We start from the raw sequence: 288358 nt of genomic DNA, 5'->3' as shown, positions 1-288358 counted from the left end.
GGTTGGTTCTACAATTTAGCTATTGTGAATTGTGCTGCTATAAACATTGATGTGGCTGCATCACTGTAGTATGCTGTTTTTAAGTCCTTCTGGTATAAACCAAGGAGTAGGATTGCTGGGTCAAATGGTGGTCCCATTCCAAGTTTTCCAAGGAATTTTCATACTGCTTTCCAGATTGGTTGCACCAAACCCTTTTTTTACTATGCCTTGCAATATTCAACCATGGTCATTTCTGTCTATATGTGCTAGTATGCACTAACATTTGCCTTGTTTATTTGTATCCTCCTGCCAATTCACCACCCAGGCCTAAGTTCATGACTTTCTTCTGTTGAATCTACCCTAAATCCACCTATAATTGTAAGTAACCCCTTCTTCCCAACTCTGCTGCAGGCAGCAACTATAATAACTCCTCATACTCACCACCATGTTAACACCTATGAAGATTACCTTGGTTGCCAAGTTACCCTGATGATTCAGGTTTCTAAGAAGTTTAAGATGGTCCTTTATTCAGGTGTACAAGATATATTTATGCCATGCTATTCTAACCAGCACTGTAGAGTCAAAGGGGGTAACTAAGGCTCAAAGACCAGAGAAACTCAACAAGACATACACTGGGAAAAGGCATGAGTAGACCTTCTAATCAAGGTACTTAGCTGTGAACCAAGAAGACGCCCTGTGTGGTGAAGGCACAACACAATATTATGGTGCTAAGTAATAGACACCAGAGTACTAGGATCAAAAAGATTCAACCTGGGCAACAGAACACCTAAAATCAAGAAATATCTCTCTCTCTCTCTCTCTCTCTCTCTCTCTCTCTCTCTCTCTCTCTCTCTCCCAGGAATGGTTTACCACTAAGCCACATCCCCAGCGCCCAGCACTTTTAAAAATATTTGATTTAAAGACAGGGTCTCATTGAGTTGCTTCGGGCCTTGTCAAGTTGCTGAGGCTGGCTTTGAACTCATGATCATCCAGCCTCAGCCTACTGAGCCACTGGGATTACAGGCACGCACCACCACACCTGGCCTCTTCTCTTTCTGCCTAGTTAACCACTATACTCATCTTTCAAATCTCACAGCAACCATCATTTCCTCTGGAAAAATCTCTGCCCTGTTGATTAGCTGATTCTACTATGTACACCAGTACATAACATCCTGTATCCATTCTTATAATATATAACTATAAAATATTGCACTGTATAACAATATCCTGGTAATTTTATTGCTTCCCTTGTTAGAAAGATAAACTCATTAGAACTGAGAAAGTGTTTATCTTTTTAAACACCATGACTGAAGCATGTAGCATAATACCTGCCACATAATAACTATAATAATTGTAATCATAAAAATAAAACATTTAAATAAGTGAATGAATATAACGTTTTAAAAACTACAATGGGGAGTTAGAAGGGAAGACAAAGAATTTTAATACTAGGAAAACTGGAGAAGTAAGACATAAGCCAAATACAGGGACTGGAGTAAAAGTGAGCGCTCAGTGATAAGTATTGTGTTAGTCAGCCTTATATCACTATAATTAAATACTTGAGAGAATAAACTTATGAAGAGGAAAGGTTTATTTTGGCTCAAGATTTTGAAGTTTGTAGTCCATGATGATTTAGCCCCATTGTTTTCAGCCTGTGGCAGGGCAACACAACAATGGTAGGAATATGTGATAGCAAAGTACATGGCCAGGATGCAAAAGAAAGTGTGAGGTGCAGGGGAAAAAGAGAAAAGAGTCCCATAATCCCCTTTGAGGGCATGCCCCTAGTGACTTAATGACTTTCCACAAGGCTCCTCTCTCCTAAATAGTCCACCACCTCTCAATAGCATCATACTAGGGACCATACCTTTAGCATATCAGGTACAAAGTCAGAGAATAATTAACAACTAGGCCGATGGAGTCTCCAAGCTACTGATCTCCTCAAATGCATTAAAAATATGACTCAAATTCTAGGGAAAGGATGGACCTTTAGAAGATGGTTGTATTCCCAAGTAGACATATGAATAGGTATCCAAGGAAGCCATTATAATTCTAGCAGATATTAAAGTTCTTCCAGGATTATTGATGAAAACTAAAGTCCCTAAGCATTTTCAAGAAAATAAGCTCATTCCACAGTGCATACATCAGTACTTCAGACCTTTTACACAAGCACACAAAGAACAAATTATCAAGTAATTAGCCAACTGCATTCTCATTTTACTTCTGGTTTGCTCATGACTTCCAGGGAGACTGAACAGTGACACGCAAGACATTTTTCCCCTCAAGATAAAACAACTTTTCAGCCTCACTATCTCCTAACAGTATCCATCCTCAGCCTCAGAAATTCAGGGAACCTGGAGCTCCAGTTTTTCTTTAAGTCTTCCAATATGAACTACGTTAAGAATAATTTTGGTTTATACTTACTGTATATTAGGAATCTATAATCTTTTCCCACTAAGGAACTATTTTGATTTATTTTTATTGGTAGTGAAATAACTATCTTCCCAAATAGGAATCTAGGAAATGTATATAATGGAGGCTATTCCAGAAGATATGTATAATGGGGAGATAATCCAGGAATGTGTATAATGTAGAGAATAAAAAAGGCTCCAAGATCAACCCATTGATAAAACTCAACTGTTTGGAATGGTATGCAAAGTCATTGTAAAATAATAAAAACATTAACTTAAAATAAGTACTCTATATATTTATAGACTATTTTTGGAAGGAGATACAAAAATACTACTAATAGTGGATGCTTGTAAGGACAGAATCAATGTGGCTAGGGGAAAGGAGTTCAAAGGAGAAGATTTTCATTGTATACCATTTACACCCTTTGAAATTTCTGATGTGTTATAGTCAGCTGTTTTGCTGCTATAACTAAAAGACCTCACAAGGAAAGATTTAGAAGAGGAAAAGTTTATTTGGGGGCTCACAGTTTCAGAGGTCTCAGTCCATAGATAGCCAGCTCCATTACATGGGAATTGAAGTAGCTAGAGAATCATGGCAGAACAGTGTGACAGAGGAAAGTGGCTTACATGATGATCAGGAAGCAGAGAAAGACTAAATTCATTTCACCAAATATACACCACAAAGTAATACCCCCTAAAAGCATGCCCCCAATGATTCATATCCTCCAGCCACACCCTACCTGCCTTCAGTTACCACTCAGTTAATGTGTAGCAAAAGATTAATTTGCTGATTGGGTTAAGGTTCTCATAACCCAATCATTTAACCTCTAAGCTTTCTTGCATTGTCTCACACATAAGCTTTTGGGAGGACACCTCACATCCAAACTATAACAATATTCTTATAATACTTTAAAATTAAACAAAATTTAATTTTAAATAAAACCCCCATGGCTTGACTTTACTTCACAGTCAAATTCATTTTTCTATGGACAACTCCCATAGCATGCAAGCCCAAATACACCCTCCTGGCACTTTACATTTGGGTGGGTATTTCAAATGAGGACCTACTGCCAAGCCAAGATACATATGATTGTTCAGGGCAATAAAGACTATAGTGATGGATAGAAAAGAAGACAAAATAGCTACTGATTATAGGCAAAGCAGATGTGGGTCAAACTTGAGTATTTCAACTGGCTAGTGTCAATATCATAGTTCTCTCAGTGTATTCATCTTGGTTAAGCTCATTTAATTAGCCAGAGAGACAGCATTTATCATACCTTGGTCTCAATTAGTAATTGTTTAGAGCCACAGCCGAAGCAGCCCCAGCAAACTTCCAGCTGATTGGCTCACAGCGGCCCCAGCAAACTTCCAGCTGATTGGCTCACCGCAGCCCCAGCAAACTTCCAGCTGCCAGCTGATTGGCTCCTCTGTGGTGATGCTCATTGGGCTGTTTCCTTGCCCTTTCAGACCACGGAACTGCTCATTGGGGGACTCTTTTGGCTCCGCCCACATGATCCAGCCAATCAGCCTCAAGAGCGGGAGGAGTGGGGGTTGAGAGGCTCGCCTGAAGCCGGTGGTGGCTCTGAGGGAATTCCTGAAGAGCTCTTGCGGTGCAGCGTGTGTTCTAAAAATAAAGTTCGTTTCTGTTTGACAAGTGGCTTGTGCCCAAGTGAATTGTGCCCAGCCAGACTGCGGCAAGTAATATTGGAGTTATCTATCATACTTTCTAAAAAGAATAGTGTAAGTATGCAAATAATCAACTACAAGTCTCTAACATTCAAGAGAGCAAGGTTGAAGCCTTTCTATTTCACTACAACCCCAGTGGCTAGCATAGTGGCTGCAGTTTGTAGGCATTGAATAACTGTTAAAGAGAGAATGAATGAGCAAAAAAAAAAAAAAGATGAGGAGGGTTTTTATATAATGATAAAGCTGTCAATTCATTAAGAGGAAATATCAATTCCAAAATGTATAATATATATGTACCAAATAGTGGAGTCTGAAAATATATAAAGCAAGTATTAATAGAACTAAATGAAGAGATAGGCTCCACTACAATAACAATTTGGAACTTTAATGTCCTATTTTCATTTTAAAAATTCCACAAAGAAATAGCAGAGTTAAATTTTACCTTAGACCAAATGGACCTAACAAACATCTACAGAACACTTCATACCACAGCTGCCTGATACATATTTTTCTCATCAGTACACAGAACATTCTCCAGTACTGATCATATGATAGGACACAAAACAATTCCTAAGAACTGAAATAATATTGGGTTTATTTTCTGAAAACAATGCAATACAGCTAGAAATCAATGATAAGAAAATTTTGAAAGCTATAAAAACACATGGAAATTAAACCACTTGCTTTTGTACAACCAATGGATCAAAGAAGAAATCAAGAAATAAATTTTAAAATTTCTTGACACAAACAAAAATGGAGACACAATATAACAAAACCTATGGGATATAGCAAAAGTAGTACTAAGAGAGAAGGTTATGGCAATCAATACTCACATCAAAAAAGTAAAAAATATTTCAAATAAATAACCTATCACTCTATCTCCAAAAAAATGGAAAAATAACAACAAACTAAACCTAAAATTAGTAGAAGGAAAGAAATAATAAAGATCAGACCTGAAATAAAGAAAGTGAAGACTGGTAAAATAATATAAAAGATCAATGGAACAAATAGCTATATCTACAAAAAGATAAACAAATTAGATAAACCCTTAGCTAAACTAAGAAAAGGAGAAGACGCAAATACAGTCTTAGACAAAAAGTAAAGCATTACAACTGATATCACAGAAGTAAAAAAGATCATTAGAAATTATTATGAACTATCTGCCAACAAATTTCTAGAAGAAATGGACAAATTCCAAGACACATACACATTACTAAGATTGAATCCTGAAGAACTAGCAAGCCCAAACAGACTAATAACAAGAAGACTGAATCAATAATAACAATCCTCATATCAAGAAAAGTCCAGGACCAGATGGCTTCACTGCTTAATTCTACCAAACATTTAAAGAAGGGGTTAAAAAAGGAAAAATTCTGATTCTTCTTCAGTTATTCCAAAAAAAGTAGAAGAGGAAGAAATTATTCCAAACACACTCTGTGAGACAGCATAATACTGATACCAAATTCAGATAAGATCACACATACACACCTATAATACAGGCCTATAATCTTAATGAACATAGACACAAAAATCCTCAGCAAAATACTAGGAAACCAAATCTAACAGCACTCTAAAACTATCATTCATTGGAGATCAAGTGGAATCATCAGAGGGATGCAAGAATTTTATAATGTCATGCAAATCAATAAATTTGATATACCACAACAAAAGAATGAAAGACAAAAACCATATGGTCATCTCAATCAACACCAAAAAGGCATTCAATAAAATTCATTTCCCTTCATGATAAAAACACTGAACAAATTAATCATACATGGAATATACCTCATAATAAAGGTCATTTTTAAGGAGCCAACAGCTAATATTGTACTTAAGGGGGAAAGCTGAAAGCTTTTTAAGATCTGGAAGAACACAAGTATGTCCACTTTCATCACTTTTATTCAACCTAGTGCTGGAAGTGCTAGCCAGAGCAATTAGGCAAGAGAAAGAAACAAAGGGCATCTAAACTGGAAAATGAGTCAAATTGTCACTGTTTTCAGATAACCTGATCTTATATATTGAAATCCCCCAAAACTCCACCAAAAAAATTACCAGAGGTAAAAATGAATTTAGTAAAGTTACAGTTACAACACCAACCTAGGAAAATCACTTGTGTTGCTGTATTTCAATAGCAAATTTTCTGAAATAGAAACAAGAAAGCAATCTTATTTACAATAACTACAAAAATAAAATACCTAGGAGTACATTTAACCAAAGAGGTGAGAGATTTTCTACAAAGAAAATTATAAAACCTGGATGAAAGAAAGCAAAGAGAACACAAAATTTGGAAAGATATCCTGTGTTCATGGATTAGAATAATCATTATCATGAGAGTGTTTATATTACCCAAAGCAATTTATACATATGATGCAATACCTATTAGTATACCAATAGTATTCTTCAAAGAATTAAGAGAAATAACTTTAAGTATGTATGGAATTAAAAAAAATCCTAAATAGCAAAGTCATTTTGATCAAAAAGAACAAAACAAGAGGAAGCATATTATCTGATTTCAAAACATACTACAAAGCTGCAGTAATTAAAACAATGTAGTATTGGTATAAAAACAGGCACATAGAACAATGGAACAGAATAGAGAGCCTAGAAATAAACCCATAAATCTGTAGAAACTGATTTTCAACAAAGGTACTAAAAACACACATTGGAGAAAGAACAGTCTTTTTAATAAATGATGTTGAGTAATTTGAATATCCACATGCCAAAGAATGAAGTTAGCCCCCTATCTTTCACCAGTTACAATAATCAAATAAAAATGAAAGATGTAAATGGGAGATCTAAAACCATGAGTCTACTGGAAGAAAACAGGGGAAATGCCTTAGGACATTTGAATGGACAAAGATTTTGGGGTAAGACACCAAAAGCACAAGAAACAAAAGCAAAAATTGGCAAAGGGGATTACATAAAATTAAAAAGCTTCTGAACAGTAAAGAAAACATTCAACAGAGTGCAGAGAAAATTTATGGGATAGGAGAAAATTTTTGCAATACATGCATCTGACAAGGGGTTAATATCCAGAATATATGAGAAACGCTAAAAACCCAATTGAAAAAAAAAAACTTGATTTTTTAAATTGCAATAGATCTAAATAGACATCTTTCAAAAGAAGACAAAACACAAACAGTTGGCCAACAGGTACATGAAAATATGATCAATATCACTGATCATCACAGAAATGAGAGTCAAAACCATAATGAGATTTCACCTCATCCCAGTAAGAATGGCTAATATCAAGGAAACAAAGATAACAACTATTAGCAAGGATGTGGAGAAAAAGGAATACTTGCCCATTACTAGGAGGAATGTAAATCACTATAGCCATTATCCAAAACAGTATGGAAGTTTCTCAAAAAATTAAAAATAGAACTACTATATGATCCAGCAATTCCACTACTTGGTATGTATCCAAAGGAAATGAAATATATCAAAGAAACATCTGCATGTCTGTGTTCATTGAAGCACTATACACATGGCCAAGATATAGAACTAAACTAAGTGTCCACCAACAGATGAATGGACAAAGAAAAAGTGATACTTATACACAATATTATTCAGTCATAAAAAAGGATTAAATCCTGTTATTTGTCACAACACAGATGGAACTGGCAATAATTAACTGAAATAAGCCAGGGACAGAAAGACAAGTACCATATTATTTTACTTACATATGGAATTTTAAAATGTTGATCTCATTGAAGTTGAGGGTAGAATGGCAGTTACCAGAGGCTGGGAACAGTAGTGGGGAAGAAGGAATAGCGTAAGGTCAATGAATGGATAGTAAAATAGTAGCAAGGAGTTCTAGGGTACTATTGAACAGTAGGGTGACTATAGATAACAAGAACATTTCAAAAAACTAGAAGAAAAGATTTCAAAAGTTTTCACCACAAATACATGAAAAATGAGGAGACAGATATGTTTAACCTGTTTTAAGCATTACACAATATATACTTGTATCAAAAACTACATGGTACACCAATTAATATGTACAGCTTCTGTTTTTTCTGTATAAATTAAAAAGAAAACCTTTTAAATTTTTTTAAAAGAATGAATGCATACATGATAAAAAAAATAAGCTCCCAACTTGTCAGAGAAATTAATTTACCTCTCTAAATTCATGCAGGGTGAAATTAGCAGATCTCAGGCTAGAATTAGGTCTTCTGCCTCCTCATCCATTGATCTTTTCATTATAAAAATGTATAGATATGTCTGCAGTAACAGAATAAGGGCTCAAACTATTATCTCCAAAACAGTTGATGATCAGCAACTTCATATGGTTTAACCTAGAAAATGGATTTTGAGGGGATTCAGCATTTGTATAAACATTGGACTGCACAGCTAGAGCCAAACCGTTCCTAACACTTACTAGATTCACTTTTCTCATTCTGATTCATCCATATTTTCTGTCTCTTTGTCTCCCTTTTCATTCTAATTCCTAATGAAAGCCTGTTCTTAGCTTGCTGGTAAAAATCATCCATCCTTTCTCATACTAAATTTAAAAAAATAAAAGAGATAGTCAAAAATCTAAAGATTTAAGTATATTCATCTAAAGCCAATCCTCAGAAATTAATTTCATGAAAAAATCAATTAATCAAATCCTATCAGTTCCAATCATATCTCAGAGCTACCCTTCTATCTGCCTATCCTCTTGACTACTCCCACGGAAAGAGACAAAGGGAAAAAGAGAGTTAGGGGTGGCTATTAATGTCACCAACTCCTATGCTAATCCTCAAATCTCAATAATTCCAAAATTTCAGAAAAGCCTCCCAAACTAAGTCGATCTTGAATAGAGATTCTTATTGGTCACCAATTTCTGTTCTATTTTTCATAAAAGAAACCTAGCCTCTGCAGTTAGAAATATGTGGCTAGTCTGGCTAATAAAACATAAAGAGCCATTAGATGCTTCATTTCCACCTTGAAGCAACCAATAGTTCTTTGTAACTCTCTAGTTTCTTGCCCTACTTTGGTGTATGTTCCAAATAATGCAGTAAAAATGGTACAGTCTTCATCAACCTAGATCAATCTTCTAGGAGCTTAGGTCCCCGAGTATCAATGTGGAGTAGATATTTTTCATGAACCTCAACCTGTATAATATCCACTATGCAGAATAAATAAACCTTTGTTATTTTAGTATACCAAAATTTTAAAGTTAAGTGAGTACTACAATATAACCTCACTTCTCCTGATTAATATGCATCCTGTACAGCATAAATTACTTTTTAAATTTTTATTTGTTCTTTCTACTTATACATGACAATAGAGTGTATTTTGACATACCATACCTAAATGAAATAAAACTTCTCATTCTTGTGCTTGTACATGATGTGGAATTACACTAGTGGCATATTCATAGAGAGCATAAATTACTTTTTAAAAAATCTTTTAAGGTAATTAATTGAAACATAGATTTGGTGAATCAATAATCAAATAATTTCAGAAGAAGAAGTTTGCTGTTATCTTTAAGGGGCAGAATCTCCCTATCACCCGTTACACCATAGTGGCTGCAGTAAAGCATAGTAAAAGTTCAAAAACCAGTCAATTGATGACATGCCAATTAATCATTTCGTAAGGTAGTTTTCAGTTAATTGACTTTCAGTAGGTTGACTTTCAGTTACTTGGTTGGCTTCTGGAATATCAGGTTTGTACTACAGCCTGCTGAGACAGTCTTTGTTGAAGAATCTTTCAAATCACACCATCAAGGAAGCCCCTACTCCATCTATAAAAAGTGACCCCTGCCTCAACCACTCTGAATTTTCCTGAACAGATCAACATGCCTACACCCAGGAAGTATGGTAGCTTCTTTAAATGCCCCCAGAAGACCTTTTTAATCAGAGATTCTGAAAAACTAAGCCCAAGTTATAGAAAGCTACTTGCAAGTAAGTTGATGCTGAGTTCAAAAGCTGATGCTTTTACTCCTCTATCCTCTCCAAACAGGTTTAAAATAATTGTCCCATCTGTTTCTCAACAAATGCATTCTGGAGTAAATGACTCAAAGTAAAAGACATGAGTTTACTGATGAATAGCACTTAACACCTAGTGAAATGTTGAGAAAAAGACTTTAGGTCATTTTAGTACCCAGGGGAAAGACCATTGTGTTTTACTTTTATGATGTCCATTTTTCTATTCTATCTGTAAATATGAGAGTCTTCTGAGTCATGTAGTGGCAAGATTTGATGGCTCTAAAAAATAATGATAAACATTTTTCTTAGTGGCCCTTAAATGCCTTAGTAGTATCTAAACAAATTTTCTTTCACAAAATAATGTGCTCTCCCTATAACCCACACAATTTTTTTTAAAATATCCCAGTGAAATCATCATGGACACAACAGATCTAGATGATTTTTGGCACCTTTAGTTGGTGTTGTTGAAATATCACATCCAAGGATTTCTTGACTGTGAGATCTGGTGTTTACCACTTTCAGATGGTTCCTACTTCACCACACTTGTTTTTTTTTAAAGCAGTAGTTGTTCATATCAATAATTATCCAGTCAGCCCAGTTCTTGAACAATGGCTCCAGGAATCATTGTTTGTGAAGACTTATGATAGCTGTCTTCACAGACTTCTAGCAATATAAAATTATAAATATATATATGTATTTATTAAATAAGCATTCATTTAGTGGGTAAAGTGGCTAAACACCAGTGTCAAGAATGCAAGACAAAAATGAGGCACAGTTATTGTGAAATAATCCATTAATTTTATGGCTCCTTCCTTGACCTGGCACAATTAGGTCCACTTTATAGCAACGGTTTACATATATCATTTCTTGGCAGTAAGTAACATTATCTAAGGTTATTTTCAATGGTACATAGAGACTTTGGTTTGTGTGTTCTAAAAGAACCATCTCCAAATGTTTCCCCTTCATAAAGTGAACAAATCCTATACTCACCATAAGCATAGCCACCTTTGATACTGTGATACCGGTAGTCACCATTGGAACAGGGTTTGGGGAATAGGAAGCTAATATATATCTTGCTTAGTTGCTGAGGTTGGCCTAGAAATTGTGATCCTCCTACCTTAGCCTCCCAAGTTGCTAAGATTATAGACATAAGCCACCACCGCTGGCTTGGAGGCAACCTCTCCAGCTTTTCACTCATGGCAAACCAGATAGACTTCTTTGCAGTCAGAGTGTTCATGTATGCCTTCCCTCTGCAGCAATATGTTTCATCCCTATTCACCTGGCTAACTTGCATTATCATGCAGGTCTCAGAGAAGCTATCCATAACCCAGTCACTCTCTCCTATCCCATTTGAAGTCCCTGTAGCCTATGTTCTCATAATACTTTACACTTGTGTTTTAGGACCTAACACATTTTTGTGTTCCCCCTCAATGCCAAATAAAATGCATGGTGAACTGTAAGCACTCAAACATTTGTTGAATAATTCAGCGGATGAAGGAATGGATGGAAGGATGAATTATCAATCCTTAGCTCCAGGTTACCAGCATCCATTTCAAAGAATAGGTGCAAGTAAATATAAACAAAGATAATAAAATCTGAGTGTTAAATGTGTGTGTGTGTGTGTGTGTGTGTGTGTGTGTGTGTGTTTGAGGGGAAGAACAAAGGAGGCTGAAGGTCTTTGGCTTAAAAAGTATTTGGAGCCATAATTATACATGAAATATAAAGCCTTCTGAAACCATGAAGAGCATCATGTCCAGAGAAAGAAGTAAGTGTAATGTTATGTATGCCTGGTGGTGTGGCTGGGGAGGAGTGTTACAGCTCAGTTTGAGTACGGCTCAGTCTGAGTTTTCATTCCTCAGGAGTTCTTATCAGGGTTTGTTCCTTTCAAGTTCACCTAGGTATAACTGGCCATGATTCATAATATGGTTGCTTAAAATTATTTTACTTCAGTGAGAGCCTATATGTTGTTTTCTCCCCCTTCCTGCCCTCATAGGATATATAAGAAAATACAATATCTCTCATTCTTTTACAAATAAGAAAACTTGGTTAAGAGACAGAAAGAACAGTGGCTGAAGTGGAAATTATTTATTCTTAGGAGTCTGACTGAATTTTAGAGAAACAGTTTGCATAATATTAAGTGATTTGCATATAGATGACACCAATAACCTCTTAACCTCTTCCAGACCAAAGTCACATAGTAGAAACCCTTCCCAGTCAGCCCTCACCACCAATGTTTCTGAATAAAATATGGCAAGTTGAAAGGTTTAACAATGCTCCTTTTTATTATTTTAATGATATATAATTTTTAATCAAATATTTTTCTAAGAGTCAGATTATGAAAGATTGTTACTACTTTCTCAGTTTAGATAGGTGCAATTAGTGATGTTTTTGATTCAGCTGCTATGGAGCAATAATGAAATCATTTGCAAAACTGTTCTGGAAAATTCCATAAGCTATATGGCAGTGGAACCCCTCCCTGTCATTCTTTAGGTTACTGTAAGCCTTCCACTGCTACAGTGAAACATACATTTCTACTATAACAGTTTTGTAATTGTCAGCCAGGCCCTGGGGTTGTCAAGTTCCTCTGACAGTCTCCAAGAATCCTTATCAGGACTATAACAGAATTAGTTAGCATATCATGACAAGAGGAAGTTCTAGAAATCACCAGTAAATTTCCAGTACAAAAATTACCAAGCAGGGGATCCAGACCCCAGAAACAAGCCTGGGGTCAGAAACTCAGCACAAAGGAAAACAAGACAAATGGGGGAAAGGCACATGATATGTTTCAATGTCGGACTAAATGGGCTCTTTTACAGGATCTTAAGAGTTAGGTGAAAGCTAAATCTTCTTGTGGGCTGAGATATGTCCATAGCTAGACAAAGGGGCAGAGCAGGGACATCAAAATTGAGACTTAAATCTGCCTCAGAGCCAGGGTGGGACATAGAGGAAAGAATCTGGGTCATCAGCCAACTATGCTTAAAAAACTGTTGAATCAGGAAAAACATTGAAGTTGATGAAGCTATTTGCTAACACTAAAGATACCTGAGTAACATTGTCTCAAATAGTCCTAAGGGATCCTCTTGGCCCTACACAGTTATTATTCAAAAGTCTGATATCTGAAAAGGCAAGGGGAAAAAGTATGTTTTTGTTGTTTTTAATATTTATTTTTTAGTTGTAGTTGGACACAATACTTTCATTTATTTATTTTTATGTGGTGCTGAGGATCGAACACAGGGATTCACACGTGCTAAGCAAGCACTCTACCACTGAGCCACAACCCCAGCCCTGTTGCTGTTTTTTAATCTGAGTAATTCACATGGGATAGAAAGTACCCTGAACTGAGTCATAACACCTTGGTTCTAAGTATGATTCTACCACTTACTAGCTTTGTAACTTTGGGGAAGGCCCTCTCCTCTGAACACCTCAATTTCCTATTTTATCAGTGGAGTAAATGCTTACAGACAGGATATTTAGAATCAAAGGACTCCAAACTTTTAAATTTAAAAGTGGTTATTTATGTTACTTAATAAATAGACTAATTGCTTTTCATTTAAATAAAGCCCCATTTCACTCAACATTTGTCACTCTTTCTGGAAGGTGGCTTCCAGGGGACTTCTTCTGTTAGTCTGGCAAGCATGTACTGAACAAATCATTTCAGGAAACAAAAAGGAAGAACAGTGAAGCCATGCATTACTAGATGAAGTTTTTAATTCTTGCCTCAAGTTGGAATTTTCTCATCAACAGCCATCTGTCATACATGATAGTTGATAGGGCAGTACAGTGTGTTGTGGTATTCCAACAAGTCAGAAATTGGAGAGACCTATATTCCAGTCTGTGTTTTTAAATAGCATGCTTAAGTACTTTGAGTAAGTCTTTTTACCTCTGTCTTTCAGTTTCTTCATTTGAGAAAATTTCCTAATGATAATAACAGCTATTATAATTTCCTGAACACCCATAATGTTCTTTAGATAAACATGATCTCTAATCTGAACAAGAGTCCTCATTCAAAGGCATTATCATCCTCATATTGAAGAACTGGAAACTAAGACAAAAGAAAGGTTCATTGTTTTCCCAAGATCACTACTAGTGGGATTCATACCCAGGTCCTTCTGACTCTAAAGCAAATGATTCCTTGTCCTTCCATTATTTCATATTTCTTCCCATTAATGAAATAAACTAGAAAATCTCTAAGGTCCATTCCAACTCTGACATTCCAGTATTTGTTACCACAGTAATTAGATAAGTAGGCTTTCCTAATAAATACAGTGCTCAGAAGCCATGCCTCTTTATTTTAGCATATTTTAACTCCTAGTTTTAAAGGGTTGCTCATATTTTCATTGAAGTCCTTGAACAACTTGGAAAATGAGCTCAAATACCTCTGCTTCTTTCAAAAGCCTAGCCCTTTCATTGAATCAAGAAACAGTAAAGCACTGGTTCTGGAACTAATCTCTGGCTTGAGAGAAATGTTCATAACCCAGAAAATGAGGATACCATCATGAGAAATTTCCTTTTTTCAGTCGACCACTAATGAAGTTTAGGGTTGTACCTGACTGCAGGGGTGCTGAGATAAAAGTAAGCCCCCAACCCACATGCACACTCCTCTATGAAATTCTACCAATGGATACTCATTCTCTTTTATATCTTTTAAGATGTCCCTATTGAAACAATAAAAACAAATAGAAGGATAATGCCTTACATCTGGTGGAGTAGGTGAGAAGCAAAATTAATTGCTTTCCAGGCAAGAATATAAGCCTACTGGGTTAGTCAGATTTCCATCACTGTGAGAAAACACCTGAGAAAAATAACTTAAAGCAGATTTATTTTGGCTCATAGTTTCAGAGGTTTCAATCCATGGTTAGCTGGCTCCAGTGCTTTGGGCCTAAGGCAAGGCAGAACATCATGGAGAGAAGGATGTAGTAGAACAAAGCTGTTCACATCATGGTGGAGAGGAGGCAGAGAAAAAGAGAGTGAAAAGAGCCAGGAACAAGATTCAGTCCCCAAGGGCAAATCCCAAAGGACCCATTACTTTCAACTTGGTCCTACCTCCTACAGTTTCTACCACCTCCCAATAATGTAATCAAAGTATTTATCCACTGATAAGGTCAGAGCCCTCATGATCCAATCACTTCCCCAAAGGCTCACCTCTGAACATTGCTGCATTACAGACCAAGCCTTCAACAAATGAGCTTTTGAGAGACATATCATATAAACCATCAGACCAACTCTGGTAGGAGCATATTTTAAATTCCTGATGGAGGTAAGGAGCTCCTCTGGGAGAGGGAGGAGTGAGAAGTAGGAAGGTGTCAAAATTAGTTTGACTCACTTCTAGCTCCACCGAGTGTGAATCCTGTTCATGGAAAATGATGAGTTAGTCTGAAAAATGAGAAAAGGTGAACATAAAATAGCATTTAAAGCAGGAGAAATGATATTCAGAAATTAGACTCTTGTTAACTTTCATACCTCAAAAAATGCTAGAACAAAAAGAAAAGGGGAAATAATCAATTGGCAAAGATGTTGAGGTATACGGCACAATCTATCAATCTGACAATGAAGAATATTATGTCAGATACACCTAATTCACTTCTGTGACAGAGTGACAAACCCAGCAGTTTGGAGAAAGTAATGAATAGAGCATGCATTTGGTGTTTATTTATATTCTTCCCACTTTGTGAGGTGATTGAATTCCTGAATCAGCTTACCAATAGTGGACACCAGAATTAGCCAGAACCAGAACCCAAGGGTAGGGACCATTAACTGCAGGGTCACTTAAGGGTCACCACATGGCATTTATCATTTGAGTTCTGTTACTTTTATTTTAGGAATTTAAATCATTTTTACATAGACATTGAAGGTCTTACAAGGGAATTTAGCCTCACTGTGAGCTTTCACTGCCAGAAAATGCGAGAAGGAGCCTAATATATGCCAGCTATAACTGAACTGCCTGTCAACCAAGAAATAAATGTAAAATATAGTGTAAGAAACCAGATTTTAAAAAACAAGCTAATTATTTTTAAGCAAACTAAAATAATTAGAAAACAGATTTGTAGTTAATACTCATTAGAGCAAATCCAAAAACATAAAATCCTTTATCTGGTAATGATTTTTGCATTGATTTATAAACAACTTCTCAAAGATAAATTTCTTTTCAAACTCTATCCCTGCCAGGCACTGTCAGTCAATATCTGACCTGCTCCCCTCTGTCACCCTCTTGACAGACTTTTGACTGGTTTTATAAGCTCAGTTATATGCAATGCTGCTTCAACATATTTAAGAATTTTTAACATTTCATCAGGATAAAAATAGACCTTTCAGTTACTCCAGCCTTCTGACCACAGGGCCCCACATTACCTTGCTTCATTATAAGTCTTTTCCCAGATCCCCCAACACTGAATCGAAGGGATAGTCTGGTATAGTGTTATTGTGGTCTGAATTGTGTCCCTTCCAAATTCACATTAAAACCATATACCCTACTATGGATTGAATATTTTTGTCTCCTCCCAAATTTATGTGTTAGAAAAGTTATCCCCAACATAGCATTGTTAGGAGATGGTGATTTGGGAGTATTTTTTAAATTTTCTTTGGGATATATATATATATATATATATATATATATATATATATCTTTATTTTATATTTATGTGGTGCTGAGGATTGAACCCAGTGCCTCATGCATGCTAGGCAAGCACCCTACCACTGAGCCCCAGCCCCAGCCCCATTTTTGAGAATATTTATATCATGATGAATCTGTCCTTAGGAACAGATTAATGATACTATAAAAATAGCTTAGAGGACTGAGTTCCTGCTCTTCTGCTCTTCTGCCATGAGAAGATATAATGTTCCCCCCCTCCAAAGAATGCAACCAGAGACCAGACCTGTTGGTGCCTGAGTCTTACATTTTTCAGGCTCCGGAACTGTGAAGGAGTGAATTTCTGTTCTTCATAAATTAGCCAGTCTCTGGTATTTTGTTATAGCAGCAAAAAAAACAATTAAGATACCACCAATGTGACTGTATTTGGAGATACAGCCTTTAAAGAGGTAATTAAAGTAAAATGAGGTCATAATTATAGAATCCTAATTCAATACTACTGATGACCTTAATAAGAAGAGGAAAACAAGAAGAGAGATGCACATAGAGAAAAGGCCATGTGAGGACCCAGGAAGAAGGAAGCCATCTGTAAGCCAAGGAGAGAGCCTTCAGGAGAAAACATGTCTACTAATACCTATACCCTTGAACTTGTAGCCTCCAGAGCTGTGAGAAAGTAATTTCCTGTTGCTTAGACCCCCCAGGTTGTGGTATTTATTTATAGCAGCCTGAGGTAAGACAGGTAGGAAGATTAAATGTTATAGAATTTTGCTGAGTCCAGAGCCTACCCCTTGCTATTGCTACAATGTTATACAAATATTTGCACCTTTCTGAGTCTCGCTTTCCCCATCTATAAAATGGGGATAAGAATAGACTCTTCTGGTGATGCTGTGAAGTTTAGCACAAAGCATGGGTACTGACAGTGCATAGGGTCTTCAGTAACTTGTGATGGCCATCTTTTTTTTTTTTTTTTGTACCAGGGACTGAACTCAGGAGCATTTAACCACTGAGCCACATCCCCACTATTTTTACATTTTTATTTAGACAGGGGTCTTGCTAAGTTGCTTGGGGCCTTGCTAAATTGCTGAGGCTGGCTTTGAACTCACAATCCTCCTGCCTCAGCCTCCCAAGCCACTGGGATTACAGTAATGCACCACTATGCTTGGCGTGTTGGCCATCTTTTTAAATTAACAACTTCAATTCAATATGTTTGCACAGATTTTGATTTATTTTTATCCAATTTAGGGTTTTTGTTGGCTTACTCAAAACAGAATCTTATTTTCAACTAAAATTCAGCCTTTGAAGCTCAAATATCTTCTTACTCTGTTTGAAGTTGCTGCATTTCCCTCCCAAGCCCACTTTAAATTTTTTTTCTCTCAGCATCAGACAGATATATTCTCTAAGTATTATATGCACTCACTAACATAAAATAGGATTCCCTCAGTTAATTCCCCATTTTAACTGACTCCTTTTAAATGTTACTCCCTTGAAATTAAGATCTGCATATTTAGGTCAGAGTATGCTCCCCTGGATGGCACTGGTATACTTCTCTCAAAAACCTGGTCAGAACTGCCATCTTTCTTCCAAAGCCTTTATCAGAGTCCCCCTTTCTTATCATAGAGCCCATTGTGCCTTCAACAAAGGTGATGTATTGTAAACCAGCACATTGGCACAGGCCAAATTGACTTCACATAAATTGATAGCATGATAGCATGAAGTGATAGAGACATGCAACAAATGTCATTCAAACCTTCACAGTAAAAATCACACAAGATTGATTTGCTGCCATTCCCTTTCGACAGAGCTAATACTTTCTTGTTTTACAAACTCTGGTGGTCACAAAACATACAATGAAAACCAAAGTATATAATCATAGATCATCAGAGATAAAGGTCAAATACAACTTGCATTCATAGCCAAGAACAAACAAATTTATCTGTAAGTTTTCATATATATTGCTATTATCCCAGGTACTTGTTTAAAGAAGGTGGTTTTATCCATGAAGGAGGCGATTTGTGACCATTATAAAATAAGAATCTTAGAATTTCCAACATCGAGCATAACATCACATCAACCTCAGTTCAAATCCCACTGGGCCACATACCACCTGAAAATTATAGGTGCTCAATAAATATGAACTTTTTTATTCCTTTTCATTATAAAACTCAGTCAAAAATTTTAGTTTTCTGACCCCATAGATCAAGTCACACAGTTTTACTTATCATCCTTTGTATAGTTATGGATGACACTTTCATTAGTGAATTAACTGATTTTCTTTATGATGCAGATATCAGCATTCATTATTTAGTTATAATAATATCTTCTATACATTCTTCAAATAGTTGGAATATATGATTGAGCACATTTGAATAGAACTATCACAGTCTGCCAATGTATGCAATGGGTGTACATATTTATAGATCTGAGAGGGTGCTCTTTCTTCAGAAAGTCAATAAAGTCGTTTATTCCTTGTGGATAAACAGAGGTGACAGATGTAATAAGTGATTCTGGATGAAAATAGGTTACCAAATCAGGATCAGAAACAAGAGATGGCCAAGTAAGGTACCAAGTGAAGTCCAAAAATAGAAATCAGAGTCATTTGGCCAGGTCAACTCAGAGATAGTCAATGCAATAGTGTGCCATTCTGCCTAACTCTGAAAAGTCATGTACAAACACCTAGCTAACAATCTGTGAGTTGAATAGAGAGTCTACTTCTTGGGAGCAAATTCTTAACCCTTACACATCAAATACAGCACTAATCCCTAGGATACATAAAGAATTCAAAAAGCTAAACACCAATCAATCAATCAATGGGCCAAGGACGTGAACAGACACCTCTCAGAAGATGATACACAATCAATCAACAAATATATGAAAAAATACTCATCATCTCTAGCAATTAGAGAAATGCAAATCAAAATTACTCTAAGGTTTCATCTCACTCCAGTCAGAATGGCAGCTATTATGAAGACAAACAACAACAATAAGTGTTGGCAAGGATGTGGGGAAAAGGGTACACTCATACATTGCTGGTGGGACTGCAAATTGCTGCAGTCAATATGGAAAGGAGTTTGGAGATTCCTTGGAAAACTGGGAATAGAGCCACCATTTGACCCAGCTATCCCTATCCTCAGTCTATATCCAAAGGACTTAAAAAAACAGCAGGGACACAGCCACATTAATGTTTATGGCAGCACAATTCACAATAGCCAAACTGTGGAATCAACCTAGAAGCCCTTCAGTAGATGAATGGATTAAAAAATGTGGCATACATACATAATGGAATATTACTCACCAATTAAAGAGAATAAAACCATGGCATTTTCAGGTAAATGGATGGAGTTGAAGAAGATAATGATAAGTGAAGTTAGCCAATCCCAAAAATTCAAATGCTGAATGTTCTCTCTGATATAAAGAGGCTGATTCATAGTGGGGTAGGGAGGGGGAACAAGGGAAGAATAGAAAAATTCTAGATATGGCAGAGGGGTGGGAGGTGAAGGGAGGGGGCATGGGGTTAGAAATGATGGTGGGATGAGATGGACATCATTATCCAAAGAACATCTATGAAGACATGAATTGTATGAAATATACTTTGTATACAGAGATATGAACAATTGTGCTCTACATGTGTAATATGAATTGTAATGCATTCCACTGTCATATGTAAATTTAAAAATTTTAAAAAAAATGTTTAAAACCCACCTACCTCCATGTCATTGATGCCCTTCCATAGGTTAAGGCACTGGTCCTGACTTATTTGAATTCTAACTATCACTTCTTTTCTGATTAATGAAGTATGTCTGTGGTTATTGGCTCTAGACTTTTAATCAGAGATAACAGAGTAAAACATGGTAATTTGCTTTAATTCTGAAAATAGACTCTAGAACAGTTACTCAGTTTTACAAAAAGAATGAGATAGGGGGTTGTCTTGACTAAACTGGTTTGCCACAATAAGAGCCACCTAAAAAAAGGAATCATATTGGTTTCCATTACTATGTCCTCACAGCATCTAACTCTCTGCATATCAAATAGCTATTGTGATAATTATTAGTAAATCAGTGGGTTGCAGTTGTAGCTCAGTGGTAGAGCACTTGCCTAGCATGTGTGAGGCATTGGGTTCATCCTCAGTATCAGATAAAAATAAAGAAATCAATCAATGAATAAATAAAGATATTGTGTCCATCTATGACTAAAAATGTTTTTTCAAAACTAAATAAATTATTTGAACTTCATTGTATTCCTAGCTGTTCTTTATTTTACACAGGCTGAATATTGGGGTATGGTGGCATAAGACTGATTCCAAAATATATGGCCTTAAAATGAGCTTTATAGAACTACTGGTTATCCTAGAGTCAACATTATCAACTCTCCTAATGATTAATTACAATGTAGGAACACCACATCTATAATTATCCATATGGGATGAGAAGCCTTTTCTGGAAGTGTTTCCCAAGCTTTAATGTGCAGCAAGAATAGTGGAATTCCTTTTTGGTGGCAGGTGGGGTCGGGGGGATGGGAATTGAAACTGGGGCCCCATGCATGCTAAGCACATGTTCTGTCACTGAGCTATATCCCCAGCCCTGGAATTTTGAAAATACAGATTTTATGACTTCACTACTGAGGATTCTGATTCATTAGGTCTAAATCCAGGGCACAGGAATCTCCATTTTCACCAAGCACATAAAGTTCATACAAAGGACCTATGGACCACACTTGGGAAAATACTGAGCATATGTACACATGAAAAATAAACAAGGTGGGGGAGAGAGACATCATTTGACACAAGTTCAGTGACTCTTTTTGCTGAGTATGAATTTCAAATAGAACTACAGAAGCATTTTAACAGTAGATTTTGGCATGCCCACTGGCCAAAGGATGATGTACAATGTTAAACTAAGGACATTTGACATGAGGTTTGCAGTTCTCATGCACAAGCTGCAACATTACCACCAACTCTTGGCCTTTGGTTCTCTTATAGATTCTAATCCACTGAATGACTGTCAAGACATATTTGGGGTCAGAAGAAGACCAGCAAATGATTTCTGTTGTTCTACCATCAACATTTCACCTGCAGCAGCATCCACGCATCTGCCTAAACCTTAGGTTGACTATTAAAGGTCAAATGTGTATTGTTTTTAAACTCAAAATTCTCTCTTATTTTTCAGGCTTTAAACGAATACCTGCTTCTTCATTTGGACATTTAATTGAAGTCAACTATATACTAGGTTACTGCTACACAAGGAAATGATAATGTTTTTTATTTATTTGGCACTAAGTTCCAAGTGCTGAGCTAATCTCAGGAAATTCATTATCTTGTCTGCACAATGCTAAGAAGTGGGTACTAATATTATTCCTATTTTATAACTCAGAAAGTTGAAGAACCATGTTCAGGACCATATAGTAAAAAGACAGTACCAGGATCTGACCAGTGGTAAAAGCATATGTACTTTATCTGGTATTCAAAAAGTTTGCAACCCAGCATTAGCATCACCTAAATTCCAATTCTTGGGTCCTATTGTAGATGTAATGAATCAAAGGTCTGAAGATGGAGCTACACAATCTATGTTTCCACTGGTACTCCAGTTGCTTTTGTTGTCCATTGAAGTTTGACAACCAATGAATTAGTTAACTGGTTACAAACCCTATGAGTCCAAGAAACTGATTTAAGGTCTTGAGTTGGGCAATCAACTCTGGATGTTCATTATTATTGTCAGTATAACTCCCCTATGGGAGAAAGAAAACCATGAGGGACTGTTTTCCCTGTGGTCCATACCTTTTTTTCATTTTAATAAAATATTTTCCCACATGTACAATAAGAACTGATAAATGTTCCCCTTACTAATAAATCAAACTATCATCTAGGTTTCATTTGCTCACTCATTCATTCTAAAAGTTTTTAAGAACCTCTTGTATATCAGGCACTGGCGCCACACATTAAAGATACACAAAAGGTAGATAATGATGACCACTTACAGAAAATTGCACAGTCCATTGGACTAGACTTTTTTGAGATGTGACAGTAGTGCTGGTCACCTCAAAGTCTATGACTCAATATGAACAACGCCTACATCAGTTCAAAGGACACAGGTAATGAAACTCTAAAAGAAGAATAGGCAATCAGAGCACACTGCTCTTTTAAGTCATTACTGGATCCTAACAAAGGTGTGCCTGCAGAATGAGATAAAATCACCAAAGGGCTAAAATTCAATTCTCAGACAAGTACCATCCAGAGACAACTGCCAAATGGTTTTTCCAATATCTCCCATGTGACATAGATAAATACTACTATAACTACTGGTTTCACTTCATCAAAGCTTATTTACTAAAAAGCTGACACCTGAAAAGAGCTTGTATTTTAAAAACATTCCAGGAAGGCCCTTTGAAAGTTTAGTGATAAACATCCTGCTTCTAGAACATGAGCTCCATGAAGACAGGAATCTTGTTGTTTATTCTGTGCTCTGATATGTTTCAAGTACTGAGAACAATGCTCAATACATAATAGATACTCAAAATATATTTGTTGTAAATTTGTTGTCTCCACTTTCATATGCTATTCTTTTCGACAATGGTGATTTGCCAAATTTGTCAATTAAAAATTATTTCAATACTTTTTTTTTAAATATTTATTCTTTAGTTCTCGGCAGACACAACATCTTTGTTGGTATGTGGTGCTGAGGATCGAACCCGGGCCGCACGCACGCCAGGCGAGCGCGCTACCGCTGAGCCACATCCCCAGCCCCTATTTCAATACTTTTATAAGGCTTTATATATGTGTGTGTGTGTGTGTGTGTGTGTATGTGTGTGTGTGTGTGTGTGTATGAGTGTATAATTTTTCCAAAGTTAATTCTTTGTTTATTGGTCAAGATTCAGGGAATTTGTGCTGTAAGTGGGTTGCATGTTTCCTAAACTGAAAATATGTAGTGAAAATTGCAGAATACCTCATCCCTTCCCCATTCCTATTTCTCTTCCCAGAGTTAGCTATGGTTATTAGTTTGTGTGTTCCCTTCCAGTTCTTTTAAAATATACTTACATATATATTATATATAATCTCAAAATATCTGTAGTTATACTGTCTAACCAACTCTAACACCTAAGCAAGCCAGATACAGTTTCTGGTTCCTAGAAAGTCTTTCTAACTGGAACAGCTATGATATTTTGGCCTAGAAGCTGACCAAGCAAGTACACAAGCCTTGTCCTTCCTGGCCGGCTCTGGAAAGGCCAAACTGACCTAAGAAAGGCTCTGGTACGTGTATCCTTTTCCACAGCTGCTGTCATAGAAACTCAAAGCTAGAAAGCAATGGGCAGAATACCAAAAGCCTGAGGTCAAGGTGCCAGACTCAGGGCACTGAGGAGCTAAGGCAGTAATAGCAGGAGGAAACAAGAGAGGTCCTTGGCAGAACTGGGAGCCTTGGAAAGGCCTTGAAAACCCTCTCTAGAGCCCTTCCAGTGCAGAGTCCAAACATTAACAAGATGAATTCCTCTGGGTAGGCATGTCTCAAGATGACTCACTTGACAGAGCTAAGAGTATGGCAAGTCAACATGCAGGCTCTATATCAGAAGACTTAACAATTTCCAGACTATAGAATGAGCAGGGTTAAGCTCTTTAGCTCATTTGCCCCCAAAACAAACAAACAAACAAACACACACACACACACACACACACACACTTCCTTGTTAATAAAGGGAGAAAAGACTATGAATCTACTTTCTACACATGCAAAAGAACATGTGAGCAATTTCATCTGTCTTTGAGTTTCAAGCTCTCCTTACCATCTCTACTTTCTCAGCCAGCCCATGGAATTCACTGGCTTGGGCTTCACTCTAGAGATAGTTTCCATTCTTCAGTAACGTTCATATAAGTATTCTTATAAAACACATAACAGTCTTTGATTTTGTAATCTATATGTTCCTCACTCTACAGAAACTATTTTGAGCTAAACTTCTTTAATAGATTAAGTGCATTAGTTTAATTGGAGTGCCATATGTAATGTACAACAAAGTGGGCAACTTCAACAACAAAAACTATTGTTCCACAGTTCTGGAGACTAGAAGTCTGGGATCAAGATGTCTACAGAGTTGTATAGATCCTGGTGGTTTTCTGATATTTTTTGTTGTTCCTTGGCTTGTAGATATAGTATCCCAATTTCTATCTTCATCTTTACTTGACATTTTCCCTATGTGTGCTTTCAAATCTCCCCTTTACGTGAAGGCATTAGTCATGTTGGATTGGACCCAATTACTCCAGTGAGATCTCATCTTAACTATGTCTGTATTGAACCTATTTCCAAATAAAGCCACATTCTGAAGTACTGTGGGTTAGAGCTTCAATATATTAATATTATGGGGACACAATTCAACCTACAACATCAAGGATCTAAATAGAAAAACCTTTGTTTCCCCACTGACTTCTACAAAAAATATTGTCAATGAGTAAATTGGGGTATAATGATCAACTCAATAGATAATATAAAGTACATTAGGTAACACAGAAAACATTTTCAAACAGCATAATTAAAGGAAAACCAACTGCTTTGTTGTAATAATAATTGTCAAAAATGGGAAAGGCATAGAATGAATGCAAACTGGTGTTTTTCTCATAATAACAATAGATTAAAGGGATAAAGAAAAAGACAATGGCAGTTCAGCAGAACAAAATACACTGGATTAAACTGAATGAATTTATACCAACCTCTTCACCTTCCCTCAGATATTTGCAATGAGAGAAAAATCAACTTTCTGGTTTCTCACACCATTTCCTAGCACATTGTAAAAGCTTTGGGTGCTTTGAATTAAACAGATTGCTTTGAAATGAAGAAAGGGAAAGATACATACATGGCTGAGGTATTTTTACCATGCAGGAGGAAACTGCCAAACCAGAGTAATACCCTCAACAGCACTGGATGAAGAGGACCAAGAAGACATTTGCTGAACTGCAAAGCCTATGTAAAGTTTGCCATCAGATAGTGCAAATTAATTCTCACTGTATGATTGGAAGAGGGTGGTGATGAGATGGAGTGCTGAAGGCAAATGCTGACAAGCCAGCTAGGCAAAATGTTTTCCTTGCCTATGTGGAAAATCAAGTTTATGTGTACTTCCACATGGGATAGACTCAGGAAGACCAACTGATGCTACCAAATTCACAAGAGATTGCTATAGAAACCAGAACACATACATATTCATTTCAGGTATATTCCTTATAGAGGTCCAAGTGGTATGTATGTGTGTATTGTTCGAATTTCCTCCTAGTACCAGAGTTAAATTCATTATCAGAAGATTGTAGGATACACATGAACTCAGGGTACAGAAAAGATACTGCTCCTGAAGGATATTTCACCCATGTCATATTGAAGCTTACCCCTGCCAAAAATGAAAACTGTTCCCCTTATGCCTAAAATGTATATGCCTTCTAGAATCTGTGTCTGAGTCTTTCTGGCCACTCTAGGCTTCCTTGCTAACTATTCTTTCCCCATTGCTTTTTTCTTCCCATTGATTAATAACACTGAATATACTAAAGTCCTTTCTGCTAAATCCTAGCTTGGCTCACAGTATTCTGTCTCTAACAATTATGTGCTGATTATATTAGTTGATATCTCAGCAATGTGAAGTTTGTTTACAATAAGTGGAAAAAACTCAAATTAGTCATTACTCAGACCCTGTTTCCTAGCACACTGTGGAAGTTTTTGGTGCTTCAAATTGAGGACTTCAACCCAACTTGAAAATTTAGTACTTTGTTGAGCTTCTGAGTGTAATACATATGAAGATATTTCTTAGATGGAAGGTAAGTGTCATTGCTTTCTTGACATAGATCTTAACCTCCAGAACAGATAGAGAAACAGAGAGAGAGAGGGGGGGGGGGGGAAGAAGGGAACTTATACCTCTGAGTAGAGCTATCAGTGAAATAAGAACACCAATATTAAGCAATAAGTGCTTTATAGAGACTATCATTGCTCTCCAAGTTTGTGTAGATTCTCTTCCAGCAACTCCCAAACAATTATATGAAATGTCTGTAGTAAAGCAGACTCCATTGGGTCCTCTTTGCTCGTTCTGATGTTCCCCTCCCCCAGACTGTCAGGGTGATAGTTACACCTTGTGGTTGCTGCACTCCATTCATGCTCATAAAATTTGCTGGGTACTGTAACAAAATCATATGGCTATAAAATTCCTAGTGAAAAGTTCATAGTGATGCTTTATCACTATTTGCTTTCCCTGCTTAGAATGGAAATCAAACAAACACATCCTTCTTTCTGAAATTACTCTCTCTCCTATGGACTCAGTGGAATTGCTATACAAAGCCAAGAGCTATTCTGCCAGAAATCAAAGTCTTTACCTCACAGTAGGGGACTGGTTATTGTCTAACCACAAAGAGGAGCTTCACAAAGGCTGGTGTCACAGACCATGGGTAAGGCTGAAGAAATCCTTAATTTTGTGCCTTCCGCTCCAGAAAAAATACTGAAAAGGTCCTTCTTCATTCCCTGTCAATTCAGTTCACCAAGCATTGACTTAGGTTCTATGAGGAATAAAATAAAAAGTCCCTGCCCTTAAAGAGTTTAAAGTCTACAGAGGAAGAAGTACACTTGAAAGGAGTTATGAGAAAAACACAGTGGTTAAGAGTGACACAAAATGCTGATTGTCGAGGAAAGATAATTTTTTAAAAAATTAATTTTTTTTTAGTTGTTGATAGTCTTTTATTTTTTTTTTTAGTGTTGTTGAGAATCGAACCCAGTGCCTCGCACATGCCAGGCAAGTGCACCACCACTGAATCACAGCCCCCGCCAGAGAGAAGATAATTTTAAACCATCTTTTTATTGTGTATGTCAGGCCAACAGACTGGCACCATTTTTTTTCACAGCTATGTTGTCACACATCCTGTCTAGTCCAATAAACATCCCCAATATAATTACTTCTTTGATGGAAACAACAAGGGATTTTGCAAGTATGAACAGAGAAAGTAGAAACTCAAGTAGGAAGGAATGAGATACTAGGAAAGACAGAAGACATTTTCTATATACCAAAACAGAAATGACCCCTCATTTTTATTCTAAAAACCTGATTTAGGAGAATTTAGTTGGAAAAAACTGAACTGAAAAGGATCTAAGAAGTTATCTCAATCAACCACCATATAATGCTTGGATTCCCTTAATAATATATTTGCTAAACATGTCCCCAAATAAGATATTGAAAAGTTTTATGGGAGAAAATTCTACTTAAACAAGGTCCTAAATCATTAAAGTGTGTGTGTGTGTGTGTGTGTGTGTGTGTACATGTGCACATGCACAAATACATTGCTGGAGACCAAACTCAGGGACTCTCACATGCTAAAAACATTGAATTTTCTTTTGTGGGGCTAGAGATAGAGCCCAGGGCTTCATCATACAAGACAAGCCCTCTACAACTGAAGTATTCCCCCAGTCCCTAAAAATACTGCATTTTGATGATTAAAATCAAACATAAATAAGGATGAGGAAATGACAAAATCCTAAAGGTTTTAAGAAAGTAGAGGGTATCTGCAGAGGATAAAGTTAGAGACTGTATGGAGTATACAAGAACATAATAGGAAGTGTGAAGGATGAGAACAGAATCTTCATAGGTGTTAGATCATGAAGACTTTTGAATACCAGTCAGAGTCTCCAGATTTGATTCAATATGTAATAGAGAACTAAATAAAAACCTAAAAAAAATCACTTTCCCTTTGTAGAAGGGAAAAGACATTATTAAAAATGGATGTAGGGCTAGAAATATAGCTCAATTGGTAAAGTGTTTGCCTTGCATGCATAAGGCCATGGGTTCAATCCCCAGCACCACCAACAAAATAGATTTAGAAAGGTTAATCTGGCAGTACAGTACAGTGGATAACAGATTGCACAAGAGAGACTGGAGGCAAAAGTTAGGCATTTGAAGTACCTGGGCAAAAGGTAAGAATTCTAGTTATTGCAGAAAAGTATAGATAGAAAAGGGACAGAATTTCATAACTATTCCAGAATGGGACTTGATGACATGTGAGTGGGTGTGTGTATCTCCAACACTGAAGGCTTTTCAAAGAGCTACAGCACCTATCATTTCCTCCGATTCCTGTAATAGTGCTGTAAAGTAGGTAAGACAGGTATTTCATCCCCATTTTCTAGATAAGGAAGTACAACCAGACATTCCAACTTATGAAAAGTGGGTGTCATATTGAATAAAATCAGTCTCAGGACCAAGGCAGGTATCCAGGCCTTCTGATAAACAGAACAATACACTTCCCTTAACACTCACAATCCTACACATGTATTTCCTGGCTTTGTGCAATATTCTCCCAATAAGAAAACTTTCTTTCCTCTTGTAAATGCTCTTGTCTGTTGAGTATAAATTGTTCATGACAGTCTAACCAACTTTCATTAGCTTGTTTCCTTATCATAAAAATAGCTCCAGCTCAGGTAATCCATTCCCCTGTAGCACTTTAATCTCACCTGAACCATATTGCTCTGTTGATGAAATAGCACAGATGCAAGAGCATCATTCACTCAGCCTTCCCACAAGATGAGTGGTTGCTTGTACAATGTAGTAAGGAAGCCTGTATTACAATTAGAATAAACAGTTCCTCTCTTTCAACTATTGATTTTCAGGATTTCTGCTAGAAATAAAATAAAAACCTAAAAAAAATCACTTCTGAGGTTATTAAAATTGTTTCCAAATGAAAAGCGATGTGATGACTCATGGCTAAATTTTGCCCCTGAGAACAGACAAAAGTGGACACAGAGGAACCTGCCAGATCAACTCCAAGCAGAAGACAGGAGCAGTCCATTGTCTAGGGGCAAAAAACAGAGGAGTTCTCAAGAATATACCAAGACAGACTGGAGAGTGTCCTGCTAAGTAAAAGCCACCAGATTTGGAAAGTCAAGGGTCAAATATTCTCTCTCACATGCAGAAGCTAGAGAGAAAAAAAAGAATGACGGGGCGGGGGGGGAAGAGTGAAATATTATATAAATATAGTAGGGAAGAGTGGAATACAGGAAGGGGATTGAGGGGGAAGGAGAAGAGGAGGGAAAGGGGAAACACTGGGGAATGAAATAGAGTAAATTATGTTCTGTGATATATGAATACATACCAATGAACCCTATTATTATATATAATTATAATGAGGTAATAAAATATAAATAAATAAAAAGAACTTTCAATAAAAAAGAATGTATGAAGACAATGGGTACCAAGTTATGATTAGCTAGGAGAAATAATTTTGGCATTCTACTGCACATTAGATTGACTATAGTTAATAAAAATGTATTGTATAGGGGCTGGGGATATAACAGAGCTGGTAGAGTGCTTGCCTCACATGCACAAGTCCCTGGGTTCAATCCTCAGAACCACAAAAAAAAATGTGTATTTCCAAATAGCTAGAAAAGATTATTTTTAATATTTCACCACAAATAAATTACTTTTGAGAAGATTACTATGTTAATTAGCTTGATTAACAGTGTGCTTGTTATAAAAATAAACAACATGGAACAATATAAAATATACAATGTATGCAAGTATTAAAACATCACATGGTATACTTATTATCTATTAAAAATAAAATTATAAAAAGAAAGAATGTACTGAGAGATCTTCAAGAAAGTTCCAAAGACCACGTTGGAGGAAGGAAACTGAGGTTAAAAAAAATCACATGGTTCAGTCAAGCATGAAGGAATAGCAACATGAGTTATGGATTAGGCCATTACTTCAGGATTTTTGCCTTTTATTTACAGTAAGAGTTTGGCCTCCTGATGTCACAGAGTAATGATTCAGATCTATGCCATTTATAATTTTTCCCCTATACCCAAAAACTTTTTCTGTCTCTGTCTATCTACTTTATCAATGTCTCAAGGAATATATTTTAGGATTTTAGGTTAAGGTTGAGAAATTTTGTATAAATGTATCAACCACCCAGAAATAAAGAATTTATAAATCATATCATGGGACATACTAGGTCTCAATGATCTTAAGTCATAAATGCATTCATCTTTAGGCTACCAACTCACAATAACAACTTCCTATTGGCTTTCCTTGGTGATTCAAGCAGTCATGCAAGCCAAAAGCCCATAAGCCCTAAGATAAGTACTGTCTGCTGGGCTCTTGGGCAAAAATACTGAAGTAATGGCTTAATCCATAACTCATGTTGCTGTTCCTTCATGCTTGATTGAACCATGTGATTTTTTAAATCTCAATTCTCCTCTTCCAAATGTGGTCTTTGGAACTTCCTTAAAGATTTCTCAGTACATTCTTTCTTTTTATAATTTTATTTTTAATAGATAATAATTGTACAATATATGGGATACCATGTGATGTTTTAATACTTGCATATATTGCATGCTGGTAAAGAAGTGGCAGGTCTAGATAGTAAGCTCAACACCACCTGTGCATTTTACCATATTGCTTAGTCACTATATTTCTCAGTTGTGTCCCTGCCCTGAGCCCATTAAAAGGGTTCCACCAGGCTGCTAATGGGAGGCGATGGGACATGGTGAAAAGATTACTGAACATGAGAATCTTAGAGACCTGGGTCTAAGTCTTTAAGACTTATTTCATGTCTTTCCTGAAGTAATTCACTTCACTCTGAACCCCAATGCCTCATCTATAAAGATTTTGCCCACTTTACAGATAGTGTGGTATAGAACTGTGGTTCCCAAACTTTCATTAGGCAGTAAAATCTTTCTTTTCTCTTTCCCAAATAAAATCCTAGTTGAAACCCTAATACCAGAGGAGCAGGCAGAAGTGAATCTAGCTTTTTCAAAGAATCCCTGAAAAGTTCACCTCCTGGGCCTCCACTGCCCCTACTGGCCCTGTGGAAAGTCGCCTGAAGATCACCTGACCCAACAGAAAGAAGTTATCAGAAATAAAACATCTAGCTTTAGCATACCAATAACTGGCTCAAACCCTATATTGAAGCCATATATCCTCAGGTTTAGATTTTAATACCTGATAAAATTCTACCCCACTTTTCTTTCAAAATGGTAAGATTCAGAACTCTTTTCTGTAATTCATATCAGCATGAATAAAGAAGATAAAAAAGGATTATTTTCTTTTTACAAAAAGAATATGGATTTCTTGCTTTTATTGATCATAAAATGTAGGTGTGCTTGTTATAAAAATATAAACAACATGGAACAATATAAAATAGAAAAGGAACTGTGTCCCCCTAGAATCTCCACTCACACCTGTCACCAAATAACTGCTGATCTTTGGTACACATCTTCCCAGACTTCTGTGAGTGTGTGTGTGTGTGTGTGATTGCACTATATAGAAGTTTTCATCCTTTACTGGTGGGCCTTTGGGCGTTCATGTGATTCTTTGCTATTGCAAGCACTGCTAAGAAAAGAGAAACAGATCTTTATAGTATCTCCTGATTGAAGGACAGAGTAGAAAAGATGAGGGCCCTGGTTTCTGGTGGGGAAAATACCATCAGCACCAAAGCCACAAAGACAGAGAGGCTGAGGCACTGCCATTCATTCTTGGCCTTCTTCCCTGTTTTGTTGGAGGCTCTAAATGATGCCTTTTATTCCTGTAAAAGCCTGAGGCAGTTTTTGCTACCACATTGCTTAGGATCCAGGAAGGGTTTTTTTTACTTGACTCAAAAGTTGTATTGACTGTATGGAATTCATCCCAGCCTTTCTGGATCACCAAAGAAAATCAAATGACCTGCTGAGAACAGTTTTTCTTTAGGACTCAAGCCCATCTGTCAACCCACCTATGACAGAGCTAGACCTCTGGATGACATTGACTTTCTGACCCCCCCCAAGCCTCCCACTCATCAATAGGAAGTGGTGTGTGACCACTCTCGAAATTTCTTCAGGGCAAAAGACTGAAACAGCCATAAACTTCACCTTAATTAGTCACTGATTACACTAACCATGCACATTCATTTTAGAGCTTCCCAGTTTATGGGTTTTCACTCCATTTACTTTTCAAAGCCCATCCTGTTGAATATGAAATTTAGTACAAGCCAAGACTTCTTAGTAACTGACGTCAATACAAATTTGGAAGCAAAACTAAAGCACACAGATCCTGTGCCAGCATTGTGGATTTAGTGAAAAACTTCTTTCTGTCTTTCCCAGAGAATCATCTGGTTGGACACTTCTTGAATTCTTACCAAGAAGTGTTATTATCCATTTTTAAAATGGATTTCTACAAAATACTTTTTGTTCTGTATACTTCTGTACTATGGCTTTGCAGAAAGGGTAGTTTTACTGATCAGTCAGTAAGTATTTAGGTGCCTAACGTGAGCTACCAGCTACTAACAAGGAGGTTGAACAGAAGAATAAAACAGGATTCCTGTCTCCAGGGATTTCAGACTTCAGCATAAGTAAGACCTGCACAGCACTAACACAAAGCTAAGGAAGTAGTATATTTTATGCACTTATGAACAAAAATGGGGAGGAGCAAGAAATATCCAGTTATAATCATATCAAGGAAGACTTCCATGGAACAGAAGGCAATTGATGGTTCTAAAATGATGAGCAAAAGTTAAACTGGGGTGGAGATGTCTCAAAGGGAGATGGGGGCTGGGGATGTGGCTCAAGCGGTAGCGCGCTCGCCTGGCATGCATGCGGCCCGGGTTTGATCCTCAGCACCACATACAAAGATGTTGTGTCCACCAAATACTAAAAAATAAATATTAAAATTCTCTCTCTCTCTCTTTAAAAAAAAGAGGGAGATGGCTCACTCTTTCCCTTTTCTTCCTCTATTTTGCTTCCTGGAAAATAGATGTAATAGCAGGAACTCTAGCAATCAACTTAGACTCCAGGAATTGGGCCTCCAAGATGATTCCAGTGTGCATTAAAGTTTAACAGCAGCTGGCTTGTATTGAATTTGAATTTTGCCTTTCATAGAAATATATTAGTATTGCTCCATTCATAGTGTAAATGATTTCATCTTTTTCCAGGAAAAAAGTTATAGAAAGATAAAACAGCATCAGGATAACAAATATATCAACCTGGGGTTCCTTCACTTTTCATGATGTGTAAGTATCTATCTTCTCTACTAGAATATAAACTTCATGTTATTTAACAGAAAAACCCCACGTATTATTTAATACATGCCAGTCACTCTTTTAGTCCTCAATACAACACTATGAGGGGTTAACTCTTATTATATCCATCATACAGAAGCAGAAACTAGAGCACAGAAAGGTTAAGTGACTTGACTACTACCAAACAGCTGGTAAGCATCAGTGAGAACAGAGTAGCATTCATATAGAGTTACAGTTGAAAATTGAGACCTTACATTGTTCACTTATGCCCTAGATGTCTGACAAATACTAAAAGTTGAATAAATACATACTAAGTGAATAAATGAAAAGAATGAATGAGAGAAAAAATAAAGAGCAAGAAACATGGAAAACACTAGATTTTTTTTCCATGTACTTCATAATGTGAGCTTCAGGCCATCTACTTCCAGAAAGAATAGAGAATGTAAGAACATATAATGCTGTGGGCCTAGATCCCACAGACAAGGCTTGAAGAACTTTCTCCACAGCAGTTTCATTGACTTTAGACAAAAATTGTGGTTGGACAAATAAGATGAAGCTTCCCTTTTAAGACTAATTGCAAGAGAGAGAGTTTACAAGAGCAATCTCTATCTAAACCTCAGTAACGAAAGTTGCCCTCCCAACCTTGATTCCTGAAGCATCTTTAGAAGGTAAGCATAGATTCTGCTTCATGGGTATTACCAGTTAAAACAGAAACATAAAGACATCCCACACCTTCCATCTCTCTAGTCCTACAGCAAACAAGGATTTTGTCGAATCAGTGTAGAGATAGCTACACACTTAGGGAAGTAATACCAACCTCAGATCCCTGGAGTTGGGAAAAGGGAACACACAGAGGCCTGACATTAACTCAGTTTCCAGAGGACAAGGGCATTTAATTCCTGGTTTTAAAAGAAAGAAATACTCCTAGAAGGGAGATGACAGTTTACTTTGTAGAATAGAAAAATGAACTTTGCTTTACATTCAGGGTTCAGACTATATTAGAATTTTCAAATGATCCTGCTGATTTCCAGGAACACATTCACAACACTTATACAAGATCCAGCTGTGTGTTTATATGTCTCATGCATTCAGGGCTCTTTTAGTGGTCTGAGTGACCTCAGCCTTGGGGCTATAAAAGCTCTTTCCATAATATTAATGGCTTCTTTCTTAATGAAGCATTTCCTCAGGATAATGCTTACAGATAAGAAAGCTTCTACACCCTCATGAATTTTGGCCAGTTTGTTCCCTCTCAGTCCAGGAGTTTGTATAACTCTTATAAGTTCAACATAGGGAAATTTTCACAAGTGAAGTATGAGCATTGAGCATAGATACTTGTTATACAAGGAATATTTCATACCCTTTACTGTTATATGAATCATAATTCAATATAGCACCTCCCTTCCATTATCTTCACATGAACACTTTATTCTCACAATGTGCAGTTCCTGTGGCAAATTGCCTATAGAACTGGATACAGTGAACAAGCAGAATTTGGAAGGACTTCACTGGGTTAAAAAGTGATCCAAACTTACCTGAAATTCCAGCAAAGAACAACTCTAGAATCTCAAAAGAAATGATAAGTTCAATAGGTGAGACACAGCATCTTCTGTCACATAGAATGGGAGCTTAACAAAGGTTCCCATGTTGACAAAAGTTGAATGTGCATGTTTTTCTAAAAAAAGGCAGTGTCTATATGTTTTGCAACAGTCTGAACTTCAAATATTCCATTTCATTATCTACTTAAGTACACTGCAATTTGTCAGACCATGTGCCCTGACTTGCAATTGAAAAATATGGTCACCACATTGATAGAGTTTAAACTATACTGGGAAGCTGTTACACAAACTCTGAGGAAAGAAGAGAGCAGAATAAAAGCACACCACAAATTTGCCACTCAGAAACTAATAAAACGCTGAAGGGATTGGAGTTTTTCCCATGGTTGCAAATATGCAAACCACACTCAGCTATATGAAGGTTTAGATGCAAATATGCAAACCACACTCAGCTATATGAAGGTTTAGATGCAAATATGCAAACCACACTCAGCTATATGAAGGTTTAGGTGTCTCTATGTAAAACAATCCACAGCAAAAATGGACATTCAACTTACTCAGAAGGAAGGAATACTCATGAGTTGTTCCACTTATAGGCTCTATGACCATAAGTATTTCTCCTTTGTCAAGCCGCTAATTATGCTTCAGCATGGTTCTGACACAAAGGCTCATCAACAAGGGATACCCCATTACTTCAAGGTAAAGACAAATTTTTTGGAAATACATCATGTTGATATAAAACAGAGCTTAACTGTTTATTCGTATATAACTTCTGTATAACAAACAAGCTGCTTTTCTCATCAAAAGATGAACTACCATGTCATGTCAGTGAATTTTTTTTCACAGACCCTAAAACAACTAGTAAGATGGGAAGTATGTAGGAAAGTGGCTATGAACTGAACACAAAACAAACAAGCTTTCCCAATAACACAAGAAATGAGAGGATTACAGAACCCTAAAGAAAGACATAGAAGAAGACATTAGAAGATGGAAAAACATACCCTGCTCATGGATAGGCAGAACTAACATCATCAAAATGGCGATATTACCAAAAGTTCTCTATAAGTTCAATGCAATGCCAATCAAAATCCCAACAGCATATCTTGTAGAAATAGATAAAAGAATCATGAAATTCATATGGAATAATAAAAGACCCAGAATAGCAAAAACAATACTAAGCAGGAATTGTGAATCAGGCGGTATAGCGATACCAGACTTCAAACTATACTACAGAGCAATAGTAACAAAAACAGCATGGTACTGGTACCAAAACAGGTGGGTGGACCAATGGTACAGAATAGAGGACACAGTAACCAATCCACAAAACTACAACTATCTTATATTTGATAAACGGGCTAAAAGCATGCAATGGAGGAAGGATAGCATCTTCAACAAATGGTGCTGGGAAAACTGGAAATCCATTTGCACCAAAATGAATCTGAATCCCTATCTCTCGCCGTGCACAAAAGTGAACTCAAAATGGATTAAGGAGCTTGATATTAAAGCAGAGACACGGCATCTGATAGAAGAAAAAGTTGGTTATGATCTACATACTGTGGGATCAGGCTCCAAATTCCTCAATAGGACACCCATAGCACAAGAGTTAATAACTAGAATCAACAAATGGGACTTACTCAAACTAAAAAGTTTTTTCTCAGCAAGAGAAACAATAACAGAGGTAAATAGGGAGCCTACATCCTGGGAACAAATCTTTACTCCTCACACTTCAGATGGAGCCCTAATATCCAGAGTATACAAAGAACTCAAAAAATTAAACAATAAAAAAAACAAATAACCAAATCAACAAATGGGCCAAGGACCTGAACAGATACTTCACAGAGGAGGACATACAATCAATCAACAAGTACATGAAAAAATGCTCACCATCTCTAGCAGTCAGAGAAATGCAAATCAAAACCACCCTAAGATACCATCTCACTCCAGTAAGATTGGCAGTCATCCTGAAGTCAAACAACAAGTGCTGGTGAGGATGTGGGGAATGGGGTACTCTTGTACATTGCTGGTGGGACTGCAAATTGGTGCAGCCAATTTGGAAAGCAGTTTGGAGATTCCTGGGAAAGCTGGGAATGGAACCACCATTTGACCCTGCTATTGCCCTTCTCGGACTATTCCCTGAAGACCTTAAAAGAGCATGCTACAGGGATACTGCCACATTGATGTTCATAGCAGCACAAATCACAATAGCTAGACTATGGAACCAACCTAGATGCCCTTCAATAGATGAATGGATAAAAAAAATGTGGCATTTATACACAATGGAGTATTACGCAGCACTAAAAAATGACAAAATCATGGCATTTGCAGGGAAATGGATGTCATTAGAGCAGATTATGCTAAGTGAAGCTAGCCAATCCCTAAAAAACAAATGCCAAATGTCTTCTTTGATATAATGATAGCAACTAAGAACAGAGCAGGGAGAAAGAGCAGGAGGAAAAGATTAACATTAAACAGAGACATGAGGTGGGAGGGAAAGGGAGAGAAAAGGGAAATTGCATGGAAATGGAAGGAGACCCTCATTGTTATACAAAATTACATATAAGAGGTTGTGAGGGAATGGGATAACAAACAAGTGGCAAAGCTAGGATTTCAATCCAAGACTGTCTGAATGCTAAACCCATGTGTTTTTTCCCACTTGTGTGATGTGGCTATTAGCACAGATAACTTTTTATTTTGTAATCAAGTATGCAAGTGACAAATGCATTTTTTCCCAATCCAGCCTCTGAAAAGCACAACTGATAGTCTTTTTTCAACTCAGTGCAATGCAATCTGTCTGAATTGGCCCTAAATTTGAAGGTTGAAAGTAAAGATGACTAAAATAGTCCTAGGCAAAAAAGGCATATCAGCTTAATCAGGGCCAGATATGATGACACATATAGCATTTATTACCAACAGAGAGACTTGATATGCACAGTCTCTGGGTCTCAGTGTCAGGCCAATTATGGATGGAAGGGACAAATGTGCTTCCATTTTTCCTTCAGGGATTATCACAATCATTTAGCATCACTGGTGATGGGGCAGTCGTTCATAATGTAGCATGAGCAGCAGTTTTCTGGATTACTTGTATTGATGCAGGTCATTGGACAAAGAAACCTTAAAATTCTTCCTTGCACAAGACACAGTTACTACCATGAGATCTACGTTTAACCATTAACTCTTCATTGATTCACATTCAGACAGCAGTAATATTTCCACTGCAATAAATGTGTAGCTACAGGAATCAGATACTGTATAAATGATTAAAAGACTGCTCTGGCAGACTCTTAATTGTAGAAGGTGAGAACTGAAAATGAACTGTGAGAGCATCTGACCCAACTCTTATTTTATAGGGGAGCAAGCTGGAGCTGAGGAAACAGAAGCAAAAGAAATAAAATCAGGGACAGGGAGAGTGTGTGTGTGTGTGTGTGTGTGTGTGTGTTTGTGTGTGTGTGTGTGTAAGAAATGAGTTAATAGAGGTGTATATAATTGCCGCAGTCTGGCTGGGCACAAAATCACGAGCCACCACACACCTTGTAGATTCAAACAGCAACTCTTTATTCCCGAACTCACACCGGCACTCTACACACGTTCTGGGGAAATCCACGTTCTAGGCAAAATTTACGTTCTGAATACCAAATACTCCCTGAATTCTGCAAGAAATCAAAGGGAACTCAAGGAGCAGGTGTGCCTGAGGCAGCCGATATGTCCTATTCCCAGCAGGGTACACCTTAAACCTAGAACCGCCCTAAACCCAAGGAGCAGGATACTCCCTAAAACCTGATCCTCCCTAAACCCAGATCCGCCCTGGTCCTTGAACAAGGTCACCTTACTCAAGCATACATGCAATGTCACTGCAAATGACCTGGGTCCAAAGGTAAGCCCATTTCCACAATGGAGAGTCCTTCCTCTAAGCAACATGGAGTAGGCTGAAAAAAAAAATTGCCATGCGTCATTCCTACTTGGCAATGGCTCTCAGCATATAATTTTTCAGTCTTCTAAGCTACCTATACTCAAAGGTATAGGTAAATTATTTTGTGTTTTAGCCAGCAGAACTGATGACAAAATCAATCCTGATGTGACCACAAACTGTGTGCTTTGCACCAACTCCCTGAACCTCAGTTTGTGTCATCTACAAATGGAGATATTGCCATTTTTCTGCTCACTTCCTAAGATTCTAGGAGAGGCAAACAAAATAGCAAAAACAGAAATGGTGAGATTTCTCAGCCTAAACCTAAGATAGAGTCCAGTAATTTGTTCCAATTAATCTATAGAAGGCTCCTGTAACACGGCCCCCCCTCCCCCACAAAAGAAGACCCTGCACTGGCTTCTTTCCATGGGATGTCACCCAAGGTTATGATCTATTCTTTATAAACTTTGACTAAAAAATTGTAAATCTTTGCTATTTAAGCACAATTGGAAAATATCTAACAAATCCTCTCCTTCCCGTAATCAAGAAATTTTACCTCTGTTACAAGATTTTCTCACTGGAATTTGAGATTCCTTATTATAGAATGATTCAACCTCTATTTACCTCCCTTTGTCAAAAAGGTATTGAGCAGTGTATTAATTAATGTAGGAGGACAAACACTCTTCACCAGAAAGTTTTTTTTTTTTCAAAGAGAGAGAGAGAGAATTTTTTAACATTTAGTTTTCAGTTTTCAGCTGACACAACATCTTTGTTTGTATGTGGTGCTGAGGATCAAACCTGGGCTGCACGCATGCCAGGCGAGCGCGCTACTGCTTGAGCCACATCCCCAGCCCCACCAGAAAGAGTTTAATGTCAACTTTAAAGAGCATCATAAGATAGTTGAGGCTAGGAGTAGTCATCTCAGGACTACCTTGTGTCACTGCCCCCCCCCAAAAAAAAAGCATCCAATGTGTCTCCTTGTTCAGAACTATTATTATTCATGGGTATGAGAAAAAACTGATGATCTACTATTCTAACCTCCAGAGATACGTTGTATGTACACATATGCAGGCAAATATACACAACATAATCACATAGGCACACACTGTCCCTTACTTGGTGAAAAAATATTTTCTGCACTGTGAGAGGCTTTTTGCATTAATAGACTGTGTAGTCCCACTAAGCAGAAAAATCAGAGTGACATTTTTTAGAGAAATGCATATTTATTCCAATTTTCCTGTCTGAATTATCCAAAGCCCTTACGGTCTTGATAGGGTTCACTTAAAGATCATTACTCATGTAACTAAGTGGGCTGCAGAGTGATCATGCCTACGCAAGGTATTCTTCTGGGTGTTAGATAATGACAGGAGTTCGCTATAGTATTGAATGTGCTGAAATTAACTCAATCTTACAAAGTTTCATCAGTGCCATATAAGGGAATATATTTATCCTGCAACTAAAGTCAGGGAAGGGGAGGTAGAGAGATAGAGATATTATATGATTTACAATTGAAAATGTTCAAATCAGCAGACAGGCTAAAGGTGCCACAGGATATTGCTGGCAATTAGCAACATAGCCATTCAACGTTGTGTTTAACATTAACTACTAACACAAAATTAAAAGAGTTTACTTTTAAAATGTCCATCAATTTCTCCCAACTTTCTTATTTTAGTTGACCACAAAAACTACCTGCCATGTGTCATTCATAACTAAGATCAAATGTACATCATTTTAATAGAAACTGAAGAAATGATTGCCTGAACATGCAAGAGGGACTTATTAAATCCAGTTAAAAGCTTCTTGTGTGCTTTATAATACTCCTCAAGAAGTGTCTCAGGTCTTAATTAGCTTTCCTCCTTATCTCTGGTAAAACAGGTTCACAAAGTTTTCTGTGCCATTTCCACAAAGGCATTTGAAAAATATGTGATCACCCACCTGGAATATGTTTAAGCTCATTTCAATCCTATTTGAGACTTATTGCTGGCAATGTGTGTACGTTTGTACATTCTGACTAATAATTATGGAAAATTATAGGAGATGCTGTTAGGAAAATTGGTTCCATTAAATTAGGAAGGAATATTCTTCCAATATTTCTGTAGGCAGAGGCCTCGAATCATAATAAGCATGATTTACAAAATGAATTCCAAGTCATTTTAATGGAAATTATTCTGTAAACTAGGATGATATACTCTCTCATTCAGAATTTGATTCTGCTCCATTGTGTTCTTAAAAACACAACCAGAAGTTAATTGAAATTTATAAAAAATTATTTGATCCATATAAGGAATCAGTTTATGAAGAGTGCCCTAAATAATGGTGTCTGCAGATATCCTGTTTTTTCTTCTCACTCTTCATTAGTCAACTCCAAATTTTTGATATTTTGGTGAATGCATCATTTCCCAAACTCATAAGTATGATATTGCTACAAATAATGAGGCCTTATTGCTGATCTTTCTACATTTAAGATTATTACTTGCAGCTAAAAAGCACATTTTAAAGTTTGAGTCATTTCACAACTCTAAAATGTTGTCCTCCACCTTTCACAGAGCTCTTATTTGAGTCTGGAGCTAAGTCCAAAATAAGATGAATTTTCCTCAATGCCCTCTTGCTCCAAAAGCAAACCAGGCTTTCCACAGGTAGTATATTTGAGTCATTGATGATCAAATTACTTAATTTTTTAAAATCCTAGCAGGTTTCACTCTTGTTGATATTGTAGTTGAATTTTTTCCCATATTCCCAATTTATCTACTAGATAGAAAAGAACACAGAGGGGTTTGTAAAGCACCCCTCTTGCATTCTATATGATCTTACCTACCTCTCAGTGATGCAACTGTTTCTCTGCCCTTCAGCAACTTTTGAGCATGCCCCAGGCTGGTAGAACTCAGCTGCTTCTCTTTGGCCTGGTTCTGGTTGCATAACTGCCCCAACTCTGTCTAGAGACAGTCTGAGCATTGATTACTGGTGTGGAATGCAACATAGGAAGCAACATATGAATATGGTCTGCACAGAATTTAGAGTTGTGGTTTCCATAATACAATTGTGAGGCAGGTCTATTTCAAACATTTCAGTCCCACTTTGTAGTTAGTCTTTATCCACTTTAAATAGGTCACCCTAAGCATAGCTGCACCAAAACAGTCTCAGATTTTCAAATTGAACTAATTGGCTAATCCTTACATAGTCTTAAAGTAGCCGTTTTCTAATGTGGTGGACAAACCATTATTCAAATATAATAATCACTATTATTTGGCATTAGAGTAATGATAATGGTAATAACAGCTATTATTTAATGAGTATTTATCATGATTCATGTACCATGCTATGTGCTCTTTACAAAAATCTTGTAATATCAGTACTACAATTACCTTTATTTTCCAAATGGAGAAGATGAAGTTCAGATACATTTACTTTCCCACTCTAATAGCATCTAGTAAGTGAGATGAGATTTGAACCCAAATTTGTCTCTTTCCCAAATCCTGTCCTTCAAGCTGGTGATTCTTCACCCAGTCTGCACATCAAAATTACAACTAAAGTGTCAGTAATTTTTAAAATACTTCCGATGTTTCCAAGTAGCTGAAAGATTTTGAACTTTGAATCTGTGTTACAGTTTGGTTACTTTCATAGGTTAGTAAATGGCCATGTTTGACCTCAAGAAAGTTACCTCCTTTAAGTCTCACTTGCCTTAAAAGCTTTAAAAATCTAGTCAAGCTTAAATATCTTAAGATCTATGGTTTAAATTGAAATTTGGGAAGATCCATAAAATTAAAAACCTAAAATGAGAGGATTTTACTCATATATGTGGAGCTACAACAATCCAACCAAACTATCCCACCACTGAAGGCTTCATTGTCTGACTAAATCCCTCCAAATTTCCTTTCCTTTCAACATATTTTTGTTTTCCCAGCTGGATACCCTACTCTACCTTTGGTTTCCTGATGCTGAACAGAATTTCTAGAGGCTTTTGTCCACATTCTCACCTAAACTTTTACTCTTAAGGCTTAAGGAGCAAAAATTACCATGACTGGCATTCTTCCTTTCATTTCTTCAGCAACTATTTACTGATACTTTGTGCCAGGCACAAAGTATTTGTGTTCATATAACATTGAACAAATCAGAAAACAAAGTCCTGCCCTGATGAAGCTTATATTCCAGTTTCAGGAGACAAGTAATAAATGTATAAACAAATATTTTTATCATTTTTATGTTGACAAGTACTAAATAGATAATGAAGCCTGGATAAGAAATTAGAAGGTTAGAATGCTATTTTAGATAAGGGGTTCAGGGAAGGCCTCCCTATGGAGGCAAATTATTTATTTATTTATTTGTTTATTTATTTATGTATTTAGTTTGGTTCTAGGGATGGGACCAGGGCCTCATGAAGGCTAAGCAAATGCTCTACCACTGAGCTATGCCTCAAGTCCAGCAGGTGAGCAGAGGATTGAGAAAGCAAGGCCATCTGATGGAAGAATATTCCAGGCAACGAGAAGAGAATATTTTCCTACAGCTATACTGAAAAACTTCTGGAGATATCATATGGATGAAGGAAGGTTCGTTCAGTCAGGGCTTAGGCTGCAGCTGTGCAATTTGAGGCTGAGAGTACTTCACCCTAGCCTAAGTTTGCCTTCTTATACTCTATCTCCAGAGATTTTTCTATCAAAAAAAAAAAACCTTTAAAAAAGGTTTGATAACAGAAGCAACACAATAGCTAAGAACACAAACTTAGGGTCTGATCTCAGTTCCACCTCCTAGGAGCTGTTTGGGCCCTTCCAAGATACATCTCCTTTCTACACCTTGGTTTCCTTTCTTCAAAATGAGGAGAATAATGAGTTAATGAATGAAAACTACTACAATATCTGGTACAAAATAATTTGCTCGTTAAAACAAATTTAATTCAAAACTTAGAAGTAGAAGGGGAACTGTCCTGAAGACAGGAGACCTGGAATTAAGATACAGCCCTATCACTTACTAGATATGTGGTCATGATTAAGTTGGTTAACTTCTCAAGTTCCTCATCTCATCTATGGAAATGGAGATGATGATTAACACCTGGCCTCAAGGGTTGTTAAATCAAACAAAAATTAAAAATTGTAGAGGACGATTTAAACATTTGGATTTTTTTCCAATTAGATAAGAGAACATGAAGGTAAAGAGTAAGATGTGATCTGAGAATTGTATTGGCTCAAGGCACAGGATCTTGTAACTATCAATATTTGGCAACACAATAACCATTCCAAGGTAAATTTTACAAAATTACAAATGTAGGTACTCCAGGTTCTCACCAGCATAACTTTTCTGGTAATCCAATCACAACAAATTATTTTTTTCCACTCTATTTTCTTTCTATAGTATTATTGGAGTACAGATATTAATAACTGGAAGGGTTCTTAGAGTTCATCTTATCCAATTGTATCTATCTACAAATTAGAATATTGAGGACCAGACAGATAAATTAGGTACAGCCACACAATTACTTCATGGGGGATTCAGAAGCAGAATCAAGAACCGTATTTCTTTCTGTGCTCATCATAGTCGAGGAATCTTCTCTGTTCCTTACTGTTTCTTAGTCTCAACAACTGCCTATTTTATTGAATTTTGTAAATAGATTTTGCTTTTAAAAATGACCTTCCTAGGTATCTTCCTTAAATAACATATCTATGTTTCTATATCTGATTTGGGCACATGTACACATGAAAGAGGACTATTGCACATCTTTAGCAATTTCTCACACTGGTAGTTGAAATAATATGAACACTTGGACTGCATTCAATTATACATTCATTTCTCTGGGGTCATTTCAACAGACAGCAATAAAATTCCTCTTACCCTCATAAAAATGATATTTGAATAAAAGAAACAAAAAGGAACAGGTGGCTTTATAAATATCAAACACAATTAAAACCCACAAATGGGTCAGATTGTTAGAAAAAAATTGGCCTGTCCACAAAAAACAGAGCATGATAGCTGGCCAAAGGTAAGGATTTCTGTGAAAAGTAGAAAGAAAAACCAAATGTTGAATTTTTTTCTGTTATTGGGATGCTTATCCATAATTGGGATGGTAGGGGAGCATGGGAGGAATGGAGGAACTTTAGACAGGGCAAAGGGGAGGGAGGGAAAGAGAGGGGACATGGGGTAGGAAAGATGGTGAAATGAGATGGATATCATTACCCTAGGTACATGTATGAAGACACAGATGGTGTGACTCTACTTTGTGTACAACCAGAGACATGAAAAATTGTGTTCCATATGTATACTATGAATTGAAATGCATTCTGCTGCCATGTGTAACAAATTAGAATAAATAAATTAAAATAAATGAATAAAAAGAGTAGAAAGAAACACCTTATAGACAGGGAAGACTTATCATCTCACTTGATACTTTCTTTCAAAGTTCTAGAAGCACTTAAGTAACTATGGTTTTCCCTAATGCCATCATGCTCTTGGAAAATAATGACATTTTACCCAAATGGTTCACCAAGGAGCTGGCAACATAATGCATCCAATGAAGACTGTACTGTAATACTTAGGTTCACCCTACTCTGAAGTTCTGGTGGCATCATTGAAAAGGCTCGGTAAAGCTAAAGAGATCAGTAGAGTGTAAGATTATTCTATAGCAAGAAAGTAATAGAAATTCTCATAAAAATGTTCTTTTCTTTCTTTGGGATTCAGTACTAGATCAATTGTTCAAGAGACTGACATTTTCTAGCCATCTAACTAAATTAAATTTCAGAATTTTTTTCTGCAGAGGTACGGCTCTTTTTGCAAATCCAAAGAAAAAAAAATGATTATAGCCCATATGGTGCTTCCTCCCTGCTCTACTTCATGGGTCAATAGATCTTGTGAGACATCCATAAACAATGGTCTCCATTGATGAGGCAAAAAATATCACCTGACATTTCAAATATTAATTCTGAATGTGATAATAATGCTGGTCACAGTAATAGTGGATAATGTTTATTGAGCAGTTTATTCTGTGCAAGGTACCTCTTAGATAATTTAACCCTTATCACATCTAAGGTAGATACAAGAATATCTTACTTTTAGCAGTAATGAAACTGAGGCTAAAAGAAGTAAAGCAGCTTTTCTGAGATTGCAGATGAAAGAATGATGAGTAGGAACCAGATCCCAGCTAACATGACTGCACAGCCTACCTTCTTAACTCCTTATGCTTGGTATAAGAGGCCTATTTGACATAAATAGCAAGTTGATAATTCAAGCTTAAGTGCAAGGACATAAAACAAAATGTGCTACCAAAATTCCACACAATCTCTAGGAAACCTCCTCTTCCAATGGTTCTGGTAAACAGTGTTCCTCTCTTTTAATAGACTATTACACGCACATGCACGCGCGCACGCACACACACACACACACACAGCGACAACATTGTGAATGTACTAAATGCCACTGATCTGTACACTTTAGGCAAGTGTTCTGCCACAGACCTACATCCCTAACCCTGAATTGTACACTTTAAAATGGTTAATTTCAAGTTATATAAACTTCCCCTCAAAGAAAGCCTTGCATTTGAGAAAGGTGTTACTTTTTATTTATGGGAAATTTCACCACCCCCCAATTTAAAATTTGGAGGGAATCTTTTGAAGAAAATGTGTAACAAAGAGAGCAAGAGAGTGATTCCACAGAATAAAATTGACCAAATTATTTTATGTGCATGTATGAATATATCACAATGAATTCCACTTTTATGTATAACTATAATGCATTGATTAAAAATAAGTTAATAGAAGGGAGACCAACAGAGTAAAGATAGGGGCTCAGGCGAAAGAGGAGAAAAGGAAAGGGGGTAGTACCAGGGATTAAAATGGAGCAAGTTATGTCATGTGCATTCAGGAATATCTCAAAATGAACACCACAATCATGTAAAACTATAAGGTACTAATAAAAGCATAAAAGAAACAATAAAAATGAACAGCAAGAAAGAAAAAAGAGGGAATTTTTTTGGTAGTTATTTCTTTATGCCGTAGGGAAAGACTCCATTATGAACTCAGTAAAGGAATTTCCTTTTTTTTTTTAAGAACCTAGGAACTGAAAATTGGCAAAGTCCAGAGAGGTCATCTGGACAACGTCCTTCCAAAAGTAGGGATTATCTCTGTAATATTGTTGATACGTAATTATTCAGCTTCTGTTTTCACTTCCATTGACTGGGAACTCACTACTTAAAGGCCTGCCACTCCATGTGTAAATATATTCAATTAATAGGAAGATCTTACTTATGCTGAGTTAAACCTGCTGCTCTTGTGCTTCTATGCATTTTTTCCTGCTTTAACCTTTTAAAATTCTTCTGTCAAACCTAGCAATCAGCAATCATATATGGCTATTTGGATCTAAAGCCATTACTATTAAATAAGATTTTAAAACATAAATCTCACTTTCTCAGAAGCAGTAGCTATATATCAAGGGCTCAATAGCCACTTGTACCTAGTGGCTGCTTTATTGAACAGAATAGCAATAGAACATTTCCATCATCTCAAAAAGTTTTATTGTATGGCACTGCTCATTAGCAAGAGAATATTTACTACTTCTTTCATATGAAAAAAAAAACTATTCAAATATTCCTTCTCAGTCATTTTTTATCTAGAATAAATAACTAACTCTAGTTCCTCCATCTTTGGAGAATACTGTATTAGTTTTCTATTGCTTTGTAGCAAAGTACCAAAACTGTAGGGGCTTACAACAACACTCCTTTATTATCTCACCATTTTGAAGGTCAGAGGTCCATGAGCTCAACAGAGTTCCGTGGTTTGTTTCACAGTGCTGAAACCAAGTTGCTGACCAGGCTGGGTTCTGATCTAGGGGATCTGGGAAACAAGCTCATTGATATCATTGGCAAATTCTTCTCCCTGCAGCTCTAGGAGTGAACTCTCCATTTCCTTTATGGCTCTCCGTTTCTAGAGGCTGCTCTTCACTCCTTTTAGATGAACCCCTATGTCCCCTCCATCTTGAAAACCAGCAACAGCACAAGTCCCTATGGTGCTTTGACTGAAACTTCCTGTTGTGCCACCAGCTGAAGAAAACACTGTTTTTAAAAGGCCTTCTATGATTCAATTGGTCCCACCTGGAAAAACTCCCTTTTTAGAGGTAACTTGCAAAATTCCTTTTGCAGATGTCTCTATATTCAAAATCTCAGGATCAAGATGGAAAATCTTAGACTTCAGCCTACAATAAACAATTTCCTATAACTACTTAATCATGGCTATACTTGTATTTTCCAGAGAGCTATTGGCCCGTATCATTTCTTCCTTTTTTTTTTCTACAGAGGAGTTACTTCAACAGGAAATATTTCTAAAAATTTCTAAAATTTTTCCAACCAAAATTTTAGTAAGTTGTATAAGTGCAGTTTGAGGTCTCCTAAAGATGAGCAATTAACCACAGGAATGAAATCAAAACCCATAGCTAAAGATCCTTTTCCTCCAGTTCACTATTCAAAGGAGCTAGGAGGTCACAATTATTCATTTAATGATATTAGCATGTGCTGAACTGGTATTAAATTGGAAAACCTGAATCCAAGGAGCATTTAAATGGAATTGGCTCTGTGTGACTAAAATATAAAGTTTATTAAGAGGAAACATAGAAGGTTTTAATAATTGAGAATCCAGTACAGAAAATCAAGCAAAAATTGTCGAGACAGTGGAGTTAGAAAACAGCAAAATACTGTATTTAATACCAATATAAATGAATGCCTTTTCTGATATTCTCACCTGATTAACCTGGCTAACACCTTCCAAATGCCAAATTTCACAATAATATTACCCTCTTTTGTGGCTTCTTGGAGAAGACAGTTTAAGGACTTGGAACCCTTTAGAAGTAGTGGGGTAATGTTCTAAAAAAGCTTGATTCTTCCTAAGAAAGAAAATGTTCAAGTGGTGATCCAATGGCAACATTCTCGCAGCCAGAAATAACAATTAGGTGAAATATTCAAAACATCACCAAGCATCCTCTCTTGGAAAGGTCATGAACCTCCTATGTACATATGTCCATATATGGTCTGTGGAGCAATGTTTCCAAATATTTTCTTTTTCCTTTGTAGGTTATCTACCATACATACCTTGGGGGCACAGGGTGGATAAGAAGAAACAAAATAACTTGAATGTGCATTGAAAGGTTAAAAGTGTTGTATAACTAAAGGGATGATTATGATGATGATGATTACTGATATTATGGTGCAGAGGACACTAGAAGAACCTATATCACTAGAATCCTGTAACCTCAGGCAAAGTTGCAGGAAAAGAGTGTTGAAATATCCTCATCTTGAAAATGGGAGACAAGGCATGTATACACAATTCTAAAATAAAATATGATTTATGGTTAACACAGTTTTCTGCTTTTCTGAACAACAACGTTGCCTTAATGACATACTTGTTGACAAAGATAACACATGTAAGACCAGCCCTGGATATTCTTCAAAGGGCTCTCACAAGACACCAGAATCTTCAGAACTTTTTCCAAGTTTTTCTCCTGCCAAAGGAAGTAGAAAACCAAAATTAACATTCCTGTTTCAACTTTTTCCAAGGTCCATTTTCCTCAATATATACAGTTGTGCTAGAAGCAATACCATAACATTTCAAAACTGTAAAAGGTTGTTAAAATTTAAATCCAGTGATGTCTTTTATAAATTAGGAAACTAAGGTACATAGAGTTTAGGGTCATAAAACTCAGTCCCATGATCACATTCATCTCTTTAGAATCACCTCTCAGTCTGGCCTAGGATTCTCACTAGCCATATATGTAAAAGCCTACAAAATTTGAGTGATTTGTAAGGCCAAAGAAGAAACAAAGTTCAGTCTAATATGCTGAGGCAAATAGCTTCAATATGACTAGTTTGTATATTTCATGTTTCCCAGTAGTATGTCTAAAATGATTTCAGATCATTTTAAACTTTTTATTCTAAAATAATAAACTTACAAAAAATATGCAAAAAACAGTCCAGATTCACATGAAGACTTTACCCAGGTTTCCCAAACAAAGAATTTACATACTTTAGCAAAATTATCAAAACCATAAAATTACATTGATCCAATACTATTAACTAAACTTATTGGTATTTCACCAGATTTCTTGTTCCTAATGTTCCTTTTCTGTTCTAGAATCCATTCTGGGCACCATATTGTAATAGTAATTATGTGTCTTTTGTCTCTCTACCAGTCTGTGACAATCTTTCATTGCCCTGATACTTTGGACAAGTCAGTAATTTTGTTGAATAGTTCTCAAATATTTCAGATCCTTTTTGAGAAGTCTAAATATCATTGTTTAATAAATAGCATTGTTTAATAATCTTGGTCAGATTCATGTTTTACTGTTAATCTCAGGTTAAGTTGTACCTGGGATTTTTCATTTATGACCATTCCCTAGATGAATGAAGTCAAATTTATCATCTCTCATTTGCTATAATTAGACTTACTATTCTTCAGGGAGCTCTGGAGAATAATTTGTGATACATCATGAGTAATGAGAAACATTGTCAGGACATACAATGTAGAGCTTATTAATATGTTAATCATGAGTCTGTGTTATCTTGCCTAGTTTAATTATGACAGAGTACTGTGGTAAAGCTGAACAACTGGACATGATGGTGCAGTCAAAAGCCATGAAGATATGATATATGTGTTACATGAAAAACTCTGGAAATACAAACCACAGGGAGAGCCAGGTAATGTTAACTCAAGCCAGTCAAATCCCAAAGCACCAGTACCTTCCAAGTTCTGGAGACCACTGGCAAAAATACTTCACATCTCACCCCATTCTTTGATACATCATATTCCCATCATAAAATAGAATGTTCATCATAAAATAGAGGGTGCATAACTGTGGAGAGGATTTGGTAAGAGGCCTTCCCAGATCAGTGATCTTGGGCAAATCTCTTAATGCCTCTGAATTTGAGTTCTCTCACTTATAACATACAGATAACAGACCCATGTACATTTACCTCACAGGTCTGTTGGTAGGGAGGATGAGAGAGAGCATAAAGGAAAAGGAATTGGACAACCAAAGAGCTAGCATGGCAGACTCACATAGAGATGATTTGATAGCACGGTCTGTGGCACCAAAATGCTGTGTTTCTGTTGAAGCCGCTCACCATCACAATCCCAAAGTTTATATATTTTTATTGATTCTTTTTATCAATACATAATATTAGGATATATTTTGCCATAATCACAAAAGCATGGAATACAGTTTGCTCTCTAATTCCATCCCCAACACTTCTTCTGCCCTGTTTCTCTCCCTTCACTTTACTGATATTTCTGCTATTTATTTATAATTTTTGTGTATTAGTGTCTTATGGATATATACAATGGTGAAATTCACTGTAGTATATTCATGTATGTACATGGGAAAATTCAGTCAGATTCATTCCACTGTTCTTCCCTTATAACCTCCCTCCACCCCTCTAAACCACTTCATCTAATCTACCAATTTTTTCTCTATTTTGATGGAATCCCTCTCCTTTCGTTCCTTTTTCTTTCTCTTTCTTTCTGATAGTCAAAAAAGGCAAGAAGAAAAAAAGAAGGTTTATATTTTGATAATTATGTTGACAGTGAGCTCTTGCCCTTTCATTAGGCTATTCGCCCTCCCCCCTTCCATAATCTCCATGATAGCATCTTTTTTTCATGTGTGTCTTATCCCTGACACTAGAAACTTCTTGGGAGCAATGAGCAAGGCTGTCATTGGAATATATAGTAATCAATAAATTATAGTCAATTAATAAATGATGAACCAATGAAGAATCTGTTATCATATTTGATCTTTTCAACAGTCCTGAAAAGCAAGCAGGTCAGGTATTATGTCCACTTCAGTGAGAAAAAATGAGACTTGGAATTTAAATGACCTGCCCGAGGTCACATGACTTAAAGGACTTCCAAAGGAAAATTAAGAAAATGACCTGAATTAAATGTCTGATTTGTCCCATACCTTATGCTAAGCTAGAAGTAAAACTTAAATGCATTCAGGGGTCATCTAAATGCAGGCAAGCAGAGGATATTAGATAATAGGAGTGGTAGAGATGATGGCAAAATGGAGAGTGTATATGATACATAACAAATAAAGCAAATGGCCTCTGTGGACACCCTCATACCCAGGATGTCATTTTACCATTATCACAACCTGTAAGGTTTGCGTTCTCATTCCCTTTTTTTACATATGATGGCACTGGGATTAAGAGATGCTATGAGCCCAGGAACTGCTGAGTGTGTGGGAAGAGGCATGGACCATTTTCTAGGAGACACTGCTGCCTGAAGATGGAGAATATCTGACTTTTGTAACTGCTGACAAGTGTAGGAAGGTCAAAAATAAGAGACTCAGGTACATGGATGGATGTTGTTTTGCCAGATTTCCTATATAGATCCTTTAATTTTTAGAATATTGGAACAGAAAAATCTTACCCTTTAGTTCAGTGTTCTTTTAACTACCAGCCACTACCCATTACTGGGTTATAAAACTAGTTTTGTGGGTAACAACAAGCAGTTAAAATAAAAACAAAAGAACAGAACAGAAATCATAAGAGTCCTTCTAGTGTGTGAGTTAAACAACAATAACAAAAAAGAAAACATCTTGCAAAGTCACGTCTCCATTCCAGTCTCTTCACTCTGCAGATGAAGAAAATTGACCTGTCTAATAGGATCACAGTCATTTAATGGTAGAGCTGGTACCACACTCATGTCTCCCAAGGCCCTGTTTGTGGCATTGTCACACCATCACTTGTGTCTGCCTAAGGCATCATTTGGGAATTCTGGCAGTAATATACCAATTGTCAGTTGAGTATGAACAAATTTGTACATCTTCCAAATAATCACTATGTGTATATTTAGTCAATATTCACACCCATCAGTTATCAGAGTCCCTGCATGCTCTGCTGTCTAAAGGAGAACTCTGGGGCCCTTATAATATTTTATTTCTAGAATGATCTCTATCATTCTCTTAGTGCAAAATACTCATGCAGCCTCCATGTGGGCTTTCTTCAGGGCCTTCTCAGGGGTAAGAGCTCTGAAGGGAGACCAGATCATTTGGTCTTTGTCACAAGGAGAATTCTATAGGAGTGGTTGGGAGGAACAGATTGAGGAAAATGTCAGGAGGACAGGCTCAGTATATAATTGATTGAAGGTAATGGGAGTAGAACTCCCCTTTTGGGGGAATTTCTTCAAGGGCAGAAACATGGGGGCAGAACATTCTAGAAGAAGCAAAAAATAAAAGGAGAAAACAGAATCATAATGTAATTATTATTTAAAGGGGATCTCCACTAAGCCTTCTCCCCTAGGCGTTTCTATGAGTGTAAAGAAATGAAAACAGAGCTGTCTGGAAAAGAACCATTTCATAAAAAACAGATTCTAGCAAAGGCTGTTGCTGGATGGAGAACATATGATTATCATATATGATCCTCCAGTTCTAAACAGAGAGGAGACCAGCTGCTTTTATTATGTGGATTATCTCTCTCTCCTATCTCAAAACTGGCACTCGTCAGCTCTTTCTGGTTTTTAAAGCATATTGCAAGACCAAGTTCTTTGTACTATTTTGCTATTCTTCTGCTTCTCTTTTTCTTTATATTTAAAGTATAGATTCTCTATATCCAGCTTCCAGAATAGTGTATGGGTCTTACACACTCCTTAAACCAGATATTAAGTGATTTATGGATGCCATGTCAAATAATCTATTCTTGTGATGATATACATGAAAAGAGAACTGTAAATAGAGCAAGGCTTGAGGCTACAATTGGGCAAAGAAACTGACAAAAACAAAACCCTAGGGAATCTTGTGCTTTTGTTTACCACCCAAATTAATTCCAATGATATTTGAATCTGGAAAATATAGTCATGGGTAGTCATCAATATAAATAAATGTAAATATGAAGCCAGAGGAGGAAATGTTACACCCCAACTATGTCTGTTGATTTTTTTCCTCAACTAGTTATTGTATTGTCTAATACATTTAAGTAAATACTTATCTGAAGGAGAGAGAAGAAACAGCTACCACCAGAATTAATTCCAACAAACTAATTTGGCATTGTCTCAAACAGGTAATATTTGAGTCACTACATAACTCAACCAATCCACTCCTAAGGATACATCAAAGATACATAAAAACAAATGTCCATACACAAACATGCTACAACATGGATAAACCTTGGAAAATGCTAAAGAAAATAAGGCAGCCACAAGAGACCACATATTGTTTGATTTAATTTATACAAAATATTCCAAACAGGTGAATGTATACAGACATAAAACAAACTAGTCAGAGACTGGAGGCAAGGGAATAGTGAGTGCATGCTAAAAGGTAAAGGGCTAGTTTGGAGAAATTAGAGGGTCCAATGGTAGGACTCAAGGTCAAGAAGGCATAGAGATCATTTTTAAAACTAAGATTGTAGAATGTTTTATCATCGGTGAGGAAACCTCTAAAACTTAATTCATGCAGGGTATATCCTTAAGCTAATTCCATGTAATTATTTTTCATTAAAATTGGATTCCCCCCCACTATAAAAAGAAAGAAGACAAGGACAGTGGACTATATTTCATTGCTACTTCCATGCAATTGACCTTTTATTTAGTTCAATATGGCATTTTTTCCCCTTGAAGTAGAGTATTCCTAATTAGAAAGCCCAACGCTGCACCTTCTACCTGGGATACACCAGGAGACACTAGTTGAGAGCAGATGGGATAACACTGATCATCCTCTCTATGTAGAATTGATGGATCACAATTCTACCTGAAAACATGGCAAATAAGTTCTGAGTCCAGTGTACAGAGGACAGGGGTATTGTGGTGTCTAGCATATAGTGGTGCAATAAAAAGAGACTATGTTGTCATAAAAGGAAACATAGGGTAAGGATGAGTTCATTGAGTCATAACACCACAGTGAGAAATTGAGCAAAGGAGGCTTTTTAAAAGGGAAGGGATTTCAAAAAAGAAATGTAGCTTGTTGGCTTGGTGAGAGAAGACAGCCTTCCCAGACAGCCTGTCCCATCTCCATGTTTGTGGTTTTCCTTCCCAATCCAGCATTAGTTTGTCCTTACTTAGGCACAGGTCAGAGGGGATCTACTAGCATGATGTGGGATTAATCTGCCTTTTTCTTTTCCCAGGTACATTTTCCCCTTGAGGACTAATATATTCTACAACTATCGGGGATCAAACCTTGCTCCCTTACCAGACTTTACTGGGTCTTTGCTGGAAAAAGGTGGCTCTCATTTGTCAAAAAGGAAGGGTTCCCAAATATCTGGACACATCCCAACAGCACTGCCTTAGACTGTCCTTCCTGAAAGAAATGGTCCTCCTGAAAGATCTAATCATATATGCAACTCTACCATGCTCTTAGGAATATAGTGTCTAGTGGTCAGGGGCCACTCATATTATTGTTTGCTCTCCAAACAAGAAAAATCTTTTTAAAGACCAGTGTGGAAGTCTTGCTGCCTTCTAAATAACAACTCTCTTTCACAGTTATTTATCGTGCATCTGACCATAGAAGAGTCTGATCTGCTTATTCTCAATGAGGAATTACTACAGATTTAAGTAATGGGAACAAAAGCAGGAAGACAATATGAAAGTCTCAAAGAGGCTCTAGGCTCTTTCTCAGTTCACAAGAGATACCAAGGTCTTGACCTTGACTATTAGCATGCATGTGGCACCTAGAGACACCTGGTGTCTTCCAGTCCAATTTGACACCCAAAGAGGCTACCTTTGAGACAATTGTATTTTGCTCCCTCTGATCTTGCTCCAAAAATTGAGGGTTTCCAGAGGTGAGTCAGTTAGCTGGGCCCAAGGACTGCAATTCACTGATATTAAAAGATCGCAGAATGGATAGATACTGCTTAGGGATTCCACACCCTGCAGGACCATGTGACTGCATGTGCTAGAGAAAAAGAAAAGCCTACCAAAGAAAATAAATCTAGTAAATTAATTTTTAAAAATGCTTTAAGGCATACCACATGTGGTCCCCTGTCATTTATAATAGTGATAAGCTTCGTTTCCTAGGATTTATTGTTGTCATTTGGTCCTAAGGGAAGCTACTGGGAAGGAGAAGCAGATTAATAAAAGGAGATCAGTGCAGGTCTGGGGAACTAATAGATGGAAAGAAAATGAGACTCACATTTAACCTGAAGTACAAGTGAGATAGAGACTTAAGGAAAAACTGATGAGTAGATGGCCTCTTGGGGACGCAGCTCCCATCTTAGTGGGCCCAGGGGCTAGACTTAAGGTCAAGGGAGCAGTGGATCCTTATTTTTAAAAAGGCTACTGAATATGCAGCTGTCATTGAGAAAATAGCAAAACTGGTAATGCATGCTAGGTGCTTATTCCAGCTTACTACAAAGGATTATTCACTGTTATAAGATATGAATTCTTTATTCTCACCAAAAATGAATCTATATTACAATATTCTCATAACATTATTTATTCTCTTGGAAGGGTGATGCCACATGAAGCACAGCATTCTGTTTTGCAATGCCAGAATATTGAACAGTTTTTCTGGCCTAAGTGGCTGGAAATTTGAGGAGGACAGTGAGAGTTGCTTAGACCAGGGGTGGTAGCAGTACACAAAAGGGATCAGTTAAGACAGCTAGCTTCTAGGGAATCAAACTACTTATCCACTAGTTATCTTCCATTGAGCTCTAGATTAGAAGGAAAGTCTTTGTGTATACTTTTTACATATTTAATAATGGAGAAAATATGGGCAAGAATCTCGAAGGATACAGACATCCTGAGGCCTCCCCAGCCACTAAGATTTGACATTTTTTTCATTCCTGCACACAAGAGTATTAGTCCCAGGCACTGGCCTCCCTGAGATCTATTTCACAGGCCAAAGAGTGGAAGGCAGAAGGGCTGGCAGCTTCTAGAGGTGGACTGGATGTGAATTGCTACCTTTTGGTAGCAAATCAAAAGATACTAGGATCCAAATCCTTCTCTCCATTTCCAGGTATCCCTGCTAAGCTTTTCTTGGGATCTCCTGGCCTCCTGCACTCCACATGGTCCAGCTCCAGGCTGTCTAATCCTCTAGATGTATCTTTCACTTCATTTTCACCATGGCCCAAATTGGCTGCATCCCTGAACTTCCTAAACACTGGGGGGTCAGAAGTGTAGACAAACTCCCTGTTATGTGTTGCTACCTTGACAGATTTAGGTAACTCTCTTGACCCCTTTCTACTTTGATTAGAGTTCACATGCATTATATCTTGAATTCACCAGGAAGCAATAGTGGACACAAATGAGATTTCATAGTTTTTTCAACTCTATATAGACTTATGGACTACATATATACTGCCTTGGATACACCTAAAAACAATAGTAAGAACAGACAGTATTATAGAGTTTTGTCCCTCTTTCAAAGTGAAGGAAATCCCAGTTTTCTTTTGAGCACCTCTCTTTTGTGCTGTATCTGCTATTAAGAATTCCCTTATTGTGACTACTGGTATCACTGTTGCTCTTCTCTTTCCTCCACTAGGCAGCCTTTAATCCGCTCTTATTTGCATTGTGGACTCCTCCAGGGCACTGCCCGTTTTACATGAGCATCCCTAGTTCTGATAATGGTCAGTGTTAGTTTAAAACACCTTAGAAATGATTTCCCAACTTGTATTGCTGCTATTCTCAAAGATACTCCAGATTTCACTCTTCTCAATCCTTGTGTATAATTATGTATCTGTAATCAAAACATCTGCCACGTTAGGGCTGATTTTTTCCTCTGCCTTCCATTGTTAAGAACCTAGAAGAGATCTGAGTGCACCCTCTGTCCCCTAACAAAAGAGGCATTTTCCAGAAAGGCTGGGCATATGAAATGGGCTCATTGTTCTACCTTGATCTCTACTTCATAATCTGTTGGGACCTTTTAATTTCCAACAGTGTCTTCTTGAATTTTTTTTCCACCACAGAATAGCCCCTTTGTGTCCATACAGTCATTTGAGTGCTGTGGCTGGGATACTCCATATGAATGGGAGCCCAAATATTACTATGGCCACTCTGCCATAGACATTCAAGAACATGAGTTATATGTGCAGGATATCACATGTCAGGATATCTATGTCATTAAGTCTGCTGTCTGGTTCACTCAGTGAAGAGGAAAGTAGAATATGTGGGGGATCCCTGAACAATGTGTTCATGAGGCAATTCTTCCTGCCACAACTCTACTTCTAAAAGCTACTTGAATCTTTATATCCTACCCTCTAAAAAGGGATAATTTCTCCCACCCATTTATGTGCCCTGAGAGCTCATTGAAAACTGTCCTCTTAAACTGTGCCCACACACAATTTTTGTCTTGGAAGCAAAATTGGTAGGGCCTTCCTGAAGGATGTGTGCACATTCTTTCACCTTCCAAAGAGTCCCAACCATTCCATGTATCCCCACTAAGATCTCTATCAGTAATGCTCATGAAAAAGAACTAGGTCTACTTACCCATATGAAGAGGTAAGTGATTAATTGGAGATTAAAATGGGAAATCTATTAAAGAGGAGAAAAAAAGGGGAGCCTCCAGATGTGGGAAATACACAGAGAAATGTATTCCAGGGTTTCTGAGAAAATATTCATCTTTTTGATGCTCTCTGGTTGAATTTGTATACTAGAGCTAACTTATACCTGCTCATGAGAAATTATTGTTTGTATCTCTTGCCAATTCCACTTCCAAAGATGTGACATGACAACTTAAAATCAGCTATGTTGGAAATATTTACTCCACAGAAATTGACAAACACTATAAATTGAGGTACTTCCCTTCATTTGCTGAAAGTTGTTAAAATATTGACCTGTATACCACTAAGTAAAAATGAATCATTGAGTTTAAATATGAAGACTCTCAGAAAACAGGGAGATACAGAAAGCAGTCAGAAAATACAATTTTGGGGCTGGGGTTGTATCTCAGCAGTATCTTGCCTATGACATGTGAGGCACTGGGTTTGATCCTCAGCACTAAATAAATAAATGTATGGTGTCCATCTACAAATAAAAATATTTTTTAAAAACTAAAATACTATTGTGTTGCAGAACCCTAGCATTTCACAGAAGTGAATTATCTGGTGCATCTCTTGAACACTGTGTTCCCTTGGCCTATCTTGGGGGGATTTCCTCTGCAATAGTAATCAAAAGTCTCCTATTTAAGATCATGGTCCACAGGTATAGGCTTTGAGTTCTTCTCTTACAAAAACTTAACCATGCATCAGAGGTTGTAACAAGTCTCTCCCCATATTTTGCTCTTGATTCTCTACTTGGTACAGACAGGTTCACAGTTCAAACCAAATGTGCAGAGCCTCTTCTCTGACTTTTCTGCACCCTGCACTGTGCTCATATACTTGAGGAACTCATCCAGGATCAAGTGGTAAGAGAAAATTTCATGAGAGTTTCTTGCACCTGCTACCCTGATCTGACAGGCTGAAATCAGAATGTGAATAGGAGGTCCCTTATGGATACAGGCAAAAGCAGTCTGTTCTTGTCCTCTGATTTCAAGATCTCATGCCCCATGAAATCTTTTATACTCACTGAACCTGTGGAGACTCTACCAGTTCCCTTGGAAACATTTTGCCTCCTAAATCAAAGAGGTAAGTCTTTCAGTATGGCAGAGTCTCATAATGCTTTACCACAATTTTCCCTTTTTTGGAATCCAATCTTAGACAATATTTACTAGCTTTATTGAAAGCAGTGTGGGAAATTATGTGTACCATATCAAGATCTAATCCACAAATTCTCTGACTTGCTATTCAATCATCCCCTCTTCCCCTGTTCTTGCTTACTAAAATGGACATGATCATGGCTGTTTGGGAAGCCATAGATGGAAGACTTGGTTCTTGAATGTCTTTCTGGAGGAGAGCTACCCTCAGACCGTGTCCATTGTGCAGATAATTAGTTAAAATTTTTTTAGCTATTATCATTTTGCATATTTATGAGCCATTATCATTTTGGGTATTTTGAGCCATTATCATTTTGGCAGTGTTTTACTCAGCTTTTTTGCTGCTATGATGAAAAGACCTGACAAGAGCAATTTATTATATTGTTAATTTTTAAATTGATTTTTAAAAAATAAATGACAGCAAACGCATTACAATTCTTTTTACACATATAGAACACATTTTTTCATATCTCTGGTTGTATATAAATTATGTTCACACCAATTTATGTCTTCATACATGTACTTTGGATAATGATGTCCATCACATTCCACCATCCTTGCTAACCCCCTGTCCCCTCCCTTTCCCTCTCACCCCTCTGCCCTATCTAGAGTTTGTCCCATGCTCCCCCTCTGTACCTCACTATGAGTCAGCCTCCTTATATCAGAGAAAACTTTTAGCATTTGTTTTTTTTTTTTTTTGGGGGGGGGACTGGCTAACTTCACTTAGCATTATCTTCTCCAACGCCATCCATTTACCTGCAAATGCCATGATTTTATTCTCTTTTATTGCTGAGTAAAATGCCATTGTGCATATATGCAACATTTTTTAAAATCCATTCATCCACTGAAGGGCATCTAGGTTGGCTCCACAGTTTAGCTATTGTGAATTGTGCTCCTATAAACATTGATGTGGTTATGTCCCTGTAGTATACTGTTTTTAAGTCCTTTAACTATAGACTGAGGAAAGGGATAGCTGGGTCAAATGGTGGTCTCCATATTGCTTTCCATATTGGCTGCACCACTTTGCAGTCCCACCAACAGTATATGAGTGTGCCTTTTCCCCCACATCCTTGTCAACACTTATTATTGTTTGTCTTCATAATAGCTGCCATTCTGACTGGAGTGAGATGATATCTTAGAGTGGTTTTGATTTGCATTTCTCAAATTGCTAGAGATGATGAACATTTTTTCATATATTTGTTGATTGATTGAATATCCTCTCTGAGAAGTGTCTGTTCAGGTCCTTGGCCCATTTATTCATTGGGCTGTTTGTTTTTTTGGTGTTTAGCTTTTTGAGTTCTTTATATACCCTAGAGATTAGTGTTCAATTTGATGTGTGATGGGTACAAATTTGCTCAAAAGATGTAGGGTCCCTATTCACTTCACAGATTGTTTCTTTTGCTAAGAAGAAACTTTTTAGTTTGAATCCATCCCATTTATTGATTCTTGGTTTTAATTCTTGCTTTATAGGATTCTTACTAAGGAAATTGGGGTCTAATCCCACATGACGAAGCTTAGGGCCTACTTTTTCTTCTATTAGACAGAGTCTCTGGTTTAATTCCCAGGTCCTTAATCCCCTTTGAGTTGAGTTTTGTGCATGGTGAGAGATAGGGGTTTAATTTCAAATGAGCATACTACCAAAAGCACTATACTGATTTAATGCAATTCCAATCAAAATCCCAATAGTATTCCTCATAGAAATAGAAAAGGCAATCATGAAATTCATCTGGAAAAAATAAGAGACCCAGAATAGCTAAAGCAATCTTTAGCAGGAAGAGTGAAGCAGGTGGCATCACTATACAGACCTTAAACTATACTACAGAGCAATAGTAACAAAAACAGCATGGTATTGGCACCAAAACCAATTGGTAGACCAATGATACAGGATAGAGGACACAGAGTAACCCCAATATTACAATATTATTATTTTAGACAAAGGTGCCAAAAACATGCATTGGAGAAAAGATAGCCTCTTCAACAAATGGTGCTGGGAAAAGTGGAAATCCATAGCTGACAAGAACAATTTAAAGTTAATTTGGGGTTCATGGCTTCAAAGGTCTCAGTCTATAGATGGATGACTCCATTCCTCATGGCCCAGGGGAAGGCAGAAAAGTGCCATGGAGGAAAGCATCTCAGAACATGGTTCTAGTAAGCAGAGAGAGTTAGAGCTCCCCACACCAGGCTATCAAGTGACTAATGCACTGATTAGGTTAAGACTCCTGTAACCAATCATTTCACCTCTAAACTTTCTTGTATTGTTTCACACATTAGCTTTTGGGGAACATTTCATAGCTAATCCATAACAAGTAGTTACAGTAGTTTAGCCTACCATAAAATAAAATTGAAAGTTTGTTTTGTTCAATTTTTGCACCCATAGCTATCCTAGGTTGCTTCTCAGGCTTCTAGCCCTATTTCTAAGAGTTCTGAAAACAAAATCACTTTCCTGAATCTCTGATGAAAAGTTTTGATGGAAAATTTTTCAGTGATGGTGACCATTAGTCCTTCTGAGACGCTGGGCAAGGGAAAGCCCTTCCTCTGCCATAGGGCCAGGGTGCTCTGAGACCTATCTGCAACATCCTATGTAGATAGCACCTATCTTACTTTTTAAAAATAATTATATTGTATTTATTAGATCAGAGATAAATATTAGCAGCAGAATTTGTGATTAAAAACAACTAGAATTAACATTACGGCACTTACTTTTCTTACTGTCTTACTGGCAAATATTCTAAAATTACACTTTTGGGCCACAGATACTTAGTGGGCATTTAAATGTGTACTGAGCAAGGAATTATGAATTTTGTTAAGCAGAATAATAATATTGGTTTTAAGAAGGAAAATTGATTTAGTTTTAAATATACACCCTGAAGTATTTAGGGAAGAAATGCCATAATGTTCATTATTCACTTCAAAATATTTTACCAAAATATTAGATTATGCAAATATGAAAATAGTTATAATTGTTATGTATGTAAACAATGGGTATGAAGGTTTTATTATACTATTCCCTTACCTGACAGTATATTTGAAAGTTTTAATATTACAAATGAAACATAAAATAAAGTCTTTATTCCTTACAAATAGCTCTCAGTTGTGGGCTTCCTTGTAGAAGTGAGTTTAAAATTAAAATGCTCAGGCTCCATCTCTGGTCATTTTGTCACATTAAAACATATTTTGTTGGGCTGGGGTTGTAACTCAGTGGCAGAGCACTTGCCTAGCCTGTGTGAAGCACTGGGTTCGATTCTCGGCACCATATAAAAATAAATATATAAAATAAAGGCATTCTGTCCATCCACAACTACAAAAAAATTTTGAAAAAACACATTTTGTTAATATTGTAACAAAGTATGTATGTAGTGTTTGTTCATGTGTATACCTATATGTGTAAGTATTGTTTTTTGTGAAGATTTTCTTGATCATATACATGTGTATGGATATGTATATATGCATGTGTAAGTATAGATATATATGCATGAGTGTATATATGTATATATAAACATTCATGCATTTATATAATCAAAAGAAGAATCACAAAATGCTTAAAATTATGATGTATATTATACTCCATTTTTAGTCAATTCTTGCATAATATAGTATTTATAATCCACTAAAATTGACTTTATAAATAAGACCAGCTATTCTCAAATTTTTGGTCTCAGGATTCATTTACACTCAACATATTTCAAAATCACCAATGAGACTTTGTTCATGTGGGTTATTTTTATTGATATTTACTGCCTCAAATGAAATTTGAGAATATTCTAAAACACAAAATTGCACAAACTCATATTTCATTACTTGACTGACCCATAAAATCACTGTGCATCCTTTAGCCTCTGGAAAACTCAACTATACTCTCCGAGGGCATGAAAAGTCAGTATTATGATGAAAGTATTTTTGAACTCATGAACCCCCTGAAAGGGTATCTGAACCACAGTATGAGAACCTCTGTACTAGAAGTTATGACCCAGACTTTGAAAAACACTCATGTAGAAAAAGTCCAAGGAGATTATGAACAAGCTGAACCATGTAAATCCAATTACTCATTTTTTGTTCTTTGTTTCTCTTTTGTTATTCCTGAGTGAGAAGGGTATTGTGGTTGATTCCACAACCTTAATTTCATATAAGATAATTAGTCTAAACCAATTTATGCATGTTACTCCCCTAGCAACTGGTTTAGGGGCAGTCAGATGTCCTAAGTTGACTTCCTCAGAGTGAAAATAAGTACTTAAATTCCATGGTTGGGTGAGAGGTTTTCTCTTTCTCTCTCTGGGTGTGAACTAGGGATGTTAATGACAAAATGGAATGTGGAGACAGAAAAAAAGCCTAGCTGTTTGATGACAGTGAGGTAATTATATCATGCCTGGGGCACCCTTTACCTCCAAGAGGGTTTTGCAGTTTCATGAGAAAACACATTTCCTTTTAAAAATAATAATAATAATAATAATAATAAAATAATAATTATTATTATTTAATATTTATTTTTTTTAAGTTTTAGGTGGACAGAATATCTTTATTTTACATTTAGGTGGTGCTAAGGATCAAACCCAGTGCCTCATGCATGCTAGGCAAGTACTCTACCACTGAGCCACAACCTCAGCCCCACATTTCCTTTTTGTTAGAGTTGGTGTTTTCTATTCCTTGTAGTAAAATACATATTGATACATGGATACTTTAAGGAAGCTTTGTAAAATATTATCTTATCTCTGCTAGGTTATAAAGTATTTTTTTAATTTAGTTATAGATGGACACAATACCTTTATTTTATTTATTTATTTTTATGTGTTGCTGAGGATCCAACCCAGTGCCTCACACTTGCTAGGCAAGTGCTCTACCACTGAACCACTACCCCAGCCCCTAGGTTGTAAGGTATTTTAAAGGACAAGTTGTAGGTGACCCTACTTGGCACAGAACCAGTAAGTTGGTATTTAGAGTAATTAATGAGAGATTTGCAAGATGAAGTTGTATCACAGGGGATAGAAACCAGGATTTAAAGGATTGGGCTGTACTCCCTATGTGTAATCTTTTATTTTCAATTTTGTGGCCATAGAAGTATATTAAGGCAGGCCTTTATTTCTTTATAGCCTTCCACTCATTCACTTTATACCCATTCTTATGACTGCTCAAATGTTGCCTGTTCACACCCTTCGTAACCTCAAACACACTATATTGTATGTACCTATTGCCCAATTAGATTGAGCTAGATTAAGTTCAGGAGGGCTGGGATTGCTGTATTAATCTTTGCAGCCCTAGGACGTTTCATTGACTGATATAAAAAACGATTTAAATAAATATTGTTTTTAAGAGTCAATTAATGGTAATAAAACATACTCTTATAAGACAAGAACCAGAAAACTACAGCCTGTGTACCAAATCTGGCCTGTGACCTATTCATGGGCTATGAATGGATGTCACATTTTTAAATGGTTGGAAAAAAAATCAGTCATTTTAGAAGAGAGACTCTTAGGAAAGGGAATGACAGGTGTGAAAAACGGTGGCAGGGAATAAGGGTGGATATGATCAAAGCACAATATATACCTGTATGGAAATGACACACTGAAACCCATTAATTTGTAATATTAATATGTATTCCTAATTATAATAAGTCAAATGAATAGTTTGTAATACATGAAAATTACATGACTTTTAAATTTCAGTGTCTTTAAAGTTTTATTGGAAAACATTCATACTCATTTGTAAAGTATATGTGTCTGCTTTTCCAATACAACAGCAGAGATGAGTAGTTGTAATAGAGAACAAATGGCCACAAGTATTAAAATACTTATTAGTTCTATACAGAAAACGTTTGTCAAGGCTTATTGTAATAATTCCTCCCTTTTTTCTTTCAATGGAAATATAGCATTTGGTCTCACATTTTTCATTTACTCTTTATCTTAGTCACATTGTCAAATAACAAATGCAAGATAAAGAAGTATTTGACATTTCATAATATATAATTAGTGAAGATAATAAGGAAGCCTAAATTTTAATAGAAATGAAATATCTGCTCACTATAAGATCTGAATTGTATGACTTAGGTTCACTGAAGAGATGTTTTGCCTAGCATCACTATTGCTTAATTATTCAGACTTCATATTTAACCACATTTATGTTTAATATTTTTAAACTATAAAGACCCAACACACTGGCTAATAAACTTCACTTAATATGGGTTAGAAAATCTTACCCTAAAAATTACATTGATGTATTCTGTGTCAGAAAATTATATTGATATATCAGAAATAATTCATATAGTGTATACAAAATTATACTGAATTTTTACACTACCAGTGAAACTCCACATCATGTACAACCACAAGAATGAGATCCTGTGCTGGGCAAGCTGGCACATGCCTGTAATCCCAGCAGTTTGGGAGGCTGAGACAGGAGGATGGCAAGTTCAAAGCCATCCTCAGCAAAAGCAAGGCTCTAAGAAATTCAGTGAGACCCTGTCTGTAAATAAAATATAAAATAGGACTGGGGATGTAGCTCAGTGGTTGAGGGCTGTGAGTTCAATCCCTGGTACCCCCACAAAAAAGAATGGGATCCCAACTAGAATAAGTTACACTTATGTATGTATAATATGTCAAAATACACTCTACTCACATGTTTATCTAGAAATAACAAATAAAAAATCATACTGAATTTAAGTAATATTTGTATAAAAACCAATATATCTATATTTAGCAATAGTTTTATGATACAAGGGGAGATGGGTGACCAGAAAGTACTTCTGATATATGAATATACAATTTTCTTTTCTACACTTTGCATTTTTATAATTTCCAGAAGTTTTTAAACACTGTTATTTGATCAATTTAAAACAAAAATGTCTTAACCTTTGAGAACTTGCATTGAATTTACTGCCTGCCCAGAAAGTTACTTGATGAGCAAAGGACTAGACCTGAGGGTGAGTGGCTTAAAAATGAAAAATACAAGGGAAGGCACAGTAGCCAATAATAAAATTAGAGCCAGGGCCAACTTGCTGTTACTGTTCTTGGAAGGAAAACACACAAAGACTCTACAAATGGAAAAAAAAGTATCGCATGATGGAACCAATTAAATAAAATACTATACTTAATTTCCCTTTGGAATATTCTATGATGGGCAAATATGATGGAATAATTTTAGAAACCTCCAAAGAAATTTTATGTACTAATAAACAAATATAGTTTTAAAGACCCTAAAGTAATATTATGAAGGAAAACATTTCAAGTCAACTTCACTTTTTAGGGCAAATGCTGATGATCAGGTGTGTTGGTCAGCTTTTCATTGCTGTGCCCAAAATACCTTACAAAAACAATTGAGATGAGGGAAAGTTTACTTTGGCTCATAGTTTCAGAGGTTCACTGATGGTCAGCCACATCTGTTGCTCTGGGTCAGAGGTGAGGCAGAACATCATGGCAGAAGAGTATCACAGAGGAAAGCTGCTCAGCTCACAGGAGCCAGGAAGCAGAGAGAGAATACATAATCTCCAAGGGCACACCCCCAATCACCTACTTCCTATAGCCATGCCCCACCTGTCTATAGTTACTGCTTACTTAATCCATTCAAATTAGTATGGACAGCTCTCAGTCTGACCATTTCACCTCTGAACATTCCTGCATTAACATAGGCACTTTGTGGTGGCTCACATACAAATCACAACATCAGGTGAGTTTTCTAAAAATTATAGAAAAAGCCAAATAAATTCTTTAACTTTCACACCCTAGCTACCTTGACCAAAAAGGAAAATTAAGAAGCTTTGGGGATTTCATGGATTCTATAATTCCTTTTTCAAGTAGACCAAGAATTTAAGAAGGGCAAATGTAAGAAATGCTTATAAAGCCAACCAATGACTGGCAGGTATTCTTTCATAAAGAAAAATAGTTAATTCACCATGAAAGAAAATGTGTAATGATTTCCCAGCTGTTAGAATTGTTTAATAATAACTCTTATAGTAAAGTGTGAAATTAATTGTTTCTAAATAACATATGCAGAATGCAGAAAGGGTAGGTTGTCAAGCAGAACTGTGTAGATTTGTATTATTTCTTGTGGCAAACTGCTAGCAGATTAACAATACTATTTCCTTTCATTTCTGGGCACACAGCCGATATTTTCCAGTTCCCTTTGTGTATATATATAGCCTCAGAACTGACTGTTGGCCAGTGGGATGTGGGTAGAAGTGATGTATGCCTCTTTCTGACTGACCGTTACATCCCTCACACCTTCACTACTACTCAATTGTTCTTCTGCTAAGTGATTGGAGAGGACTCTGCAAACATAGATGGGAAGACCACAGGATAGAAAGAACCTTTGCTGCTTTGAATAGAGCCACCTGATCAGGAGTACCTACATTAGGCTGTTTTGGGATCATTAGTCTGCCCTGTGCAGTCTCCATTTTTAGGCAGGTGTTAGCTATGTGTAAATGGCTATATCCACTCTGACTTTAAGCAGACAACTGAAATCACTGAACCAGCTGATCTCACTTAAGAAAAGTCTTGTCCAAGGGGATCTTTCACATTTATACCAGGTTCTCCCAACATTGAAAAGTACCACTGATGGGAAAATTGTTTCCTTAATCATATTTAACTCAAGTGGAGGTGTTGTTATCTGGGTTGCTAATTATCCACTAGTGAAGCAATATGATGGCTCTCTAGTTGTTTTGGAATGTCCCTAAATTTTTGTTTCAGATTGCATCTGATAATTTGCACATAAAGTAGGAAATATCACAATATGTTCCTACATAATTATCAAATAATCTTCTACAAAAACATTTTTTCCTTTAGTATCCTAGGTCAAGAAAAAATCTCCAAGGTCATTTTACACAGTCCCTTCTCAGGAGGCAAGAGGGATCTTCTTTTTTTAAAACTTATTTTGATTTTTTTAGTTGTGGATGAACCTTTGTTTTATTTATTTATATGTGGTACTGAGAATCGAACCCAGTACCTCACACATACTAGGCAAGCACTCTACCACTGAGCCACAACCCCAGTCCACAAGATAAGATCTTCTTGAGCACCAGGGAAACTGACCTCAGAAACAGTGATTTTAAGCTGGGCATGGGGGTATGCTCCTCTAATCCCAGCTACTTGAGCTGAGACAAAAGGATTATTTGAGCCCAGGAGTTTGAGACCAGCTAGGCAACACAGCAAGAGCTCATCTTAAATAGAAAAAAGAAAGAAATGTAACATTTCTTATAAGGTAGTTATGCCTGGCAGTTCTGTGGAGATGAAGACTCAATTAACATATTCCACAAACTTCCTTGAAGACAACCAGCAATAATTATCACCAATGAGGTTAAACATGGTCAAGCATTTTCTTCCTTGAATAAAATTTATAAATATTCACTCATCCAAACTGTTTAATGTTCTACATTCTGATTACTTGAGTCTTGCCAAAAAAAGATACTTAATAAAAGAAAGTCAACTCGGGCAATAATAGGATGCCTCAGACCAAAATGACATTAAATGTTTTTATTGAACAGAAAAAAGATAAAACATGGAAGTTGAATTCTTTGAGCAAAAGCAGCTCTCCAGGTGAAGCTGCTATACTTTGTGCTAAATAACCTTATGAATTGAGAGTATACAGAATACACAGAATATGTAAGTTATCTCAACAGCAAAGGAGAAGGAGAAGAATACAATTTTTAAGATAAAATTGGGTCAAGTGACAACTTTAGTTGCTCAAAATTTCTAGCCCTTATCCACCTAAATTCATATGATTCTACACATGTGTATTCAGTATGTGCACACTGAATTCCCATTTTAATGGAAGCTGCTTTTAAAAGATTTTTTGAAATTTCATATTTATTTGATGTGACACTCAATGTTTAGAAATCCATATCCAAGTATGTGTGTATGCATTTGCGCACACTTTAAAAACCCCAAACCTTTTTTTTATAAGTAGAGGGGTCATGCTTTTTTAAAGTTAACATTGGTGAATTTCAGTTATTTCTCCTGTGTGTCTAAGAAACTTTATATGTTCTCAATGCACCCACACAGTCAAGTGGGTTGACAGATACATCAAAAATACTTCATGAAAAGAGGGAGGTAGCTCATGCGAGTTGGCAACCTTTTGTGTATTGTTTCCTGCTAGAACTGCTAGAGCAGGCTGCCTCCCTTTGACATCTTACAGTCAAAGATGAAAGGAAAACTTTTTACTTTGAAGCCTAGTGAGCACAGTTGTACATTTACTATAATCCACCTTCAAATTGGCTTATAATGTAAGATGACAAATACCTTACACCCAGTACACAGCATTAAAAAGTACTGAAGAAACAGTTCATAGACAATACTTTTTTTCATATGTTAAACAGCTTCTATGGGATACATTTCCAGGATGGTTTTATTACCACTTTATAAACATTCTAGTCCAAACGAACAGCACAAATAACATCAATGTTGTCTTTTTTCCAATATCAGTATCAATTACTGGAGGCTAATCCTAACAGATATACTACTTAAGGGGAGAAAAAGAAGAGAATCATGACACATTGCAAAGATAGGACTACAGCATCTTAGTTGTAGGGATGATCTTAAGGTGCAGAAAGAGGGGACTCTCTAGAAGGTGATGGTGTGGTTTCTTCAGGTGGAAAAACTGTGAGCGTACAAGCTCGAATACCACCAAGGGATTCTGGGAGATCAAAAACTTTATGCCATTCATCTTTGTCTGGATCATATTTCTGCACTATCTCTACCATACAACGATTATTCCAAGAATATCCACCAACTACATAGATTTTGTTTTCAAAGACAGCAACCCCAACATCACTCTGCCCTCTTAACATGGCAGCAATTGGGGTCCACTGGTCAAGGATAGGTGAATAGTATTCACAGCTTAGGACATCATCATAATCACTGGTTCCTCTGAAATGATTGCCGCCAATGACATAGAGCCTTTCTCCCACTGTACACATGCAATGCAGACCTCGGACAGTGGTCATTGGTGCCTTCTGGATCCATTTGTCAGTATCAGGGTCAAAGCACATGAGCTCCTTTTGGAAAGTGTCATGAGTAATTCCTCCTAAAGAATGAGAATAATAGACATGAGGTAAAGAGATCATAAAAATGGAAAAGTAAAGGCTAGTATAGATAATCACCTTTTAGCTATGTTTTGTGGCATAGTATAGTTTATCAATAGTGTTTTTATAATATTTGCTCTCTATAAATATTCTTTAGGTTAAAAATAAAGAAAATACGACTTTCATCTTCTTATAGAATGAAAAAAAAGCTTATATCGCTGCAATGACTTTGTTAAATTAAGGACCTATCATACATAAGAGGCTTTATCAAGTAAAATATATATTTTGGCGACTAGTACAGTTGGGTTTGCAGTAAATGCAAACTACATTCACTCCTTATTGCTTTTTAGTGGGCACCCTCTGGTGCTGAACACTGGGCTATAAGAACACTTTAAATTCCAGGTCCCCATTTTCTCTCTTGTCAAATAAGAATATCCACCACAGTTTTCTCATTACGATTGGGACTATGAAATGAGATATTTATAAAAATGCTTTAAAAATGTTGGAAGTCTTATGCAAATAATGTACAAGCTTATAAGGATATACAGAATTGTTTGTTTTTGTGGAGTTTTTGGTAGATGGAATAAGGATGAGTAATGCCATCTGCTATTGGAAAATATATTTAAAAAGTTAAAGAATTGGAATGCTGAATCTATGTAGAAATTTATTTCTGCAGCATTTTGCTGCTCATATATTAAGTCCAAATCATCTAAAAAGTGTATATTCTTATATCACACATAAATCAGTTTGTACAATGAATATGAACATATCAGACTGTATCTTTTTTCAGACAAAGCTAATCTTTAACCATATCATTCAAAACTCTACTATCAAGTAGCCAAATGGCAATCACTATTTGCTGTTGCTTTATAGTATTATTCTATGCTTTAAAGAATTCCCAGAAAGCAAAATAGTATTCATTGGTTTGAAAATCAGCTTGCTTCCTTTCCTACCCTTGATTTGGAAGGTCATTTCTGCAATATTTCCCAGTTATGCTAAAGCACCACTAAAACAATTCAGGTGTCATTCCCCCCCCCCCAAGGGGATTTGGAGCTCTCATTATAATGGTATAGCAGCAACACACATAAAATAGGTAGATGGTATAAATCATTGACTAGTAGAGCATATGATTTCCTGGATGGCTCTTTCAATATAAGACATCCTATAGTTTCTCATGAATTTAACACCAGAAACCTGCCAATCACACACTAAAGGCCTTTCTCTGATCCTTCTTGATTACAGATTTCATAAGGCAGTGTTCAGACCACAAACAATCCCTTAATGCCTTTGTTCTCTAATAATGCAATTGCTGGATTAGCACTGCCAGGCCTTCGAATAAGGTAAAAAAAATGTCATAGGCAGACTGTATGAGTGCCAAATGATAAGAACCTGCCTAACAAAATTAAATGTCAATATCAGTGGTGATCATTACATTAAGCAAGGTTTTCTTCTTCTAAATGCTATAGAAGGATGATTTGAACATCAACAATTTGAGAGTGAGTTATTATTGGAACCCTGAATAAAGAGTAGCCATTTCAAATTTTTAATAGAAAATATCTCTGCATGTGCCTGAAATACAGATACTTAGCACAGAATTATTCCTGTAATGATACCATAGGAGAACTGCATTGCAATAATAAGGAAAAAAGAAATGTATTTACTATAGATTACACCAAAATACTGAACATTATGCATTATTATGCATGTTTAATGCATAGTAGAGTTTATGTTATATAATTATATATTTCCTTACATAGTTCACCTAAATTTTAAATAAAATAAATTAGTTGGTGCTATATGTGAATAGTGTTTATTATAATACAGGGTATGGGAACTGGAAAATAAACTGGAGAATCTGAATGCTTTCCAATTTCTTCTAAGCTACACATTTATAACAAGATTGGTTTGCTGCTAGTCTTACAAACTTATAGAATGCCTAAAGCATGTTTACACAAATGTATATACAATAATAACTTCTTAAGCCAACATTAATTTATATTTTGATTATCCATTTTCTGAATTATTACTATCAGTATATACAAAGAAGATCATATAGTTAAAAGTACACATATATTGTGTTCACATGACATTTTTTTACCTGAAATATACATCACTCCTCCATACACAGTTCCAGCATGTCCATAGTGAGGCTCACTCATTTTGGCAACATAGGTCCATTCATTTGTTCTTGGATTATAACATTCTACCGTAGCTATTTTAAAAATTCAAAGAAAATAACGTGACTTTCAATCTCAAATTTAGCAACTTTTTTCTTTAGGCATAAAAATAATTATATATACATATCTGAGACACATATATGCGAGATCCACGGGGGCTCTTATAACAATTATTGAGATTATATTAATATGAACCATTAATAAAGTATTACATTAGACTAGATTATATAAGAGTCTAATACATTTCTGTCATTGCAGAACTAGCTAAGATTTCTTTTCCTTGGGAATCTGGTTACATCTTTACAATTTGACATTTCTTGAATTTCTTTGCTATGAAAATATGAGAAGAAAACATGAAAAATATCACAAGTAAGGAAGAACACCTCAATCATGGGTCTCCCTATTGACATACCATATAGGAACAAATATAAATATATATGAAGCAAAGTTATAAACTTAGAGTGAAAGTATATGTACTGTCTGGTTTATGTCCTAAAGCCTATTGTTTTATTTCATACTCAGACTACAAAATACAATGACAATAATTTTTCCACATGTCATGGCAATCAGTACCTCTCTTAACCTGAAGATGATTGGCGGTATAAAATGAAGTTAAGAACTTAATTAAAGGTACTTCTTATCAGCAATAAATTTATCATCTTTAAAAAAATCATTTTGGGGGAGTGACCTCAACTTTCTTAAATATCTTTCAATCAGTCTGTTGTAACCTCAAGATCAGAACAATGACATTCCAGGCAGATGAAAAACGTAATCATTTTTTAAAACGCAGAAAGAAATAGGGCTGCTATGGGGACTGTGGTCAAAAGCATAAGTCTAGATTGACTCAAAATGTTCACATTACTTATTGTGGACGCTGCCAAATGATAATAGTATTTCTTGCCTTCCTCAACCCTGTTTTTTTTTTTTCTTGCTAATAGAACCATAACAATACTCATGGAATCACTGCATCAAGTCCCCAAAGTAAAAATAATTTTGAAGGTTCCCCTGAAGCTTTGGTCAGCCAGATGATATATTTCTACAGGGTAACACGTAAACAGAAGCATACTGAACATGGCTATTTGATCAAGTCACTGGAATAAGGTCTAGCTACTTAAAGCCAAATGCAATCCTAACAGAGAATCAACCTTTGAATAAGATTCTCTACTTACTAAATACAGGTAAAAGGGAGGAAAAGACATACACAAATTATTTTTCTGTTGCATCCACTAATTTCATTTCTTCATCAAATTAATTTAATGCAAATTAATTTTTCTCCCACAATCAAACCTATATTTTACCACTTTTCATATGCCTTTACTGCTTTTCTGCTTACTATAGGTTTAAATTTTCAGTCTTATTTCAGAGTTTTACTATTTTCATCTCATCTTAATCTGCTCTCTTGCTGGTTTTGTTCATTATTTCAGGCCTGGATCCTTACCAACACTATTTATTCTAAATCCTTCTATCAAATAGCAGGATCCTATAAATCTTTCCTCAAAATAAAGGCTACTTTCACAATTAATAACCAGTTAAACTGCCAGAAGCCCCAATATATTTTTTTTACTATTTCCAGGCACTGAATGTCTTTTTAGGTTTTATTTTATTTTTAATTGACATATAATAATTGTACATATTTATGGGGCACAATGTGATGTTTTGATATATGAATACATTTAGATGTGTGTATATTATTATTATGTAATGATCAAATCAGGGTAATTAACATATCTGTCACCTCAAACATTTATTATTTCTTTGTAGTAAGATGTCTTTTTAAATATTCATTTCCATTTGCCTTTAGCATGACTTTTGCCTAACTACTAAGCAAATCCTACTGAATGAACATTATTATCTCTCTCTCTCTCTCTCTCTCTCTCTCTCTCTCTCTCTCTCTCTCCATTTTAACAGGGTGCCTAGCATATTGATTGGTGTGTGGCACTAGCAAAGTAATTAATGGTAGAATTTTCTATGATAAAGCAATCTAATTACACATAACAGGAAAAAAAAAAGTTTTAAAAGACTTCCAGAGATCGTCTTCTTCATCTATTTGAAGTCAAAGACAGGTTTGACTACAGTTGTAAGTTTTTCTTAATGCACAACTCTGCCTTGAACTTTGAAATTTCTAAATCATAACTGTCCTTTCCCATGTCTAATTCAAATGGTCTTGGGATGAATTCCATTAGGCTCCTCTTTTTCTTTCTATGGTGGAGTTAGAAAAAAAAATGGGGGGCGGGTACTGGGGATTGAACTCAGGGGCACTGGACCACCAAGCCACATCCCAAGGCCTATTTTGTGTATATTTAGAGACAGGGTCTCACTGAGTTGCTTAGTGCCTCACTTTTGCTGAGGCTGGCTTTGAACTCAAGAACCTGTCTCAGCTTCCAGAGCCACTGGGATTACAGGCATGCGCCACCATGCCCAGTAGAGTTAGAAATAGTTAATCACTCTTAATTGTTGTTAATATTTTCTGATACAAAAGATAATGATGTTTTTCTGTCACTGAATTATATTTTTTCCTAATAAGGTTCATAAGAATCCATCTAGAAGACTTTCTCACACAGAAGACTCTAAATGCAGGATGGATATTAACCACCAATAACACAATAACTATAAAATAGTTCATCATCCCTAAACTTTTCTTCTTCCATTTAATAATCTGTCTTCTTCAGCTTTTCTAGTCCTTCAGTCTTTTTGTTAGCCTTTAGATTTTCTCTATACAAAATTGTTGTTATTAGTAAAATCAATAATATTTAGTTGAAAAAGAAATGCATCTAATTAAAAAGAAAACATGCTCCTGTTTCTATCTTCCATAATTACAAAACAATCAGATACAGATTGATGCCAATAACTTTTATGGGAAGAGGGGGTAAGGGATGATGCAGAGGAATGATTTGGAGCCCCAAAGCGATGGCTCTATCATAACCTATGAGAGTTGGGAATGATAAGGGGGCAACCAGAAATTTCTAGAGCATGGGTCAACAAACTTCAGCCTGTGGGCCAAATTTTTGTATGGCCCACAAGATAACAATATAAATGCTTTTACATTTTTAAAGTATTGAATAAGAATTGAAAGACTATTTTGAAACATACAAAAACACATGAAATTTCAAATTTCATTGGTTATAAATCATGCTATTTTGAACCTAGCCTCACCCATTTGCACTATAATAGCAGAATTGAGTGGCAGATTTTGACTCACAAAAACAAAAATAAACACTTCTTGGACCTTTACAGAAGCTTAATGACCACTAATCTAGATATTTGATTTCAGGAGTCTAGGGACCTGGTGTGTGAGTTAGAGAACCTCACCATTTTAAGAATTACATTCAGTTTGGTTATTTCATATTTATCAGGGGTCCTTATTTTCTCAGATGATTCCACTGGGGTCCCGAATTGGACCCAAAGGATGATGTGAAACTTACTTGTTCTTTAAGATTTGACCTGAAGAAAATAATTTGCACTCTGAAGGCTCCCATTGAGCAGGGATGGTCTTTAAAATCCTAGGGTGCTGCTTAGTGTTCAGGAAAAGCCCAGATCCATTAAATAATATGGAGCCATTTTGCACATTTTAGTAATTTTATTGTATATTTATTTGGGAAATCAAACATGTTTTCTATAAGTTATTTTATTACTTGAAATCTTGACTTATTAATATTTAACTGAAGTGAAAGATATCACAGCTGTCATATTCTTCTTCAATATAAAAAACCTCAATGGAAGATCAATTTCTCACATGACATAATTTTGAAAGATGCTAGAAATAACTGAATCCTTTTTCACTTAAGTGACAGCTCCTGTAAGTTTCCCCTAGTTTCCCATTGTAACTAATGTCAGGGAAAGCAACATTTCCAAAGGATTGTATTTCAGCAATAAGCCAGGCCTGCAGACATACTGCTAGTCTTTCTTTGATGTACTATGGACTTAGCTTTTCTTTAGGTCCATACAATCCACAAAAATGATTTTAATAAGCCAAATATATTACAATGATCAAAAATATCTTACAAATTTTCCAGTTTTCTTTTTATAAATACACAAAGAAAATGGTTATTTGTACATGGAAAATAAACGATGTGCTAATAAACTTGCTAAACTCTTAAATAACTTCTGTATCAGTCCCTTTTCTTGCTACCCATTGCCACCCCTTTTCCATTGACACAGGCATATGAATATGCCAATGTATTCAGTTGTAAGATAGAAATGCTCCTTTATTATACAAATAATTAATAAGATATTAGTGGGTGTGGAGAGGGATGCATTAAAAAAAAAACAGTGGCTGGGGAGGCTGAGGCAGGAGGATCAGAAGTTCAAAGCCAACATTCACAAAAACAAAACGCTAAGCAACTCAGTGAGACCCTTGTCTCTAATAAAAAAAACAATAGGGCTGTGGATGTGGTTCAGTGGTCAAGTGCCCCTGAATCCAATCTCTGGTACCCAGAAAAAATAACAACAAAAAAAAATCCAACAACCTGTGGAGCAGAAGAAAAGTTTAAAAACTCAGTCTCTGGATTGAGAATTCTGAAATATAAACAAAAGTTTTTTTAGAACCAAAATCTACTATTCTGCAAAAACATTGGGATCAGGAAAACTGAAAAGGGCAGCTGAACATTTTTTTCTTATTTATAAAAAGAGATTATTTTCAATGGGTAGATTCCAGAAGAACTTGTTGATATTATTTACTATGAACAGAGGTAATCAGGAAAAATTACATCACATTTGGTTACCTTGATAATACAGAATATGAAAAAAAAATGGGACAATCCACTCCTTGCCCCCTCTTAAATATAATATAGGAGAAAGTCAAAGGGAGTATAGGAGGTGGCCTGGGGAACAGGGAATGTTCTTATTTAAATAATGATGTTTTAAGTAATGATGTTTTTTAAGGGGTGGGAGCTGAACCGGGGATTGAACTCAGGGTACTCAATCACTGAGCCACATCCCCAGCCCTATTTTATATTTTACTTAGAGACAGGGTCTCACTGAGTTGCTTAGCACCTCGCTTTCCCTGAGGCTGGCTTTGAACTCATGATCCTCCTGCCTCAGCCTCCCAAGCCACTGGGATTACAGGTATGTGCCATTGCACTGGGCTTAAGTAATGATTCTTTTTTTACCAGAAAGCTCTCTTGGAATTCTGACCTTCAATTTGAGTACACTTAAAAGTTACAACTGCTAACATATTTTAACTTAAAATATTTAGTATTTTAAGAATGTATTTGCTGGATATGCTGGTTTTAAGGGAGGCAACCATTTTCTATAAATGTTTAGTTACTTAGATTACATATCATTTCAAATTGGATAAAATATCAAAAGATTAATTGGAGAGTTATTTCTTGGCATGGAGAGTTGGTATCTACATTATAATCAGATTGCAGTTTTGAAAATGCAGTTTAGGAAACAAGATAAAAATGAACCTATATCATCTAGAGGGGGATTTTTTTTTAAAGAAAGTCATCCTTAGGGTCAGTTTGGGGGATTTTATTTTTCAAGCCTAAATATAATCAAATGGTTAATACTGATTTAGGAATAGCTCACAAAGGCATGATTTACTTGCTTCTTTTCACTTAGAAGACTATTTTCATCAGAGGTAGAGAGCTGGTATCTAAAAGTTGTGATCAAAGAAGACTGTGCATATGCCACCTGCACAGTGGGGTAGTTTCTTTCCTATTCCTAGCTGGGTACAATGTGAGAGAAACACAAAGAGTACAGGGATGAGTCAGAAAAAGGGGGATGCTAACTTTTTAGCTTTATGTAAAGACTCTCTTTGGCCTGAAGATAATAAATCCCAGAAGTGTAAGGCTCCTAATTAATATTAGAAAGAATATATTGAAAACAGTTATTGCATATTAACATTGGTGATAACATTAACAAACAAGCACTGATTTGAGGAGGAAAAAGAAGCTATTTCCTTTGAGAATAGAAGTTTCAAAATAACCACTGACTGCCTGAGTTAATGACCTATAATTTATGAAATCTTAAAGAATTTCATATACTAATTGTATTTCTAAGAAACCACAATACTGCATCTCCTGGATATTTTTACATACCATAAATTTACATAGTAAAATAACATGAAAATAATATGTATGGGTTGACTGAGGAGACCTGAAATGACAATTCTACACTGAAGTCACTAATGCCTCAAATGCTTTTAAAAGTCTGATTAATAAAGTATGTTGGGAAACATATGTACTTGGTGATCATGCCACCTGGTCCAAAAATCTAGAAAGTTTGGTCTTAGGGAAAAAATATGGTAACAACAAGGGGGAAAACTGGGTGATAAAGATGAGTAGCATTAAGAGCATGACACTAACAAGAAGGAGTTTTAAAAACAGAAAAGTATAGGAGCTGAGAGTAGTACTTTTCCCCAATACATAACGTAGTCTTACATCCATTCAACTACCTTTCATTTTTTAGAATACTGGGAAGAAAAGATTCTGAGAAGTACTCTGAATTTATCCAGAGCCAATGCCAACATATACAATATGTTGACCTTCCCCAGTATTATGGAGCCTGGAATACTGGCCAACTACAAGGACTCTACAACAGAAAGTCAAAGAAGGCAGGTAAAAAATAATAATAATCACAGATATATGTCACAATATAAAATGAAGTCTTCCTGCCTTTCTTTCTAGACAAGCTATATTATCCCATTTGGTCTAAAATAACAAAATTATACATTTTAAGTTAAATTTATCTAGCCAAATTATTTTTATGTTCAAGTTTACTTATCAATAGTCATGGAGAGACAGCAAATACCATTGAATAGCTTACTAGGTCAGTTTACAATGAAGGAAAACTGATATTTCAACAAGAAAATAAGTTTTAAAACTAATAGTCACAGATCATAATACCATAAATAAACTTTAGATAATATTGAACTTCGTACATTAATCTATAAAGAGCATTATCTTGCTATATAGCCTCTAATAGAGGACAAACTATGGAACTAGACAAACAACAAAAGTCAGTTCTCTGTAATGAATGATTTTAACCTATTCAGTAAAATATCCTAGTGGGCTTCTAAAACTGGAAAATGAGGAAACACCCCAAACTTCTGCTCAAGATTCTATTAGAATTTAAACTAATTGAATGCACTTCTTAGTTGAATTTTCAAGATGAAAACTGTACATCCTGCACAAATAAAATGTTCTGCAACATATGCATGTATTAAGAAGATAAAATTTGCACTCTGGCCAACTATATCTGTCCAGACAAGCTATACAGATGGTCTCTAATATTTTTAAAGAAAAAAATGTTTTAAAATGAAACCCTAGCTACATTTTGTCTATACTTGTACTGAACTGTTTATTTTATGATTGAAAATGGATTTCTGGGTAAAAAAAGAAATTGGTCTCTATGCATAAAAGTAAATGTGTACACTTACGCAGTTCCCCAGCTGCATTTCGCCCACCGACCGCATACAGATATCCTTTGAGGGCACTTAGGTGGAAGAATGTGCGCTTTTCATTTAAAGATGCAACTTGCATCCATTTATTGTATCGAGGATCGAATCTGAACACTGTATCGACTGCTGTTTTTCCTTTTGTGTCATAATTACTCTGTCCACCAACAACATAGAGGAAATTTCCAATGACGGCAATGCCATGCTGGTACCTTGGAGCATCCATGGGGGCTAGGGACTTCCACTCATGGGCCTTCTCATCATACATGCGCAATTCCTTACTGACAACCAGCTGCTGTCTCAGCACACCTCCTAGGGTAACCAAATGAGTGGTGTCAGACCGAATGGCAGTCCTGTCTGACTGCATAACTGGCTGCATGTATGGCATCATTTGGTAATTGCTGGCTTCCAAAAGCAAATTCACGCAAGTATTGTCAGTTCTCATGAAATCCACTGTTTGCACGTAATTAATGAGCTCCTGTGGTGTCATCAGTGGAAATCGTATGTTCTTCATTAATTTTGCAGCAAAGTCCATCCGAGGCTCTTCCAGGCGAAGCCAGCGACAGGTAGCCTTAAAGAGCTCAAGTTCAGTGCAATGCTTAAGGCTATTACTGGAAAGCACAAAGGCAAGACGCTCGAAAGGGAGTTTCAAGAACTCCCCGGTGCTCAGCAATGCAGGAAAATTCTTTAAGACAAAACTGTTAACGTATTTATCCACTTCGGTCAGATTGTAGGTGTTGGCAATCCGCCCAACTTCGACACAATTGTCTAAAGTGACCTATTAAACCAATAAAAACAATTCAAACATGGCTACTTTCTTGACAGTCATCTCAAACAAATACCTGTTCTAGAATAAGAGTGAGTTATGCTTCTTATTGTTCATACAGATGCAAATAAAATTTTTATCTAAATGCATTATTGATCTAAAAAGAATACGCAAATGACCTTTACCTAATTCAGTAGAAAGGTGATTAAGACAAAATCATGGAATTTGCAGGGAAATGGATGGCACTAGAGCAGATTATGCTAAGTGAAGCTAGCCAATCCCTAAAAAACAAATGCCAAATGTCATCTTTGATATAAGGAGAGCAACTAAGAACAGAATAGGGAGGAAAAGCATGAGAAGAAGATCACCATTAAACAGGGATGAGAGGGGGGAGGGAAAGAGAGAGAGAAGGGAAATTGCATGGTAAAGGAAGGAGACCCTCATTGTTAAACAAAATTACATATAAGAGGATGTGAGGGGAAAGGGGAAAAAAACAAGAGAGAGAAATGAATTACAGTAGATGGGATAGAAAGAGAAGATGGGGGGGAGGGGGATAGTAGAGGATAGGAAGGGCAGCAGAATACAACAGTCACTAGTATGGCAGTATGTAAAAACGTGGATGTGTAACCGATGTGATTCTGCAATCTGTATTTGGGGTAAAAATGGGAGTTCATAATCCGTTTGAATCAAATGTATGAAATATGATATGTCAAGAGCTTTGTAATGTTTTGAACAACTAATAAAAAAAGAATTATAATGCAAAAAATAAAAATAAATAAAAATTTTTTAAAAAAGAGACAATGATCAGTGAGTAGATTACAAGTTAATCTAAGAAACAATGAGAAAACTTGACTGTGGCCAAAATAGTTTCCTTTCCTCAAAAAGTACCACACCCCACACAGGAAAAAAAAAACACTAATAAAATCTTTGCTAGATGGAAAATTTGGAAAAATTGAGGGTTATTAATTATGGTTCATGTCTATTCACTTCTGAGTCATAATTCTTAAAAGTACCACACAGCTAGCAGATCCACATACAGGAAAATTCCAATTCTTTAATATCCCTTTCATGTCAATAGGCATTTCTATCATTCATATTGGTTCCTTGAGGGCAGGAAGGATGTATCTATATCATTCATGCAGATTGGTTTGGGGTATATATTGCTTGTATCTGGGCAATGTATCTATCCTTAGGCACTCTCTTACTCTCAGCATATTCTAGCTCTGTTTGGAGTTAAAATGAGCCCATAATGATGTCCCCAGCATACACTAAAACACACTATAAAGCAAAAGAGCTGGCAAAAGAAAGAAGTTTAGAAGGATCCTTCTTCGCAGGATCTCTTTTCAATGTCTAATCACTGTCAAAAGGAAAATTATATCAGCAAATATAATGCAAGAAAAATTCACATAAGCAAACCCACTATACAAATGTCAGTACATGTATATGCAAGCACAGAGACAGGTCATAGACAAAGGACTCAAATGTGTACATGTGTATGTATTTTTAATTTTTTCGGGGTGTGTGTTCAATAAGTCACACAAAATTCATCAGTGCATTGTTAACTTATTGTTAGCAAATGTTTTAGATAGTTAAGACCAACTAATCCTTCTACTGACATTTCACTTAAAAGTTGAAATGAAGCTAAAAGTAAAATAACAGTCTGAATAAAATAACAGTCCAGTTAGGATGTTACAGCACTTAAAGCTTTGAAATTAGCTGGGTGTGGTGGTGCACACCTGTAATCCTAGTGACTTGGAAGGTTGAGGCAGGAGGATCACAAGTTCAAAGCCAGCCTCAGCAAAAGCAAGGTGCTAAGCAACTCAGTGAGACCCTGTCTCTAAATAAAATACAAAATAGTGCTAGGGATGTGGCTCAGTGGTTTAGTGCCCCTGAGTTCAATCCCTGGTACCCCTCCCCCCAAAAAAAGCTCTGACGTTAACACAAATTACAAATGGCTATTTTCCTAGATTTATTACTCAGAAAGAATTTGTACTCTTTTAAGCAATTGATTTGCTTTACAAACTTCTTCAAAATATCTGATTGCTTATTCTATTGTATCCATATATATAAAACTGCCTACAACATTACTGTAACACACAAGAACTAGGAAAATAAGAAATTATGGGCCTCTAAAAATGCATTGCTTAACACTGTATCTATACTTTGGATTTCTAATATGAATAATAGAAGTTCATGTTCATTCACTTATGACTTGTGGATTCATGTCTGATAAAATTTTAAGTTGTAGAAGTAGAATTAGAGATAACAATTGCCCAAATAACCCTAGGTAGTTAGGGGTAAGGGATCTACTTCCCAAAGCAAGTAAGAAATAGCCCTTCCTCAAGCGAAGGTAATTTGCACTTTTAAATATATTTACTAATATGGATAAGTAAAAAGTTGATGAAAGTACAAACATAATTCCCAAGTAAGCAGATTCTCATCATTATTATTATGAATACCAATAAAATCAACAAGGAATGGGGACTTTAAGCGAGCAAAATGTGATCACTAGTTGTTAGCCATCAAATTTAAATCTAAACTGAAACCCTCTAAAATAGACCAAGATTAAGATCAGAATCAAAATAATATAATTTAGAAATAGAATTAAGGTATTTGATTCTTTTATTTTAACCTCCTCAACTTTATCCAATGAGGAAAACCATTATTAAAATATTAGGAGATGGGCTGGGGATGTGGCTCAAGCGGTAGCGCGCTCACCTGGCATGCGCGGGGTGCTGGGTTCGATCCTCAGCACCACATAAAAATAAAATAAAGATGTTGTGTCCACCGAAAACTGAAAAATAAATATTAAGAATTCTCTCTCTCTCTCTCTCTCTCTCTCTCTCTCTTTAAAAAAAATATTAGGAGAGGGGCTGGGGCTGTAGCTTAGTGGTAGAGCGCTTGCCGTGCACGTGCGTGACCCTGTGTTCGATCCTCAGCACCACATAAAAATAAATGAATAAAATAAAGGTATTGTGCCCAACTACAACTAAAAAATAAATATTAAAAAAATATTAGGAGAGGGGCTGGGGCTGTAGCTCAGTGGCAAAGCACCTGAGGCACCAGGTTTAATCCTTAGCACCACATAAAAATAAGTAAATAAAGATATTGTAACCATCTACAACTAAAAAAAAATAAATATTAGGAGAATAAAACCTACCTTTTACTTAGTGGCATCTGTAAAATACTTCCTAATATATTATCACACTCATATATACTAATGTACAGAACTAGAAACAATTTTGACAGTCTACTTAATCAATACAGATAGTTCCCTACCCTCTTCCTAAAACTTGCAAAAGAATGTATTTTATAACCTTCTGAATCGTCATATTCTTCACAGAAGGAGTAAGTATTTTATAGTTCATTTACAACAGCTACCACAGAGTATATAGCAAAGATTAAAGTCTATGATTATCAACAATAACAATTAAATTTGCAATGATAGAAGGGATTAAAAGTGTAATGCCTGTTAAATTAACATAGCAAATTACGAGAATCTTACTCATTTAAAAATGAGTCACATAGGAAAAATATGTCCTAGAAAGTGAATTCTCATCAAGTGTGTGTATTCAAAGGTAAAACATTAATCATAGAATACAGAGATTAAAAAAGCAAAGTCTAGAATAATGGATAAAGATATAGTGGACCAAAAATTATGGAAATGATAAATAATTCCGGAAAAATACTGGATTATTCTACCATGGTTCATTTTAACCCACTTCCAAGTCATTATTTTTATTTTTAACTGATACCTAAAAGCAAAAAAATACATATTAATGAGGTACCAAGTAATGTTTTAATACTAATCTACATTGCATAATGTTCACATTAGGTTAAACATATTTATCTCCTCAAAGTTTTATCATTTCTATGTGCTGAGAACTTTCAAAATCAGTAATGATTGTCAAAATTGTCTCAACTAGCAAATCTCCAAAGAGATCAGATGGTATTAATAAATGAGTATGTGCAGTAACACAATACAATGTATGTATGTAATAGACTACATTACACATTGAAAACATAAAATATGAAACTTAAAGATTATTTTCAAAATTTCTAAGTAGAAAGAATACTAATTTCATCTGAATTCATCTAATTTCATCTGAAAACCTGGCCAAAATTCCAAAGGTACATTTGAAAACAAAGTTATAAGAGAAGTTAATCCAAATAATTATATTGGCATTTAAAAGGCTAGCACAGCAAAAAAAAAAAAAAAAAAAAAAAAAAGACAAAATTACTCAACCAAACATGAGAACCTATAAAATTGTTTTAAAAATAAACAAGTGCACATTTAAGTTCCCTTGACAAAAATTATTATACACTATTATAACCAAACAACCTTCATGGTCATCCTAATTAATGGCAGTGCCAACATCATAATTTTACAAGTGGTATTCTCGTTAATATACTAGTACTTACTATTGCTGTGCTGCTAAAATCACCTAATGCACCTAAACACTGCCATTAACATAATTTGGTATTTCAATGGCAGATTTCATCAGAAATCTATGATATTAATTCATTAAAGATCAGTGTATGATACAAATATATTTCCATATAGACAACAAAATTAATACCTGCTTTTGTACTCTTGAGGGATAAGCAAAGACTAAGTAAAATCTGGCAAAATTGGGATGACTCCTAAATCGTTCAACATATAAAATTATCCTGAGTGCTCTCTAGGTTATTAAAATGACACCCTGACATATAGTATAAACAATGCAGAAAAAGAAGCATGCCCACAGAAAAACACACAGATGAAATCAAGTAAGCTCCTTTGGAGGTGGGCAGAAGATGTAACAGGCATTTTTTCTCTCCCATAGGTGAGAACATCCCAGAACACAAGGAAGGAACATTTTTTTAATAAGAAAAACAAAGGGGTTGCTAAGGATGTAACTCAGCAAGCTTACCTAGCATGTGTGAGGCGCTGGGTTCAATCCCCAGTACCACAAAAAATAAATAAATAAATAAATAGACAAAGGGATGAATAAAAACAAAGTCTCTCCCAGTCTTTGCCTCTCTTCAGTTTCTAAATGCCTTTTGAAGTGAATGCTGATGGTCTCTCCAGTTAGAGGAATTCAATTTGATATTCCTTTTTAGGCTTTAAATGCACTTCTCTTATTGAATGCAGTGTTAGTTATTTACAATGGTCTCTCTGGTGCTTAAGTAGTTGAGACCAGATCAGGCTGCTTCTTCCCACACAGAGTCACAGATGGCAGATGGGAAGAATGAGTGGTCAAGGTTATAGACAGAGATGATAGTTAGAATATTTAACAACCAGTTAACATGGGTACCAACCAAACAGAGTAGATGGATGACCATAAACAACCACTATTGGGGCCATCTAGGTGGTATTAATCAATATCAGCTCTGGAAATAAGGAAGACAAGACTGGTTTTAAAGGGAAGGGGAAAAGTTTTTGTTCACTACTTACTCTAATTAAGTAAGAAACATTTTCTCTAACTTAAATCTCTCCAAAGTAGATTTTTTTTTTTCTGAAAAGATCTCTCTACACATTTTTAATGGATAAATCCAATTTAGAATAAATCCAAGGAATGGAAAACATATATACTGTTCAAGAAGTTCATACAACAAAAAGAATGACCCCAAAGCAAAATAAATGGTCTTTTTCCAATGATTTTTGATTCTCTCATTTTACCTTGAGAGAACCAAATTCCTTCTCCTTTTTGCCTGTCTCCTACATATGTATCTCCTTTATTTTCTGTTTCTAACTCTTTATTACTTCCAGCCACACCCATAAGATTTCTTTCCATTTCATTGTGAGCCCTCCACTCCTATTGCTAATAATAAACACACAAGTAGAACCAGTGATATACCTATATTAAGAGTGAAAAATACAACTTTTTTTTCAGTACTGCAGATTGAACCCAGGGGTGCTTTATCACTGAGTTACATCCCCAGTCTTTTTTATTTTTTATTTTGAGAAAGAATCTCACCAAGTTGCCAAGGCTGGCCTGGAAAGTACCATTCTTCTGCCTTAGCCTCCCAAATTGCTGGAATTTCAGGCATGAGCCATTATGCCCATCTTAAAAATATTTTAAATAAAGAACATCACCAAGTCTAAAGCACTAAGGAATCTGTATTGTCTGATTAAATGTGTTTATATAAAAGGAAAATGGTTTCTTTGTCAACGTCATTCCAGTTTGTTTATTCTGTATATTCAAATTGTAATATATCTAGTTCAATTACAAAATCCTATATCAGCAAACTAATGTTAAAATATTAAATTGAGTTTATTCTGTGAGCTAGCCTGCTATCCTCCAAAATAGTAATGATGAAAATAGAAGATGCTAAAATTTCCAAATTCCACACAAATGACAAGTAAAAACCTTAACTCCAGCCTTTTTGTAAATCAGGGAATGACTGGAAAATATTTAGCATGTTGTAGTTATACAATGTCATAAGGATAAAAACAAATATAATTTTTAAAGTTATTTGACTGAAGAAAGTCATTTTCACTTTTTTCCATTGTATATAAAAGTGTTTTTAGTTTTGCAGAAATTTTTACATACTCTGCTTTATACCCTTAGTTGTCATCCTTTTCTATTCAATTCCTAGTCCTCTTTTCCAAAACTATCAAGAAAATAACACAGCAAGAACAAAATGCCAGATTCTATAAACTATAATACTAATTACCACCCTAAGAGAAACATTATTACTGCAATAGATGGCAAAGTTAGATAGGGGACTGGTTCCTCTATTGAGTCTGATGCTTTGTTATCAATAAGTGGCATTTCTTTTTTACTTTATTAATATTTTTCATTGTAGATGGAGATAACACCTTTGTTTGTTTATTTTTATGTGGTGCTGAGGATCAAACCCCATGCCTCACATGTACCAGGCAAGTGCTCTACCTCTAAGCTATAACCCCAACCCCAGATAACTGATATTTCTATCCTGAAGCTAAGAGTAACTTTATAATCATATTTAAAACCATCATATAAAATGCTTTCTGCATTGTCAATTTACATTTTATGTACCCTGCTCTTCTTCATTCACACAAATGATAAAGAATGATATAGAATAGAAATGTATTAAAAAGAAATTTTTCCTTCTAAAAGTTCAAATCCAAGTAGTGTTTTGGTTATGTGAGCTATAAACTCACTACATCATTAAAAACATAAAGTATTTTTCCTCCAAAACATCTGATTTCAGTTTACAATTTTAAAAATATAAGACCATTATATTTTTAAATTATCCATAATAACTTAGCTCATGGGAGAACTTAAAAAAAAACTTCCTTGTATAATATTTACAGTCTCTTGAAACATTCAGTTCTCCTAAGTAGAATACACACCCAAGGCTACTGTTTTTCCTATGGTAACTTGATTGCTAAGAAAGAAATGGGAAATAAATAGAGCAAAGTTGAACATATGCCTAACTAAGAAACACAATATATGAAAAATATATAGATATATGAAAATATATATATACATAAAGTAAAAGTTGAATTTCACATGTTCCTAAAACTAATAATCTATTAAAGTTTCTAAAAAATTATCATAGATTCTAAGAGAGAAGATTCCCACTATAAAAGCATATGGTCATATCTTTGGCAAATATGATGAAGGACAGACAATTTATAATGATGCTAAGTAAAGAGGTGTCTCCTAAAATGTTCACAGGCAAGAAAGTCCTAAAACTAAAGGAGGCAGGGATAAACTACACCACAAGCAAGCTTTACTAGGCAAAAGCCTCTTCTCCATTAGAAATGGGTTTTAGGATGTCTGCAGAGGATACTAGGAATCAAGAATATAATCCCTAAAATAATAAATATTAAGTGTTCACAAAAATGAAACAGGTTAAGGAACCTCTAATTATTAGAAATTTGTCAATCTTACAGGATTACTGTGTTCTCATCTTTAAATAAAACTGCTTTTAAAAGTTTTCTATACCAAAATTCTTTTCTATTATTTTGACAATAATACATTAATTGTGCAAATTATATACATATACACAGAGAGCACTTATAAATTCAGCCAATGGCTAATTTAATTGCACTACTGAAAGTTTGTTTTTGTAATGTTATATGTAATATATACATATATAAATGAGACATATATTTCACATATGCATAATATCTATAGCATATTATCCAGTTTTGTCTTCTTTCAGGTAAGGGGAATGATCACAACCAATATCTGAAGTTGTTAAGTATTAAGCTTCTGTACTCTTGTTAATGATTATTTCCAAAAAATCATGGCACTGCCCCTAGTTTGGCTCAGGATAACCAAGTATTCCTAAGACCAGTGTAAAACAATGTTAATTAGTATATAAGCATGAACTTTTAGATATTACTTCCGAATTAAGTATTGCAATTTAGACATTTAAAAAATACATTCAATAAAAGTTGAATGTAACTTGAAGTTGTTATAGATGTCAGGTGACACAAAACAAGAGACAAGCTAGTTATTGCTTTTAAGGTAATTGACTTTGTATGATAGAATTAAAATAAATTCTTCTGGCTATAAATTAACTCATTATGGTGTTTGTTTTAATTTTTATAACATTTTATTGGTATGTTTAATTATACAGAGTAATATGATTATTTATGCTATATTCATACATAAACATAATTTGTTCAATCTCATTCCCTATTACCTTCCTTTTCCCTCCCTTCCTCCCTGCCCCTGATCTGCTTGCTCTACTCTGTTGATCACCCTTTTATTATTATTTTTAGTGCATTATAATTATATATATGCACATGGGACTCATTAGAGTATATTCGAATATATATGGACATAGCATAATGTTGTAGATTTCATTCCCCATTTCTTCCTTATGCCTCCATTCTCCCTCCTTCTTGATCTTCTTCCTCTATCTATTGGTCTCCCTTCTATTTTCATGAGATCCCTTTTATAATTCCCTTTTCCCCTCTATCTAGCTTCTACATATGAGATTAAAATTTTACCTTTTATTTTCTGAATCTGGTTTATTTCACTTAGCATGATATTCTCCAGTTCTATGCAGTTACCAGCAAATGCCATAATTTCACTCTTCTTTATGACTGAATAAATTCCATTATGTGTGTGTGTGTGTGTTTGTGTATGTGTGATATAACATTTTCTTTATCTCATTTGTCAACTGAAAATTAATATAACCACTTTGGAAAGCATATAGAGATTCCTCAAAAGAATTTGAATGGACCCACCATATGACTCAGCTATCCAAAAGAAGTAAAATAAGCAAGTTAAAATGAAATTTTGCACACAAACCCAGTAATGGTTGTAAGTAATAGCATAGGAGACTAACAAACTCCACTTGGAAGTCAAGATGATACACATCTACAATATAATATGCTGCCATAAAACCCTTAAAATAGCCATCAGTTTAAAATTTATAGGTAATTATGAGACAGCATTCTGAGTACTCTAAAATGGGAACAAATATACAAAAAATATATTTTCAAGAATGTAGTTAAATTAGCTATTGGTTTGACTTTATAAGTACCTTGTCTTTAAATTTTTCCAACATTTAAATACTTTTATTTTTAATTGATACATTACATGATAGTTGTACAAATGTATGGGGTAAAATATGAGTGCTCTCTCTCTCTCTCTCTCTCTCTCTCTCTCTCTCTATATATATATATATATATATATATATATATATATACACACACACACACACACACACACACACACACATTATATAAGGATCAAATCAGGGTAATTTAGTTACAATACATCATCTCAAGCATTTATCATTTCTTTGTGGTGAGAGTATTCACAATTTTCTCATAGCAGTTTTGAAATCTAAAATATATGACTAATTATAGTCACCCTATTGTATAATAGACCACTAAACTTATTCTTCCTATCTGACCTTATTTTTGTACCCATTAACCAACCTCTCCCTATATCACACCTCCCACACCCCTATCCTTCTGGACCTCTAGCAAAATCTATTCTACTCTTTTTTATTGTATATTTTTAATTATACATGACAGAAGAATCCATTTTGATATAATTATATAAGCATGGAATATATCTTATTCTAGTTAGGATCTCATTCTGCTTATTCTATCTACTCTTGTATGAGGTAAACTTTTCTAGCTTCCACATGAGTGAAAACAGATGTTACTAGTCTTTCTGTGCTTAGCTTATTTCACCTAACACAATGTCCTCCAGGCTCATCCATGATAGAATTTCATTCTTTTTAAAGGCTGAATAATATTACATTGTGTCTGTATATACCACTATATCCCTTCACCAATTGATGGAGAAGGACTGTCTGATTAATAAAATAATTAAGCACATGCTCTCTTGAAACAGTGTTTTAAAGAAGATTGCATGTTCAAAAGTGTTGAGTTTTTAAAAGCCAAATGGCAATCGTTTACCAATATTAAAATTTATATTAGTTAAAACCAATTATAAAAAGCATGCTCTCCATAAATAAATAATTCAGAAAATATATAAAAAATGACTACTGCTATAATTCTTAATCATAAAAGCTAGCTGTAGGTGTTCTGGAACCTTGACAATATTTCTGCATAGCCCAGGCATTTAGTTTCACAAAATCAAATTTAAGGATCTCAACTAAAATAAAACACTATCTTGAGAAACTGGGTGACTGCTAAGTACTCCACTGATTGGTCATTAAAAAGGCTAAACACTATTCAGTAGTTAATATGTTCCTAAGAGACCAAGACTTATATCTTTACAGTCTGCACATAAATTTAGGTCTAGATCTTAACTCCTATACTAAAAGAAGGGAAAAAATTGCCAAAAATATTTTAACAGACTTCGAGGAGCTCAGATTACATTTCCATAGGATTCCATTAAAGACTATTGTGCAAAATCATTAAGATGAATAGAACCAAATTAAGGTATGTAACATTATCAAACAGGCTAAGGTATATATCTTTATTGAACACTTAGTATTCCATGTCATTTGATTACACTGAAAGTTTTGTTAAATGATACTGTTTAGTAAAAATGTAGTTGTTTTAATCTAATCTTGTTTCTAGACCACATACTATGTGACACCATTCTATTGGCAAATTGCACATATCTACACTCTAAACAGGCTACAACTGGAATCTACCAAAAAACGTCTGAAAATATCTTACCCCAGATATGAGAAATACTTTACAGAAGTCCAAAACTGGCAGAATTTGTAGAAAGCTGGCAGCTTCCAGTGTGTCTTGAAGGTTGTCCATATTAAGAGAAAGCTTTGCAGTATAAATGAAATCAATAATTTTCCTTAGACCAACTTTGCTCACACCATGAAGCTTAATGCACATTAAATCTTGTTCTTTCATTCCACCTTAAATATAAAAAAAGACATTCAATTAAATGAAGGTGGATAATTAAGGTCAAACTCACTTCTACTGCTAATTAGATGCATTACAATCAAGGAAAAGTCTCTTCTGTAAAAGCATTCATACCAGAATCAGGCTTTTGCACATTTTACAATTAAAAGAGAGTGCTTAAAGAAGCTCATTCTATACTAATGGAGGTAATATATGATGCAAGTACTTCTAAAATGTTCTCCTATCACTTCCTATCTTTTGATGGATCAAAGATTATATTAGTCAGACATAGAGCCTCTAATGACCCATTCAGATATGAAAAGGAAAAGCTGTGAAACAAAGATGGATGTATGAAAAAGTGCATCACCCAAATCATACATGCTGTACTTTCATGCACAGCTGTATAGCACCACTCACGATCACACATACTGGTGATGATTATTCCCTTTGAAAGTAATAACTGAATAAATAACTGAATTTCAAATTAGAAATAAAAAGACTTAAACACAATTTTCCATATTGTTTAATGTGGATGCAAAGTTTAAAAAGGCAAGCTACCTGTGAACATAGCCTTGAAGTAGTCACTAGCAGATGCCATCATGACTCTATGCACAGGGAAAGCATCATCTGTATCACCTGGCATCAGGGTCACATCACAAAGCAATCCTTCAAGTCGAAGCTGGTCAAAGCCCTGTAACAAGAATATAACTTGAGCCACTAATGAATGGTTAGGGTTAGAAAGCTCCAGGCTAAAATTCTATTTATATATTCATGTGGAACAACGTATTTAGAAAATAGAGCCAAAAGAATAATTACTCCAGAGAAGAAGAAAAAAAACAAACAGCTTTCTTGATATGTAGAAATGTATATATTATTACACTGTATGAAAAAGATAAAATTTTAGGGCTATTTAGGGCTATTTAGATTAAGAACAAATAGGGAAAGTACATAAATTCAATTATTTACACAAACATGAGATTCTACCTTGTTTTGGAAAAATAAATCATGTAGTCTTCTGTTTTCCTGTCCAAAGAGTAAGAGTATTAGACTGGACAACACTCCTTTCCATAATAATATATTAATAGCCCTATTATAGGACTTTAATGAAAGATTTTGGGGTTTGTTTTTTGAGAGAAAAAGGAGAGACTATCTGCATTAAATGCAAGATAGGAGTACTTTCTATCAATCAGATAGTTCTCTCTGAGAACTAAGGACTTTGCTATAAAAATTCCAATACTTGGTACATTGCTGCTGCTTGACAATTATCTTTCAATTTGAAATTTAATTATCTTTGGTAAAAGGAGGCCAGGAAGCCCCAACATAATTCTTAATTGTCCCCAAATGCTTAAAGGTTTAGCAGAGAATTAACATGATAGCACCCATAGTTTGGAAGAGAGACAGGGTTCTGATAATAAGAAGAATCTTTCACCTATACCACTTATGATCCCAACCAATAGCAAATAGGCAATTGTTCCTTTGCCCCTTTGGGGAGAATGAAACACTTTTAAGATCATAAAAGTATGATTCTACAGTGTATGCATATTTTACAACATCCTGTGGTACACAGTGAATATATACACTTTTGTCAATTAAAAATAACAAGGTCAAAGAGATTATAGCAGGCTGCCAAAATGCATCAGAAAGAGGCAACATACAATTTAATAATGAGGCCAAAAGTATGAAGATTTTGGCAAGATTGAGTATGTAGATTCAAATATAGAAATATTTCATTATTAATAAATTGGGAAGATAGAGATACAATAATATAATACAACATCAAGAACCAATATAAAGGATTAATGAATCAACTTCATATTTTAATGACCACAAGTAAAATTTTCTTTAAATAAAGTTATGAGTCACAGATTTAAGAAGCAAAAGGCATAACATACTAAGAACACATTTTTTTAAAATATTGATTCAACCCCTACTTTATCTATTACCCTGTTATTCAGAAAAGGAGAAGGAAGAGAACAACAGCTCATCTTGGAAAAGAAACATCAATTTTGGGGGAATATTCTCATGAAGGTAAAAAGTAACTCTTTTAAGATTCATATATGAAATCTAAAGTGTAATGAGTTTACAAGAATCACCTTCCAAATGCATGAGCATCAGGGAGTACTGAATGAGTACACTGCAGTGGGGGGATGACAGTTCAGCAACTAAGAAGTCCCTCAGCTGGAAGAGTTTAGGGACTAGCTTCTTTGAATTCAACAAACAAACCAACTTTTATCCAGAAGCCATCACTTGGTACTGGGTAGATCTTGCACTTTGTCGACAAGTTAACTAGGAAGTAGAAATTTATTTGTGATACCTCTTTCAATAAGAAAATGAACTATGCTCAAGGTGCTTATTTGTGTAGATGGTAAAGGAAAAGTGTGAGAGAAAAGAAACCCACCCAGAGTTTAGGGAAAAAAGGTTGACTCCAGAGAGTGCAGATTTTTTTAATTCCCTCAAATAAATTTCAGGTTAAAATTTTTAAATATATGCTTTTAAAAGACAAAATACAAAAAAATATAAGTTTAAAATTAAAAGCAAAGCTCAAGTGGGAGACCATATACATGGCTGTGCATTTTAAAATTCACTTGAGCAGATAATATGGGCAAACTTCTACCTCTCTGGAATCTTCTTTTTAGAGGATGCAAAGTATTCTATAATGGGGACACACCATAAATTACTCATAAATTACTCTGACTGAACACTTGTACTGTGTCTTAACTTTTGAAATTGTAAGCAATGCTGCAATAAACACACACACACACACACACACACACACACACTTCTGAAAGTATATTTGTTGGAGATATTCTCAGAAATGGAGTTGTTTGCTAGAAAACATATGTATTTTTAACATTTGGTAGCTCATGTTAAGTTAAAAGATTTGATTTTTCTTGGGAGAAATATACCCTGGGTACTAGCAAAAAGGAGATGTCAAGATATCAGTAAGATGAGACTAAGTACTGTGTGTCTTCTTCCCTTATTTTCATTCATCAAATAATTTTTAATCTCTTCTAAAGCAAATGTAATCTTTGAGAAAATTCAAGCCCCATTTATTCAAAAGCAATGATTATACCCAGTTGGTTGTTTCCTACCATTAAAACAAACCCAAAAAACCTTCTTGGCTCATTTGCTAGCTCTCCTGCCTTTTAAATATTCCTACAAATATATAACATTTAGAATTGAGTAACATGAAAGGCTCCATTCCTACTATTTATTATTTCTTCTCTTTTCTTTGAAAAAAAAAGGTATGGCTAATTCTTCTAGTATCATTAACTGTATCATTTCTTATTTTGCCACATTACATTAAAATTGTACATGGAGACACAATCCTCAAAATCTGGATAACTCAGATCAGCTAAGACATCAAAAGCCTTTACCCTCTTCACAAATTTGGTCATTTGTATCCTTTTACACTATTATAAAAAAATGTTCTACCCTTTCTCAGTATAATCTGTTGTCCCAGAAGAAAAGAAACTGACATGCCTCAAAAATTTTCATCACATTTTAAGTGTTTCCTATTCTAAGCTTAATTTATCTACCTTTGGCAAATTGTATGCTTTTGTGAGGTTTTGCACTTATTTTCACTGCATGTAAAGTAGTTTGCTTTCTACACATTTCACAACCTTTATTTTCTTATGCATAAATGAATAATTTCACCATCCAATTTTGTATTTGCCAATTTTATTTCAGATTATTACTATCGTTATCAAAATGAGATCTGTCAATTCAGATTGTTTTCTAACACACTCTTGGTATCTTGTTTGTATGCCATTTTCTGAATATCCCAGATCTGCTTAAAGAGAAGTTCCTTCCATAATACACACTGTTAGATAGCAGAAGATAGTTATTTCTCTAAATAACTTTTAAACTGTAAGCTTCTAGTGGAGTACACACATTAAAAGAGGAGGTCATTCTTTTTCACACTGTCCAACTGTTTTTCGGTATATTTATTTTTTACTCTCACTCTTATTATTTTTTCCTCCATTTAACTCTAGAAAGAGTCATGAAGATAGCTTGCATACTCAAAATAAATCCTTTCATTGCAAAATCATTTTCTTCCATCAAATTTGTACTCACTCTTCTCAAAAGATTTCTATAAATTATGTTATCTATCTCCATATGCTAGTCAACTACATGTACCTAAACAACTCTGCTTTATGTAAATTGCTCAATTTCCAATTGGCTTTCTAGACTGTCCTTAAAAACTGCTTATGTTGATTTAAATTCAACACTTTTCTTAGTTTTATATTTTTCTACTTCTTCTGGACCTTGATTTTAAGAGGGATTTATGTGTCCTTAATGTCTTTAATATTTCCCTTTCTATATTCTACCAATTTCCCCATATCTTCTTTTTATCCTCATATCCTTTTGAGAGGAAAAAAAAGGGTATTAAAATGTGTTTTTCCTCCTCTGACTTAAATTTACCCAATGTATCAAAACTTTTAATGCTATTAAATAGAGGGAGATATATATATCTACTACCCTGAAAGACTAAAATATATTAAATGAGTTTGATAAACTTTATAATAACCATATTTAATCAGAAAATAATGAGTTGGCATTTTAGAATTATAATATGGAAAACAGACAAGATATAAATAGTTTCCTTAAAAAGTTGATTGGATATAAATAGCTTTTACATGAAATATAATTCCATTATGGAAAAGCTACAGTGATACTGTAAGGTGTGGAAAAAACAATTTAATAGGGGCTGAAGTTGTAGTTCAGTGGAAAAGCACTTGCCTAGCACATGTGAGGCACTGAGTTCAATCATCAGCACCACGTAAAAATAAATAAATGAAATAAAGATATCATGTTCACCTACAACTAAAAATATATTTTAAAAACAATCTAACAAGCAAATCTTTCCACTAACTTCTGCATTAAAAAGAACTTACTAGTTTTGATGACTGTAATTTCAAAAACGAAGTAGAGAAAACAGGAAATATATACTGAAAAAAAGCAATAAAAATTACTGATGAAAAGTGTGTTTTATGAATAAAGAATAAAAACTAAAGAAAAGAAGGTTATGAAATGATTTTATTTCAGTGCTAAAATAAATGTGATGTATCTGATCAAAACAATACCAGCCATGTTTTTTATTAAGTCACTCTTCATTTTATTCATAGGAAAGAAGGGGAACAGTATTCCTTATGTTAAAAGGAATACACAGGTTGAACATAAAAGTTGATATAAATATTAAACTCTGTTCTCATTATATAACACTGCTCAGAGTTTAGAATATTTCTAATGGTTCTCTATCACTGTATTATATCACAACTCCTGGTTTTCAATGACTTCTCTTATTTGGCCCAACTTTATTATCAAATGTTATTTTTATTATTTTCCTATGTACTATAACTCATCTTATCCAGTTTTCCATATTGTCTCACTGGTAAAAATGCAGGCTTACTCCTTTCCAGAGCTTTCATTTATGCCATTATTTTTCACATGGAATGTCTTCCTTCCTTCAAATGCTAGATCAAATTTGACCTTTGTAAAGTGATCTCCAAACAAATCTCCTTTAAAATAATTAGGTGCCTTCAGTCTGGGTTTCATAATTTAGCACTTAATTATAGCCTATAAATTTCTGTGTCCAGTGAAGACGGAGAGACAGAGATTGGTTTTAGTTACCTCTGAAACACCTTAAAACCAAAAAAAAAAAAAAAAAAGTATGAAAAGAGTAGTTTAAAATGATCGAAGGAGAGGTATCCATGAAAAAAGAGAAACAAATAAGGTGAGCCCTATAATTGTTACAATTTACTACCTAGAGATTCCAGATAGAGATACAGGGAGTAGGAACTCAAGTAAAACCCTGCTTTCTCCCAAGATTGAGAGTCTGAGGAGATCAACGCAGCTAAATCTGTGGGGCAAAATATAAGAGAATTCTGCACAGAGAAAGGGCGTTAGACAGCTGAAAATAGCCCCTCTCAAGGATGCAGGTGAATAATAAGATAATTTTGGGGGAAAGAACCACCCAAAAGAGCATATGGAACAATCTCTAAGACTCACAAAGGGGTGGGAAGAGTTCCTATTTAAACCATAGGAATGGAAAGCTCATAATGCTAGGGCCTTAGAGTTCACAAAAGAATTTTGCCTTAGTACTAGGGAAAAGTTGGCTCTAAAATAAATGCTGCTCTGGCATCACCTCTCAAGCCTTAAGATTAAATGAAAAAGGGGGCTGGGTTGTGGCTCAGCAGTAGATCACTCACCTAGCACATGTGAGGCACTGGGTTCGATCCTCAGCACCACACAAAAATAAATAAAGATATTCTGCCCATGTATAACTAAAAAATATTTTTTAAAAAAGTAAATGAAAAAATGTTAATAGTAGGTGAATTGGGAAAGAAAATCAAAATGCAAAGGTATACTGTACTAATGGTGAGTCCCTACCCCATCCCTACTCCCCACCCCCACCCCTCCAGGATACCAGGCCTGGACTTAGAGCATCTTGCAACCTGAAAGGGGCACCTGGTGACATATTCCCAATTCCCAGGCAATTCCAAAGCAGTGGTGGTGGGAACATTGATAGTGTTCAAAGTGAAGGTAGCAGATGCCTAAAACTCTGAATGAGAAAATCCTTCTCTGGTCATAGGAGCCGTGATGGCCGCTTTGTGGTGACTACCTAATGTTTCTACTTTCTCCATGTCCTTAGACCTAGAACATGGATGTAGTTGTGCTAAGTACATGGCATAACAGGGGAAATACACTCCAGTTTCAGGTAGAAAGATCAAAAAGAGTATAGGTAAGTGGAAAGTACCAGGGAGATGGGTGGTAGTTGAAGTGGAAGAATATCAAAAAGAAACCCTATGAAGTTCTATAACACAGAAACACTGCTCAGTCATAAAAGGAAACAGTCTACTAATACACATGACAAAGTGAATGGATCTCAAGGCCTAGACTATGTAACAGAAGCTATTCTCAGATGTTTACAGACTGTATGATGATTTAGAAAATATTTTCAAAACAATAAAAATATAATGACAGAAAACAGGTAATTTCCAAGGTTTAAGGGAGGTAACAATCAAAGGGTAATAACAAAGAATAAATTGGGATCATGTAATAGTTCTGCATCATAATTGTAGTGACTAAATTAAACTGTATATTTGCTAAAACTCAAAATTATATGCAAATAAAAATCACTTTGTTTTGCTCTGTTCCAATTTACAAAATAAAAAGTAAAGGTATGGTAACACATATACCAAGTAAACACTAACTAAAACACAGATGGTATGACTGTAGTAACATACAAAATAGATTTCAGAGCAAAGATTATTTACAGGGATAAAGTAATTTCATGATAATTGTCATTTTGCCAAGAGAACATAAAATACTTAAATGCTTATGTGTAATACGAGAGTTTCAAAATATATGACGCAAAACCTGAAAGAACTACCAAGATAAATAAACCGATTCACAATCGCAGTGGTAGACTTCAATTCTGTTCTCTCAAAAACTGAATTTAAAAAGTGACAGAAATTAGTAAGGATACAGAAGACTTATATCAACTAACTTAATCTAGTCAGAATTTATAGAGTAAGACTTAACCATATCAACCAACTTCATCTAGTCCAAATAAAGGAATGCAAATTATTTTCAGGCACATATGTGACTTTTACCAAGACAGATCATATTGTGAGCTATAATACTAGACTTTTTAAAATATAAAGCAATTTTAAAAATTTTAAGGTATTTAAGTCATACAAAGTATGTTTTCTGACCAGTTTTAATTAAATTAGAAATCAAAAACAGAAAGGTCTCTAGAAAGTCCCCAAATATTTGGAAATTTAATTATATAATTCTAAATAACCCATGAAGAATTTAAAAGGGAAAATAGAAAGCATTTTTAGCTAAATGAAAATACAATGTATCAAAAGGGGGGATGGGAAAGGGGGAAACAGCTAAAGCTATACTTAAGATTAAATTTATACAAGTAAATGTCTATATTATAAAATTTTTTAAAAGTCTCATATAAAAGACCACAATTTCCCCCTTAGGAAATCTGAACTAAGAGAGTAAATTAATTGTAAGTTAAAAAGGAGAGTGGACATAATAGATCACGGTAATAATCAATAAAATATAAAACAGGAAAATAGAGAAAACACAATAAAACCAAAAGCTATTTCTTTAAGATCCATGAACATAAAAATTTCTAGCCAGACTGACCAAAGGGGAGAAGGCAGAAAGTACAAACTACAAATGCCAGGACTGATAGATTTAATATTACTACTAATTCTACAAATATTAAAAAGATGATCAGAAAATTTGAACAAGTGTGTGCTGAAAAATTTGACAACTCAATTGAAAGACAAATTCCTTAAAAGACACAGCTACTAAAGTTTTCTCTAGAAGAAAGAGAAAGCCCAAATAGTCATACTAGTATAAAATTGAATTTAAAATCTTCCCCCAAAGAAAACTCTAATCTCAGATGGTTTCACTGATATGACACACCAAACAACAAAGAAAAAAGAACAGCAATACTTTATAACCACATCCAGATTATTAGGGGAAGGGGATACATTCCAATTTATTCCATATGGTTGGAGTCATCTTTATTTTTATTTTTAGGATTGTACCCAGAGCCTGGCCCATACTAGTCAATTACTCTACTACTGAATTGATTCATTAGCTGCTAGCATTAATAACAAAACCAGACAAAGACAACTAAAGAAAAACCAAGATCAAAATTCATCAGGAGCATACATATAAAAATTCTCAACAAGATTTTATCAAATCAAATTGAACAGTATTTTAAAAGGGCATTCCATCATGACCAAGGAGGGTTTATGCCTTTACTACAAGATTGCTTTGTCATTCAAACGTCAATCAATATAACTGACCATATTAACAAACTAAAAAAGAAAAATTATTAGATCATCTCAATACCTATTACATGAAATCCAACATTTGTTTCTGATTGGGTGTAGGGACTCCCAGCTAACTAAAACTAAAAAGGAACTTCCTCAAACCCACAAATAACATTATACCCAAAGACTGAATGCTTTTCCCCATAATATCAAAAATAAAGCAAGAACATACATTCTCATCAATTTTATTCAGCATTTTTCTGGAGGTTCTACAGAGTGCAATAACACAAGAAAAGAAATAAAAAGACTGGAAAGGAAGAAATAAAACCACTTTTCTTTACAGGTGAAATGACTGTCTATGTTGAAAATCTTATAGAACCTCCAAAAACATTCTAGAACTAATAGTTTATTAAGTTTGTAAGATACAAAATTAATTAATAACAAACTGAATTAATACATAATAATCATAAATTGAATTTATGTATTACAGTATTTTGACTCTTGAGCTAATATGAACTAGTCCTATCAACACATGCTAAATAACCAAAAAATGCTCAATTGAGACAGCAGGATAATAACACACTAAAGTGACCTAAAAAGGAACATAGACAGTCTTTCAACTTAGATTTAAAGATACACTTCCATTGATTTACATATTGACATACTCATATCTGTTGTATTCTGCTGCCCTTCCTATCCTCTACTATCCCCCCTCCCCTCCCCTCCCCTCCCATCTTCTCTCTCTACCCCATCTACTGTAATTCATTTTGCAATCTGTATATGGGGTAAAATTGGGAGTTCATAATCCGCTTGAATCAAATGTATGAAATATGATATGTCAAGAGCTTTGTAATGTTTTCAATAACTAATAATAAAAAATAAAAATAAATAAAAATAAAGATATATATTCAATTGGAACTATATGAATAACTTATTGTACCTTAACTTGAGTGTCCCAAGAGCTACTCCCAAGAAAACCTAGAGATTCATTTCTCTATATTCTAGCTGCCCTTAAAGAGTTGAGAAGAAATGAAGGAAAGTACCATTTTCATATAAAGCTCAATAATATAAATTATTTGTACGATTCTTCTGTAAAATGGATCTCTCCTAGTCATTACACATCTGTTTCTTATGTTAACAGTATAGTTTTTAAACTGCTTCTCTTATAATCATGATGTTTTGAAATAGGGTACAGTTCATCAATACAACATGATCAGCAACCAAAGCACTTACCCCAGGAAAAACATTCCATGAAGTTAATCCATTAGAAAGCAATACACTACTTACGTGTATATAGGTTTTTGGAATAATCTATTTCTTTAACATTCTATTAGCTAGATAATAACTTAAAGCTATAAAATTATATCTTACTTTGACATTAGATCTAAAATTAGAGAAGGAAAATAAATAGATAAAATGGAAGAAAACATGGGAAGAGCAGTTTTATAGGCACTAATCTTTGAAGTGAGAAAATGCCAATTAGCAACCTAGCTAGCCAGAGAAGGGAGGCATTTTCAAGCTTTTATAGGTTTCAATAAGCATAGCCAATAATCAGGAAATTATTTCTTCTCCCCTATGTAAGTATTATGCAATTAATATACATTGCCACCAGATGAAGCACAGTATCCTCATTATGGTCTCCTTGTCCTAACAGTAATGCTTCAAACTGGTAGTTAATAGTTTGATCCTATTTTTGTTTCTTCCTTTTGGGCAGGGGAGGGGAAGAAGGACAGACAGGCAAGAAGATAATCTGCATAATTCTGTTTCAATCAAAAATGAAACCTGTATTGTTCATGCCAGATTATCTTTTATCCTTTGTTAACGTGTTTTTATACTTTTAGTTAATAAACAATATTTAGACATTATGTTTAAAAGGTAATGCAGTTTACAGAAAGATTAGAACATACATAAATGCAAATTTATAGTCACTATATCTGGGTCAAGTCCTAGTACTTGTCATTTACTGTTTATGTATATTTGGGAAAACCTCCTAACTTCTGTGAGATTCAGTTTCCTTATCTATAAAATAGAAAAAAAAACAATATTGTCCTTTCTCTCATGACATTGTTTTCAATTTTCAACAAGGCAAGTACATATGAAAATAATTTAAAAGCTGCCACCCAAATTCATTTATTCCACAACCAATATCCATAAGAGCAGTAAAAGGCACTGAATGGTTCTTCTGTGCCAGGTACATAATATATTATCTCTTTTTAATTATGATACTAATAACATCAAAAATGAACATTTATTAAGCATCACCAGGTACCCCAACCCTAGGTAAAAGACATACAGAAACAACAATTTAGCACCCAGATATTGAGGACCTCACTGAGAGGTGATATCAAAAAGTGCTAAATGGTGTGTATACAGGAGAAGCCACTAACTCTGCTTTGGTCAAGAAACATTTCACATGGGGAGAGGTTGATCAATGGATACTACATTATAGTTAGGAGCAAGATGTTTGCTAAGCTATCACACAATAGGATGAATATAACCATAATTGTACTGCATACTTCAAAAAGCTAGAAGAAAGCAATTTGAATGTTTTCACCATAGAGAAATGATGAAAGTTTGAGGATACAGATATAGCTAACCTAACTTAAACATTATACAATATATAAATGTACTGAAATATCACATGGTATCCCATAAATATGTAATTTTTTAATGTTTTTATGTATCAGATAAAAATTTATTTTAAAATGCCAAAAAATAAACATTTTATACAAAGGCCATTTAACTTGAGTCATTATGATTAAATTGGGGCTTAACATACAGATACAATAAAGAAAGGACATTTGAGGGAGAGGAAATAGGTGTAAGAACACTTATAAATGAAAAAAAAATGTATGTTTAGGGGATAGTGAAAATAAGAAATATTCCAGGTATTTACCTTGACCCTTTATTTAACTCTGCTCAGGTATTGCCAAAGGAAAGATTATATGGTTGAATGGAAAAGGGATTGGAAATTGGCAAAGTAGTTATGGCAGAACAATGAAGAACCATAAAACTGAAGATGCTCAAAGAAAATACTTATAAACTACCGACCAGATAAGTACAAATCCCTTAAGAATTCTTGCTACCTAACACTAAAATTATAAATAACCCAAATGAAAAATGAGCAAAGAACCTGACCAGACATTTCTCTAAGGATCACATCCAAATGACCATAGGCACAAATTTTAAAATATTCAACATTATTAGCAAATCAGGAAAATGCAAATCAAAACCAGAAGTATGAGTACAATAAAAAAGAGAAGCCAATAAGTATTGGTAAGCCTGTGAAGAAATTGGAAACTTCTATACTGCCAGTGTAAATATAAAATGGTACAACCATTTTGAAAAACCCTCTGGCATTTCTTCAAAAGATTAAACAAAGAATTACCTGGAACCAATAATTCTATTCCTAAGTATCTACATGAATGATCATAGCAGCATTATTCATGGTTAAATTATGGGAAAATTCAAATGTCCATCAATGGATGAACAAATTATGGTACATCCATACAGTAGAATATTACTTGGCCACAGAAAGGAAGCAAGCATGTTGCATGCTACAACATGGGCCAACCTTGAAAACATTATGCTAAGTAAAAGAAACCAGTCACAAAAGAACACATAGCACATGCTTTCAATTATATGAAATGCTCAGAATAAGTAGATCTATAGAGATAGTGGATTAATAGTTGCCTACAATTGAGGAAGGGGCTGGGGACAAATAGGGAGTAACTGATAATAGATAAGGATTTCTTTCTTTTATTCTTCCTCCTTCTCCACCCTCTGGTAATGGAATTGAACCCACAGGCTTGCACTTTCTTGATAAGCACTCTGTCACTGAGTTATATCCATAGACAAAAATATAAGTTTCTTTCTTTCTTTTTCTTTTCTTTTTTTTTTTTTTTTTTTGGTACTGGGGATTGAACCCAGGGGCACTTAACCACTGAGCAACATCCCCAACCCTTTTTAATATTTTATTTAGAGACAGGGCCTCACTAAGTTGCTGAGGCTGGCTTTGAGCCTGTGATCCTCCTGCCTTAGCCTCTGGAGTCACTGGGAAAACAGGTATGTGCCACTGTGCCCAGCAATACAGGTTCCTTCTTGAGGTGATGATAATGTTATACAATTGACTGTTGTGATAGTTACACAATCCTGTGAATATACTAAACATTATTGTATTATATACTTTAAGTGGGTTAATTTTATAATATGTGAATCATATCTCAATAACAGTATTATTTTAAAAACTGAAGGTGTTAGGAAGGGTATAACTCAAATAATTACCATAGGGTTAAGTAGTAAAAGATATATATTGTCATCTAGGGACAATAGGGAGACTTCAAAGAATGGGAGATTTCCAATGATAAGTAACCATAGATTTAGCAGCAAAGAGTGTGGGAAATGAGAGCATCCTTGATTTTACCAATCAGTACTTTAGCTAACCCTGGTTAATCTTCTTTATTTCAGTAAAAGTAATTTGCACTGCTAATTCCATTACATATTCTCTTAGGATTTGTTCAGGGTTCTAGGAATCCAAGCCTATTAGTTATCAAATGTTTTTCCAGGCACTGTCTTTGACACTCTAGTTTGCTAAAGCCTATTTAATGAAGATGACTGATCTACAAGATGCATTCACGCCAACCAGACAGACACCTAATTTGGTTCACACATCACTTTTGATCAGCTCCATTTTGTCTAACACATTCTCTGTTTAGCTTGGATAGAACAAAAAATAACTGGATATTTATCAGGCAAACTTTCCTTTCCAGAAATTACAACATTTAATCCCCATACCTCTCACCCAGATTGTAAAGAAAGAAGCTGGCCCAAAGAGGATATGTGACTTCTCCAAGTCATCTAACCAGTTGGTAAGTGGGACAATTAGAATTCCAGTTTGGGCTGAACCTCATGTGGAGCTCACTACAGTTAGGCAGTGGGTAATCAACTAAGACTTCTTAGAACACTTGCTCCCCATGGATCTGTTCCTCTGACAGTACTTTCAAAGCCTTTTCAAGCTGTAGTTTGTGTTATTGCTAATTTTAAAATGGTGATAACATTTACACATTAAACACTTCTCTGGTTTATTCCCTTGAAAACCACATACGTAAGATTAAATACAAAAAGGTTCCCTGTTAGTTTTTGGCCTTAAAAAATTCAGTTTGTGAGAACTTAATTTTAATAGACTTTAAAATAAAGTATACAAGGTTTTCTAACCGCAAATATAGAGTACTAGCTCTGTACACTACAGAAAATAACAACAACAAAAAAATTCAGTTGCAGAAAGATCATTTTCAAGTAATATAAACTTTGAGGTCATTTTTTTTTTAAAGAGAGAGTGAGAGAGGAGAGAGAGAGAGAGAGAATTTTTAATATTTATTTTTTAGTTCTCGGCGGACACAACATCTTTGTTGGTATGTGGTGCTGAGGATCGAACCCGGGCCGCACGCATGCCAGGCGAGCGCGCTACCGCTTGAGCCACATCCCCAGCCCCTTTGAGGTCATTTTAATATCACCATTTTTACCACCAGCCTGGACCAATGAGAGAAACCGTGACAGAGTCAAGTGCTATAAGATCTAGCTACACTTTGGTCAACCATTCTATTTTTTAAAATATAGAAAAATATTTCCATTGTGAATAAATTAAACAATGTGCAGTTGTGTACAGCAAAAAGTAATATCTTTCACTATTCTCCCAAATGTTTGGAGATCTTTTGTTATGAGCTCACATTTGTGTATGTGTGTATGTGTGTGCGCACGCACATATATATGTGTGTGTGTGTCTAAAAATTAGACACATATTGTCTAATTTTTCTACAAATAATCAGGATTATTTAATATACATTGCCCTATTACTTTTTCAATTACTTTTATTGACATATAACTCATATAAAACACAATTCACCCACATAAATGTTCTAAATCAATGGTTTTGTGAATTTAGAGATACATGCAACCATTTCCACAGTAAACTTTAGAATATTTTCATAATCTCAAAAAGAATATTTTTATAATCTCAAAAAGAAGTCCTATACCCTTCAGTTATTATACACAAATCCTTCCAGTTTCCCTAACCCTAAGCACACACTAGTCTATTTTGTATTTCTATAGATTTCTCTATTCTGATTATTTCATACAAATGGAAACAGAAATTGTGGACTTTTGTGACTAGACTCTATTACTTAGCATGCTCTTTACAAGATTCATCCATGAAGCATGCATCATGCTACACTTTTAAAATATAGCTGAATCACATTCCACTGTATAGATAAATATACCACATTTCCCCCATTACTTTTTTTCCATTTAATGTCTTATATTCTTCCATTTAATACCTATATACCTATTTCACTCTTTTTAGTGACTACATAATATTGCATAGTTTGGTGCAACATAATGCATATAATCGTTCCCCTATTGATGGATATTTGATCTATTTCCAATGTTTCTCCATTTTAACAATAATTTGTAATACATATGAGTGTGTGTGTATGTGTGTGTCTGTGTGTGTGTAGGGGGTGGGAAGAAGAGGCTATCTCTGTTGGTGAAATAGGTCCATGTTTTTAGAACAGTAGAATAAGAGTACAGGCTATCCTCCCTGTGCTCTGTGGGTTCCTCATCTATGAGTTTAACCACCCTCAGATGAAAAAAAGGTGGTTACGCATACAATGATTCTATCTGTACTGAGCAAACTTTTTTCTCAAACAATACAGTATAACAACTATTTATATACCACTTACATTATATTAGGCTTAATAAGTAATTTGGAAATCATTTAAGTTATTCAACAGAATACGCCTAGGCCATATGCAAATACTGCACCATTTTATGTAAGGAACCTGAGTATTCATGTATTTTGGTATCTGCAGGGATCCCCGGAACCAATCCCCTGAGGCTGCTGAAAGAAGACTATAGCTTTCCTGAAACTTATTTAATACCTAGGAACTTGCTAGAAATGCAAATTCCTGGGCTCAGTTCTGGGTATTTTAAAAAATCCTTTGTGATTCTGGGATACACTAAAATTTGAGAATAACTGCTGTAAAATTCACTGTAGAACAGTAGCTGTTTAAATTTGGTTTAAATTTTTAGATTTAGCAGGACCAAAATAATTAGCTTGAACACATGATTATGATCATGCATAGCGCATAAGTATAGTGGTAAGTTAAGGCTGTTTATTATTTTTCTATTATTTTCAAATTTTTATTTAGCAAGACCACATTAGTATAGCAAAACACTTCTTCCTTTTATGTTTTTCCTATATGCTTGGCCCCTTATTCTCCTTTCCTGTAACCTTAAAAACCAACAACTATTCCAATTATGCTATATGCATGTACAAATATGTCACAATGAAACTCACTATTCTTTTTTTTTTTTTTAGTTGTAGATGGACACAATATCTTTATTTTATTTTTATGTGGTGCTGAGGATCAAACCCAGGGCCTTGCACATGCTAGGCAAGCACTCTACTGCTAAGCCACAACCCCAACCCCTCACTATTCTTTACAATTCTTTTGCACCATTAAAAAAGAAATTAGGATATTGGAAAAATAGGATTTCAATAGATTCCCAGACCAGAACTAGAAGGGAGTGTAGAAATGTCCTAGGCAATAGCCACATTTTGGAGCTAAAAAAATGAAGTCCAGAGAAATTGCACTAAACACAACAAATATAAGCAACACAGCAAGTATAAACTGTCTCTCATTATAATATATATTATATTTATAATAATGGTTTATTATAATTGTTATTATAATGGTTTTTAAATATGGATGTGCATGAAATCCACATGGGGAAATTTCATTTAAAGGTGAATTTAGAAAGATATATTTTCCTTATCTGATAAACAGAGAAGACATATAATTTAATTATAGTTAAAATACATTTATCGATATCCAGTATTATAATGTCCTTTAATTCAGTGATGCTCATAGAAGTCAGTGAATGTTTACAAAGGTCAGAAGTACTATGTTAAATAGCTACAGATTGCTGGAGTTTGTGTTCTTTTGGTTTTCTATCCCCTATCTTCATGTTAGTTATTACTTCTTAAAATCTCTAAGTGGGTTTGCATCTAGCAGGCTTCATTCCAACTCCTACACCTATTATTGTTGATAGGAGTTATACAACAAATAAACATGATCTTTAGAACTATGGCAAAGATGTCAGTAGAATAGGTTATGAATGAGAAACTAAAAAATTTAATGTAGGGACCTTGTCATATTTACTTAGAATGCTATGTAATAGAGAGTCAATGTTGCCAAATATATTCTTCAAGAATGTAATATGTGGGCTGGGGTTGTGGCTCAGTGTTAAAGTGCTTGCCTAGCACGTGTTAGACACTGGGTTCAATCATCAGCACCACATGAAAATAAATCCATAAAAAAAGAAAGTGATACGTAGTAAGATGTCCTTTACGTACACACACAATGAATTCTGGGAATTATTTTTTAATCAAGAAAGTATACATTCCTCCATCAAGATTTCTCCCATGTAATTGTTACAACAAAGGACTTTAGAGTCACAAGTTTTTCCTGAGTGAATTTGAACCTGATCTCATAAACTTATGAATTTGCTTAATTTGCTACATAGATAAACTCTCAAACTATATTTCACTGGTATGATTATCTAGCCCTGATATTTATCCCTCAAACTGATCTAAAAGTTGCAGTGTGGCACACACAAGCCCTAACTAACTTTACCAAGAGAGCTCTAAAACACAGTTAAAGGGATCCCACTACTAAACATAGAGGTAAATGCTAATGAAAAAGCTATTTTATAAAAACCAGGTGAAATTACATATCTTAACTAGCTCAGGGGGACACCTGTGTCATTAACAAAAACTAAATGTTGTCCATATCTCTAACAACTTGGCTAATGTTTCTAAAGCCTTAAATAGCTGCAGATTGCTGGAGTTTGTGTTCAAACCAGTGGCATGCTGGACCCCATCTTAAGCTTTAATGAGTTACTATCTTCATGGTTTTCAGAGGCTGGCTGAGATACTAATTGTTTTGATGCTAGTTGTTTACAAAATAGTAATGTTTTTCTGTTGTGTTTATTGTTGTCCTAGCATGATCCCTGCCCTACATATGCCTTGTCCAGTCACCCACCAACTTTCATCATGGACCTTTGGACTTCCCTGATGCTAAATACCCTTAACTGTCCATGCCCCACCTGACAGAGAACAAGGACTTCCGGTGACTTCCCCTCAACTTTGCCCTCTCCCAGCAGGAAGTAGTTTGGAGATGTCTCTGCCCATTTTTCCATAGAAATGCAATGTAGAAATTATAGCACTGGTCCACTTTATGCTCTAAATATAGCCTACTGCTCTGCCATTGCAACTTATTTTATAAAGGACATGTTTCTTCATCTTCTCTTCCTCCTCCTCTATCTCTCCTGCTCCCTAATCTCAGGGAATTACCTTTCTTCCCCATCCTAGACATAGTTATCTATCCTCACCCACCACAGGACAAAAGTAATTCAGATTTTGGGGATGGCACCAGAAAATCTCAGATATGGAGATCTTCCAAATTAACAAGTGAATTACAGCTTTCAACAGAGAACTTGTGGAATGTAGCCTTTGAATCACCTTTTTAAAAGATGGGCAGAATCACAGCCTCTGTGACAGGAGTTCCCTGTGTTTCTCCTTTGCTAGCAAAGCAATAAAGTTTCTTTCTTCCCTTTTTTCACACACAAAAAAAGATTTCTCCCCTCGTTGTCAGGTGCAATGGCACATGCCTATAATCCCAATGACTCAGGAAGCTGAAGCAGGAGGATCACAAGTTAGAGCCTTAGCAAGGCCCTAAAAAGACCCTGTCTTAAAATTAAAATAAATAAATAAAAATGGCTAGAGATGAGCTCAGCAGTAGAGTAACATGGCTCCAATCCCCAGTACAAAAAAAAAAAAAAAAAAAAACAAACAAACAAAAAAAAACCACCCTTCCCTCCCTGATGGGTATTTGTGTTTTCTAAGTAATAAACTTTTTTTAGTACAGTTTTATATTAACAGTAAAACTGAGCAGAAAACACAGAGATTTACCACACACCTTCCATCCCAGTCCCTTCACACCCACCACATTCCCTACTATTGACACTGCACACCAAATCCTGGTTTAAAAGATGTGTAAATACTACCAAAGGGGCAATTTAGATTACCTGTAACACCACAGAACTGTGGGTATTGCTGGTAAAGATGCGAGTGGTTCCTGCCTTGGAAGACTGTAAATGGGAAGAGAGGCCCATTTCGCTGCTTCCAAGGGATAATTTCATGTGTTGGTCTTCCTCTTCCACAAGAGATCTGAAATGTTTTTAAAATCAGAAAAGAAAAATTAAAATGTGTACAATTCACAATAATGAAATTACTTAGAAAAAAGTCACTATTGCCAATGATCTTACTATGGAATATGCTGAAGTCTGTTTCACTGTATTTAAGGCTCATATCACTCTGTATCATACAAGAAGTATATATTTATAAAATGTTTTGTAAGGGCAAAAAATATAGATAAGAACTGAAAAGTCACTTAAAAGATCATTTGAAACTATAGTCATATGCACTTTTTATTGCCAAAGTATTTGCTTTTGATATTTTGCTGCCCAGACAGTAATGCCATGAAGTTATATTATTTACAGTTAATTTAAAACATCTAATTTTAGAAATTAGAAATTTTAGAAAATTAAAACTAATAGGTACCAACAGTCACTACATGTCAGATCCTTGCCAAAAATTTTAGAAATATGAGCTCATTTAATTTCTTAAAATAATCTGATGGAATAGGTATTGTTATTATCTCCTTTTTATACTGATAATGATAACAAGCAAAAGTGGGTTAAAATAACCAGTCTAAGATTACAATGTTATTAAAATGATCAAGTCAGGATTTGAATCTAGGTTTAGTCTGATTCTAACTCCAAAGCCCCCATTAATATAAGTCAAAGATTAACTATATTAATATATGGCTTCCCTTTGTGGTATTAATTAACAGTTCTAATCAACACCAACTAAACAAAATTTTACACATGAAATAATATCTTTTTCTAGCAGTATCTCTCAGTATGGGACTATTTGGCTTATGGTCTAGTAGCATATCCATCTTGTCAAAGAAATGAAAAATAAAATAACACAATATAAATTACATATGAATTATAACAACAATTTTCTCAGAGGCCATAAGAAAGGGTTAGAGAAACTGTAGTGTGCAGTTCACTTAGTTGCCTAAAGAATATGACTGTATATTTGATAATTAAACAGCTCCACATAGGTTACAGTAAAAATTGACCATCATGGAATGGCCTTTCATTATTCTTTAGAAGAGGCCTTGGGTTTCCTTAGGTTATAGACAGCTAAAACTGTTTCTGGATCACCAGTCTTAAGAGTACAGAGGCCATAGCTCTGAACTGGCTTGTGCATTCATAATACAGACTACTAAAATTGACAGTAGGGGAAAAGGAGAATGGATTTAACTCTGCTTCACCTTTTCCTATTTATCTGTAATTTCCTAAATTTTTGAACTATTTGCTTTTCTGATTGGACTACAGATTGGACTAAAAAGTACTTTTTCTAAAGTACTATAAACTGAGTTAATCAATTTTAACAGGAAAAAAAAGCTTTAAGATAATAGCATATTTTATATAAAATCCTGTTTGAATTCTGATTATCAACCAAATGGTTTTAAATCCTGCAATACTTAGCAAAAATCCTGGTCTTAAGGGTAACATTGATTTTTCTAAATGATATTAGAACCATAGTATAACCAAAATGAATCAATAATATATAAACATGCTTTATTCAACATTCATGGATATTTAATAAAAATAATTTAAATAAGATTTTAATAAGCATAAAAGAAAACAGATACAGCCTTCCACCAGAGTTTCAGAAATAGCTTTAAAAATTAAATTATATATATATGATATATATTATACATATCATCACAGATACTTCTCAATGGCTTTTGTGGACAGACATTTAAAATTACAGAATCAATTGGAAAAGTCAAAAAATAGATTGATGGTGAGTAGTATCTCTAATCAGAAGATTTCTATTCATTGGGAATTATTTTAATAGGATATTCAAGCAGACTCTTTTATTAGGATCTGTATTTTCTACACAGAGCCTGGCATGAGAAGCTTAATATATGTCCTCTGAATGAATATAGAATCTCATTTCTGTGGATCATTCCAAAGACATTTCTTTATCATGCCGTGCTTAAATGACTATCAATTATCATTTTTATAAAACTGCAGATGTAAAAGGGATGGGGTAAAGCTGAAACAACATTGCCCTCATGACATATCCTAGAAATTGCTTTTTTGAATAAACTATAGATAACAACTTGTTTACTTGTCATTTGTCTCTTGCTCTTAAAATTGAAACGCAGAATGTAAAAATGCAGCCCTTTCTTGGCAATATAATGTAGCTGGCTTTCTAATTAATTACTTCAAAAGCTGAAGAAGCCTTCAGTAAATTCATCTTCTTTATGACTTTTTGTCAGTATCTTTTGACTTTTTAACATTCAAAACACTCCCTATTATCTCTGCATCAGTAACAGTACATGACATGTCAACCTTCTTAGCAGATTCAATATTCCCTTCCATCTCCTTTTCATTAAGTTTATTGACTAGATGTGAAGAGCATTGTTCCTCAACATTGCAACACCTCTCTGTAACCTCAGGCCACAATTATATCAGACTATGCTTAAAGGAATGATTATCTGAGTAATTCCATGAACCAAAACAAACAAACAAAAAAACATTTAAAAAGAAAATCTTATTTTTCTTTCAATTCATATGATTAAAAACAACATACAGGCCAGTGGTTATCAATGAAGGAAGGAGGAGTAAAAGGCATTTTGCTGGCCCTTCCACACATACATTCAGCTATGTCTTGAGGCGTTTTTCATTATAGCAACTGGGAGAGGGGCATGCAATTACTGTCATCTCTTGGGATCCTACTAAACATTTTATAGCACACAGGACAGTTCTGTACATCAAAGATATTCTTAGGAAAAAATATCAACAGTGCTAAGGATGAGAAACCTTGATATAGAGAGACTGAGAACCTCATGAAATATTTCTCAATTTCATGTTTTAAACAATTCCCCAGTCCTCTGGCTGATTCCATGTAGTGATATTAGCAATACAAAAACACAGTATGATTATTAATTACCACTAATTCTCCCATGGCTACCAAATAGAGTACCTGTGCTGTCCTCATATCCATCAATTGAAAGATCAAGTGTTTACAGTAGATAAGCAGATAATGGCTTTTAAGTTTATAAGACAATTATGTAGCAAAGCTTTCATTTTATATAAGCTCATGTAAAAACAATGATTTATTGATTCTGCTTAAAACAATTGTTATTTGGATCAATATGAAGTTTAGAATGTAGTGAATCCTGTCCCAATACTCCCATTTCATCAACACTACAAAATTATTCAGGGGAAAGACTATGTTCATCGATTTTCTTTCTAAAAATTAAATTTCTCTTTCTTCCAACAACATTAAAGTCTGCACATGTCTGCCAAGACACTCCTATCCATTGGACACATGCTATTTTCAAAGAATGACCAACCCCAGAGCACAAAATAATCTTTCACAAAAATGTGCATGCATCAGTCAACTGTGCTTACTCAGAGAAAATACTAACTTTTTTTGAAGAGCATTAGGTTACACATAGAGGCACCCCCAGAATTGCAATCACAGGTGATGGCATTTCTTTGCATTGTTGTTTGAAGGGGAAAAACATTTTAAGCAACTGTCATTCGTTAAGAAAACGATGCCAATATTGTAATCTTGCCTCAGAATTTACATATTTTAACAATTACCCCAAGAGAAATATATGTAAATGATATGAGTACACAATTCGCAAACATGAAGTACAAATGGTTAACAAAAAATGGTTCAACTTCATCAGTATTCTAGAATATGCAAATTAAAACAAAGATGCTATCTTTAAACCTATAAAATTATCAGAGCAGAGCAGAAGACATTCTTTCAAATTTCTAGTGCAGACATATATTAAGCCACTACTGTCTACACGGAATGTTCATCCAAACGGATATTTGAAAAGAAAATTTTAAAATCACCTAATGGACAAATCTTTTTTTAAAATTTTTATTTTTATAGCAAACATCATGACATTGAAGGATTTTATGCTGCATCCATGTCCTGGCATGTGGGTCACAGTGAGAGTGCTCGGTCAACTGTTTCAAATATATTTTCTACAAAGAATAGTTATGTAGAAGTTTAATTTGTTAGTGATTCTATAAAGAATGATACATTCTTATAATTTACTATAGCAAATTAACTTGTCAAATAAGGAAGGGAAGAGTGCCTCTTAATTACATTTGAGTCCAAGTCCAAATAATCTCCCAATGCCCCAAGCAAAATCTTCCCAAATCCACTATATCCAGTACTAACACCAATATATGTTATACAGAAAGGCAGGTCAGGTCAAATTTCATTGGGAAGGAAAGGGAAACTAAATTTTAGTGCTTCTTGAAATTATTAGCTTCAAAAATACAGGGAAACATAACTTTTCTTAGTAGAGGCTGTGTATGCCAACTCATGCGTTGGCACATTAGCTTCTAGCTCACACCAAATAAATGAATCAGAGAAAAGTAAAGATGCAAAAGTATACGAACAACATCTTTATCTTTTTTCTATTTAGTTACCAATTGGTTCCTCAGTGCACCCTTTTGCTTGCCACCATTTCCTTACAGAGGTTAAGTCTAACAATGTCTTCTAATAACACGATTTCACTGTAACAAAAGAATAGGGTCTCCTGAGTTTTCTAAAGTTATTATACAAATATTTTAAGCTCCCAGGTTAATAGAATTATCACACCTGAAAGTTACTATCAGTGCTTTGGTATACAAAAAGAGCAACAGCAACAAACAAAACAAATAAAGCCAGGAATGGTTTAACAATACTACAAAACAGGTGGGTTAATCAAGGAACTCACTCATGCTTTCCACCACCCATATACCCCAAGAAAATAGAAAACATATTTCTCACACTCACAATTTAAAAAGAAAATCAAGAAAAAGGTTTTCTTCAAAGAAGTACTCCCCCTCCATTTGTTTTCTGCTCTGAAACAGAGAACTGTCTGCTAGCAGCAGCATTTGCTAAATGAAACATTTCTTGAGATAAAGTTGCATGGCAGGTGGAGAAGAAATTTTGCCACCTGTTCACATAGTCATTTGAATTTGAGTGCTAAATCTGTCAAGGTATTTCCTTCCACCCTTGAGAAATGAATTAAAAACTTGAGATGACAGAAATCATTTCCATTGTTTTTCAGATAAATTCAAACTATGCATACATCATTGAATTCTAAAGATATTAATAACTTTTCTATTGTCCTTCATCACCCCTCCCAAACGAAATTTGAATGTTAGATCATAAGAGTTTGCACAAACACACACACACACACACACACACACACACTCAGCTTCTGTTATGAAAAATTATAGGAATATTTTAAATAAAAATCAGACACAAAATTTCCAACTCCTGAAATGGGTTAATGTGTAAGCTTGTCATGTTCATTGAAAAAAAATGGAAAAAACCCTTTAAATCTTTGAGCATTAAAATATCTGTCCTCCATCTAAAGCATTATCTGTGGTATCATTATATAAAGATATTACAAATATCATATGAACCTCTCTTAAGAAAGCATAAATTAATTGCTGCTTAAGATACTATAGAGAATGTGTATCTCCTTAATGAGGTGTTTGCCTAAAAGGATTCCAGAAAGACAAAGCATTAGTTGGTTATTTGTATTTTTAATGACATAAATATAATTAGATTATTCTCTGTCTGAAATGATTTCATTAATGGAAACCTTTAGCATAAATAATATTTTATAAAATAGCTACTATCTTCCTAAAGCTTTCTTTTCTGCTGTAGCAATACCAGAGTCCACAAAAGATCAAGGTGATAAGATTATTCTATAAAATGATTTTCCAAAGTAGCTATTGCACACACTTCTTATATATCTGTCAAATTTAAAATTGAATCACACTAATAAATAGCTCATGTCCATTTTAACATAGGAATAAGATCATTTACCCAGCACCTGCTATGTACCAGGCATTGTGCCAGGCACGTTCTAGTATGCTACTTAATCCTCATGACAACCCCATTTTAAAGACAAGGAACTGAAGCTTAGAGAATTTAAGGCCTCACTATGAGTCTGATTTTGAACCCTCTTCTGAACCCAGAACCACATTGTTCCCAATGCACAAAACATAAAAATTAAGAACAGCAGAGAGTAGAAACTATAAAGCAATTCCTGTTTCAATGCTTAATTTATAAATACAAGAAGGATATCTAAGAGATTCATTCTGTTAGAGGCAAGTAATTTTTCTAGTTTAATTAATTCAGTCTAAAATCACCTGCTTTGTGTGTCAGGAAGGGGGATAGAGAAGAGGATTATTAATAGTAATTGGGTACAATTCACTAGGGTAACTGTGGTTGACAAGAATAAACTGAGTGTTTCGAAGTAGCTATTAGAGACAGGATTTTGAATGTTCCTAATACAAAGAAATGATAAATGTCTGAGGTAGTAGATATGTCAATCACCCAAATGCAATCAAGACACATCATATATATACATACACACACACACATATACATATATATACATATACATACATACATACATACATACACACACACACACACACACACACTGAATCACATAAATATGTACAATTACTATATCTTATTTAAAAAGGAAAATATATTTTAGGCTGGGCACAGTAGAACATGCCTGAAATCCCAGCTACTTGGGAGACTGAGGCAGGACTGCTTGAGTCTAGGAGTTCAAGATCAGCTAGGCATAATAGTAAGACACTACCTCAAACAATAAAAAGTAAAAATATATTTTAAAAATAAATATTATTAAAATTATCCACTTTTACTACTCCATCCATTTCCATAAAAACAATGCCAATGCTAAAAATTTCTACCGATGCATATGGAGTGAGGAGATAGAATGTCCTAAAATATAACTCAGATCAAATTTAGGGAGAATTTCACATTACTGATATCAACATTTAAAAGAACAGATTCTGAATTCCAATGCCAACCATCATGATCACATAAATAGCACTATGACACAGATGAGGGAATTGGGCTAGACAAATGGAATGACAAATGATACTCCATTAGATAACTATAACAGGATGAAAGTTAATTATCCAAACCAAAAAGCATTTGCACTGAATAACTCAATCCTGTCCTTGAAAAACTTTAAAATTAATGTTTGTTCCCTCTACTTACTGTATTTCAAGACTTCAGTTTTCCCTTCATCTTTTAAAATCCAGATTCTACTTAAACCATATAAAGTCTCACATATCTTGACCAAATAATTCTTCTATTTAGGAAGCCTAATTTATATATTATTTTTTCACTATCACATTTCTTGTAATATTCTGGTGAAAACAAGATAGGTAGACAGGCAGATGGGTAAATGGTAGGTGGATGAATGAGTAAGTGGATAGATGGATGGTAAGTAGGGAAATAGACAGCAATAAAACATTAAAATTTTTGAAGAGATATATGTAAGAATCAGTCTATTTCCTTAAGCAGAAATAAAAGAGTAAGAAAAAAGAATGAACACTGAATATTGTTTCCATAATTACTATGCCAAAAAAAAAAATCCCAGTCAAAGCTTTCCTTGTCCTTCAGAAGCCACATAAGATAAGGAAGTGTACAAGCAATAGTGCTTTGTTTTAAAAATACTGGCTGTTGGGGCTGGGATTATGGCTCAGCGGTAGAGTGTTGGCCTCACACATGCAAGGCCCTGGGTTCAATCCTCAGCACCACATATAAATAAATAAAATAAAGTTATATACTGGATGTTGTATTAAAACCATATGACTGATTTGATACTGAAATTTTTCTATATTCATTGAAATTAGAAATGCTGCTATGTGGGGAAAAATGGTGATGTGATGTAGGTTGAGAGGAAGTATGCACTTCCATCACTGTCAACAGTCCCTCTCTCAATGCACAGAGGAAATAGTCATAATCCTCTGGCTGCACATAAGCCCTCTACCTGAATGCTCCACCCTACTGCTAACAGCATGCCTGCCCATTGAGAAGTCTGGCTATACCTGCAGCAATGAGCTTGCCTTCTCCTTCTTCAATCCCAGAATGAAGAAACTGGAATATGTATTTCAATCCCTCCAACACCCAGGCTAAGCTTTGATTCCGGATGATTTGTTAACTAAGGTGTCATTTTACTCCCATTATCTGTAGCTTACCAACTCTGAAATGTCACTATTGTGCTATAGTGCATTTAAATTGAAAGTCATGTTATGAACAAATTAGGTTTCACCTGCCTAAAATTTCAGTTTATTAAATATTCAAACATCCAAGTTATCCAATTTTCAAGTTTATAATAAAGGCAGATTCTATACACCCAAAACCAATTAGTAATCACTGGGACAAATCCACTTGGGAAAGGAAAAGCATTAATCAAGTACTTTTAAAAAAATGGTGAAAATCCTATCCTTTTCTGAATTTTCCAGTTACATTCAACTTCACAAAATCAATAATTCATGACCAGGTCTTATGGGAATGTTTATTTCTCTTTTAAACATAAACATAAACACACACACACACACACATACACACACACACACACACACAAAAGGGAGTCAGTCTTACAACATAATAACCATTGCACTCCATGTTTTAATAAACATAATTGGCAGCTCTTAGAGTCCCACTGAGTTTATGTATTCAAACCCACAATAAATATAAAAAAGTTCAGCCTTGATTTTGCAATAACTCAGAGGCATCTATAATTATATCAATGAATACAGAAAAATTTCAGTATCAAACCAATCATATGTTTTAATACAACAGACAGTATTTCAAAAACAAGGATGAATAATATAAAAAACATGGAAGACAGGATGTCAACCTCATAAGTTTGGGAATCACACTTAGAATAGTTCTCTCAAGTTCATCTCACTTATGGGGTTTATAGAAGCAAAGAATCTGTTATCATTTTTCATGTTAAAATTATTTCTTTTTTGCATATCTGTCTTACCATTAAAGGGTATTTTTTCATAAAACTTTTGTTATAAACTTGAAATTATCCCTCTGGACTATGCTCTCCAGAAAGAAACATATATATTGCTGGCCTTAAGCTTTTTGTTAAGAAATAAAAAAAAAAAATCCTTACTGTCACTTACAGTCCACTCATCTATCTACATACAGTGATCATACTTCAACAGTATAAATTCAGTCTTTAACTCTAGAAATGGTACTGGATTTTTCTCCTAAAATGCCTTCAGCACCCACCATTTTATTAGACTCCTAAGAAACTATTTTAATGAAGATTACTATAAGGCTCAGTTCTAGATCACAAAGTAATTTCATAATCTAGCCAAAGACAATTGTGTTAATATGAATAACAAAAACTGTTCTGTAAAAACACTTTAAGTCTTTGTCCATAGTGCATTAATTCTAAGGAAGGAGTCAGTTGGGCAAATTATTTTTGTGTCATGACTTCATTTGATTACCTATATTAAAAATTCTTAATAAAATTTGTAGTGTTTTCCTGGAAGCCAGACTGGTGTATGTATGGGGTGAAAGAAAGATGCAAATTATAAATCACTGAGGAGTTTATTTCTTTGAGAGTAAGATATTTTTTTAAGGAATACCATGGACTCTAGTTTATTAGCAGAAATAACATCATATGTATAGACCATCATATCATTTTGATGGGATATTATAGTATGCATAAAACATTCAAATTCCTTGGTAATTTAAGTGGAAATTTCAAATTAAAAATAATTGGAACATTTCAGATTGTATGTGTATGTGTTTTGAAAAAGCAATCTATGAGTTGTGAAGAAATAATTATGTATAACCCAAATTTGTCTGAGAAAGCATTTCTTTCCTTCCTTCAACATAGACCTTTAAACCATTGTTGCACACCTAAATTATAATTCCTGACTCTGAGTGGAGGTGAAAAGCAGACAAAGGAAGGCAAGAGTCACCCAGTAGGCAAGAATATCAGGGAGTTGAGGTGTTAAAAGTCTGCCCAGCTAGTTGGAAGATGCTACTCTAAAGTCTGCTGCACTCATCTCCATGAGCTATTTCTTGAAGTAAAAATCATTTTTTTTTAAAGAGAGAGTGGGAGAGAGAGAGAGAGAGAGAGAGAGAGAGAGAGAGAGAGAGAGAATTTTTAATATTTATTTTTTAGTTCTCGGCGGACACAACATCTTTGTTGGTATGTGGTGCTGAGGATCCAACCCGGGCCGCACGCATGCCAGGTGAGCGCGCTACCGCTTGAGCCACATCCCCAGCCCCGAGCCACATCCCCAGCCCCTCGGTTTCTTTTTTTTTAAAAAAAATATTTTTAGTTGTAGAAGGACACAATACCTTTATTTTATTTATTTATTTTTATGTGGTACTGAGGATCAAACCCAGTGTCTCATGCATGTGAGCAAGCATTTGACCCCTGAGCTGCAACCCCAGCCCAAATACTTTGGATTCTAGAAGGCAATTGCTATCATCAAAATACATGTCATTTTTGACCACTGCTTCTTCCCTATCTCTCATATCTAATCAACTTTTTTTGGTACTAGGATTGAACTCAGGGGCACTCAACTACTGAGCCACATCCCTAGCCCATTTTTTGAATTTTATTTAGAAACAGGGTCTCACTGAGTTTCTTAGGGCCTCACTGAGTTGCTGAGGCTGGCTTTGAATTTGCAACCCTCTTACCTCAGCCTCCAGAGCCACTGGGATTACAAGAGTGTACCACTGCACCCAGCTTCAACATTTAAATACTACATCTCTCTAGAATGTTTTTATGCTTCACCTTCTCTCCACTCCCACTGCCTCTACCATAGTTCTAGTCTCTACTAATAGTTACTTTGATTTGGTTATGATTACAAATTTCATACACATTATGGCATAGCTTTACATATTATGGTTATATTTATAGATTTGACTATAAAATGACTGATTGTAAATCATTCCCTTGCTCAAAAGTATGCAATGACTCATTACTCTCTAACAACAACCAAATCCTACACTCTTGGATTCAAGGTTTCTTGGCCAAGCTCTCTTTGACCGATTCCACATTCCAACAAATTATTCAAAAGAAATATATACTTAATAGTTAGGGAATAAGTAAAAATTCAAATTAATATTTCAAAATAATGAGTTTTTCTTTGAAATATATTGCTTTTACATATTCACAGCTACAACTTTTTGTCTATTACTAACCAAGTAATGTGGAAAAGCCATTTTATTTAAACATTTTTAATAGAAGGAAGGTTCATTTCATGTAAATCTAATATCTGCTAATATTTTACAATTGCATTGAAGCACTTTAAGTATAAAAATTTCAAATATAAATAAATTTGGATGGTTTTTCTAATGCTAATTTTAAATATATTTCTCCTTAACCCTAGTCAGGTTTCTTTTCCTTCTAGTCAGCCATTCTTTTTATCAAACTCCACATACAAAACACGTTATCCTTTAAGTGCAAACATACTATCTTCAAGATATAAATTTGTCTCAAATAGTCTTCTCTGTTTTGATAAAAGATATTTGAAAATAACTCAAATAGTCCCCAACTTTAAGAGTAGTTGCAATCTTCCAGCAGATTATAACATTATTTTCTTTATCAAATTACAATTTGGTGCACCATAATTAAGTATTTTTGTGACTGGCAAACTGCTTCCAATGAAACTACTTCCAATCTGTGCTTACATCAGAGTATTTATCAGCAACAATGGACGGAATCTGGATTTTGTATCCATTCTTTAATAGGAGAAATACCCATAAATTACTCTTCAATAATACTGTGATATATTACTGCATATATCAAATAAAGAAATCCAACACTATAAAGTGAATAGATATAAACAGTGCTGCAGACTTAAAACCTAGCCGCTCTAAATTCACTCACACATTCAACATTCAATCAACAGCTGTCACATGCCAGGCATTGCATTAAGAAACAAGAAAACGAACAGCAGTCAGGATATTTGCTTGCTCAGAGATCATCATCAAATAAATAATTACTTTCCAAAGGATTAAATGATATAAATTATAATAAGATAACATTATCTACCAACAAATATCATGCTGTATAACAAAATTAATTACAAACTTTGTTCCCTAGCCCATAAGGGTATCATTTCATATGTTGCATATGAACACCAAATTTTTAAAAAATTCACAGATTTCCCTTACTATTATATTAAAGGATTATTTTCTTCTGGATCAAGCTATCTGTAAGTCTGGATCAGCAATCAATGTTAACTAACAACACAAATTTTAATATTCTCCTCATTCACCTGCCAAAGACCAAGCATTGAAGGGCATTAGCAAGGCCAACAACCACATAATTGTTTGTCACTGTTACCTAATTCTATAATATTTTAAGACTATTTTAGTCTTATTGATTTTTTCCATTTTCAAATTAAAATAAATTTATTTTTAAACTGATATATATATGAAGATTTCTAGAAGGTTCTCAACAATCTGTGCCACTTGACTTTCCAGAGACATGTGAGGGCCTTCCAGTTGTAATCTATTATTTTATGGTGGCCTTTGTTTCTTTTCAATTATTTATTGGTGCATTATAATTATGCATAATAGTGGGATTCATTATGCCACATTCAAACTTGCTCATAACATAATTTGATTGATCTCATTCCCAAGTACCCCTGATCTGTTTGCTCTCTCCTATTGATCTCCTTTCTATCATTAAATTAATGCATTATATATACACACACGTGTGTGTGTGTGTGTGTGTGTGTATATATATATATAATGCATTAATTTCATATATGTATGCAGGATTCACTGTGATACATTTACACCAACAAAACATAATTTAGTAGATTTTGTTCACCAGTATTTCCCTATACCCTCTCTTCACCCTTCACTCTCAAGCACCTTCATCTATTGGTCTCCCTTCTATTTTTATAAGAACCCCATTTTTTAAAATCCCTTTTATCCTCCCTCTAGCTTCTTCATAAGAGAAAATATTCAACACTTGACTTTCTGAGTCTGGCTTATTTTGCTTAGCATGATGTTCTCCAATTCCATCCATTTGCCAGCAAATGCCATAATTTCATTCTTCTTTATGGCTGAATAGAATTCCATTGTAGCAAATGCCAAAATTTCATTCTTCTTTATGGCTGAATAGAATTCCATCATATATATATATATATGTATATATATATATATATATATATATATATATATATATATATACATATATATATATATATCACATATTTTTATCCATTCTTCCGTTGATGGGCATCTGTGCTGATTCCATAACTTGGCTATTGTAATGTACATAGCTGCCTTTATGTTTTATCTGATTTTGAACTCCTTTGAACAAACTGAAAATGTTTTAAGATAGAAACATAGAGTCCTTCAATTTTTATTCTTCTATTTTTTTTTCCAGTTCAAGAGAGTGAATTCTATCATTGAGCTACATCCCCATCACCACCACCAGTCTTTATTTTGACACAGGGACTCACTAAGTTGCTGAGGTAGGCCTTAAACTTGTGATCCTCCTGTGGTAGCCTCCTAAGTATATGTGCCACCAAACCCAGCTGAGTCTTTCAATTGTTCAATGCAATCAACACTGCCCAACTTATGTTATGTACTCACTTTTGTACTTTCTGACAGTTCTGATGTCAATGGAGTCATTGTGAATGCTTCTACTTTTTTACACCAAGTTTTATTAAGAAAAATAATTCTATGATCTTAATAAAAATGAGGCACTACTACTTATTATCTTAAAAAAGACTTGGAAAATACAAATTATCACAAAATAACCTACATTTGAAGAAAGCAAAGAAATACTAAAGTCTTTTGTTTAATGACTAGCATCTTAGTTCTTACTCATATTTGCATTTTATGTGATTATGCATATTTGCAAAATCAATGTACTTGCTGGGCAGAGTGGCGCATGCCTTTAATCCCAGCAGCTCCGGGGACTGAGACAGGATGATCACAAGTCCAAAGCCAGCCTCAGCCACTTAGTGAGTCCCAAAGCAACTTAGCAAGACCCTGTCTCAAAGTAAAAAACAAAAAGGGCTGGGGATGTGGCTCAAGGTTTAAGTGCCCCTGGGTTCAATCCCTGATGCCCCTACCCCCCCCCAAAAAAAGTAAAAGTGTCAGGGGAGTACCATTAAAATAAAAGAGAGATCAGTAGAGCAGAGGCAGGGGATTGAGGAAGAGAGAGGAGAGACAGGAAAAGGGAAGAATGGTGAAATTAATCTGACCAAACTATCCTATGTACATATGTGAATATACCACAGTGAATCTCACCTTTATATATATCTCCACCGATTAAAAAAATTTAAAAAACAATTATAAATAAATAGAAAAAAGATCAGTAGGGTAGAGGAAAGGGAAAGGGGGAAGGAAGGAAGGAAGGGAAAGGGGGAAGGAAGGAAGGAAGGGAAAGGGAAATCCTGGGGACTGCATTGGAGCAAATTATATTCCATGCTTATATCATTATGTTAAAATGAACCCTAATATCATGTATAACTTAAATGAACTAATAAAAAAGATTTCCAGGAAATCTTTGGGTTTGAGAACTGCCTTTGTAATAGTTAAACTACTATGATTTGCAAGAATAAAACTAGAGGCCAAGATTAATAAATATTTTTTAAATATTTAAAATAATTTATTTATAAGAAAGTAAAATTTACAGAACTGCTTGGATTAATTGGAACAATTTCTTACAGTGCTTCTGTAAATCTAACATGATTGTGTTCGATGAAGTATGCATTAAACAGAATAATGGCCTCCCAAAGATACACATATCTCAACCCCAGGAACCTGTGGATAGGTTGTTACAGGGCAAAAGGGATTTCGCATATTTGACTAAGGTTAAGGACACTGATTTGGAGAGAGTATCTCATAGTATACAGATGGCTCAATCTAATCACCTGAGTCCTTAAAAGTGGAAGAAGAGTGGGTCAAAGGGAAATCTAAAAAGAATTCAATCTGCTGTTATTGGCTTTGAAGAAGCAAGGAGAAAGCCAAAAGCCAAAAAATGCAGGCAGCTTCTGGAAGCCAGCAAGATGACAGGGACCTCAGTACTACAGTCACTGAGAATTGAATGTGGTCAATGACAGTAATAAGCAAAAAATAAATTAAAAAAAGAAAACAGATTCTCCCATAGAGTCTTAGTCCTACAGACACTTTGATTTTAGACTGCTGAGACTAATACCAAAACTTCTGACTAAAAAACTATAATACATTTGTGACGTTTTAGACCATTCATTTGTAATAATTTGCTAGGGAAACAATAAAAAAAACTAATAAATTGAGAGATTTTTCATTGAATTCTTGCACACAGTTAAGAAATGGGATAATAGTCACAAGAAAGTACTAAACATACTGACTGGGGATGTGCTAAAGAGAGCACAGCAGCTCCAGCACTGTCCATGGTGGCTAACTTCCATGAGGAGAACAGGTAGGTCATCAATGAAGGTGGAATAATGCTTTAAGAAACTATTAAAACATCAGAAGTTAATCCCAATATCATATCAGCAAGTAAACAAAAACTTCCCAAAATTTTCCTAAAACTCCACCACTTGACAAGATACAAAATGTCTGATTTCTTTTTGTACTACCACCACTTAATCCAAAAAAGCTTCCTCATCTATCATCTTTCTGTTTCTTCTATCCCTATTAAAATATTACCTAATTAATAGCATAAAAGTAACCAAAACCTATAAAAATGAAAATGCATTAGAGAGGTCAAGAGCTTTGAAATCAGGTAGCCCTGAGTTTGAATGTGGACTTCACTTATTACTTGATACATTACACTGAGCAAGTTAACTAACTTCTGTGAACCTGGATGTCCTTATATATAAACAGAGAGAAGACTTATTTTATAGAGTTTTGGAAAAACATCATGCAAGGTGCTTAGCACTTTTACAGCTACACATTTTTAAACTGGGAATAAATGTCTCATACAAAACTGAGAATATCTAATATACAAGATAAATTTTTTAAACTGGTTTGTTGATATTTTCCTTATTGAAGGATTGTTTTTTTCATTTCTCAATCAATATTCTAAGAAGCATTCTCAAAACAAGTTGGGTATGTTCTTATCTTAGCATATGATAAATGAGAAAAAATTGATAAAAATAATAGGTACCTTCATCATAGCAAGTTTTCCAGTAAAAAGTATTTCAGTGTAAATGAAAACAAAATCACTTTATGTTAAACTAAGATTTCATCTTGTTGTCTGAGACCAAATTATTGCTTCTTGGAAGGCAATATATGTACCCTTATATGATATAAAACATCTAAACAATAAATTATTCCCTGTCCAACATGAAGGATGGCATTCTATCCTTTTTTTTTCAAAAGAATACCATTAAGTTTAAGCATAAACTTCATTTTCCATGCTGTACAATATGCACTTTGAAATTTGGTACCTATCTCCAACTTATTTCTCCTCATTTCTCCCAGACATGTTTTTCTCTTGTAATGTTTTCATTGCCCTTGCATTCATCATCAATACTAAAATTACAATAAATAACAATTTTATTTAACCTATTTGTCTTGGTTCTGAATTTTCACAACAGTAAAATAAGCAATTTAGTTGCTTATGAATAAAGATAATATGGGAGATGAAGAAGAGTCATTCTGAATGGACACAAAAGCTATATCCCTAATACTCACAAGAGTTATGCCTGACATGTAATAGTGAGTAACTGCTGAACATTTTAAACTTAACATAAACTGGGTGCAGTGGCATGCGCCTCTAATCCCAGCAGCTCTGGAGGCTGAGGCAGGAGGATCACGAGTTCAAAGCCAGCCTCAGCAAAAGCGTGGTGCTAAGCAATTCAGTGATGCTCTGTCTCTAAATAAAATATAAAATAGGGCTGGAGATGACTCAGTGGTTGAGTGTCCCTGAGTTCAATCCCCAGTACTCAAAAAAAATTAACTTATAGATGGGCCCTGACATAACAATAGTTTGACTTATTTTTCAACTTTACATTGGTGTGAAGGTGATATGCATTGAGTAGAAAACACACTTCCAATTCTGAATTTGGTCCTTTTCCAAGATTAATCATATGTGGTATGATAAACTTTTAGGATGCTGTGCAGTGGCATCAAGGTGCAGATCCCAGTCAACCACACCATCATAAGGATATGACCAACACTCTATATTATACTGCACTGGTAAGCTGGATTGTTGAGTAGATTAGGTGTACTAAATGCATTTTGACTTATGATATTTTCAACTTTCAAGGTGATTGAAAATGAACTGAGTACTTCTGAAACTGAATTAATCAGGAACTTCTTTATGTATGGATTCCCCAAAATTATCAGGTTTATACCACCTATTTCTCACAGTCTTGAAGAAATAAAGCAATATACTATGGCTGCCATTTCAATTTAAAATAGAATGTACAATGCATATAATTCTTAACTCTTCAACTGCAATAAAGTTATTAACACAAATAACTCAGTTCTTTCCCATCTCTCCCTCTCCCTCTTCCCTAAATTTGACTCTACATAGGTCTCACCTAAATATGCTATATGTCAAGTTGAATGTTTGGAATTCTCAGTAACTCTGGATTTCCCATGATGGTGTGAAAATTTGCAGTTATGTCTTTCTTCCCTCTGGAAGAAGGGGGTGGTGTTTGGGGAAGGGGTAGGGTACTTGGAAGCATGACTCATTTCAGCATAAAAATAATGAATATACATAAATTATTGATGAGCAAAATTCTTCAAAATATCTAAAAGCAACAAGAACACCAGCTATCTTTAAGATTTGTTTAATAGTATTTTTTTGTTTGATAATGTTTTTCAGTTACATTAAATGGTGTCAAGAGGTCTTTAAAATATATGCAGGCTGGGGTTGTAGCTCAGTGGTAGAGTATTTACCTCTCATGTGTGAGGCACAGGGTTTGCTTCCCAGCACCACATATAAATATATTAGATAGATAGATAGATAGATAGATAGATAAAGGTTTGCAAAAATATATGCAATAGGGCTGAAGACAAAATTTTAACTTTACTTGCATGTACCAGGCTTCCTTAGAGTACAAGATCTAAAGCAGCTGAAAGAATGAACACTGACAATAAGTAGCAAGCAATCCAATCATAAACCTCCAAAACAGAAGTGTGCAAACTCTAAATTCATGAGGGACAAGTGTAAATTCCATAATTAAAAAATAACATAATCCCTGGATCTTTTAAACAAGCAGAACATCTGTTTAAAAGAGAGAGATGTCTTTGAGGCTGGGGTTGTGGCTCAGCAGTAGAGTGCTAGCCTAGTACATGCGAGGCCCTGGGTTCGATCCTCAGCACCACTTAAAAATAGGTAAATAAATAAAATAAAGGTATTGTGTTCAACTACAATTAAAAAATTAATAAATATTAAAAAAGAGAGAGAGATATCTTTTCCTAGTAGGACCATACAGTGGATCACATTCAGATGTGGAATCACACATAAAGATTAATATGAAAAAACTATTTAGGTGAGGAGAACTGGGAGAATATAGGGTTTGGAAATCATGGCATATGAGGTTTTCAAGCTCAAATGTAATAGACAAAAAAAAATCTATATAGCCACATTGGTATCAGGAGACTAAAACAATAGGAGGAATTGATTTTGCTCAACAAAAAGAAGAGCTGTCCATGAATGAAAGTTGCTGCCTTGGTGAGGTAGTGAGCTCTTTGTCACTGACCATGTTCAAGGAGGACATGTATTGCCATTTTTGAGAGGTCTCACAAAGCAACCCCTGCATTAATTAAAGGGGATGTAAATTCTCCAAATGACCTCAAAGATCACTTGTATCTCTTCTGCAAGTGCAGACAAGGCACATTCCCAAAGAACATGCTACAAAAGTTAGACTGAAAAAATTGTTCATAGGTGTTAGCTATGTTATTTCTTGACACAATTTTATTAGAGTGTGAATATGTAGTAAAAAGAGATTAAGTAGACCCACAAGGAAAAGTTTGTGGTGACTGTGAGAGGAACTAAATATTCTTTTCTAATTTGAGATTATCAATTTTAAAAATTTATTTTACTAGATAAGATTTCTTAAACAAATCTTGATATATTCAATAAATTAGGAAAAAAACATTCTTATGGGAAAGAAATGTCAAAATAGAAAACACATTTTTATGATGTCTATCTTTTGAATCACCCACAAACAAGGAGAATTTATAAAGTATGCATAATTTTTCCCAGGAAATCTAGGGACTTAGCTTTATTGATGAAATAATTGAAAGCAATCATTATAAAACACTGCGCTATTAGCAATTATTATAAAATATAGTTTACATATTAAATAAAATAATTGTATACAGGGAGCTCACTGAATACAAGTGCAGGGGCTAAAGGAGGCCAAGTCTAGTTCACTAACACTCATTGTGTTTTAGCTTGAGAAACATAAAATTCTAACAAATACATCTCACATTATCTTTCTTGCTAGAATTCACTGTGAAACTGCACTGGCTAATTTTTACCTAATTGTATAGTCATTCTATTATTGTCAAAATTTCCTGCTTGTGAAGAATAGATAAAAGGATTGCTAGTGTTAATCTTCTTTATTTCAGTGAGTCCTTAGAATGTAACAATGCATTAACCCCATAAAAACTGGCCTAAAGGAACCATTTGCTGTTTTAAAACGGTGAATAGCAAAACACCAGAAAACAACTTAGATGTGATTGGCCTTTAAGCTTTATTAATTTAGGCAAAATGACAGGGTAATTTATATGGTTTGCACCTGTCAAGAACAGAGTCTTTACTAATGCAGTTTACAATGACCAGGAGATTCTCCCTCAGGCTAAGATTGAACTTCAACCCACTGTTGAACAGACTGTAACACAAACACATGTCATCAAGGACTTGAATTCTATCAAGACAATCCCTTTAGAAATTCACATTTATGATATACCACCATTCAAGTGTTCAAATCTGAAGCTGAAAGAAGATTATACCTACCCAATAAGGACTGTATCATCCTAAATCTTTTGTCTTTAAGATACTCTACTTCTCCTCTATCACAAATTGTGCTAGCAACACAATTTTAAAAGTGTTTTATGCTACATAGAAAATCTATTTTCCTTAAAATTGCCACAAATAGTCCATCATCAAGAAGTCTGAAAATTGTTGAGACATTTCAAGTGTCACTCAGGGTTTTTAAAAAGAGAAAACAAACTTGGACTTTAAATGCACAAAGGAAAAAAAAAATTAAATAGCCTTTCTGTTCAAGGTTTGCAGAAAGTGAAATGTTTTGTATTTTATCTTTCACTAGCTTAGCAGCACCGCCCTATCTATAGCATCAGTAAAGAGCTACAGATAAGCAGCACCTACACTGGGTTTAGAAAGAGACCATAAAGAGCCTTTATATTTTTCTTTGCTTGCGCAATTCCTGCAACACATTTTTACTACAATCAAGCAAGCACACTTTATTTTGATATTTCAGTCCTGGAGAAAGTACCCAATACTTCAATGAAAATCACATAATATGTATTAGACAAATCACAGTAAAAAATGATAAACATTAAAATCAATGCTGATGCTATGCAATTGTACATACAAAATGATTTTATATCAACTGTGAAGAATCCTATATTCAAAATATTTAAGTTTTTACAAATGATTTTACAGATAAAGTTCTAGTAGGTCACAATTTTTTAAGCAGTCAGAATTTATTTCATTTCAATGCAAAGAGTTTAGGCAAAGAAATTGATTTAACCTATGTTTGGCAACCAAACAGTTGTGAGAGCAAATATACTACTTGAGTCAGTAATCTAACTTAGTCTTCATAATTTTTGAGTAAAATTTTGTTAAACTTATTATCAATTTTGGATGTAAGAGGTTTATGGAATATAAAGAAATACTGATGAGAACATGTTAAATACGATACTTTTATTTCATGCCAAGTGGGGCAATGAACTAAAATAATCAAAAACTACATATTTTTTAAAAAAACACCTGATTTAAACTCCCCAAGCAAGTGTTTCCCTATATTTAATATTTTCTCTTAGTGTATGTGTACTTAACAATAATTATTAAAATATTTGTAAAGAAAAATAAGTTAGGTGAACTTAATTATATATAGACTGATTTGAGTCAAAATAGTTTAGCCTCCCATTAGCTCTTCAAACATATTTTTTCATTCTACCTATATGTACCACCAATGATCATATTTGACATTATAAGACCTGTGGTATTTTCTGGATTCTAACTTCTAAATCAGTTCACTCATATCATCAGGTCAAAGAGGTAAATACTTAAAAGGAAAAAAGTGACTCACTGAAAGTGTTTTATTAAGTTGTATCTGGGCTTGTGGCTAGTATGAATTAATAAAATATGGGCATATATTTAACCATCCCTAAAAACTGACAAATCAGCTGTAATTAGAGCTGTGATTTAAATCTTTTGGACAGTATAAATACTAGAAACATTAATAACCATTATGAATTGGAACCTGCTGATTTTAGTGGAGTTTTGTTTTGTTTATGATAAAGTTGTTTCTGGTGAATCTTTGGTGATTTCTCACCAGCCAACATTCATAAAGTCAACAGGCATATCCTATTTTCTCAAATAGTGTGAAAGAGCTCAATTAATTTGTCCACCTCCATTAACTTGTCACCTCCATTAATTTATGCTTTTGACAAAAACAGCTTTTGAAAATCAGATATAGCTGGTTTTTTTTTTTTTTTTTACAAATATAGTCTAAATTTTACTTCATAAGAGAAACTGTTTAACACCTATAACAGATAAAATAACCTGTAGCATCAAAAAGGAATATAAAAAATAATCTGAAAATGATTCTGAAATGTCCTCATTTTTTTTTTTTTTAGAGCTTTCCAGGGAATCATTTCTTTCGGACTGAAAGCATAAACACATTTCCTCAGCAGCTGAAAGCCTTTCAAAGAACCAGATATCTATCACTGTGTATCTGAATCTCATATAAAACAAAAAACTAAGTTAAAGATGGTAACTCACCAGACTTTTACACACACAATTAACCTAAAGCAGGGAAAAATTCCCACACCTTTCCTACTGAGAGATATTTTAAAGGGAACACTTATAGTTAAAACATTTTTCGTACTCAAAAGCTTTTCTTGCACTAATTTTGTTTTTTAAAAAGGTCCAGCATTCCTTCACTCCTTCCTCCACCAAAAGAAAAGGATTGTGAATACTACTTTAAAGGAATGTTTTATTATATCTCCTAAAATTTGTTTTTAAAGCTACGCTTTATAAATTTAACAAGATTTTGGAAAATTCTAAAAAATCTTGGATAGACTTCTCAATTCATTTCAGTATTTTTTACTTAACATACATTTCTAAAATAGTAACATATAGAATATTTTTCAAACCTCTGCATATAAATAACTGCTCAAAGTATAATCTGCAAGAATTCAAACTTACACTTTAGAACTCAAATGACAGAACTGAAAAGATGCAATGTCAAACTTATTAAAATTTATATACAACTACAGTATAAAAGTCTTGATTGAAAGACTCATTTTCTGACCAATATGTTAACTCTGAATGTTTCAAATTCATAAAAAATACTATAGAAGACATAACACACCACCAACATCAATCATCGTATTTTAAGCCATTACACAAAAGAAATAATCAGGTTTTAGATATATAGAAATTTTTTTAAAATTCCACGTTAAACATTAAAGTTTCCTAATGTAATCTCTTGGCTATACCTTTGTGCTTTCACATTAGTAATTAGATTAGCATTAAGCACTTTTTAAGTGAACATAGACATAAACTATAGGAAAACAAAACAATGGTAAAATGTGGGCATGCCAATCTCTTTAAATGTTAGCAAGCATGAGGATTTTCTAATCTTGTAGGTTTCGGGATATTGCTGTTTAGGGGTTTCCCCGTTTTGTCACAAGGTAGATTCATGAATGAAATCCCACTTTAATATCCTATTTTCTCTCACTTACATGTATGCTGGAGAAAGTGGAGTTGACCTGGATGTTTTAAGCACAGGAACTGGGAATTTCCAGATAGCAGGAGAGCTCGTTTTCCATTTCAATGGCATGTTGTCACCACGGTACTACAATAACAGTAAACAGCGTTTCCATAACAGACTACCAACTAGGACTTCCATTCCACACTGTATTGACACAGCAGTGGCTGCCGTGGAGAACAAGCAAAGGATTCTGCTAGTGCCCTTGAACCGTTGCTTCCAATCTGTAAAATAGGACTGCAAGGTACCTCCTTTAAACCCTCCTGTCCCCTAAAGCAATATGATGATTCTATCCTTTCAACACAACAATAGTGCCACCTCGTTAGAAAAGCATTGACTGCAGTGTGTGTGTGTGTCTGTGTGAATATATATGTACATATACATATACATACACACACACACACACACACATATATATATATATATATATATATATATATATATATATATATATGACTGCACTGTGCATACCATACAATGCAGCTTTAGTTAATAAAAGCAGCTAAGGGTTTGATTTTTTTTAAGCTTGCAATGCTATTGTTCTATCTTAACAGGGATACTGCAGCACTATAGTATATTCTGCACCTATTAACCTGATTTCTGACCAATAGTAGCAGGAAAAAAATAGATGGGTTTCATATGAAAATGAAACAACATACCTACTCAGAATACACTTGTCATCCTCTGAACATTCTTCTTTTGAGCTGCAACAATACAAATGGGATATAAACCTCAGCATAGCCTTAGGCCACAGCTAATAGAGATCAGTGACTAAATTCAGCAGCCTGCTTTCCTCCTGTGCAAGCTCTGGCCACACAATACAAGAATGCCATTATGGGAAAAGCCTGTTTAAAAATGCCAATCCCTCTGTTTTCCAGTTAGAAGAAAGCAAAATGTAAGAACAAATATAAACTGCTGCAGGACTCTGCACGCTCTTCTAGTTGCTTCTGATTCAAGTTGCTCTCCTTCCCCTATTTTTATTTCCAAGCCGGGATGAGCAAAATCTCATACATTTACAACATGCCGTGGAACTCGAATATCTCTCTGCCTTCTGCAGCAGAGAAGTACAGAATAGCGTGCTCTTAATAGCAGTCCTCAGAGGGACGCTATCAACAATCTAATTCAATACTGCCCTCCCCTTCTTCTTCCCCCTTTCTCCTCCCGTTCACCCCCCTCACTCCTCCCCCACCCGCCCCCAAACAGCTCACAAATTGCCTAGAGGAAAGACCAACGCTGCTGGCCAAGCAGGTGTCCAGCAGGGACCACTCCAAAGCTCAGCGGCTGCCCAGTAACCTCTAGGGATTAGCGATTGTCACAAAGGTTCAAAAATTGAAGCTGCTGTCAAAGGCAGCTTGAGATATTTCGTGAAAGCAATGGCAAATAAAGGGTTCATCTATATTGTTTTAAAATACTTCCATAAAATAGCATTGTGAATGCTTCAAAAGTGGTGGGTGTTTTAAGTTTCTGCTTACAGCACCAAAACAAATTCATAAAATTTCTACACAATTCTAAAAAGTAACAATAAGTTAAAATTGTATTCTGCTGAACTCTTTATTTATAGTTGAAGAATTTTACTTCTAATGTAGGCAAGTGTTAATCACTAAAAACATACCATCATAACACCCTTCTATGTCTACGTGAAGATAAAATTATCCATCTCCATCAATGCAAGCTTAATAAAGGCAGATCAACCCTGAAACAACAGTCACTCCCTTCTAACAAAATCACTGTAGTGACAAAGAGCTCATATTTACTTTCATGTTTGTATCCAAATAAACTGTGCTTCCAACTGAAATACTCAGCTTTCAGATACTTTAAAAATATTCCTGTTTTTTTAATATTAAGATTTAGTAGGTTAAGAGGATTTTTCATTTGTATTTAAAAGGCTCAGATTATAGTAAGAAGCTACTTTCACAAACTCCAAAATACACAATTTAATATACCAGAAATTCAGCACAGAATCACCTAAGATAATCACAAGAACCATCCTTTTAAAATACAGGTCAATATGGAGGCAAAAAGACAAACTAATTTCTTCCTATGAACTACAATCATTATGTATATGCAACATACACACACAAATACATATATGAAGAGAGAACATTTATTTTAAAGCATCTATCAGTAATACATGAACTTTATTAATATTAAATTGATGTTAGCCACCACTACCTCATATACAACTTTTATTCAATCTATCATATGCAAATGCCCCTCAAAAAACCCAAATTACATTTCTAACTCCTTTTAAGTATCTGTACAAAAACTGTGTCATAAAAATCTTTAAAGGAATCAGAGAAAGGAGTATTTTATCAATACCTTCATGGCCAAAATATATTTAAAAGGTTAAAAAAACTCATTCCACTAATACAAATATACCACAGTCAATGTATTTTACATTATAAAGTTTTAGTGTTTTAAATCAGAAATGTCCCAGGTACAATTATCAGTGTCAACTTGTTGAAAACCGAAGAATATACACAAACACACACACACACACACACACACACACACACTCACACACATACATGTGCAGGCTCACACACGTATGTAGGCATCAATGTTGGAATGTCTCATTCCACAGTGAATTTCAAACAAATTTTCAAAACTTGAAGCTTTTGCAAATATTTAAAAATATAAAACATAAAAAGCTATATAATAATACATAGTAAGAGGTGATATTTTAGAAAGGAAATTCAATTGAAAATTTTCATGCTTATGAAAATTTTACAAAGCAGTAATTACAAATGTGACTTCAACTTCTGAGAACAAAGACCCCAAAACTCTACAAAAATCCATGGAGTGAAGTGTATCTAGCAGTCTATTTGTCTCTAGAGATTCCTCAAAACTTCTTAGCAGAAAATAGGGCTAAATAAGAGTTTTCCAAATTTCTAAAAATATATTTTACCCCATTATGCAGGTGAAGACCATTTTATTGTAAAGATTCTCAAGTTATTATTCTTTTGTGAACAATCAACTGATTGAGAAAAACCAACATTATTTTTCTAATCTCATTACATTCCAAATTCATTAATTTAACCAAATTCATTAATTTTCTGCATCAATTTTAGTCTAGATTTCTCAATACTAGTTTTGTGGCATTCCAATATTTTAATATTTATTCAAAGTAAAGTGAAAAGAAAATAAGACTGCTTCCTTGCACACCATCCTCAGCATCCTTAAGAACTCAAAAAACCCAAAAGCTTGTGGACATTTATGTATATCTAGTTCTTATTTTTGCTTTAATAAATTGCTAAATCATTTGTAATTTTCTCTCATAAGCAAACAAATATTATGCCAAAGGCTTTAAAAACAGTCCTTTGAGTAGAAATGTGATCCATGAACTATACACTATTTTAATTTGCTTAACAACATTCCTCATACGTCATTTAGAAATAAACTTCAGCCAGGTAAAATTACCCCAATTACAAATTAGCAGTATCCAAGTTAATCAGATTTTACTACCCTGGCAGATACTCTATTAGCAACTATGAATATATTTATAATAATCATTACATTCCAGAATTAAAAATTATTTTCATCTACAGAACAAAACGAAGAAAATTATTAAATATGTATTTAAAATATAATTTTATGCAAGCTTAGTGCTCCACTACTTTAATACTGAGGCTGGTAAATGTCAAAAACCCTCAGTCATATCATAAGAAATACTGATTTCATTTACAGAACACTTGGTTTCTATTACAGACCACTGCTTAAGACAGGATAGAAAGACAGCATACACAAAAGATCTTCAAAGCATGTTATGAACATTAACTAATCACCTTAAAAATACCTGTGAAATGCATATTTTAGAGATATAATAAACAAAGGACAATGATGGTTCTTGGCCAAGGCACAGAAAGAATCATTCTTGGCCAAATCTTACAACACAGAATTCCTGGCTCCTGATATAGGAAGAGGAGATTTTTAGAACTTGTAAAACTCTTAGAAATCATCTTGCTGAGTGCCCTCCTTGTATAGATGAAAAAACTGGAACTCAAAGATGTTAATTTGTCCAATGTCACCATTCTAATTAGAAGCAGAACTGTTCTCAATCTCTAATCTAGGACTCCCTCTCTAGAATCTCTACTGTCTCTCTTTAAATCAAACCATTCCATAAGACATATGCTTTTATCTGAAGTGAATCATTTTCTGTAAATGTCTCAATGTATTTTAAATAAATAAGAACTAGAGAGAAGCATTCACCCCACATAGTAGATGTACACAGAAAGATAGAAGTAAGAAAGATCCAAAATGAAAAGGTGTACATAAGGAACTATTTACAAAATGTCCCAATTCTACAAAACTGTTCCACAAAAAAAAAAAAAAAAAATTCTACAAAAAAGAATAATCAGAGAGAAAAGGGTAAATACAACTTAAGCCAGTCATAGTGTGGGACAAAAGTGAAAAATACAAATACCAGCCAGGCACAGTGGTGCACATCTATAATTCCAGCAGCTTGGGAGACTGAGGCAGGGGTATTGAAAGTTCAAAGCCAGCCTCAGCAACAGTCAGACAGTAAGCAACTCATTGAGACCCTGTCTCTAAGTAAAATACAAAATAGGGCCTGGAGGTTTGGCTCAGTGGTTGAGTTCCCCTGAGTTCAATCCCTGGTATTCCTCCCCATAGGGAAAAAAAAAAGCACAAATAATTGTCTGATGCTTTCCTAAATAACTTAAGTAAAATTTAACTTGCTGACCAGTACCATCTAATACATTGTGTGCCTAAACTCTCTCTCCATTTTTTTTGATATGCCCTAAAAACATACCGACCTTTTCCTTATAAGGAAAAAGTTAATCTGAAGTAGGTACAGCTAAAAACTAAAAACATCAGCCACATTTTATGTGAGCAGGCACTATGTAATCTCTTTAGTCCTGACAATGTCTCTGCAAACTAATCTAGATTATCAGTATTATTCACTTTACCCAGACAAGACTGTGGATCATGACAAACTATGTGCCCCGTTTATGTTCTACCAATCAGTATAAGTACTTGGAAAGCAACCAAATAGAACTGTTAAATCTGTTAAAGCACACAAAAATTCTGGACAGAAGAGTAAAATTCTAAATATATTTTGGTTCCTTCTTACAGGAAATAGAACTGTTCACATTTATAGCTGTACATATTTGTGTATATCTGTTATACAGATTTCTAATTATGTGTGTATACGTGTGTGTATCTCTATTTGGTTATATCAAATTGAATATAAAATACATTTAAAAGTTCTTACTACATATATATGTAGTCTTGCTACAATCAAAATGGGAAATTCCACATGTTTTTCAGAGATAACTATGTTAGAAAGTTCTATCTTGAAAATTTCCTTAACATAACTGTGTAGATCCTTATAGTCCTACAAAAGATCTATGAAGACATAGCACAACTGTGGCTATGACTATGTCTTGGATTTACAGAGTACCTACCAATCATTCATAATATAAATTGAGTATGAAGACATAATTGTGCAGGCACATACTCATGTACATGCATAGAGAATTCTTTTTTTTTTTTTTTAATTTGAATTTCTTTATTTTCTTAACAGATGTAACATTATTTAGCATCTGACCCTAATAAAGGTATTTGATGTTATAATTGTATTTCAAAATGGAATCCTAAATTCTTTTTTCATCTTTCCTTTCTTCCTCGGTCATACTTCTTGGATGTTCCTATAAGCCATTTTTTTTCCCATTTTTCCAAACTTTATTGAAGAAAAAAGCAATGGTGTTAAACCTTTAGAACATAGTCAATATTTTAGGATTCCGCCCTTGAAAAGGTGACATTTGATTTCCAAATACATGCTGGAAGTTTACATGTATCCCAATTGTACTAAGTAAGTAAGAAGCTAAAATCCTAAAATGTTCATCTTCTAACTAGTCTGTGGTCTGCTTTGGATCAGCAATAATTGCCAAAACAGCTACTATGACTTTATTAATTTTTGTCTGTAGCTCTCTTAGTTCTTCTATATGCAGCAATTGCAGAATCTAGGCAGCTTCATTAAAAACTGTATCTCCTGTGTCAAAGCCAAGAATATTTTTATCTAAAACAACAGGCAAGCCCTCTTTTGTTTGATTTGCTTTAGCAACTGCATCTTGTCTTAGGCACTTTTGAATCAAAATGTGAATTGCCTTAAGCATTACCTGGTAATCATCTGATGTTGAATCTGTAGAATGTTAGCCAAAGCCATCACACCAGCCTTAAAGTCAGGATTATTTACATCTGCAGAACCATTGATCAATTTGGATGTAAATAACCTCCAAGCCATTTTAATATAGCTCTAACTTATTCTAATAATGGCTGTAATATACCCATACTATTCTACAGTATGGGTATATTATATCTGTTTCACTATTTTTAAGTGATCATTTTGTTTCTAGCTTTCTGACACTAAGAACACTTCTACAAGAAGGATACTTTTACATGTCCTTATCTGAACACATGTCCTTACATGAGTTTGTGTTTTTTGTTTCTGTGGCATAGTTATCTACTAAAAGACTTTATGTTTCTAGATCAAGAGAATAGATTTCAAATTTTAATAAATTTGCCTAATCACATTTCATAGAGACTATATAATACATTTTCATTTGCAGTGTATAAATAATGGGTACTAAAGTTCTTTTTAATTTTTAACAAAATAAAGAGTTTCAATAGGAAAGTCAAAAATGTGCATACCCTAATAACTAATAAGCTTATGAAGATAATTTCCAGTAGTGAGGTAAATGATGTGAGATTATCACTTCTTACATTTTATATTGGAAAACATTAAATAGAGAATTCTTTTTTATTTTTTTTTAGTTGTAGAGGGACACAATATCTTTATTTATTTATTTTTATGTGGTGCTGAGAATAGAACCCAGTGCCTCACACATGTGAGGAAGGCACTCAACCACTGAGCTACAGCCCCAGCCCCAAGAATTCTTATTTCATGTTGACATAAATAATGTGAAACTCAGGACTCTCTCAGTCTGCAATAGTTTCATAGGCTAGGAAGGATACTAAGTAGGGCAGCAATGTGAGGAACTGGTATGTTGAAAAGTCAGGAAGCACTAGGGAAGGGTCCAAAGAAGAAGGCAGCAGCAGGGACAAGGAAGATAATGACTGGCTGAAGGGGAATGGAAAATCAGAACAGTAGTAATTCCTGATATTTATGTAACACCTTCTGTAGTTGGGAAACAGATGAAAGATGTTATGGTGTTAAGACAAGAGTGTGTGTGTGTGTGTGTGTGTGTGTGTGTGTGTGTCCAGGTACAGTGGCACTTGCCTGTAATCCCTGTAATCCCAGTGGCTCAAGAGGTTGAGGCAGGATGATGGCAAGTTCAAAGCCAGTTTCATCATCATATTGAGGCCCTAAGCAATTCAGTGAGACCCTGTCTCTAAATAAAATATTTTTAGGGTGTTGGGGTTGTGGCTCAGAGGTAGAGCGCTCACCTAATATGCATGAGTTTGATCCTCAGCACCACATAAAAATAAAATAAACATATTGTGTCCACTTATAACTAAAAAATAAATATTTTATAACAATATTTTTTTTAAAAAGGCTGGGAATGTGGCTCAGTGGTTGAGTGCCCCTGGGTTCTATTCTCAATACTAAAAACAAAATCAGGTATGTGTTAAAGAAAACCATCCAAAATAAATATTTAAATAAAATAAATTTTTCTATGAGGAATCTCTGCTCTCACCTTGAATAAAGATTTTTTTTTATCTGTTTGGTCATCTCTCAGCAATTTCCTAAGTATATCCTTCAATTACTTTGGGCAAATAAAATAACAAGTCATTGCTAGCTTTTCTGATGCATTGTACATAAAACATTCAAACTTGTCAAAATAAAAAGCCATTTTATATTTGCAGTGCAGGCTGGGTGTTTGACTCAGTAATAGAGTGCTTGCCTGGCATGCATGAAGCCCTGGATTTCATCCTCTGTAATGCCCCCGCTACCACCACCAAAAGAAAAGAATAAAGTAGAATGAGCTTGCAATTGAATGAAGAGTTAAGAATATGGCTGAACTGGATTAAAATATATTCATATAGAGCTTTTCAAATAATTGCAAAACTGTTTTAATTTTGGTGTAGCAATCACAGAAGCAAGATTAAAGATGTATGAAAACTACATATATATTTTTTATCTACAATCTTTATATTTATAAATTCTGAAATATCTTGCTAAGAATAAACAATTGCTAATAACATTTGTTTATGATAGTTAAAACCTTTTAAACAATAAATATATCACATACCAACCTCAAAAGACATGCCGGTCAATTCTTGATACATTCTAAAGTATTTTAGAACCACCTTGATTTTTTTTTAAAATCTGAGTTTCTAAAAAAAAATCTAAAATTGTATATCTTCTCTAAAATTCCAATGTAAATCGATGAAATAATGATACTACTTTGAAAAACATATATAAAAAGAGTTATTATAGCCACATGTGAACCATTGGTGTCCCAGCTAAAAACAATGTTTCACAATTACCTGATTGTCCAATTTCTTCTCCCTACTTGTAAATCTTGATTACAAGTTTTTATAGTATAACCACAATAATATTTGAATAACCAGAGGCAATACTTTCATGGACAGTTAATCCTAATGATTCATCAAGATTATATACACTTTGAATTTTCCACAAAAATGGTTCTTTATATTCAATTGTTTTATTTTTTTACCATTTCCCAGGCTTAATCATTAAAACTTTAAATTCCCTATACCTATATCCACAGACAGTATTGGTAACTAAAAAGAAAAGGTTTAATTATATAATAAGTGAGAAAATCTTATACTTCAAAAACATCTCAATCTCAAATTTGAACTCTATGACTCATTACTCTAACATGAAGCCTAACAGTTATGTTAAGGGTACAGTTTATAGTCATGGTATTTGGTCTAATATGGTAGTAACCAACAAACTTTTAGCAAACTGGTCTCTATTTTCATGACTATTTCTAGATCCTTTTCATGTTCTAATTTAGAATTCTTCTCTTTGTTGATTTTAAGTTCTCTAAAACAAGTAAAGGATATAGAAACAGTTGTAGAGAAAGATGCCCACTATATGGTGGTAAGCCTAAATTATAAATGCTAACTAAAAAGTGTGTAACTTAAATTTTCTATGCCTTCAAATAGCAATTTAATTAAAATCCTGTTATAACACATCATTAGCACATGTTATAAAAAGTGGTCATGTATTGTGATCTAACCAAAGCATTGTTTTGGCAATATGCCTAACTTTATTATTTGGATGCAACAGCTATCCCATAGGGGGTAAACCATTTATTTTCCTTTATCTCATGTTCTATTATTAACTAAAGTGGATGAAATTTTGAATAAAAACAAAATTTATATTCTAGATTGACCCTAGGTTTAAGCTAGTGGTAATTTAATTTTAGGTTTCCTGGCAGCCTTTATAAGCCTGTCTACTATAATATGTTCAGAATCACTTCACGTCTTTAAAATCAAATGCATGTTTTAAATAATCAGTTATTTTAGTCATTTCTCATGGAATTCTGAAGCTACATAACACTTGGGTGAAAATATTTTCCCTTTAGCTAGTATATATTTATTCATTCATTCCTTATTCAGCTTGATCTAAGTCAGAGACACTGTTGAGCATTTTTATGTATCTTCCACTGCAGGGTCTAGCCATTTTATTTAAATTCCTACAATACTGTTCAGACATTAAACAAAAATATTTATGTTTAGGGCCGGGGCTGTGGCTCAGTGGTAGAACACTAGCTTAGCATGTATGAGACACTGGGTTCAATCCCCAACACCACATAATAAAATAAAATAAAGGTATTGTGTCTATCTAGAACTAAATTTTTTTTAACATGTATGTTTACGGGTCTCAAAAAATACCAGTTTTTGAGATTCAGACTCGTAAAATACAGAACAACAAAACACATATTCCAAAAGGCAAGACAGAGCTTCAACTGATACTCAGGGAAAGGCATTAGCAAATTTATTAATTAGGACCATGCTATCTTATATGTTAACTAAAATGTGTTTCTACTGAGGCTGTTTTTACTATATTAGCCTTTATTGACAGTGCAACATAGACTTGATGTCAGAAATACCAAAATCAATCAATTCACTATGCTCAACCCCAACCCCCTAGAGAGGAGGTACATGCTAATTTAGTTCAGTCATCAATAAATATTGAAAATATATGACTTGCTGAATGTTACAAATATAGAAAAGAACACATGTGCCCTGGCTATAAGGCCCTCATAATCTAATCAGTCTGACTGGATATTTGCATATGAAACATAAAGGAGAACAAATATATTAACACAGTAAAGCCTGACCTATAATAGAAGCTTGGATGGCCTAATTTTCTAGGCAACTTTTAAAAAAAATTACTTAAAAATAAAAACTAGGAAAGGTTAGTTATTATAATATAAACATTTATTTTTCACCTTTTGATGGGAATCTTTCTGCCTTTTCACCTTCTTCAAGTTTAAAATGGACACAATCTTTTTTAAAAAAATACTTCACAGTCTCCAAAGTGAGCAATACCTATTGTGGTGTGCTTCAGATGTGGACACAGAAATGTGGGTAAATAATATCTGTTATTCCTCACCCTTGCCTACCCCTTGGCTACCACTGCCCTGGTTGATATGATTTCTCATGAAACATAAATGTTACTGAGAAAAAGGGTCTCTTCTTTTGACTCTTGTACAATTGAAAGAGAGAGATAAAAGTTTATACTTTTAAAGCAGATGCTCTCAAACATTAATATGCTAAGAATCAACCAGGGTAAATAAAATGTAGAAGTCTGGAGATAGGTATTTGTACTCTGCATTTGAAACAAGTACTCCCACTGCTTACCATGCCAGGTCTAATAAACTTAGAGAAACACTTCTTTTAAGGTCAAGGTTGCTAATCCCTGCTCAAAATGCCCCAACTATAGTAACATTCTGTTTTCTCTCTCAATCCCTAGCTTTGCTTAGCACATCAGCACTGGCTGCTCACCACCAGTTGTACAATTGAACTGTCCACAACCATTATCTTGACCTCCCACACTCCAAATTCTTCCAGGTCTGGGAGAATCTGAAAGCAATAGCATGCAGCTGGCAGACAGGCAGAAAAGCAGACAAAAAGATGAAAAGTGGGAGATTATGAGGGACAAGAATTTTTTAAGTAGTATAAATTATATTGTGTATTACAAATTTAAAAGCTAAAAACTTGTTTTAAACTTTTTCCATGAGGAAGAATGCAAGAGGACAGCACAAGGCACCTTGGGTCTGGTTGCAGTTCGATCACTAATTAGCTTTATGACCTCTAGTGTTATTTTTCTCATCTGTAAATTAGGAAAAATGCAACTTTCCTTGCTCATCTCATAGCAATGTTATGAAAAACAAATGAACTTATATTTGTGAAAGCACACAGGAAAATATAAAGCACAATAAATGATGTGTGGTACTTTAATAATTTTTTAAATAAACACAAAATCTTAGACATCATCAAACTTTACTTGATAACTAAATGTCTTCTGCTCTCTCAGGGTCTTTTATTAAAATAAATTCTCATTGAAAAAAAAAGTAGAGGAAAATGCAGACCCTTAGACATACCCTGAAGTTGATTTTTTGAATATATCCTTGAAATCGGCTTGTTTTAAAGACAATTGCCTCCGTCTCCTGAAAGTGGAGTGCAAAAAAAAAAAAAAAAATCTGGTTAATTGTGGCTTCATTGTATTTAGTTCAAATTTTTCAAAGCATACCCTGAAAGCATTTTAGCTGTAAATTAATAAGTCATATTTATAAACCCTAAACAGCTAAGGCCACACAGAACAATTTAAAATTATGTAATTTGACTTTTAAAAAGCTTAACTAGAAAGTCATAAGATTCTATTTGTTTTTGGAAGCTCTCTTAATGTTTTAGAAACTCTGGAATAAAGATTGACATTAAGTACAACATTTATTTACAACAGATCTACAAGACTAAACTAGTCAAATTTGGACACAAGGAAACACTTCTCCAGTAAACATATACTCAGTCCTTGAAGTGATTTGTCATTTTCTAGCTTTTTAAGCCTAAAGGTCAATTCTTTGCTGATATACCACTTTGCCATAAAAACCTGAAAGCAAATGACACACATTACAAGCTTTCAGAGAACAGATGGCTAATGTTCTTCTGGGCTCGTTTACTACCAATTTTCTTATTTTCATACTGCTTGTAATTAATAAAAACATATAAATAGATGTACTGTTTTCTAACTAGAAGATTTGGTGTTGGGGAAGTTCTGCCATTTATCTAGCTCCTTTAGGCAAACACACAAAAAAGCAACCTTGGACAGACACACTTCTGGTACTGCCTAAGGAATGCAGTTTTAAAAATAGAGACTACTACAGAAGCACTGCAGTATATACTGCCGACAGTCAACTCTCTTAATAAATTACAGCATGTTGGCAGATGTTTGAGAAGCTCTAACACAATATGTAATTTATTTACACTTATTCTATTTACATTGTTATTAGCTTCTAGAAAGTAAACATTAGCCTCATCTAACATTATCTTCGAAATAACCTGTCTGAATTTTTTCTGGGTCATCTCACAAGCATTATTGCCTTATTAAAGTCATAACTAAATCAAAGTCATAGTCTAATAGTATCTTTACAAAGACCTTGACAAAGACCTTACCTAAAAGATTGTCTTAAATCCAATGACTTTCAATGAATAAAGATAAATGGCGAATATTTTCTTTCTTAGCATGATAAATTCTAAATACCATCTCCTTGCTGACAATATTGTTTCAAAGTCTACTTTTAAAATGCTATAATATAAATATTATTGTTGAACGATTAAAAGCTATAATAAGTTAAATTCATATTTGTCATGTTTTAGCACAAGCCTTGCCAAGCAAATAACAATTATAACATTTCCTTGCTTTAAAAACATTAAAATATCTTTAAATACAGCTTATTTTATATTCCTATTAATATTATTCCTTTTCTTTGTGTATGTAAGAAGAATCTGGTGTGCCACCTTCTGGTAACTGAGTGAAATTATGTATTTCTACACAAGTCACTGTTCTTTATTTTAACTTTTTAAATATATATTTCTTAACCTGGATTACATTTAAGCTATATAAACAAATCTATACCACAGTCTGAAGTCAAATAAAATTTCCTTAGAGATTTTGTTAAAAATAAAGCTTTATACAAGCTCTCTATGATTTTTACATGGTTACCAATATGTCTCCTGAATTCTACAATACATGTAAAATTGATTTTTGTATACCGCTTCACAGCCACATATGAAAATAACAGGCTTGCTATTTCAATGAATAAGTAACAGCAGTAAATAAAGGAAAAGAAAGGTCTCTTACCAATAAGCCCATTTTTCTCTTAAGGTTTGAACTCTCATCATTTGTCATGTTCTTGTGGATCCCTCTCTCATCAAATTCTCTGGAGTTTTAAAGTTAAGAGCTGTGATGCACAGCTAGGCTCTGCTACATAGTAGCGCACCCCAGTGCATCTGGCTGGTATAACACTTCAGTTGCAGCTCCCAAAAGCAGAAATAGGCTTTTTATATTCAAAAACCTATGCACTGCTCACTTTCCCTTGATAGAAAATTGTACGAGGTGTGCTTGAACTATTTGTATTTCACATGTAAACTCCAGGTCAGATATGAAAATGGGGATCACATGAATTTTGAGCTTAATTCCAATAAATTGAACAGGAACAGAGTGTTTATCTTTCGAGCAGAGAAGGGGTAAGGCAAATTGCTAATACGAGATCTGACTTGGGAAACAACATGTTTATCTGAAAGTAATCTTATTTTTTGCAAGGGTCAAGGTCCTTCTATTTGTCATACTGAATTTTTATTATCTTTCCTCTTTCCTCTCTCTTGCCTATAGAAGCCAGCCACAAATCCTATCATTTCTCTTTACCAATTTTCCAGGAATCTAATCCCCCTTGTTTTTTAATTTTTTTAAAACAAATAAGCTTGTTTAAAGAAGACACATGTAACTGGTCTCCCTGCATCTCCCATCTCAGTCTATCAATCACATTGCTTCTAGATCACTCTTTTAAAATGAAACTACACATGAGGTAAATTGTGTTCAATGATTCTTTTATTTTAAAAACATTAGTTGAATTATCTATAGGTACTCTAGTTGGTGATATGGCTATAAAAATGAATAAGTCACAACCCCTTGGTCACAGGAAGCTCCTATTTGAGTGAGGGAAACAGACATGTATTTCAACAACACAAAATAAGATGCAGACGCTTTAGTAGTACAGACTCAGAATTCTACAGCAACAGCAGAATAATGAAAATCTTGCTGCAACTGAGGCTGAAGAATGAGAAATTCATCAGACATACTCTAGAATAAATAGCCTAGGCAGAACCACACAGATTTGAGGGAGTACAACATGTTGGAAGGATCAGCAAAGTCTTCAACATATCTGGAAAGAGTTCAATATGACTGCAAAGAGGGTACAAAGTGTTGAGAGGAGTAGATTTTAAGATTACGCAGAAACCACACAGCAGAAGGCCACACGACATCTAAGAAATTTGTATTTTATCCTCTGAGCCATGAGAAACCATTTGTTCAATAAGTGGATCAACCAAAGAATTAAGCAACTAAGTCCAGCACTTAGAAGTCACCATACATTCTAGCAGTTTGCTGTCCCTAGTATTCATAACAACAACTTGCCATTCTCTACTGTACCGGCTTTTTTTGTTCTTTCTCACTTTTTTCCAGGGGTCTGTCTTGCATGAAATCTATTCCTGTCTCAACTTTTCTACACTCAACCCACCCTTCCAGGTACAGCTCAATTTCTGTTCTTTTCTGTGACATCTTCCATAGCAATTGTACTACACTTTTTTAAACCATTCCTCCATTACAGGGTCTGTGTTACTCCTAACATTTAGCACATATTGTCCAAGAAATCTCTGTCACTGGACTAGGAAAACTGGCAAAGCAGGCAGAAGTCCAGGGTTGTATAAATTCTCTATGCTAACTGAATGAATCAGAACCCTCTTGTATCTCTGAAATGGAACAAAACTCAAATCATACAACTATCTAGCACTACAAATGACTGAGAGTAATTCAAACTACTTAATAGATATTAATTATCAAAGTTTACTATGAAATATATCAACTCATAGTTTACTAACATAAATCTTAAATAAATTATTATTTAATAGTTATAATGGGAATCTGAAGGGGTCTAGGATATACATGCTAGAACACAGGGAAGTTTACATTTTTTACCATGCTAGCTTTAAAAACATGAAAATAAGCTACATGAAGCCCCAAAAACATAAAGGCAGATATATGAGGTTAAGTAGGAAGTAAAATATTTCCATTTGACAATTATTTTTCAACCTAATTTTCCATCCAAATACTCTTAAAATATTTTACTTTTTATAAATGTCAGTTTAAACTCAAATAACAGAATTTCAAATAAAAGATTTTACTACACCTTTTTATTTTTAATTATCTCATTTTCAATTCTGAGGTAGGCAATGCAGGTGTTAATATTCCCATTTCACTAATGAAAAAACAAAGTTGTTAAACGATTTGGCTCAGGTGACGTCTCCTGAGAGAGCTGGAAAATAAGAATCCGGTCCCCTGATGCCCAATTCAGTGTACATTAGTCACCACTGTATTACACTATTTATTTTAGGGGAAAACTACAAAGATGGCTCCTAAACATGCCCTTCCCCAAAAAAAACAAAATACTTCACACATTAATCATGGGAAAATAAATGGTTCGGGGAGGGGAGGGCCAGATAATATCTCATAGAGACTATAGGTTGGCTACATGACCAAAATTACAGAATGATCAACCTATTCCTATGCCAGGAATACCTTCTCAATGCCAATTCACAGAATTCCCTTTCATCTAACAGTCAGCAATTTCTTGGCATAGGCTCCAAACGTGCCATACTCTCTCATGCCTCATTGGTTTTTCACAGGCTTCAACTCGGAATTCCCTGCTCTTTTTTCCAACTAAGAAAACTTCTAGTCATGCTTATGTGTTCAAACATACCTCCTTCCATGAAACCTTCCCACACATCCCTTAGCAGACTCATGTGCTGGGTTTTGTATCCTCCTATATTATAGTTCCTTTCTCTTTGAATTATAACTGTTTCTATGCCTCCCTACCCTATAAACTCCTGAGAGCTAAGCTTGAGTCTTCCTTATGTTTTTGTGATATATAATAGACATGTATTTCAACAACACAAAATAAGATGCAGAAGCTTTAGTAGCACAGGCTCAGAATTCTACAGCAACAGCAGTACAGTGAAAATCTTGCTGCAACTGAGGCTGAAGATGTATATTGTAGATGTATTTTGGAGGCAGTTTTGGTGAAATCAAGGCAGCAGAGATAGGTTCTTCCTTTCTCCATGCCTAAGCTCACTTTTCTGATGAAAATTTAAATTGGAATCCTTACTTTGCAAAACTAATATATGAATCATAAGAAATAAAATATTACAATTGCAAACAGTATGCTTAAAGGTTCCATTTGATGTTTGCATGATAGAGCCTGTGTGTGCCTGGCAGGGTGCCCAGCATAGCAGATATACAACAACTTTATGAGAGATGGATGTAGGTAGGTGTGGCTTACTCAGTAAGTGATGCTGAACTGATCTAAGCAAGGGGAACACTTAGCTCAGACCAGAAAGGGATATGCCAGTAATTAGTTTTCTAAGTCAAAATAGTATTGGTAATTCTAGAAAGTGAAAAAATGCATTTCATTGGTTTGTCACCAGCTAGACCAGTGAATATTGCAAAATGAAATAGTATCTTCAAAAATTAGTCATTTCTACAGACTGGAAATTGAAAAAGATGAAAGTGTATTCTTTGGATTGTTAGTCTTATTGAATTATGATTGCAACCAGTGATGATGAAAGACTAAACCACAAAATCCAATTTTGGCAATAACTGCTCCATTAGATGGAGCAAGAAAACAAAATAGCAAATTCGACCAAGCAAGCCACTGCCTATCACCAACACCCAGTATCACAATTGGTATGGTGAGCTGTCAAGAGTAAAGTATGCAAATTCGATGCAGGAGGGCCTAATGTTAACAAGACCCTTTAACTTTCAACATGTAGAAAAATATACTATTTGATTAAAGACTATGAATTCTGTTCCAATTACAGCATTATAATCTAGGCTTAAGAAAGTGTCTCAAATCTCTATCTCCCCACTTCCTTGCCTCCTCCTTCCTGCAGACTGGCAGGGTAGAAACATCAAGGATATTAACATAATGAACATTAAAAAAGAAAAAAAAACAACAGGGTTTCTCAAGGGAAAAGCCTATTTGCAAAATGGTTTAACATGCATAGGTTGGGGAGGAGGGCAGAAGCTCCTGCAGCTGTGAGGGCTAACGGATGCAGATCATTAACTGCTAGCTCTGTTGTGTTCTGGGGGACAGTTGCAAGGGCTGGAGACTTTCACTAAAAAGAAAAATGTGATTGTATATGTAGTCTTGGTATTTTGCTAACATTGGATTTTAATTTTGAAATATAGAAAGAGTTCATAAAGTCTAATGGGCTAGTTGGGAATATAAGAACAAGAAAGCCTCCGGCTGGGGATGTGGCCCAAGCGGTAGCGCGCTCGCCTGGCATGCGTGCGGCCCGGGTTCGATCCTCAGCACCACATACAAACAAGGATGTTGTGTCCGCCGAGAACTAAAAAATAAATATTAAAATTCTCTCTCTTAAAAAAAAAAAAAGAAAGCCTCAAAGAGCCTTAATCTTAAAAGAAGATGGGTTCAGGAGCCACAGAGAAGAGTAAGATGACTAGGGAAAAGACATTAACATTTTAAGAAAAAAGTTCCAGGACAATGAAAAACAGCAGGCACAAATAGGATTTGGTATTTATTAACCAATCACAAGCCAAGATTCAAGTTGACACCCCATCATTTCTAATCCAAAATTTAGAATTAATTGTTCCTTCTTTATTGCTTTCATCATCTCAAGCTTTTATTCAAAAAACTTCTTTGACTACTTATTTGTGTAGATGTATTTTGTAGGCTCCACTTTCAAGGGCCCCACAACCATAGCCCCTGCCTTTCCAGTCAGCCCTATTTTGCATTACAGGTTGTCCCAGATTTGTGCATAAATGAATAACAATACTTATCCAGAACTGCCATGAAGCTATTAAAAAAATTACACAACTTGCAGCTTACAGTAAATCTGTGGAGAAGAATATACAAGAACAATTTGGGGGAAGGAGGTGAAGAGGGAAGGGAACTAAGCAAATCTCTTAGCCAAGGTTCCCCTTCCCAAAATATCTTACAGAGTGGAACTCCCTCTTTCTCCAACCCTTATCCCACCCATTATTTGCTCTGTACTACTGCCAAAAATTCCAGCAATTACAGGTTCATTTGAGCTCACAAGAAGACTGTTAAAATTATAAGTACAGGTGCCAGAATGAGGTAGCTATCAGTTATTTACACATTGTCCTGAATGAGTTCAATCAAGTCTCTTTAAATAGCACATAGCTGTTACCCTGAGGGAGTGGGGCAGGCTGGAGGTGAGACCCAGTACTGTCAGCTGTACTGCTTTTGTCAAGGTAGTCAGCAGCACAGAGGTCTTGGGAAATGATAGAGAAATTGAGCTATAGAACCAAGAAATTGACATGTAAAAAGAGGTGTCAAAAGGGTCATAGGCTAAACTTTATCTTCTTGTCCCAAATCCACTACACCTTTTCTGATCCTCTGCTTCTACAGGCCCTTAAGCTCAGACCATGCTGTCCATGGGCCACTTCGACTACTTAAGTAGGTTAATTACAGTATCTTGGACTGGGTCAGAAATCTCATTATCATGTATATGATCTATAAAGTCCAAATAATTTATAAACAAATCCTTAGAACACACACTATTTATAGGTTGGGAAATACTTGTAATTTTCAATATATAACTCCACACAATCACCCTAGTTAGACTGGTATCTTCTGTTTTGCAAATGTTACATGTTTTTGATGTTACCATCCATTGAACTCATATCTCCCTTGCAGATTATACCTTCCCTTCTTTTCACACAAGTGCTACTTCTTAAGTTCCAAATCAAGCTCTACCTTTTTGAAGCCTAATTAGATTATTCCAACACTCACCAAATGCCCATTTTTTCCCTCAACTCTTCCATAGTTATTAATTCTTCAGTGTGTTCACCTTAACAGTCCACAGGCAGAAATCATTCATTCATCTACTCAAGTATTCAATAATATCTACTTTGAACTAGCAGCTTTCAAGGTTTCATAGCCTAAGGATTATCAAATAGTCACATGACCATGAGATGTGCTATAATTGGGGTACCCTCGAGGTGCCATAAATGCAGGTGGATGGCTCTAACTGGGCTAGGGTAGAGGACCGGAGAAAGTTTCAAAGAGATGTCATCTGAGTTGAGTATATGAGACAAAGCAAGAGTATATCAAGAAGTTGTTAGACAGCCCTCTGACTTGGGATGGGGTGAAGCAAGACTAGTTAGGGTACAATTGCAACTGTGACTACATAAGGTCCTAAATTAAGGCAGTGGGATTGGGGGACATTCAAAAAGATTTTTAGGAGGTAGAATGTACAGGACTAGTACACCAAAGATAATGATAATGGTTATCATTTCTTGATCACTTACTACGTTCAAATCAGTGTTAAAAGTGCTTTGCCAAGGCTCAGATGTAGCTCAGTGGTGAAGCATTTACCTATCATACACATACACCTATCATACACCTCAGCATCACTATAAAAATAAATGTTTTACCTACTTATCATTTGACTTAATCCTTACTACAACTTTGTAATGTAGATGATATTAGTATTCTCATTTTATAAGATGGGAAACTAAGATAGTAAAATCAAGTGATGTGACTAACTTTACATGACATATAACTAATAGGAACTGGAATTTGAACCAAGGAAATCTAGCTCAAGAGTCCACTTTCTTAAGTCCTTTAGCATACTATCTTCAAAGAGGGGGGCCCACATAACTGTCAGGTTAGTGATAGAGAAAAAATACAGGCAGAAGGGAGTACAGTGCCTAGAACTTAAATACATGGCTCGTGCATTTATTAATTACTGCTGCTCTGCATCTCTAATATCAAAAGCAAATTGCTCTCTAAAATGGTGTCCCATCAATACCCCTTGTACCAACCAACAATGCCTAAACTAAGTTACTAAGTTGGGCTTCTTTGGCTTTAGTTCATATTTCTCTCTCTCTCTCTCTCTCTCTCTCTCTCTCTCTCTCTCTCTATATATATATATATATATATATATATATATATATATCGTTTTCTTGAATGGTACTGGTAACCAAACAGGTTCCTGATCTTGACCTCAGTCTGTTTGAAAACTTGGCACATTTAGCCTCTGCCTAAAATTATTTACGAACATGGTTTATCACCTTTATTAGCTGAAAGCCCTGATGGCAAGAAACAAATTTTGTTCAACTTTGATGAACAACAACTAGTACCCAATATGTTCTCATTAAAAATTAATTGGCTTAAACATAGAATACAGTGTTTCTTGAAGTTTCTATTTTTTTCAGTCATCTCTGAATTGTCTTCATTTATCATCTCAGTGGTACCTTTATTGTTTCTTTCTTTTACATTAATCCATTTAAACTTAACATTTATCTTAAAAGGAAAATTTATATTCCTGCAAGTAGAAAATTAAGATAATTCACTATAAAAGGAAAACCATGAAATTGATATGTAATTCCTATAACAAGTAATGCTTGTGCATAACCTAACATCATTCTATTCATTACACCACACCACACTACAGGATAGGTCTTTGCATTTTTTTTTTATTGAGGTAAAATTCTCATTCCATAAAATTAATAGTTTTAAAGTGAACAATTCAATTCAGGGCATCTAGTGCATTCAGAATATTGTGGAATCAAGCCTTCTATCTTGTTGAAAAACATTTTCATCACCCCAAGAGGAAACTCATACCCATTAAGCAATTGATCCCCATTCTCCCCTGCCTTCCCTTTGGCTATTGTGAATAGTGCTACCCTATACACAGTTCTACATAGGTATGGATTTGTTTCAGTTATCAATTTTCAATTCGTTTGGGTATATATCTAGAAGTGGAATATCTAGATAATATGCTTAATGCTATGTTGAAATTTTTGAGAAACTTCTTTTATATTTTTTTATGCAGCACTCTTTGTGTGTTTGTTTCAAAACAACACTTGGGGTTAAAAAGAATCACACCAGAATGTGCGTCCATAAATCTATGGCATACAAGGAAATAGGTTCATTCTTAACATGCTTATGAAAAAACAATCTTCAAATATTTTTTATCATATTTGTGGGCAAATTGTTTTCTTTACAGCTGGTCCCTCTATAACAGCAGTAGATGATTCCAGCAATTACTAAATTTGGTCCTCATATCTATCTAAAGATATATAACTGATTTCATCAAAATCATTCCCTTGTAGTAACATTTCCCTCATAGAATATACCTTTATATTTTAAAAATTCCATTTTTAACTATTTACCCGTGTCGACTTGAACTATAAAACAGGAAGAAAAAACAGAGCACAGGTTTGATTCCAGTTCACAATTGTGTGTAAATATGTTGTATGTTTAATTACTACCATTTTCTGAAAATAGAATTTTACTGTATCCCTATAAAAATGCATCAACAGGGCTGGGGATGTGGCTCAGTGGCAGAGAACTTGCCTGACATGTGTGAGGCACTGGGTTCTATCCTCAGCACCACATAGAAAAATAAATAAAATAAAGTTATCTACAACTAAAGATATTTTTTTTAAATGCAGCAACACTTTCTCGGGCATACCTGAGCACTGCGCCAGTAATTCATCATTTGGTCTGGATAGGGTGCTGACACCTAGTCTAGTCTTAACTTCACCAATAACATCCATGTAATCATAAGTATCGTACAACCAGGCATTTTTTTCTAATAAGCATTAAAAGAAGTAGCAAATCTATTCAAATCATGTTAGTTTACTTCTTCTAATAGTATGTATACCACACTTCAGAAAACGCTGACCTAAGAGGGGCTATTTTTTAAAGCTACACAAGCCATCCTCACACGTTTTATTGCCAAAGAGGTAGTTTTTAACCTCATCTGCAAAAAGTATGGACTCCTCATAAAAATATGAAACTGAATGAAGCTTTCTAATAAATATGAAGGTCCATTCCTCTGAACTTCCTAAGAGAAAAGTTAAGTGTCTTTGGGGAGCATCTTATAGAATCCAAGCTGAAAAAAAAAAAAAAAAGCACCTTAGGGAGGGTTCATAATCACTTGCACTTTGCAACATCTTCCACTGGGAGATGCACTCATCCTGTGATTTCATAGGATACTTTGTGTTTGAAGAGTAATCATTTCTAATTTAAATAGTATGCTATATTCATTCCTATATGCAATCAAGTACGTCAATCCCTAGAATGTTTTAAACCCAATCAATTTGTGAACAAATTGTTTTCCTTTTTTAACATGGAGATTATTATACCAGACTTCTATTTACCCTAGTTCTGAGGTAAAACATATTTAACCATTGTTTCCACATGCAAGTATCCATTAACGTATACAAAAATAGGATATGCATAAAAAACTGCATAAAAAGCAGAATTTTCTATCTGAAGAGTTTACTGTCACTGGCTTACATAACTGAAAGAGGTGAGTTTCAATTAAAGAACAAAACATCTGAATATAAACCTGTCCTCAAACAAAAGTATTTTGAAAACCAGTCCAAGACATAAAAATGGCTGGGGATATGGCTCAGTGTTTAAGTACCCCTAGGTTCAATTTCCTGGTATCAAAAAAAAAAAAAAAAGAGAGAGAAAGAAATGTAAAGGATAAATATGATAATATGTAAACTGTCTAGCACCCAGATCCATTTGTGTCACAGCCATTTAACAAATGGCAGCTTAGATCCTATAAGATCAGCTGGCTTGCCTTGGAATTCATGAATCTTCTGGATTAAGTTCCAATTGTCTGGTCTGTTGTAGCCTGTTTTAGCACTAGCACATTCAGCCTCATCTAATATTATATATATATATAAAGTTACAAGCACCTCTGAGGGCAACTCAAAGTTTTTGTGTAATTTTAATTTTTAAGTATCTTTATTGGATTTAACTTACATATCATAAAATTCACTTTGCAGTGGTGTACAATTCAATGTTTTTTAGTAAATTTACAGAGTTGGGCAAATATGACCCCAATAGTTTTAGAAAATTTCCATGTTTCCCCAAAGATCTTCCAAATCCATTTACTCTCAAGTTTCTACACTGAAGATTTTGTAAGGTATTAGTTTTTGCATTTCATTTAAGAATGGTAGATGTGAGATGGAAAAGAAATTTAAGGAACCTAAGCCCAGAGGCTAGGATCTCTCTCTCTTTCCTTTCTTCCCTTTTTATCTATCCACATTATATTGATTGAACACTCAGTATATACCAGTATGTCCAACTTTCCTCTGCCAGTTCAATGCCATTGATGAAAAGGGCTGTCATCTATAGTGTGTTAGTGTAGTTTAGTTGTTAAAACACCTACGTTTTATTTTAGTCTACAGAACACATTTCTGAAATGGTTTTATGTATAATTTAAAATTTAAACACATGGAAGAGAAAAACATTTAACAAAAACAAGTAATAGCACCTTATTTTACATGGTGCCCCACTAATTACTAAGCACTTTAATGTCCTTGATTTAATTGATTTATTATCTTTTTATCTCTACCTCACCCAGAAGGAAATTGAGATCAAGCAATAGCTTGTTAACAGCAAAGCTAGGATTCAAAACTTAGTATATAAAGACAAATATGGGAGAATACTGATAACTAAGAGTGAAGGTGGTGAAGGTATAGCACACAGAGATACAGAAGAGGGACAAATACAGAGGTGCACAGAGATTCCATTCAATCACAGAGATCACATGCTATACTCATGTGAGGAAACTCCCAGTTCTTCCTCACACCCAGGAAAACTGCTCAACTCTATGGGATTTTAAGATATTTCCCTGAAGGACATTTGAAATGCACTGTCTTAATTTTGCTCAACTATAGGCATAATGGTGTCATCCCTTAAATATCGTCTTATAAGTGAAACATGGAGGCTCATAGAGATATTTAACTGGATCTAATCAGGAGAGAGAAACCACCCAGTAATTTGAACTGGGAGTTGCACATAAGAAATTAACTATAACAGGGAATTGGAATAACAGGGAATTGGAGTGTTTATAAATTGCCTAGTAATAAGAGAATTTTTTTAAAAATAAACACTCCAGGTATCTGGAGCAACCACTACCCTAGGGCCTAGATAGAATACATAAGGAAGTACCTCCTACACAGGGCTGAGATCAGACTTTATCATAGAGGGCACGGTTATAGCTCAATAAAGGGCACAGAAACTACTGTGGTGCTCCTTCATTGGAATTTGTCAGAAACCCTTTATTTGGAACCGGATTCAAATGCAGTTCCTTGAAAGTATCCTACTAGAAGCACTCTGCTGCAAAGCTGTGTCTCGGGGCACCAAGAGAAGATATGGACTAAGAAGCTAAGCACTAGTGAAGATACCCAAGGAACACCCTGCTGAGAGAATACACAGAAAGCAGGGGTGGGTGGGAAAAAAACCTTCCTTCCTGATATGCCATTCCATCACTCTCTACTAAAAAAAAAAAAAAAAATCAGTGCTAAGGAAACAAAATATAGAATGGGTTTAGGTACATTTCAAAAAGCAGGCAAAGAAAAAGGTGATTTCAAATTTGGAATACCATAAATAAATAACTGACACAATGGCTAAGAGAAATACACTTTTTAAGCAAGAGTCTAATTATAGCCTAGCTAAGGTCAAGTACGTGTTTACCAAGACTATTTTCTGGACAAATTTTCTAGGATAAGAATTGTATATTTGTGTTATTTTGATTCTACTGCTTCATACTATATAAATTATTCCTCAAAATAGCCATTTGACATGTTAAAGTGGTCCTCGTCATCCAAGCATTTTCATGACTGCTAACACATTTCATACTCATGACGTGGGAACTATTAGCTCTGTTTGATGAATCGGCAAATAAACTACAAATGCCAAAGTTAACCTAAATTCACATAGATATTTATCTTTGCCCTTCCCCAACACACTATTCTATTTGACTAAACGAATATGACCAAGACCACCTTTCTGGCTAGAACCCATCCCTATCAGAAAATCCTAACCTATCATTGGGCATTGTGGATGGGTTTAGACTGCAATCTATCCTGCTCCAATCTCTGAAAATTGCTACAAGATAAATTTGATTTACTTCAATAAAAAAGCATGTTTGGGAATCTTTCAACATTCAAAGATTATAACTGACAATGTTATTTCCTTGCAAACAAAGTAGAATTATTATTGGCTAGGGATGAGTATAAAAGTAATGTTATACTTGCTTCAATAGCTTTCAAGGAGTGTTTCCCATGCTTTTAGATTTTGTGGACAAGTAAAATTAAAAAAAAAATATCTTGGGGTCCTGTGCAAGGTAGCCAACTTTATTTTGCAAACTAAGAACATTTTAAAAGGAAATCCCTCATCCAGAATTTCAAAATCCAAACATTTGGAAATCAAACGTGCCTTTTTTTTTCTTGTCTGTAACTCATTTGGCATCAACATCTTAACTAACCCGAACTCATCTGGCAATAAAGCCTGACCTGAACTGACATGAGGCTACTCACAGGCTTATTCTCTCATGCAGTATAAATATTCTTATGTTTCACTGCAGAAACATTACTGTAATTAATTAGGGGGTATCCTCTCAGCCTCTGCTGTGGCTGTTATATAATATAGGATACATGGACTTTATTACCTTTTTAAAATCCAATATGAACCTAAATTCTGAAATGTGTTATCTCAAGTATTTCACATAATAAGGGTACAGATTCATTAAAAGAAAGGGCAAAATGTGATTTAAATCATCAGTAAGTATGAAGGACAATCTTAGAATAAAGGATGATCCTTTATAATCAACAAAATTTTGCTTTCTGGGGAAAATCAAATTGTTGCTTTGTGTATTTCACTGCAGACAATATTAACTAGAATATGAGAATTACTGCCATTGAAAAATGTCCACATTTAAAAGATGACCTTTGGAAATTTTTTTATAGTATGAAACAGGACAGTTTATATAGGAAAGGAATGAATTAAGCCATTCTGTGGCTCCTGTAGGACACAGATAAGTTATGTTTATACAGAAAAAGAACCAGTGATATGGAATCTATCCAATAACAGAATTTTTATTTTTTTTCCTTAAATTACTTTTAGTGTACAAATTGGAAGTGCTTACAATGCTGGACCTGATCTGAGAAAGTTCTCTGATTTTTTCAAAAAAAATAGCGCAAATGAATGAACATGAATATGTATAGAGGTAAATCTAGAAAGTCAAAAGATGTATCCTCCTTGTCAGGATAATGGGCAAGATGGAGAGAAAAAAAATCACCAGCAAACCATCTTTTTGCATAAGAGTCTTATGGCATTTTTAGATTGTTTATTCTCTGAAGAGTTTGAGGTATTAGCAAACTAGATTACCTGGACATGTCAAATTTCATCCTAGCAGATACTAATGAATTAAGTGTCCTACAGTTTAAGAGAAATCATTAAATCTCTGCTATAAAGGCCACCAGCTGCATCTATAAACAACACAATAAATTATTCAGTTTGACAACATTTAATGAGTTTCTACATGGTATAAGTCACTAGGCTAGCTGCAGGAAATGAATGGCTAAATAAGAACACTTAATTTTCCTCATGGACTTCATGGTCTAGTCAGGAGAGACTATTAAAAATATTACACAAGTAAGTTCTATGTGTTATGATAGATGTGCAATCAAATACTATGGGATAGAGAATCATGTGATTTTGGTTGGAGGCAAGGTACACAATGCTAATGTCCAGCAAGAGCAAAGGCACAGAGGAGGGTCTGATTAAACCTTTAGAGGCCTAATTACAGAAAAAGACTATGGTGTCTCCCTCATGTGTATTTCAAAATATAAATAGTTCTAAACTGTGAATTAGTCATAAGGAAGTCCAATAAAGATTTAATTTCTTTGGTGATGAGAAATTTGATGCTCATGAAATATCAAATGCTCTTTTTTTCTCCTCATTTTTGTTACCTATGCCTTGGGGAACACAGCATTATTGCAGAAATACAAAAGAATGTAGCATCTTTGGGGAAAGATAAATGATGTGATACACTAATCAAAATGAGAAGTGGCAAAAATGTGGTTTGGGAGTCCAGTGAAGTGCTTTCTGTGACATGTGAAGGACATCAGACTTTTTAAAACTCATATTCATAATCTTAAATAACTAGGAATAGGTTACTGTGCAATAGATTTTTAAATTGTCTTCATTCAAAAATGATTATTATGAGAAAGCAATAGCAGTTCTTCAAATAATGCCAAAATTATCTGAAAACTCATTTTAGTCCCAGCTGCCTCGTTTACTAAGACCTTACTTCTATAATATAATTAGGTAGAAACTAAACCAGCAATAATAATAAATGAGTAAACTAGTGTTAGGTTTTAGGTTTTTTTGTTGTTGTTATTTTTTGTTTGTTTGTTTGTTTTTTGATATGAGATCTCACTATGCTACCCAGGCTGACCTGGACTCAAGCAATCCACCCTCCTCAGCCTTCTGAAAAGCTGGAACTACAAGTATGTACCACCATGCCCAGAAAACTAGTTAATGGAAGTTTGAACAGCACTCAAATTGGCAAGCAAGAATTTCATAAATTATAATGAAAAAATGTGGATGTTGCCGCAAGAACATATGAGATAACTGAACATCCATAGAAGAGTAGTGATCATTAAAAATCCTGGTAGTGAGAAAATAGGTAACATCAACTTAAAACTTAAAGGATAGAAACTGTCCTTTTCATTCCCTTTCTTGAACAATTCAGTCAAAATCCTATTACTGGGACTGAGCAAAGCAGACATGCCCTGGGAGGAGGACTGGGAGAGGACTGGCACGGTAAACTGAAGTCTGAAAAAAAAATGAGGAGGGTATTCATTCCGGGAGCTGGCAGCTGCAGCCAGGCATGGACTGTTGGAGGCCAAGAGTAAGGAGGGTATTCAGGAAGGGGGAGGGCAAGGGTGCATCAACAGAGCACTGTTGACCTACATAGGAACTGGTCAAATAATGGGAGGCACATTTTTTAAATGTTAGTTATTGAGAAGTAAAAACATGAAAAGAGCAAAACTAGAATGAAAGCCATGGTCTTGGATTAGAATTTGAGGTATTAGTAAGAACTCATGGTCTTTCATGTATAAACATATAGAAATACAGATATAAATATGTATATGTTCCCTAACTTTTCCACCAAATGGGCTTAGCAATACCTCAATATCAATGAGTACTTGTAGCACACAGATTTTGGTTCCACACACCATTCTCTGCTAAAGGAAAGCAGGATGGCTAATTATGTGGATAAAGGAGAAAAAGTACAAAATGAACTCAGACAAAAGGAACAATGATAGATACATGTTGAAAGGACACAGAAACCAAATTCAAAGGGGCTCCTACTGGCCAAATCTCAGAGCATTTGACATCAAAATAAATAACACTATAACTCTTTGAATGAAGCTGCCTTCACACTGATAGAATTAAATAAATGAAATAGTGAAAGTTTGATGAGGAATATTTTCCAAAGTATTCTTCACTGACCCAGAAATAACACTCACTAGAAAGAAAAGGAAAAGTAACATTACCATGGAGAAATCCGAACAATACTACTAAACAAATTTTAATCAGTATGAGACAAATAAAAATCAGGTGCCAGCTGATAGTATGCAAAGAAAAGATCAAAGAACATGTGCAATTCCTGAAGAAATAAAATCCAAAGATAATCATGATGGACCATGACCATGATTGAGCTATAGCCCCAGCTCTCAATTGATAGAGTGCTTGCCTCACATGCACAAGGCCCTGGGTTCAATCCCCAAAACCACAAACACACACACACACACACACAAAAAAAAAAAAAAAAAGACTAACAGAAAGTGGAGAGACATTCTACAAAATAACTGGCCTGTAGTTTTCAAAAGTGTCAAGGTCATGAAAGTTAAGGAAATATTGAGAAGTGTCCCAAATGGAAAATAACTAAAGAGATATTACGATTAAATGTAATACAGGATCCTAAACTGGAACTTTTTGTTATCAAGAACACTTTGGGGATAATTGGGAAAAAATGGAATGAGCTTTGATCAGAGTTTAGTAATGTATTAATGTTAATTTCCTGAATTTGATGGATGAATTAAGGTTATCTAAGGAGAATGTTCTCATTTATATGCACTAGAGAATTTTAGGCTGAAAAGCACTGTACTAGCAAATTACTCAAAAATGACTTAAGTGAAAGAAATATTCTGTGTACTAATCTTATAAATTTTTGTATATTTGAGATTGTTTCAAAGTAAAGTTTTACAAATAGGAAATGGCAACACACATTTCATACTTAAGATAAGGCTGATAAAAACAGTAATTGCAAAGAGCAAATAGCATTTGATTGCTTATTATGTTCCAGACAGTATTTGTAGTATTTTATAAACACACTTCCTATATTATCACATAGAGTGGTACTTAAGAGGAATAGGGGCCCAGAAAGATATCCTTGATATTATGCAGAAAATGAAAATACAAAATAATATGTATAATGTAAGTTTCTGTTTTTTATAAAAATAACTTTATACACAGGCATTTTATATAAATATAGATCAAAACGTTAACTGTAATATTAAGAAATACTTCCTTGGTTAGATTTTGTATAATTTTTATTGTCTTGTATAACTTATGTATTTTCTAAATTAAAAAAAATTAAAAATCTATAAATAAATAGAATAAAGATCTACTGTGGAGCAGAGGAAAGGAAATGGGGAAGGAAAAGGACAAAGGGGAAGTACTAGGGACTAAATTGGAACAAATTATAATCCATGCTTGTATAATTATGTCAAAATCAACCCCTATATCATGTATAATTATAATGCATTAATAAAAAAAATAAAAGTAATAGCCATGCACTTACAATTTACTTTTTAAAGTTACTGTTTAAATTTTTGCTATAAGTGGAAATGTGAAGATTACACTATTCTTAAGAGAAAAACATGATATAAAAATACTGAGTCAAATTTTTCATCATTAAAAAATAAGAAGAAAAAATGACTGAATGAAATATGCTAATATTTTAAGGTAGTTAAATTCGAATGGTGTTATTAGAAAATAGTTTTGTTTTCTATTTTCTGAATTTTCTTCAATGAACACAGATTGGAGTTATGAGAAGAAAGTTATTTTTTCATTAGATGATTATTAGGAAGACTATTAATACAGAAAGGATTAACAACATTGCATTGGTGAAGAAAAATACAAATATGTACATGCACTATGATGGATATATTAAATACATGCACAGTTCAGTGAAATAAAATACCACATGACCTTACTTATATGTGAAGTATATAAAACAGAACTCATAGAGAATAAAATGGTGTTTACCAATGGCTGGGGGATGAGGCTGGAGGATGAGGGGCAAAAAAACAGATGGTAACCAAAGTATACAAAATTTCAGTTAGACAGCAGGAATAAGCTTTATGGAATGATGACCATAATAAACAACAATACAATATATAATTCAAAATTGCTGAAAGAGTAGATTTTAAATGTTTTCACCACAAAAGTATAACTATGTAAGTTGACAGATTTGTTAATTAGCTTGATTTAATCATTCCACAATGTGGATAAATATCAAAATATCACATTGTACCCTATACATATACACAATTATCATTTATTGATTAAAACAAAATTAAAGTCAAATTAAAATTTTAAAAATTAGATAAATATACATATAAAAATGGGTGAAAGGAAATATAGCCAAAATAACAAGTGGTCTACATTAGAGTAGATAGAGTGGTGTATCATTTTCTTTTATGCATTCTCAAAAATTTCTATATTTTTCATATGTAAAATATTAAACAATCATCTATAACCAGCAGAAATTCTCACCTTTCCATATCAAATTGTCCATAATTTTACATGTAAGAGGGTTGACCATTGTCTTTATGATCTACTTCTAAAGAAATGTAATCTGTTATTTGTGGAGCCACATAGATTCTTAGAAAAACAAACATCCTTAATTCTGCTTTCAACTTCTTTCAAAAGATCAACTTAAATTTATTCAGGGTCCACCTTCCAGGGAGAACAAAGTGATTCAAGCATATCATCTCATTAGTTTTCAAAACAAGAGAAAGAAAGTATTTCTGTCGTGAAAAAAAGAAGAAAAAAAAATAAAGAAAAGAAACTGGTGCAGATTAACTAAATTGCCATTGTAAGTTGGCAAGTCAAGACCAGGAAAAAAAAAAGTGTTTTCAAACTCTGAACTCACTATTGCATTCTGCCTATGCTACAGGAGGATGAATCAGGTAAATGAACTACCCTTAAGGGTAAATGGATAGGAGTATGCATCAAAAGCTCATATTTATGTACGTTCTCCTTCATGGTCAAAGGATAACTGTAACAAGGAGGTGCAGGCAGTGGGGTGTGGAGATCAAATAGCTGCCTTTCCCTTGGAGGCTTTATAAGTCTTAGTGCTGCCTCAGGGAACCCAGACAGAAAACAGTGTTCTAGGTGGCCTCCCACTGACTCCAACAACCACCCAAGCTTGAGAGGCAAGAGTGGGAGCTAAGCCAATCCTGAGAGGCTTGCCAACTTTAGACAGTGGATGATCTCAGATAAAATTCAGACAAAGTTAAATATTAGCATTTTCACTAATGTACCAGGGAAAAATAAATGACAGTGTCTATACCTACACAAACAAAGCTCTGTCAAAAACATTAAATTTAATTCAAATTAACTGTGCTTCCTCTCTTGTTTTCCCTAAAACAGACTCTAGAAATCACTAGAAATTTTCTTTCCAGCTATCTAGAGCCGGTATCCATGTTGGCTATGCCAAGCCATGCTGATATATGAAAACATCTTCACCTTCAGGAGAATTCAATTCATAACACTCAGGAGGTTCAGGACACATTTCCTTAATTTGAATTGCAGATTAAGGCCTTGGATTCTTAGAGGTGAACAACAGTAGGGCTATCTGTGGGTCACAAGCATTTAAACTGTCATAATTAATCCTCAATGGCAGGCACAGAAACTAATGTCCAATGAAAGAGTAGAGTTTATAGGAAAAAGAGAAGGGGATCACTTTTTGTGTTCATATCAATCTATAAGAAATAGTAGAAGGAAAATGAAGTGCTATGGAAAGTAAAAGTGTTGAAATATCAGACAACATGGACAGAAAGACAGAGGAAAATTTTGTTGTCCAGTCATATATCTTTAAAAAGCATCCATCTTAATTAAGGGTATGAATTATTTTCTCAAACCACATTCCTGTTCATATTTACAGTAGCCATTCTTTATCCACAGTTTAACTTTCAGCAGTTTCAGTTACCATAGTCAGTGGAAATCCAAAATTCCAAAATATAAAATTCTAGAAATAAATGCTTTATAAATTTTAAATCAAGATATTCTGAATCATGATGAAATCTTGCACCATCCTATCCCATTCCACTTGGGATGTGAGTTATCACTTTGTCCAGAGTATCCACACTATATATGTTACCTGCTCATTAACCATCTTAGTTATCAGATAAGCTATTGAGGTATTATAGTGCTTGTTTTCAAGTAATCCTTATTTCACTTAATAATGTCCCTAAAGCAAAAGCATAGTAATGTTATCAATTTTATCACAGTATATTGTTATAATCACTCTATTTTATTTTTTAAAGATTCTTCTTTTTATTTTTATTTATTCTTTTTATCTATATGTAACATTAGGATACATTTTGACATAATCACAAAAGCATGGAATATAATTTGCTCTAATTAAGTCCCCTTTGCCCCTCCTCCCTCCCCTGTACTACTCCACTGGTGTTTCTGCAGTTTATTTATAGTTTTGTTGTTGTTGTTTTAAATTAGTGCCTTGTGAATATACTTGGTGTTGGGATTCACTGTCATATATTCATGTATGTACCAAAGAAATTCTGGTCAGATTTATTCACTGTTTTTCCCTTTCCTTCTTCCTACCCCTCAATCTCCTTCATCTACTCTACTGATCTTTCCTCTATTTTAATGAAATCCCCTTTCTTTTTTTTCCTTTATCTCTCTCTTTCTTTCTCTCCCCCACCTGTTTTGGATTAGCTTCTGCATATCAAAGAAAACATTGCACCTTTGATATTTTGGGACTGGCTTGTTTCATTTAGCATGATTGTTCTATTTTATTATGAGTTAGTATTAGTCTCTTACCACACCTAATTCATAAATTAAAGTTAACCATGGGTGTGTGTAGATGAAAAAATATTGTACAGGGCTGAAGTTGTAGCTCAGTGGTGGAGCACTTGTCTTGCACATGTGAGGCACTGGGTTCGGCACCACATAAAAATAAATAAATACATAAATAAATAAATATGAACTAATATCACAGGCAAAAAGCCAGATTAAAAGGATATTATGATGATTTAGGTGGCAAAATAATAAATACATAAAGTTATTGTGTCCATCTACAGCTAAAAATTTTTTTAAAGACATATCGTACAGGTCAGCCCCTTGTTATCTGTGGATTCCACATCCATGGATTCAATCAACTATGAATCAATAATATTTGAAAAAATTCTTTTCTCATGTAAAGTCCAGTGTTTCTTGTCATTATTCCATAAATAACACAGTACAACAATTTGTGTAGCATTTATATTGTTTTAGGTATTATAAATAATCTAGATATGATTTGAAATATCCACGAGGATGTACATTATATATAAATACTATATATCATTTATATAAGGGATTTGAGCATACATAGATTTTGCAATACACTGGGAGGTCCTGAAACGAATCCCTCATAGATACTGATAGACTATTGTTTATATAGGGTTCAGTACTATCAGCAGTTTCAGGTATCCACTGGGTGTCACTGGACATGTCTCCCATGAATAAGATAGGACATCTATGTGGACTCTGGAGCTGGACATCCTGTGTTTGAACTCTGGATTCATGCTTTTAACTGTGAATGCTTGGATACCTTAATTTCTCAGTGCCTCTATTTCCTTGTTAGTAAAATGGGAATAATGATTAGTACCTCTTTGATAGGGTTAGTGTGAAAATACAATGAATTAACATATATATGAGGGCTTTAGAAGTGGAACAAAGTAAACACTATGACTACTGCCAACACAACTAATACTACTACTAGAACCTCCATCACCACTACCAACACATAGAAACAAGAGTCAATGATTTGGGAGACATAAGAAATGGATACATCATCCTGCTTAAAAGAGGAAGGGGGGTTCATGTTGGTGAAAGTTTCACAAATAACTTAATACTTCTGCTGAATCTTGAAGGAAAAAAAGGAGTTGGTTAGGCCAAGAATATGAGAGAAAGCATTCCAGAAATAGAATGGAATTATGAGGGAACATGTTGCCTTTCAGTGTTGGAGAAGATTGCAACACATGCTCTGGTCAGGGAATGAGATCTGTGAGATAGAGAGGAGCCATATGAGAAGCCTTGCTACACTGAGAGTCACTGAAGAAATCTAAATTAGGAAGAATTATGAACACATTTACATTTCAGAAAGATCACAATGGCTGCAATAATAAGGATGAAACTTCAGGGAGAATAAGTGCAAAACTAATATCAGAGGCAAAAAGCCAGATTAAAAGGATATTATGATGATTTAGGTGGCAAAATATGTGGGACTAAACTAAGGAAGAGGTAATAAGAATAAAGTGGCAGGAATCCAAAAAAACCAAAGGCCAATATATGGATGCTAACACATAATAAGAGGGAGGAGGGAAGAATAGAAGTTCATTGGATTAGACCAAGGGGAATGAAGGGAAGGGAGGGGGATTGAATAGGAAAGACAGTAGAATCAACTGGGTCTAACTTTCCTATATTCATATATGAATACACAGCCAGTACAACCACAAGAATGGGAAGTTATACTCCACTATGTATAATATGTCAAAATGCACCCTACTGTAATGTATATTTAAAAAGAACAAATAAAAAAAGAATAAAGTAGCAGGAAAGCAGATTAGAGAAATAGTACTTGGTGATTGAATATAACTTTTTTAATAAAGAGTCAGGATGATGTTCAATTTTCTGACTTGGGCAACTGAGTGAATGCTTTAATAAGCCCAAGACTATAGATGAAAAGGCAGGTTCTGGGAGTTAAAATTAGATGGGTTTGATCACGTTATGTTTAGAATACTGGAAAATCTTCATGTTGAATAACCATTTGTTTTTTGTGAGTTTCAAAATATTAACAGTACATTCAGAACAATGGGATTATACTTTTCAATAATTTTTCCAAATGGTTTATCATTAGCACCAAACACATGAATATTCAAAAAGAACTGTGACTTTTTATACCTTTATTTTACTTATTTATTTTTATGTGGTGCTAAGAATTGAACCCACTGCCTCACACATGCTAGGTAAGCACTATCCAACTGAGCCACAACCACAGCCCCCATGAATGTTCAAATTTTAAAAAACAAAATGCTTTTTGCCTCTGATCCTGCTTTTCTCAACTCCTACTAAATATCTTATATACAAGTGTCAGGAACAAGGGTACCAGCACTGAAACTGAGACCTGAAAAAGGTACTAATTTTTAAAACAGCCAGGGTGTTATTCCCTTCTACTATGTGCCCATTTCTAACCTCTACCACCATTATTCTCTCTTGTGTTTATATCAAGTCAGAAGTTACAGCTCCTGGAATATGTTAGGAAGCCTGTGTGCCACACTCTGAAAAATCAGTATATGAATTCCTTATTGCCCCTGTCACAAATAACTATAGAGTGGCTTTAAATTAGCAATTAACTTACAGTTTTGGAGGTTAGGAGTCCCAAACCAAGTGTTGGCAAAGCTTATAGGGTGAATTTTCCCTTGTCTTTTGTAGCTTCTAGAGGCCAGCTAAATTCTTTGGTTAATGGCACCTTCCTACACCTTCACAGAACATCACTTAAACCTCTGGGTCCTTCTTCACATGTTCTTTCCCTGACTCTAATGCCTCTTGTATGAGGACACTTGTGATCAGACTGGACTTATCTGAAAAATCCAAGATAATTTCATATTTGAAGTCCTTAATTTAATCACGTCTATAAAGTTCTTTTTGCCATGTTCAGTATCATAGACACAGATTCTGGGAATTATGATGTGGATACCATTGGAGGGGAGACACTATTTTATCCCGAATAGGTAGTGTTTGTCAGGTTTCTTCTCTATAAAGGTCTTTGTCCCATTCCACGTGCTTTTCTTTGGAAGTATATCATTAAAACCATACTTGGTGAGGGATGAAGTTCTACCTCCTGGAGTGGGAAGATACATATACCTACAAATACATAAATAAAACATAGAATTCTTCTGTAATTAAAATTTATACAACAACTTATTTTGGTAGGTACTAAATCTGAAAATGGAGTAGGATTAATGTCCAAGACTACTTAGAGAAGGCCAAAGTTTAATTCATATATCTATTGATTCAACAAATATTTGTTTAACAACTAAAATGTGCAAGACATGGGTGTAGATGCTAAAATTAAAATTAATGCTGCAATCAAGTCAGACAAGCCCTCTGACTTCCTAGACCTTCTATTCTACTAAAAGGGAATAATAAATGAAGGGAAATATCTAATAGTAATAGTGATAAGTCTTATGTAGATTTATACCAGGGTTGTATGACAGTAAAGAGTAAAACAAGTGGCCACTTTGGGTAGTCAACGAAAACTTCTCAGAGGCAAGCACATTTAAAAAAAAAATGTTTTAAGTTGTAAAAGGACAGCATGTCTTTATTTTATTTATTTTATTTTTATGTGGCGCTGAGGACTGAACTCAGTGCCTTACACATGATAGGCAAGCACTCTACCAATGAGCCACAACCCCAGCCCCAATACCTTTATTTTATTTATTTATTTTTATATGGTGCTGAGGGTTAAACCCAGTGCCTCGCATGTGCAAGGGTAAGTCAAGTGCTCCATCACTGAGCTACAGCCCCAGCCCCCAGAGGTAAGCATATTTAAATGGAGATTTGGACAAGAAGAGTTAGCCACTTAAAAGCCAAGAGTAAGAACATTATGGACAAAGAGTACATTCAATATAAAATCATTGACAGAATATTTTTTTCTTTGAGAGTAAACCACAAAAAATAACTAGCATGAAGCCACTGAAAATGTATTGAAAAATCAATGTTTCTTATTGAATAATATTGTGGATCAGAGGCACCCAGAACTCACCTATTTCTTCATGAGATTGAACCAAAACAGGCATATAGCTGTATGTTGAGGTGGGAGGGGTGATAAGAAAGTGGGATCATTTAATAATAATCAGTGATCAGGTGAAATCTATAGATATTAGATATTACTATAATAGGAGGAACAGAAGACCCCAGTATTAAGTGTTTAGCAGCTTGGCAGGGGGAGGTAAAGTACCACCTTGGTGAAAAAGAAAGTCTGAGTAATCTCCAAAAGCAAAGGAAAACCTATAGTCTAAACAGACAAGAGACCTAGAAGCTGCAGGGTGACTGGTAGATTTCTCAACAGAAGCTCTAAAGGCCAGAGGGCATGGAATGAAGTATTTCAAGTCCTAAAATAAAACCTGACAGACAAGATTGCTATATCCAGCAAGTTTGTCCATCCAAATCAAGACTTTCCAAGATATGCATAAACTAAGGGAATTCATGGACACTAGGCCAGAAGACAATTTAGGAATCCAACACTAAGAAGAAAAGAAAAGATAAACAATCATGAGAGTATGGGAAAGAATATACCCGAATAGAAGAATATAAACACAGATGAGAAGTAGGAAAGAGTCAAATATTATCAACACAATAAACCATCAAATTTCTAGAATGAATAAGAGAAGAAGAAATAAACATAAAATATTCAAAAGAACCATAAGAAAAACAACAAAATAATAGGAACAAGAAAAAAAACCTTTCAATAATAACCATGAAATGTAAATAGTCTAAATTCTCCAATTAAAAGATGCAGACTGCATGAATACAGTAAAAAAAAAAAGACCCAACAATATGCTGCCTATATGAAACATATAAAGAAAGACAAACACAGATTGAAATAGAAAGGATATAAAATGATATCTCAAACAAACAAGTAAAATCAGAAAGCAAACAGGAATAGCTATACTTACATACAAAAATATACTTTAAAACAAAATCAGTTAGCAGAGACAAAGAATTTCAAGTTCACTATACATTGATCAAGAGAATAAGATATCAAGAAGATATAACAATTACAAATATGTATGCACTGACATCAGAACACTCAATTTTAGCAAACAAATACTATTAGACATAAAGGGAGATATAGGCCCAAATACAAGAATAGTGAATGACTTCAAAACCATACTCTCTTAATAAATATATAACCCACACACAAAATCCATTAAAGTTATTTAAATTACATTACAGATGAAATGAACTTAACAGGCACATACAGAATATTCAGTCTGACACTGTATAATCCACATTATTTTAGCCAGTACATGGAATTTTCCCAATATTACAATACAAAGTAAGTTTTAGCAAATTCAAAAAATTGAAAAGTTTTTTGCATCTTATCTCATCAAAATAGAATGAAACTACAAATCAACAGCAAGAGAAACTGCAGAAATTATACAATCTTTCCATACACCTGGAAAAAAGCTCAATATTTTTAAATATCAAATAACTTGATTCCCACCCCTGTATTCCCTTGATATCATACACTACTAAGAAACAATTATATATTATGCCCACTTAAAATTCTAAGCCCCAAAGGGGAAAAAAAGTGAAACTGGGCATGGTGGTATACACTTATAATTCCAGCAACCGTGGAAGCTAAGGCAGGAGGATTTCAAGTTTGAGGCCAGAATCAGCACTTTAGCAAGACCCTGTCTCAAAATGAAAAAATAAAAATAAAAAGGGCTGTGGATATGGCTCAGTGATTAAGAACATCTGGGTTCAATCCCTGCTACCAAAAAGAGAAAAGAAAAAAGAAAAAGGGGGCTGGGGATGTTGCTCAGTGGTAGAGTGCTTGCCTCACATGTGAGGCCCTGGGTTTGATTCTCAGCACCACATAAAAATATACAAATAAAATGCAGGTATTGTGTCCAGGGATAACTAAAAATATATTTAAAAAAAGAATAAGAAAAAAACTCTGAGCTTATTTCAATAATCTAAATTCCATCAGCATATTTTACAGTTTTAAAGATTTCCACATAAAGTAAAATTTTTTAACTATAAGTAGGAGTTGATTTGGGGAAATACATGAAAACTGCCCCTACACAATCTAATCAAATAAAATAGCAACAAATAATTTTTGATCAAGGCTACAACTTCTGCAATATTTATTAAACACTTTCTATGCACAAAATGCTGCATTATACACTATATGATACAAAATGCATTAGACACAGTCATTCTCTGAAAGATCTCCCTTAACAAGCCATAAGCATCAACATCTCCCTTGAAATTACTTCAAGGGAGAACCAAATGTAATAAAATTCACTGTCGTTTTAAATAAGTTCAAAAGCAAAGAGACCCTCCCAGATCATCTGGTTGGTTTGATTGAGGGGCATGGAATTTGATCTGGGTATTGAAGAAAAAGTTGGATTTCAGTAGTCAAACAAGAGGACAATCTGGGTGACATTATTAGGTTAGCAATTTTAAAAGGTCCCTCTGACTAGAGTGTGAAAAATCCAATTGATTTCCTAATACTGCTAAATATTTCAAATTACTCCTAAATGTTTCACAAATCTATTTCCTGTTCTTCATTACCACTGCCATCAACTTTGTTCAGACTCTTAATTTCTTTCCGCAACTACTATAATAGCTGAGTTTCTTAATCCCCCCCCCATATTCCCCAAACAGTTCACACAGCCACCAAAGTGCTATTTCTAAAAGATGAATCTGACCAATCACATCACTCCCCTATTTGAAAGTTTCAGTAGATCCCTGAAGTCTATGGAGCATCCATACTGCTTTGAATGGCACATCAAACTCTTTTAACCTGGCCTCCACCATCTCTACAAATTCATCTCCAGCCTCTTCTTATTTTGCCTTTAGCATTACAAATAATAATTATCTAATTTTCATTAGTTCCATGAACATATCATTGCTTTTTCATGGCCCAATGCACTGTGGTAAAAGGTAAGATTAACATCAAACATTACTCAAAAATTAAGAGAATTACAGAATAGTTTGAAAGTCAGAGAGGCAACATGGTAAGATTTGAATTTTGAAAAGTAAACTCTATTGAGAAGAATGAATTGGCCAGCCAATCATTACAGGAATCCAGGCAAAAATGATAGTAGTTTGATATAAGGTGGAGGTTAAAAGGGATGGAGTAAAGGAAAGAGAACCTGAATAAACCCAGGGAGGGGCTGGGGCTGGGGCTCAGTGACAGTGTTTGCCTAGCACGTGTGAGACACTGGGTTTGATCCTTAGCACTGCCATCAAAAAAACAAACAAACCAATATAATAAAGGCATGCTGTCCATCTACAACTACAAAAAATTTTAAAAACATAAACCCAGGGAGCCTACCACGACCCCCCAAGACAGAAGACACATTCAACAGCACCCCATATTTTCTTTTCCTAACACATGATAAACAGAATTGCTTGTTTATATTCTCCACTAGACCAAATAATCATGTGTTGTGTTTCATTCACTTCTATATCCCTAGCACTTCACACAAAAGGTACTGCATGATATTTGATAAAGGCATAAAATGCAATCAAAATGCTTGGCTATCTTTCTCTGGTTTTGCAAATACCAAGCAATATATTGTATTATGATTCATCTAACAAAGAGTACTTTTAAAAGACTGGAATGCTTCATTATGGAATCCCTTTTTAGATCTAGGAATGTTATCAGAAAATACCACAAGCAAATGACTCCTGTCACAACGTGTCCTCCTATACATACCCATAATGGGTGCATGAGGATTACGTTCAGATTAGGATACTGTTTGCAATGAAGCAAGCCACATACTCCTGTACTTTATAAAACACTGGAGTGAAACCATATATAAGGTAAAACATATGGATGGCAGACTACAAGATTTAAAATATCCAAGATTCATAGACATTAACAACCTCTCCATTATCATCTCCAATTTAGTCCTTTATCTTTCCATCTGCTTTATTAGTTTTCAAGCAGTTTTCTCTGTGATATATATATATTATTATCTGACCACACTTCCACAAAATGTACAAATTCCACAAATTTGTACAAAATTCCACAAATAAGGATTTAGCCAGTTTTGTTGTTTTAGAAAGTGAAAATGTTTAACATCTAGCAATTACACAATAAATATTTATTACATTGTAAACAAAAAAATTATCTTTTTGAGTAGTCCATTCTTTATTCAGTAATAATTAATGGACAATTACTACATGCACTACATTGCCAGACATACGCAGTAGTAATGGGATACAATTCAATTTTTGTTAAATTTATAGAATAATTTGAAGAGAATTTCTCTTTTCCTAATATTTAGCCTTTTAATCAAGGACTAGGTTGTGTTTCTCCATTTGTTAAATATCTTCTGTCCTATTTCTGGCTGGAATTTCAAATTTCTCCTCATATAAGTCCTTGACATTGTTGTTGGGATTATTACTAAATATTTATGTTTTGTGGCCATTTTAATTGGTTTCCATTATATCTTCTAAATGGCTATTTCTGACACAGATAAAAGGTGGTTTTCTTTAATTTTATTTATACCCAACCACTTTTTACAATTTATTAACTGTCTCAAGTAAGTCTTTTCAAGATTTGGCTTTTATAGGTATATGAGCCTATCTCATATTTTTATGCATCTGTTTTTATTGCATATATTTAAGTTAACAAAGCATAATATTTTGATACAGATAGACATGGTGAAAATATTCCTAATGTCAAGTGAATTGATATATCCATCACATTTCATAAGGTGCCTTTTTGCATATTCATAAAAGTACCTAAAATTTCCTCTCCTAGCAATTTTTAATAAATAATATGATATTACTAACTAGTGTCCTTATGCTATATTTCATATATCTAGACTTATTCATCATACCTAACTCTAAGTTTATACCCTATGATCTACCTCAACCTATTTCTTCCCACTACCCATCTTTGGAACCATCTTTCTACCCATTGCCGGGTTTCTGTTCTCGCGACTAAAAGGCTCAGGGGTCACTCCAGTTAAACTGGGCTGACTGGGCTGCATGAAATAACCACACAAGAGACACAAATACCTTTTTCTTTGGGGTCGCTGTGACAGCTCCTCTGACCTTAAGGGTCCGAAGAAAAAGAGAGAGAGAGAGAGAGAGAGAGAGAGAGAGAGTACGCGCTGACCCCTTTTATTGAGGAGAAGCTAATCAAATGAGGCAAGGGGTCAGGTTTCAGGGGGCTGAGTATCTTCATGATGTCCACTGTCAGCAGGTTGACTGACACCTGGGTAGGCCACACCCAAAGGCACATAAGAGAAGGGGACACACACAAGGCACTTCCATGGAAGATTCTATCCTAAACAGGGCAAGGGGTTATATACAAAGGAACAGGTGAGCTTAGCTTCACCCATGGGGCTGTAGCAAGACACACCCATGCACGAGACACCAACCACATTTCTGTGATTGAGCACCTCAGCACCCAGCCGGGGAGTGTGACCCAGTCACATGCAAGGTTGGTTTCCCACACTACCCTGTTTCAATTTTGCCTTTTTTTGAGATTGTACATAAGTGAGATCATATAGTACTTTTCCTTGATACAGTACTTTCTCATTTAGCATAAAGTATATGTAAGTGACTATACACAGTATTTTTTCTTTCATACAGTACTTTCTCATTTAGCATAAAGCCTTCCAAGTTCTTCCATGTTGTTGCAAACAGCAGTATCCCCTTTTTTAAGAATAGATATTAATTCCTTTATCCATTTGTCCATTAAAATTTGTTCCCAAATCTTGGCTATTTTGAGTAACGCTGAAATGAACATGGGCATAAATATTTCTCAAAAGGTGTTGATTTCATTTTCTTTGGACATATACCCAACAGAGGGATAGCTGAGTCAAGATAATTCTATATTAGTTTTTTTAAGGAAGTGCCATACTGTTTTCTACAATGGCTGTACTAAAGTCCATACCCACCAGCAGTGTACAAGGGTTACCTTATATTTATATCCTTGCCAGAAGTTGTTACCTTTTTTCTTTCTGATAATAGCCATTGTAACAGGTGTGATGTGATATTGGTTTTAATTTGCATTTTTCTGATGATTAGTAATGCTGACCAACTTTTCATGTTGGCCAGTTGAATGTCATCTTCAGAAAAAATATCTACTTAGTTCCTTTTATCCATTTTTAAACCATGTGTTTTTTAGTAAGTTTTATGAGTTCCTTATTTTTTTTAGATATTAACCTTTATCATATGTATAGTTTGCTAATATTTTCTCCCACAGGGCCTCACACATGCTGTGCAAATACTCTAAAGGCAAGCTATGTCCTAAGGCTTTAATAAATTTTATTTCGAGACAGGGCCTCACTAATTCACCCAGGCTGGCCTTGAACTTGTGACCATCTTGCCTCAGCCTCACAGGTAGCTAGAACTACTGACATGAGCCACCACAGCTAGCCAGAAGTTTCTTATGTGGGTCCAACTTCTTAATTTTTGCTTCTGCTGCCTGAACTTTTGATGTGGTATTCAAATCACTGCCAGGGTCAATATCAAAGAGTTTTTCCCCTACATTTTCTTCTAGGTGTTTTATTCTTTTAGATCTTAAGTTCATTTAAAGCATTTAATTCATTTTTAATTTATTTTTGTGTATGGATTAAGGGTCCAGTTTTATTCTTTTTTTCAGTTTTTTTTCAGTTTTATTCTTTTATATGTGGATATCCAGTTTTCTCAGTGCCATTTATCATCTAAATATTGATAATTTGTTTTTTATATCAATATTGGCCATAATTTATTTATATATATATATATATATATATATATATATATATACACACACACACACACACACACACACACACACATACACTAAATACTGGTGATTGTGAGCATACTTGTTCTATTGTTACTTAAGGAACAATTCTTAAATTTTACCACTGCTAGTGCTGCACTGCTGGTAAGTTTCTATCATTAAATACGAGTTATTTTTTTTACTCTTAAAATATTCATTAACTTTTCAAACACTTCAGCATTTATTTTAGCACTTTCTTATGAGATCTCTTAATATAATACATCTTAGGAATAACCTTCATATTGTACCATCCCCGTGCTGAAATAAAATGTTCTTATTCAGAAAGGGTTATTTTTTCATATTCCCAAATTTATTAGTTTTATTTTATTTAGAATTTAAAATCGACCCATAAGTTATATATGCATACAAGTCATATTTTTCTCAGGTTTTGATGTCTAAATTATGCAGCATCATAAAACTAGATGGGTACCCATCACTTTTTAGTGTTCTGGATCCAGTTATTTATAATCAGAATCATCTGTTTCTTTCGAAGGTATTTGTAATCAGAATGATCTGTTATTTCAAATGGGATCTTATTTATGATAAGAAAGGCCATAAAAGACTGAAATCAAGTCACTGTGTTAAAAACTGAGAATTATAAGACTAGTTCCCTGTATCTCACCAGGCTTAGCTCACGTTACCATTCAATTACCTTGCCATCTACAAAGGTCCTAACTTAGAATTCAAAGGTATAAAGACACTTTCCTTTTATAAAGTTGTCTAATTATTTAGTCAGACTCTATGTTAAATCTAGGCTAAAAATTCATTATTTGTTTTTGTTTCTGCTTTGTTTTTGTTTTGGGATTTGTTTTGTTTTGTTTTGTTTTGATCAAGAAAGCAATTATAATGTGAAGGCTTTCTAACATAAAACTTTCTAAAGAAAGCCTGCAATTTGAAAGAACAATGATTTATTGGGCAAGATGCAAAAAGCACTACTATAAAAGAAAAAACTTTCACAATTGAACTTCAAAGAAAAAAACTGCTGCTCATCAAAAGATACAAATTTTAAAAAATGGGAGAGCAAGCCCACAGATTGAAAGAATACTCATAGTATATACCTAAATATCCAGGATAAGTTGAAATCTTTTAAAAAATCAAAATAAAACATCCACCCATTTTTAAATGGGTAAAAGAATTGTAGTATGCCAATTTTAGATTTTTTGGACATATACTGAGGAATGGGATAGGATGGTGGTTCCATCCCTGGTATTTTAGGGATCTCCCTACGGCTTTCCTGAGTGCTTATATTGGTCTGTAGTCCCACCAGCAATGTACAGATGTTCCTTTCTGCCTTCGGACTCTCCAGCATTTATTGTTGTTCATACTCTTGATCATTGCATTTTGATTAACCAGTCAAATACAAATTAATAGATAAATAAAAGGAAGTCTAGTAGAGTAGAAGGAGAATGGGAAAGGGGAGGGAGGACAGGAGGGGAAAGGGGGGAATCATGAACTCAAATCAATTTCCATGCAAGTATGACTTTGTCAGGATGAACCCAATACTATATATAACCATAAAGCTCTAATAATAATAAAAAATAAAAACAAATTTAAAAGGAAAAGCAGATTCAAGGAAGAATTGAACATAAGCTTCTAAAAGAGTCCAAATACCTAATAAACATAAAAATACACTCATGTTATTACATATGAGAAAAATGCAGAGTAAAACTATGAGTAACCACTACACACTCTGATAATGGCTAAAATTTAAATGAGAATAACAATAGCAAGAATTGGTAACATGTAAATGTCTACCCTAGATACCAACAATTCCACTCCTGGTATATAGCTAAAGAAAATGAGTGTGTATGTGCATATGCCAAAAAAAAAAGACTATACAAGAATGTTAATAATGGTTTCGTTTATAATTTCCAAATACTAGATGTAACATAAATAATTGATCAACAGGAAAATGGATTAAGTTGTGGTATATTTTAAAATGGAATATTATACAACAATAAGAAAGAATGTACTACTGACACATGCAGCAATGAAATCAATATCTCCTCATCTACTCCTCCTTTATCTTTTTACCCAACATGGTCACACATCATCCCTGTTATGATTTTATTTTCTGTATCTTTGAGAAAGTCTATCTTAGAGCTCCTACAAAGCTCAGTATCCCACCTTTGCTCAGATGATATTACCACTTCAACAAACAAGTACCTTTTATATATTTCTTTAATGTGATTATTAGATAAAAATGCATTCTGTGGTATTTGCCAGATAACAGTGACCTTATTTATGCTACATTCCTATCTCAACCTTTCCCATCTTATCTTTCTTTTATAATACACCTGCATTTAAAGTACCTCACAATTCAGAAACACAAACACAGTCACACATCACTTAATGATGGAGATATATTCTGTGAAATGCATCACTGGGTGATTTTGTCATTGTATTCACAACATAGTTTGTATTTACACAAAACTAGCCGCTATAAGTCAATCATTTGACATAGCCTCTTGATGCAATCAAGAGTCATGGTAAACAGATTATGTGTGAGTTGGCTGACAGCATAACAATATACTATTTTATAGTATACTTTAAATATGAGAAGTAGTGCACTTCAAACTAATAAGTACAGTACATTCATAAACCAGTAAATTTGTCATTTACTATAATTATCAAGTACCTTATTCCATGCATAATTGTGCTGTACTTTTTTTGGGGGGAGGGTACTAGGGATAGAATGCAGGGGCACTCAACCACTGAGCCACATCCCCAGCCCTATTTTGTATTTATTTAAAGCCAGGGTCTCACTGAATTTCTTAGTGCCTCGCTTTTGCTGAGGCTGGCTTTGAACTTTTGATCCTCCTGCCTCAGCCTCCCAAGCCACTGGGATTATAGACATGTGCTACCGTGCCCGGTGTATGTGTTGTACTTTTATACAACAGGCAGAACAATCGGTATACTTATACCAGCATCACCAAAAATGTGAGCAATGAATTGTTCTATAATGTTAGGATGGCTACATCATTAGACAATAAGAATTTTTAGCTCCGTTATAATTCTATGAAACTTCTGTTGTATATGCAGTCTATTGATGGAAATGGCATTATGTGGTATATGAATAAACAATATTTTTACATAATTTAAATCCCACATTTACATTTCAATAATACTAGCACTTATATATCACTCCCTCATACACTCTCTACACAAACACACACACACACACACACACACATACCCAAAGTTACACTTATTTAATTTTCACAACATTCTTGCAGTATAGGTACTATTTTTGACCCCATTTCAAAGATGAGAAATTTGAGGTACAGAACATTAAGAAACTTCCTGGGGCTGGGGTTGTGGCTCGGTGGTAGAGCTCTTGCCTAGCATGCATGAGGCACTGGGTTCAATCCCTGGAACCACATAAAAATAAAAACAAATAAAATAAAGGTATTTAAAAAAAACTTCCTGAAGCCTTACATTGCTCATAAGCAGCAGAGCCAGAACACAGACAATTCAAACATACTATTTTAAATAGCTCATCCAAACTGTACAATCAATTATCAAGAATAAGAGAAATTCCTTTACTTCTGAAAAACAAGGTTATAGGTTTTTTTTTTAAAAAAAGAATATACTAGACAAATTAACAAGATAAATATAAATAATCCAATAAAAAGAAGAAACAAATGTGAAGAAATAATTTTAAAAGGTAGATATTTAACATTTTATCTCAATGTTTATGTTTCTTTAAACCATGAATTTAAAATTTTAAATTGATGTAGGAAGTTCTAAATGTCTCATAGGAATTCCATGAGATGCATTTAACTGGATTTTTAGTAACAGAAATGTACATGCAATCACAGGACAATCCTATTTTAAAATAGGTTGGTGGAGACTTTTCTTAAATTATAGATACCTATAGTTATTCACAGATATGCTTTTAAAACTGAAAGTTCAGATCAATATCTCCACTGACTGTATTCTAGGGGTTCACAATTTATACCAATTGTGTTTTCTAGTTATATTCTCTATTTTTCATTAGCTCCAGACATAGTCACTAACATCCCCTTCATTCTATTTCTTTATTTCTCAATCATGCTGTTATTCATTCATACAGCAAATGCTTCTTATTCTATTCTAGGTATTTAACAAATATTCATTGAGTATAGATAGGACAGACATTATATAAATAAGGTAACTTGTTTCCATAAATATACCGGTTATGAAGTATTGCAGCAACCAATTCCCCTCTATGCAGATGATCCATCACCTCTAAAAGTTGGATAATGACCTGTTCAGAAGGAAAAGAAGCCAATATTTATTATGAAAGTCAATACTATAACTTCCAAAATTTGCTATTTTTAATGTTTTCGTATATTTCGAGGTTAATTTAAAGGCAAAATGTGTGTTCTGGTACCTAATGCCCATATTACATCTTACAAAAATTAAGAAACTCATTCCATCAGAATGGCAATTATCAACAGTAAATATTGGTGAGGATGTGGGGAAAAGGTTCACTCATACTTTGCTGGTAGGACTGCAAGTTGGTGCAACCACTATGAAAAGCAGTATGAAGATTCCTTAGAATGGTGACCATCATATTCCACCATCCTTGTTACTCCCCTACCCCCTCCCTTTCCCTCCCACCCCTCTTCCCTATCTTGAATTCATATGAAGACTTGAATTGCATGTCAACATACTTAATATAAAAACAGAAATACAAAAAGCATGGTACTTATGTGTATTAAGAATTATAATGTAAATAATAATAATAATAATAATAATACCCCCCTAGATTAGGTAGAGGGAAGTGAAAGGAGGGGAAGGAAAAGGATGTGGGGATAAGAAAAATAGTAGAATGAAACAGACATTATTACTGTATGTATATATGTGACTGTATGACCAATGTGATTCTACAATATGTATACTCAGAAAAATTAGAAATTATATCCCATCTATGTATGATACATCAAAGTATATAAGTGCAGTCTACTGTCATGTATAACTATTAAAACAAATAATAATAATAATAATAATAAAAGAAAACTTAGAATGGAATCACTGTTGGCATATACCCAAAGGACTTAAAATCAGCATACTATAGAGACAGGGCCACATCAATGTTTACAGCAGCTCAATTCACAATAGCTAAGATATGGAACCAACCTAGGTGCTCTTCAACAGATGGATGGATAAAGAAAATGTGGTATATATACACAATGGATTATTACTCAGCCATAAAGAAAACTGAATTTATGGCATTTGCCAGGAAATTGATGGAACTAGAAACTATCATACTGAGTGAAATAAACCAACCCCAAAGAAATCGAAGGCTGAATGTTCTCCCTGATATGTAGATGCTGACACACAAAAATGGAGGGGAAGGGAAGAATAGAAGTTCATTGAATTAGACAAAGGGTAAGGAAGGGAAGGGAGGGGGTGAGGAAAAGGAAAGACAGTAGAATGGATCAGACATAACTTTCCTATACTCATATATGAATACACGACTAGTGAAACTCCACATGATGTTCAACCACAAGAATGGGATCCAAATTGGAATGAGTTATACTCCATGTACATACTATGTCAAAATACACCCTACTGTCTTGTATATCTAAAAACAAGAAATAAAAGACGACATAGACACTTACAATTATAACTAAATTAGAAGCTGCTTTTGCTAAAAGCACTATGTATTGGGCCTGCAGATGCCCAATGGATAAATAAAAGCAGGAAAAAATGTTAAAAAAAGAAACTTAATCTTTTATAAAAGCAAAATAGTCTATATATGATTCACTCAATTGTGCATCATTAATAGAATGACTAAATTTCATGTAAAGTCATTAATTAACAAGTATCCATGGAAATTCAACCAAGTATAGAGGAAGTTAGATTAAACAAAGAAACAGAAGGCCTGAGGAGTCTGGAAAGCTGGATTAGACAAGAGAAATTACCAGGAAAGAATTGAGGCAACTATTTGCCAAGTAGATACAAAAACAACACTAATTTTCTTGTTACCAGGGAGACATGGGGAGGTCTGAAAAGCCCAAAAATGGAGGCCACAATTTTAGAAGTAGATGCACAAAATACAGACTAGAAAGTTATAATATGTTATATCCTTAAAGACATAAAATAGTGAGCAATAATGTTATTTTTCTTCGCCTGGACAGAATTGGTGGTTGTTTTTATGGGAAAAGAGCAGGTGAGTGTTGGTAAACTGACCTGTATAAAATATATTTCTTTCCAGCAATACCAATAAATTGCATTGCAAAGGTAAAGTATATTTTATATATTTATCCTATTTATTTCAAGTATACCAGGAAGCAAATGTATATTTTACTTAACTATTCCTCGTAAATAAAATCAACTTCTATTGGTAAGATAAAAATATATTAAATGCAATTATTTCATTCATAAAACTGTTTGCTATAAAGCTATGCAGACTTCAAATAATTAAGTAAGCCAGGGGGATTCTTCATTATCTCCAGCCCTTACTTTAAGGAAAAGTAGTAGAAGGAGAGAAAGTACTCTTATTTGGGGGGTCTCCATAACTCTAAAAAGGAAATAAATGCAATGACAATATAGAATTCATATTTATTTGAGCTATCATATCTGATTATAATCCTGTTATTATAAGAAATCAGGTAGCCAAACAAAATGAAAATTTTTAAAGCATCTTGAAATTTACTGACCTTAGATTGCCCTTTCAAAAAAGGCTTAATTGGGACTGGGGATGTGGCTCAAGTGGTAATGCACTCATCTGGCATGTGTGGGGCGCTGGGTTCGATCCTCAGCACCACATAAAAAATAAAATAAAGATGTTGTGTCCACTGAAAACTGAGAAATAAATATTAAAAACTTTCTCTCTCTTTCTCCTATCTTTAAAAAAAGGCTTAAGTGATGAGAGAATTTTGACACAGTGAGAACTTTATTTTTAGAGAGAGAGAAAGAGAGAGAGAGAATTTTTAATATTTATTTTTTAGTTTTCGGAGGACACAACATCTTTGTTGGTATGTGGTGCTGAGGATCGAACCCGGGCCGCACGCATGCCAGGCGAGCGCGCTACCGCTTGAGCCACATCCCCAGCCCCTTTTTATTTTCTTTAGTATTCACATTTAGGAAATATGGAAAAGGGGAAAACCAACTATATCGAGATTACTACTAGGAATCTAATAATATAAAATTAAGTAATCCATATTCGGTTTCACTAACTGAATCTAGCATGAAGCATATATTCCCAAACTTAGGCATGCAAACTTTCTCTTAATCTCTGCTATGTTTTATGTCTCTCTAAATGTGTTATGGTGGAAACTTGATCCCCAATATGGCAATGATGGAAGCTGGGGTCTAATAGGAGGTATTTGGCCTAAGGGGGCATGGCACCACCCTCATGAATGGATTAATGTCATTATTGTGGGAGTGGGTTCCTTATAAAAGGACAAGTTTGTCCATCTTTTACACATATGTATTCATTCTCATTCTCTCCCCCCCTCCCTCCCTCCCTCCCTCTCTCTCTCTCCCTCCCTCCCTCCCTCCCTCCCTCCCTCCCTCCCTCCCTCTTCCCCCTCCCCCTCCACTCCACCTTCCACCAAAGGATGATGCAGCAAAAATGCCCTTATCAGATGCTGGCCCCTTGATCTTGGTCCTTCTGCCTACTGAATGAACTAGGAAGAATAAACTTCTTTCTTTATAAATTTGCCAGTCTCAGGTATTTTGTTACAGTAGCACAAAATAGATGTTTGGGGAAAAAAATCCAACATATGAGAATGGGCCACCAAAAACAGAGTTGGCATAAAACCTAAGAAATAGGCAGGATTGCACCAGGTGCAATTTTTGGAAACTTATAGACAGAAGCATTTCTTAGGCAGCAGCAAGGCATTTGTATTCCCATACCTCAAGGTAGGTGGAAGGGGGTTAGTTTATATGCTAAGATAGACCAAGGTGAGCCATACCCAACTGGAATGCATCTGGCCTTCCTCAAAAACTATTAACATGTTCAACATCAGTTATGAAATACTCCCAGCATCAGTGGCTAGCACAACTCACTTAGCTAACAATTTTAATGACTCATTTTGTCCTATAGGGCTTGGGATGCATGTCTGGGTCACTTAGCATGCAAAATGGCAATTACAACCAAGATGGATGTAGTCATGTCAAACTGGATCAAACTGGATCCCTACAATAGACCTATGCAATTTCCTTGTTTCAACTAATACTCCTGCTGCACCTGGATCTCTAAGACTTGGGCTGTCCCTCTGAAACTTTCCAGATAGCAAAACTTCTAGTCTCCTGAACAGTAGGATATGGGGTGGTAGGACATGGGACTCCAGCCACTTACTATGAAGACTTCTAACAAATAAACCATGTTTCAAACTCATGACATATTCCTATTTCCCAGAGTTGGTGACTCCAAGTTTTGAGATATTAAGAATTTTATTGCAAGAATTAGTTGGCCTTTCTTACACTTTCATGTAAAATGAGATATTGAAATGGTAACTTCTTTGCTCTAAGTAAAAATTAGTTTGAACTTCACATGACTCAATGCTTCAACTTCTGTTCTTTTTGTGTTCATGAGTTTTTCCATTTTCTTATTCTCACTTTAATGGAATTAAGAAGGGAAAATAAGTAAACACATATAAACAAATTTAAGTGGGATTTAACTTAAACCAATTTAAAAACCAGATTATTAAATATATGCATATATTTATATAAAATAGTATGTATACAATATATAAAAATAAAAATATTTTTATATATTAAATAGATTGATCAAGTATATAGATAGATAGAGATATTTGAACATTCATACTGGCCTCAATATGGGGGTTGATTAGAAAGAAAAGTATGAACACCAGTTAAGAAACTACTTCCAGAGTCAAGGTATGAGCTAAGAGCCCAGACAAGGACTATGGGACAGGCAAAGGAGAATTAGTATTTACTGACTAAAAGATCACTGACAAATATTACAGGGTTAAGGAGACATCAAAGATAAAATCATAAAATCTATTTAGGTAATGGGGATGATATCAAATAACAGGATATAGAGAGGAAGGAAAAACATTGAAAGGAGAATAAAATTTGATGTAGATATATTTAATCTAACAAAGGACACACTAGGCAGTCAAGTGATGAGATTGGGAAGTATTATCAAGAGTGTTTTTGCCCTGAGAAGGCAGAATTCCAATGAAACAGAGGGAGACACTATAGCAAGAAAGAGATAGGGAGAATAGGTAATGAAAAAATTAAGGGAATTATGAGATAAAAAGCTAAGAATTAATCTAATCCTCCTAATTCTAGATAGGGAAGAGGGGTGGGAGGGAAAGGGAGGGGGAAGGGGATTAGCAAGGATGGTGGAATGTGATGGTCATCATACAAAATACATGTATGAAAATTTGAATTTGGGGCCAACATTCCTTATTTACATACAGAGAGATGAAAAATCTTGGTATATATGTGTACTAAGAATTGTAATGCAAAAAAAAGAGTACATGTATAGTGGCATAAGTTGGCATGAACATACTTTATATACAGAGATATGAAAAATTGTGCTCTATATGTGTAATAAGGATTGTAATGCATTCCACTGTTGTGTATTTAATAAATAAATTTTTAAAAAAAGCTAAAGAAGAGTAGTTTAAAATTATCCAACAGTTTCAAGTTTAGCTGAGACCAAGTAAGGTACAGCTACTTGACTTGACAATTATAAATGAGTAGTGACCTTTTTAAAAGAGTAGTTTCAGTATCAATAAGGAGGAATCACAATAGTGTTTTGAAAAAATAAATCATAAATTTTTTCAAGCTCTTGTGAGAAATTCAAATACAAAAATTTTATTGTAAGTATGGACGTTCAAATGACTAAAGGAAAAAATGATTAAATAAATTATTGAGGGACAACTGGATAACCTTTGCTTTGTTGTTTGTTTGGTTTTTAAAAAAGGATTTTTTTATTTTTAAAGGCATAAGGTAGTATATTACTTTCCTTCTCACCTTAAAACAAATTCCTAAAGGATTTTTTACTTAAAGGTCAAAAATATGAATCTAAAATAATACCCAAAGAAAACTCAAATGAATTTTTTATAATTATCCTGTAGAGAAGGCTAACAAGCACTCCAAAACCAGAAATCTAATTACAGAAAATCTAAATGTCTATACTTCAAATATATCAAAATCCAAAAGAAATTGATAAACTAGGAAATAATGTTCACAATATACATGATAAACAAAGGGCTAATACTTTTAATTTACACACAAATTAATTAGTAAAAACAATAAAAGTGAGCACATAATATAAAAAAGAAGCACATAAATGAAATACACATAATTTTGAAATAAATAAATCCTATCTAAATGAAAGCACTGTGTTCATCTATGAAATACATACAAACAGACACACACATACACACAAAGTCTGTTTATATCTTTTATTTCTGAGAGGAATATGGGTTAGGGGAAAATGTGTACTTTTCATTGTATATTTTCTATACAAATTATTTTGAAATTAATAAAAGAAAGAGGATATGGCAGAAGAAATAAGGAGTGGCCATGAAAGAGAAAACTTAAGAAGGTATGGTATCCTAGAAGACAAAATAAAGTGTTATATGAAGAAAGGCATAAATGAGTTGCATAGCATGTGTGAGGCACTGGGTTCGATTCTCAGCACCACATAAAAATAAAATAAATAAAATAAAGTTAATATAAAAAAAGAAAGGAGTAAATGAGTGTGTCCGATGGTGCTGAGAGATTAAGAATTGAGAAATGACAATTCACTTTGGTTATATAGGGACCACTATAGATCTTGTTAAAAGTACAATGTATCAAAATGCATTCTACTATCACGTATAACTAATTAGAACAAATTAATTTTTTTAAAAAAGTGGGTTATGTGGAATGACAAAGAAGAAGGATGACTAAGGTTGGTCCAAGAATGAATGAGAGGGGAGCTGGGGATGTGGCTCAAGCGGTAGCGCGCTCGCCTGGCATGCGTGCGGCCCGGGTTCGATCCTCAGCACCACATACAAAGATGTTGTGTCCGCTGAAAAACTAAAAAAAATAAATAAATATTAAAAAAAAAGAATGAATGAGAGAAAAGGAAAGAAACTACATAAATTATGGGGCTAGGAATATAGCTCAGTTGGTAGAGTGTTTGCCTTGCACTGGGTTCAATCCCCAGCACCACCAAAAAAAAAAAAAAAGAATGAAAGTATGGCCATTTGCTGGTAAATGGATGGAACTAGAGATTATCATGCTAAGTGAAATAAGCCAATCCCAAAGAAACAAAGGCTGAATATTATTTCTGATATGCAGATGCTGACTCACAATAGGCAGGAGTGGGAGGTGAAGGTTCACTGGATTGGATGGGGGAGTGAGGGGAAGAGAGGGGGATGGGAATGGGAAAGACAGTAGAATGAATTGGACATAACTTTCTTATATTCATATATGAATATGCAACCGATATAACTCCATATCATGTACAACAACAAAAATGGGAAGTTATACTCCATGTATGTAAGATATGTCAAAAAAATTCTATTGTCACATATAATAACAAATTAAAAATTTTTTAAATGTAAAAAGAAGCTTTCTTTTATAAAGAACAGAGAAATGGATGATAGTTGAAATGAGATATAAGGTGGAAGTAATTAACATTTTAATTGTTTCATAAGGGGAGATATGGAACAAGTATATTTAAAAAGCATGACACTAAATAAAATGTAAACTAAAAAGTACAATAGCATTTACATACATTTCAAAAGCACATAATCCTCCCTCTCTCCAACAATCCTCATTTTCCCCTCCATACACACATATGTGCATGGCATATGTGTATGTGCATTTCAAACTGTCGAAAAACTATATCTAAAAAGAACAAATTAAAAATAAATAAAAAGAGAGCCATGAGAATGATAAACAATAAGTTTGGGATAGTAGTTGCCTCAAGAAAGAAGGGAGAAGAATTCAATTGTGAAGGTTGCCTCACCTGTATCCTTTTTTGTTAAGGATCTGGAACAAAAATGGCAAAAAGATAAAGTTCTACATGGCCAAATGGTGGCTACTGTACTCTGCTTTGTGCTTAAAATATTTTATTTAAAAAGAAATTAAAAGTAGAAACAATCTCTCTACACTAAAATAGGGATTATGTAGGTAAGCAGACAAAACATGACACCTAAAGGCCAGCATATTTTAAAAAGAGTTTTCAATGAAAAAAAAGACATGACTAAAGTATAACCTGGAAGCATTATAATTAAAAAGACACACTTCTCCCTGGACATGATATCCTCATGAATAAAAGGGAAATTAATCATTACTCAGAGCACACAACTGACAAAGACCTAATTGCAGTTTCACCCTCAAAATATTCTACTTAGCTCACCAGAAATAAAACTGACAAAACTGCTTCTGATAGTTAGATATCTTGCATAAGTTCAAGTAATTTTGCTCATGAGGATTTCAGTAATTCGCCAATCTAATATTTGTCAAGCACCTATCATACAGATAATATTTCAAATAGAGGTTCCAGTTTATGATTTAACATTTAATTAAAACTTACTGTATCACTCTTTCCTTCTATAAGAATCAATAGCTTTAAAAGTAATGAGGTTTGTGATATCAGTAACCTATTTCATACCACATAAGGTAAGCCCTGCTTATAAACCAAACTGATATTATATAAAAGAAATTTTAGGGTTTCTATTATAGTCTGTCTTCAAGTAAAATTTTGATAAGTACTGTGATAAGAAAAGAAAGCTGGCAGAAAGGATTATTGAAAAATGCTAAGCACTACAAAAATCGAAAAACTGCAAAATCCAGAAAAATTGCACATAATTGCACTCCTCCGAGTCAAGTTATATATAGCAGCACCACTAAAAATTCAAAACCATCTTGAAATTACACAATCAGAAGTTTAAGAAACAGAATTGTGTTCTTAGGGGTTCATTAGACAAATGTTGATATTTTTTAATGTCACAGAGTGTTATAGAGTCATTTAGCTTACGTTTCCCTACCACCTGTGGCACTGAGGCAGTCTTTACCTAAAACAGCAGAACACTGACTGTTGCACTGGGTGGTGATTTTTCCCTACAGTTTTCATCCACGTCCAGCACAGAAGACTAACTGTTCAGTCACTCAAGGGAAATTCTCAGGGAGTTAGAAACGAAACAGACACACAATTTACCTTTACATGACGGCTCCTCTTGCTCTCTGCCTCAAGCTCCCCAACAGGGGAGCGAGGATCTACACAAGAGGCTAATGAGAGAGAGCGCATGCGCAAGCATGCTTGGGAATGGGCTTTTATTGGAGAACTCTAAATTCCGGGAAAAATCCCGCCCAATGAAGGTCAAGAGGGACAGGGTTGCAAGGACAGGTGAGGTGATTGGGTCCCTGGGGTTGTGGAGAGACACGCCTCTACAGGAAGACATGGTTACTAGAACCCTTGAAGTACAGGGCAGTCTAGCAGCACGGCTGCCGCCTTTGATGCCACATCGCCCAGCAGGGCAGTTAATTCAGTCACATGGGAGGTTGGTCTCCCACATATAGTAAATCTAAAAATGAATACAGTCATGTGATATGCTTCAATATAAGCACTCTAACTGTAACACTATAAAATTCAACAGTTGCAGTATACTAAAGAGTGCACCTGAAGATGGTTTCAAAACATAATCTTTTAAGCAAATGATCAGCCTGCCTGGTAACCAGCATCTTATACTCCAAACAGTGGGACCAGAGAGGTGCAATAATAGGCATGTCTAGGCCTAACTCCCATCAAAACCACTGGACTCCCACGTTCCATAAGATTCTCCCTTTTCTTCGTGGGGTGCCAGGGTGGCTGATATACTTTTCTCAGTACTTTCCATTTTCTGGCTACAGTCACTGAAGCAATCTGCTTATGTCATCATCATGTACTTACTACCATCCTGTTCTCAATTGCTATAAATACACACCATATACATGCTGTCCCACTGCTTTTTGCAGTAATATCACTCCATGTTTCTCAACAAGATTCTTCAGTACTCCCTGTCATATTGTCACTCATAATAGGCATCAGGAATGCTTTTGGAGTTTCTTGTTGGCTTGGGTCATCACTGCAATTGGCCGTTTTTACTGATGTTGAAATTACTGCCCCTTGTATTCATGTAATTTTATCTGATTTTATAATAGTTGCTGCTTTCTTATTGTAAGTACTAAACTTCACCTAACATTTATTGAGTGCCAAATGCAGGCATAGCTGATTTCATTTATTGCATTTTCATAGTGCTAGAACCCTTACTTACCTATGTAAGTGACACTGTACTGTCTCTTTTTTTAAAATTTTTTAATTGTTGATGGACCTTTATTTTTTATAATTATATGTGGTGCTGAGAATTGAGCCCAGTGCCTCACACATGCTAGGCAAGCACTCCACCACTGAGCCGCAACCCCAGCCCCCATACTATCTCTTTTAATCCTGTTATTCTTAATATTTTTCTCTCTTCCTCCCTGCTCCCATCTGTTCCCCCATTCATCTAATTAAGGAATTAATCACATATCATGTGATTTCCCTCCCTATATTACTCTTGGAAGTTAGCAATTTGTCCCAGCCTATTTAGTCAATGTTCATTCTACATAATCCAGAGTCCTGTTATATGCATATATTGCAAGAAAAAAAATAGATTTGAGAAGTTAATTATAGGTAACAAAAAATAAAAATTATTTATATCAGTGGCCCACAAACTTAAGCATACATCAGAATCCCTGAGAGAAGTGCTAAAACACAAATTGCTATGCAGAGTTTCTCATTCAGTTAGTAAGGGATGGGTCCAGAGAATTTACATTCTAACAAGTTCCCAAAGGATTTTCTGCTGCACCATCATGGATGGCAGTCCTGGAACTAATGATTAATAGCTAATATTATAGTTCTTATAGAAAGTTAAAAAGAATTGACTGAAAAATTTGCAAAGTGAAAGGCCCATTACAAGAATATCAACTCCATATAGACAAGGATTTTTTATATTACACTAGTATCACTTTCTAAATGTAGTGGGGAAAAAAAAACATCCCCCCAAAGCAGCAAAATTTGTAGAATATCTAGAAATAAGTTTCAAAATATATGTTGAAAATAAAACTTTGCTGAAGAACATAAAAGAATATAGGACCTGGAAAATGGATACATACCATATCCAAGGACAAACTCAAAATCATAAAGATGTGGCTGGGCATGGTGGAGCACACCTCTAATCCCAGCAGCTCAGAAGGCTGTGGCATGAGGATTGTGAGTTCAAAGCCAGCCTTAGCAATTTGGTGAGGCCCTAAGCAACTCAGCAAGATCCTGTCTCTAAAATAAAATATATGAAAAAAAAAAGAAAAGAAAAAACGGCTGGGGATGTGGCTCAAGTGGTTATGTGCCCCCAGGTTCAATCCACAGTACCCACCAAAAATCATAAAGATGTAATTTTCTGACAAAATTAACATCGTATATAAATTCAATGCAATTCTAATCAAATCCACAAAGGGTCAGAATTGTGGAGGGGTGAAGATTTTCTATGCTGAACCTATAGTTCATTGAGAAAATTGAACATATAAAAATTGTTCACAAAGTTTAAAAAAGAAAAGTAAGGGTGAAATTTTTCTCAATTGCTATTAAAACATACTATTAAGGTATAGTAACTCTAACAATGTAACCCTAGTGTGGTAACAAACAAGGATCTTGATAAAACATATCTAAAAATACATCCAAATACAGACAGTTATTAACTAAAAATATATCCAAATACAGATAGTTATTAACTAAATCATGAATATGGCACTTGAAATCAGTAGGGATAAATATGAACTTTTTAAAAACTGGTTTAGGAGAAGCTGGCTATGGTAGGGGGTGGTTAAAATCCTAACTGTACTACAAATACACATTAAAGACATTAAATATTTGCATAAGGTGGAACTGAAAAAGTAGTAGAAAATAAAGAATATTTTAATGGGGAACAAATATAATCTAAGGTCTGACACAAACCTCAAAGTCCATAAAGAAAAATGGTTTATAAGTTTGCTGGTTTAAAATAAAGGTTACAATTCTATAAGTGTGAGAAGCCCAGTGAAAAATTATTGAACAGACCTTTCATAGAAGAAGAATGACAACAAAGAATAAGCATAAAAATATTCAAACTCAATTGTGTGTGTGTGTATATATATGTGTAGAAAGAAATTGAGAGAAAATCCACAGCCATACCAAAGACACATTAGTGGCATCCATTATTGTTCTTTTTAACATTTTTATGCTCAAAATAAATAAGGCATCTCTCAGGTCCTACTAGTCATGCAAAATACTATTTTGCCATGAAAAAAACATGGCAAACAAGAAAGACAATGAGTGAGAAAAAAGGAAAGAGCTTATAGAAAAATTTTAAGCTGAAATCAATAGAGAAATTGAGGGGAGATAAATAAAAATGTGGTGAGTATTTTAGAGGTAAAAGTAACTAAGGGGATTCATGTATCCAAGTTTCCAATTTGGGGTAATTAAGCAAGCAGGTGCAGGTTGTTTTTTTCCTTTATCTCCATGCTAGCAGGCCATAATTCAATTTGTCCTCCATGTTCTAAAGGATAAAATTCTTAAGTGGTTTTATGTTACAGTAATCACCTTACCAGAAATCTGTTTATTCAAGCAAAATGAGATTCATATGCTATCTTAAAACAAAAATGTCTACATCTCTACTATAATGGAATATTATGAAGTTCCAAGTGATTCTTGAATTCTAGATGCAAGCTAGCATTTTTATAACATGATATACTTCTAGTGTAATAAAAGTACAAAATTGAATCACTTTCTTTTATTCACACAAGAGGCCTCGAATTTGAAGGATTCTGGTTTTTTAACTTACTGTATAGATAAAATCTAAAGTTCATTCTCTAAACACTAAGCCACATCTAAGCAATAGAAAGACATAAAAATATTTGTTTACCATTGACTATAGCACTTATTCAAAAAGAAAAAAAATATCATTCCCCCAAACAATTTAGATCAATATGAATGAAGAACAATCTTTAAGGTATACTGGAATTTATTTTTAAACTGACTCCTCATATTCTTCAACATTACACTAAAAAGTATTTACTTTTCAAACAATACAATGCTGCATAACATCTCTTTCCGTCATAATTCACACGGCCTAATTAAATTAAAAATAGCAATTAAAACCAGTTTTGACATGGTGTGATGACACATGCCTGTATTCTCAGCCACTAGGATGGGTAAGGCAGGAGAATCACTTGAGCCCAAGAGTTCTAGGACAACACAGGCAATACAGCTTCTCCCTCTCCCCTCTCCCCTCTCTCTCTGGAAATTAGGTTTTATTAAAAGCCAGGAACCTCATAGTTTCCAAAAGCTTCATCTCAGAAAAGGCAGAGGAAAACTTTTAAAGGGGGAAAAGATGCATTAGGACAAAAGACAGAATTTCACAGCTTTACAACAGGATTTACATTAGAGTCATCCTAGCACAGAGGAATTTCACAGGTTTTGACTTCCTCCAAGTGCCTGGAGCCTGCCTTTTCACACTGAGACTTCCTGGGACTAGCATCTGCATCTTCCTAATTCTGTGGGAGGGGGATCCCCCAATTCATCTGGCTTCCATGTTATCTGACTAGTAAACACAGAGATCAGATATTTATTCTTAAAGGAGGCAAATTCTGAAATAATAGCTCTGCCTAAGGGAAGGACTTCAATGTTTGTGTAAGAACTCTCTATTACCTCCCAGATGTTTATATTTTTGGTGGGGTTTAACAAGTGACTCCACATTATTTTCCCTTCTGTCTCTAAAAGATGTCATCTGAAGACTGTGGATGATTTGCCAAAACATCTTGACCTCTACATTGCAGGAACTTTCTGCCATTCTGTCATCTGAGTGGTCCCACATCAACAGTTTAAGTCAGTAACAGAAGGCCCCTCTTTAGCCAATTGTACACAACAGAAGGTTTTTAGAAACATGAATTCTTAGGCCAGAAAAACACAAAACACCAATAAGAGCAAAGCAATCCCATTTTTACATAAGATTTGAACTAATAAACACAATCTTTTTCATTTTATCATCTTTACCCAAAGAAAAGCAACTTGTCTGTATCAAGATAAATCACCATCTGTGTAGAAAGCATATTTAGAATTTAGATACATTTTACAAAACTGTAAAAACTTTGACAAGAATTAATGTCATTCCATCAAATAAGAACATCCATATGCACTTAAACCTACTTTGTAAACTAAGTCACAACATAATATAAGCAGATTAATTGAGAAAACACATTTTTAAAATAGCCATCCCTATACATATCCTATATTAAAATCTTTAATTTTAAATTTATCTTGAGATGGCATTTTTATGTTTCATTTATTGATGACCAATTATTTCATCCTTATTTACTACAGATACTTCTCACAAAAATAATAACTACAGCAATAGAGAAGGCATTATGATTAGAGAATTTAGTAACTTAATAAAACAATTTGAGAAAAAAACAATTAAAAAAATTGTTACCTACACAACAATCACAATTAACAGTGTTATATGTAGAATGTCAGATTTTTAAATCTTTAGATCATTTGTGTCAATAAAATGTATGACATTATTGTAAAAAATTTAAAAACAAACCAAGAGACTTTATACAACAAATGAAGATTTTAATACATCTTAAAACTTATATGACTTAATTTTCTTTTAAATGTTAAAAGCACAATAAAACCAGCAAAAAACACAAGAAATTATCTTTTTTAAAGAATAACATAAAATCTTTATATATTATTTACTGATAACCAATTATTTTATCCAGTTATGAAACAATAAGAAATTATCTTAATAAAACACAAAATCTTTGTTCTTTAGGCCAGTTCTTTGTAACCTTTATTAAGTGTGATCCAATCACTGCCAAACTGTTGGATCCTTACTTCCAAATGCACTTTAAAAGTTACTTTCAATCTTTTAGAATTTAATAAGCATTACTAAATTTAAGCATTACTAGACTTTTGACAAGATGGCAAAAAAAAAATCTATTTAACATTTCAAGAAAGCAATGAAGCACCTTGCTGGTTAGAATAATAAAATCCAGACAGCTTGTACGGCACATATAGAACCATAAATGGAAATTACTTGAGTTGTTCTATAAACAACACTATATAAACTCATTTTAAACTCCAGATTAGCAGAGCAACTAAAGTTAGTTTATAGAGAATTATAAACATGCTTTTAATCTGCTTTTACTAAGGCTTATTAACATCAATTTCACACTGTTGGTGGGAGTGTAAATTAGCACAATTTTATATTTAACAATCACAAATTTAGAGCCTGAATGTCAACATGAACCTTTTCTAACAAGGAAATTGTAAAATTAAAGGAAGTAAACTACTTGAATAGCATTTAAAGTTATTAAATGAAGGTATAGACAGACTGATGTCTAATTTCTCAAAGTACTGCTAGGATTTTATGATCAACTAACCACAAAAATACAAACAAAAATTCCACAATTTTACCTCATTATCAAATTAATTCTTTGTATATCTGGATATTAGGGCTCTATTTTTGAAGTGTGAGGAGTAAAAATTTGTTCCCAGGATGTAGGCTCCCTATTTACCTCTCTTATTGTTTCTCTTGCTGAGAAAAAAACTTTTTAGTTTGAGTGAGTCCCATTTGTTGATTCTTGTTTTTAACTCTTGGGCTATGGGTGTCCTATTAAGGAATTTGGAGCCCGACCCCACAGTATGTAGATCATAGCCAACTTTCTCTTCTATCAGACGCAGAGTCTCTGTTTTGATATCAAGCTCCTTGATCCATTTTGAGTTAACTTTTGTGCATGGCAAGAGAAAGGGATTCAGATTCATTTTGTTGCATATGGATTTCCAGTTTTCCCAGCACCATTTGTTGAAGATGCTATCCTTCCTCCATTGCATGCTTTTAGCCCCTTTATCAAATATAAGATGGTTGTAGTTTTGTGGATTGGTTTCTGTGTCCTCTATCCTGTACCATTGGCCCACCTGCCTGTTTTGGTACCAGTACCATGCTGTTTTTGTTACTATTGCTCTGTAGTATAGTTTGAAGTCTGGTATCGCTATACTGCCTGATTCACTCTTCCTGCTTAGAATTGATTTTGTTATTCTGGGTCTTTTATTTTTCCATATGAATTTCATGATTGCTTTATCTATTTCTACAAGAAATGCCATTGGGATTTTGATTGGCATTGCATTAAACCTATAGGGAACTTTTGGTAAAATCGCCATTTTGATGATGTTTAGTTCTGCCTATCCATGAACAGGGTATATTTTTTCCATCTTCTAAGATCTTCTTCTATTTCTCTCTTTAGGGTTCTGTAGTTTTCATTGTATAAATCTTTCACCTCTTTTGTTAGATTGATTCCCAAGTATTTTATTTTATTTTATTTTTTTGAGGATATTGTGAATGGGGTGGTTGTCATCATTTCCATTTCAGAAGATTTGTCGCTGATATACAGGAATGCCTTTGATTTATGCATGTTGATTTTATATCCTGCCACTTTGCTGAATTCATTTATTAGCTCTAGTAGTTTCTTTGTAGACCCTTTCAGGTCTGCTAGGTATAGAATCATGTCATCCACAAATAGTGATAATTTAAGTTCTTCTTTTCCTATTTTTATGCCTTTAATTTCTTTCGTCTGTCTAATTGGGCCAACAAACTGAACAAACTCTTCTCAGAGGAGGACATACAAACAATCAACAAGTACTTGAAAAAAAGCTCACCATCTCTAGCAGTCAGAGAAATGCAAATCAAAACCACCCTAAGATACCATCTCACTCCAGTGAAATTGGCAGCCATTATGAAGTCAAACAACAAGTGCTGGCGAGGATGTGGGGGAAAAGGGTACACTTGTACATTGCTGGTGGGACTGCAAATTGGTGCAGCCAATTTGGAAAGCAGTATGGAGATTCCTTGGAAAGCTGGGAATGGAACCACCATTTGACCCAGCTATTCCCCTTCTCGGTCTATTCCCTAAAGACCTAATAAGAGCATGCTACAGGGACACTGCTACATTGATGTTCATAGCAGCACAATTCACAATAGGTAGACTGTGGAACCAACCTAGATGCCCTTCAATAGATGAATGGATAAAAAAATGTGGCATTTATACACAATGGAGTATTACTCAGCACTAAAAAAAGACAAAACCATGACATTTGCAGGGAAATGGATGGCACTAGAGCAGATTATGCTAAGTGAAGCTTGTCAATCCCTAAAAAACAAATGCCAAATGTCTTCTTTGATATAAGGAGAGCAACTAAGGACAGAGTAGGGAGGAAGAGCATGAGAAGAAGATTAACATTAAACAGGGACAAGAGGTGGGAGGGAAAGGGAGAGAGAAGGGAAATTGCATGGAAATGGAAGGAGACCCTCAGGGTTATACAAAATTACATATAAGAGGAAATGAGGGGAAAGGGAAAAAAAACAAGGGAGAGAAATAAATTACAGTAGATGGGGTAGAGAGAGAAGAGGGGAGGGGAGGGGAGGGGGGATAGTAGAGGATAGGAAAGGCAGCAGAATACAACATACACTAGTATGGCAGTATGTAAAAACGTGGATGTGTAACCAATGTGGTTCTGCAATCTGTATTTGGGGTAAAAATGGGAGTTCATAACCCACTTGAATCAAATGTATGAAATATGATATGTCAAGAGCTATGTAATGTTTTGAACAACTAATAAAAAAAGAATATCAAATGAAGTAATTCCAGAAATCAGAAACATAAATGATACATAGATTATTAGCATTTAAAATCATTTATTATTTTCATTGACTGGAACAAAGAAAGTATAGGCTCACTTGTGACTGTCCAAATTTATTGAATTAATATTTTAGACAAACCATGAAGGTCATATATAAATGTAAACATTATATACTTATTTAAAAAAATTTCTGACGGATGAAACACCTAAGATTTCTAGCTCTGAACTAAAGTTTTCTTGTAAAATCAAAGCTATTTTAAAAAACTACATTTTTAAGAATCAAAAATGCCTGTCCTATATACTTATTTACTCATTTTAGTAGCTATCTTTAAATTATTCACAAAAATCAAGCATAGTTAACATTTTAAATTTTATTTTTGGTTTTAGTTTGTTTTCTGTTTGTTTGTTTGTTTTGCCAAAAAGGTCTGAAGAAATTGCTTTATATAGAAAACATTGAACACCTGTATCTTGAATATTCAGAAACAAATATCCTGTATCCTAATTAGTTAGCAGGCCAGAAAAATGAGTTACTATATTTTAAACACATTACAAACAAGTTTAACTTACTTATTACAGATTTACTAAAGTCATATGAATCAAAAAGGCATTTTGGGCTAATTTTCCATATGTCAATTTAGTACCATGCACTTAATCTGTATGCATATAAACATATGGGCACATAAAAGAAGCTTATATTCAATATTTGCTAGGTTTAAAAGTCAGACTTTTGACCTGATATTGAAAATAGTCTGTTAAGTCTTAAATTTGCATTTCCAGGACCCTGTTTGGTTAAAAACAAACAAAAAATCACGCCTGTTAATAGTCCATTGATCAGGTATTAATCTTTCCAACATAAATCTCTATATTACTAACCAGGTCACTGTCCTTTATTATGCAAGGGATTCAAGGGAGTGCAAACATGAAGTGAAGATAAAGATAACAGTTGTTCTTGGTCCAAAACAAATAATCTTAGCAAATTTATCAAAATGAAAGATGGCAGGAAAGGAAGTATGGGTAGCTCTGTCTTTCACATAATCTTTTATAGCCACACTAGAATCATCTTATGGAGTACATTTAGCCCCAGAGTTTGTCAATTAATCAAAAAACATTAAATGAAGGAATCTTTTATGGTTTGCCATATCATTTGTTCTAAAGCCAAGGTTTTATCTAAGCAAAGGCCTGAAAGTTGGATCATGGCATCTTGTTTCATAAATTAACCTCACCACCATGATGCATGATTGTATGGACTGTGATTTACAGATTTGGTTCCTGCAGAACAGAAATAGAACATAAAGACAATGAGGAAGCTAACCCATAATAAGGCTGAGGGGGGTGAAGGAAAGAATAGAAGTTCAGTAGATTAGATGATGGGGAATGGAGGGAAAGGAGGAGAGATAGGAAAAGGAAAGACAGTAGAATGAATCTGACATAATTTTCCCATGTACATATATGAAATCAACACAGTGAATCCCACCATCATGCACATCCATAAGCATGGGAATCCTAACTAGAATCAAATATATTCCATCCTTTATAATTATGTCAAAATGGATTCTGCTGTCATGTACATCTAAAAAAGAACCCTGAAATTTTTATAAAGACATTTACAAAACAATCTGAACTCAAAATCTTAAGAACTTATTACAATTTCCCCCAAAGTCTTCTACAACCTCAGGGCTGGGACTAGTGCTCAAAAATGTAATGAGTGGAGATAACAAGATGGCAGCTCAGAGGAATCTTCAGAGCTGCAGCAGTTTTCCAAGACTGAATTAAGTCAGCAGTTCTGCAGCAGCAAAGTGATGTAGAGAAACTGGGGGTAGGGGATGGGAAAGCAGGGTGGCAACTCGGTAAAATAGTATTCAGGGGAAAAAAGTGTTGGTTCCTAGAATAAAGAATTAATAAGGACAACAGACTGAGGCAGTGTCCACCAAGCTGTGGCTCAGTGGAGGAGTGGAAGCAGTCCCTCTTCAAGAATAAAGACACTTTCCTACCAAGATTAAGAAAAATGGTCACTAATCAACATATCTACAACTAGAGCCGAACACAAACTCAGAAAAACTGGGCTGTGCTTATAGGGAGAAAGCCTGGAGTCCCCAGATAGAGAGAGAACTAGTAATCCTCAACAGAGTTACCTGAATCTTCTAGCAGAGGTGATCTGAGCTGAGATGCACTAAGCCGACTGGGAACTCCAGCAGTTTACCAGGGTTTTTCAGAGATCACTTTTCCCCCCTTAGGTCCTAGTACTTGGTATACTTGTTTTTTGAATATTCAAGACCAAACAAGCCTTAGGCAAGTACTTTTCATTGGATGTTTGATGCCCAAACAGCCTCATTCTGAGCACAAAAGACTTTGACCCTGCTAGGGCTCTCAGAGTGAGGAAGAACAAAGGCCACTTCCTTTGGAATTTGACAGACTGATCTGTGAGATAAAGTCAGGGGGCAGGGGTCTGGATCTGAGCAGGTAAAGTCCCAAAAGCACCCCTGCAAGTTTAGCACTTGTTGACAGGGATTCTGAATAAGAGGCTCCAGGTGAAGGTATTGGTCAATTCCTCAGACAGACTCCACTTTCACTCAAGACAAACAACAAAGCCATTTTGAAAGACAAAAGCAATTTACCATACCTATTCCAGAGGAGGTGGTCAGGCAAGGAAGGGGTCTAATTCTGCATACAAAGTTACCTAACAAGTTTGGCTGGCCTGGGGCAGAGCTGAAATGGAAGGTGATTTACATTTTAAAGTCTTCCTCATAGCTAACACTTTCTAAAAGTTGAAATGTCAGACACAAAAGACTATTTTAAAAACTTCTGAAATAATTAATATGAACCTCTGAGTGATAATTAACATATTAACTGAATGATATTAATGTCTAACTAGTCTCTCCTATATACAACCATTCCACATGGGCTCCAACTTCTATTACCACTTCACTCTATTTTAACTCATTTCCCCTCCCTCTCTTCTTCCATTTTTTTACTTTTTTCCTTTTCCTTTTTGTACTTTTCATTCTCTATTTTCTTTAGTTTTATCCCACTTTCAAATTCATTTAGTATATAATTATTAGTGTATGATTCTTTCAGCCTATATTACATTAATTTTTCCCCATGTTCCTCCAGGTTAATAGAATTATAGAGATTTTTATTAATTACATTTATAGTATGTATTGAAATATGATTTACTTTTAAACCACTACTGTTATTTGTGACACTCTTTTTCAAGAGGCATTGGAGGTTGAGATTAAACTTGGATTACACTGAGCTTATATATCAAGGCTAAAATATACTGACAGCACAGGACAACATTTAGAACTTCCTTTCAAAGTTCAGGACTGGCACTTGAACAGTTAGTCCCTTTTCTTTAGACTACAGAAAGGGGGTCAGCAAGCCAGCTGAGAAACTTTGAAACCCTGCACAGACAGGAACCCACTCTGCCATTACCAACAGGAACAAGAGTTCAGAGTCACTTGGATTCAATCCTCTAGTAACTCTAGCAAGGACAAACAACAGCTTTCTTTAAAAAGCTTTTATGGAAGTGGTTAAAAATTATGAAATGAAAAAAGGCAGGGGAAAAGGAAGGGGAAAGGGCTAGGGCTGTAGCTCAGTGGCAGAGCTCTTGCCTAGCATGTGTGAGGCACTGGGTTCAATCCTCAGTACCACAAAAAATAAGCATTCTGTTCACCTACAACTATAAAAATCTTTAAAGAAAACAAGAAGGGAAAATCATGAAATAAAATTGTGCAATAAAAAAGGCAGAGTAAAAGGGGGGTAAAAATATTTGAAAATTTTTCTTCTCACAATATATGTGGGAAAAGGAATTACAACAAGAGGCCATGTAAATATGTTGGCATTGATAAGCTCATGGCCATCCTGGGTTTTTGCTGAATTAAGACTATAATCTTTATGGTCTTTCATTGAAGCAGAAAGGGGCAAGCTACCTCCAAAATCAAATGAGGGAAATGAGTAAAAATCTTTAGCAAATAATTTTAAAAGGCAGAGACAAAGGCTGCTTCCTCTGCCATCAAAATGTACACAACCATGAATAGGCCAATCATACAGGCATTAAGTCACCACCCAGTATTTCACTTTTCAAAACTAGACTACACAGGAAGTTCTAAAGTTTCATTTATACTATAAATTATCTTAGGGATCCAATGAGATCTTGTTTTATCTACAAGGCCATTCATTGCAGCACTATTTGCAAAGGAGAAGCAGTTCATCATAGAGGACAGGTTGAATAAACTAAAATACTTACACACAATGGAGTATTAAACATCTCCAAAACAGAATGAGAAATATCTCCAAAATATATTCTGATGAAAAAATTCAGTGGAAAATAGTACATACAATATGCTATTGTTTACTTTTAAAAGGGCAAGATGGACTATTATCTTTAAGAGAAAAGGAGAGGGGTAGTAGTTTGACTTCTTTGAATAGATTGTCTTTTGTAGATTTGACTTTGGAACTATGTAAGTAAATATAATATCTAATTCAAAATCAAAATTAAATTTAAAACCCAACTGTAAAAATCAAAAGTAAGATTAAATAAATGGACTCTGCTCTGTATCCTGTTAGTGATACATAATACTGATTTATATTTCAAATTATCTTAAAACAACAATTTAACTGTACATTTCTAGTGAGATACACCTTAAGAGAAAAAGGTTACCTGTACAAATATTAAGTTGCTTTTAGTAATCATGTTGGTGTTAGCAGTGTTGGTATTATTATCAGGGTTGTTGTGTATGAATGGTAAACAAAATAATCAATGAAGTATCATTGAAGTTCATTTAAAACACTGTAGCTTTAAATTTGAAGTGGAATTGTAAATGAGAACTTTCTTTGTGACACTGGGATCTAACACAGGGCTTTACACATGCTGGGCAAGTTTTCTACCATTGAGCTATATCCCCTGCCCCAGCTCCAATAAGAACCCTTGATATATTGTACCTTAAAAATATGTAGATCTGTAACAGTGAAAGGCTTTAATAACAAGCCTAGAACAACACCACCTATATTATGATATGTAAACACTACCACCCCCAAGAAAATGAAGGACGACTCTTTTTAAATGGCTGACTATGGGGTCTGGAGCAGAAAAGGTATGAGACTGAAATATCTTGTCATAACAGAAAGTAATGAAGCCATCAAAGGCTACTGCAGCAATGTGACACTGAAGCCAATTTCTATAAGCTTTTGTTGGCCAAATATGGACTAATTGGGGCATTAATAAGATAGTAACTGCAATAGATTTAAACATGCCAGAAATGTTTAAATGTGTGAGTTCATAATGATGTTAGAATCATCTTTTTGGGGTGTAGGGTTATTGGGAATTGAACTCAGGAGCACTCAACCACTGAGCCACATCTCCAGCCCTATTTTGTATTTTATTTAGAGACAAGATTTCACTGAGTTATTTAGTGCCTCGCTTTTGCCAAGGCTGGTTTTGAATCATGATGGATCATCTATGAAGGGCACTAAAGTACCAAATCATTCCCTTAGAAATGGATAGTGAAAGGGAAAGAATCAAGTATTTATCTTGTCTTTTCCATATGACTTTTACCTTAGGATAAGTTTACTATAATAGAAGTGTAAAGGGTTGGGAACCATAGATGATAGTATCAAAATCAGGCCATAGGAGCTGTGGAGCATCAACCATAGTGTGAAAGATAAAAAGGGAAGTGAAAAGCGTGGTTGGGAGAACTATTTGCAGGTGCTCATAGTAGTCTAAACATGTGATAGGATGGTCTGAAAACAAAATAGTGGCAATGGGATAGGAGGAAGTAACAAATTTTATTAACTAATTGGATGAATGAAAGGAGTTTAAAAATATCACATCATTGGTGCTTAATAAAGATGGTGTCACTAACTGAAGTGATGATCCTCAGAAAAGGCTATAATGTCCCAATTTATAATTTACCAACAGCTGCTACATGTACATCATAGTGAAGGACTAGTCATAAGTTAGTAGGCATTTGATAAACATTAATTACTTGCCAATTACTGTATTAAGCAAAAAGTGTGTATATTTTCAGTGATTCTCAATAACCTTGAAGGTAGGCAATGGGATAGGAGGACACAAAGGAGGACTCTGAGACCAAAAGATCTTTAAAATTACTTGTTTAACAATAAATGCTGGGGAAGATGCAGGAAAAATATAAATTGGTGAAAATATAAATTAGTGCAGCTATCATGGAAATCAGCATGGAGGTTTCTCAAAAAAATAAAATAAAATTAATATATGGTAATGATCCAGCTATTCTGATCCTTGGAATCTACCTAAGAGAATTATAGTCAGCACACTATAATGATATATGCATACCCATGTTTATTGCATCATGATTCACAATAACCACATCATGGAATCATGGAAACCTTGGTTCATTTCAAAACTGTATAAAGAAAAGTTTTATTCAGCCATAAAGAAAAATGAAATTATATAATTTGCAAGAAAATAGATGGAACTGGAGAGCATCATGTTAAGTGAAATAAACCAGACTCAGAAAGACAAGTACCATCTGTTTCATCTTATATGAAAGTAGAAGGGAGACCATTAGGGTAGGGGAAGAGGGTCAAGGGGAGGGAGGAGTGGGTAAGGGAAGGTATTGGGAGTGAAATTGATCAAATTATTTTATATTCATGTAAAAATATGCCACAATGAAATACACTATAAAGTATCATTAATGCATGAAAAAAAGAGAAAAATGCTTATTTAATCTCAAAACAGTCAGAAATAAGAACCAAGAATCTAACCTAAGACCATTTGATTATAAAAACTCTCTGTACACAATATTACCTCCTTAGCCCTTTGAATCTGACTTTAGCCCACTATTGCTTATACTGATATAAATAATTTTATCTTAAGGTCAACCATCAACTACTGCTTTGATTTATTTTATAAATATGATTCTGCAAAGCAATGCCAGGAAACTCTTCTCCTATTCCCTTGCCTCACTTCCATTTCTCTTGTATACCACACTAATTAAATTGTACCACACTAATTCAATTCCTTGTCAGCTCTCAAGTTCCTACTATACCCTTTCATTTCATTCTGCAGTTCCTCTCAAAAAGTTTGCTAAGTGCTTCAAATGTTTTCTACTCTTAAATCCATGACTAGTCTCTTGATCTTTTCAAAACAGTTCCAATTCTTTACTTCCCTGATAAGTTGTTATGTCCTCTTGAGTTGGTGGTTAAATAAATGCTGCTCCTGAAACCATCACCAAAAGTATGTGTTGACTTTTCTCACACTTTTAAAACAGGTAAATTAGAGAAGAAAGTAAAGCAGAAAGCACTTTACTTTCCAATAATATTCAATTACAAAAGTCACTAAACAATCTACTGGAAAAGTATCTGAACTTCTGAAGATTAAGCCAAACAAGACCCTTTTAACACAAAAATTACAACATTTTATAATATAATATCTAGAATGAACCATATTGGAGTAACACCATCTATTCAAACAGCACCAATGAAAGAATAAGAGGCCCCAGAGACAAAACAGATGTCACAAAACTTAAGCACAAATGAACATTCATATTAATAATTGACATATCCCTTAATTCTTCACATATAATTCTAAACAAGCTTGGAAAACTAATTTTGAGCATACAACAAATCATAAAGAAGCAGGGAAAGATGGGGATTCAAGATGGCAGGCAACAGGGAGGCTGCATTCTGTGTCGCAATACTATTTCTTCTGGAGTTATTAGAGGACCCCTGGCAGCTGCTCCCATGCAGGAATTCCAGCTGCCATGCCCGTGCAGGTTTCCAGACCTCAGTGTCAGTGCAGGATTCCTGGCTGCTCCCCTATGCAGGACCACCAGCAGAACTACCAACTGCCATGCTGAGAAGAACCACTGGGCATCAATACCCATGTAGGAACCCTGGCCACCCACCTGTGCAGAAATCCTGGCCACCATTCCCACACAGGGTACCCAGCCACTATAATAACCTTCACCATCCTGAAGGTGGAGATACCAGCAAACAACAGACAACCCCACCCATTGGATAAGAATGGAAGCAGGAAAGATACTAAACTCACACAAAAACAATCCTTGTATTTTCCTTCGAGATTATTTTCCTTTTCTCTTTTTTTCTTTTCTCTCTTTCTCTCTCCTCCTGCCCTCACATCCCTAACCTTTGTGGAACCAAGTACTTTTCGTGGATTAGGCTACTGAGGACTGGGATGTCTCAATAGTATTATAGTTGTATTGTATATTCATTTATCTAGTATTTTTTTACATTTTTTTATTTTTTAAATTTTATATTTGTTTGTTGTACTCCATTGTCTTCCCATGTACTTGTCTCCCCAAAGTCAATTTCTCTCTTTTCTTTCTGCTACTAGCCAACTTCTTTAGATTCCACTTTCAAGCTTTCTAAGATCTAATAACTCTACATTCTCCCCTCCTACCTCCTTAATATCTCATGCTATACCCCAACCCTGGTTCTCTCTTTGCCCACCATCAGAAACTATAGACCCTTTTGCAAACCTACTGTTTATATTATAGATAAAATTTGAACTCAACATTTCTGTATATTGTAACAAAATTGTAAACATCTTAATACCAGCTATTTGGTTTAAGGCAGTATATTGTTTGTATATAGCCTCTCCCATAAAGAAGAGGTATTGGAAACCCGCAGGGACAATATAAGCCTATAGGGTAAAAACTGTAAAACCTCAGATCTGCAGTGCTAGAAGGAAAGACACACAAACATCATTAAAACAAAAAAAAACAAAAAAAAAGGAAGAAAATGCCCCAAAGATGCTACATTTTTAGAACCCATGGCCAGCACAGCAGAAGAAATGACAAACAAGGAGTTCAGGATATACATAATTAAATGTTCTGTGAATTAAAGGATGATATAAGAGAGCAAATACAGACAGCATAAGATCATTTCGATAAAGGGCTACATAAGCAAATACAGAAAGCAAAAGATTACTTCAATGAGACAGAGGTTCTGGAAAAAAAGCCAAAAATTCTTCAAATAAAGGAAACAATAAACCAAGTTAAAAACTAAATAGAAAGCATCACCAACAAATTAGATCACTTGGAAGTCAGAACCTCAGATAATGAAGACAAAATATATAATCTTGAAAATAAAGTTGACCACACAGTAGAGATGGTAAGAAACCATGAGCAGAACATCCAAGAATTATGGAATAACATAAAAAGACCAAATTTAAGAATTTTTGGGATAGAGGAAGGCATAGAGTTCCAAACCAATAGAATGAACAATCTATTCAATTAAATAATATCAGAAAATTTTCCAAACATGAAGTATGAATTGGAAAATCAAATACAACAGGCTTACAGGACACCAAATGTACAAAATCACAACAGATCTCCACCAAGGCACATTATAATAAAAATGCCTCTCATATAGAATAAGGAGAGAATTTCAAAAGTGATAAGAGAAAGGAATCAGATTACATATAGGAGTAAATCAATTAGGATATCTGGAAATTTCTCAGCCCAGACCCTCAAAGCTAGTAGATCCTGAAACAACATACACCAAAGTTTGAAATAAAATGGCTGTAAACCAAGAATCTTATATCCAGCAAAAGTAAGCTTTAGATTTGATGACAAAAGGAAACATTTCATGATAAACAAAAGATACAAGAATTTACAACTAGAAAGCCTGCACTACAGAACATCCTTAGCAAAATATTCCATGAGGAGGAAATGATAAACAACAATGAAAATCATCAAAGGGAGGTACTACACTAAAGGAAAAAAAACAATCAAAGGAGAAACCAAGTCAATTTAAATTAATAAAAATAAAAATGATTAGGAATACAAATCATGTCTCAATAATAACCCTGAATGTTAATGGCTTAAACTCACCAATCAAAAAACATAGACTGGCAGATTGGATTAAAAAAGACCCAACAATATGCTGCCTTCAAGAGACTCATCTCATAGAAAAAGACATACACAGACTAAAAGTGAAAGGTTGGGGAAAAAAAATAACACTTACATAGACTGCAGAAACAAGCAGGGGTTTCCATCCTCATATTGAATAAACTAGACTTCAAGCCAAAATTAATCAAAAGGACTAAAAAAGGATATAACATACTGCTTATAGTATGTAATATCAACAAAACATAACAATTATAAATATATATGCCCCAAACAATGGAGCATCTATGTTCATCAAACAAATTCTTCTCAAGTTCAAGAGTCAAATACACCGTTACACAATAATTCTGGGTGACTTTAACACACGTCTTTCACCACTGGACAGCTATTCCAAACAAAAGTTAAACAAATAAACTGTAGAACTCAATGATACAATCAATAACCTAGACTTTACAGACTTATACAGAATATTTTATCCATCGACAAGTGAATACACTTTCTTCTCAGCAGCACATGGATCCTTCTCTAAAATAGACCATATATTATTCCACAAAGCAACTCTTAGCAAATACAAAAACGTAGAGATACTACCCTGCATTCTATCAGATCATAATGGAATGAAATAGAGATCAATAATAAAATAAAAAATAGAAGCTAATCTAACACCTAGAGACTAAATGATATGCTACTGAATGAATAATAGATTACAGAAGAAATTAAAGAAGAGATTAAAAAATCCTCAGAGGTAAATGAGAACACTGATACAACATATTGAAATCTCTGGGACACTATGAAGGCACTAAGAGGAAAGTTCATTGCATGGAGTTCATTCTTTAAAAGAAGAAAAAGTCAACAAATAAATGACCTAACATTACATCTCAAAGCCCTAGAAAAAGAACAAATCAACACCAAAAGCAGTAGAAGGCAGGAAATAATTAAAATCAAAGCTGAAATCAATGAAAATGAAACAAAAGAAACAATTGAAAAATTGACAAAACAGGAAGGTGGTTCTTTCAAAAAAAATAATAAAATTGATAAACCCTTAGCCATACTAACAGAGGAGAGACAAAACTCAACTTACTAACATCTGTGATGAAAAAGGAAATATCACAACAGAAACTACAAAAATACAGAAGATAATTTAGAAATTATTTTGAAAATTTGTACTCCAATAAAAATAGAAAACACTGAAGGCTCCAACAAATATCTAGAGTCATATGATTTGCCCAAACTGACTCAGGATGATATATACGAGTTAAACAGATCAATTTCAAGCAATGAAATAGACAACACTGTCAGAAGCTTACCAACCAAGAAAAGCCCAGGACAAGATGGATACACAGCTGAGTTCTATAAGAACTTCAAAGAAGAACTAATACCAATACTCCTCAAATTACTTTATGAAATAGAAAAAGAGGGGACACTTCCAAACTTATTCTATAAGGCCAATATCACCTTGATCACAAAACCAGACAAAGACACATAAAAGAAAGAAAACTTCAGACCAATATCTCTAACAAACATAGATGCAAAATTCCTCAATAAAATTCTGCAAATCGAATACAAAAACCTATTTAAAAGACAGTGCACCACAATCAAGTGGGGTTCATCCCAGAGATGCAAGGTTGGTTCAAAATACAGATATCAATAGACGTAATTCATCACATCAATAGACTTAAAGATAACAATCATATGATCATCTCAATAGATGCAGCAGCCCCTGAGCACTTAATTTTAATCTGTAAAATGGAGTCAGAAAAAAAAACCTAGCACTAAACATTACTAATAAAATACTAGTGATGTATAATTTAGAGCACATTTACAACAAACCAGGCAATGTGCAGGACAGTATTGATACCATGCTGAATGAAGAACAGACCCAACCCTGAAAGGACTCAATATTGTAGGAAAAACAATTTAAATAAATCACATAAATACTATGAATAAATACTTATACCAACAGATTCTCAGAATGTGTAGCTTAAACAACAGAACCAAGTGGGCAGCATGATTATTTTATTTTGGGTCTTCTCTCCTCCAATTGCAGATGGCTTTATTTTCCCTGTGTTTTCCCATGGTCTTCCCTTGGTAGTTGTCTGTGCACTATTCTCCTTTTCTTCTAAGGATACTAGTCATATTGACTTTGAACCCACCTTAAAATACCCTATTTCCAAATGCAACCTTACACTGAGATACTAGGGATTATGACTTCAACATATGGATTTTGAGGGGGAAACCATTCAGCCAAGAAGAGTCACAATGTGAAAAAGAATCTTCTTCAATAGAAGATAGAGATGAACCTTAAATATCTGTAAATCATAGATGAACTTTGTGGAGGTTGTTTTGGGAAATGAAGGTATGTACTTATAATGAGGTATAACCAAAGAGTCAGTGAGTACCACCCCCTCAAGAGCATTTTGGAAACATGTTAGGGTGTTTTTTATCAGTCATAATTATTAGGATGAACCATTAGCATTTGGTGGGCAGAGGCCAAAGTTGTGGAATACATGGAGCAAGCAGTCCCACAAAACAAAGAATGGCCCCATGTATCAGAAGAAAGGAATATTCTGTCAGACTCAATTAAACACAAATGGACACAAGGAACATTCTTATGTATACTAAAACAGGAAGATTTTACAAGAACTTAAGAGAAAAAGCCCAATAATTTAGCACATATTAGCCCAAATATTTTAGGACAAATTTATGGAGATTAAAAACTTACATCAAATAAAGATAGAGTCTCAAAATAAAATAATGTTATCTATTCCTTGACCTATATTAGAGCATTTTCAACTATATATTTGTTGAAAGCAGATTTAATACACAGTGTAGCTACTGTGAAAGCATTAAAACCACTGCAAAAATATCAGAAGATATTTAAGTCTACTTTCATAGATTTCAAACAAAACATTAAAATAGTAGAGACACATGAATCTCATGGTCTCAATAAAAATACTTCAAATATTTCAGATTATTGAAATTCTGTGTTTTAATTCAATGTTTTTAACACTAAGGAATATATGCTATAAAAAAATAAAAATACTGAAAGTATTTGATGTTTGCTTGTTTTTCAGTCTTCTCTGTGTAGAGACATCTATTATCCAACTTCGCCAAAGCTTCTCATTTTATTATTTCTCTTTCTAATCTATTCTCTATTCCTCATCACCTAAAGAAGTATACGATCTTTAGGTGATATAGGACTTCAGTTGATCAAGGTCTTTTAAAGTACCAGGAACCTTAAAAATGCCTCTATTTCAAAATAAAAGATATGGTTTCTGTGATTGATACCCCATCAGTACCCCATCCTATTTTATAAAACAGGAATTTGTCATTATACTTATAAATATAGTACAGGTAATTTATATGAATATCATATTCCATATTTCCTCCATTTTCAGAGCATGTAATTTGTCCTGGCATCTTTTCCCTACTTCAAGTATATTCTCCATTCTCTTATCATAGAAAAACAAGTCTGGTCTATTGTGACTCATTCTAATATTTGTATTATATATGATCTACACGCACCACTGATTTTTTCAGTTTCTGGGGCTTTCTATACAGAATCATCTTCTTATTCTTCATATACCCTAACTTGCTCCTTGTTTTAAACTTTAGATTTATTTTAACTGATGCATAAAATATTTAAATTATACATATTAAGGCAATATGATGTTTCAATGTATACATTATGTCCTGCTTAAATCAGGCTAAATATATCTGTCTCCTCAAACATTTATCATTTTTATGGTGAAAACTGTCAATGTTCTACACTTTTTAAATATGCAGTACATTGTCACAGTAGTTACCCTCCTTTGCAATAACACAACAAAATTTCTAGCTCAACTATAACTTAGTATCCCATTGATCAACCATTCCCCATCCCTACTTGACCTCTATGTTCCCCATCCACTGGTAATCACTATTGAACTCTCCATTTCTTTGAAATTAACATTTTTACCTTCCATATATGAGTGAGATCATGCAATGTTTGTCTTTCTGTGTCTGCTTTATTTTAGTTAACACAATGTCTCCAAGTTTATTCATGTTGTCACAAATGACAAGATTCTCCTCTCATAGCTGAATAGTATTCCAGTGTGTATATTACCGCATTTTCTTTTTATCTTATTTTTGTTGTTGTTGTTATACCTGGACAGAATGCTTTTATTTGTTTATTTCCATGTGGTGCTGAGGATCGAACCCAGTGCCTCACCCAAGCTAGGCAAACACTCTGCCGCTGAGCCACAGCCCTGCCCGCCCCCACCATTTTCTTTATCCATTCTTCAGTTGGTGAACACAACTCAACAGCAAGAAAAAGCATGTTAAAAATGGGCAATGGACCCAAGTAGACAGTTCTCAAAAGAAGACACACAAATAGTCAACAGATATGTGAAAAAAATATTCAATCTTACTATTTATCAGGGAAATGGAAGTCAAAATGTTTATTGCAACATTATTCACAATAATAGAACTTATTCTTTAGAAGTAGGAACAAAAATTGCATACATTACATCTTTTACTACCATTAGGCCCTTACAGGTACATCCTGAAATACATACTGTTTTATCATAAATTACTTTCATTTATCTTTCATATTATAATAATGCCATTATGTTTTCATTATATGGGAAGGCAGGTTATATTGTATGTTAACTTATTTCTGGTTAAATAAATAAAGTTTCACAAAATACTTAAAGAAAGAGGCCTGATAGGGTTGAAAGTCACATATGGTGACCTGAAATGGGGAAACAGAAACTGACCCTGAATATGGTCAAGAAAAAAAAAGGAAATGTTCTTTACTACTAGTCCTGTGACTAAACAACAAACAGAATTAAATACTGCAGCCCAAAAATTGGAAAAAAAGAATTTAAAGAAAAATGAAGACGTGATTTACAAGAAACTCAATGATCAACCATGAATATGTAAAACCAACTCCTGGTAATGCTTTTAGACCTAATTCAGGCACAGTTATAGCATCAAAGTTGAATAGGGGAGTCTAAGAAGATGTGAAAACAGACTAGTTAGAACTTCAGTCCTAAAAAAATGCTAACAGCGTGGATCTGACTAATAGATCAATTCCTTACATAAAGTCTCTGACCCACATAACATGCTCACCACTATAGTAATGTTAGGTTGTACATCAACTAGACTTTATATGAGCTGGCCTTCAGCTGAATGGGAAAGGAGGTCAAGAATTCAGAGAGAATTGAAGGTCAAGAGGACACAATACTGAGAGCTTAACTTTAGAAAAAGAAAATTCTATCAGTAATAAGCTCCCATCTTTGCTTTGGGCTTGCCAATAAGAAAAACATTAGAGGCACCAAAAGGAACTACAGGACAATTGGTTTGACCCATCAACTCTACGTGGGCTTCATTTTCCCTAAGCCTGAGCTAGTATCTGGGCCAGTAACTCAGGGTTACTTTTAATTAGGTCCTTTCTGAACAAAAATGCTGTCAGCAGTTTGGTCAAAACTCTGATGTTTCATGCTTAAAATATGTCACAGTATATTAGTTTATCCCTTGAAAAGATAGCTTCTAAAGGAACAGCAAAACGATTCAAAAACTAAAACAGAATGTTTTTGGTTTTTCCTTTCATGCCCTGAAAGATAGCAGCAATCTATACTCTAGAACATCAAGTTCATCAGCCATCTCCAGTCCATTTTAAAAAGCCCATTGTGAATTCTTAATAAAGCATTAAGATAGATTTAATTTATATCAAATAACCTTAAGCCATGAGCCAGGGAGACCACATTTGATCAGACTGCTTACAGAGAGAACACAATCTTATCTTTTGCTAGAAAAAGCATATTCTTCACCACCCAAAGATTAAAATTAGTTATTTTAGAAGTTACAATTTAGCAGTTTTAAATTTTTCAGATTAAGTCTGAACTATAATAACCACATGATAATTTGTTTCAATTTTATTGGTCAAATTCATTTAAGTTGATCAATTAGAAGGTAAAACTATCATTAACTCACAGGTAAAAAGCAATATTTAAAGAATAGTTTATATAAATATTACAAAAATAATTTATTATAAATATTTGTCGGGGCTAGGGTTGTGGGCTCAAGTGGTAGAGTGCTTACCTAGCAAATGTGGGGCACTGGGTTCCATCCTCAGCACCACATAAAAAATAAAATAGAGATATTGTATCCACCTAAAACTAAAAAATAAATATTTAAAAATAAATAAATAAATATTTCTCTTCAACAATTTCTAAAGCATACATTTTCATATTTTTCTCATTAAACATGGTTTTTAAAATAACAGGTTTCAAGTGGATAAACATAAAAAGCTTAAAATACTACTTCTAAAGTTTAAAAGTCTTTACTTTCCTCTTCCTGTTTGTTCAGACTAAAAAAGAAAGGTCAGCTTTCCCTTTTTCCCTCACTTCCCAATTTAGCAGCCATTAATATTTAGAATATAAAGTTAAAAAACATTTCTTTCCAAACTGAAGCTACTGCTATTTTAAAATATTGATTTATCATTTCAATGACCTCTGGAAAATCCAGGTGCTTAAGTGACTAACATTAGACAATTAATAAAACTTTCTATTTGCTCCTGATATGGAAAAATGGTTGCCACAAGTTTGAAACTCAGTCTTAAGTATACATACAAGGAAATGAGCTGGAAAGCTTCTGTAGAGTCCTATTTATAGCTTCTTCCAGAATGGTATGAAAAATAAGTTTTTATACTCCTAAACAGTATACATTGGGGGAGAAGCGACTCTCAAAAAACACAGATCTGAGCTTAAATCCCAGTCCTGTCATATATTTGCTGGATGTTTTCTCTAGGTTTTAATTTCTTCACTGGTTCTGAGATAACAATGCTTATTTCTTAAAGTGTGGTTGTAAGGACTTAACATATGTTAAGTACCCTATTAAGCAGAAACTGATAGCGTTAGTCTCCTATCTTCCCCTTGCTATTTGAAGGCAGCTTTGAATTTTAATACATCTAAATGAAAACTCTTCAAAGATAATTTATAATACATGTCAGAAATTTTAAATATTCATTTTCTTTAACTTCCAAATCCCTCAAGTACTAAATCCATAGAATATTCTGTATATGAATGACTGCAGCCTTTTAAAATGAAGAGTACCCTGGGGTCAATATATTTCACTGAATTTCTGTATTATATAAGTTTAATTAATTTTAAAATGATTATTTGATGACAGTGTGACTTTTCCTAGATTTGCATCCATAGTTTCTTGGGTTTTTTTAAAATTTCTAATAAACTTTCTATGAACTTCATGTTCTGAAGAACAAAATTTATTAAAATTTACTTTAAAAGGTAAATGTATGCAAATGACCACTTTTAGTATTTTGTTAGAACCAACATCCTTTTCAATCTCAATAGTGATAAATCAATATTTTAAAATAGTTATATACTATAACTAGTAAAACTAATTCCATTTCTCCTGAGAATTGGAACACAGCAATTCCAGTCTGTCTAGAAGTAAACTCAGGGCCTTTGGGTAGACATTTGCATAGAGATTCAGAGAAAGGCAGTCTGCAGAGAGAAATAAAAGCATCACATAAAAAGCAAAGCTGTAGTCAGTGTAGACCAGAACATAAATGTTAGATGTGAGAACAGATGACAAGGTTCCTGGGCCTTGGCCTCTCGTGGCCCCAATGGGTAGTGCAAACACTAGTGATTTCTGTTACTTACAAGTAAAAGTCAAGGCAGCGATAGGTAATGAAACACAAACACCAAAGAGTTATAGCTCCTCTACAGCTGGACATCACCATTTTAACAGACACCAAAATAAATCCCATTCATCCTTCAGGAGCAGCCTAGTACTCCCCATATATCCAAAGCAGAAGTCATTTCTACTGCATGCCGCTAAGCTTTCTCCTATGGAATTGGTTACATTCTGCTTTTTCTCATAGATGTTTCAAGACTTCCATTTCTAAACTTCTTAAGGACAGGTGTTTAGACATGTTAATCTGGAAACTACCACAGCAGCTGACAGTGTGCCTTGCTCCATGCACAGTGAGGTATCAGCACTTTCAGTGAAGTGCAGTCATAAAAAAATGAAAGAATGCCACATGATTCTAGAAAGGATCAAACGAAGAGGAAACACGGGCAGTTGTGGAAAGCAAAATATCCAAAATAATAAAGCAGAAGTATGTTTTCCCCCTGTATTAGTCAGAGTTCTCCAAAGAAACAGAACTAAATAGAAGAGAAAATATAAAAGCAAAAAATGATTTTTGTTAATTTTAATTTAAAGGAATTGTGGAAGCCCACAGACTAGACACCCAGAGAAGAGTTAATACTGACACTCCAGCTTGAAGGTAGTCTTGTCTTTGTTAGGGATATCATTCTTTTTCTGCTAAAGCTTTCAAATGATTGAATGAAATCACTCACCTTAGGAAGGATCACCTACACAAAATCTACTGATTTAAATGTTAACTCATCAGCGAAATACCTAGAATAATGTTTAACCAAAGAGCCAAGTTTTATTGGCTTTTTTCTGAATACTACTCCACAAGTCTCCTTTCCCACAGTATTTCTATCCAATGCAAGTACTACAATGGGAGCTTCCCCTCAAAAAGAAGCAGTTTCTCTTTAAATCTAAGACAAACTATACAAATTCCTGTTAATTTATAACTAAATGATAATTCTAACATGTGTATAATAATTTATATTGCAATTGGTTAAATATTTTACAATGCATTCATATTTAAAAATCTCTCAGAAGAGTACATTTCAAAATAAACCTAGTTCACAGGACAACATAATTTCTTACGTTGCTCCTTTTAAATGAGGTAAAAGTGACCTTACCTGAAACTAAAATTTAACATATCAAGAAAAAAAACAGAAGAGAAAAAAACTTCTGAAAAAATCTAAATATCATAATCACTAACGTTAAAATCAATAATGCTCAAATAAAAATAAAATTAGAAATTCTTAACTATTTGAAGGAACCATTCTTTTCCAATAAAATATCTTGTGACATAGAAGTAGAATCTAGCAGAGTACTATTCTAGCCACCAAATAATGAACTTTATGCAAAGCATACCAGCATTCAATGAGGATTTCTCCTGGTACTAAAGAAGATCACATTGAAGTATGTTAATTCAACAAATATTGAATGCCTGCTATGAGTGTTAAGTACTATAGAAAATGCAAACAGGTTTCCACTGAAGATGGATGGTAAAAGCATAATGTGTCATATGGAACTGCGATCACCAACCAAGATAACCAACAAGCAAGCCAATGAGCATGTTCAGTTCATTTTTTAAAAATATTTTTAGTTGTCAGTGTACCTTTTTTTTATTTATATGTGGTGCTGAGAACCGAACCCACTGCTTCACACATGTGCTGTACCACTAAGCTAAAATCCCAGTACTGTTCAGTCCATTTTTTCTGGCACTTCTGAAGCATATCACTGATGATCACTCTCTAATATTTTTCTTTTTTATTTGTTATTTTTAGATATATGACAGAATATATTTTGACATATTATACATACATGGAATATAATCATTCTAATTAGGATCCCATTCTTATGGTTGTATGTGATGTGGAGTTTTACTGGTCATATATTCATATATAAACATAGGAAAGTGATATCAGATTCAACTGTCTTTCCTATTCCTATGACCTCTCCCTTCCTTTCATTCCCCTTGTCTATTCCACTGAACTTCTGTCCTTCACCTCCCTCCTTGTTGTGTGTTAGCATCTGTACATCAAAGAGAACGTTCAACCTTTTGGTTATTTGGGATTGGCTTATTTCACTTAGCATGATAGTCTCCAGATGCATCCATTTGCTGGCAAAGTAATAAAGTCATTTATTTATTTTTATGGCTGAGTAATATTCCATTTTGTATATATACCACATTTTCTTTATCCATTCATCAGTTGAAGGGTACCTAGGTTAGCTATTGTGAATTGAGCTACTGTAGATAAACACTGATGTGGCTGTGCCACTATAGTATGCTTATTTTAAATCCTTTGAGTATATTGTTAGGAGTGGAATAACTAGATCAAATGTGGTTCCTCCCCAAGTTTTCTGAGGAATCTCCATAGGGCTTTTCAGAGTGATTACACCAATTTGCACCAGCAACGAAAGAGTGTACCTTTTCCCCCACATCCTCACCAATATTTATTGTTGCTTATATTCTTGATAAGCGCCATTGTGACTGGAGTGAGTTGGAATATCAGTATAGTTTTATTTTGTATTTATAAAGAAATGCTAGAGAAGTTGAACATTTTTTCATATATGTGACCATTCATATTTCTACTTCTGTGAAGTGTCTGTTCAGTACTTTTGCCCATTTATTGATTAGATTATTTGGGGTTTTTTGGTGTTTAGTTTTTTTTTTTTTTTTAGTTCTTTATGTATTCTGGAGATTAATGCTTTATCTGAGGTGTAGATGGCAAAGATTTTCTCCCATTCTGTAGGCTCTCTCTTCACACTCTTGATTGTTTCCTTTGCTGGACCACTCTCTAATTTAAGGATCTCTTCCTCAGATTCCTAACTCCACTCACTCTGTCATCACTCTTTCAAAATCTCCTCTTCCTCTACATACATTTATCAGCAATGTTGGCAGTTCCCTTAATCCTATTGCATATTTCTTCCATTCTCACTTTATATACTTTTCTTGGAAAATCAATCTCACACATCTTTTTGGTTTTATACTACCACCCACTGGCTGATGACTTTCTAAAATAAATTTATTGAAACATTTATTTTTAATTATGTGTATTGTGATAAAACATATCAAAGAAATTTTAATTTTAAGCCTCTCCTAAGACCCAGGACCATATCCAATTGTGTACTAGAACACTTTCATGGTACACAAATGCCTTGTTGTTTGTTTTCTTTTGTTTTGTAGTGCTGAGAACTGAACCCAGTGCCTCCAGCACACCAGGAAAGTACTTAACCTCTGAGCTATATCCCCAGCCCAGTGCTTTGATTTTGATGTGTCTAGAATTTAACTGTTCATCTTAGTTAAATGTTTTGCTTTTTCCTCTCTCCTTCTTGTATTCTCTGGCACTAAGAACAGGCTGTTCACCCACTAACCAGTATAAGATATAAACATGAATGTCTTCCTTTATTCATCCTTATTTTCTTACTTCTTTATTCATTCGAGCTGTGAAACCTTTGGTTGGCTTTCAAATCTATCCTCCCTCCTATCTCTTCTCTTATACCTTAGTTCTTATTAGTCTTCTAACTGATGCTGACCTCAAGACTTGCCATCCCCTTCAATTTGTTCCACAAACTGCCTTATGAGAAAGATTGATATAATGCTACTCTGAAGTCATTTCTCTGATGAAAAATAATTCAATGGTTTCCTGGTGTCATTAGTATAAAATTGAAACTCTCTGGAGTTACACATAAACCTTTCAATGAGGACCTGGTCACTTGGTAATTCCCAACACCCTCCATATCCAGCATACAAACTGAGTTCCCTGCTCTAATTTATGTTTTATATCACTTCTGTGGTTCCATCAGCCTATAATGTCCTCTCCCTTCCCCACATTGCCTGGTTAACTCCTATGCATTTTCTAATAAACACTGAAATCAGTCTTTATTTCCTCTCAGAAGCTTTAAGGACACAAGAATATTAATAATGTATCCAGCTTGGGAAAGGGGCAAGGATCCAAGATACTGAGTCAAAAAACCTCATAGAACATGTAAACAATTTCCCTGTTCAAAGGGACAGGATCAGTAGTTCTCAAAGTATTAACTTTCCCCATACTGTTCATATATGTAATGCATTCCATCGTTAACTCTCAAAACTTGCAACAACTCTCTAGAAGGGAGGGGGAAGCATAGAAGGGGATAATTAAATAAATGTACATGGTAAGGTAGGGGAGCAAAAATTAAAGGAAAATAACCAGTTTCACAAACCCAAGGATATGATATCAAATTTTATGCTGGAAGTGTTGGGGATTGAAGTTTTAAAAATGACTCTATCGGAGTCCAGTCTTTAAACCTATATAATAATTATGGGCACAAAGATGGAGTTTAAAATTTGACAGTAAGCTCTTACAAAATAACCAGTGGAAAATATATGACATGGTCATAAATTCAATGACATGCTTAAAAGACATGTGATACTTTCCATATTGGTAAGTCTATCTGCCCCCAACCAGCTCATACACCAAGCAGTAGCATAATCCAAAGGAGTTGGAATTTTCATGAGAAAATGTCCTGGAAGTTTTCACAACAAGTGAAGAAAAATACAGGTGGAACCCAATAGTCAGGTGAAACCAACACACTTATTATACTAGCTAAAATACATATGAATGTTTGCTGCTAGGTTAGAGTCATAAATATGTATTCAGAGAGATTCTGGACTCTTTGGGAACCAGTTTTTTCCTCAACCCACAAGGGTGACAGATTTATGGTTGAGGCTTTTATTTCACAAACAAACCCTTAGGTACAACCAACATTTCAGCTAAGGTCAGAGTGTCCCTTTGCACCAAGGAGACTCCTAAGAAAAAACAGTTTTGTAGCAGTTTATATAGGTATAAGACCCTAGCAAGTCAGCAGATGGAAAAGTCTGTGACTATAATGAGACCCTCAAGTAGAAAAAAAGAAGGAAAACTAAGATGAGGAAATTAGAAAAAGGAGACTTTTAGCTGATCTCCATTCTGCTAAAAAGGTAGAATTCTGAAAATTTAAACTGACCTGTAAGGACCTCAGTTTCTTCAATTAAATGTGTTGGGGTTAGAAAAGGACCACTAAAAACCTCTTAAGTTCTCTTCCAGCCTTGACAGAGTGCAATTTGATCCTCAGACTTCATTGAAATAGAGACAGGCAAACATGAACCCCATCAGGAAGCAAGAAAAGTGGATACCCATGACTATCCAAAATGAGAAAAAATTATGTAGTGAAGCTGGATATATAATCTTAAACATCAAATTTATAGTATTAGTAAGACAGCTTTAAACATTCTTTTCCAAACACCCCTTCTCCCAACATGTAGAATTCTTTTTTTCATTCTTCTATGACCTTCTTATTGTTATATACTACATTTGGGGAAAAGAGGATCACAAATAATGTGGTTGTGACCCCTAACAGATAGGTTTGAAATTACAGTCAGTCTACTATTTGTTCCACAGCCAAGTGCATATGGGGTAAAACTTATTGGGGGAATAGGAAAAAGTAGATAGAATAGAAGATTCAATGTAAAGGGAAAAATCTCTAAACTTTTTTTTTTTTGTGTGTGTGTGTGTTGCTGGGGGTTGAGGCCAGGGCCTTATGCATGCGAGGCAAGCACTTTAAACTTTTAATATACATAATGTATAGCTTTAAAATATATAACAAAACTGGCTGAATAACAAAAAGAAACTAACAAATCTGCCAATAAGAATGTAAGATTTCTAACACCTCTCTGAGTAACTGATAGAATTATCAGGCAAAACTGAGCTAAAGTATATACAATATGAACACAATTATCAAGTTTAATTTTTAGATATACATAGAAAAGTATTTCAGCAAGTAGAAAAAATGTCTTCCTTTCACAAGCACAGAAAAAAACATTTGTGGTAACTGACTTCATGCTAGGCCATAAAGCGAATCTCAACAAATATCAAAAGGGCTAAAAATTAGAGCATAGTTTCTGGTAACTATGCAATTATGTTGGAAATAAATAATAAATGATAACTAAAATACCGATGTTGGATTTTAAACATTATTAAACATATTAAACAACACATTGGGTCAAATAAATCATAATGGATATTACAAAGTATTAAAACTAAACAATAACAAATACTACATAGCAATACTTGTGAGGTACAGATAAAACAAAGCTTTGGAGGTAAATTTATAGCCTTAAATACTCATGTTTTAAAAGAAAATCTAAAGATAGATGCATCAGAAATGGATGATAGAAAAAGAAAAATATAATAATAAAGTACAAATACAAAAAAAACCAGCAAAAATAAATAGAAAACAAAATATCAGAAGTTTAAGAAAATCAAAGGTGAGTTATTGAGGGTTTTTTAATCTATGAATAGTTACAAACTTCTGGAAAGAATGATCCAGAAAAAGAGAAACAGCATGAATATAAAAAGGAAAATTATATATGCTTCAGAAGTTAAAAAGATAATCTCTTTTTAGGATTTTAGGGAAATAGATACTTGAAAGCACAAATTGATGAAGTCTCCTTAGAGGATAATGAGGATATAAGTATACCCTTTACTGTAGCAATTCCATTTCTAGACTGTTATCTAAAAAATATGCACATTTCTGCATGTGCAAGGCTGTTTGTACTAGCAATTACAAAGTCTAGACCTACCTTAATATCCTTAGGCAGGATACTATTTAGATAAACTGCAAAACATCCAAATGACAAGATACTATGAAGTTATTAAAAATAATAAAGTATCATGCCATATAACTTGTATACAAATGTTCATAGCAGTGTTACTCAGAATAGCCAAAAAGCAGAGATAGCCCAAATATCCATCAACTAATGAATTAATAAATAAAATGTATTATTATCTATATGATGTAAAATTATTCAGCCATAGAAGAAACAAAATACTGATATATGCTATAACTTAGATGATCTTTGAAAACATTAGGGTAAGTGAAAGAAGACAGACACAATAGGCCATTGTATGATTACTTTTATATAAAATGTCCAGGATAAACAAATCCAGAGACAGAAAGCAGAATAGAGATTGCCAGGAACTGGGAGGCTAGGGGATTGGAGTGTCTTGATATGTTAATTATACTCAATTTTTAAACATTATGTGAGAAAATAATAAGGTAGGTAATGTCTTGATATTGATGGATGCATAATATATATTAAGTTTGAAAACCAAAGCCAGCATATATCAGTATGTACTCTGTACTTCCTTTTGTGTTTAAAAGGATAAACACACATGCTTCTGTTTCTATAGAAAACATCTATACACAAACAAAAAATAATGTCTGCCTCCAGATACATAAGACTTATTTTTCATGGTTACTCCAGTTTTTCTTTTAATGTTTTCATCTTTATGTGTGCAGTACCCTTATAATAAAAAAAGTGCTAAAAATATTTATGAAAAGATAAATTTAATTGTGTATTGACCATAATTAGAAAGGGAAAGACAACTCATTCATATCCTTTTCCAGGGGAAAATCTTTAGCACTGAGGCAAATTCAGGCCTTCTGTTTAAATCCTTCCAATCCAGGAGGTATTTGTTAAAGTGTTAAAATGTGAAGAAAATTAAACATTTAAACTATGAATGTGTCTCCAAAGTTTAGGTAGGAATTGAAAATCTCAAAGTTCAAAAGGAACTTTACAGGTCATATGTTCATATGTGTCCTACCTCCTATACAATGCTAAATTTCCCTATGAACTATCACCCCTGGCAAGAGATCAACAACAAGACTTCCTTTAGTCACGTTTAGTAATGGGAATTCCCTGTATTCTGAGATTCCATATTTCAATAAAATATCTTTATTAGAAGACCTCCTTATAATAATGTGACATTTAGTTCTTTGAAACTTCTACCCACTGATTGTAATCTTAAAATTATACCTATATGACTTGTGTGTATACATTTATTCATACCTTATGTAAAGCAAGTTACAGAAAACTCTAAACCAAGCATTATATACATTTTATACCAGTAATATGATTTTTCAAAATAAAAATTAATAAATTTGGAGATCTTTCTAAAAACAACACGAAAAGAATAAGATTTCTGACTTCTTTCCTTCTTTTATGTATTCATAGTTCAAAATTGAAGTATTTTTTAAATGCTCAAATAATTTAATTTCACAAAACTTTATCTGAACCTCTCTTTTGGGAGAAGTCACTTTCTACCAAGCATTATAACTACTTCCACCCTTTCTATCTCCTTCAGTAGACTCTGAGGGCAGGCCCCAGGTCTGAGCCTCCTCTCACAATAACAGCTAGTAGAAAACACTAGGGCTCAGAAGCAGGGAATCTGAGTCCTAGTTCTTTTAATTAGCTTTTTACCCATCTCAAGTTCCCTTAACACTCCTGGACTTCAGTTTCCTCATCAGTAAACTTAAAGGGCTACATTCAGCTCTTTTGATATTTTTATTCTTCTATGTTAACATTCATCCATGTGATAACAGGTGGATATTTTTTTCTCCTTTATCAGTAGACCTCAACTGTAGGAGCAGGGGAATATTTTGCCACTGCTATTATTTTGAAGTCATGCTCACAAACTCTCTTAACAGTAACACAACAAGAAAGACAACGAAAATTCACAGGAAGATGCTTAAGTACTTAGGAATATTGTTAAAGCAGTCAGCCTTTAAATCAATCTAATCTATATTTACTGTTTCAAGGCATGTAAAATAATAGAGTGTGCAAATATTATGTCTCTAAAGGATTTTAATCACAGTGATGTGCTTGATCGTTAACTAGTACTATAATAACAAATATATTTAATCATTACTTTAGCATTACATATAATTACATTACTAAATTCAGTGTGACACCAGTCCCCTATTCTGATTTCAAATTTTTTCTCTTCATGAAATTTGTGTCATCTATACCTGCCTCCACTTTTACTGTCCTTACCTCAAACATGTTTCCTTTTAATATTAAGTAAATTAATAAGGTGTAACAGACTCTTGTGTGTGCAGCGTATTTTCACCTACTTAGCACTTTGCTTTACAAACTAAAACAAATGCTGCCTATATAAAGCTTACTTTGAATAATATCATTTCCAAAACAGCAAAAATGGTATATAAAGCCATTCCAAACTGTCTCATGAATTAGAATAAGAATAGTCTCCAGTTTCAAGTTGAGATGAAATTAAACCATAATATTATAACAAAAGTTCAGCAAGGCCAAGAATTATGTCAAACTTCTGCTTCTAGAAAGATGAAACAGGGACGATTTTTCCCTGTTCCTTTTATAAAACAGCAAACAACCACAAACATAGACTATAAAAGAAAAATAAAATGGTTCTAAAAATTTGCCAGAAAAGTCAGATAGCTAAGGACTTCAGGACCTAAGGAACAACACAGTGATGAATTCCTTGATCTTCTTTTTGCCTCATATATTTCAACATGAAGCTGAAGAAGCTAAAAACCTAGAAATAACAATGACCACAGACAAAGAAAGAAGAGAAAAGGAAAGAAAAAAGACAGACTGTTCTTACTGGCCAAAGGACCAGCAAAATGAGAATAGCAGAACAGAAAACATTTAGACATTAGCCTCCCTAACTCCAGCTAAACATCATAAAAAACATGGTGCTCCATCTCTGTCACCAAAGTTTTAGTGAGGAGTCTAGACTTCTGCCTTCACAAGGCTATACTGAGAAAAGCACATCATCCACTGATATAGAGGAGGTAGAGGAGTTAGGACTTTCATCACTGTCCTGTGGTTACATAGCCATTCTTCCCTCATGGTCTCAGTGGAGTCAATATGGGAAGCTGTTAACAAGTTACTCCTATTCCTTGGGCAAGGAGGTATCACTGGAGACCTAGTGGGAGCCAGGATCTCCACTCTCACTCATAAGAAAGAGGATCCACTCCTTTGTGTATCAATGAAAGTAAACAGGTCAACCTGGAAATCTAGACCCAAATGGTAGTAATGAGGCAGCAACCTTCCTCCCATGACAGAGAGCTGTCACAGGAAGCTAGCTGTCAGAAGAAGCCAGCTAAAATAAAATGTTTCAATAAGATTCAAAATTTGAGGCATAAAGCCCCAAATACATAGGTTCCCACACACACAAAAAAAAATCATTTACCATACCAAGAACCAGGAAAAAAATTTGCATGGAAAAAGAATCAATAGATATCAACACCAAGATTATACAGATATAATAAAAATTTAAAACAGCAATCCTAAAAATGCTTCAATGGGCAATTATTAACATACTTCAAAATAAGTGTACCATGGAAGAAATGAATACACAAATGGAACTTTCAAAACTGAACAAAATAGACGAATCAAAATAAAATACTTATTAGATAGGTTCAATGGCAGGATGGAAGGGACAGAGAAAGTAATGAGTGAACTGAAAGATGTAATGATACTCATTACCCAACTTGAACAGCAGAGAGAATATAGATTTAAAAAATGAACAAATCATCAGGGACCAGAGTCCCAGAAGGAGAGAGAAAGCAAATAAGGCTGAAAATTAAAATAGCACCCCCCATCAGAAAAGGATACATTCCAAAGCTCCAGGGGATGTCTGAAACTATATCATACCAAACCCTATATATACTGTTTTCCCTACATATATATCTATAATAAAGTTAAATTTATAAATGATGCACAGCAATAACTAATAATAAAAAAGAATGCTTATAACAATCTACCGTAACAAAAGTTATTGTGAATTTTCTCTTTCTCTCTCTTTCAGAGTTTTACTTGAATAAAAGCACTGCAATACATCAAAAGTTGATCTGAGACAGATACTAAGCAGCTAAACAAGCAGGTAGTATATACAGCATGAATACACTGGACAAAGGATACACTGGGCAAGACAGAGGAGCACAGCACTTTACTACCCACATCGGTGTTCAATGTAAAGCATGAGTCATTTGTTTCTACAATTTTCCATGTAATAATTGTGGATTTCACTTGACTATGGGGAACTGAAACCATGGAAAGAGCATCTGCAGATAAGGGAAGACTACTGTACTCACTTAAAAATTAAGAAACCTACAGATTTGCAAAGTTGTGAAAACCCAAATAGAATAAAACCAAAGAAATATACTCTAAAATGTATCATATGTGAACTTTTAAAAATCACAAACAAAAAATCTGGAAAGCAGCTAGAGAGAAATGATACCTTACTTATAAGGGGGAAAATTCACATGACAGCAGAGTTTACATCAGAAACCATGGAGGCTATAAGAAAGGGGCACACAGGATTTTTCAAGAACTAAACAAAAGAACTATGAACCCAGAATCCCATATCCAACAAAAACATCCTTCAGGAATGAAGAGGAGAAATCAAGGCATTCTCAGATGAAGGAAAACTAGGTATTTGCTGCCAGTAGACTTACCCTGGAAGAGCAACTAAAGAAAGTTCTCTAATCTGAAAGGAAATGATAAAAGAAAGAATCTTGGAACATCAGGAAGGAAGAAAGAACATGCTGAGAAAATATGAATAAATACAATAGACTTTCCTTACTTCACCACTTGAATTCTCAAAATTATGTCTGCAGTCATAAAATATATCTTCATTGCAGAGGTAGGTATATGAATATAAAATGTGATTAAAAGTGGCATAAAACTATACACAGACACATTGTACCAATGCCAATTTCTGGACTGTAATAAAGTACTTTGGTTACCTAAGATGTAACCATTGGGGATAAACGGTACATGGAACCTCTCTGTACTACGTTTGCAAGTTCCTGGAAATCTGCATTTTTAAATGTTCTTTAAGTGTCTAATCAAACTAGGCTATTTTCTAATGTGAGGCAAATTCAAACAAATCCTATAAATAAAAGTTACAGGCAGCCATTATTAGTCTGGTGGTCAATTTTTTTTTCTCATTTTGTTTTTCAAATATTTGCTCAAATAATTCACAATAATAATAATTTACTTGCTAAAAATGTTCCCTACTACTTCATAACTATTATATTGCTGATTTAAACACTTACCTCATTCTTTTGATATATCTTCTTCTATAGATGTTTGTTTTAAATATAGCTGGAAAAAATGAATTTAAACAAAGTTCTTTTGATACCCAGATAAATATCATTTGCATAAAGTAATAATAACTAACATTAATCGTCTCTTACCATAGTGTAGGCACTTTTCTAAATAGTGAATGAAGTGGTACAAGTAGAAAGTAGAAGAGTCAGAGTTTAAGTCAGGCTTAGAGTCTACACTCTTAACCATTACACTATAAGCATATGTCTATATTGTTTAATCACCATTTCAAATAACAGGACATGTGCTGACATATACTAAGTACTTCCCATTGCACTCTACTTTTTAAATTATTTTAAGTACTTCAGTTAGGATTTCAACCAGATTGGGAAGTAGAACAAATACTTCTCAATAGATCATAGCTAGGAAATCCTAAGGACTGTTTTTATGTCTTAATGACACACTTGATAGTGGGACTTTCCTGAAGTATTATTAAAGGAAGTCTTATAATGACATATGATAGTAAAAAACTAGTTGCTGCAGATTTCCATGTTGTTATACAGGCTGAAGTTTACCAGATTTTCTAACAGACTAAAGAAAAAATGAATCAAAGAAAAATCACACTTTTAGTATTTGCTAAAATGCACTTAATTTTCAAAATGTTACATGAACTTAAGTTTATGTTGAAGTACAAAATATTAGAATAGTTTTATGCATTTAATTGTATACCATCTGAAACAAGTACTTTAGGTAGGTTTCCTTAAAAAAGGTTTAACAAATATTCCAGACTCATCAATACATCTTCAATGAACATCAAGTTAAATGCTATTTTCCTTCTAATTCTTAGAAGAAACACATAAACTATTCACATATAGGTCTTTAAAAAGGGTACATATTAGTTTCATGTAGTCCTTGATTAAAGGGAAAAAAAGAAAACTATATAGGACATGTACTGATGTATAACTAAATTATTCACATTATATCAGTCACCTCCTTTAAAACTGCCCATGGTTCCCTTCAGTGGCATGTTATTCAAGTTCCTCCTCTTTCTGGTTCCATTTGTTTGCTTTCTTTCTTCATTCTAAATACCACTCAACTAAACATATTTCCAAATTCTCCCATACATCCCTATGTTTCCAAGTCTATGCATTCTGAGGTTGTAAATTTAGAGACTTTCAAAAGCCTGTGTTAAAGCCATTCATGTGTCCTTTCCAAATCCACATATATATTACCTTTAAAGAAAAACACTCATCCCTGACTATACCAATGAACTATACTACTTAGGAAGCAAATCTTGCTCTATGAGCCTACTTTTTGTTTATCTATACAGAGTGAGAATTTACGGTCCTCTTCTCATGCTTCTCATTTTTAGATAAAGTTTAATGTACTGCAGACCTCTTCTTATTGTTCTTTAAAATACAATGTACCCTGTTATCTTGCTAAAAACAATTCTTAAACAAAATGGCTCACAAATGCATCAGGAGGCTTCATGCTTCTTCCACAAATTTGTGTAGTCTGTGAATGAATTGTCAAATAGCACAGGCTGGTGCTGCAGCTGCTACCATGTTCTCAGTTACTTCAGAAATTTTTACAGTTTATTGGCGTAACGTGAGAATTTATGCAATTATCCACAGTATGTCATGATTAATACAGGCACATTACTAATATCCCAAGCTTGCTGCTTAGGCTTACTTTTTCTATTAAGAAAAATTCCAATATTGTTTTGTTAACTATCACAAAAATTGGTGATAACTCATGTTTTTTCCTTTGAGCAAAAAATGGGAACACATTAAGTTCATATTTTTAATTGGCATATTAGACAATGTGCCAGTTTCATAACCCATTCAGCTATCAACCTAGCACACCTATCAGTCAAATAAAACATAAAAATCATTCTCATTATATTTTTGCCTACTTAAAAACTGCCCATGGGTTCTCTCAGTAGCCTGTTATTTAAGTGTGTCTTCCTTTCTGGTACTAGTCATCTGTTTTCTGTCTTCATACAAATACCATTCAATTAAACATGTCCCCAAATTCTCCCATACATCTCTATCTTTCCATCTTTATGCATTCCCCACACCTTGAATGTCCTTTCATTTAAAAATCCTACCCAGAAATCAAGGGCCATTTCACAACCTAATTCCCTGGTCAAACCTACCTTGACTATTCCAACCTTTTCTATTCCTTTGGTACTTATATCTCAGGCATCTTTTTCATGTTTGTAAATACCATCTTCCCAATTATATTGAAAGCTCCTTGGGGATAGAGACACTTAATCAAGCATTTTAACTTTTCCCTTTCCATTACATGATATATCTTTCTAAAATAAGAAGGGCTGGGTTAAATGATTTGTAAGGCTCCTTTCAATTCTAAAATTTTAGTTATTTTTTATAATCTTATATAACATATATTAACATATAATCACCTGGTATTTTTTAAACAATCTGATTTTATCAATATCTAGTATAAAATAACACAGTCCTGGCTAATGGAAAACACTGTAACTACATTACAGCAATTTCCAGATGGAAAATAAGCAGACCTGCCAGTTTGGCCAAGTAGCCATAATTAAAAAGTAAAATATTCATTCATCCATTTTCTCACTTAACAAACATTAAATTCAGTTCTGTCCCAGGTATCATGCCAGACAACAGAGATAACTGACTTGGTGCCTGCCTTCAAGGAACTCACTGCTAATGGGAAAGACAGAGAAGTAGAAATACTACTTATAATAAAGGTTGCTAAAGAGAGAGACAAGCAATACTAAAGAAATACATGAAAGAAACACCTGGCATAGGTTGTAAAGCAGAAGAGGCTCAAAGAAATCTACCCTGAAGAGGTGTCATCCAACTAATCCCTGAAAGACAGGAAGTCATCAGCATTTCAGAAAGAGTGACAAGTGCAAAGAAAACAGGGGAAGTTTGGGGAAGTGCAAGAAGTGTCAGTAAGGCTGCAATTTAGAATGTAATATTGGGAGGGGTGAGAGAGGAGATGGAGGAAGAGGCATGAGTCAAATCATGTCCTGCTGACAAGTCTGAGATTTTATCCTGAAGCAAATGGGTAGCCAATGTTATGGAGATATTAGCTCTGGTTAAGCCATGACATTGACCAAAGATTCAAGGTTTGCATTAGAGAAAATGCATAGTAGACAGTGTTGGGAATCCTCCAATTTGTTTTTCCATTCTCCACAGAGCAATAAACTGTTTTGCAGAGCACATAGTCATGAGTGAAGGGCAATATTTTCCAGCCTCTCTTGTAGCTAGGTATGGCCATAGGTCTGAGTTCCGGCCAGTGGGGTGTGTACAAAAGCAATGTGTATGAATGCCAAGTTATATCCTTAAATGAAAGGAGTGTTTCTCTGCTCCCTTTTCCATTCCTTTAGATGGAATTTCTTACAAAAGGGTAAAGGTGAAAATTATAAAATTAAAAATATACTTTAAAAAAAGAACAAAAAGTGAACAGAATATTGTAATTGCCTCATAGGATGAAGATAGAACTTGACCTTGTTCACCACTGTATCTCCAGCACTTTGACCAGAAGAGTGCTCAATAATTTTTGTTGAATGAATTTACATAAAATACCTTATTTCCTCTCAGCAAAATAAGGTGCTGCCCTACATAGAAAGGCTAATTAAACTCAGTAAGTCTCCATTATTTGCAGACAAAGCAAATATAGCTATACAAGAGGTAGATGGATCTAATCCACATGAAGAGTCCTTCTAAACTATCTAATAGTCCAAACCATTTTAGACACTAAGTTAAAAATCAAACTGTTCTGAAGTAATCATTGATGAGTACACTGTAATAATATCATCTTTTAAATCAATAAATATTCCAAGCCACAGAAAACACAAAATTCACATTACTCTCAATCCTCTTTTCTAAATGGTGTGATATTTTCTTATTCAAAATGGCCCTCTTAAACCAGACAAATTTGGCATGTTTTTAATGTGCTGACTTCTAACCCTTTCCACATAGCCCAATATTGCAAAGTCTTAATGAACAAAAGTTAGCCATAGGAAAAAAGCAGCATCACAATATAAACATCAAAATTTCTAAATCCAGCACCCTTTTTTTTAACTCCACAGCATCTGAATCTCTGACTACAGGTGATGTCAACTACCTTAGTGATAAAACTGTGCTTCTGTCTAATTAATACAAAGATACACTTAGCTTTCTTCTTCTAACGAAAGCAGTGCCATCTTGTCTAATCCTATTCTACCCACCAGCTATGAGATCACTACAGTATTGCCACATGAGCAAATTAAAAATATACCTGAGATTTACAGCAAATCACTTTGAGTGAATAAAGTCAAATTAAATTCAACTGCAACTTTGGGCCCTGAGTAGAAACTCAACCCAAGTACAAAATAAGCATAGAAAAAATACTGAAGAAGTATAGTAACATTTTAAAGTCATTCCAAAATGAAAAGTAGTTAAAATCAGATGTAGTAAGAGACCAATTAAGATTAACTCATTTCAAAACACACCTATGTTCTTTAAAACATCTAAATATGTCTAAAGATTTTTTTAAATAATGAAAAGTAAATCGTAATTCCTTAGCCTGAAAATAACACTGACTTTAACTTATTTAATGAAGACCTAAGAACAGTCTGTCTTCCCCAACACACACAGATGTTTGGCTTGATAACTCCCACTACATTGAAATACAGTCCTTGACTATAACACTGACTGTATATTTTTGTGAAGCCTAAGTGACTGAAAAGCAAGAGGCTGAAAAAAATATTTCTGAATTCCAATTATTTCATAATATCTATATATATCATAATGATATATATTTTATAAAACATTTCCCATTACATACCACCCCAATAATATGTCACAGCCAAAAAAAACAGTGTATTGCTTTTATCTCAATCATCTATCCACTAGTAACTTATATCAGGAATACTATTTAGAAATATTTTAAAATGACATTTTCCCCCCAGGAAATTTTTCAGGTATTTCTGATTCTGGCCCACTAGAATGCACAAAGAGGTTACCATTCACAGAAATTGATTTAGCAGTTTTGTTTTTAAATACAAATCTTCCTTAGTTATTTATTACTAATATCAATATTTTATGACAAATATATAATGAGCAAATTTATATAATCAATTTGGATTAAGAATTTAAAATCAGATATATAATCCTCTGAAAGACTAGTCACTAATCAAACTGAAATTGAAAGAAGGAGTCTCCAACAATTTGGAGCTAGACTGAAAAAAAAAACACTATTAAGATCTGAGTTACACTAAGCAGACATCTATGAACATTTTGATAGGGAAGCAGTAATATCATTGGTCACTCTAGTTCCATACCCTCCATAACCATATCTGTTTCAACACACATTTCTCTTTGGGGAAATGATGAAAATGTTCTAAAATTGACAGTCACACAACTCAGTAAATATACTAAAAATCATTGAATTGCATTCTTTAAATGGGTAAAGTGTCTGGTACGTCAATTATTTTATTTTTAAAAACAAGTTTGTGAAGGCAAATACTGCACCCCAAAATAGATCTCTGGTTGTTAATATAGAGGATTCTCAATTTCATTTACCTTTTAAGTATTTTTATAGCTCAAAATAAACACATATACAAAGAGACAGACACCTGTGCACACAAATGCACACACACACACACACACACAGCTTTAGGCATTAAAATATTTTGAAATACTTTCCTTGCTTTTTAATACAACCCCATTCTTTGAAGTATCTTGCCACTACTTTTCTCGGATCATTGCTCTGTATTTCTCCAGAGTCTGTTTTTTAACAAGCCTTTTTTTAAAGCTATCATGCTCCCTTATATAATGTCCCATGTCATAGACAGAATGAAAGGAAATGTTTTGGTTAAAAGCACAGACTCAAAAATCAGACAGGCTACATGGACTTTATACCTAGCTCTTCCACTTATTAGGTATGTACCCTTGAACAAGTTATCTAAACTTCCCTCAGTTTCCTTAGCTACTTCTCCAACAGAGGATTAATATCCAGAATATATAAAGAATTCATAATACTTAATATCAAGCAAAAAAGCCATTCAATAAATGGGCAAATGAACTGAATAGACATTACTCTAAAAAAGAACAAATGACCAACAAGTATATGAAATATGTTCATCATCTTTATTCATCAGGGAAATGCAAATCAAAACTACATCTCACCTCAAATAAGAATGGCAATCAGCAATAATACAAATAACAATAAATGCTATCTATCGAGGATATGGGGAAAGGAATTCTTATATACTCTAGGTGTAAATGTAAATTAGTAGAGCCACCATGGAAATCGGTATGTTTCTCAAAAAATTACAAATAGAACCCCTCTCTGACCCAGCTATCCCACTCCTTGGTATTTATCCCAAAGAAATAAAGTCATCATACAATAGCAATACACACATACCAATATTTATTGCAACACTATTCACAATAACCAAGTTATACAATGTGTCCATTGACAGATAAACAGATAAAGAAAATGTGATACACACACACACACACACACACACACACACAATGGAGTATTATTGAGCCATAAAGAAAAACAAAATTATGTCACTTGTTGAAAAATGAATGGAATAGGAGAGCATCTTGTTAAGTAAAATTATCCAGATTCAGAAAGACAAGCATCATATGTTTTATCTCACATGTGGAAACTGGTTCAGGGAATAAACAGGATGCCCTGAATGTGTGGAAAGGAGACCATCAATGAAGAGGAAGGGGATCAGGGGGAAGGGAGAGGAGCAGATAAGGGGAGGCACTGGGAAGTGAAATTGAACAAATATGTTATATGAATGTATGAGTATGCCACAATTAAACACCTCACTCTGTATAACTAATATGCAACAAAAATTTTAAATTTTTTAAAAAGTCAAATAAATCAAGGGCATTCTACTCCTAATTCTACCTCACATGATGTTACTTAAACTCATTGTGCATATTCCACAAGAGTAAATAAAATTAGAGTTAGCCATTCTTCAAAAGAAAGGTGCTCTATAAATAAAGGGCATTACTTTTATTTAAAATTTAACTAAGTACCTAAGGGAAGAGTAAGTCTAATTTTTATAAAAATACTTTTTTTTGCAGTGCTGGGGATCAAACTCAGGGCCTCCCATGCTAGACAATTACTCCATTACTGAACTACATCCCCGGCCCTAAAAATGGATTTGGAAAATGTCTTTTCATCTTCAAATGATACTAATAATGATTGCTATCTATAAATGCAGGGCGTACTGCTAATAAACATCTCATTAGTATAGTAATCTAAGCTGTTCATTAATCTTGATATATATTACAATAATAATTGTCACAAAACCTCTAAATATAAAGAATAGTACCAATGTGTTACATGGGTTTTCTTTTTGGTACACCTGTGGTAGTCCACAGCTAGGTTGGCTCTCCAAGCATCATATCTGTCTGATTTATCTCATATTGGAAACAAGGGGCATTATTTAGGAAAGCAGGAATGATAGCTTAATATATTTTTAACTCAAAAGGATAGACTATACTTCCATTACCTGAAGATGCTCTCAATAATTCACTTAAACATATCCATTCATTTATTAAAACTACTATTGACCTTTTTTGGTATTGGGGATTAAACCCAGGGGCACTTTATCACTGAGATGCATTCCTAGACCTTTTTATTTTTTATTTTGATCTCACTGAGTTGCTGAGACTGGCCTCAAATTTATAATCCTCTTGCCTCAGCCTCCCAAGTCACTGGGATTACTGACATAAACCACAGTGCCCAGCTAACATTGACTTTTATCTTCTCTTATGATATTATTTGATTTGCTGCTAGAGTAACTACAATAAAATTTAACCATACCAACTCAAACTCTATAGAAAGAAATTATTCAAAAGGAATTAGCCCTTTGCCCAATGGCTTAACTTTTACAAATGCTTTAATATCGGAAATCTGAAAACTGAAACAATTCAAGATGCATCAAGAAAATTTGTTGCTGGGTAGGTAGCTCAATGACAGGGTGCTTTTCAAGTACACACAAAGCCCTGGTTCAATCCTGATAAACACCCAAAAAAGTTATTAAAAAAAAGTTGTGACCTCTTTGATTATCAGAACACCAAAAGTTTTCATATTTAAGAGACAATATTGTAGTATATATTTTCCTGCATCTTCTTCCAGATAGATATTGAAATTTAAAATCTTATCAAACTGAATAATATCATATTTGAATATGTACTGGGTTAACTATTAAAAACTGATGCTTTTCTTACATTCAATATGATGCCATATGTGAATAAGTAATAAGCCAAGGATTTACCATAAACTTTCTTGTCTGCTAGAAAATTGGTGTTACTTCTAAACAGTGTACTAACCATTTAAAAGGTACAAAATTTTAAAAAAGCACACACACACACACATATATGTGTGTATACATATATATGACACACTATTTCCCTCACATTTTGCATTCTGCTTCATATGTGAATTGCAAAGTTCTTAAACTATGCTTCAATTTTTCAACCATTTCAGTCACTAATCTATGAAAAGGGTCAATAATAAATATAGCTGTATCGCGTATGTGGTGTGAACTGTGCTTAGTGCTTCCTATGCATTATTTTATACACTACTTAAAACAGACAAAATAGTTTACAGGAGAAAAATTAAAACTCAGAGAGATGAAGCAAGTTGTCCACTTTCATACTTCCTGTGATTCCAGAACCCAACATCTTAGCCATCAAATTCTACTACCTTCCTACTAAGTATATAAGAAAGTATACAGAAAACTTTGTTGAAATGAACTATTCTTTAGAAATGTATGACTGTTCTTAAAAGGTGAGACCAAGAAACAAAACTCTAAAACTCTCTTATCCTCTTTTACTGAACAGAATCTAAAAGTAGTGCACACATAGATTATAAAGACTGTCCCTTAATCACCATCCTTAGTACCTATCTCTTTATAATCTTTAAGTAGTAACACAGCAATATGACAATGTCAGACCCTGCAAACTGTGCCTGGCACGAGACAACAAGAAAGTGGAAAAGCAATCATGAAAATTAATTGAAAGATTTAGTGTTTGACTTACACCATTTATTTTCATCCCTTTCTTCATTTGCCTTTTTCTTCTTTATCATTCTCATTTGGAGAAAATTAAATGATTACTTGGTAACAGGCACTGCTGACCTGTTTATAATACATTCTCAAACTGTGGAACCCTTTTACCAATGAAGCAAACTTTGACAATTTTCTTCTAGTAGGGAATACTTCAGTGGCCAGCAATTAACAAAATAATTTGCATACTGAACGTGTTATAAACAAAAGCAGCTTGAAAGTTAGCAAAGATAACTTCAAATCAGTGAGATAGACAAGTGTACATAGAATAGAGCAAAGCTTTTTTAAATTTTTTTTTTAGTTTTAGGTGGATACAATATCTTTATTTTTATGTGGTGCTGAGGATGGAACCCAGTGCCTTACAGGTGCCAAGCAAGCACTCTACCACTTGATCCATAACCCCAGCCCCTAGAGCAAAGCTTTAACTGCATCAGCTGTGCTGGTTCAAGTTCATGGTCACTGTGTCCTAATAATCTCTCTTCTTAAAGATATCAGTTCCTTGACAAGCCCTTCACTATCCATCTTAGTTAATACTCACCAACATCAGGGACTGAACACATTTTAAGATTTATACCACTATCAAACACTGTGTAGCCTTGAATTAAAAGAAATTGAACACCATAGAGAAAACATTAATATCCATTACCTTTATCACAGATCATTATGGTAATTTAAGACTATGAAAATGTATGAGTATTTGACTAAAAGAAGAGATTTTGGCAACAGAGAAGAGTTTCAATGGTTACTTAATGGTTACCACAGCTGCCCTTAGAAGCTGACACTTTCTCTTTAGTATTGTTTTTTATCTCAAATTTTCATATAAATATTGCATTCTAAAGTATAATGTATGAGTTTGTTTAAATATTTTTACATATTTTAAATTAACTACTAGTTGATGCTCTCTTAAATCTTTGTGTAAAACAGATACTTCAAGAAAATGCAAGCTGTCAGGCATTATGGTACACATCTGCAATCCCAGCAATTTGGGATGTAGAGGCAGGAGGATCACAAGTTCAAGGCCAGCCTCAGCAATGTAGTGAAACTCTGTCTCAAAATTTAAAAAAAAAAAAATGGCTGGGTATGTGGCTCCATGATGGAGTGTCCCTGGATTTAATCTCCAATAGAAGAAAGAAAGAGAGAGAGAGAGAGAGAGAGAGAGAGAGAGAGAGAGAGAGAGCCAGCCAGCAAGTAAGTGTAAGCCAGAGGGGTACAGGGGGAGAGGGAGGGAGGGAGAGAGGGAGGGACAGAGGGAGAGAGGGAGGGAGGGAGGGAGAAAGAAAAAGAAAAAGATAAGAAATGCCAAGGCACTCCATTTTGTGTCTCCTGAGGCATACTACCATGTTGTTAGCCTGCTCACTGAGTACTTGTGCTATAGTTTGAGGGAGCCCAAACTAGTGGAAAGAGCACTGGACAAAGTAAAAAGACATAGCCAGGAATGGTTGTGTACACCTGTAATCCCAACAATTCAGGAGGCTGAGGCAGCAGGATCACAAGTTCAAGGCCCACCTCAGCAACTCAATGAAGCCCTTGGAAACTCAGAGACTCTCAAAATTTTTAAAAAATTAAAAAGGGCTGAGGATGTGGCTTACTGATAAAGCACTTCTGGGTTCAATCTCTGGTACCAAGAAAAAAAAAAGTAAGAGAAAAAAGAAAACATACCAATTGCAATTTATAAATATTGATAAGGGAAATCAATAAAAACTATGCTTTTTAGTCTAACTGGGAAGAAAAGCTTGTCAAGATGTTATTTAATATTGAAAGGGAAGTTAGAATAATTAAAAAGCAATTCATGTAATAGACACTAAGGAAAGTTTTCAATTGACACTTGGATTTCCCTTTGTTTTTTCACTGTTTCTGGTAGTGCTGGGAATGGAACACAGGATGAAGCACATACTAGGCAAATTCTCTACCACTGAGCCATGCCCTCGGCCCCTTTTGTATGTTTTTTATATTATTTCAAGAGTACAAAGGAAAGTGAAGGATTATAACATAGACTCATGCCCCCATGTAACCATGCATGATGCTAGAGCTGCTAAAGGCAGGAACCATGTATCATTTGTTTTATACCTTTCTTCTGCTTTTAATACAGACATCCATACACTTAGTTATATACATTAGTGAAAAAAATGTTTAGCAACTTCAAAGCACAGGCGTCTAATCATATTAAATAAATTCTTAACTGAATTCCACCTCCCCAAAAAAGATTCTCTTGTCCTAAAGAACTAGTTGGTCTTAAGTAACAAAATAAAAACAAAAATCAATAAATAAATACTCTTCATGGTACTAAAGAGAGCACTGAAAGGCCTGGATCTTTGCTTTGCCATATCTGCTTTCCTATAAGATTAGGACAATACAGCTAGCCCTCTATATTCAGAGTCATTGTAGGACTAAATAAGCATGTATCTACATGGTAACCATTTACATGGTAACCATTATGAGCAAGCTATTGGGAAAGATAAAGTAATTTATTTACCTCCCTAATCTCTACCACCCACAGCAACAGCTTACTATGTGCAAGGCTATGATTTAAGCCCTTTACTGTGAGGTTTACAATCTCTTATCTGAAAACCTTGGTGCCAGATGTGATTCAAATTCAGAAATTTCCAAACTTTTAGATAGGCAATAGCCTGCATTAGCTACATATTATGTTTCAATAATGCTAAACAGAAAAGTTCCAAACTGGGGAAAATTAGCAATTATGTAATACCCCACTAAGGTCTGTGGTACTATCCCCATAAACATATTACTGATACTATAGCAAAAACAAGAAAAGATTAACAATAAGTAGAATAAAGACTATTAATGAAGATCACAAATATTAGTTTGAGCAATGTTTTGCTACCACTTGACATTTAACCTACCAAATTAATTTTTTATAATTTTCAGAACTTTTGAAACTTGAAAACTGTTAAATTGTGGGCCTAGCTAACACATCTGATCCTTACAAGTGCCCTAACAGGTAAGTTCAATTATCTCTATTTTACAGATGTGGTGACTCAGGTACAGTGTTTTAGCCAGATTTTTCACCACTGTGACCAAAATACCTAACAAGAACAATTTAGAAGAGGAAAATGTATTTGAGGCTCATGGTTTCAAAGGTCTCACTCTATAGATGGCTAGCTCCATTGCTTTGGGGCTCAGGTGAGGCAGAACATCACTGTGAAAGAGTGTGGTAGAGGAAAGTGGCTCAGGACATAGCCACCAGGAAGTAGAGAGAGACCATTCCACTAACCAGGGACAAAATATATGCCCTCAAATCATGCCCCAATGACCTGTCTCCTCCAGCCACATCATATATGCCTATAGTTACCATCCAATTAATTCCTATCAGCATATTAATGCACTGATTAGGTTAAAGGTCTCATAACCCAGTCATTTCACCTCTAAACTTTCTTGCATTTTCTCACCAATAGCCTAGCTCCACAGCTTGTGCTCTTAACTTTGTTTCTAAATGACCTCTCTCAAAAACTGTTTCAGAAGACAACCAGGAGCCAGATGAGATGGCACATGCCTGTAATTCTGGAGACTCAGGTGGCTAAGGCAAAAATATTGCAAGTTCAAGGCCAATCTCAGCAACTTAGCAAAACCCTGTCTCAAATAAAAAATAAAAATGAATGGGGGTGTAGCTCAGCGGTAGAACACCCCTGGACTTGATACCAAGTACTAGAAGAAAAAACCTCAGAGGTACATGTGAGAAACAAAACAGTATTAATTTATATAAGTGTCCAAAAATAAGAGAAATATCACAAGGCAGTATATATTCATAATTTAATAACTATACAGTATACACCATATGCCAGGTGCTCAGAATGCAATGATGGGAAACCAGACATGGTTCAGGTAACCTTCATGGAGCCAGAGACCAATGCAGAAGAGTTCAGGCATCAAATAAGATAATCATGACACAACAGGGCAAGTGTGTGCCTACTGCTCACATTCAGAGGAGAAAGAGATCAGGCTCAGGGGCAGATGCTGTAATAGTGCCTGATATTTAAACTGTTCCTTGACAAGTATTGGGATTTAAAATGACAGAAAGGAGAGGTAAGAGCTTTTTTATTTTATTTTATTTTTTTAGTTGTTGATGGACCTTTATTTTATTTATTTACTTACATGTGGTGCTGAGAATCGAACCCAGTGCCTCACACATGCTAGGCAAGTGCTTTACCCCAGCCCAAGGAAGGGCTTTTCAAATGGATGGCATAGTTTCCATTTGAGAAGCACCCATTGTGCACCTACTGTATGCCAGGAATAATGCTAAATAGAAAAGTTCCAAACTGGGAAAAATCAGTTGAAATTAACAGAAATTTATACGAGAATAATAAATACATGTGGGAAAGTAGACTGGGATCAAATCATGAAAGACCCTTGAGTGCTCAGTTTAGGAGGTGGAACTTGACTCTGGAAGAGCTGCTAAAGAATTTTTGCAGGTCATCCCCCAACAATTTAGGATTTATCCCGTGGGACTTCAATTGCCATCTATGTTCCTATTTGGGAACATCTAGACCTCGAATCTGAATTGCTTTGAAGTAATGGCTCAGAGCAATAAAATTAATTTAAGCTTCAAACATTAGAATAACCCTAATCTCTCCAGGAATAAAAGTATGGAAACTGAAAATGTTGGGAAGGCAATAGTTAAAGGGAAATGGAAAACCTCACTTAAAATTCCAAAGGCCATGACTAAACTTAGGATATTCCTTTTATACAGAAATGAAACTTCCAACCTTCCCAAGGAACATATTCCTATGAAAAATAAAACATCATTCTTTGAAAAACAAGCTCTTAAATTTAACAGTGATCTGATTTGAATCAAGTTGATGACAACTTACCTTGCAGTACAGGTGACAATGTGACAGTGGAAAGTGGACTACTTTTTAACATACTCACCTCAAAGTCCCATTACCCCACCCTTTAACTAAGCAGAGTAGAACGGAATCACATATTGATTTAGCATACTTAATCAAAGAATCTCTCACTCTCGGTTATTAATGTAGATGACTGATTAGCTGAACATTCTATTTCTCCTTAGCAAAACATTTATTTTTTTAGTTCCACAGGCTTACATTTTATTTTATAGTCAATTGCTTCCCACAGAAAACACTCTTCAATGACTTCTCACTGTTCTGAGAATCAAACTCAAATTCTTTCTCAAAGCTTCCAAGTCTTATCTATTAGCTGACTCCATCTAAGATCTCTAACATCTTCTGTAACCATTTCCCTGCCCAGCTCACTAGGTAGTGCCATTACTGGCTTTCTTTCTGTTCTTCATAAACTGCAAGCCTGATTTCCTGCCTCAAGACCTTAGTTCTTACTCTTCTCTCTGCAAGAACGTTCTCTGGAGAATATACACCCATATCTTGACAAGGCAGACTCATTCTCTATTCTTTTTCAGGTATCTTCTCAAACATCACCTTCTCTAAGAGGCTATATTTGTTGGGATTCTCCAGAGACAGAACCAAGAAATATGCACATAAATAAATATGTAGGGGAAATTATTAAAGGAATTGGCTTACACAATTATGGCAGCTTAGAGAGTCCCAAGACAGGCTATCTGCAAGCTGGAGACCCTGGGGTGCTGGTGGTATGGCTCAGTCAAAGTCCAATGGCCTCAGAACCAAGGAGACAGATGTTGTAACTCTCAGTTCAAGGAATGTTGAAAGCATGAGAACCCAAGGGGCCCCTGCTGTAAGCCCTGGAGCCCAAGTCCAAAGGCCAGCAAGCCTGGAGTCCTGATGTCCAAGGCCACAGAAAGAGTCTTTCTCAGCTCTGGGAAAGACCAGTTCACCTTCTGTATTTGTTCTCTCTAGCCAACTGGATACTCCAGCTTTCTGATCCTGAGGGAGGATCCTCCCCCACATAACCAAGCAAAGTAACATACTGATCTCTGCAAACACCCTCACAGACACACCCAAAATAATGTTTTACCAGTTTCTAGGTATTCCTTATCCAGACAAATTGACACCTAAAATTAACCGTCATAGAGGCCTTCCCCCACTTACTTAAATAGGCCCTTCCTTGTTCTCTGTGTCACATTCCCTTATTTTCTTACTTGTTATTACTACAATCTATAAGGATATTCTTCATTTGTTTATTTATTTTTTATCTATAACCTCTAATAGAATATGATTACTGTCATGTTCCACAAGAGCAATGATTATGGCTTACAAGTTTTAAGTGTGCCTAATACAGGGTCTTGGCATACAAAAGGCACTCAGCTGATTTATAAATGAATTAATAAATGAATGAATAATATTCACAAACCTAATTGCTGCCAGGCACAGTAGCACACACCTATAATCCCAGGGACTCAGAAGGCTGGGGCAGGACGACCTGAGCAACTTAGCAAGACCCTGTCTCAAGAGGGCTGAGAATGTAGTTCAGTGTGTCAGAGCAACCCTGGGTGCAAAGTCCAGTATGAAAGGAAAAAAAATAAAAAGCTGATTGCTATGAGTCTCTTTAAATTGGTAAAGTCATTTTTTCCCCTAATTTTCAGATGTATTCTCTAGGGCTCTTCATTTTTCCTACACTCTTTCTACACTTTCTGAAGTCCGATGATTCCTGCCAAACTGTTGTATTATTTCATAGCAATAAAAATAGAGTTCAACTGACATATTACTTGAGAAGTCAGTAGTATATTAAACATCAAAAAATCAAACAGTTTGAAAATTGGTTAGTCTCATTTCACTACTGCAAGTCACATTACATGAAGAAACATAATTGAAAACAAGAAAGATAATACAATAGCAAACTGCAATTACACTTAATAACACCAGAAATATCCATTTTGATAACCTCTAGATGTACCAGGAGAGCTATTAAATATATATTGAGGAGTCAGAGCAAAATGCTTATAGCTAACTCACATCCATGTTTTTCTTCTAAGCAAACATAGTTTTACAATATAATCACATCAGTAGTAATTTTAGCTTGGATTCAGTATTAATAAGAAACACAAAAGAAAAAAGTAACAAAATGGTATGCACTCTTATCCTTGAAATAGTCACAAGTTTGTATATCTTTTGAGGATGGGTTGCCAAAAAAATCAGACCTATAATGGTGGGCCTATTAGAACAAGTACTCTCTCCCTACAACATTCAATTTTTAAATAGAACTTAAGTGAGCTCAGGAATTTACCAAATGAATGGGAAACAACACTTTCACCTACAAGTTATCTAACTAAATTGATATCCAATAGCCTTTACTGCTCTTGTGAAAACTACTTTCTTCATAACGTCAGCTAAACTCTACAGGGTCACACCACACAATTTAAAATGTGCTTATAAAAATGGCAGATTAAAGGCCTTGGGCAATTGAGACTCTTATTTATCTATGTTAAAAATATATCATCTGATGTTGTAGCAGAAAGTATTCTCATTGAAGTGCTACCAGGACAGTGAAATTTATCGACTATCTTCGTTTACAACTTGGTTTCTTCTGAGATTTCTGTCAATTAGTTCACACTGTGTCAGTGGCAACACCTGGTCACCCATCAAGCAAACAAATCTATCACTGTTAATTTTAAGGATTTTAATAAAAACTTGCAGTTAAGGGAGCTAATATTTTTAGATATAAAATGATGTCATGGCTACTTAGTTCATTTTTTCTCAGTTTTCAAATTTAAGCACTAGATATATCCTATTTCCAAAAACATAACCGCATACATCAGCATGGGCTTGTTTGCTGGTATTTGCCTCCCCTTTCGATGTCTCCATTTAATTTTCTTTATATTACAAATGAACCTCAGTATGAGAACTAAAATAGCAACTGCATGGGGAGAAAGTGATAAGCTGAAAGTAGGAGTTTGGGGCTGTTTTTTAAAAAATAACTACAAGGTTTTAAAATGCTGTTTCTGCGGGGTTTACATAAATATGAGTCGTACTGTATGAAACTGTGGCTTCTTTTAAAGGGGAGGGTACAGGTACCCTCCCAACAGAGGCAGTTTTAAACCTCCTCCAAGTGTCTCAGTTCCTATTCAATGTGCTTAGTAACCAAACTATATTAACTTGAGTGACTTTTTTTCTCCCTAAACCATTAAGGTCCTCTCAACTGCATTAAAAGGATGAGCATCCTAATTTACAGATTCAGGAATGGAACTAGGCATCACAAACCCTACCAGTTCTCCCTCTGTCAGGCCTGTTTAGCATCCTGGAAGGTTTAGGATCATGTAGAAGGATTACACACAAACATATATACACACATTTCAAACGGCTATGGTTCTTGAATTAAGTTATTGAAAACTAGAAAGACATTTTTAAAGTTCCTTAATAGATATTTACTAAAGAATATTTAATGAAGGAATGATCCCACCACTTTCAGTAAACGCAGGCTAAGCTGTAAGCCTCCAAAAAAAAAAAAAAAATCATTAGTCAACTGTGATTAAACCAAAAACAGCCGAGACATTCAGAGCTAAGGATGTTCAAAACTAAGTTCAAAGCTTCCAGGAAAAAAGAATGTGCTCCTAACTTGGGAGCCAGCAGCACAGCCTCCCAAGTTAGAAGATTGTGACGAAGGGATGGGTTAAGAAGGCACAAAGCAGAAACTGTTAGAGGGCCGAGATGGACATCGGAACCCCAGACTATCAGGGCAGCGACCTAGAAGCCCAAAGAAGATCTTGGAAAGATGACAAAGAGCACAGGAAAACTGGGTTCTAGGATCCTAGAAGAACCCAGGTATCTGGCTGGGTCAGAGGGACCTGGAGTTGGCAAAGGTGCAGGGATAAGGGAGCGCACCAGCACGCGGTAGAAAAGGCAAAAGGGGGGTGCGCACAGAGCGAAGCGGATTCTCCGCCCCAGTGTCCCTGATGCAGATCAACTCTTTGCCTTGCACCACGCGCACCGCCAGGTCCCGGAGTCAGGGAAGCGGCTAATGGAACCCCTGTGACTTCAACAACCTGCCTCACCTTGTTTGCCGCGTCCCTGCGCCCCAGCCGCTCGTCCGCCAGCTGCTGCGCTCCGAGGGCCGAAGAGGGAGTAGCGCAGCGCAATCAAGGCTCGCTCCTGCTGCGAGGCACCAGCACCAGTACCTCTGCACCCCTGTTCGCCCAGGCCACTTCACCCTGTCCTCAAGCAGGAGGAAAGCACAGACCCTAACCCAAACGCCGCTCCAGTTATTTCCAAAAGTCCCCGTTCCAGGCTTCCTGGGAATGAGAGAGGAGCTGCTGCGGCCGCAGCGGCAGTGCCTCCGCCTGACCTCACCAGGGGATGGGGGGGGGGGGGATACGGGAGGGGGGCGGGAACCCAGCTGGGGAGGGGAGGGGGGAGTGGTGGGAGGGAGCGCGCGGGCGGGGGAAACATGGCGGCGGGGGTGGCCCCGGCGGCGCCTGCGCGGGAGGCCGGGGGAGCTAGGGCTAGGACCAAGTGTGGGGTCAGAGCTGAACTCCCTGGCCAATGCGTGGCAAGGCTGGGCCCGGAAGCAGGATGACTGCCAAATGGCCCTCACGCCTCTGAAACCGGGAAACTCGGGTGTGAGCCCACATGGCTTCTAGTACCCAAGAGGCAGAAGTGAAAACTGTCAAGTATACAGGGACAACAGAGCAGCCGCCCCAGGTTAGCCAAGGAGGTCATCCGTGTGTCCTGGCAGCCTGGATCTCGGCCTCTCATATTCACGGCAAGGCCCAGGTAAAGGGTATTCTCTGGAAGCAGTGCCACTTTACCTCAGTGAAGCCCACACCTCAAAATAAGCCTGACCAAGTTTCTCACAAAACTGTTCATCACTCTCCTCCTCCCTAATGGAGTACAGCATTATTAAGAAAGAGAAAGAATAACAACTACAAATATAGCAGTTTGACATTTTACTGTTTACTGTTAGCCAAGCTCTGAACTACCAACTCTCTTAACTCTCATAGCCACTCCGCAAAGGATGCTTTATTATTATCTCCATTTTACTAGTGACAAAACTGAGGTGTAAAGGTTAAGCAAATTGCCCAAGGTTACAGGACTAGTAAGAAGCAGAGGATTTCAAGCGGTGTGATTCTGTCACCCAAGCTCTTTACCGCTGTTACACTGATTCCAAACGCTGGCGTGACTGCCCTAGTTCAGAATCTCCATTCTGTCTTCCCAACTCTGTCACCCTAGCCCCCAACAAAAACCCCTGGTCAAGCCAGTTTTTCCCCTTGCCTGTCTTCTATTCATTCTTCACCTTCTAGACTGTTACAGCCTGGGGCCACCTTCTTACATTTCCTGTCTGGTATCTTTTCTCCAGGTATTTTCTGACTCCTCTTTCAAAAAATAATGGGAGTTTGCTCTTAGAAATCATTTAATCACTCTTTGGGGGTTCTATGTTTTAAGGGAGTGATGGGGTGAGTGTGGGGACCTGTAGTTATATGTTTTTCCCTAGTATTTCTCCCTTTGCTTACAAGTACACTGATCCAGGATCTTTTTTTTAAAAAAAAACATATTTTTAGTTGTCAATGGACCTTTATTGTATTTGTTTATGTGTGGTGCTGAAAATTGAACCCAGTACCTCAGACATGCTAGGCAAGTGCTCTGCCACTGAGCTATAACCCCAGCCCCCTGATCTAGGATCTTAGATCTCAATATTGCTCTCTTGTTATTTCAACTTCCATACATTGGAATTATAGTACTGTGATAAATTTTAGGTGAATTTAAGAATAACCCAGCTACTCAAAAACTTGCTAAAACTAAAGATAATACCATGTTGTTAGGCTTTATCAAATTGCTGGAAAGAGATGAGAACTCCAAATATATATGGAATTTGCATTATTACCTTTTATCTTTCAGTTTATTCAATCCAGTTCACCTTTGTTAAGAGGAATTCATTAACTTGCTTCTCCACTGTGCTTATTCAATAATCATTTATACCTACATCACACAGTCAAAGCCTATTAAGAAGAAAATACCTACAACAGAAGTTTACAAACTCATCAAGATGTGTTTAAAGCAATCAATTTCACTATGTATCCCAAAACTGGCATATATGTTAAAATAAACCCAAATTCAGTTGATGTACGTCCCTTCCATAAAAAGGTTCAAGTGCACTTACTTTACAAAAATTTGTCCAACAGAAATAACAAGAAAATGGGATAATGGGTTGTGAACCAAGGAAGCCTTATTCCACATAAAGACAAAATCCCCCAGAGTTCATAACATGGGTGTTGGGATGAGGACAATTATGGAATCTGCATTTCATTTTGGTCCTAATCCAAAATGAACTGAGACTAAGGTATTACAAATATTCAATGGGAATCCTGCTATTTGCATAAGGACAGTTTGTCTCAATAGTTAATCTAGTAATAGAGCACTAGACTTAGATTCAGAAGACATGTGTTATATAATATAAAACTAGCCCCTTCACCTCTTAGAATGTGTTTTCCTAAATTTTGAGTACATAATAATAATACTGACCTGACATGCTTCACCATATTGTTTTCAGTTTCAAATAAGAATGCATATGAAAGTACCTTGTAATGTTGTCAAAAATAAATGTAAGGTGATGATTTTGTTACTTGTGGGCTGATTGACCATTAAGATTGGAATGTAATCATCAAAGATTTTGCATGTTAATCTGAAGCTAAAACTGTCAAGAACAAGAAAAAGGGCTGGGGTGTAGCTCAGTGGTAGAGCTCTTTCCTAGCATGCACAAGATCCCGGATTCAATCCTAACCCCCCCACCCCCACCCCACAAAAATAAACAGAAAGTATCTGGAACACAATAGTATGACAAAAACCTGAAGAATATGTGCATGTAGCAGAGGTTCAGGAGCTAAAAAGAAAGTCACAATGAAATATCACTGTGCCCCCCCCATTCAATGTTGAAAACCTAACTCCTAGTATCTCAGAATGTAATCATCTTTGGAGATAAGGTCTTTAAAGAGATAGTGAAATTAAAGTGAGGTCCTCAGAATAGGTCCTAATCCAATATGATTGGTGTCCTTACAAGAGATTAGGACTTAGATGTGTGCACATAGAAGAAAGACTGTGTAAGGACACAGTGAGAAAGTGGTCACGTGCAAGCAAAGAAAGGCTTGAGAAGAAACCAAACTGGCTAACCCCTTGACCTTGGATTCCTAGCCTCCAGAATTGTGAGAAAATAAATCTCTGTTTGTGTCATCCATGTGTCTTTTGTTATGGCTGCTGTAGCAATACAATGGCAGACATTCCAAAGCTAGCTACAGTAGCCATTGTGTAAATTATAATTAATTTCTGTGTAACAAATTGTCACAAGCCTGGCTATGTAAAACCACACACATTTATTATCTGTTTCCATGGATCAGGAGCCCAACCATTACTTTGATGGGTGTACTCAGGGGCTCAAAAGGCTTCAATCAAGGTATCTCATGTGAAGCTCAGAATCTTCTTCTGAACCTATTCAGAAGATTGTTGGCCAATTTTAGTTCCTTACAGTTATATAATTGAGATCTTTAGCATCTACAAGTTCTAGAGGTTCACCCTCTCCACAGGCAGTGTACAACATGGTTTTGTTTATTTGAGGCTAACAGGAAAACTTTCTCCCTGGGAGTGGCTCTATCTCTCTCTTAAGGTCTTTTACTACCAGATCAAGGAAAGCCCACCCAGGATAATCTCCCTTTTTTGTTGACTCAAAAAAATCAACTGATTGGATACCTTAATTATCTCTGCAAAATCTCTTCATGTTGGTCATATAATATAACCTAATCAGGGGGATGATGAACCAAAAAATTCACAGGCCCAAACCACTCTTAATGGGAAGGTAATCAATATACAGAAATCTTTGGGTCATTTTGGTTTTTGTTTTTCTTCTTATTATTGTTGTTGTAGGGGATTTTTGTGTGGGTGCTAGAGATCAAACCCAGGGCCTCATGCATGCTAGGCAAGTGCTCTCCCACTGAGCTACATCCCCAGTCCTAAGGAAGTATACAGAAAATAAACACCAGAAGGCAAGAAAAACCTTGGAAGCCATGTTAGAATCCTTCCTACCAAAAATCCAAAAGTGTGATAGCACTAATTTAATTATAAAATGATAAAAATACTGGCAGATGTGGGGACACACATGTACACACACACACACACACACACACACACACTCACACACACAGAGCAAAGAGCCAGTAGCTAAAGCCTAGTCAGTACAAAAGCATTTATAAGTCTGCTATGCACCTAATGTGAAAAAAATTCAATTGCATCAATTCTGATTAAAGAACAAATCGAGATATATTAGGACACCTTTTTTGGTCTGTCTGGTCAATTTGCATTTCTTTGAAATATTCATCTGGTTCATTATTGAGTGGAACCACTACTTACAAGAAAACTTTAAGATTCACAGAGCTTTGAGAAACATAAACAGAAGGGTTTTGCTTTAGAACTTAGGGATAAATCTGACTAAATATGTTCAAGACCTGCACCCTGAAAATTAGAAACATTGCTGAGATAAATAAAAAGACCTAATAAATGGAGAGCTATATTATATTCACAGAGCAGAACCCTCAATATCATTAAGATGTCAATTCTTCCCAAATCGATCTGTAGTTAAATGGCAACCCCAATCAAAACACCAGCTGGCTTTTTTTGGTAGAAATTCATAAATCAACTCTAAAATTTATGTGGATAAGCAAATTACCTAAAATAACCAAAACAACTTCTAAAAAGAACAAGTTGAAAAGATAACACTGATTCCAACTTTTACTGTAAATCTACAAAAATGAAGACATCATGGGATTGCTCAATGGAACAAAATGGACTCCATAAATAAGCCCACAACATATATGGACAAGTGATTATCAAAAAAGCTTCAAAGCTAATACAGTTTTCTGAGAAACATTTCTACTGTATTCTGTAATGACTGTGCTAATTTATATTCCCATGAACAATAGTGTATAAGAGTTTCCCTTTCTCCACATTCTTACAACATTTGTTGTCTTGTGTTTTTGATAATAGCCATTCAAACAGTTGTGAAGTAACATCTTATTGTTGTTTTAATTTGCATTTTTGCTGATGATTGGTGATGTTCAGCATTTTCTCATATATCTATTGGCCATTCATATGTTTTCTTTTGAGAAATGGACGTTCAGATCCTTTGTCCTTATGATCTAGTAATTCCACTTCTGGATATATCCATAGGGATTGAAATTGGTATGTCAAAAACTGGTATTCTTCACAATAGCCAAGAATGGAAGCAACCAATATGTCCATCCTCAGATGAATGGATAAAGAAAATCTGTATGATGGGACACTATGCAGCCTTAAAAAAGAAATTCTGTCATTCGTGACAACATGGATGGTACTAGAAGACACAATGTTAAGTGAAATAAGCCAGGTATAGAAAGACAAACATTGTAGGCTCTCACATTTGTTGAATCTATCTCCTCTATGCAAGAAATCAGCCAGAGTGAGTCTGGAGTAGTTAAAACTCAATTCCGTATTCCATTATTCCATTGGAAGCCCTCTGATTGGCTCTTTTGGTATCAGGTACCAATTCTCTGTCCTGGATTGAATGTAAACTAGAAGTGGAAAGTCTTACTTAGCCCAGGCATTAGGAATTTGGGAAAATATGTGGGGGTGTAGCTCCATAGGAGAGTATCTGCCAGCATGCTGAAGGCCCTGGGTTTGATCCTCAACATAGCAGGGGAAATATATATATATATATATATATATATATATATATATATATATATATATATATATTTGTGTGTGTGTGTGAATATATATTTGTGTATATATACACACATATATATACATATTTATATATGCATATATATATGAATAGTAGTCATCAATTTAAGTTATTGGAGCTTCAGTTAGCTCCAACACTCTACTACATGAATCTACGAAGATGAAATTAACAAACAACTAATTAAAATTTTCCAGAATTTATTTCAAAATATTTTCAACATCAGGATATATATAATCTCAAATTAATATGTTTAAAGTCGTATTTATCATGTTCCCTTTTTTTCAAACCACACTCCTCTTTCTATTAATAAATGGTATTTACCATCATTTTCCTTATCACCTAAGCTTAGCATATAATCTCTCCATTCATTTAACAAGCATTTATTGAATGATTCCCATGTGGAAATCCAATGCTAAATTTTATGAGAGACACAAAGAAATATAAGATCTGGTCTCAAAAATTAAGAAATCCTTTTGGGAAGTTATGTCAAAGTGCAAATAACCACAATACCAACCATGTGCTAGTACCATGAGTGTAGTTCAAGCAATAAGAATTCACATAAGCAAAGTTTGTAATATAGCTAAGTAGGAAATAATTTCCCAATGATAACACAGGAATTGCCTATCAAAGATATTCATGAAGAGTTACAAAACAATATGAGCAATGCACACATATGTATTATATACATACAAACAAAATAACTTAGAAAACTATACAGTAATATAGTAACAGTGATTAGCTCTTGGTATGATAGAATATGGGGATGATTATATTATTTGCTTCTCTGTACTTTCCGGTTTTTTATACTGAGAAAGAAAATACTGTAATTTTATAATAAAAAAGAAAGATTTTATAAAAATGTTGATGCAGAGTTATGTATTAGCCATGTCATTTTTAGATGACACCATATGCACTGGAAATATAGGACTAAAGCAATTAATTGGAAGGTATTTATATACAGATGACAGTTAATTCAATTGAAACAATTAAGAATAAAACTCAGGGGAACTTATACTTACAGAAGACATAGTTGCCAGAAAATACACCAAAGGAACAATAGAAAAGAAAAGGGGTCCCTCCAATTGAGAAATAAGAGGATATCAGAAGCAATGGATAGGCAGTGGTGTTAAACATAGGAAGAATGGAGGGCACTTATTCCCAAGGTGTACAAGGTAAAATTCCCAAAGTGGAATTGTTCCAAATAAGTATTATAATTACAATTTAAGCTGCCTTTTGTAAAAAATTATCATAATATTTCCCTATAAAATAATGTCATCTTTCTGAAATACAAATCTAAATGTCATTCACAAATGCAAAATTCTCTTCTTTGCATACTAGAACCAATTGAAACCATGAGACCCATATTGGAAAGGGACACAGAGACCATTTTGTCTTTGCCCTTACTATATCTGATGACAAAATTGAGGTCTAGAGAATTAAAATAATTTGCGCCAATTGTAAATTAGTACAACCACTATGGAAATCAATATGGAGACTCCTCAAAGACTGGGAATGAAACCACCATATTACCCAACTATACCACTCCTCAGTATCTTTCTAAAAGGATTAAAGTTGGTATATTATAGCAATACATGTATAGTCATATGATAGCAACATATATATGCATATATACATATGTATATATAAATATAATATATACATGTAACATATAATAATACATCTATATATTATATTTATATATACTCATGTATATATAAAATAGTTTTATGAGGGCATATATATATATAAATATATACATTTAATATGTATAATATATGTATGCATTACATTTATATATACATATGTATATATACACATACATATATAAAATAGAGTTTCATTCAGCCATAAATAAGAATGAAATTATGTCATTTGAAGGAAAATGGATGGAACTGGACAGCACTGTATTGGTCAAAATGGGTCAGACTCAGAAATTGTATGTTTTCTCAAGGATTGTATGTTTTCTCTCATATGTGGAAACTAGAGGGAAAAAAATTAAAACAAGATCTTATAAAACCAGAAGGAAGACTAGTTGAGCAAGCAGATCAGGGGAGGAAAGATGGGAGATTAAGGGGAGATACTGAGGGATGAAATTGATCAAATTGTGTGCATGTACAAATATGTCTAAATGAATCACATTATAATGTATGATCATATTGCATTAATAAAAATGAAAAGAAAAATGGTTTGCCCAAGTTCACACAATCAGTGACTTAAATAAGTTTAAGTTTCTCAGTTGTCTATGCTAAAGGGAAATGTGGGCAGTTTGGTCAATGAATCCTTAGATATTCTGCCAAGCTCACTTTGTTAGTTTCAAGTTTCCTCCTTTACCAACTTTTTTCTTCCCTGTGATTCTGGTTGGCCTACTCTATTTCCTCCTTTCCACCTTCCCCTCTCCTTTGTCCTGAACTTCTTCATTTTGAGATACTGCTTCATTTGGCTATGTCTTCGCTCTTTTTACCACCTTAATAGGAATTCTTCCCTTTTGGCATCCTGATAAACACCTTACACCTTATCCTTTCACCAAACTCAGATCAAGCGTCACTTTCATTATGAAGCTTTTTTTTTTTTTTTTTTTTTTTTTTGTCCACTCAGGTGGCACCGCACATATCTCTGGGCAGTGGTGAAGAGTAAAGCTTGCCTAGGTTTGAATCCAAGCTCTGGAACTCACTAGCTAACATGACCTCCAATCTCTTTTTGAACGTTTTTAGGATATGCAGAATGGGAATATTTCAATTTTTTATCTAGTGAGATTCTCCTGAAGGTTAAATTATTTATTATGCTGAGCCAGGAGTGGTGGCTTGCACCCATAGACCCAGCTATTCAAGAGGCTGAGACAGGAAGTTCATTTGAGCTCAGGAGTTTGAGACCAACCAGAATAACATAGCAAAACCCCATATTTTAAAATTATTTTAATAATTTGTTATTCTTTTAAAAACACATAAAAGAGTTTCTGGTACATAGGAAGAGCTCTGTCAGTGTTAGATCTACTCTCTTATCAGAGCACCTGGAATACTTTCAGGCATTTTTTATATATCTGCCTCTTTCTACTAGACTATAAGCTTCCTGAGGCCAGGCTTGATGCCATATTCATGGTCTGGCAATAATGAATGCTCAATAGATGTTTGAGGAGTGAATGAACTATGTCTAAATAGACAAGTAATCTCTATTCTAAACAAACTAGATTCCCCAAAAATAAATCCCAAACAAATAAATATAATGAATTAGTCTGTACTTGCTTACTTTAAATATTAAATCCTTCAGGTACATTTCAATCAATGCAAATTTACAAAACTCTTATATAATTTTTCAATTCTATTAGTCAAGAAAATGTATAAAGTGGCAAAGTGCCATTATACTACATCCCTTGTAATTCCATCCTTAATTTTTTTTTTTTTGGTGGTTCTGGAAATCAAAGCAAGGTCCTCATGCAGGCTAGTCAAGTGCTTCATCACAAAGTATATCCCCACTACTAAACATTTCTGAAAATAATTCCATGTAACCTCTTCCAACCTGGCATGTGAGCTCTGATGACAATTATCTAATTTTGGCAAGTCCTTTACTTCACTGACGCACATCTAATGCATAAAATGAGATAATAACACTCACTACTCAATATTTCACGTTGAAATCAAGATAATTAACATGGTGATATTACTAAGGTACTTTAAGATTAAAAGTGTTAGACAATTGCAAATTATTTTTTACAAAGTGTGCCTTCCTTACTCTTGTTGATACTAAATGTGAATATAGGAAATTTATCTACAAAAAGTCTCACCTTCTATTTCTTCACATTAACTTTCTTCTAACATAGTACTACATTTTATTCTTGTGGGCTTGCCTAGATATTTCATGGGCAAATCAATCATCAAGAGCTCCTTGAGAACAATAATCTAGTTTTTTAAAAAATAGCATTTTTAGGGATCTGCCTCTTACCCTTACGTGGGATCAGCATCTGATCAAGTTTTTTTTTTTTAATCCCCATCCCCCAAAATGTCTCCATGTATCTGTTTCAGTAACTGATGCTATCAAAAATTACACATTCCCTAACCAGTACTGATGACCTCTGATGCTCACTAACAATCATAGCACATGTTTAGTTTTGTCTTCTGATTTACCCCAGGCTTGCTTACATATACAAAATAAAGACTAGAACATTACTAACCAATAGAAGTATAACATGAGCCATAAACATGATCCACATGTAATTATCTAGTAGCCACATTTTTAAATGTAAAAAGTAATGGGTGCTATTAACTTAATATATTTAAATCCAATAAATCTAAAATATTTTCAACATGTAATTATTATAAAAAATAAGTGAAAAAATTAACGTTCTTCTTTTATTGTACTAAATCTTTGAAATCTAGGGAATATTTTACACATGCATCATATCTCAATAGAGACTAGCTATGTTTCAAGTGCTGGATAGTCACATGTGGCTAGTGGCTACCATATTAGACAGCATAGGTCTAGTGTTCTGGTTTATTGATCTGCAGTAACCTGAAAAAAATATATATAATATGTATATATTATATGGTACATATATATAATATATGATATATATATGATAATTTTCTCCAGCACTGCTCTCCTCACACAACACTGTGTGAGTACAGAAAATTACATGGATGTGTGGTTTCATTGTCCATACATTAGTGGTTTTACAAATACCACTAATAAATTATAATGGCATCATACAATATCAAATGTTGTACAGAAAAATATAAAAGTTGTAAAGAGTTTGGATTTTACATGAAAAGACCAGCTATTAGTTTCCGACCAATCTAAAAAGAAATAGGTAACAGAAAATGCATACTGAGTATCTCAACTTTAGAACAGAAGACTTTTTAATAAAAGTAATGCTTTTGTGAAAATCTAAAACCACAGAATGTTTTTTAAAAAAAAACAATTACATTACTGTCACGTATATAGAGAAATGCACATTAGATTGGCAAAGAGTTGAGAGGAACTTTTAATAAATCTGCTATATTAATCAGAAAGATAATCATCCAAGTGAGGCATCCAAGTCTCACATGCTGTTTCTTCTAAGGACACTATGCCCTAGCCCTCTTTTCCTAAACAGTTTCTACTCCTCCTTCAAGTCTTGTCTAGTGTTTTTCCCCATAAGACCCTTTCTGATACACTGGACTAGAATGGATATTTCTGTAATATGCTCCTCAAATCATAATACTATTCCATTAATGCAAAAAATATTTATTTTCTTGCTCCTAGAATATAAATACCATGAAGGGATGGACCATATCTATCTTGTTTGTTACTGAATATCAGTGTCTCAAATAAAGCCTTGCATAATTGAAGTGTATAATTATTGTTGGTTTAATTCGTTGACTCAAGTCATGAACAAATTATGTCATGTGAGGACTTACTAGATTAGCTAACAATTATACCTAAAAAAGAGGGTCCACCGGTGTTTATGCTTTTGCATATTTTATAGTCTCTTGCTAAAATCATGTTTATGATGCTGGTAGTCTTGGCAATGCTTTTCTTTTTCCATAGATAGGACAATAATCTCAATTTCTATCTAAATATTCTGAGATTCTCAACCAATGAAGTACACATTAATGAAGCTGCAAAACTTCATATTAACTACTTCATCTCAGGGATTTAAAAGTTTAGAATGTGTTATGCCTACTTAACATGAGCTATTTAAAATTATATGTTTCTTTTAATCTGGGTCCTATGTATTATAACTGCCTAAACATAGAATTTCAGTATAAATCCCACATCCATACATTCCCAACATAGGAAGGTAAATTTCAATTCCATATGTAATTTCTTGGCACTTTTGGCAAAATTTTGTTTTCAACTATTTCATTTCCAGAATAAATTATGTCTTTCCAGAGGCTGGCTGCTACTTTAAGCAACCACACTCACCTTGCCCAACTTCAACAGTGATAATCAGAAATATTTTGAACTTCTCTCAGCCTCGGATCTCACTCCTCACTCCAACCTTCTTGCCAACTTCTACCTGTCATTCTTTGGCCTCTTGATATTCCCCTAATTATTCTTTTTAATTTTTTTTTAGTTGTAGATGGACATAATACCTTCATTTTATTTATCTGCCTATCTAGTTATTTACTTTTATATGGTGCTGAGGATGGAACTAGTCAGTGCCTCACATGTGCTAGGCAATTACTCTACCACTGAGCTACAGCCCCAGCCCCTAATTATTCTTGATGATAAATAATATGAGTGCTATGATGTGCCAGGTACTATGCTCAGCCCTTTATAAATACTATCCCATTAAGTCCTCGAAAGGACTCAATGAGGTACATGCCATTAATGTCCCTGCTACACAGAGGTACAATCTGAAGTATATGAGGTAAAATAACCTCCCTAAAGTTTTACAGTTATTAAGAGACAGAGATGAACTTTGGTCCTAAGCAGGGTGCCAAAGCTTATGCTACAACATTTTGGTGAAAATGTTAGTACCTTGGTATCACTAAGGGAAGAGCTCTATCTACCTTGCTTTGGCCTTCTCAGTGTGACCAAAAAAAGTCATATTATTTTATTCAAGATACTTAGGTATAGGGTTAGCCAGAAATAATGTCTTTTTTTTTCAATTTAAGTGTGCCATCATTCCTCTTCCTAAATTCTACCTACATTTGATGAATTTGAAAATCACTATGGCAGATTCTTTTTCAAACTTGAAACAGTTATATATAGAATATCTATTCCCACACTCCTTGTAATTGACAGCTTCTTTCCCCATGCTCAAACTTCATTTAAAAAAGTAAGTTATCTGAATGGAAAAAAGTACAACATTTTTGAGTTGGAAATGACCTTGGAAATGATCTAAACTCTCCATCTTGTAGGTAAAGATCCCTGGACCCAGATTTATTTCAGGCCTTTGTTAATTCTGCAAATGTTTTTTGAGTATCTGCTATGTGTTCTGGATGGTGCACAGAGGCAAAGTTACACTGTTAAGGAACTTACATTCTAGCAGAAGGAATAAGATAATATCAAGCAATAGCAGGTTATGATAGTTTCAGGTAATGATAGGTGTTAGGAAGGAAAGAGGGAAATGGTTTTATAAAAAATAATTTAGACAATCTGAAATGGGTGGAGCTACTTCTGAAAGGATGCTCAAGAAAGACTTTTCTGGGGCTGGGGTGTAGCTCAGTGCAGAGCGTTTGCCTCGCACATGTGAGGCACTGGGTTTGATCCTCAGCATCACATAAAAATAAATGAACAAAATAAAGATATTTTGTCCATGTATAACTAAAAATACCTTTTAAAAAATAAAGGCTGTTCTTTTTAGTGTAATCATTCAGAATAATGAATTTCATGATGACATATTTGTATATGCAAATAACATACTTTGATCATATCCATCCCCCGGTACCCTCCCTTACTGTTGTGATTTTGATCTGGAATGTCCCCCAAAATGGTTATGTGTTGAAACTATGGTCCCCAATGCAACAAGATTCAGAGACAGGTTCTTAGGCAATGATTGAATCATGAGAGTTTTTACCTCATCAGTGGATTAATTCATTGAGAGTTGAATGTAATACTGGTACGTGGTAACTAGTTGGAGGAAACTCTTCCATTCTACCTTCCTTCCCCACCTCTCTCTCCCCTTCTCTCTGTCCTCCCCAACCCCCAGCTGCCATGAGCTGAGCAGTTTTCCTCTACCATGCTGTTCCACCATAATGTTTATGCCTTACAGACAGCCAACCATGGATTGAATCTTCCAAAACCATAAAACAGAATAAATCTTTCCTCCTCTAAGTTGTTCTTGCCATGTATTTTGGTTATGACCACAAAAAGCTAACACATTTACTCTCTCTTATGCACTCCCTTGCTCCCCTTCTTCTTCCCTAATAGCCTCTCTGCTATAAAAAGGTTATTCTTAATACATAACAACAAACCCCATCATTATGTACAACTATAATGCACCAATAAAATGTGGAAAGATAAAAAAAGTTATTCTTAAAAAGTAAAATTTAAATTCCTCCCTTGAATGAAGAGAGGAAGCCATTGAAGGAAAGATCTGAGGCAAAATCTTCCCAGGTAAGGAATAGCAAGTAAAAAGCCCTAAGATGGGAATGAATCCAATGCATTAAAGAAAAAGAGAAACAGCCATTATAGCTGAAGGATAGTAAATTATGAGCAGAGTAGTAGGGAATGATGTCATAAAGGTAGATAAAAACAAAAATCACTTAGGGCCAGTGGGTTGTGTCAAGGAATTTTGAGTTATTTTAATTGTAATAAATATTTCTTAGTCATGAGTTTAGTCATAGGTTTTTCTATTATCAGTGCTTGGATAAAATTGAAATTTTTAGAAATTATAACAATGGTTGCAAATATAACCTCCATTGAATCACACTTCCCTGTATCTGCTGTCCTCATATAAACAGTCCAGTCCCCCTGACTATGAACTTCGCTTTTTACATTGACTCTGTGACTTCCTCTGGCCAATGTGACATAAACAAATTCAAAAATATCAAAATTAAGGAATGGAAAAGCATTTAGGCAATGAAGCTTGTTCTGCCTTACTGCTAGTGTAACCAGGAAGAAGTTCAAGTTAGCTTACTGTAATATAAGTGACACTTCGACCAGTTACATCCATCACCCCTGCTGATAGAGACCCTGTCTCTAAATAAAAAATAAAATGGTCTGGGGATGTGGCTCAGTGGTTAAGTGCCCTGGGGGTTCAATCCCCAATACCAAAAATAAAAAAAAAAATAAGTCTTCCCATTTCTGTCCTATCCACCTAGAACCCTTATCTGACATACCCATTATTATTCATTTCTTTTGTTTTCTTCTTATGTATATCTTAGTGACAGAATACTTGCCTAGCATTTGAGAGGCCCTGGATTTGATTTTCAGCACCCCCAAAATCAAAAGAACAATTGTTGCACAATATGTTTGCTACGGGGCTTTATTAACTAACTAAAGAGGTATTCACTGAGTCTCTTTTCAAGCACAATGCTAGGTGTTGGCTATATATGTATCCCATTAATATACTATGGTGAGATAAAAATTAGGTTTTAATGAACAACTTTAATTTCACATTAATAATTTTCACAAATGTATTATTCTATAACCAAGAAATATAACTTTTCTATTGAACATGTTATAGGAAATTGAATATTTATAAAACAACTGATTAAATGATAAACACTAGAAACATAAAACAAGGAGTGAAAGAAAAGGAAAACACTCCTTGTTTTATGTTTTCCTTTTCTTGAGAAAATGGTGTTAGGAATGTCTATAGTCATTAGCTTTCAGCCACCAGGAAGATGTCCAACCAAAACTAAGACTGAAATGCCTTTGGGGATAAGGGAGTTTCAATATTTAGCAGCTTAGTTACTAAGACAGTATCTGACCTAAATTCACAGTAGAGCCACTCATTTTAAGTTACCTCCTACTAATCCATTTCTCAAGCTTATAAAATAGATTGGTGATATACTGAACACAAAAATATTTTAAAATTAAAACACAGAGGAATTTAACATTAATCTGAATGAGGTAACAAATTAAATAACTAACAAACTAAATAATGGATGTCCCAGGAGAAATCACAGCCCAAGGCAACTATACAACATTATGCTGCACACAGTGCCAGAAGGAGGGCTTGGTCAATCATGAGACCACTACTTGCATTCACATATTCCCTTCCTAGACTGGGAAAAAGCTTTCACAACCAAAATCATATATATGCACAATAAATATATGCACAATATCTGTAAGATAACATATCTTCAAAGTTCAGCATTTCATTATCAAGGTGGATACTTTTCCATACATCTTTATGATTATGTCAAGTTTTGATATCAAAAGTAAGCAGGTCTCAAAAGTTAAAAATGCAGTTTGTATAAAGTTTCCCTGCTCTGCTATTTTTTCTATTACCCTAATGATACAATCAAGGGGTGGGGAAAGGTAGAGTTGCTATTAATGGAATAGTTTGGAAGAATGGACAACATAAGCATATTCAGTGGAATGAAATTCAGGTAAATTTCACATTAGACAACCATACTACATATACATATTAGACAACATACATTAATATATATTATATTGTATATATTAAAATGTATATTATCTAATATATTATTATATTATTGTTATATATATCATATATAGTATATATAATAAACAAAAATCTCTGTTAGTCAGCTTTCTACTACTGTAACCAATTACCTGAAATATTCAGACAATCAACTGACAAGGTGGAAAGGTTTATTTTGGCTCACAGTTTTGGGGGTTTCAGTCCACTTAGTCATATGGTGGTTCCATGAATAGTCTTTTGAGGAGCCTCCATACTGATTTCCATAGGGGCTGTATTAATTTACAGTCCCACAATTAAAAGTCAGTCTTTTTAATGCACAGTGCTGTGAAAATTAGATATCCATATGCAGAAGAATGCTAGACTCTTATCTCTCATCAGTTACATGGATCCACTCAAAATGAATTAACTTAAATCTAAGACCCCAAACTGAAACTACTAAAAGAAAATATAGGGTAAACACTTCAGTACAGTTGTCTGAGCAAAGATTTTGATATGCCCTCAAAAGCACAGGCAACAAAAGCAAAAATTGACAAATGTGATTACATCGAAATAAAAAGCTTCTGAACAGAAAAGGAAACAATAGAGTTAAGAGATAGCCTACAGAATGGGAGAAGACATTTGCAAACCATTCATCCAACAAGAGATTCATATTCAGAATATGTAACAAACTCAATTCAGCAGCAAAAAATGATATTAAAAATAATCAAATGCTCTGAATAGACATTTCTTTTTATTTATTTATTTATTTATTGTGGTGCTGGGGATTGAATCTGGGGCCTTGTGAATGCAAGGCAAGCACTCTACCAACTGAGCTATATCCCCAGCCCTAAATAGACATTTCTTAAAAGATGATACAAAATTGGCCAACAAATTATGGAAAAATACTATTAGTGATCATCAGGGAAAGCCATATATAAACCACAATGAGATATCACTTCACACTAGCTATATGACATGCATATGACATATATATATATATATATATATACACACACATATATATACACACACACATATATATATATATATATACATATATGACATATATACATATATATGCTATATATACACACCCTCAAATGCTAGCAAGGAAGCAGAGGAACTTTCACTCATTCTTGGTGGGAATGTAAATCATAATAGCCATTCTGGAAAAGAGTATGAAAGTTCCTAAAAAAAACTATGAATAGAGCTACCAAATAATCCAGTAATTCCACTACTGGGTATAAACCAAAAGGAAAGGAAGTCATCATATCAGAGAGATTATCTGCATTGCTACATTTATTACAGCACTATCTCAGTAGCCAAGATACAGAATCAAACTAAGTGTCCATGGATGGATGAATGAATAAAGAAAATGTGGTATACACTCTTCAGTGTCTATCCTAAAGAATTAAAGTCATCATACTATAGCGATATATGCAATAGTATGTTATAGCAACACAATTAGTAATAGCCAAATTATGGAACCAGCCTAGGTGTTTGTCAATGGATGAATGAATACAGAAAAGGTGGCAATATATACACGATGGAATTTCATTCAGCCATAAGAAAAATGACATTTTCTAGGAAAATCAATGACCCTTGAGTTCATTATGCTAAATGAAAAAAAGCAAACTCAGAAACTCACGGGTTGTATGTTTTCCCTCACATATGGAAGCTAGAAGAGAGAAAGAAAAGAAAGATGGGAAGGACCTCATGAAAACTGAAGGGAGATCAATAGAGTAGAGGAAAGGGACTGAGGGGAGGGAGAAGAGGAGGGAAAAGGTTAATACTGTGGATTGATATTGGCCAAATTATATTGTTATATCATGTATGAGTTTTCATAATCCCACTATTATGCATAATTATAATGCACCAATAAAATGGCAAAAGATATGTGTAATAAAGAAAGATAGTATACACACACACACACATACACACATACAATGGGATATTGTTTAGCCAAAAATAGAATAAAATTCTGTGATTTCTATCAATATGGATTAAGTTGGAGGACATTATGCTAAATACAATGCCAGCTAAAGATAGACAAATGCCACCCACTCTCCCTCACATGTGGAAGCTACAAAAGTTGGTTTCCTAGAAGTAGAGAATAAAATAGTGGTTACTAGAATCTTGAAAGAGTGGAGAATAGGGAATGAAAAAGGAGAGAAGATGGTTACAAGTGCAGAGGTACTGTTGGATAAGACAAATAACTTCTAATAAGAACTTCTAGTAATTCTAATAAAATATTCACAGAATACAAAATATATATATGCTCATATGCTATATATACAAATCTAGTGAATACATTCTTTATGTATAATTATAATGTTCCAACAAAAAATGGAATACCAGTGTTGTTATGCCAAAATTTCACAAGAAAGAAGAACTCCAAAATCAATTATAACCACACGGTATATTTTGGCATAACAACACTGGTATTCCATTTTTTGTTGGAACATTATAATTATACATAATTATTGGATTTGTTATTACATATTCATACAAGAACATAACAATTTGGTCAATTTCATTCCCCAGTACCTCCCCTTATCTTCACCTCTGATATTCCATTTTTAGTTCATCCTCACAAAATATGAAAACTCTCAAATAGGACTTTTCCTTGAAAGCCTTATTTATGGCCTAAATGGAATTAGATACCTGAAAGCTAAATTCATTAAAGATTTTGTTTTGTGTTAGTAACACAAGTGCACCAATTAAAAATATTAGAATTGTTATAATCTAGACTATTTGATCTGGTATTATTGTTTACTTCTGTAAACATTTATTAACTCAAAAATATATATTCTTTATATATATGCTCATATGCTATATATACAAATCTAGTGAATACATTCTTTAATATTCATAATAACTCTCAACCTATTTCTGTTTATTTAACTATTTGGCTGCATATTCATTGGGCTTGTATATTAATTTAACAACTTCCTCATTCATCACTTATTAGTGCAACATTTTACTCTTGTAAAAATGTGTATATTTATGCTCCAAGTGATTAAAAATTTTAACATGTAGAAAGCATTAAAGCAATTTAGTGTATATACTATCTAGAATTCTTACCTATGTTTGAAATTAAATATTTTGATATTAATAATAATTCAAAATTATGTCCCTTGGTCATGTACAGTTTCAGGGAAGCCAAAATGATGTCAATATAAGCATTGGCTACTTGGTCTTCCAAAGACATAGGCCTAAAAACAAATAATAGATTAGATACAAAAACAGAGGCCAAAACAAGGCTTCCCACAACTCTTTGATGGCCAGTGGGTTTATAGGTGTTATGGTATACTTCATAATTTATAGAATGTCTTTGTAGTTATCTTATATTTGATGAAGATTACAATGATCTGGAGGTATTTTTAAAAATATCCATGTAAGGATAATCAAAGTTGTAACCCATGCTTGCTTTCCCCTTTTCCTCTTCACATCTATACCAGTTTTGTTCAAGAGACCTGATGCACCATGACCCTTATATTCAGCATTTGAATGCTCTCTCATTTTACTCACATCTGAGACTGGATATCTCACCCTGGCCCCAGATGGCCCCTTAGCAACATTCACACCCAGGGTATTTCTTTGGGTGCTTCATATGCCCCTGGCTGACATACAGATGGGCATATGGATGTTAATAGATCTTCCCTTACTGCAAATTATTCCTAAGAAGATTTAATGAGCTAAGCATATTAACATTTAATAGCTTAAACACCATTTGTGTTTACAGTGACCTCCCTGGAGGCAAAAGAAAATTTATGCAGGAATTGGTTGATTGCCTTTGAGAAAAATATTAATATCTGCCTGCTTGTGTTTACGGGCTCAAAGACGTAAAGTACAAGGTGGTCATTCTGCAAGGCAACCAAGGACATACTACATAACAATCCTTTCCCTCCCTTTTGTTTTTGTTGTTGCATTGGAGACTTGTGACAAAAGAGGTTCTCTTGTCCTGGGAGATCAATTGACTTAGCAACTAACAAGTGATCAGGTGGCATCATATATACCAGGAAAATAATGAGACATGCCCCCTGTTTTTCAGGAGCTGACAATATATCAGAAGAGAGACTGTGGATGTAGTTCAGTGGTACAACACTTGCCTGGCATGCATGAGGCCCTGGATTTAATTCCCAGCACTGAAAAAATAAATGAATAAATATCAGAGGAGATATGTAGGTAAACCAGAAACCATTTCTGTATAGTTAAATAAATACTATAATGAGGTATGCACACATCAGGTGTGAGGGTAGGTTGGAGAACCAGGGAACACTTACTGAAGGAAATAAGGCTTGAGTGGCATTTTTAAGGGCAGACTGTCTGTACAATGAAGCAAGGTCTCTAGAACTTATTCCATAATCTTGATAACTGTCACCCTCTATGGAATGCAAGCTTCATAAAACCAGACTTAAAGTTTGCCTGCCTTATTCTCTGCACTTTTCCCTGCATCTAGCATAGTCATCTAGCACAGTCACAGACTAGTCTCTCTGCATCTGCATCTAGCAGAGTCACAGACTAGTCTCTCAATAAATAGTTGTGAAATTGCTGAAGGATAATAGTGTGTTTTGGTTCTAAAGCACTTTATAGTTTAGAAAAGTACTATATGTTATTATAATTGATCTTATCAGGTTCTTTTGGTACAATCAAAACAGATGGGGTTGAAAAATGATACAGTAAATAGCAAGCATGAGAAGATAGAATGGACACTTGATAAAATTGCTATTGTTGCTATTTTGACTATATTAAATCTAACCAATATAGCAAGAGATGTTTCTTATACATAAGAAAAAATTAATTCTGAAATGAGGAAAAAAACTCTGAAATATATAGTGTATATATTTCCATTACTGTGACAGAACACCTGAGGTAATCAACTTAAAAGAAGAAAAGTCTTGAGCATGTGGCATCACAGAACTTCAAGGTGGAAGCATGTGGCGGAGGAGTCCTGTTCATTGCATGGTGGCCAGGAAGAAAAAGAAAGAGACAATAAGGGTCTAGGGTCCCAATATCCCTTTTAAGTGCATGTTCCTCAATAACTACCTTCCTCCAACCAAGCTCCACCTCCTAAAGTTTCCACCACTTCCCAATAGTGACACAGGCTTGCCACAAAGCCTTAAAGACACAGGATTTGGGGGGGGGGTACTTTCAAACTATATAATTTCACCCCATCCCCCAAAGGCTCATGCCACCTCATAATGCAATTGCATCTAGTAATGTCCAGATCACCTAAAGCAATCTACAGATTCAATGGAATACCCATCTGAATACCAATGATATTCTTCACAGAACTAGAAAAAAAAATCCTAAAATTCATATGAAAGAACAAAAGACCCAGAATAGCCAAAACAATCATGAGCTAAAAGAACAATGCTAAGGGCATCCTAATACTCAATTTCAATTATACAACAGACTCATAATAACAAAAACAGCATGGTACTAGCATAAAAATGGACATGTGGACCAGTGAACAGAATAGAAGCACAGAGACAAACCGATACAATATCATTATTAGATTCTGGCAAAGGCACCAAAAGCATGTTGGAGAAAAGATAGCCTTTACAATAAATGGTGCTAGGAAAATGGAGAAGAATGAAATTAATTCCCTATCTTTTGCCCTGCACAAAAGTCAACTCAAAATGGATCAAAGACCTAAGTATAAGACCAGAAACTTTCTAAATGCTAGAAGAAAATATGGGGAAAACTTTTCAACATGTAAGTATAGGCAACAACTTCCTGAATAGGATTTCTATAGCTCAGAAAATAAGAGCAAGAATCAATAAATGGGATGGAATCAAAGGAAAAAGCTTCTATACAGCAAAAGAAACAATCAACAGTGGGAGGAAACAGCCTACTAAATGGGAGAAAATCTTTGCCATCTACTCTTCCAACAGAGGATTAATATCCATAATGTATAAAGAAATCAAAATGTCAATACCAAAAAAGTATCACAAATAAACAATTCAATAAATGGGCAAATGAACTGAACAGATACTTCTCAAAAGAAGATGTAAAAATGTCCAACAATTATATGAAAAAATGTTCATCATCTTTCTCCATTGGGGAAATGCAAATCAAACTACATTGAGATTCCATCTCACTCCAGTAAGAATGACAATCAGCAAGAATACAAATTACAAATGCTGGCAAGGATGCAACAAAAAAGGAATTCTGATACACTGTTTTTGAGAATTTAATTGAGTACAGTCAGTATGGAGAATATAACTACCATATGATCCAGCTATACAATTCCTTAATGTTTATCAAAAAGAATTAAAATCAGCATACTTCATAAATAGATGCATATCCATGTTTATTTGGGCACAATTCACAACAATTAAGTTATGAAACCATCCTAGATGTCTATCAACAGATGAAAGCATAAAGAATATGTGGAATACTTCAAATTAGAATGCCAGTCATCAAAAATGCAAATAACAATAAATGCTGGCAAGGATGTGGGGTAAAGGTATACTCATGCATTGTTGGTAGCACTGCAAATTAGTACAACTACTTTAGAAAGCATTATGTAAATCCCTCAAAAGACTAGGAGTGGACCCACCATATGACTCAGCTATCTCATTCCTTGGTATTTATCCAAAACAACTAAAATCAGCATACTATAGTGATTCATGCACACTAATGCTTGTATCAGTACAATTGACAATAGTCAAGTTATGGAACCAACCTAGGTATACCTTAATAGATGTTTAGATAAGGAAAATGTCTGATATATATATATATATATATATATATATATATATATATATATATACACACACACACACACACACACACACAATGGAGTTTTACTCAGCATTTAAAGAAATATGAAATTTTGTCATCTGCTGGTAAATGGATGGAAATGGAGAACAATATGCTAAGTGAAATAAGCCATTCAGAAAGTCAAGGTTAAGAAAGTCAAGGGGTTTTTTCTCATATACAGAAACTGGAAAGAAATGAGCAAATTTTCTAAAGAGGGAATCTCATGAAAATAGAATGGAAAACAGTGTAATATAGGAAGGGTATTGAGGGGAGGAGGAAAAGGGATGGGAAGGGGGAGGAACAGCAGAATGAACTTGACTGAACTAGGCTATGTGTACATATGAATATATCACAATGAATTCCATTTTTGTGTATAACTACAATGCACCAATTTTTTTTTAAAGAGAGAGAGTGAGAGAGAGAGGGAGAGAGAGAGAATTTTAATATTTATTTTTTAGTTCTCGGCGGACACAACATCTTTGTTGGTATGTGGTGCTGAGGATCGAACCCGGGCCGCACGCATGCCAGGCGAGCGCGCCACCGCCTGAGCCACATCCCCAGCCCCCAATGCACCAATTTTTAACATAAATTAATAGAAGTAAGACCAATAGAGTAAAGAAAGGGGATGGGAAGGGAAGAGGGGAAGGAAGGGGACAGTGTCGGGAATTCAAATGAAACAAATCATGTTATATGCATTTATGAATATGTCCAAAGTAAACCCCACAATTTTGTGTAATGATAATGTACTAATAAAAAATAAATACAATTTTAAAAGGAAATAAATAAACCTGAAGTGAAAAAAGAAAATTTGGCATATATGCCATAATGGAGTTTTATTCCACCATAAAGAACAAAATTATGTCATTTGCAGGGAAATGGATAGAACTGAAGATCATCATGGTAAGTGAAAGAAGCCAGACTCAGACAGATAAGTATCATATGTTTTTTTCTCATATGTGGAAGCTAGAGAGGGGGAAAGCCATCACAAAAGTAGAAGAGAGACCATTAGGGGTAGATAAAGGGGATCAGGGGAATGAAGGAGGGGAGGAGAGGGGAGTAAAGTGATCAAATTATGTTTTTAGGTATGTGTGAATATGCCACAATGAAATCCCCTATTCTGTGTAATTAATATACACCAATGTACAAATTGGAAACAAATTAGAAAAAAATGTTAAAAAAATACATTTGTGGTAGAGTGCTTGCCTAGCACAAGTGAGGCCCTAGGTTCAAGCCTCAGCACCACATAAAAAGATAAATAAATAAAATAAAGGTCTTGTGTCCATCTACAACTAAAAATATTTTTAAAATAACAACTATTATTTAAAAAATACATTTAATCCTTCTTCAAGAGTCCCCAAGACCTGAACTGTTCCAGTATTACTCAAAGTCCAAGTCCCAAATCTCCTCTAGGACCCCAAACAAATTCAGCTGTGAGTCCCTGTAAATATAAAAAAAACAAGTTACATACTTCCAAGATACAATGGCACAGGAGGAAGTAGAACAAAGCAAGACCAAAACCTAATAGGGCAAACATTAAATCCTATAGCTCCATCTCTGGGATCTGGAAAGCAGGGTGGCATGATGTGAGCTCCAAAAGGCTTTGGCATATGCCATCCTTCATCATTCTTTATTGCTAAAACAACTGTCTCCCACTAAATGCATGAGGCACTCTCTTCCATATTACTGCCCTGCCTGTTTTGCCTGTATGTGTTCAAGAAATCAGAAAACAGACATGGGACTAATTGGTATGAAAAATCAATGTCTGTCACTTTCTATTTTTACCATGACAATGAATGCTGGATTGTTGTATCTGAACACAAGAATGGGAATTATTCATGTAGAAGAAATCAGACATGAAACAAAGAACAGCTCTGTACGAAAAGTAGAGTTGAACATTTCTAAACTGGTTCAGAATCACTGTCTGACATACCTCTTCAATTCCCCATTCCTACCTTATTTTCCTACAAAGTATAGCCTAAGAGCTATGTTTTAAGACAAATGCTCTTTATCTTGGTAATGGCCATATCTGGTCTCAGAAAACCCACAAAGGGAGTAGCAGAGTGGTGATCTTTTGCTACTCTCCCAATCTAAATGGAGCCCTTTGGTTACCTTATCTCTTGGCACCCTTACGCTCTTTCCTCACAACTCTTACCACAGTGACACTCCAGCTCACTCAGGGGTTAGGTTCAAAAATCAGTGTATATGGTAAAAATAGCAATGTCCAGATTGCCACTAAAAATCCTTTAAATTTTCATAAAGTATTACATAAAGTTAAAAGGTTACTACTTTTTGTAGAAACATGTACACAGGAATATCCTGCACAGAATAGGTAATATAAGCAAAATGTAACTTTGAGGGATTTTTTTTGTGTATGAGGAGGTGGGAACTGGGAATTGAACTCAGGGCACTCAGCCACGGAGCCCCATCCCCAGCCCTATTTTGTATTTTTATTTAGAGACAGACTGAGTTGCTTAGTGTCTTGCCATTGCTGAGGCTGGCTTTGAACTCATGATCCTCCTGCCTCAGCCTCCCAAGCCACTGGGATTACAGGCATGAGCCATCACAACTGTCACTTTGAGTGTTTTAATTACATAAAAATTAGAGTGTTCACAATGGAAATCACAGAAGTACACCTATGTTATGAGTCTAATTGTTTATAGGAATAATTATTTAACACTTATCACTGCCACTATATTTTAGTCTCCATAAAGGCAGGAACATGCCTTTTTTGATGTTTCTCTGTCCCAAATGACTACTTCAGCTTGTTCAATAAATAGATGTCAACTGACTGATAAAGATGTGATGGAAAGACAGAGGCAGTATAAAAAGTCACTCTAGAACCAGCCTGACCTCAGTAATGACAATGTGTACAATTAGCTCTTGGGCCCTAAAGATCACCTTGCTGATCAAGAACAGCTGGTTGCTGTTCCACTGTTTCCATCTTTTATGTGTAAGTTGTGGGGCAGAAGGAGACCTGGGATGGGTGACATGTATACTCTAAAGGACAAATAATAACCATTTAACTACCATTAGCCCACAGTTTTACTTTGTGGATTTAGTCCATAATTCTACTTTGTGAATTTCTGTTTGCTATTTTTAAACTAATCACTTTATCTCAAAGCCCTAGAAAAGCAAGAGCAAAACAACAGCAAATGTAGGAGAAGGCAAGAAATAATTAAAATCAGAGCTGAAATCAATGAAATTGAAACAAAAGAAACTATTGAAAAAATTAACAAAACTAAAAGTTGGTTCTTCGAAAAAATAAATAAGATCGACAGACCTTTAGCCATGCTGACGAAGAGAAGAGAGAGAACTCAAATTACTAACATACATGATGAAAAAAGCAATATCAAAACAGATGCTACAGAAATACAGAAGACAATTAGAAATTATTTTGAAAACCTATATTCCAATAAAATAGAAGATAGTGAAGACATTGATAAATTTCTTAAGTCATATGATTTGCCCAGACTCAGTCAGGAGGATACACACAATTTGAAGAGACCAATATCAATGGATGAAATTGAAGAAGCAATCAAAAGACTACCAACCAAGAAAAGGCCAGGACCGGATGGGTATACAGCGGAGTTTTACAAAACCTTTAAAGAAGAATTAATACCAATAATTTTCAAGTTATTTCAGGAAATAGAAAAAGAGGGAGCTCTTCCAAATTCATTCTATGAGGCCAACATCACCCTGATTCCGAAACCAGACAAAGACACGTCAAAGAAAGAAAACTACAGACCAATATCTCTAATGAACCTAGATGCAAAAATCCTCAATAAAATTCTGGCGAATCGAATACAAAAACACATCAAAAAAATTGTGCACCATGATCAAGTAGGATTCATCCCTGGGATGCAAGGATGGTTCAATATACGGAAATCAATAAATGTTATTCACCACATCAATAGACTTAAAAATAAGAACCATATGATCATGTCGATAGACGCAGAGAAAGCATTTGACAAAGTACAGCATCCCTTTATGTTCAAAACATTAGAAAAACTAGGGATAACAGGAACTTACTTTGACATTGTAAAAGCTATCTATGCTAAGCCTCAGGCTAGCATCATTTTGAATGGAGAAAAGTTGAAGGCATTCCCTCTAAAATCTGGAACAAGACAGGGATGCCCTCTCACCACTTCTATTTAATTTAGTCCTTGAAATACTAGCCAGAGCAATTAGACAGACAAAAGAAATTAAAGGCCTAAAAATAGGAAAAGAAGAACTTAAATTATCACTATTTTTGGGCAACATAATTCTATACTTAGAAGACCCAAAAGGGTCTACAAAGAAACTACTAGAACTAATAAATGAATTCAGCAAAGTGGCAGGATATAAAATCAACACACATAAATCAAAGGCATTTCTGTATATCAGCAAAAAAACTTCTGAAATGGAAATGAGGAAAAACACTCCATTCACAATATCCTCAAAAAAAAAATAAAATATTTGGGAATCAACCTAACAAAAGAGGTGAAAGATTTATACAATGAAAACTACAGAACCCTAAAGAGAGAAGTAGAAGAAGATCTTAGAAGATGGAAAAATATACCCTGTTCATGGATAGGCAGAACTAACATTATCAAAATGGCGATATTACCAAAAGTTCTTTATAGGTGTAATGCAATGCCAATCAAAATCCCAACGACATTTCTTGTAGAAATAGAGAAAGCAATCATGAAATTCATATGGAAAAATAAAAGACCCAGAATAGCAAAAGAAATTCTAATCAGGAAGTGTGAATCAGGCGGTATAGCGATACCAGATCTCAAACTATATTACAGAGCAATAGTGACAAAAACAGCATGGTACTGGTACCAAAACAGGCGGGTGGACCAATGGTATAGAATAGAGGACACAGAGACTAATCCACAAAGTTATAACAATCTTATATTTGATAAAGGGGCTAAAAGCATGCAATGGAGGAAGGATAGCATCTTCAACAAATGGTGTTGGGAAAACTGGAAATCCATATGCAACAAAATGAAACTGAATCCCTTTCTTTCGCCATGCACAAAAGTTAACTCAAAATGGATCAAAGAGCTTGATATCAAATCAGAGACTCTGCATTTGATAGAAGAAAAAGTTGGCTCCGATCTACATATTGTGGGGTCGGGCTCCAAATTCCTTAATAGGACACCCATAGCACAAGAGTTAATAACAAGAATCAACAAATGGGACTTACTTAAACTAAAAAGTTTTTTGTCAGCAAGAGAAACAATAAGAGAGGTAAATAGGGAGCCTACATCCTGGGAACAAATTTTTACTCCTCACACTTCAGATAGAGCCCTAATATCCAGAGTATACAAAGAACTCAAAAAATTAGACAATAAGATAACAAATAACCCAATCAACAAATGGGCCAAGGACCTGAACAGACACTTCTCAGAGGAGGACATACAATCAATCAACAAGTACATGAAAAAAATGCTCACCATCTCTAGCAGTCAGAGAAATGCAAATCAAAACCACCCTAAGATACCATCTCACTCCAGTAAGATTGGCAGCCACTATGAAGTCTAACAACAACAAGTGCTGGCGAGGATGTGGAGAAAAGGGTACACTTGTACATTGCTGGTGGGACTGCAAATTGGTACAGCCAATTTGGAAAGCAGTATGGATATTCCTAGGAAATCTGGGAATGGAACCACCATTTGACCCTGCTATTGCCCTTCTCGGACTATTCCCTGAAGACCTTAAAAGAGCATGCTACAGGGATACTGCCACATCGATGTTCATAGCAGCACAATTCACAATAGCTAGACTGTGGAACCAACCCAGATGCCCTTCAATAGATGAATGGATAAAAAAATGTGGCATTTATACACCATGGAATTTTACGCAGCACTAAAAAAGGACAAAATCATGGCATTTGCAGGGAAATGGATGGCACTAGAGCATATTATGCTTAGTGAAGCTAGCCAATCCCTAAAAAACAAATACCAAATGTCTTTTTTGATATAATGAGAGCAACTATGAACAGAGCAGGGAGGAAGAGCAGGAAGAAAAGATTAACATTAAACAGAGACATGAGATGGGAGGGAAAGGGAGAGAAAAGGGAAATTGCATGGAAATGAAGGGAGACCCTCATTGCTATACAAAATTACATATAAGAGGTTGTGAGGGGAATGGGAAAAAAAACAAGGAGAGAAATGAATTACAGTAAATGGGGTAGAGAGAGAGGATGTGAGGGAAGTGGAAGGGGGATAGTAGGGGATAGGAAAGGTAGCATAATACAACAATTACTAATAGGGCATTATGTAAAATTGTGGATGTGTAACCGACGTGATTCTGCAAACTGCATTTGGGGTAAAATTGGGAGTTCATAACCCACTTCAATCTAATGTATGAAATATGATATATCAAGAGCTTTGTAATGTTGTGAACAACCAATAAAAAAAATAATAAAAAAATAAATAAATAAACTAATCACTTTATATGTTAATTCATCATTAAAAAACAGGTACCAAATATAATGCACTAATAAATTAATTTAAAAAACAGGTGCCATGGACTGTGGTATATAGCTCAGTGGTATAGTGCTTGCCTAGCACAAGCAAGGCCCCAGCAGCATGCGCCCCACCCCCCACTCCCACACACAAATAGGTACCACAAAGTGGGGGGATTATGAATAAGTTTTCTTTTCAGGGAGCAATAGGGTACTGGGGAATGAACCCAAGGCCTGGTGCATTCTAGGCAAGCATTCTACCACAGATTTACAACCACAGTCCTTTTTATTTTTTATTATTAGATAAACTGGCCTGAACTCATGATTCTCCTGCTTCAGTCTCCCAAATAGTAGCTGAAATTACAGGTGTGTGTCACATGCCCATCTCCATTTTCCTATGTTGACCAAAAGTATTCTATAATGATCACATTTTTTTAATTAGAAAAATGTTTAAAATATTAAGTATCATATAATCTAACTCCCACCTTAAACTCTTTTAAACTCTTTGGGATTACAAACACTTAATGTTAGACAATTTTGGACTGTGATATATTGAGAGCCACTATTTGAAAAGGTAACTGTGATTATATTAAATATTTTAATTGTGTAAGGACACTATTTGATTGTTTCTAATTCAGTGGCATCCTTAATAAAAGGCAGTTTCTTTCAATTAGAGGTTGAGCATCCTTAATGCAAAAATATGAAATTCAAAATGCTCCAAAATAAAAAAAAATATTTTTAAACACTAACCTGACACAACAAGTAGAATATTTAACACCTGGAATTACATGATGGGTCATAGTAAAAATCCAAGTGCACTAAAAATAGTTTGAAATTACTTTCAAACTGTACATAAGGTATGTATATAAAACAAATGAACTTCATGTTTACACTTGGGTCCCATCCCCAAGATATCACATTATGTACATGCAAATATTCTAAAATTTAAAAATATGAAATCCAAAACACTCTGGTCCCCAAAAAATTTCAGATAAGAAATGTTCAACACATAGTAATTTTTTGAGACAAAATTGTGTTCTCATGGAAAAACCATCTCTGAAGTTTGTCTTGAGTCTTTTTCGCCATCTTGAAGTAGGTACTACTGCTAGGATGTAATGAATGAGAGGTTTAGTAAGGGTCAGGAAAGTAGAAGGGAGAATAGCCACACTACTTAAGTTTCTACATATTCAAACTGTGAGTTCCACCTTCCTACAAAATACTCCTTAACTTTAATACTTTGGTATTCTGACAGATCATTTCCTTTCCAATTTATCACTGGTATGATCTATATATGCATATATATTTGAGAAAAAATAAGGAAGTAGCTGATAAACAAAGGTAAAGTTTTGTGAAATGGTTGCTGCTTCCTAATCTCACATGTCAAATCAAGCACTGCTCAATACATATTCATTCCTTTACAGATAAGGTTAATTTCCCTTATATGCCTAAAATCCCATTGAATTAGAGAACTACATAGTTCAAAATTAAAGTAATGAAATTAGATGAAATGCACTGTTATGGCAAGCACATTGGGCTGACCTGAATTTTGAATTCTGCTACCAAGTATGACTTTGAGTTAAATGTTAAATTAGAAAGTTGAGCTGGAAGAACTCCAAGGACAATTTGATTTCTAAAATTGTGTTGTTTTTTAGATTCCAAATTGTAAGTGTATGATAATATGTTAAGTAATAGATCTTTGTTAGCAAATTATTTGTTCTCTCCAGCAGTGCTGAGATTTTTGTATGATATCTATAATTCACATAATTCTGGCACCTAGGTAAATATTTCTACCAGTGAAATATAAGCTTCTCCTTGTCCGCAGCACATTTAGGCTGTAGCTATATTATCTTTAGCTGCAATCCTCCTAGGGGTACTTAACTCTACAAGGTAAAGTTGAGTCAATGCTCTGACATGGATCTTCTAAAGTCCAACTAGTTTCTGTGTCTACAATTAAACTGGGAAAACAATATCCCATGCAATACCAACTCACTATACAGCCCAAACTGAGAGACACTATTACTTAAGATTAAATAAAACTATTTAAATTGGCATCATGATGACATTTAACATGAAGAGTAGTGACCTAAATAGAAACACATACTCTAATTATACTTCTATTAACAGTTTGCATTAACAATTTGAGGGATCCATCTATTCTAAGTGAATCACTCCTAAATCTCCCCCTTCATCTCCAGTTCAGAAAAATCTCCTGAGTTCTTCACACATATTTCTAATTGTTGATTTGGTGTCATGCCCATTTTTCTACCCATAGATACCTGAGACTCAACATTCCCCAAACTACTCATCTTCTACATTTGTATCCCAAACACACTCCTCTTCCTGTGTCTATGATCTTACAGGACATTATTACAATTATGTTGGGGGTGTGGATTTTAAATCTCAGCATGTTATCATTGACTCCCCTCTCTCATGCCTAATCAATTGTCATGTCTTGTCAAGTCATATCAATACTTCCAGAATTGCTCATCCATTTTCTCCTTTCCATGTGCACTGCCCTAACACTAGTTTAGACTCTATTCTCTTTGATTCTAGTCCCTACCTTTTCCTCCTCAATCTCTCTCTCATACTAATACCAAATAAACTTTCCACAAGCAAAGGTCCAGGATTTGTATTCCCTACTCAAAAACTTTCAGAGACCCCTTATTCCTATAGAATATTGATTTTTTTCAGACATTTTTGTTTCAAAATCAGATGACTTCCTAGAAGAAAATGACACATATTTCATCAGCATGAATTCATTTTATAAGTTAAAAATCATTACATTTATGTATTCTAAAAACAATCAATAGGAAAAATTGGGCTCTTGATAAACACAAAACACTGAAATCAAGGATAAGGGAACTAAAGTCTTGTATTATATTTTTACCTTGGTTGTAAAATATTGAAAAAATTCTTGCTCACAAGTAGTTCAAATATCGACGATTTTCATAGTTCATCTTGCAAGATACTTTACATAAGAAGTCCAAGCAGCTAAACTATATTTTGAACAAAAATAAGTAAAATGGCAGCATAATTGTAATGTCTTCAATATATTAATTCTTATATACTACATTCTTTAAATTTATTACATTTTAAAATATGTAATTCATGGGGCTGGGGTTGTAGCTCAGTGGTAGAGAGCTTGCCTTGCACCTATGAGGCACTGGGTTCAATCCTTAGCACCACAAAAAAATAAATACATAAAATATGTAATTCAATGTGTATATTAAGTATAAAATTAAATCAAGTATCTGTAGAATCCTTGAAGCACTTGTAAAGAATCTTAAAGTTCATGAAGCATAGTTTGAAATACTTGTCATAAAATAAAATGTTTGATGATTTACCCTCGATCTATTTTTCTAATCTTATTTTCCTCCATTGCTTTTCACACATTCCTTTAAAAACAGAAAGAAAACTTGAGTTTTTCCTAATTATTAGTGTGAGAAAGCTTGTAGAAGAAAAGAATAAAATTATAAATTCCTCATAATTCCTCAATCCAAGGATAACTTCTACAAATGTTTTGGTGTAATTTCTTTTGGCCTTTTATATTTCATGATAATATTGAGATAACTATGCCAAGCACTTAAATAGAAGTATGCCAAGCATTTAGACATTGCCCCCATTAAATACAAACATCCTATTATGCAATTAATTTTATTATATCCATTTTACATTGAGGAAAAAAATAGGTTGACTAACTTGCCCGAGGTCAGAGTAAATTGCAAAGCTGAGCTTCTAACTAATGTCTGTTAGACTCCAGAGACTATGTACTTAACCACAATGCTGTATGGCTTCCCTTTCCATGCCCTTTCACTTACTTTAACTCTGCGCACTTGAATTCACTATTCCCTGAAGACATCTCCCTCTGCTCATGCCATTTCCTTGGCTAGGATTGCCATTTGCCCCATTTATGCCTAGCCAAACCCTACTTGTCATTCAAATGCCATCTACTCCTCAGTCTTCTTTAGTCTACCTTCAGTTTTCCCTTCTAGAACTCCCAATAATACTCTTTCCTGTGCTTCATTTACTTCCTCCTCCTGTGTCAACCTCCTCCTCTTCTCACCTCCTATACTTTAGACAGGAGTTACTATATTTGTCCATGCTGTATGACTAGTGGCCCCGTGCCAGTTCCCACACTTTGGACATGGGGCTGAGCAGTTACTCTAGGATGCAGCTACTGACATAGATGGTTTGGCCCTCTGACACTAAGTGAAACTGAAGCTCCCATGCACACCAGTCAAGAAAATCATTCCTTCCATGATCTAAGCAATCTTCCACCCCTCCTCCCAGAGTTGCCTGTTGCTTTTTAAACTTCTTTTCCCCTCAAGGCTGCCCTTGACATTCCTTTGAAGAGGATTTCCTCTTGATAAAGTCATTTACAATGTGGGATAATGCCAGCTTTGTGGTCTTCCCTGGGTTCTGCAAAGGCATACTTGGTGGTAAACAAATTTCTTTACTTTATTTCAAAGTTTTTGTGGACTCCTAAAGAGGCCAGTGCAATTGAAAAGCAATGTTCTGAATCTGAGATTATGAAACTTAGTTTCCCAGTTTCACAAGTCTTCCCTAGGGGGTCCTTGAAAGAAGGTGTGGACATGTTTATCTAACTCACTTGGTTAAGGGTGGAAGCAAGGGATTGTCTGTACATACGCCAACTGGAATGCAGCCTGAAGTGACTGGGACTGGAAGCCATGAGCCCTCTGGGTGTGTGCCATTTGTAGAAAGACAATTTGCTGATGTATTTCTCATATATCACATACTTAGTACTGGGATATGGGAAAATGTGAATATCCAGACTCAACTTTGTCCTGAATTTAAGATCCACATATCCAACTGCTTAGTAGACATATTTACTTGGATGCATGTCAGACATCTTTAACTTAACATGCCCAAATGAATTCCTGATATTCCCTCTGCCCACTCCTACTCTATCTACCCCACCCTCAGGCACAAACCATACTCCTCCTTGAGTGTCCCCTATCTTGGTTAATGGTAACCCCATTCTTCTAATTACTGACATTAAAAAAGAAAACCTTAGTGACATCCTCATCAGTCTTTTTTCTCACACTCCATTCTGTTCCAGAGCAAATCCAATTGGCCCTACCACCAGAGTTTGACCACTAGTCACTATCCCATTACCACTATTCTGTCACTCTCTGGATTATTGCAATAACCTGACAGATTTCCCTGTTCTTCCCTAGCCTACTTTCAATCTCTTCTCCTCCCAGAAGCCAAAGTAATCATTAGAACTAAATAGTGTCTACTTAGAACCCTTCTGTGACTTTTCATTTTACCCTCAGTGAAAGTCTTCTTTCCTTGAACATGCCAAGCATGCTCCAAATTCAGGGTTTTGTACTTGGTGTCTTCCCCTGGAAGGCTCTTTCATAAGATCTCCACAGAGCTAGCTCTCTCATTCCCTCCAGTCACATAAAACTTATCTCATTATCTCATTGAGGTCTTCCCTTGCCACACTTTCAAATACCCTGACACTTCCAATTTCTTTCCTTGTTTTACTATTCTTCTTAGGACTACATACAGCTAACAAACTATGTTTCAGTTATTTAGCATGTTACTTGGCTGACTACTCCACTAAAGTTTATACTATAATTTGGATCTAGAATATCTCCCAAATTTCCATGTGTTAAAGGCTTGGTTTCCAACCTCTGGTGCTACTGGGAGGTGTTGAACCTATAGGCATTGGTAACTAGTACAAGGAAGTTAGGTCACGCCTTTGAGGAAATATCCAGTCCCTTCCTCTTTCTCTTTTTGCTTCATAGCCACCTTTAGATAAGCAACTTTTCTCCACTGCATGCTCCCTGCCATGATGATCTGCTTCACCATAGGCCCAAAAGCAATAGGGCAACTGACCATGAACTAAAATCTCCAAATATGTGAGCCAAAATAAACCTTTCCTCCTCATTAAGTTAATTATCTCAGGTATTTTGTCACAGTGATAGAAAGCTCACTAATACATGTTTAGTTCCATCTGGACTGAAAATTTTATGCTTTATTCACTACTGAATTAGCAGTATTAGAACAGTGCCTAGCACATAGTGGTCACTCAACAACCATTAAGTAAATGGATATTGGATGAATGGAAAATACCAGATTTAGATGAAGAATTCATTCATTCCATTTTTTAAAGTTTGTTTTGCTTTTATTTTGGTGTATTTTTTTGTTGTTGTTTGTTGTTTTGTTTTTGTAGTGCTGAATATCAAACCCAGGGCCTTACACTAGTTCAGAGACTTTTAAACTTCTTTCAAAGCCTTCAGAATCCCCTTAGTAGGGAAGGAGAAGAGATGCAAAGGATAAGGCTCTGGGTCTCCAACTATTGCTTTAACCAGAGCAGACACAAATCTTACATATTGGCTTTCCATTTAAACTTTGTTTTGAGGAAAATATTACTTGAATGGGTTTTTGGAAATTATTTGAATAATACCCTAAATTATTTGAATAATACCCTAAATCTAAAGAAATCGGAGACCTTAACTTTCCCAGGCTAGGAATAATGACCTTGTATCAAGGAGTTGGATATACCAGGTACTTCCCTGTTCCATGTTCCTCAAATAGGCTCCTATAATGTGGTTCAGGTGCTCTAGGAAATGTCACAGGATATAAACATGACATATTTTCCTAAGCAGAAATTTTACTGAAAATTTCAAAGTGGATAATTCTCTACTAAAACAAAGGATTAAATAAAATAACAAAACCTCATACATTTAGAAAATAAAACATAAGCTTTAATAGAAATTATTGCATGTATGCAAAAAGCCACTTCAAACTACTCCATGTCTTGTCCCAAGAGTCCACAAAGACTTTTTAAAAATAATTTTTCAGTTGTTGATGGGCCTTTATTTTATTTATTTGTTTGTTTTATTTATTTGTTTGTTTGTTTGCAGTTCTGAGAATCAAGCCCAGTGCCTCACAGGTGCTAGGCAAGTGCTCTACCACTGAGCTACAACCTCAGATCCCCACATATACTTTTCTCTACCATTAGGAAAAGCAAAATTGTTTGAAAAGCACTATATCCAGTGATCTTCTATACCATATGAGGAACAAACAAGATTAGAAATAGTTTGTCATCAAGATAGCCAAAGAATAAGAGGCCAGCTTACGTGGGTAGGCTCCTTACAGTAATACTCTGACATTGGTGTGAAACATTCTGCTGATCAGATGTAATTTTCTAAGTCCTTTTCTGTACATTACACAGATGCCATTAGAAAATACATCAGAGTCAAAGCCCTTTGCTTTTTTGCTGCTGCACTAGGGAACAGAATCGGATTTCGTATAGGTAAGCACATGTGGACAGAATTGTTTCCCCTGGGAGACCTGGGCCAATGAATAGAACATTAAAACCTAGAATTGAGATGAAACATTTATTTCACTCAATACAGCAGTCCCTCAGTATTGGCAGGGGATGTGTTCCATAATGCAGTTAGCATAGTATTTGCATAAAACCTACACATATCTTCCCATATATTTCAAATAATCTCTAGATTATTTGTAATACTAGCACAATGTAAATGATAAGTCATACCATATACCATTTAGGAAATAATGACAAACTTTATAAATTTTCAGTATGGATACAACAGTTTTTTTAAATTTTTTTCTGTACATATTTATTGAGCATCTACTTCACTCTCAGTACTAGGATTTTAAAAATATAACATTGTTCTATTTTTAGTACTGGGAATGGAACCCAGGGATGCTCTCCCACTGAGCTACATCCCCACCCTTTTTATTTATTTATTTTTAAATTTTGCAACAGGGTCTCACTAAATGCCCAGGTCTGCCTCAAATCTGTGATCCTTCTGCCTTACCCTCCTGAGTTACTAGGATTACAGGCATATGCCACCATGCCCAGCTCAACATTTTTCTTTAAACAAGAACATTTTTAACAGTTACCATAATTACATTTACTTAACCAACTAAAGATAGTGTTAGTAGTAACTAGGAATAGTAAAGCTGGAAAATATATAAACATGTTCAATGGTCCCAGTAATTAAGTCTGAAAAGTCCTATTGGATGTGATAAACTTGCAGGTAGGAAGCACAACTTTCAATGACAGCATTTTCCATTGCAGCTATTATTCACATTGGGTTCATAATTATTTATTGGCATCTTAGGAAGGAAATTACCAGATTCAGGAATAGGGGATGGTTGATCTCCATAACTGATCAATATAGCTATTATACTTTAGGAAATAAAAAAGAGAAAGGGTTTTGAATTGAGAAGAAAAAGGTTCTATCCTGCCACTAAATCAATATGTCATTTCTCCTATCTAGACCTCAGTTTCCTGATCTGTTAAATGAGGTCTTTGATGAAGAAGATCCTTTCACATGTACTTTTAGCTCTGACATTCTGAGTCTACAAAATCCACATCTATAGCCAAGCTACTCTATGCATGTACATATTTTGAAAGTGAACAACCACTACTCCCATGTAAGCAAATGAATAAGCAGGCAGGGAAAGCAGTTATATTAAACAAATGGACCCTGCTGTATGTTCTCATTGCCAAAAGCATGAGTAAGAGTTTGAAGTCCAAGAAACAACACCACCTGACCCCTCCCCACACTCCATTCCAATGCAAGATTATTCTTCAACACTTCAAAAGTCAAAACAGGGGTTGTCAAAATATCTGAATCCAAGCTGACAAACCCCATCAGGCTTGTTGGCAGATGAAGGGAAGTAGTAAACAGAATGTGAACAATTACTATCAAAGATTTAGATATGACCCAGATTTATGGCTACCCTAGCAAGTATTAGTCCAAATAAAAAATGAGGAAGGCTCAGGTCTGCAGAGGAAGGTAAGAAATCACACATGGGAAAAGACGTAGATGTCTGCCCAGTTCTTGGTTTTCTTCAGTCTTTTCTCAGAGCAACAGCATTTCTTTATAGATGTTGTTTGGCCTCAAACCCACTTGACCTCCTTTCAGGGATTTAGCTTTCAGATTGGGTTTTTAAAGTACTACCAAATAATGAAAGGTCAGAACTGGAGGGCCCTCAGCAAGGAACTAGGCCAAGGCTCCCACTGGTAGCAAATGGGCCTAATTTAGCACATGTTCTGTGAGACCAGCACATAGCTAAAGTAATTTTGATTTGTGAACACCTTTGAGAATGGCACACAATCTCCTATTCTTCCAGGTAGCCTCCACTTCTGGACTTTCACTGGGCAGATTAGCCTCAAAACGCTTTTGAGTTTCAGCTAAGACTCAGAAGCCAGACCTCCCTATGACACTATTTTCTGCCTTAGACTTCCTCTCCTTGCAGCCACCAGTCTTGTCTCCAATGGCCATCCAAAATGAAACAACCTACAATTCAAATCAGTCAGACCCTTCTCTAAAACGACCATTCATTCAGGCCTGACTGTGCTTCCCCCACACTTCCTTCTATACTTTGGTATGGCTGTAGTGCAACCAATACAGGAAAGTACTTTAAGGGGGCTTTCACACTAAGCCCTGGTACTTCCTATTGAGGACAGGGGACTACTATGGGCCAGAGTGGGGTCAGTAAGGTACTTAAAACTCTCAAGAAGAGCCAGAGTTGAAGGTTCAGAGAGACATAGCAAACACAGGAACCTCTGTGAATTTACAGTTCACTAGAAGGTGTGTCCATCCAAGGAGTTTAACCTAGCAATGAATTAAAAAACAAAAAAACACAAAAAATCCTTGGGATAGGGGCTGACACCTGGAAAGAAAGCAAGATAGTAAGTCCCTAAGGAGCTTCATTTATGCTTTTATAAGAATGTTTGTATCTGGACTTTATATACAAACAGAAATATGAAAAAAGCTGTGTTGTATATGTATAATAAGAATTGTAATGCATTCCATTGTCATTGTTAAAAAATCAATTAAAAAATGTTTGTGATATGTCTCAGATTGTCCTTCACATTCCCATATTCAAATCCCATGTCCCACTGTGAGATCATGTGTCCCAATCTGTTGTTTCAAAAATGTAATACACAGTGTGCTTTGCAAGAAAATGATACAGCCATGGCAATATTTATGTGGCTAACAGATAGATAGAAATATCTAATTTTTTTCTTCTCTATTTTCCTTTCCTTCAAATTTGTTCCTTACTTCTAACATGACACTGGATTTTATTCTCACCCTTGACTCAAATGAATACATTAGAATCTGTACTTGGCTGCAATGGAGGCTGAGTTAAAAAAAAAAAAAGATAAAATTTACAAATTGTTATTCAAATCAAACAATGCAAATTGAAGGCCTACAAACATGGCTTATGAGGTCCCTTTAATACTTTTAATTTTTTAAAAATATTTACTAAACATTTTCCAGGTGCGGTAACATACACCTGTAATTCCAGGTACTTGGCAGACTGAGGCAGGCAAATGGCAAGTTCAAGGCCAGCCTGGGCGACTGTCTCAAGTTATAAATTTTTTAAAGGCTGGAGTTATAGCTTAGTGGTAAAATGCTTGCATAGCATGCACAAGGCCATGGGTATAAACCCCAATACTGAAGGAGAAAAAACTAGCAACATTTAAAGGTGGAAATTTTCACATAAAAATCTGTGCTTCCATCTTTTCTTGAAAATCAAAAAATCTGGCAAAATTAGGTCCATATTCTCCTGTGGTGATGACTGGCCAGTGCTGAACAGAAGCAGTCCCCATTACACTGGGCATTCTCTCTCTAGGCAGCCACATTCCTAACCATTCCCTCTTGCCTCTGACACTACAGCTGGACATCAGGACATCATTGCATTTACCCTACTGTTTTTTTTCTAGTAAAGAAATTGTAATATTTCCTCTATCCATGCCTAACAGTACTAGAAAAAGAAAAGATAAATAGAAATCACATGTTTCAAGAAATAATGAAAAAGAATTTTTGGCACAAGAACACTGCTATAACATTCCATATGCAACACAAATGTGTCTTTCAATAAAATGCAATCTGACCTGGTTTATTCATTCAAATCCCTTATTCTACCTACAGGCTTCTAGTGGTCACCTGTATTTCGTGGGGTACAGCCCCTTCTTCCATATTCAAAACACATCACTCCAACCTCTGCTTTTATCATCACACCACCTCCTTCTGTCTCTTCTTTTCTCCTCTTATAATTGTGCTGGTCTCATGCACACAGTTCAGGACTATCTTTATATAACAAGATCCTTAAGTTAATTTCATCTGCAATGTCCCCTTTGCCATAAAGGTGACAATAACAGCATTTAGGGATTAAAAGAAGAATTTGGAGGAGACATTATTCAACCTATGATAATAGAAAAAGGTTATGATCGAGAAAGGGTTAGTGGCCTGGCTCAGGTCACACACCTAGTTAGGTACAGAACAGACCCTAGGTCTCCTGACTTTCCAACAATCATTCACTACAGGGCAGATCTTCTCAGAGTTAAGCTCTTTGTATCTTCCAAGGTAATAATCAACTAATCTGATAAACCATCTTAAAATGGCTGGAAAATGATGATCAGAGTCTTCTCCACTTTCTAGACAACATTTTATACGGGAGAATTTCAGAGAACATCAAGAAGAGAGGGTCAGCTGTGTGTGGTAGTATATACCTGTAGCCTCAGTTACTTGGGAGGCAGAGATAGGAGGATCACTTGAGCCCTGAAATTCAAGACCAGCCTGAGCTACACAGCAAGACCTTGTCTCAAAATTTTTTTTAAAAAGTGAGGATCAATAAAAGTGATATAAAGGGGATGTGGGCCACACAAGAGTTCTCAGGATGATTTAAAGTGATAGAAGCTGATCTGATTAGCAGGAATTATAAACTTATTGAGAATTCTGAAAATTATACAGGAAGATAATAGAGTACACTACCACTAAATTTGAACAAATCCCTAAATAGTATACACTCTCTCCTATTGGCATCCATTAAAGATCTGAGGAAATAGATATGTTCCAGCAGGAAACAAAAATAAACACATAAGGGAAATGACTTGCAAATTATATTTATGGGTAATGAATTAAATGGATGTAATTAAGCTCCTATCAAAGCAGATGTATTTTTTTCTTAGTTGTATTTAATGAGTTTTTTTAAAAGATCTTTTAAAATACAATAGCATGGTAAGTACCCTATTCATAAATAATTTCCATCACAATTAAGAATAAGCCATAAATTTCAAATTCATAGCAAGTTGACTTCTATGTCCCTAACCTAGCTGTGAGTGTCTTTGACTTTTCTGAAAGCACTATAGGAATACTGAAAACCTTCACTGCCTACTCATTCTGATTACAACATAGAAAGCATAAATTCACAATAAAGAGTCATGACAAAGACGCATTCTGGCACTGGGGTTGTGGCTCAGTAGTAGAATGCTTGCCCTGCACATGTAAGGCACTGGGTTCGATCTGCGGTACCACATAAAAATAAATAAATAAACAAAATTAAGTTTTTGTGTCAAAAA

General features: G+C 34.8%; 1 protein-coding gene across 2 annotated transcripts; it reads right to left on the bottom strand.

Annotated features, from left to right (window-relative positions):
- Positions 1–69032: 69032 nt before the first annotated feature.
- Positions 69033–247303, bottom strand: Klhl13 (kelch like family member 13). 2 transcript variants are annotated; one of them, XM_026413623.2, is made up of 8 exons: positions 247026–247303; positions 182165–182238; positions 111168–111309; positions 92773–92905; positions 92032–92228; positions 80153–80948; positions 72693–72806; positions 69033–70596 (listed from the first exon to the last, which is right to left on the bottom strand). In XM_026413623.2, exons 2-8 carry the CDS (start codon positions 182212–182214, stop codon positions 70109–70111), a joined length of 1920 nt encoding a protein of 639 aa, XP_026269408.1. In that variant the 5' UTR covers positions 182215–182238; positions 247026–247303; the 3' UTR covers positions 69033–70108. The 2 variants fall into 2 exon arrangements, with proteins under 2 accessions (XP_026269408.1, XP_026269407.1); XM_026413622.2 differs by lacking the exons at positions 182165–182238; positions 247026–247303 and adding an exon at positions 133978–134081.
- Positions 247304–288358: the final 41055 nt, after the last annotated feature.

This window comes from Urocitellus parryii, chromosome X, assembly GCF_045843805.1.
Source record: "Urocitellus parryii isolate mUroPar1 chromosome X, mUroPar1.hap1, whole genome shotgun sequence".
Taxonomy (NCBI): Eukaryota; Metazoa; Chordata; class Mammalia; order Rodentia; family Sciuridae; genus Urocitellus; species Urocitellus parryii.
This window is presented reverse-complemented; position numbering and strand designations above follow the sequence as displayed.

Coding starts and splice junctions, on each gene's coding strand:
- Klhl13 (XM_026413622.2), bottom strand. CDS start 134,075: ATGCCATTGAAATGGAAAACGAGCTCTCCTGCTATCTGGAAATTCCCA. Junction 80,949..92,031: donor AAGTATTTCTCATATCTGGG/GTAAGATATTTT, acceptor TTGGTTTAATAG/GTCACTTTAGACAATTGTGT. Junction 72,807..80,152: donor AAATGCAGCTGGGGAACTGC/GTAAGTGTACAC, acceptor TTTTTAAAATAG/CTACGGTAGAATGTTATAAT.